The 288,358-nt window shown below is 45.3% G+C and overlaps 6 protein-coding genes across 20 annotated transcripts in view; 2 read left to right on the top strand and 4 right to left on the bottom strand.

Annotated features, from left to right (window-relative positions):
- Positions 1-20,732: 20,732 nt before the first annotated feature.
- Positions 20,733-26,748, bottom strand: LOC311515097 (killer cell lectin-like receptor subfamily F member 1; the record flags this gene model as incomplete). The annotated part of the gene is made up of 6 exons (XM_084617966.1): positions 20,733-20,862; positions 22,781-22,887; positions 22,995-23,146; positions 24,424-24,567; positions 25,286-25,381; positions 26,679-26,748. 6 exons carry the CDS (start codon positions 26,746-26,748, stop codon positions 20,733-20,735), a joined length of 699 nt encoding a protein of 232 aa, XP_084474092.1.
- Positions 26,749-57,968: 31,220 nt separating this feature from the next.
- Positions 57,969-69,753, bottom strand: LOC311515373 (C-type lectin domain family 2 member D-like). Its single transcript, XM_084618361.1, has 5 exons — positions 69,271-69,753; positions 67,488-67,577; positions 63,454-63,617; positions 61,925-62,028; positions 57,969-58,780 (listed from the first exon to the last, which is right to left on the bottom strand). Exons 1-5 carry the CDS (start codon positions 69,617-69,619, stop codon positions 58,645-58,647), a joined length of 843 nt encoding a protein of 280 aa, XP_084474487.1. The 5' UTR covers positions 69,620-69,753; the 3' UTR covers positions 57,969-58,644.
- A 6,833-nt stretch (positions 69,754-76,586) lies between these two features.
- LOC311533016 (C-type lectin domain family 2 member B-like) lies at positions 76,587-246,087 on the top strand. 7 transcript variants are annotated; one of them, XM_084652052.1, is made up of 5 exons: positions 76,587-77,087; positions 79,504-79,581; positions 83,062-83,225; positions 89,107-89,210; positions 90,558-91,833. In XM_084652052.1, exons 1-5 carry the CDS (start codon positions 76,760-76,762, stop codon positions 90,664-90,666), a joined length of 783 nt encoding a protein of 260 aa, XP_084508178.1. In that variant the 5' UTR covers positions 76,587-76,759; the 3' UTR covers positions 90,667-91,833. The 7 variants fall into 7 exon arrangements, with proteins under 7 accessions (XP_084508178.1, XP_084508179.1, XP_084508184.1 ...); XM_084652053.1 differs by lacking the exon at positions 90,558-91,833 and adding an exon at positions 94,731-96,599 and having other exon boundaries at positions 76,588-77,087; XM_084652058.1 differs by lacking the exon at positions 90,558-91,833 and adding an exon at positions 114,483-115,327 and having other exon boundaries at positions 76,591-77,087.
- Positions 170,635-194,299, top strand: LOC311510230 (killer cell lectin-like receptor subfamily B member 1B allele C; the record flags this gene model as incomplete). The annotated part of the gene is made up of 7 exons (XM_084609754.1): positions 170,635-170,716; positions 177,318-177,389; positions 180,805-180,894; positions 183,493-183,636; positions 185,885-186,039; positions 187,036-187,154; positions 189,293-194,299. The coding sequence occupies 7 exons, from the start codon at positions 170,635-170,637 to the stop codon at positions 189,438-189,440; spliced, it is 810 nt and encodes a 269-aa protein (XP_084465880.1). The 3' UTR covers positions 189,441-194,299.
- Positions 185,137-216,053, bottom strand: LOC311510185 (C-type lectin domain family 2 member L-like). 9 transcript variants are annotated; one of them, XM_084609683.1, is made up of 6 exons: positions 215,924-216,053; positions 208,157-208,240; positions 207,180-207,367; positions 205,287-205,387; positions 201,113-201,197; positions 185,137-185,375 (listed from the first exon to the last, which is right to left on the bottom strand). In XM_084609683.1, exons 1-6 carry the CDS (start codon positions 215,991-215,993, stop codon positions 185,373-185,375), a joined length of 531 nt encoding a protein of 176 aa, XP_084465809.1. In that variant the 5' UTR covers positions 215,994-216,053; the 3' UTR covers positions 185,137-185,372. The 9 variants fall into 9 exon arrangements, with proteins under 9 accessions (XP_084465809.1, XP_084465808.1, XP_084465805.1 ...); XM_084609682.1 differs by having other exon boundaries at positions 185,137-185,372; XM_084609679.1 differs by having other exon boundaries at positions 201,118-201,197.
- A 32,070-nt stretch (positions 246,088-278,157) lies between the features above and the next one.
- Positions 278,158-288,358, bottom strand: part of LOC311514750 (killer cell lectin-like receptor subfamily B member 1B allele C) — a gene marked incomplete at its 5' end in the record, with an annotated part of 17,617 nt that continues 7,416 nt past the window's right edge. Inside the window, 5 exons of the mRNA XM_084617443.1 lie at positions 278,158-278,448; positions 280,584-280,702; positions 281,487-281,641; positions 283,783-283,926; positions 285,702-285,791. Of these exons, the coding sequence (XP_084473569.1) occupies positions 278,301-278,448; positions 280,584-280,702; positions 281,487-281,641; positions 283,783-283,926; positions 285,702-285,791 (656 nt within the window). The 3' untranslated portion in view covers positions 278,158-278,300. The remainder of the gene's footprint in view (positions 278,449-280,583; positions 280,703-281,486; positions 281,642-283,782; positions 283,927-285,701; positions 285,792-288,358) is intronic.

The raw sequence follows: 288,358 nt of genomic DNA, 5'->3' as shown, positions 1-288,358 counted from the left end.
AAAATCATGAGTTATGCACCCTCAAGTCAAGAAATTTTAATAAATAAATGATATCTTTTTTTTTAATGTGCCTTTTTGTTCCTGAGCCTGTAGGGTGCAGTAAGGCTAGTTCCAATTCCTTGAGCCTAAACACCTGAATGAATCTTCGTCTAACCTCACACTGTTCCTGTTACCTCTCCCAAACATTTAATATACCTTAGGCCATATCTACACTTTAAGTGTGTGTTAACTCAAATTATGTCAGCATAGAGTCACTACGGTTACTATGTCTACCCCCAAACCTCTAAACCCACCTTGCCTCAGTGGCTACTGCCAGTCATCAGCTAGCCCCCACTTACTGGGGCAGACTGAAGTCTGTCATGGCTACTCATCATTGGCAAGGGGTTAGGACCTGGTGCCTTTGCCTATCCCTGGGCTACTCCTCTGCAGCCCCAGTACCTTTTCATAGGTCTTCATCAAGGCCTGTAGCCTGGAGGTTTACCAGGCTGGAGCTCCCCAGCTCCCCTTGCCCTTCCCCAGCACTGCTCCATTTCAGGTACCTTGCTCCCCTTCCCACTCCAGGGCTACAGTGAGAGTTCTCCAGTTTCTGGCCCACAGCCTTCTTACCAGGGCCAGCTGGGCCCTAACTGAGATGACCACAGCTGTGGCTGCTTCTCCCAATCAGCCTAGCTTGGCTGCATTTAACCCCCTGCTTATCGGAGTGGGGAAGCCACCCCACTACAGGCACAGACAAAACTTTTTTTTGTATAATGATATGCCCCGTGAGGATTAATGTTTATACATTAGGTATGTTAGCAACAAGAAGAAAGTCAAGGAAAGTGTGGGGCCCTTACTGAATGGGGGAGGCAACCTAGTGACAGAGGATGTGGAAAAAGCTAATGTACTCAATGCTTTTTTTGCCTCTCTCTTCAGGAACAAGGTCAGCTCCCAGACTGCTGCACTGGGCAGCACAGCATGGGGAGGAGGTGGCCAGCCCTCTGTGGAGAAAGAAGTGATTCAGGACTATTTAGAAAAGCTGGACAAGCACAAGTCCATGGGGCCGCATGCGCTGCATCTGAGGATGATAAAGAGTTGGTGGATTTGATTGCAGAGCCATTGGCCATTATCTTTGAAAACTCATGGCGATCAGGGGAGGTCCCGGATGACTGGAAAAAGGCTAAAGTAGTGCCCGTCTTCAAAAAAGGGAAGAAGTAGGATCCGGGGAACTACAGGCTGGTCAGCCTCACCTCAGTCCCTGGAAAAATCATGGAGCAGATCCTCAAGTAATCCATTCTGAAGCACTTAGAGGAGAGGAAAGTGATCAGGAACAGTCAGCATGGATTCACCAAGGGCAAATCATGCCTGACTAACCTAATTGCCTTCTATGACGAGATAACTGGCTCTGTGGATGATGGGAAAGCAGTGGATGTGTTATTCCTTGACTTTAGCAAAGCTTTTGATATGGTCTCCCACAGTATTCTTACCAGCAAGTTAAAGAAGTATGGGCTGGATGAATGGACTATAAGGTGGATAGAAAGCTGGCTAGATCGTCAGGCTCAACAGGAAGTGATCAATGGCTCCATGTCTAGTTGGCAGCCGGTATCAAGTGGAGTGCCCCAAGGGTCGGTCCTGGGGCCAGTTTTGTTCAATATCTTCATTAATGATCTGGAGGATGGCGTGGATTGCACCCTCAGCAAGTCTGCAGATGACACTAAACTGGGAGGAGTGGTAGATATGCTGGAGGGTAGGGACAGGATACAGAGGGCCCTAGACAAATTAGAGGATTGGGCCAAAAGAAATCTGATGAGATTCAACAGGGACAAGTGCAGAGTCCTGCATTTAGGACGGAAGAATCCCATGCATAGCTACAGACTAGGGACCGAATGGCTAGGCAGCAGTTCTGCACGGGAGGAGAAGCTGGATATGAGTCAACAGTGTACCCTTGTTGCCAAGAAGGCTAACAGCACTTTGGGCTGTATAAGTAGGGGCATTGCCAGGAGACCAAGGGACGTGATCATTCCACTCTATTCGACATTGGTGAGGCCTCATCTGGAGTACTGTGTGTTAGGATATAGATATTCAAGCCTGTCTGTAAAGGCCTATACTCTAAGAATTTAGGTGTATTCCTATCACTTGGCTAGTTATAGAGGTATAAAAGAAAGAATCAAAATCACTGTCTGCCAGTGTAAGGGCCTTCTCTTACTGTGACAGTCTGAGGCCCTGTTCTTAGGCTAAGGCCTTTGGCTAAGCGACAGAGGCAGCCATAAGCTGGGAAGTGAATGGTCACATCCTCACATTCCAAACTAGTCACATTGAAATAAGGTGCTATTGGGCTGTTAGGAATTTAATCCTGTCCTTATAGTGCCTATCACCTCCAGAGAAAGGGAAGTGCCTAGAAGCTGTAAAAGGAAATTGAGGTTGATAGTTTTCTGTCTGGTAAGAACTCACTTATCAATAGACACAGCTGGGAAACTCTTATGTCTTTACAGATGTAGTTGTGAAATCCTCACTTCTGTATTGTTTTGTCATTATAGTTCCCACTTTGCTATTGTTTATTGGCATGATCTCTGTCTGGTTCTGTGATTGCTTCTGTCTGCTGTATAATTAATTTTGCTGGGTGTAAACTAATTAAGGTGGTGGGATATAATTGGTTAGCTAATCCATGTTAGGATTGGTTAGTTAAATTTTAGTAGAATGATTGGTTAAGGTATAGCTAAGAATATTACTATATAAATTAGGGGCAAACAGGAAGTAAGTTGGGATTCGAAAATAAGGAAAAAAGGAACTTGTATTTAAGCTTGCTGGAAGTTCACCCCAATAAACATCGAATTGTTTGCACCTTCGGACTTCGGGTATTGTTGCTCTCTGTTCATGCGAGAAGGACCAGGGAAGTGAGTGGGTGAAGGAATAAGCCCCCTAACATCTTGGTGCCGGGACTTGGATACATCGCATTGGATAGGTGAGTGGCAGCCTGTAAGTCCCCCTCCCCAACAGTCCGCGCAGCTGCTTGGAGGGGGTATGGTGAACTCTCGTGATGGTAGTTGCGGGTTCTGGCAAGCTGGGGTAACGGATTTTTTGAACAAATGGATAAGGAAGAATCAGGGCCCATACCAGGTGCAGGGGTTCACCTGGGATGAGATTGAGAAGGAGATGGGAGAGGTTTTGGGAGACCCCAAGGGAAAGGAGTGTAGGAAAAAGGGAATGGTATTACAAGGTTTGTGTGCTGGGATGGCATACTGGGTAAAAAGGGAAGCTGATCTCCTCCAACACATTAAGGATTTGGAGGAGATTGTGGATCAGCAACGGATTTTAACAGAAAAATCTGTGTTAGCAGTAGAGGTAGCGGATTTGAAGGCACGGGATGCTGCACGGACAGAGGAGTCTTGTGAGGCAATCCGGAGAGAGAGGGACGAACTGCTGGGGAGAGTAGGAGACTTAGAGGAGGAATTGTATTATTGTAAACATGGGGGCAATGGATTTGGGGACCTCAAACCATCCACCCCACTAATGGAACTGAAGGAGACACCTCCACCACCCTACCCTGAAAAAACACTGTACCCACCACTGCCGGTGGATGTTGTAAGCCGGCGATCCACAGTTACAGCCCCTGCGAGAGAGGCTACCTGGGAGGAACTGCAGGAGGCAGGAATAGTGGCCCCGGTTGCAGGGTGGGGGGACCATGCCCCACAAGTAGTAGAACAGGCAGAAATCCGCCCCTTGTCCCTGAAGGACCGGGAGGCAGTACTGGGCCGTTTGGGAAAAGTACCCCGGGATGATTGGGATCAGTTTGTGCTGTGGCTAGTGGAGGTGGGCAGGGAGATGGAGGGTCTAACTCGTGAGGACCAGGTGATCTTATGGGTAGTCTTTTGGGACGAGGTACCTTGGGAATCGATGTGGCAGGAGTGGCACATCCATTTCTAATCCCCGGACAGGTGGCAAAACACTTGTTTGGGGTGTACTCTCGTACTGCAGGGATGAATAAGATGAAGCGAATCCCTGGGGAAACAGGGCGGGATACACTTAATCGCATACAGGCCTGGGCACGGAGCTGGGTGGATCCCCTGGACGGTCCATGGGTGATGCCCCAGACAGGGGCACCGGGACCTGGTGGGGGTGTGGAGCAGGGCAGGGGTGTGGAATTGCTGGAGAAATGGTTGGAGCTGAGCAATCCGCAGTTCGTGGGGCATTTAAGGTTGCAGCACCCTGAACTTGCTCCCAATCAGCTACCCCAGTTTCTGGAACAGGCAGATGTGTGGAGGCAGATGCATCAGGGGGAAGAGCCAGTCCATGCTATTACTGCGGGGGATCAATACAAGGTGGAAAGGAGTGGGTCAGCCTGGAGAGGAGGAGGTAGAGGGAGAGTTCGTGGCTTTGGGAGGGTAGTCAGGGATGAGCGGGCAGCTATAGAGCAAGAGATCCAGAGACTGCAGGCTAAACTGACTACCCACGATCTTACCAGATCAGGGGGAAAGTGGTCCCGGAGGCCAAGGGACTGGGACTGCCTGAAATGCCAGACATACAATTTTGCATGGAGACAGGAATGTGTTCGGTGCCAGGACCCCCGGTCCCCCCATGAACCAGTGGGAGGGACAGAGGTGGGTACTGCAACTTAGGGGTGCCCTGGGAGGCGTCCTGTCCATGTTCTCAGTTTAGGACGGGATGCATCTGGTCGCCCCACGCTCCAGGGGGAAATCGAAGGGAGTCCCATGAGGGATTTTTTTTGATAGACACTGGAGCAGCCATCAGTTTAACCACATGGGGGCAGGGGAGACCCTCAGAAGGGACTGTGACAATTGTAGGGGCAACAGGAGGGGAGACACAGTTAACCCTGAGGAGGGGACAAATCAAAGGAATCTGGGGGGAAGGGGAGATTATGTGGGGTTGTAATGATATGCTTAATCTGTTGGGGGCAGGAGATTTACACAAACTGGGACTTGTACTGGATTTAGCCAATTGGGTGTGTTTACTGGGGCAAACACAGGACGGTCAGGGCTATACCATTCCCATGGGGATAGCCACTATGACCATTAAGGCGGCACATGCCCTCCCACCACCCCCGGCTGGGTGGGAACACATCCCTGTGTGGGCTAAGGATAACCTGGATTGTGGTAGGGGCAGCATGGAGGTACTGATGGAGGGAGGGGACCCTCCCCCACAGAAACAGTACCCTATTCCTCGGGAGGCATTGGCAGAGGTGGGGGCAACTATTGAGGAATTGGAACAGAGGGGACTGATTCGGGCAGTTGTATCCCCTTGTAATGCTGCTGTGTGGCCCGTGAGGAAGCCAAATGGTACCTGGCGCCTCACTGTGGATTACAGGGCACTAAATGCTCTGGCCAATTCGCCAGCCTCAGTGGTGGCAGCGTATCCTGAAATGTTGGCCCGTATTGGACCCCAATTCCGAATTTTCACTGTTTTGGACATAGCTAATGGATTTTGGTCTCTGCCACTAGCTACCTCGTGTCAGTATAAAACTGCATTCACATGGGAGGGCAGACAATTCTGCTGGACAGTCCTACCCCAGGGATATAGGGACTCCCCTGCAATTTTTCACAGATACATGAGACAGGCTCTGGAGGGGGTGGATTCAGCAAGGTGCATACAATATGTAGACGACCTGTTGCTAATGTCAGGGACAGAGGAAGAAGACAGGGAACTAACTGAGCAGGTCTTGCAAGCTTTGGCAAGAGCAGGATTGAAGGTCAATGGGAAAAAGGCTCAGATGGGACAGACAAGAGTGACCTACTTAGGAGTGGAAGTGTCTCAGATGGGAAGAGAAATCGATAAGGGACGGGTGCAACTGATCCAGTCCCTGCCACTGCCTACGGATGTTAAAAGCTTGCAAAGTTTTCTGGGTCTAACTGGATTTTGCAGGGATTTTGTGGCCAATTATGCAGAAATAGCCCAGCCTCTATTTGACCTAACCCGAGCCTCAACTTGGGAATGGTCAGAAGAGTGTACTGAGGCAGTGAGAGTGCTAAAGGAAAACCTGGCCAGTGCTCCAGTGCTGGCCTCCCCAGATGGGGAGAAATTCTTTTATCTGTACCCTTTGGTATCGGACACTACCATTGGTTGTGCATTAACACAGGAGTATGGAGCAAAGGACCGACCTGTGGCCTTTGCCTCTCGACTTTTGAGTGCTGTGGAATTGAAGTATGGATGGTGTGAAAAGGTGCTGTTGTGCTCCTACTGGGGGGTAGGGAAATTTAAATACCTTACGGGAATGCAGAAAGTAATAATCCGATCTCATCATGACCCCCTGCGGCTGTTAAACATGCACACTATTTTACAGGGACAAGTGAGTGGGCAGCGTATTGCTAAATGGTTGCTGGCTCTACAGGCAGAAAACATTAAAGCAGAGGTGTTAAAGGAACCCATAGTCTGGGTAGCTGGATTACATCTGGCTGGCACCCCACACCAATGTGAAGCCAGCCCAGGTAAAACCCAACATCAGGTGTTTCGGGCAGCTAATCCCAATCAGGTAAAGGAGGGGACACTGGTATGGTTTTTGGATGGAAGTTGTAGCTATCAAGGGGGACGGAAAACTGCAGGCTTAGCTGTTGTGGGAATCAGAGGCAATGAGACAGTCAGCACCATTGGTTTCTCACTAGAAGCAAAGTCAGCTCAGGAGGCAGAACTGGCAGCCTTGCTAACAGCTTTAAATGAAGTGGATCCCAAATTTGAGGCAGAATGTTGGGTGGTGGTAGATTCAGATTATGTATTTCGTGGTGCCACATTAATGCTGAGATGGTGGGCAGATAATCATTTCAGGGCGACAGACGGCTCCACAATCAAGCATGCTACCTGGTGGAAGCGAGTGGAGGAGCTGAGTCACTGTTTTACACGGATCAATGTGGTGAAGGTAAAGGCACACAAGAAAACAGGACCCCTAAGCAAAGGGAATAATCTGGCCGATGTAGAGGCCAAGCGGGCTGCAACAGAGGCACCCCCATGGCCCTGGGAGCCAGAAGAGAGTGTGCCTGTAGCAGTGTTAACAAGAAGCGGGGTGGATACAGATCGGGGAGGGCGAATTCGAGAGTTGCAGGAATCTGACCCAGGACTGGAAGGCATCATGAAACTTGGGGACAGGCATGTGCCAAAGGTGGAACTAATGGAAGGGATTTGGTGTGTCTTAACAACTGAGGGACCGGTCATGTTGTGCCCTCAGGGAAGTCGGACGGCTTTCTTAAGCTGGGTGCATGGAAGCTTGGCAGGGGGACACCCCGGGTTTGAGGAGGCACTGGGAACTTTAAAAAGGTTGTGCTGGTGGCCAGGAATGGCAGCTGATTTAAAATCACATCTGGAACGTTGTTTGGACTGTGCCAGGCACAGCCCACCTCACAAGGTGCTAAGGGGAGAATTAATGAGACAAGCCCCAAGGGGACCATGGGAAAGGATACAGATTGATTACACAGGACCCCTACCACCAGATCACAGGAAAAAACGATTCATGTTGGTGGTAGTGGATGCTTTCAGCCGGTGGGTGGAAGCTTTCCCCACAAAGTATCAAACAGCCCGGGTAACTGCTGCAATACTGGTAAATGAGGTATTCACTCACTGGGGGGTCCCAAAGGTGATTGACTCAGACCAAGGAGCTGCTTTTCGATCAGATCTGTTAGGGGAGCTATCAGCCCTCACTGGAATCACACAGTTGGTCCATATTGCTGATCACCCCCAGGCTGCGGGGCAGGGGGAACGCATGAACCGCACCGTTAAAAGTGAGCTAAGAAAGGGAGTGGAAGTCGGTTGAAAAAACTGGTCACAGTTACTGCCCTTTGTCTTAATGAGAATAAGGGCCCGAGAATCAAAGGGCACAGGATTTTCTCCATATGAAGCTCTCATGGGAAGGCCTATGGAACGGTGGGAAAATCTACTTACCCCAGTACCTGGGGAAGTCACTACACATGGCCTAACACAAGAATGGATTTTAACTTTAATTGACCATGTAAAACAGGTGTACAGCAGGCGGTGGCCTGGCGAGACGAGCAAGGAGCAGCAAGAGTCAGAGCGTGGTATGACCTGCCTGGGGAGCGTAATCTACCCATGGTGGGAGATCTAGTGATGTACAAGATTCCAGGTCAACACCATCCATTCCCAGCTCCTAAATGGAAGGGCCCTTATCTTGTCCTTGACCAATTAGGGCCCAGTCTGCTATTACTGGGTACAGAGAATGGAGGATGGGAGTGGGTTCACTGCACGCAAATGAAAAGGTACAAACAGGGGATTGGGAAAGGGGACGTGTAAATTGTGTTATGTGTGTATTACAGGTTAATTCAAAAAGGAGAAAAGGATGAAAATTCCCTGGCCCTGGATGGAACACTTACTAGTGCTAATCACAACTGTCACATTTACAAATTCTATTCAGATCCCACGATGTGAAGTGTCAAAAGGAGGAAACACATGGACGGCTACACATGCAACCTGTGGTAATAAAGCTAATGAAGACTATGAGAATCTCCCCATAGAAAGATGTACCACTAATACTCCAACAGGAATTTGGCAGTGTCGGTATATGGTTTATGGATTAGATGGGGGAATCCCAACCAGGTGGAGAATATCAAATTTATCAGGAAATATTGCATGGTACTCCCTGGGTGCTGCCATGATTAACGATAGTGAAAAACACAGTTACCCAGCTATGTGGTTTGTTACAGAGGGTCCAAAGAATATAACCCTCTGGTCTCCTGGAGCAAATGAACCCTCTTGGGAAAATAGGGCCCCACATTTAGGGTGTGATGTTACCATATGTAACCACAATAGTACTTCCATGGAAGATAATCCCCAAAGGTGTGATTGTTATGTACATATTACATTAGGCGTAAAATCCCCTTTGGGACGCTGGGTGTACGATGAGTTAACCATTTTACAGAATGTAACCCTACAGGTGATATGGATGCCAAGTTGGAAGAATCCAAATTTAAAGTGGCCACAGCCTGGAGCCAAGAATATTCCCCGACGAGCAAATGTCTGGGAGCCATTGTGGGAGCAGGTGCAGCCAGCACTTTTTAACGTGTCCTTTCACTCTATTACATGGGTGGTACGCCCCAAGGAATGGTGGGTGGACCAAATCCATCCTAATTGTAGTATGTACATAAAAGGATTGAAACAACAATTCAATGCATGGGTGAGGGGACACACCTGGAATCATCGTCGGAAAAGGGGATTGTGGGCAGCTGGGAACACTATGCTGGGTACATGGAATCTGGGGGACGAGTGGGTAACCAAACAATTAGTAAGCCAAAATGTGAAATTTCAACAACAAATTAATGAATTAATGGCACAGCAACTATCAGCAGTTGCCACAGGGTGGAGGACAGCAGTAGAGGTAAACTTGCAGTTAACTCATTGGGCAGGGGACCTGGTGACATGGGTAGAAGATGGCTTCAGAAGACTAACATGGGGAGAAGTGTGCATAGGTATTCAAAATGCTCAGTTAATAATGTTAATGGATATTATGAGAGATGCTTGGTCAGAACAATGGCCTTCAGTATTGAATCGGGAAGCTAGCCCATATTTATCCACAATTGCAAAAACATACCCATCTACCTGGAAAATAACATCCCCGACCTGTGGGGACAGTTCTTGTGTAGTTGTTACTATGATACCATGGGAAGGAAATGCAAACAAGGTGGTTCCCTTGTACCCTATGGGAGTAAGTAGGGAAGGGGGAGCACGTTGGGAGCCACTAGGGAATAGGTGGGGGGCATGGAATGGGGTAAATTGGACTGTCATCACATTAAGCAGTTGTATATCCAGAGGAGGAATATGGATGTGCCCCTCTCCTATGACTATGGAGGAGCAGGATCAATGGCCTATTGCAAAGGGGGGGCATTTAGGGGTAATGTATATGGGGTATGGTGTATTCTGTTGGGAATGTATGCAATCCTGCAATATAACACTAGGAGGCAAAATCCTTCCAGTGTATGACAAAATTATGAACTTCTATACTCTGCCACCTGGACTATGGTGCACCAATGGATCAGTGGACTCAATCGTTGTAAACAATCGAACCAGCACCTACTACCCGATACTGTACCAAGTAGTTGAATTGGTTTGGACAATACCAAATTTCACTTTGGATATTCAATGGACACACAATATGGACAAAAGTACACAAAGATTACAAGAGCAACTTGCTGCAAGCGACAACAGTTGGACACACTTACAATACACACTACAGGATGGCGCTGACAAAATTTTAACCTTATCAAAGGAGGAGAAGCAGTGTTTTTGGTGGTGGCCAGGATGTTGGACCATACTGCAGTGGTCAGGACTCTCGGTGTTGCTGTGGAGTATCATAGCAGCTAGTGTATTGTTAACTATATGTGTGTTACATTGCATATGGAAACGATCAAGGGGGGCACAACCCCCTAGAGAACAGCCACTAATTATAACTTATAAGTAATGTAGTAAGCCCCCCCAAGTGTACTAGACAACCTGGACCCAACCTTCTCGGGCCCACTACACTGGGAAGTCTGGAACACTAATTGGAATAGGTGTGGTATGCCCGTACGAGAGAAGGTGCAGGGCACTATACTACACAAGGGGCAGTGGGACAGATGGAGCATCGACACCTTCCACCTCGATGCCTGGCCCTATCAGGAAATGTGTCGCCATATGTCCTATGCTTTTCCAGGGATACCTGGGCAGGAGGATCCCAAAAGAAAAAGAAAAAAAAGGGGTGGAGTGTTAGGATATAGATATTCAGGCCTGTCTGTAAAGGCCTATACTCTAAGAATTTAGGTGTATTCCTATCACTTGGCTAGTTATAGAGGTATAAAAGAAAGAATCAAAATCACTGTCTGCCAGTGTAAGGGCCTTCTCTTACTGTGACAGTCTGAGGCCCTGTTCTTAGGCTAAGGCCTTTGGCTAAGCGACAGAGGCAGCCATAAGCTGGGAAGTGAATGGTCACATCCTCACATTCCAAACTAGTCACATTGAAATAAGGTGCTATTGGGCTGTTAGGAATTTAATCCTGTCCTTATAGTGCCTATCACCTCCAGAGAAAGGGAAGTGCCTAGAAGCTGTAAAAGGAAATTGAGGTTGATAGTTTTCTGTCTGGTAAGAACTCACTTATCAATAGACACAGCTGGGAAACTCTTATGTCTTTACAGATGTAGTTGTGAAATCCTCACTTCTGTATTGTTTTGTCATTATAGTTCCCACTTTGCTATTGTTTATTGGCATGATCTCTGTCTGGTTCTGTGATTGCTTCTGTCTGCTGTATAATTAATTTTGCTGGGTGTAAACTAATTAAGGTGGTGGGATATAATTGGTTAGCTAATCCATGTTAGGATTGGTTAGTTAAATTTTAGTAGAATGATTGGTTAAGGTATAGCTAAGAATATTACTATATAAATTAGGGGCAAACAGGAAGTAAGTTGGGATTCGAAAATAAGGAAAAAAGGAACTTGTATTTAAGCTTGCTGGAAGTTCACCCCAATAAACATCGAATTGTTTGCACCTTCGGACTTCGGGTATTGTTGCTCTCTGTTCATGCGAGAAGGACCAGGGAAGTGAGTGGGTGAAGGAATAAGCCCCCTAACACTGTGTCCAGTTTTGAGCCCCACGCTACAAGAAGGATGTGGAAAAACTGGAAAGAGTTCAGCAGAGGGCAACAAAAATGATTAGGGGGCTGGAACACATGAGTTATGAGGAGAGGCTGAGGGAACTGGGCTTGTTTAGTCTGCAGAAGAGAAGAATGAGGGGGGATTTGATAGCTGCTTTCAACTACCTGAAAGGGGGTTGCAAAGAGGATGGATCCAGACTGTTCTCAGTGGTAGCAGATCACAGAATGAGGAGTAATGGTCTCAAGTTGCAGTGGGAGAGGTTTAGGTTGGATATTAGGAAAAACTTTTTCACTAGGAGGTGGTGAAGCACTGAAATGGGTTACCTAGGGAGGTGGTGGAATCTCCTTCCTTAGAGGTTTTTAAGGTCAGGCTTGAGAAAGCCCTGGCGGGGATGATTTAGTTGGGGATTGTTCCTGCTTTGAGCAGGGGGTTGGACTAGATGACCTCCTGAGGTCCATTCCAACCCTGATATTCTATGATTATATGATTCTACAATTAGATTCCAGGGCCTGGTACCATCCAGAAACATATGTAGCAGCGACAGGTCCTACTTTGCTAAAAAAGGACATCTGGTGTAGCTAGTTGCTACAGATAGCAGTCTCATGAACCTATGGTGTGAGAAACTGCTAGTTGTAGGAATTAGCTTCATCAGATTGCAGTGTTACAGGTAGCATGTCCCTACAGATTGCAGTTTTTTTTGTGTGTGTGTGAAAATGCTATCTGTAGGACCGGGCTACCTGCAGCAGTGACAGGTCCTACTTTGCTAAAAAAGGACATCTGATCTAGCTATTTCAAGCAGGCTCACATGTAAAACCAAACCGATAGTTTTCTTTAACAGTGACTGACATGGTCTATCTTGCCTTTAGTAAGGCTTTTGATACTGTCTCCCATGACCTTCTCATAAACAAACTATGGAAATGCAACCTAGATGGAGCTAAAATAAAATGGGTACAAAACTAGTCAGAAAACAGTTCCGACAGTAGTTATCAGTGATTCACAGGCTGAAAGGGCTGAGTCAGGCTGAAAGGGCATAACCAGTGGGGTTCTCAAGGGATCAGTTCTGGATAAGTTTCTATTCAAAATCTTAATCAGTGATTGAGATAATGGCATAGAGAGTACAACTGTAAAGTTTGTGAATGATAACAAGCTGCATGCATACAAAATGGGAAATGACTTCCAAGGAAAGAGTTCTGCAGAAAGGGATCTGGGGGTCCTAGTGGATCACAAGCTGAATATGAGTGAACAGTGTAACGCTACTGCAAAAAAACAGATTACTCTGGGATGTTGTTAGGGGGCTTATTCCTTCACCCACTTACTTCCCTGGTCCTTCTCGCATGAACAGACAGCAACAATACCCGAAGTCCAAAGGTGCAAACAATTCGATGTTTATTGGGGTGAACTTCCAGCATGCTTGATTCCAGTTTCCTTCCTTAGTGTCCCCCTTCCCATCTCTGGCACCACAGAGACTTACACCTGTGTCCCTGTTCCCATTCCTGCCCTTAGCAAAACATGATTCCAATTTCCCCACCCCCAATCCCTGTTCCCATTTCCCCACCTACCCACACACACACACTTCCTGATTGACTGCAGACTATATAGTAAAACTTGAGTTCTGCTTAGCTATACCTTAACCAATCATTTTCCTGAAATTTAACTAACCAATCCTAACATATTGTAACATGATTATGTAACCAATTATATCCCACCACCTTAATTAGTTTACACCCAGCAAAATTAATTATACAGCAGACAGAAACAATCACAGAACCAGACAGAGATTATACAGACAAACAATGGCAAAGTGGGAACTATAATGACAAAACAATACAGAAGTGAGGATTTCACATCCCAGCTATTGATAAGTGAGTTCTTGCCAGACAGGATGTTATCAAACTAAGTTTCCTTTTACATCTTCTAGGCACTTCCCTTTCTCTGGAGGCGATAGGCAATATCAGGACAGGACAGTATTCCTAACAGCCCCATAGCACCTTCTTTCAATGTGACTAGTTTGGAATGTGAGGATGTGACTGTTCGCTTCCCAGCTTATGGCTGCCTCTGCTGCTTAGCCAAAGGCCTTAGCCTAAGAACAGGGCCTCAGACTGTCACAGTGAGAGAAGGCCTTTACACCAGCAGACAGTGATTTTGATTCTCTCTTATACCTCTAGAACTAGCCAAGTGATAAGAAGACACCTAAATTCTTAGAGTACAGGCCTTTACAGACAGGCCTGAATATCTATATCCTAACAGATGTCCACTCTACTCTGTGCTGATTAGGCCTCAACTGGTGTATTGTGTCCAGTTCTGGGCACCACATTTCAGGAAAGATGTGGACAAATTGGAGAGAGTCCAGAGAAGAAAGGGAAAAAAAAATAAGGTCTAGAAAATGTGACCTATGAGGGAAGTAGCATCTTTTTACAAAAGTTGTTTCTTACAATCTAATATGTATCAGTAACTGCTACGAGTAGCACATTCCTATGTGGAGCAGTTTACTACACTACACCAGCAGCTTCGGTCCCAGAGAGGCGGCAGCACAGACAAATTTCCCGCTGTCCCACCACCCCAGCTCAGCGGAGACCAGGTACACAGGCAGGGAGGAGCGGGACACCCTGACATCAGCCTCTCTCCGGTCGTCCCCCCACACAGTAGACAGGACACTCCCAGTCCTGACCAGGGTGGCCAGGGGCAGCTCTGGGGGAGGAACTGGGTGCAGGGGAGGGGGAACAGGAGCAGCGGCGGCTGCGCACAGCAGTGGAGTAGGGGGGAGGAGGGGCATCCCCGCTCTGGAGGAGTCACCTGGCTGGTCATCAACTGCCCCCCTGCAGATCGGGTCCCTCCCTCCTCTCCAGACACTGCTGCTCGCCTGCCTGCCTGCTGCCTCCGTCGGCCCAGCTGGCTCTCGACAGGTCAGGTGGAACTCAGGCATGGCAAACCCTGCGCACGGCGCCCTATTTGACAGGCCATCCTGGGCTGCCACCCGGACTGCCCACACCAAAAGCCAGCCCTGAAAAGGCATCCCAGGCTGGAGAGCCACCCTGGGGAATGTCACAGGCATATATATGACAATTTGTTAACTGAATGAGGCAGGGGTCCTATGTACACAACAGGACAGGACACAGTCATGTGATTAAAGACTCTCATAATGCATACACAAAAGGGGGGCAAATTAAGGTTGAAGGGAGAGGAAATGACAGAATTAAGTGTAACTTCTGAATACTTGACTTAGCAACCTTAATGTGTAGGTTTCTGGATGGAATTGATTATTTAGTTTGGTTTGGTCTCTGAAATTCTAATGTGAATCTTGTGTTCAGAAGAGCTATACGCTGTGCTGCCATGGTCTCTGCAGCCACAGCTAGGCCAACCAACCCACTTGGAAAGTTTAGATCTAGAAACCTGGAATTTCCATGGAAGGGCTTCCATGATGTCAGAGAAAGGAGGGGTGACACTGCACTGGCTCAGTTCCCCCCAGCAGAATTTTGGCAGGAAGAGTGAGGTTCCTGCTCCTCTCTATGTATCTGTCTATCTAATATTTATGCTGTGGGGATCGCTGTGATGTCTGAACATCAGTGGCAGCATGTCTGCTTGGATGAGGGGAGGTGCCTAGGCCGAGCTGTGGGTGGTGAGCAGGGCCAGAACAGCAGTAGGTACTATAGCTGTGGTCTCTAGCCTTTATCACTCTGGTCTCTAAATCCTGTTGCGTTTCTGATTTCCTAATTCCTTCCTTCCCTTGAAGAATGGTTAGAAGTGTGAATCCATTGCATCATTGTAATTGATGTTTCTTGTAGCTTCTCACATCTTGGTTTTCCTTGATACACACCTAGACCAAAATGTATTAAACTTGGATGGTTAAAGCTTTGCGCCTATATAAATATCTAGGCACCTAAGCAAGTGGCAGGATTTCAGAGATGTTCTGCAACCACGGAGGGCGGGAGCTCAGTGGGAGCTGAGGGTGCTCAGCAGCTCTGAAAGTCTGTTCATTTTTATTTCAGTTCCTAAACTGGATTTAAATGCCAAACTTTAAGCACCCAAACTTGAACATTTTGACCATCATTCCTATGAGAGATGCGTACCTACAACAAGGTGAAGGTCGAATCTTTCATCATTTCAGAGCACTACGCCTAGATATCTGGTTTGGTCTTCCTTATAGTGAACAGGCCTTTGGTGTTTTGACCAATCAGATAGCAGTATACTGTACTGGTATGAATCAGATGACTGACATTTGAATGTTCAGTTCCTGCTTTGTTCAGTCAATAATGGTGGGTGGGCTAGAAAGTTATGTTATCTAATTGACTGGCTGTCACAGGTTTTGTCAGAGATAACAGCTAGCGACATGGGGCCAGATTCACATCTGATGTCAATGGTGTTTCACCAGTTTACACAAGGCCTGAATGTGGCACATGAACTCTGTGCTCTGTGCCCTGGAACAGAATTAAGCAAGAAGAGATCTGACCCAGAAAACACAGGGCCTGATTAGGGTTACACTGGACTATAACAGGTGTAAATGAGAACAGACTTCAACGCAGGACCATGGTTTTCTGTGAGATATTGTTGGGAATTTCCCTTTAGAACAGAAGATCTTGCCTCCGGAATGGGTACAGAAAATGTACACTGCAAAGATTCTAAAAATTAATACTGGCCACTCCAGGCTTGTATTAAACTCCCAAGGTTACAGCTTTTCTCTGACATTGGATGGGTAGATGCTGCCACCACCCAAGTGCAAAACCTCTTTGAGAACTCAGGAAGGCGCACTTGGGAATTCCTTCCTGTGGGGTACCCTCAAGCCCTTTCACCCCCCCGCCCCGCCCCGCCCCGCCCCTCCAGGGAAGAGCTGAGAAAGAAAAACAAAGGAAATCAGCTGTTGCCACCAGCTAATTAAACAACATGTGCACAAACCTCTTAAGATACAAAAATCCAATCCTGTTCTTAAAAAAGGTAAATTTTATTAAAAACAAAAAGAAAGAAAATACATCTGGAAACTCAGGCTATTGCTAGATTTTAAAATGAAGCAATGACAAGGATTAAGCATCAAGAATAACTTTCTTGAGGTCCAGCTTAAAGGTTACAAGCAAAACAGAAGCATCTGGGGTTAGCACAGAGGAGTCCACAAGCCATAAAGAAATAAAAAGAGATAAACCTAATCGCATCTTGCTAGACATTTCCTGATCTACTGACATATCTGGGATTTCAAATGAGTAGTTTCTAGGTATGATACCAATGATTTTTCATACCTGACCCCAAGCTTTTTACAGCATATTTGCTCGCTGTCTGCCTCTCCTTGAGAACAACAGACAGACAAAGGGGAAGTTTTTTCTCAGTTTTAAAAAGTTCTAGCCCTCCCATTGGCTCTTTTGGTCAGGTGCCCACTACCTTCCTTTTACCTATGCAATACAGGGAGACTTTTTAACCCTTTGCAGGTAAAGCAAGTAGAGAACAGCTACTAAGTGGGATTTTATAGCTAACTGGCGGGCTGGGTGTCCGTGAAAGGAAGCTACCTCCCCTCCCCTTTCATTTTTCATTGTGTGTTTTGTCAAATATTCTGTAAAAATGTTCTTAAAATGAATAACATGTGCTGGGTCATTTGAGACTGCTATAACATGAAATATATGGCCGAATGCAGGTAAAACAGAGCAGGGGACATACAATTCTCCCCCAAGGAGTTCAGCCACAAATTTAATTGACACATTATTTTTTTAATGAGTATCATCAGCATGGAAGCATGTCCTCTGGAATGGTGGCCGAAGCATGAAGGGGCATACAAATGTTTAGCACACCTGACACATAAATACTTTGCAATGTCAGCTACAAAAGTGCCATGCAAATGCCTATTCTCATTTCCCGGTGATATTGTAAATAAGAAGAGGGCAGCATTATCTCCTCTAAATGTAAACACACTTGTTTGTCTTAGCGATTGGCTGAACAAGAAGTAGGACTGAGTGGACTTGTAGGCTCTGAAGTTTTACATTGTTTTGTTTTGGAGTGCAGTTATGTAAAAAAAAATCTACATTTGTAAGTTGCATTTTCACGACAAAGAGATTGCACTACATTACTTGGATGAGGTGAATTGAAAAATACTATTTATTTGTTTATCATTTTTACAGCACAAATATTTATAATATACATTTTGATTTCAATTCCAACACAGAATACAATATATCTGAAAATGTAGAAAGACATCCAAAATATTTAATAAATTTTAATTGGTATTCTATTGTTTAACAGTGCGATTAAAACTGCTATTAATTGCTATTAAGTTTTTTAATTGCAATTCATTTTTTTGAGTTAATCACGTGAGTTAACTGGGATTAATCGACAGCCCTATTAACTGAGCCTCCTGTGATCATTTAAACTGGTAATGTGAATGGTTGGTATTTGTTATGTGACATTTTCCATTTACAGATTAAACCCTCTGCCCTTTGTTGACCTTGTCCCTGCACCGCATAAAGTGGCCATGCTACCACATGTTAAGCAAGAAGTAAAAAGTATAGTTAGATTAACTGTCAGCAAAGCATTTAGAAAAATTTAGCACGTGTACTAGAAAGGTGAAGAGCTGAAGTCAACAGATGTGTCTCACAACTTCACACTATGCCTGACTGGTGCAGAGTCATTAATAACAAGTTCACACTTTAGCCCTTCAGTGTCCTGTTTCTTCTCTCTACCTTTAGAGACAACGAGGGACATTTTCAACTGCAGCGTGTGCAACAGGAAGCTGCTCTCACTTCTGCTGGAGGTCTGTTATAGAAGAGTCTAAGCGCTAACAATGCAAGAGGTGGCCCTATCATACATACGCTCTCTACAGTCTTTTTGGTGCACTGGCATTCTGTGTAAGGCAGTGGTGCCATCTCCTGAAAGAGGATAGCACCACCTCCACAGTCTGATATTAGCCCCAGCCACTCATACTGTCAATGGGAAATGCATTTAACTGGAAAAAGAAGCTGAGGAATTCACTGTAAATCATGGCTAATACAATCACTACAGCAGTCCCCTCTGCTCTTTGTTTGAGATTGTGGGAAAGGCTGATTTGCTGAAGATTTCTGCTGAACTGATCAGCAGTGAAAGAGTTATGTGAAAGTTATGTGAATTGATCAGCAGTGAAAGATGAATTGTAATTAGTCTTCAGAGACAACGCTCAATGAAGGTGTTAATGGCTACCATTGACCACAGACCTGGCTAAAGCTGATGCATGCCCTCTATATAAATAAAGGCACAACCACCTGCCTTTGTGTAGAGATAGATGAAACAAAAAAGCTACTGTCCAAGGCAAGGGCCAGCATGGCAAGACCTGAGCGGAAGATAAATCCATGTGAGCCAAGGGATTTCCCTAGGGCCTGATTGCAAACATAAGCTGCAAATATTGACCGGTTGCAGCTGTGTGTATGTGGTGTGTTTCAGTGAGAGAAAGCTAGCAGACAGAGTATGTCTACACAGCAAAGAAAAACCTGCAAAGCTGGCCCATGCCAGCCAACTCAGACTCGCAGGGCTGGGGTAGTTTCATTGCTGTGTAGACTTCTGGGCTTGGGAGGGAGCCCGAGCTCTGGTACCCTCTCACCACACAGGGTCGAACCCAGGCTCAGTTGTATTTGCATATCCATACCTGCTAAGCTCCCACATTAAGGGCCTTGATGCAATAACCAGTGAGGTCAATGGCAATGTTTGCATTGGAATGGGCCATATGTTTGTAAGAGGGCATTTTGGGAAAATCCAGTCAGTGTCATATGCTGAGGCAGTATATAATAGAGCAGAGGTTCTCAAACTGTGGTCTGCGGACCACCAGTGATCCCCCAGCTGCATTCACGGATCCGCGGATAGTTCCCTCTAAGGTGTGTGCCTGGGCAGCCGCACACGAGAGAGTGAAGGGCCAGCGTGGATGCACTAATTAGGTGTCTGGACCCTGGAGAAAACGCACATGTAAGGTGAGGTGGTGGCCTTGTGGGGAATAGTGGGTAGGTGGGAGGGGAAGAGGGGGTGGGGGGAATTTGGGATGTGCGGGGCTGCGATGGCCAGAGAAAGAGGTGACTTTCCCCAGCTCCACGGCTGTGGCTGATGGGGAGAAATGGTCCTCCTTTCCTAGCCTCAGCTCTGTGGCTGCTGTGGCGGGGGAGAGACCACACTCCTTCCCAGCCCCAGCTCAGGGGCTGCTGCGGCGGGGGAGAGAGGGCACATCCATTGCATTAGAAAGGTAAAACTACTGATATTAAAATATGAGTTGTGTGCTTTTATTTGTAGAACAAGAAAACATTCATTAGTATTAAGGTTTTTTTTATATAGCGCTTTTATCCAAAGAGCTTTACAATAGTTAGCTAACGGTACAAACAACATTTGGAAAGATCATTAAGTGGTCCACTGGGACCCTTAGAAATTTTCAAGTGGTCTGTGAAAAAAAAAGTTTGAGAAGCACTGGAAGAGAGTAGCTGGAGCACAGTGCACTCTGGGATGTTCTGTTGCACAGAGAACTGGGAGGAAGAAGAAGCAGCCAAACTGGGTTAAACAGGAACAATCAGGGTCCCATCTGCACTGAATAAAACTGTGGTGAGTGGATTACAGATATGTGCCAGCCTAGGCCGCTGGCAAGGGTGGCACACAACTGCAATGGTTACTAGCCATGTGGTATGTGGACATAAAGGAACCAGTTCATTAATGACTCAGCATTCAGTGGTCCAGCATACAAAGAGAGAGAGCCAAGACAGTGCAACATTCAGGCTTTATTCCTTCCTCTACATGTACTTTCTTCTCTCATCAAGTTTCAGAGTAGCAGCGGTGTTAGTCTGTATTCGCAAAAAGAAAAGGAGGACTTGTGGCACCTTAGAGACTAACAAATTGCATCCAATGAAGTGAGCTGTAGCTCACGAAAGCTCATGCTCAAATAAATTTGTTAGTCTCTAAGGTGCCACAAGTCCTCCTTTTCTTCTCTCATCAAGCACTTTCTGAAAGAAAAGTTCTCTAAATTCCTAGATGAGAGCACATACAATCCAACAGGATATAACTGTTCAACACATCAAGACTTTTAGAATGATACCTTACAAGGCATACTTTGTACAAAACATATAATTGTATCACCATGGTGAATATGGGGTGCTAGGATGTTGCTTTGGAGTACAGAATGTCACAAGTGCCCTCTATTGGGAAGCAATCCATTTGAACATATAGTGTGACAAGGCTTGCGTATGCAGCCAGTCCTCCTGCAATGTTTCAGAAATCCAGCAGAGTTGCCTTTTTCTTACAGATCCACTTGTATGATGAATGACAGCTATCCGCATGAATCTCCTGCTTCTTGAAAGCAGCACAGCCCCCTCCACCTTTTCTGTCTTTCATGGTAAAACTGGGGGGAAAAATCTCAAAGGTGAGCTAATAACTTCTGAAATGGGTTGAGGATGCCCCATTATGCTTTTGGATTTACAAGACCAAACCCAAAATCGGGAATTTTCAGATCTGGGTTCCATTTTCTCCAAACCGTCAAAGCTCAGGTGTGTTTGGGTACAGAGTTCTGATTTTGGATCATCTCTACCTAACTTTTAAGCTGGTTGAAGGAAGCAGTAAGTTTTTGAGATAGGTTTTGATTTAGTGCTTTGGTACAGTTAGAGCACATCTCCCCATATCTAAATGGATACCAGGAATGCAAATAGTAAGAAACAGGGGTTGCAACTGAGGCTTGATGGGTGCCTACTGACTAAAGCTGGACAGAATCCCACCCTAAACACACACACACAAAATTTTGAGTTTTCAATGAGTTTAAGAAAACCTGTATTTGTGCTGGAAATGGCCCACCTTGATTATCATACACATTGTAGGGAGAGTGGTCGCTTTGGATGAGCTATTACCAGGAGGAGAGTGAGTTTGTGTGTGTGGTTTTTGGAGGGGGGTGGGGGGGGTTAGAAAACCTGGATTTGTGCTGGAAATGGCCCAACTTGATGATCACTTTAGATAAGCTATTACCAGCAGGAGAGTGGGGTGGGAGGAGGTATTGTTTCATGGTCTCTGTGTATATAATGTCTTCTGCAGTTTCCACGGTATGCATCCGATGAAGTGAGCTGTAGCTCACGAAAGCTCATGCTCAAATAAATTGGTTAGTCTCTAAGGTGCCACAAGTACTCCTTTTCTTTTTAAGATACAACAGTGCCCCTTGAAAGTCTCCATTTGCTCTCAGCAAGGACCAGCAAGACCAGGAACATTTCCCACCATGAGTGTTAAGGCTTCTTCTGCTTTCCTGCCACACACACACTGGTGATATCTCTGCCCACAAACCAACCCTTGCTCCTACTAGAGCGCCAGAAGTTTGTCTGCGCTGCTGTAACCCAGTTTCCTATAATCTTGTCATGCCTTCTCACCACTTTGTTATGTTAGCTGCAGCTCAATACATACACAGTTATACCACATCTTTCAAATAAAGCATGAACAGATTTTACAGAAAAGAGGAAAAGTGAGAGAGAGATTTAATGTTTTACTGAGAAACGTTTTACAGAGAAGAAGAGAATAGAGACAGTGGGAGAGTGGGATTGTAGCTGGGTATGTGAACTGTGAAGTTGAGTACCGGAAAGAAGCAGAAAACGGCAGGGGTAATGGTAAAAGAGGGCTCCGGAGAAAGCTTCAAAATGTGACTCCAGAGCACCCTGCAGGCTCAAAAAGCAGAAGGCAAATAAAAATCACACCACATCTATTATTTGTACATAATCTCATGATTTTAAAGCCAATCTCATGATATTTGGTGAGTCTAACTCATGATTTTTGAACATTTGGGGTTGGCGATACTGTGAGTGAGTGAGTGTTGCAGTCATGAGAAAAGAGTTAGAAGGCTGCTGGTCAGTGGCAGATGGTAAATGGGGTAAGTGTAAGTGTGGGGAGGCATTAGTGGGGGGATGGGAAAGTGAGTGTGAGACTGAGGGGAAATCTGAGGGAGGCAGCAATGTGAAGTGGGAAAAATCAGTAGGGTTTAGTTTGAATCAGAGGCTAACACTGACCGAAAAGGATGTATCAAAAGGCTAAGGGAGGGCATGTAGTGCTCTTTCTACCTGAGATACACAACGTGACCAGGGAAAAGTGAGTAGCAGCTCTGTGGGATTTTGGTACTTTTCAAGCAAACGTATATGAAGCTCAGCCTGCCTCAGCACTCAAGAGCCTTCTTAGGCTGAGGTATCAGGGTAAAGGGAATGACACAATGGGAGCAGCAAATTTTGCACGAGGGCTTGGCAAACCAATTGCTTTAGAACTAATTTAACTTCAAGAAGAAAAACAACACTGACCTGTATCCTTGTAATTTGGGGTCATCAAGCCACGTCCATCCTCCTTCTTTGAAATTTAATCCAATCCAGCGAAAACTAGCATCTTCATACTGGGTACTGAAAAATCCCTGTGGGTGAGATGATAACCTGAATATGTAAGTCTCTTGCTGAAATCCAGGAGTGTGGTGTCTGTTTTGCTCCTCTTTGAAGAATAGGGCAATACTTCAGTACTCACCATTTCTGCCTCACTTTCAAAAATCAGGAGGCTGGATTTCCTGGCTGCACAATAATCTTTGCTGGCCTGCCAGATTTTCTTCTCCTCTGAGAAGTAGTAACACCTTCCGCTGTGCAGCAGCCACTCAGGGGGGCAGAGCTCACACTCTGCTCCTGCAAGGGCATTCGTATATTTTTGGTCCTTTTACGATTCTTTACATCAGTACATTTTTTAAAGTTTATACCTGTGAAAATTCTCAATATTATAGGCTTTTCACACAAACAATACAAAGCTTTGCTGTTCTGTGGTTAAGAAAGGAAACTGAGTATCAGGATAACTAGATGCTGATCTGAACTCTGCTCGTAACTTGCTATAACCTTGGGGAAGTCACCTAGGCCCTCATTTTCAACACTTCGGGTGCCCAGCCTGAGGCTTTTAGGGGCTGCTTTTCAGAGGTGCTGAGTATCCACAGCACACATTCACTTCAGATGGAGTTGTGGCTACTTAGAACCTCTGAAATTCAGGTCGACAATGTCTCAAGTTGGGCTCCCAAAATTAGTGGAGAGTCTTGAAATTTGAGCCTATCGATCTATGACTTCGTTTACCCATCTGTAAAATTATTATAACAATACTTATGCTGTCTTGTAGAGGTGTTGTGAGGCTTAGGTAATATTTGTTAAACCCTTTGAGATCCTTGAATGAAACTTGCCTTATACCTTGGTATTAAAGGACAGCTTTCCGGTTTTGTAGTACCCAGAAAAAATGCACCTAAGTTTTTGCACCCACAGCTACGGTGGCAAATCCAACAATTTAGAGGCATAAATAACTGAGCTGCAACTACATTTTTGTTTGGATTTTTGTGCTCAGCTAACTATGGGCACAAAAAAATGCAGGCACAATTTTTGTGGGCCTGATTTTACCTGCAAAAAAACCTCTTAGTATTGTATTGCCTTTCACTGGTCTGTCTCAATAAAGCTACATACTTGAAAGACCAGAGGCGTTCAGCCCCTGGAACACCAAGGCCCACAGTAGGCTGGCAGCTTTTCCAGGTGTTTGAGAACTGCATCAAATGTAGGTACCATTTACCCTTTTAAAATAAAAATAAATGCACACCACTGTAATATATGCACTTAAAGGACTTTTCCTTGCCAGATTCATAGAAATTACTGCTCGTTTGGGTTCACCACCAGTAGAAACCTGCATTTGATCAGTTTTGTGCTCTCCCTTAATTTACAATGTGGATGTGGCCGTAGGCTGAATATTAGGATTACACTGCTCCCGGGGCAGTGTAAGCATACCTTCCGCATAGTGAGCAGCCTTCTACTACGTTGCCTGCCCCTGCTCCCACTGAAATCAAAGGGAGTCTTGCTATTAACTTCAACTGGAGCATGATGGAACCCAGAGATATGACAAACAAACATCTTCTTGCAGAAATATTTTATCTCCTCACCCTGTTTATTTCCACACAGATTCTCTTTCAGTCTGCTCAGTACCAAGGAGTGAGCTCCATGGGTATCTTCCACTGAAGTGTGGTTTGTGTTATGCCTTAGTGACGCCTCTGTCTTCACAGCCTTTTCACAACACTCCCTCAAGGCTTACACACAAAAAAGGACATAAATTGATGGTTAATAGGGACTTTGGTTACATAAAATGAGGGGGAAGATGGTTTTGCAGCTAAGGTACTGGGCTAGGACGTAAGAGATCTAGGTTCCCAGCTCTCCCTCAGCCTTCCATTGTGACTTTAGATGAGGTGTTTATATTCTCTGTCTGTAAAATAGGGGTAATGATACTTCCCTTACCTGACAGGTGGTGGTGAGGATTCATTCATTATTGTTAGTGAGGCACTTGTATACTACTGTAATGGGAGCATGCATTGCCTGTGATAGCAAGGGGACTGGACTCGATGACCCAGGAGGTCCCATCCAGTCCTATGTTCTTATAAGTAGACAGATAAAATGTTGGTAGATGAGGCCTGGAGGGGACAGGCTAGCTCCGCACCATTTTATTATGCAGAGTATGGTCACTGGGAAAAAACTAGATATTGACAATATGATTCTTCTCACTATACCTGTGAAACTCTACTGACTTCACTGGACTTATTCCTGATTTACAGCAAGGTATGGGAGAGGAGAATCAGGTCCATATAACGAATACACCTTTTGGAGTTGACCTTCACCCTTCTCAACCTCAGATCAAAGTGATATCAGATTAATCACTCATCTGAAATTGCCCATCACAAACCCAAAATGCCAATGGCAATACAGTACAGAACTCACACTTATTGACTGTGCCATTTGGGCAGTGTCACTCACCTTGCAGAGCTAAGACGATTGCAACTCCTTGCAGCAGTGCCTTAGTCCCTAGAATTAGAGCAACAATGCAACAGCCTGGCTGCTGAGAGCAGGGACCTGGCAATAAGAAATGAAAGAGTTTGGTTTCAGCAGAGAGAAGCGGCTGTACGTTAGCTCTGTTCCAATAAGTGTCAGTAGCTGGGTAGTTTAGATCTGAATAGAGGTGAGAGGTGCCCATTGGTAAAAAGGAGTCTACAAGCCAGGCTAAAAGGTCCCTTTTGAACCCTGATACAGAACAGAGGTGCTGCTGTTCAGAGAAGACAGAGTAAATTTTTTGTTAAGCAACAAGCAGATTGTGGGTTGGGGTGGCGTCCTTCAAAGAAGATGTTAAATTATGTGCCTTTCTGCTCAGGTCCACTGGAAGTATGGTACTGTCTTGGAAGAAACTATGTTGTTTTGCAGCGTGAGAAGACTAGCACTTTTCTTCCCTACACTGATGAACTGGCAAGGTGGAAGTTCAAGATCACATACCACTTTGAGAAAAAAGTTAGGGGATAACTGACTGGAGCAGAAGGATGATCTTGTAGCTAAGATGTTGGACAGGGGTTTGGGAGATGGGAATTCTATTCATGTTGCTGCCACAGGCTTCATATATGACCTTGGGCAAATCATTTAATATTTTCTGCTTTCCGGGAGTGTTGTGAGGATTAATTCACTATGCCAGATCTTCAGCTGGTGTAAGTTAGTGGAGCTGACATTGAAGCTACTTTGATTGATATCAGCTGAGACTCAGGCTCTTATTAGGCTGTATGGCCCAGATCTCCAAGTGTATTTAAGTGCCTATCTCCCATTGCTTTTAGTTGGAGTTAGGCACCTAAATACCTTTGAGGATCTAGACCTATGTCTTCTCTCTCAACTTTATACAGATCCAAGGTTAGAAGCAAACACCAAGAATAGTTTAGATAATACTGGTGCTGCACAGAAATATTTTCTTTACACTTGAAATTGAACTTGTCCCCTAGGAGTCTATTAAAAAAAAACAAAGCTATTTCCACTAGGATCTATATTTCCCTTTGAATTTCATATTCAGCAGCTTGAGATTTGACACCCAACAGTAATCTCACTTGCAGCAGTGTATCTAAACTGGCTTCAGTGAAATTACTCCTGGATTATGCTGGTGAGATCAGAATCAGACAGCGGAGTGCCTCACCTGTGGCTTCTAATGCATCGGCATCTAGCAACACTAAACCAAACTTTTATTAAGATAGAGCCAAATCTTGCTCTCACTTGTATCTCCTACCCAGAGTGGAAAGTCTGATTCTGTGCAGAGAAAGATAAGAGAGGAGAGAGACAGCACAGGAAATAAACTCCATATCTGTATTTTATATCAAACATACACGTGCCTTAATCCTACCTGTGTAGGAGCTTTGTTTCCTTTCTTTGAATTGTGGGATTGTGTAACCACAACCAGCCTTATCCTCCATCTCTAGGTCTCTAGAGTATGAGCTTTACTGCCAGGCAACTACAGACGGCAAGTACATACAGGAAGGGAGCAGGGGCAGGTCTCTTGAGAACTTCTAGGGGAAACTACACAGCAGATTGGCTATGATCATTTCCTTGTGACTACTGCCTCGCTTCAGGATCATAGGTGCCTCCTACCAGCCACAGTCATGGCTGGTTTAATTCACTATTCACCTCCTCAGGCTGAGTTCATACTAGCAAGAATGTGAATAGTCTCATTGAATCTCCATAGGATTATGTATCTGCTTAAAATGAAGGATGTGCTGAAGAGTTTTGCTGAAAAGGGATGTGATAATTCACATGTGCTTGAGTTCTTTGCTAAATTGGGGCCAAAAAGATGATTTCATAAATATGTTGCCTTGTTCCTACTGTGCATATCTCTGACCTTCCCCTAGAGTCACAGCAGGAAGTGCGTCAGGCACAACAAGAGCCTGAGTTAAACTGTGGGGAAGGCAGCCAGTCAGAATGGATGTTCTCCCCGGGCAGGGATGAAATTTGCATGAGGGTTGAAATTTCCTGAGTCATCCCCAGTCTGACTCCAAGAGAGGCCAAAACTGTGCCACAGGATATGAAATCCCAAACTGCAGTTATGGCCACTGTGGGGTGGGGGAAGGATTGGGCCCTGTGCACTGGGAACATACACTCTCAGGGTTATACCTGCATCTTTGTGGTATGGACACCTATGATACTGATTCCATGTCCTGGGACAGGCCCTCCTGGACTGCTCTATGCATATGGCAGCAGCAGAGGTGGGAGACTGATCCCAGCAATGTCCTTGTTCATATGCCACATGTTCCCTGTCACATCCTGCATATGGATATGGCTGTTGTCCAACAGTATGTCAAGTGTGTGTGTGTGTGTGTGTGTGTGTATACTTGTACATGGCTCCAGGAAAGTCCAAACAGGGATATTCTTGCTGGATTTATCCCAGTGGCCCCATATCCTGTGACTCCTGCTGGGTGTTCAGTTGGACTCTGCTCCATTTCTGGGTCTCAGACTTTAAAGCTAGATGGGACCATCATAACCATCTAGTCTGACCTCCTGCACATCACAGGCCACCACACACCCACTCCTGCAATAGGCCCATAACCTCTGGCTGAGTTACTGACGTCATCAAATCATGATGTAAAGACCTCAAGTTACAGAAAATCTACCATTTACTCTAGTTCAAACCAGCACATGACCCATGCCACATGGTGCAGAGGAAGGTGAAACCCATTCTCCAGGTCTCTGCCAATCTGATCAGGTGGAAAATTCCTTCCTGACCCCAAATATGGTGATCAGTTAGACCCTAAGCATGTGGGTGAGACCCACCAGCCAGACACCTGGGAAAGAATTCTCTGTAGCAACTCAGAGCCTTGTGTGTTTTGTGAGAGTCTTGTGAGTCTTTTCTTCCTGTTTCTGTTCCCTTTCCCCTCCTGCCTGGGGTTGGGTTGGCTCAGGAGTGAGCTCTGAAGATGTTGCTGGTGCTGTGTTCAACAGCAATGACCAGGTTCTGAGTGACTGCTCTTTGTCTCTGGCTGGTTCATGTACCACGGCTGGTGAAATTAATAATTGCACAGCAGCCGGGTAGGGTGGTGTGGGGGAGTCGGGGCGGTCACTTGGTCAGGTAGTTACAGGTACAGTTTGAAGCGCAGTAGAACAATTGAAACCAGGAGGACCCCTTAGAAATGCCAGCGTGGCATCCTCCTTGCCCTTCCCCACAGGCACTATGTTGGGCCAAATCTGATGACTTGCACTCCAATCACACTTTGTAGTCATGATGCTCAGCTTGTACTTTCCCCTTATGCCTGTTTCTTCAGGGCCCAAGACTTGAATTAAAATCTCAGGTCTTTGGAAAATGTAGCTCTGAATCTGTAGGGATCATGAGGCAGCCGCCTCCCCATGAAACAGGTCTCCAGAACACATAACACCCACTCTCTTTAGGGACCAAGGGTTCCGATTTATATGTAACAGGGTCTGAACGAGCTCTCCCCTGACAGCTAATGATGACCTGGGGAGGGGAAAAGACTTCAGGAGCAGACTGTATTTACACTCCATGCATCTGAAGAAGTGAGGTTTTTACCCACGAAAGCTTATGCTCAAATAAATCTGTTAGTCTTTAAGGTGCCACCAGACTCCTTGTTGTTTTTGTGGTTACAGACTAACACGGCTACACCCTGATACTTGTATTTATATGAACACACCTACTCTGCCTAGCTATCCAGCAGACAGAGCTGTGTTGCTAAAGTGATCCATTTTGGCTGGTGTTGGGTTACAAATCAGGCAAAGATGCCCCTCAACAAGGCAGACAAGATCGTCCAGCAGCTGGTGAAGAAGTGGCTATTCCTTCCCCAGAGAGCCAGCAACGAGCTGGTCTATATCGCCCACAGGCATGGTGGTGCCAATGTCCCCCTCATGGGTGACCTATGTGACATCGCCGTGATCACCCACGCCTTCCGCCTGCTGACGTGTTCTGACACCATGGTAAGGAACATCGCAGCAAACGCCCTCCATGACGCAACAAAGAAGCAGGTTGGCAGAGCCCCCTCCAGCCAAGACACTGCCAGCTTCCTGAGCGGTTTCCTGGATGGCGAATTCGGACGGGACGGGCGCGACATCGCTTCACTGTGATCCCGCGCTCGCAAAGCCACGCGTCGCCTGGGGAAGCGCATCGGCTGCCGCTGGGAGTGGTGCGAGGAGCGCCAGGAGCTGGGAGTCCTGATGCCGCAGATCAGGTCTGAGGGCAACACCATCGACACCCCAAGTGCCAGGGGCATGCTGGAGAGGACCCTGAAGGCAGCCACCCACTCGCTGTACATGGAAACCCTGAAGCGTAAACCGGACCAGGGTAAAGCCTTCGAACTGACCAGCAAGTGGGACGCCAGCAACCACTTCCTCGCCGGGGGCGGCTTCACCCGTTTCGCCGACTGGCGGTTCATCCACCGTGCCCGGCTCAACTGCATCCTGCTCAACGGAGCCGTCCACCACGGGAACCGAGACAAGCGTTGCAGGAAGTGTGGCTACTCCAACGAGACCCTGCCCCACGTCCTGTGCAGCTGCAAGCCCCACTCCAGAGCCTGGCAGCTGCGCCACAACGCCATCCAGAACCACCTAGTGAAAGCCATCGCACCGCGCCTGGGGGAGATCGCCGTGAATGGCGCCATCCCCGGTACTGACAGCCAGTTGTGACCCGACGTGGTTGTCACCGACGAGGCCCAGAAAAAGATCATCCTCGTCGACATCACGGTCTCCTTCGAGAACAGGACCCCGGCCTTCCGAGAAGCCTGGGCTCGTAAGCTGGAAAAATACGCCCCTCTGGCCGAAACCCTGAGAGCGAAGGGCTACGAGGTGCAGATGGATGCCCTGATCGTTGGAGCCTCGGGCGCTTGGGACCCCTGCAACGAGTGTGTGCTGCGGACCTGTGGGATCGGTCGACGCTACGCACGGCTCATGCGGCGCCTCATGGTCTCGGACACCATCCGATGGTCCAGGGACATCTACATCGAACACATCACCGGCCACCGACAGTACCAGACGGTGTGAGCTGGTACGACATCGTGCATCCACTATGGGAAAGGGACTGAGAGGCTTTTTCCACTGGACCATATGAACTGGAACCATAAACTCACTGAACATTAAATCCCACCAAATGAGGGTAGATCCATCTCTATCATCGTATCCGCTTATACTCCACACCTGAACAAAGCCATTATATGAACAACATACCCCCATATCTCAATGTCTGTATTTTGACCGGTTAAACTTTTACCCCCAATCGGGGAGATTGCAGATCATGTATTCCTTATGCCACCAGCTCCTAAACTGAATTTCGCACCCCTTGATAATCTGTACCTTATTCCCTGATAACCAGAAACTTCTATGCTTGAACTCTGTACCGTTTTCTTTTTCTCTCAACATAATCTTAATAAAATTTTTAAATTTGAATGCAGGGGAAATGATTATATTGTTGTCCTTATTGTCTGAGCAAAGGGCAGCAGAACTGTGCTTAGCCTGCGCTGACTGAGGAGGTTACCCTCAATTGAACTGCACTTGCTAAGCAGGGGGTAAGGGGCTAAATCCTAGTGAAAAGGAGAGAGAGGGTGTGGGTAGGTATTCCTATCTGGTGGTGTGGACTCTACCTTAGAGTCTTGGATGCTATTCAACAACCCCTCCCCTGCCCCCATTTAAAGACAGAGCTGAAACAAGACTCCTGAAGGGCTGGAGAGACCAGACGCTTCTGAGCAGTAACACACCAATATAGAACACTGACTTCTGACTCTATGGGCCTGATTCCCCATGGCCTGGCACCATACATAGTCATTTCCCCCAAAACAAAGTGAGTGCAAAGTGAATGGAAAATACTGAAATAGTTTATGAGATGAGAGAACTCATTGGATTCTGACATCAGTTGGGAGGGGAACTTGGGCAGGCATGGAAGGACAGTTGAAAATAGATGGGATTTTTATTCAGATTGTTAAAGTCTCTGGGCCTGATTCCCCACTGCAATCACTCCAGTTTTATACCAGTTTCACTCCCCTGACATCGCCCAATGTCACAGCCTGGTCTTTGTACAATTGAAATTGGTTTCTATTAAAAAGCAATACCAGGCACATTTCACAGGCAGTGACAGGAAAGAGTGTGATCAGATACAGAAGTTTTCTCCACTTCCTGCAGTGACATTCACATAGTGGCCAAAGCATTAAAGTTTGCTAAAACCACAGTGCTGTTTGCTGACTGCTCATGCCAAATTATGTCAGCAAAGAGCTACCCAGCAAAGACATTTTTCTCATAATCTCTCATGAATGTGGGCAAGAAGGCTGAAGTGTAAATGTTATAAATGGAAGAAAGACTCTTGCAGGGAGACTGGAGGGAGGGACTAACTGAGAAGAGGATGGTGAGTAAGGGTGAATGTTACTGGGTGCAGAAACTGAAGGGGGGCAGTAATGCAGGCAGGAAAGAAAAAGGCAAGGAAAGCCTGATCCAAAGCCCATTGAAGCCAACAGAACTCTTCCACTGACTTCAGTGCACTTTGAAAGAACACTAACAAGAAGGATTGGTATGTTCACATCGTGAGGGTGTTTATACTGAAGCTGACCACCTGTGATGATCTAGTTGATTGTCCTTGTAGATGAAACAGCCAAGAGTTTCTCTGCCACTGAGGCAAAAATTACCAATGAAACCTTGCAAAAGTGCCATTCCGGTATGCTATATGTTCGGGGCAAATGTAAAATTTGTGCCAGGATCATTCAAACACTGTCTGAAACAGATAAAGCCATCTTCCTTGTCAAGCAGTTGAAAAGTCTGAATGTTGATATCTGCATTTTATCTGAAGTGTGATGGCCAGGGAAAAGAATGTTGAGCACTATACATTTTTGTTGTCAGGCTGCCCCGATAGGTTTCTCCAGCAAGGGGTGGCTATTGTACTTTCCCACAATGACCGATGGGCACTGCAGGTTGGTAGGTGATTAGTGAGTGACTTAGCAGCATCTGACTCCTTACCAGCTCTGGACATTTTACCACCATCACAGTATATGGTACAAGGCCAATGATGTGGCTGGAGATAATTTTTACCAGCAACTGCAGTTATTCCTCAGTGAAACTCCAAGAAGATGTGTCATCATGAGAGATGTTATCATGATCCTGAGTAACTTTAATGTTCAGGAAGGAAAAGATAATGACACCTGGGTGAGTACTCTCAGGAAGTTTGGTATTGGGCAGAAGAACAGGGACAGACAGTGATTGCTGGAATTTGCAGCTGCCAATGACAGGGTGACCATTGACTTGCTCTTCTGTCATCCAAGGTTTCACAAACTGACCTGGTACAGCCCAGATGGTTTCACTGTGACTGTTACTGATCATGTCCTCATTCACAATCATTGGTGGTCAATGGTCACTGATGTACGCCTTCACAGAGGTGCTCCACTTGACACTGACCATCAACTTCTACTGACAAAACTGCTTCTTCACCTTTGAATGCAGACAGTGAATGGGCCAAAATTAGTGCAATTCAACCAAAAGCTCGTGTCATAAATATAAAGGAAAGGGTAAACCCCTTTAAAATCCCTCCTGGCCAGAGGAAAAATCCTCTCACCTGTAAAGGGTTAAGAAGCTAAAGGTAACCTCGCTGGCACCTGACCAAAATGACCAATGAGGAGACAAGATACTTTCAAAAGCTGGGAGGAGGGAGAGAAACAAAGGGTTTGTGTCTGTCTGTATGCTGTTTTTGCTGGGGATAGAACAGGAATGGAGTCTTAGAACTTTAGTAAGTAATCTAGCTAGGTATGTGTTAGATTATGGTTTCTTTAAATGGCTGAGAAAAGAACTATGCTGAATAGAATGACTATTCCTGTCTGTGTGTCTTTTTTGTAACTTAAGGTTTTGTCTAGAGGGATTCTCTATGTTTTGAATCTAATTACCCTGTAAGGTATCTACCATCCTGATTTTACAGAGGTGATTCCTTTACTTCTATTAAAAGTCTTCTTGCAAGAAAACTGAATGCTTTAAATTGTTCTCAGATCCAAGGGTTTGGGTCTGTGGTCACCTATGCAAATTGGTGAGGATTTTTACCAAACCTTCTCCAGGAAGTGGGGTGCAAGGGTTGGGAGGATTTTGGGGGGAAAGATGTGTCCAAACTACATTTTCCCAGTAAACCCAGTTAAAGTTTGGTGGTGGCAGTGGAAATTCCAAGGGCAAAGGGTAAATTAATTTGTACCTTGGGGAAGTTTTAACTTAAGCTGGTAAAAGTAAGCTTAGGAGGTTTTCATGCAGGTCCCCACATCTGTACCCTAGAGTTCAGAGTGGGGAAGGCAGCTCGTATTACATCCAAGCTCGTATTACATCCAAGCTATCAGATAGCTTTCTGTTCTGACCTGTGTAAGGGCACTGAAACATTACAGATTGAAGTCTCACTTCCTCTGCCCGCAGTGCTGACTGCTGCCAGCTTGGTGCTGTGGCCTCAGCCCTTCAAATATCAACCATGGATCAGTGAAGAGATGTTTACAGCAGTTGGAACTAAGAAAAAAAATGAGGTGGCAATTCTGCGAGACGTTTGTCGAAAGCAAAGGGCTGAATGAATTTGACTAAGTTGCTGAAGACAGGTTAGAGTATTATTGTACCATGACTGCATAGGCTTTTCCAGACAATCTGACACACCAGTATCATTCCTGATGATTGGAAGAAGGGAATTATTCTGACTCTGTTCAAAAAAGGCTACAAGGCTGAATGTAGCAACTATAGAGGTATTATGCTGTTGTCAGTCCCAGGGAAGTCTTTGCTTCTGTGTAAAGATGCTCTAAGCCAACAGGAGAGAGCTCTCTCATCGATTTAATAACTCTGCCTCCCTGAGAGGCAATAGCTATGTCAGCAAGAGAGTTACCCCCATAGTGCGGTCTACATGGGGGGTTAAGGTCAGTATAACTATATTTTTCACACCCCCCCGAGCTACGTAGTTATACCACAGTAAGTGTGCAGTGTCCACTTGGCCTACAGCAGTGCAGATATGCTGCTGAACTGCTGCAGCATTTCAAGTGTAGACAAGTCCTTAGAAACACACAGTCGACAGTAGCCATTTGCTTCATGCTAAGGTAAGCACAGTTCAAGTTTTGGCCATCATTTTTCAATGGAATTCTGGAGAGGGTGAAAACATGGGAATAAAGTTGACTCCATTGTGAAGTTGGCATTTAAATTAAGTAACAGGGCCACCGATAGTGTCTGTCCCCCTTTTATATATACATGCATTCACACACACAGCCTACCGCACCCCAAATCAAAACTAACCAGCAAGTACCACTTCCTCAACTCTGCTTTGGGAGATTTGATTTTTTCTCTAGGTTTGATCAGCCAGATGTGTCAACATCCCCCACACCTGCCAGCCACAGCTGAAATAGCTTATATACCACTCCCATCCCTTTGCTCTGTTGGTTAGTCCAAGCCAGTAATACCCATTTGTAAGAGCTGATCATCATCATCTTCAAGACTAAGCTTGATAAGTTTATGGAGGTGATGGTATGATTGGATAGCCTAATTTTGAGAATTAAATGATCTTTGACTATTAGCAGTAAATATGCCCAATGGCCTGTGATGGGATGTTAGATGGGGTGGGATCTGCGTTACTACAGAGAATTCTTTTCTGGTTGTCTGGCTGGTGAGTCTTGCCCATATGCTCAGGTTTAGCTGATGGCCATATCTGGGGTCGGGAAGGAATTTTCCTCTAGGGCAGATTGGCAGAGGCCCTGGAGGTTTTTTGCCTTCCTCTGTAGCATGGGGCACGGGTCACTTGCTGGAGGATCCTCTGCACCTTGCAGTCTTTAAACCATGATTTGAGGACTTCAATAGCTTAGACATAGGTTAGGGGTTTATTACAGGAGTGGGTGGGTGAGATTCTGTGGCCTGTGTTGTGCAGGTCAGACATGATCATGATGGTCCCTTCTGACCTTAAAGTCTATGATTCTATGATTCTATGTTCCTATTACGTTTTTGGCGTTTAGGGCAGTGACGAAGCTCCTCCACTCCTGTCTGTTGCTGGCAGGTCTTTCAATGGTTCCCCAGCTGTATCCCAGGTTTCTCAGCTTGGCTTCCACAGCTCTTCACCCTGTTGTTTTTGGGTGGCCTCATTTTCACTTGTCTTCAGTTGTCCATTTTATTGCTACTCTGGTGATGGAATCAGTTTCTATCCGAAGCACATGACCGATCCATTTCCAACGCCTCCTGGCAATGATGGTGCTCAGATCCTCTTGGCTGCACTGTGTCAGTAGATCTTGGTTTGAAATTGTTCTGGGCCAAAAGATAAGGAGGAATTTTCTGAGGCAGGTTGTATGGAATGAAGACAGTTTGGACATGTCATACTTTCTCATTCCCCAGCATTCTGCACTATAAAGTAGTGTTGAAAGTACGCAGCTCTGATAAATCTTGAGTTTGGGTTTGGTGTTGTATTTTGATGATTTCCAGCCTGTATTTAAGCTCCTGAAGGTGTTCCTGGCTTTATTGATTTTGTTCTGGATGTCCTGGCTTGTTCCACCATCCTGGTTATGGTGCTGCCCAAGTATGTGAATGTTTCTACATTAGTGAGAACATAATCCTCTATCTGTACTGGTGATGGTGAGGCAATATTAAAAGTCATGATATCTGCCTTATTGCTGTTGATTTTCAGTTCAATTTGCTGGCTGAATGTATTGAGTTGAGTTGTTTTTTCTTGTATATGGTGTTGGGTATGTGATAGGAGAGCGATCATCTGCAAAGTCCAGGTTTTCAAGAGATGAGAAGAGTGTCCATTTAATGCCTCTTGGCATGTCTTCTGCAATACGCCGCATTACCTAGTCGATGGCAATGATGAAGAGGATTGTAGACATGACACACCCCTGTCGTACTCCTGTTTTGACTTCAAAACTGAGCACACTGTGATCAACACTGCATGTAAAGTTGAAATAAAGCTTTTAATGGTGTTGGTTATATGGAAAGGGATTCCATATGCCTGCAGAATGCGCCATAGGCTGGTCCTGTGAATGCTATCAAAAGCCTTCTCCAGCATCCACAGGAAGACTAAGCTCTTTCACAGTCCATTGTCTCTGCTAATGGCCCATTAGCCCTGTCTGGCTTTTCCATTGTTGTACCTGAAGCGCTGGTGGGGGGTGACACCCAAAGTAACACATTTGAAATACAGATACATAATTAATATTCCTAACTTCAGATACAGAAATGATACAGGCATACAAATTGGATAATCACATTCAGTAAATCATAACCTTTCCAATAATACCTTACAAGATCCATATTGCATAAAGTACATCTCAGTTATGTCCTATTCATATCATAAGCATATTTTCATAAAGAATATGGAGTGAAATGTCACACTAGCGTTCTGCGTGTACTTTGCACTGGTGTAAGTGACCCACACAAGGTGCAGGGCAACATTATAGTCGGTCCCATGTTTCTAGTCTTCCTGGTTTTGAAGACTTGAGAAAGTGAACCAGGTATAATGAAGGTTCTCTCCTCAACAATGAGGGATGGATGGAAACCATTACTTTTTAAAACAAATGCTTTTATTCTGGAGCATCCCTGGGGTGACAAATATGTTTGCTAAAAATATTTCTCATTGGATCATGGCAAAATTAGAATGATTATAACTAACACTTTTAATCAAAAAGTAAGCTTTAAAAGTACCCTGTTAAGTTTTGGAACACTCTAAAGGGCCCAGTTCTCAGATTTGGCCCAAAGCTACTTGTTTTGTTTTGAGGCAATATATTTTGAGGAGAGTCTCTCCTCTTCAATCTTAAAGCATTTATCTCTCCGACCCAACATGATTTACACCAAGATGATTATAGCCAAGACGACTGTAACCATAGCCACACAGGCTAGACCTTTTCAGATCCAGATGTTTGAACATAGATCTGATTCCAAGAAGTGTTACATAGCTGTGCATACACATTACCTGGAAAATAAAGGTACATTGATATTTCTGCTTCTAAGCTAAAGACCTTTATGGAAAAATACAAACTAATACTGAGAGGGACAGTTTGAAAGCAAGCTGGTTTTGTGGTGTTGAGGGATGTATTTACCCTACATCTCCCTCCCCCACCACCACAGTTGCTGCAATAGCTCTACAGAAGGGTCAGTCTTTCCAAAGGAAGGAAGCTATCATACATCTTTTGTATGTGGCTTCATAGATTCTAGCTAGTCTTGTTTAATTTTTAATTTCACACATTTGCAAGTTATTAAAGGAGTATACAGCCCCCAAACAAAGAACCCCACAAAGCCAAAATGTTAAGATGTAAGGTTTCTGCTGTGTTGCCTTTTATAAAAACAAAGTTAAACCTGTAATTAATTAGCTGTCCTGTATGCATGATATTTGGAGCTCCCTTCTGAATTCCTCAGATCAAAACCTGTCTGCCTGACATTTCTCACTCACAATCTCTGGCCACAAGGAGTTACTGGTTTTTTGCATGTGTACACATTTTCATAGGAATCAAGATGTTTCAGAGCTTTGAGGTGAATCCTAAGTCCCAGTGAAGTGAATTTCCATTGACTTCAGTGGGGCCAGGATTTCACCCATGGAATTTACAATACTAATGTTTCTCACATTCTTAAGGGATATTGTTGTTTGTTTGTTTGGTTTTTTTTTTTTGGTTTGTTTGTTGGTTTTTTAGTTTTTGAAATATTTTTTAAATGGTGTGGGCTAGAATCTCTAGAGTTGCTTAACACAGCTGTCCTCCACAAGACCTAGTGTTCTGGAGTATTTAAGGGGAGATTTGATATTTAATTTTGGAGTTAAGGTTTTTAGTCTGAACTCCTTTGTGGAATTTCTAAGATCTTACCATTTTTTTAACCACCTGCTACTGTTTGCTCCAACTGGAACAGCGGTTTAGGGGGTCAGAGGTGGGAGAGAGAGAATTCAGAACCCTTACCAGAGTCTCATTTATGTCTCTGACTAGTTCCTCTATATCTTTCAGGGCTATCAATATTATCCAGATAACAGGTGGTAAAGTTAGACCCTCAATTCAGCAAAGCACTTACGTACATTCTTAAATTCATCTCTGTCCAGATAGCACAGTGAAGTCAAGGGGAATCTTTCCATTGCTTACAATGAAATTTAAGACTGTGTTTAAAGTTAAGTTTAAACAGTTAAGTGCTTTACTAAATTGGACCCTAAATTACAAAACTCCCATGGCCTTCATTGTTGCAGTATCTTGATTTCAATGGTGGTTGGGTGTCTAACCTGTTTAGGTACTTCGGAAAATTCCATAAGGTGCTATCTGCATCTTTAGGGCTTAAACACATTTGAAAATCTGGCCTTTCACTTTTCTCCTTTCTTCTCTTAGGGCCTGATCCAAAGCCCACTGAAGTAAATGAATTGGAAAGACTCCCATTGACTTCTCTGGGCTTTTATCAGGATCCCTATTCCTTGCTGCTTCACTTTCTCTTGCCTTATGGTTTTAGAGCCCGTCCACATCTTTACTACATATAAAGCAAACAGATACCCTACAAGGAAGAAAGAAAAAGAAGAGAGAGAAGCTAGAAAGTCTCCCTTAAAGAGCACAGTGTGTGCGTTCTAACAAGCTGTATGTAGCAACTCTACCTCTCAAAATGTCTGTTTCAGCAGTTCTTAATAAAACGGTGCAGTACACACAAAGCAAAGGACTCACAGCTACATACTCATATCACTATTGTTACTGTTCTTTGGTTATTTTTAAAACTTATGGGTAGGTTGTTAGTAAAGCTGTAGTAAAACAAACATCCTGTACTGATCTGGCCTGAGAGTTTGTCTGGTTTGTCACTTTGAATTACATAAACTGGTTTGTGCTTCTAAAGAAGCCAGCTGTAGGTGGCAGAAAGGAAGGCCAGACCACCACAAACACCTACAGCCCACATCATCCTAGCACATCAGTTAACGTTAATATTTTATAATTTAAATTATTCTATTTTTAGATATAGAAATTAAATGTGCACTTCAGCTAACATTTCTTCCCTCCCCACCCCCCGCTTTACTATTCCTCTCCTATGTATAAAAACTGCTATTGACTTTTTAAAAAAACATCTTTTCCTGCTGATTTTTTTACATTGGAAATATTAGATCTTCAGATTCTTTCTCTGTTATGCACCATAACATACCCAATTTCATGTACGGCACGATGGGGAATAACATGAAAGGACTCCATGCTTGTAAAACTAACTCTTTATTAAGAGAACTGTTTACTCAGATGCTGCAACTGCAGCTAGCATTCAAGCCATGAGTGTAACCCCAGAACTTGACCAAACTAAACCACAGACATTTGGGTGGTATTTAGCCACCATTAAATAAAAGCAGAACACCACATAGCTAGAAATAATTGTCAGGACTCTTGTCATAAATATTAAGGGAAGGGTAAACACCTTTAAAATCCCTCCTGGCCAGAGGAAAAATCGTTTCACCTGTAAAGGGTTAAGAAGCTAGGATAACCTCACTGGCACCTGACCAAAATGACCAATGAGGAGACAAGATATTTTCAAAAGCTGGAGGGAGGGAGAAACAAAGTCTCTCTCTATCTGTCTGTGTGATGCTTTTGCCGGGAACAGAACAGGAATGGAGTCTTAGAACTTAGTAAGTAATCTAGCTCAATATGCGTTAGATTCTGCTTGTTTAAATGGCTAAGAAAATAAGCTGTGCTGAATGGAATGGGTATTCCTGTTTTTGTGTCTTTTTGTAACTTCAGGTTTTGCCTAGAGGGATTCTCTATGATTTTAATCTAATTGCCCTGTAAGGTATTTACCATCCTGATTTTACAGAGCTGATTCTTTTACTTTTTCTTCTATTAAAATTCTTCTTTTAAGAACCTGATTGCTTTTTTCATTGTTCTTAAGATCCAAGGGTTTGGGTCTGTGTTCACCTATGTAAATTGGTGAGGATTTTTATCAAGCCTTCCCCAGGAAAGGGGGTGTAGGGTTTGGGGAGGATTTTGGGGGGAAAGACATTTCCAAGTAGGCTCTTTCCTGGTTATATATCTGTTAGACGCTTGGTGGTGGCAGCAATAAAGTCCAAGGGGAAAAGGAAAATAGTTTGTACCTTGGGAAAGTTTTAACTTAAGCTGGTAAAAATAAGCTTAGGAGGTTTTCGTGCAGGTCTGCACATCTGTACCCTAGAGTTCAGAGTGGGGAAGGAACCTTGACATGGTGGCAGAGCAGTGGGATTAACTTGAAATCATTTTGAGATCAATTTGAGATTTTTTGAACCAGAAGCACAGATTTTAAAAGGAAATATTTTTTTTTCCTTTGGGCTGCTGGAAAGCAGCTTTTAAGCTAAAAGCAGTTAGAGGTTTTTTTTTCTCTGCTTTGGAGCCAGAGCAGAGACAAAAGGGAATTGTCTTTTGTGAGCTGGAGTTTTCTCGACCTAAAGGTAGGGTAGTTAACCTCCTGCAGCGAAATTCATAAGTCTTCACAGACCTGAAGAAGTTTTTTTTTTTTCCTAAGAGCAACTAGAGGGGTTTTCTGTCTATTTACCTGGAGACAAAGGTGTTAGGGGTTTTTTTAAAGGATTTTTCTGTAGGCTGACAATCACTATCAGAGAACATAGGTATCCGGACAGCACAGCAAAATTTTACAAGCCAAGGTTTTTTTTGTTTTGTTTTCTTTCTAACTCTCAGGTGTAAAGTCAGTTAAAAACAGTGAGGTTAAGATGACAGACTGCACTGTTCAACAGAAGCTGGAATTAGCCAGATTTGAGGCTGAGGAAAGAGAAAAGGGAAGGAGGAGGATCCTGGGAACTACAGGCCAGTCAGCCTCACCTCAGTCCCTGGAAAAATCATGGAGCAGGTCCTCAAGGAATCAATTCTGAAGCACTTAGAGGAGAGGAAAGTGATCAGGAACAATCAGCATGGATTCACCAAGGGCAAGTCATGCCTGACTAATCTAATTGCCTTCTATGATGAGATAACTGGCTCTGTGGATGAGGGGAAAGCAGTGGACGTGTTGTTTCTTGATTTTTGGAAGGCTTTTGACATAGTCTCCCACAGTATTCTTGCCAGCAAGATAAAGAAGTATGGGCTGGATGAATGGACGATAAGGTGGATAGAAAGCTGGCTAGATTATTGGGCTCAACGGGTAGTGATCAATGGCTCCATGTCTAGTTGGCAGCCGGTATCAAGTGGAGTGCCCCAAGAGTTGGTCCTGGGGCCGGTTTTGTTCAATATCTTCATTAATGATCTGGAGGATGGTGTGGATTGCACCCTCAGCAAGTTTGCAGATGACACTAAACTGGGAGGAGAGGTAGATACGCTGGAGGGTAGGGATAGGATACAGAGGGCCCTAGACAAATTGGAGGATTGGGCCAAAAGAAATCTGATGAGGTTCAACAAGGACAAGTGCACTTAGGACGGAGGAATCCCATGCACTGCTACAGACTAGGGAACGAATGGCAAGGCAGCAGTTCTGCAGAAAAGGACCTCGGGGTTACAGTGGACGAGAAGCTGGATATGAGTCAACAGTGTGCTGTTGTTGCCAAGAAGGCCAATGGAATTTTGGGCTGTATAAGTAGGGGCATTGCCAGCAGATCGAGGGACGTGATCGTTCCCCTCTATTCGACATTGGTGAGGCCTCATCTGGAGTACTGTGTCCAGTTTTGGGCCCCAGGTCTAGGTTGGCTATTAGGAAAAACGTTTTCACTAGGAGGGTGGTGAAGGACTGGAATGCGTTACCTAGGTAGGTGGGGAAATCTCCTTCCTTAGAAATTTTTAAGGTCAGGCTTGACAAAGTCCTGGCTGGGATGATTTAATTGGGGATTGGTCCTGCTTTGAGCAGGGGGTTGGACTAGATGACCTCCTGAGGTCCCTTCCAACCCTGATATTCTATGATTCTATGATTCTAACATGAAAGATGGGTAGAACTCAGACAGATGGAGATGGAGAAGGAAAAAGAGAGGAAGCATGCACTGGAGATGGAGAAGGCAAAGGCTCAGCAGAATAGGAGGTTTTCATGCGGGTCCCCACATCTGTACCCTAGAGTTCAGAGTGGGGAAGGAACCTTGACAACTCTCATAGGCCAGGCCAAATTGCTGCAGTTGCAGCTTTGCTAATCAGAATGTGAGGAGGGGAAAAGAGTTAACAGACGACAAGAATGGAATAGAGTAAGTGGACAGCAACCTTGAATTTGGTGCCCCTGACATATAAGTTTATTATGGCTAGAAATACTAGGAATGTATTGTTAATAAGAGATAATGAGTAATTGGTTAAAGCTAGGAGAATTGGTGACCCAGTACAGGTTACTATGGTAATCCCCTAGGGGTTGCTCTGAGTTATGAGTTTGTGTTAGCCATAAAAGATTAAGTAAAAGTAAACACCTTGGAGCAATCTGAGGGAACTTTTCTTTGGGCAAGGAGCTGACACCTTTACTCCCTGTCAGATGGATGGAAGGAGGGCCTCCAGAAGCCTGGCTGTTTATCATTTAAAACCATCTCAGACTTTGGGTAACTATAATGTTTGTGGGGGCTCTGAACATATTGCTACAGCATATATGTGTGCTTGAGATCTAATAAAAAGATCAGGGAGAGCACTTAGGGAGAGATGTTCATATTGTGTGCATTAAACATTGACTTTTCAACCTGAAATACCCACACACATTGGCAGAAGAGTAGGGGGGAGTTAAAAGTCAAAAGACTAAAAACATGATTAGATTTTTTTAAAAATCTCATGACTTGGGGGCCAGATCTCATGACTTTTGCTCTTTTGAGTCTGGCAGCACTGGAATTGCTGTGGACCTGGAACTGCATCTTTCAGTTCAGTTGGTTCACTCAGCACCAGGAGGAGGAGGAGGAGGATGGATTCCTTTGAGGGGCTGGTCTGGTGTTTGGCTGCTTTGAGGATTTCAGAATGTCAGGCTGAGCAGCAGGGATGGGGATAGAAATGGAGGAGAGTTTTTGGGGATATTTTACCAGTAACTGGAATTTTTCTAGGGTGAGCGCTGCACATTCTCAGTCTGGACAGATGCCTTGTGGTGCTGCAGGATCACTGGAGCCTTCTGCATGTAGTTCCCAGTTGGATCTGATATGTTGGACATGACCATCCAGAAGTTGTAGTTTAGGTATGTCATCTCCTGTGCACCAACCTTCCTGGCCTTAGCAGCTGCCTTGGTGAAGAACATTCTCCTTCCCAGTGCCCTGTTCGTAGATCTTTTTCCATGAAAGGCCAAGAAAGAAAGGAAGAACCACTTACAGGGCCTTCTTTTGAAAGATGCTTTAGCAGCGGAATTCTCCAATTCTGAGGAACTCCATGCAGGGCCACAAAATCCCATCCTCTGCTGAAAGGCCCTCTTCAGAAGTCAAGATAAAAATTCCAGAGCCTCAGTGACACCAGCCTCTGGATCTGGAACAAGAAAATGGACTGCGGAAAATTCTTCACCTGTGTCAGTGCCATAAGGATAAAAGGCTCTCTTGGTGTTGAAGAAGGGTTCTTCAGTGCAAGGAATGAGCCTACTTCCCTCTCTGGTTTGGAGCTAGCAAAAGTACCATATGGATCCATGTCTTCATTGCTGAAAGTGCTTCCAGAATGGAGGGAACCACTCATTTTCCTTCATTCTGCAAAACTAGAGATTGCAATGGATATGATGGGACAGCTGTGATCCTAACAGCATCCCAATGCAAGAGGACAAGGGGCTCATTGGTATCTTGTTGTGAGAATCAGCTGGCTTGACCAGTATATTCAACTCACTAATGTCATACCCTGTATCTAAAAGGTGTCATGCAAGATATCAACTGAAAGTTAATATCATACTGATCATTAATATTATTGTGTGGTGTATGTATGGAGGACAAAAATAAAAATTACAAGCATATTGGAAATTATGTTATCAAAGTGTGCCTGTCAGGCAAAACTAAAGTTACCCCACCCTAAACAAAGGAATGTTCTGTCACCTGGAAGGCATCTCCAACGTACATGATAAGACAATGGCAGTGCAAATTACACAGAAGGTAAACAGGACCATCAAGACAGCAGGGGGAGGAGGTTGCAGGAAACAGATCAATTTGCATGTTATCAAACACCACCAATGGAAGAAGCCAGCATGAAATTTCCTTCACAATTTTCCTTCCATGACCCCTTCCTCACAGCTTGGATGAACTTTACTTTGGGGTGTAATCTTCTGAAGAATTGATTTCAAAGGTTCATGGGCAGGACCTCAGAGCGGAGCCAGGGTGGAGCACCCCTAGGGAAAAATAAAAGTCAACACCTATGCTTCCCAGTGTCTTCCCTCTGCCTCCTAGATCTCTGACACCTTCCCTCAATATCCTGGATCTCCCTGGCACCATCCCTCAGTCTCCCCAGCATGGTCCCATGGTGTTCTCAGTCTCCCCAGCATGATTCTATAGCATCGTCCATCTTATTGGCGCAATCCCATGGTGTCCTTGGTTTCCCTGGCACCTTCTCTGGGCATCCTCAGTGACCCCAGCACCTTCCTGGGTGTCCTCAGTGTTACCGGCATCATCCCTCAGCATCCTCAGACTCCCCAGTACCTTTCCTCAATCACCCTGGCATGATCGCTCAGCCTCTAGTGCCAGGGGAACCGAGAAGAAAGGGCAGAGTGGGGAGTTGAGCATCCCCAGGGCCAGGAAGAAGCCAGTGCCTGTGCCTACATTAGCTGCTATAACTAGAAAAATGATCCTTACTGGAGATAAAGATCCTCTGGCCTGTGTAACAGTCTCATAGCCTCCTAGACTTTAAAGCCAGAAGGAACCGTCATGATCATCTAGTCTGACTCTTGCACATTGCAGGCCACAGAACTTCACCCAGCCACTCCAGTTCTTTGTTTCCATGTACAACCCCAAGGCTGCAGCATGTGCAAGAGCTGAGTGCCCAAGGGTCTCAGGAGCTGATGGGTCAGTATCTCACTGCGTTTCTTTTCTAGCCCTGCAATAGACCTCAACCAAAATAGGAAGAGTCACCTGCAGCCAAAGACATCTTGTTATTTATTATATTTTATGTTATTCCATTAGTTGAGTTATTTACTGCTCATTACTGTGGGTATTACCATTAGGATAAAACCTATAAAGTATTATGATAATTAGCCTTATAGAGCAGTTACAATGTATATTGCACTAGCTTTATCTATAAACTGTATTATTAATAGCTTTACATTTCAATTATATTATCATTATTATTAAATAAGTATTTATTATTATTTATCATTGTATTATACTTATAATTATCTTTGTATTATACTTATTCTAATTTATTATTGCTTAGTATTAGTAACTGTGTATTATAATTACTATTTTTATCATTAGGGTTGGAGCTAGGGCAATGGGTTCTATTATTTCTAATTCTCTTTTGGTCTTTCCCAAGCATTGGAGAATGTGGATTCTGCTCAGCCCAAAGGGGAAAAGGAAGAGCCTCCTTGGATGGGCCCTCACCAAAGACATCTATTTATGTGTCTGGGCTGAGAGGAGAATGTATTTGTCTGCATCTGGTTTGAGAGGAGAAAGTGTGCAGGGCTGGGAGGAGAGTGAATGTCCAGCAATGAAACAGTGAACCTTTGGCCTGGCATTGCTGCTCATATCTCACACCACACCTACCACCCTCCCACTCTGCCTACCAACTATACAAGGGGGGTGGGGAAAGTCCTTCACAACACAAAACTGGTCTTGACAGATCAGTAATGATAGTAAAGAAATCATGCACTTTTCTATCTGGATAATTTCTCACATAATCCACAGCAATATTTTCCCCAGCCTGCTCATTATTTTATTTTCATCAATAGAATGGTTAATTAAAATGTATCTTAATAAATTACTTTTAACTGGGATAGCGGTGGGAAGAGAGGCATATCACTACATCTGTACACTTATATTTTGAAGTATTTGTCTTTAGATTTGTTTTCCCTGTCATTTTAATACCAAATGTTAGCCAGCAGGTGTCTCTATTTCACCACTGTGACTGGAATCCCAGGGGAGCCGGCTGAGGTCACTCAATTAGGGTGAACTGCAAAGAATGGGGCAGGCAATCCCCAAAGCTGGTGGATATTCCAATACTTAGATTTACCAAGCCAGCACAATACAGCTTTTAAAATATTGTGCTCAGAATTTTTAATTTTTGGTGCAGAATTTTTAATTTTTTAGAGCAGAATTCCTCCAAGAGTAGACATGGAAGGCTTAGATAGTACCCTGGAAGAGCAGGACTACTGTGACATGGCTAGAAGTCTAAGCCACAAAGATGAGGAGCAAGAGAGGGGATGCAGAATGAAACAACAGGCCAAGGAACTATGAGAAGAGGGTGTCAGGTTAGCAGAGCCAATCCCCAGATGTGGTGAGAAGGAAACAGCCCACTGCTAAGTAGAAGTATCTATGTATAAGAATATGCATGGTTAGAACCTGGGGGTGGGGGGGGCATGTCCTGGACTACTGCCACCCCAACATCACCACAGGGAAGACCCTATGAGGCTGGGCCCAGCAGGATGTACTGCACAGCAGGACCCAAGTGGCAGCTTCTCTCCAGCCACTGATTGGCTTAAGCCAGGAAGCCATAACAGGGAGTTGTCTGCTTCAGACCCTGCATGTGAGAAGTCCCAGACTCTGGCTTCTGACCCAGCCTGCTTCCTGACACCTGACTCTTGGTTTACCCTCCAGCCTACCTTGGACTGGGACCTCCTGGTAACCAGACCCTGCCTGCCTCCTGGTGCCTGTCTCCTGGTTTGCATTCTGACCTGTCTCAGACTTGAATCTCCTGGTAACTTGACTTCTGACACTCGATTTGCCCTTTGACCTGACTTGGACTCTGACCCTTTGGTACCTGACTTGGCCTGACTCCCAACTCCCACTCTGATCACTAGGTCTGACTACCCATGACCAAGTCATGACAGTTTGCTCAGACCACCTTTTGCACTCCCCTGCCCCAAAAATCCATCCAACCCCCTCACAGATGCTGTGAACTTTATAGATGCTATGGCCAAAATCTGCACTGGACCTGGTAGAGACAATTAATGGGTGACCCCTATCATCAGGACCAGTGACTCAGGAGACCATCCTCTTATAGGCCAATGGAAGGGTACTGAGAAACAATCTGCTTCAATGTAATCTGCTCCCCATCTGTCCTGATAATTCTCAACATTCCCTGGTTAGAATAGAACCACCCATGTTATCTCCTGAATATTGTCAGAATGTGTGTCTCTAACGAAGCAACCAACCCCTAACTGACCTGCGCCTAGGACCCTGAGAAGCAGAGCCCCTGATGGCAAGTGCTAACCAGGCGGGAGTGGCTCCAGGCCAGACCCTCAGCCACCAACAAGTATCACAACTACCTGGCTGTGTTCAAGAAGAAGAATGCAGATTTGCTATCCCCACAAGAGACCATGACTGCCTGATAGACCTACAGCCCAGGGCAAAGGTGCCCTATAGATGGATATATTCCATGTCAGAACCAGAACTGGGAGCACTGCATGGGTATATGCAGGAAAACCTTGCCAAGGGCTTGCTTAGATTTGGTGACCTACCTCTCCAGCAGGGGGATCTGTCCTCTTTTTGAAGAAGAAACACAGGTCACTACGACTCTGAGTAGACTATTGTGCATTGAACCAAGTGATCATATGTAACTGATACCCCTTGCTCCTCATTCCAGAATTGCTGGAATGCCTGAGGATGGCGAGGATCTTCACAAAACTAGATCTTTGAGGGCATACAATTTAGTATGCATAAGGCCTAGGGACGAATGGAAGACTGCTTTTTGTACCCAGTATGGACAGTAATATTTGGTGATGCCGTTTGGGCTTCACCAATGCCCCTGCAATATTTAATAAATTACTTGTTATGGGATATCCCGGATCAATACATGATTATCTACCTGGACAATATATTGATATTTTCTGAGAACCTGGAGCAGCACTACTACCATATCTGTTCCATCCTGGGGACATTATGGAAGCACGGGTTGTATGCCAAACTAGAAAAGTGAACTTTCCAGCAGGCTGCCATGGAATTTTTGGGATACATCATCTCCCCAGAGGGAATCCAGATGGATCAACAGAAGGTGGAAGCCATTCGTAACTAGACAGAACCCCAGACCCTCTGGGAACTTAACTGGTTCCCAGGTTTCTCACATTTTTATAGAAGATTCATCACTGACTTCTCTCAAGTAATAACCCCCCACCCCGACTTCCTTTCTCCATAAAGCTATGTGATTCATTTGGTCACCTGAAGCCCAGCTCACTTTTGACCAGCTAAAGGCCACCTTCACTACAGCCTGGTGTACCCTGATCCAACTAATCTGTTTACAGTGGAAGCAGATGCATCCAATGTGACCCTAGGGGTGGTACTCTCACAGCAACTCAGGCCCCAGTTGTGCATTCTATTCTGAGAAGCTTAGCCCCGCTGAGCTAAACTGAAATATGGCACAAGGAGATATTCACTATACAAACTGCATTTGAAGAATGGTGTCACCCTTGAGGGGGCTTGGTATCCAATACAGGTATTCATCAATCATAAGAACCTCATGTACCTCCACAAGGCCCAAGCGTTGAACCAGAGGCAGCTAAGGAGGGCCTTTTTCTTTGCTTGGTTTGAGTTCACTGTTACCTACCGCCCGGGAAGGCGAAATGGAAAAGCTGGTGCTCTGTTGCAGAAGGGGAAATACTACCTGGAAAGCAAATAATGGACTTTTGAGCCCCCGCTACCTCCTCAAACCTGGTAACTTTGCCAATGCCACAATCCAGTGAGACCTGCTCTCCCTTATCTGATCGATCTTGAAGGAAGACTTGCTTGCTCAAATGACTCAGCCCCTTGCCACTGGGGGCTAAGCTGTACCATTCTGTTTGGGATGGGGTAACATACTTCAATGAGCACATATATGTGCCCGCAAGGCGTCTCCAACAGGAGGTGCTGCGGCTGTGCCATGATGCTCCATTGGTGGATCACACTGGCCACTGGAAGACCTCACATCTGGTTCTGATTTTTTCTGGTAGCCCCACATGTGGGCTAAGGTCCAAGCATATGTGGACTCCTGCAAGTGGTGTGCACGTACCAAGACACCCCAAAACAGTTATGCACCCATTTTATAATAGCTCCATCTAGGTTCTATTTCCCTACTTTGTTTATGAGAAGGTCTAATATGGGTAGGTATTCCAAGCATCCATACTCTGTTGATGAAATCACAGATGAGATGGGCAGGTCATGTCACCAGAATGTCAGATAAGCAACTGCCACAGAAGATATTTTATGGTGAGCTAAAGGAGGGCACCACAGTATCCCTGGCACCCCTTGGCACCATAGTACTCCTGGAGACTCCAGCTAGGCCTTGCTCCACCATCAGTCTAGACTTTAATGTGGAGCTCCCACCATCTGATGGCCACGCCATAGTCTTCACAGATGTGGACTGCCTGACAAAAAATGGCCCACTTCATCCCCTGCAACCAGCTGACCACTGCTGAGATTACTGCCCAATTCCTACTGCACAATGTGGGCCAGCTCCATGAACTCCTAGACCACATAGTTTTCAACTGAGGCCCACAAATCACCTCTCACTTCTTGTGTGAAGTGCTCAGGCTACTGGATGTCCAGATATCCAGCTCCATTGCATACCACCCCCAAACAGATGAATGAATAGTGCGTAGCATAGCCCACAGTGAAAATATCAAGGTCAAGGCAGGCTGCAAAAGGAAAGCTGCAAAACTGGAGGTTTAACACTGAAGTTAGATTCACCAACCAGTGAGATACTGTGCTCCTGATCCCCCGCACTGGTTATTAAGAAGCTGAAAAAAGAAATCCCAGAGCCCTCTTTATTGCATTCCAGTTCTCTGGCTCCCAGCCAGCAAATAGGTCCAGTAAAGTGAGGAGTTATTTAAAAACTCTGCTCACTATACAAAATGTTCTTCTGACTCCAAAGGGCTAGTCACATTACCAGATCAATAGCAGTTTGGATCTTACCCAAAATATCACGCTGCCAGACAATCCTTTAGTATCTAAAACTAATGGTTTATTATAAAAGACTAAAAAGAGAGTTGTTAAATGGTCAAAGCAATCCGACACATACATAAGACTTCAGAGTCCATATATCAGGTTCTTAGCAGCATTTTTGAGTTTTCTGGCTTGTGGAGTCCCCCTGTAAAACATCCAAAGCTTGGATGGGTCTGCCAGTCCTTTGTTCAATGTTTCAGTTTGTAGAAAAGTTGGTCCAGAGGTAAAAAGCAGGATTGAAGACAAAATGCAACTTTTTTTTATATTCTCTCCCATGTGGCTTGTACATCCTCTGTCCCAAACATAAGCTCACAGCCTATGAGAGTCCCCTGTCCATCACCATATCCCTACATGTCCTGCTGACTCTTAGGGAAGCCCCGGCTTCTTTCAGTGGGTTCATTATATAGCTGATTGCCCTTGATGGGTCATCGAACTGGCTAGATCAGGGGTTCTCAAACTTTCTCACCCCCCCACCCCGCACACACAAACTGATTATCATGCACATTGTAGGGAGAGTGGTCGCTTTGGATGAGCTATTACCAGCAGGAGAGTGAGTTTGTGTGTGTATGGGGGTGGGGGGGTGAGAAAACCTGTATTTGTGCTGGAAATGGCCCACCTTGATTATCATGCACATTGTAGGGAGAGTGGTCGCTTTGGATGAGCTATTACCAGCAGGAGAGTGAGTTTGTGTGTGTGGTTTTTGGAGGGGGGTGGGGGGTGAGAAAACCTGGAATTGTGCTGGAAATGGCCCACCTTGATTATCATACACATTTTAAAGAGAGTGGTCACTTTGGATGGGCTATTACCAGCAGGAGAGTGAGTTTGTGTGGGGGCGGGCGGAGGGTGAGAACACCTGGATTTGTGCTGGAAATGGCCCAACTTGATGATCACTTTAGATAAGCTATTACCAGCAGGAGAGTGGGATGGGAGGAGGTATTGTTTCATGGTCTCTGTGTATATAATGTCTTCTGCAGTTTCCACAGTATGCATCCAATGAAGTGAGCTGTAGCTCACGAAAGCTCATGCTCAAATAAATTGGTTAGTCTCTAAGGTGCCACAAGTACTCCTTTTCTTTTTGCGAATATAGACTAACATGGCTGTTACTCTGAAACCTCTCAACATTGACTCCATCTTAATGTGTTTTTGGTCTGGATTATAATAACTTGATCAAGGAACATGTGTGCAGTAGCCAGGCCCCTGATCCAGTTATAGTTGTAGTACATATGGGGCCAAAATGTACAATTTAAATTCGTACGGGGGTGTCTGGGCTAAATATCCCATCAGGGTAGTTGCAGTTGGTGACACTGGGAATATGACTGAAGATTAGGGCAAGAGATACTGCACAGAGGTGAGCAGCATTACAGCTGGGGAATCACAGAAGAAGGGAAATCCTAGAGACCTATGGGTTCTGAACCCCATTCCCTGAAAACGAAAGAGTTAATATCTCAACTTCTGGTGGGCCTAACACTACTCTTCTTGATTTTATGAGCTCTTAGGGTCATGGATCTAGATTGCTGGCTGAAGACCACGTCTCTCTCAGAATTGTAGGCTCTAATATCTGTCAACTTCTCAAAAAGGTAATTAAATATATTTTCTGATTGAACCCCCTTTAAATAGCATGTGATGCAAGAAACTGTAATATGTCCCAGTGGGGAGAAAAAGAATCTGTCTTGACCAGGGGAAGGAGTGCACTGAAATATGGGGAGCAAAAAACTGTGCTATCTGCTGCACCTGAAGAGTTTGGGATACAATAACAGGCAGGAATATTATATGGGAAGGAGAAATCTGGAACTTAAAGGGGACCCACAACAGAAAACAAAATTGAACTTTTGCCATTTTGTTATTCCTTTAGGAGGGATAAAGAGGGCTGAGAGGGTTTCTTTTTTTAAATCTGCTTCTTTATTTTTTACCTCAGAAATGAGAAGACTTGTCTTTCCTGCTGTTGCTGGAAGACTCCTTAACAAGACCAGAAAACTGGAGATGGAGATTTCTCAGCCCTCAATTGAAGGGGGAAAGGCAGAGAGAGGTGTTGAATGTTTAATAGAGATATTTCAACCCAACTGATTTTCAAGAATTTGAATTAAATAGTTAACTAACAAAAAACAAAGTGTTTTAAACAACCTGGATCAAGTGACAGGAGACTCAGGCCACCTGTCTGTATTCACAGTCATATCTGCTTACATCAGGAACAAATTTTTTTTCACTCCTTTTCACTCCTAGTGGCACTGCAGAGACTGATAGCAATGGGCGCATGAGATGATCCTATTCCACATTGTTCCGCAGCAGAATTGTTACATTCCAAATGCAGGGATAAACTCTTCTCTTACACCTCTGCAACCACATTAAAAACAAAGGGCCTGATTCTCCACTCCCTGGCAACCCGTGCACGCAATTTACACCTGTGGCCAGCTCTATGGCTTGAACTTTCTCCCACACTTAAGTAAGGGCAGCTGTACAGTTAAAACGCTGCATTGGCACAGCTGCACCAAAGCATCTGTCCTGCTGCAGCCCTGTAATGAAGATGGTCTAGGCTGATGGGAGAGAGCTCTCCCATCGGTGTAGTTAATCCACCTCCCCAAGAGGCAGTAGCTCTGTCGACGGGAGAAGCCCTCCGAGCAACACAGTTATACCAATGTCTCTAGTGTAGACCAGACCTAAATCTGGAGTAGCTCCATTGAAATCAATGAAGTTCCATCAGTGTAAGTGGGAGAAGAATCAGGCCCAGTTGTTCTAATCTGGTAGTTTTACATCCACTTTTCACCGGAATAACACAAGGTGCAAAGCAGGAGAGAATCAGGGCTTGTCTACACTGGCAAATTTCTGCGGAGTAAAGCAGCTTTTTGCGCTCAAGCTGCAGACATGTACGCACTGCCAAGCCACTTGGTGCGCAGAAACTCCTCAGTTGCAGCGCTGTAAAAAACCCCACCTTGACGAGAGTCGGAAGGCTATTTGCTCAGAGGCTCCAACGCCCTATTGCCAGTGTGAACACTTAATTGCTTTCTGCACTGCAACTGGCCTCCGGAGCTGTCCCATAATGCCTCAAGTGACCGCTCTGTCATTGTTTTGAACTCAGCAGCTTTGGAGACATGCGCCCCTCCCTTTTCAAAGCACCATTTCTGACAGCCGTTGCATGCTGTGCTGATCTGCTCCGGGACAAAAAGCAAACCACTAATGTAGAATGCTCATGCTGGTGAACACACAGGCCGGTCTCTGTGTGTGCATGTGTGTGAGAGAGAGATTGCTGTGCAGAGAACCCAGGGAGGGAGGCGGGGGCTGATGTTGGGGTTTCCCCCTCCCACTGCCTAAGGACTGGTTGCTTCCTGCTGCTGTCTGAACTTACAAGACAGCATGCTGACACACTCTCTGTGCCCCAAAACACACTATCTCCCCCCTCCATACACACACACACTCCCTGTCACACACTCCCCCCCAACCCACTTCATTTGAAAAGTGGCTGGCAATGTAGTCGGATGCCCATGGGAAACCTGCCTCATGTGATGCTGTGCCTGCCCCATGAGGCATTGCAAACCCTTCCCAAAGCACCCTGCAGCCAGTGGCACAGTGGGATAGCTACCACAGTGCACTGCTGTCTTTGCCGTTGCAAGGGCTGCTAATGTGGATTCACTCCAGCGTCACAAGGAGCACAGCGTAGACATGCAACAGCGGTTTAATTCCAGCATTTTAATAAAAGTGGTATAATTCGTGGCGCAGAAACTTGCCAGTGTAGACATACCCTGAGTCTCAGTTACACATCTGGGCAGGTCCCACAATAGGGTTGCATAAGTGTAATAGAGGGCAGAAGTTTACTTGCAGAATCTTGATTATGTAGGAGCTATTGGCTTTATTTTCAGTTAAAATACTAACTAGTGCTCAGTGTTTAATGTCCAATATCCATTGTTCTAGATTCTTTTCACCAGTCATACATAACTCAATGAAATCTGTGAATATCAAAATGCATTAATCGTGAAAGAAGTTTAAAATGGTTTCAGTAAATAAAAAACTTTACACTTCTCGGGACAATTTCTGTTTTCAGTTACACTGGGGTGATTCCAAAGTAACTCCAGTTACTGCAGTGGAATGACTCTGGATTTACACTGGTTTCTGTTAGAGGGCTTTCCCTCAACACTCCCATTTCCCTGGTTCTTGTCATGCAGACAGCAAGCAGCAAAAGACCAGAAGTCCAAAGCGTGGATAATGTAATGTTTATTGGGGTTAGTTTCCAAACAAGCATATTCCGAAGCCCTTCACATCAGTCGGGCTTATCTCTATACGCCGATAGAGTCTGTTGCCCATTGTCCCCCTTCCCAGTTCTGATGCCGCAGAACCTGGCCTGTGTCCCTGTTCCCCATTCCCTATTTCCTGTTCCCATTCCCTCCCCCTTAGCAAACATGATTCCAATTTCCCTTCCCCCCACTTCTTGTCTGACTCCAGTTTATATAGTAATATTCTCAGCTATACCTTAACCAATCATTTTACTGAAATTTAACTAACCAATCCTAACATATTGTAACATAATTCTCTAAGCAATGATATCCCACTACCCTAATTAACTTACACCTAGCAAAATTAATTATACTGCAGACAGAAATAATTAAAGAACCAGACAGATTAACAATAGAAAAGTGGGGGCTATAAAGATAAAACATACAGAAATGAGGGTTTGACAACCACAACCATTGATAAGTGATTTCTTGCCAGACAGGATTGTATTCCTAACAGCCCAATACCACCTTATTTCAATGTGACTGGTTTGGAATATGAGGATGTGACCATACGCTTCCCAGCTTATGGCTGCCCCTGCTGCTTAGCCAAGGGCCTTAGCCTAAGAACCAAGCCTCAGACTATTCTAGTGAGAAAAGTCCCATACACAGGCAGACTTGTGATTTTGATTCTTTGTTTTATACCTCAATAACTAGCTAAGTGATACAAATACACCTAAGTTTTTAAAGTATAGGCCTTTACAGGCAGGCCTGCATATCACTAAAAGGAGAATTTGGCTCAAACCCATATTCCAATAAATAAGTTTAACGTGGTTAAGTCAAACACTTTGTTCTGTTTCAGTGCTAAAATCAGACAGAGACAGAGCACAGTTTTGTTTTGTTTTTCTGAACTAGCGATTGTTTGCATTTGAAGAGTGTAACAAGAACAAGCAACTGGTTCAGCCAGGGTCTTCCTGGCAAGGGCAATTCTATAGTAATATCTCAACAGCAGTGCTTAGCTATGTTTGTTCTCAAATGTTTGTTTTCCGGGAATAAAACTGGCCAGCGTGGCAAGCTGCGGGTGAGTGCAGAGCTCATCAGCAGAGCTGACCATGATGGAGACCCATAATCGCAAAAGAGCTCCAGCATGGACCTAACGGGAGGTACGGGGGTCTGATCGCTGTATGGGGAGAGGAATCCATGTTATCAGAACTACGTTCCAGTTTTCAAAATGCCAAAACCTTTGACAAAATCTCCCAGGGCATGAAGGACAGAGGCCATAACAGTGACCCGAAGCAATGCCGCGTGAACCTTAAGGAGCTGAGGCAAGCCTACCAGAAAACCAGAGAGGCAAACGGCCGCTCTGGGTCAGAGCCCCAAACATGCCGCTTCTGTGATGAGCTGCATGCCATTTTAGGGGGTTCAGCCACCACTACTCCAGCCGTGTTGTTTGACTCCTTCAATGGAGATGGAGTGCAACACGGAATCAGGTTTGGGGGACGAGGAAGATGATGACGATGAAGTTGTAGATAGCTCACAGCAAGCAAGTGGAGAAACCATTTTTCCCAACAGCCAGGAACTGTTTCTCACCCTGGACTTGGAGCCAGTCCCCCCCGAACCCACCCAAGGCTGCCTCCTGGACCCGCCAGGCGGAGAAGGGACCTCGGTGAGTGTACCTTTTAAAATAGTATACATGGTTTAAAAGCAAGCATGTTTAATGATTAATTTGCCCTGGCATTTGCGGCTCTCTTGGATGTACTCCCAAAGCCTTTGCAAAAGGTTTCTGGGGAGGGCAGCCTTATTCCGTCCACCATGGTAGGACACTGTACCACTCCAGGCCAGTAGCACATACTTGGGAATCATTGTAGAACAAAGCATTGCAGTGTATGTTTGCTGGCATTCAAACAACATCCGTTCTTTATCTCTCTGTGTTATCCTCAGGAGAGTGATATCATTCATGGTCACCTGGTTGAAATAGAGTGCTTTTCTTCAGGGGACACTCAGAGGAGCCCATTCCTGCTGGGCTGTTTGCCTGTGGCTGAACAGAAATGTTCCCCGCTGTTAGCCACGGGGAGGGGGGAGGGGCTAGCCACATGGTGGGGGGAGGCAAAATGCGACCTTGGAACGAAAGCACATGTGCTGTGTATGTAATGTTAACAGCAAGGTTTACTGTGAAAGAGTGTACCCATTGTTCTCTAAAATGTGTCTTTTTAAATACCACTGTCCCTTTTTTTTCCTCCACCAGCTGCATGTGTTTCAAGGATCACAGGGTCTTCTCCTTCCCAGAGGCTAGTGAAGATGAGAAGGCGAAAAAAACGCACTCGTGATGAAATATTCTCCGAGCTCATGCTGTCCTCCCACACTGACAGAGCACAGATGAATGCATGGAGGCAGACAATGTCAGAGTGCAGGAAAGCACAAAATGACTGGGAGGAGAAGTGGCGGGCTGAGGAGAGTAAGTGGCGGGCTGAAAAGAGGGCTGAAGCTGAAAGGTGGCAGCAGCGTGATGAGAGGAGGCAGGATTCAATGCTGAGTCTGCTGGAGGATCAAACTAATATGCTCCAGCGTATGGTTGAGCTGCAGGAAAGGCAGCTGGAGCACAGACTGCCGCTACAGCCCCTGTGTAACCAACTGCCCTCCTCCCCAAGTTCCATAGCCTCCTCACCCAGACGCCCACCACCTCCACCACCCCTCCCGGCGCTTCTCTCCTCCACCACCCCTCCTGGGCTACCTTGGCAGTTATCCCCCTATTTGTGTGATGAATTAATAAAGCATGCATAAATATGAAGCAACAATGACTTTATTGCCTCTGCAAGAGGTGATCAAACGGAGGAGGGGAGGGTGGTTAGTTTACAGGGAAGTAAGTTTGCGGATGATACTAAACTGGGAGGAGTGGTAGATACGCTGGAGGGGAGGGATAGGATACAGAAGGACCTAGACCAATTGGAAGATTGGGCCAAAAGGAATCTGATGAGGTTCAATAAGGATAAGTGCAGGGTCCTGCACTTAGGACGGAAGAACCCAATGCACAGCTACAGACTAGGGACCGAATGGCTAGGCAGCAGTTCTGCGGAAAAGGACCTAGGGGTAACAGTGGACGAGAAGCTGGATATGAGTCAGCAGTGTGCCCTTGTTGCCAAGAAGGCCAATGGCATTTTGGGATGTATAAGTAGGGGCATAGCGAGCAGATCGAGGGACGTGATTGTTCCCCTCTATTCGACATTGGTGAGGCCTCATCTGGAGTACTGTGTCCAGTTTTGGGCCCCACACTTCAAGAAGGATGTGGATAAATTGGAGAGAGTCCAGCGAAGGGCAACAAAAATGATTAGGGGACTGGAACACATGAGTTATGAGGAGAGGCTGAGGGAGCTGGGATTGTTTAGCCTGAAGAAGAGAAGAATGAGGGGGGATTTGATAGCTGCTTTCAACTACCTGAAAGGGGGTTCCAAAGAGGATGGCTCTAGACTGTTCTCAATGGTAGCAGATGACAGAACGAGGAGTAATGGTCTCAAGTTGCAGTGGGGGAGGTTTAGATTGGATATTAGGAAAAACTTTTTCACTAAGAGGGTGGTGAAACACTGGAATGCGTTACCTAGGGAGGTGGTAGAATCTCCTTCCTTAGAGGTTTTTAAGGTCAGGCTTGACAAAGCCCTGGCTGGGATGATTTAACTGGGAATTGGTCCTGCTTTGAGCAGGGGGTTGGACTAGATGACCTTCTGGGGTCCCTTCCAACCCTGATATTCTATGATTCTATGATTCTAAGTAGAGTGAATCAAGGGGCGGGGGATTTCATCAAGGAGAAACAAACAGAACTTTCACACCATAGCCTGGCCAGTCATGAAACTGGTTTTCAAAGCTTCTCTGATGCGCACCGTGCCCTCCTGTGCTCTTCTAACTGCCCTGGTGTCTGGCTGCGCATAACCAGCGGCCAGGAGATTTGCCTCAATCTCCCACCCCGCCATAAATGTTGCAGTCATTTGTTAGGTCTCATTATGGTCAATGGCCCGTCAAGTCTGCTACAATTGCTATCAGTATATCAGCCCTTCCCTCGGACCCTACCAGCGTTCTGTAGGAATTATCACTCTTCTCCATGTAGGGATGACTGCTCTCTTTATCAGTATCCAGCTGGCACTGAAGATGTGCATTCACGAACCCTACCACAATGGCTCTGTTTTCTCTGCTGCTACCATGATCCTGAATTTCAAAATGTTCAGATATTGTGGACTACAGGCCAGTGATCCACATGTGAAGAAAGTCAATGGATTTACACATCAAGCTCTGTTTTATGGAGAAAGTGTGCTGGACTGAGGCAGACCCACACTGCAGAGCCAGTTCCTGAGTAACCTGCACTCTGATGTGGAAATGGAGATTGAATCTGTGTGGGCACATTCTTCATGACCTGATAGGTGTACAGGAAATCTGAAAAACCACAAGAAAATAGGAATTAAGGCAGAAATTCCAGTCTGAAAATTCTAAAATAAATGATCAATACTTCATTGCTTATGTCATTTAAAACTGGAGCTGACAAAGCCCCAGAGAACACATTTTAGGGAACCATTTGACATTTGTCTGATTCAGGAGGAACAAACGTGTTGCTTTGTCCATCTCTCTGTGGGTCAGAACAGGAGTAGCCTGTGATGGTGCACCCCATAAGGTTTTATGGAAATATGCTTATGAATGTATATATATGACATAACTGGAATACGTTTTATGCTACATATGCCATGTAACATATCTCTGTAAAGATTACGATCTACTGAATCTAGTCATCCTATTTGTATGCATCTACCATTTTTGTATTCAAAGTTATAAATATTGGCTGCGTACTTAGTTGATTTTTAAGTAGCCTTAGTAAAGCATTGGTCAGCTTCTTGAGAAAGGAATGTGCAAATTAAGTGCCCAACCAAGAAACACTTAACAAACCATGGATCTTGGAAGGCTCCAATCCACATAAGAAGTCTTCCTGGAGATAGTAAAGATAGCATGTGGGCAATGGCTGCTGCCTGTAAAAACTGAGTCATGCATGGACATGTGACTTGCCCATGTGACTCCAAAACTCCATCTTGTAGCTGGACTTTGCATAGGAGAGAGGAGGGGGTCTCCACCCACAAGAGAAGGCCTATTTAAGCCCGTGGGAGACCCCTCCATTTTGTTTTCAGCTGGCTCAAGAAATAGCATCTCCACCCCCAAGGATACCTGATAGAAACTGGAACAAAGGACAGTAACTATAGGGGGTGTGAGTGATTGCTAGACCCAGACTAGAAGAAGACTAGTCTGTAAAAGGAAGCTTACTGGAACACCTCTGAGGGTGAGGTTTTATCTGTACTCAGTTTCATTACTGTATTAGGCTTAGACTTGCATGTTTTATTTTATTTTACTTGGTGATTCACTTTGTTCTGCCTGCTATTACTTGGAACCACTTAAATCCTACTTTCTGTATTTAATAAAATCACTTTTTACTTATTAATTAACCCAGAGTATGTATTAATACCTGCGGGGGAGGGCAAACAACTGTGCACATCTCTCTATCAGTGTTATAGAGGGCGAACAATTTTATGAGTTTACCCTGTATAAGCTTTATACAGGGTAAAACGGTTTTATTTGTGGTTTGGACTCCATTGGAAGTTGGGTATCTGAGTGTTAAAGCAGAAACACTTCTTAAGCTGCTTTCAATTAAGCCTACAGCTGTTAGGGGACATGGTTCAGACCTGGGACTGGGTTTGTAGTAGGCTAGCAGGTCTCGCTCAAACCAGGCAGGGCACTGAAGTCCCAAGCTGCCACGGCAGGAAAGCAGGGGCAGAAGTAATCTTGGCAAATCAGTTGGCAGCCCCAAGGGGGTTTCTGTGATCCAACCCGTCACATAGCCTAAGGCTGAGTCATCACTCTATGCACTCTGTAAGCCTCCCTGTCTGGGCTCAAATGGGAGATAACTGATTAAAGACTGGGTGATCAACCAGTTAACAAGGGGATTCAGCTCATCAGCGGGGGCAGTTAAAATGGAGACAGAATGGGACAGGAGAAGGCTGGAAGGAAGAGCAAAGAAGCCCAGGAGCTCAGAAAGGTGAACTCACCCCCCTCTCTCATCCTGTGTCTAGGGAGTAAGTAGAAGCTTGGGGAAAGCATTATGTTTTGGAGACCATGAACGTGTATATGACATTACAATTAAAGCACATGATGTTGGACTTAGAGAGGAGTGTGTGGGGGCTATTTGCAAAGCAAAACACATGGGGAGATGGAGCATACCATGTGACACTCGTATATGGAAAACTCCCACTATTGCTTAGTGTGACACCCTTTCTAAAGAAGGTTACTTTAGTCACAGCTGGATGCTAGGTTACTGGAGCTGCTTGTGTGTTTGGAATGCGCAAGGCAGTTCAAAATCTAAAATGGTATTTCGATATGAAAGAATGGCCCAGACCATCTCCATGGATGGAGAGGACAAAATCCCAGCAAAAACCTAGTGAGGAATCCACGGAAAGGAAAAGTCCCACCTGTAGCATAGGTCTCCCGATTTCCAGACTTCAGAGAAGCCTCCTCTGCTAGGTTTTTGAGGGGTAGAGGTGGAGGTGGCCACCAACTTGGTGGAGAAAATCATCTAAATTAATGCTACCTCAGGCATTTCCCAGTTCACACTGGGAACCAATCTTTAGTAAGGCTTCTGGGGACATCTGCTAGTGCTGGAGCCCTTATCAATATAGCGCTATAATACAGAGAGCTATTAAAAGAGTACAGGACCTCTGGATCCTAGACGATTCACATACCGGGTAACCTCATGGAGTTTAACATATTGCATAGGTAATTCCTGTTTAGAGAACAATCTTACCCACTAAAATTACTACTGTCAATTTCTCCTCACATAAGGTGGAAATTTATAGATATAATGGATTGTAGTCATGACTGTAGCAGCATAATGTGCATATAGTCAAATAAAAGGCAGGCAACAGGATTAAATGAAACAGATTGATTCAGATCTGCTCTCATTTAAGCTGGTGTAAATCTGAAGTAACTCCATTGCAGTCAATGAAGTACTTTCAGATCAGCATTGACGTAACAGAGTAGAAAGTGGGCCAGTGTCTTGATTTTACTGTTACCATACACACAGCAACAATTTCAATATCTAATTCTTCTCTCCTCTTTAACTAGCTAAAAAGAAGCTGAGCTCTCTCCTAATGAACAAAGGAAAATGATACTTCAGGGGGACAATAGCCCCAGCTTCTGTGAAGAACAACAGCATTAGGCCAGGTCTACACACGGACTTTGTACTGGTATAATTAGTTCAGTGAGGGGCCTGATATTTTTACTGAAATAGTTATGCCAATATAGCCTTCCTAGTATGGACACAGTTACATCAGTATAAAGGTGATTTTTACTAGCATAGCTTATTCCTCTTCCCCTAAGTACATTTATACCAGTATAACTGTGTCCACACTTGGGGTGGGGTGGTGGTGGGGGTCCATTTTAGATGGTAAAGGTAAAGCAGAACAACTTTTGTGTGTAGACAAGCCCTTAATTTCTCACTTTCCTTACTCTCCTCTTACATAGCACATTTGAAAGAAAACTTACAGACTCGTATTAAGTGTCTCTCCATTCACCCAGTAGAACTTGGCTCCTTTCTTGCGCAGCCCAATCCAAGAGTCTCTTGTGCGTATTCGATTCATTATGAAATTCTAGACAAAACATATGTCACAATGAATTTCCACACTGAGAAGTGCATCTTTTCTGAATCCATTCAGTATGGAAGAGTTTCCGTTCTGAAAATGGGTTCCTACCTTTATTTTAGAGATACCGGGGATCTGATTCTCCACAGCCCTGCACTTTGTGTTGTCATTTTTGCCTGGCCAAGTGGGTCTAAAATGACACCATTCTGAAAAGGAAGGGTTTTACCCCATCTTTGTACAGATCTAAATAGCCACACAAGATACAAGGAAGTGGACAATCAAGCCCAATGTGTTTTCTTGATTAGATCGCTACTGCTCTATTGCTAAATTTCATTGCAAGAAACAATTCTAAAAGCACAGAGAGGTCACGACCTATAGTCAATGGAGGATGAGCCAGTTGGCCATGTTATTGGACAAACAGAGCCTTGCTCGCTGATCAGAGTAGACCAAAATACAACTTCAGCCAGTCAGAAAGAAACCACCACAATGACACTGGTATATCCTCACCCCACCTCACCTCATGCTCCGCTACCCCTGCAGTTGCAAAAGTACATAGATCATTAATATCATCAGCTGTATATCATGGATAACAGATAATACAATGCTCTGAAGGATAGCAAAATATTTCAGTACAATGACTTCACTCAATTAATAGTGGTGAGGGGTGAGAGTAGGTGAAATCTAAGTAAATACATATCTAGATTAAGAGATTACAGTGTTTAAGTACACGGGGCCTAATTCACCATTTTCCTGATGGAGTTTTATGCCAGGGTAACTCTACTGATTTCAGTAGAGTTACACCAGCATAAAAGTTGAGAAATACAGAACAAATATCCCTTACCTTCCCAGTTGTTCAATTTTTACTCTTGACTTTGGCGATATCATTTCACCATTTCATTCTATTTTCTTTCTGGGAAGATCAGATCTAAATTCTGATCCTGCACTCACTGAAGTCAAATTGCAAACCTCCCATTGACTTTAGGGGTACAGGAGACCCTAAATTTCTAATAAGTAAAAAATTATTATTAAAAAAACAACATTTAGGCCTTTCTGTTAATTAAAAACACAAAAAACACAAACACAAAAAAAGTCCATCTCAAATTTTTTATTTCCTTTGATGATTACTTTTAATACATGCCCACTTTGCAGTTTTAATTTCTGAAAGGTTCTTCCACCCCATCTCAGAACATGAATGGGCTTCTGTGATGGATGCTGATGGAAAACAACCTATATGTCATTGAACATGCTGTTTGCGATTTGACTTCTCTGTTAGTGACAAGCAGCTCTGTCACATGCTATGTTGGATTCCAGCATATTCTGATATTCCAGGGTGTTTGGGGGTGGTGGAGAGGGAGGAAGGGGGAAGAGTGATACAATTACAGGAATCGTTGGGGTGAGAGAAGGGATGCTGTATCAGAAGGATGGAAACCTTACCATTTCTTGTTGGCTTTCAATCACAGCAAGAGAAGCCCTGTGTGCAGAGCAGAAGCTCTGACTGGAGTCCCAGTCTGCTTGATCTTCTGAGAGGTAATAACATTTCTTTCTGTAGTATAACCAGTCATCAGGGCATGGCTCCAGGTGAGGCAATCTGAGAGGATCTTTATTTGAAATGAAGTGAATATTACTATCCTAGTACATAGCAAATGCATAGGACTGTGTTTTATTCACTATTCCCTAAAAACTTCACAGCAAGCTGGTCTTAAATTCTGTGGCAAGGCACTTTGGTGTCTGTGATACTGCCAGAACAACCTGGAAATTCTGCAGCAACCTCTAGTATATTAAAAAATGGAAGCTTGTATTGAATTAAAGATGAAACTGAACGATACAATACAATATGCTCTGTTAATTATTTAAAATATTAAATTCAATTTATTTTACTTTCTCCCTAAATTATCAATTGACAATGGGCTGTAAATTTCTGTATTGAAAATACACAGCTAAAAGTTGGCAGGACATGGAAGGGCAGACAGCTGAGTGAAGAATGTTTGGGGCTTTGAGGCATGGGAAGTGGTTTGAGATTGTGAGAGATGCATCCGATGAAGTGAGCTGTAGCTCACGAAAGCTTATGCTCAAATAAATTTGCTAGTCTCTAAGGTGCCACAAGCACTCCTTTTCTTTTTGTGAATACAGACTAACACGGCTGCTACTCTGAAACCTGACATTGAATAAAATGTTCAAAGTGACTTTGGCACTTACAGTGATCTCTTCAAAATCACCTAAACAGGTTAGGTGCTTAACTCCCATTAAAATCACTTTTAAAAGAACCTGTTTAGGCACTTTTAAAAGAACCCACTTTCAGTGAGGTTTAAACTAGTGTAAATGGTGGATTCTCCATAACTTGAAGTCTTTAAATCATGATTTGATGACGTCAGTAACTTAGCCAGAGGCTAGGGGTCTATTACAGGAGTGGGTGGGTGAGGTTCTGTGACCTGCAGCGTGCAGGAGGTCAGACTTGATGATCCCTTCTGATCTTAAGTCTATGAGACTATGTTAAAAGAACATTATTTAGGTTGCAAAAGGAAAGCACTCAAAACCTAGAAAATGCCAGAATTTAGGTGGCCTGTGTAACCTCAATTTGGCCCTCTTGTGTATATGCATTATGATACAGTTTTTAATTACATGATCACATACTTTTTTTTACAGGTCCCTGTCTCATTCAGTGCAACAGATGGATAATGGTCAGAGAATGAATCAGGGTTGTGGAGTAAATTAGGCTGCATGTAGGATTCCTGCCCCACTTGCTCTAGAAGTTAGAAAATGTGTGGAGAGGATGGTATCGTAGTTAAAGCAGGTGAATGCCAAACAGGCAAACTCATTTCTATCTTTGGCTCTGCCATGGGATTCTTATGTGATGCTGAACAAGGCACTTAAACCAAAAATTTTGCAGGTGGCTATTAATGACATGTTTCTCATTTTCTGGGTACCCAACCATGACACCTGAGGGCTGATTTGCAGAACTGCTGAGCACCTATAACTACACTTAAAGTCAGTGGATGCTTGACAGTAAGGCAGCATGGTCTAAAGGAATGAAAACAAGGCTGGGAGTGAAGCGGACCTAAATTTTAAGTCTGGTTCTGCCACAGATACACTGTTTGGTCTCAGGCAGGTCTGTCTCAATTCCCCCATCTGTAAAATGGAGATAATAATGCCCTCCTACCTCTTTGTAGAGAGAAATTTCTCAATGTTTGTGAGGACCTCAGATAGTACAGTGACAAGTGCTCAACTACAGACTACCAGGAAACGAAAAATGTTTTATTCACTGCAGACTTTGAATAGTGTACACTAATAACTAAATAATGAGAATAAAAATATCGAACAGCTGCCTCACTACCTGCACACCAACCATACTGGCCACTGAATGAGGCTGGGGTCCCAGGGGAAAAATAGTATGGGATCACATAACTAAAGACTGTCTCATAATATATACGCAGAAGGTGGCAGAATTAAGTTGCACAGACAATCATAATACTGGCATTTACTGACTTTTGAGTGCTTGGCTTTGCAACCTCATTAACATTCTCTTAATACAGGTAAGTATGTAGGATTGAGCTGAAATTAACATTAATTCTAAACAGTTCTTATGAACTTTGAAACCTTTCAATGACCTACATGATGAAGCAGCAATTTATTTACTTAGAATATGGCACCACGCGCAGGTTTGGAGGACCTGAGAAGACAAGGAGAACAATTTTGGGGCTGTTTTGTTAAATACCAGGACTGGTATTATTTTGGGGCTGTTTTGTTAAATACCAGGACAGGTATTATTTTTTAAAATGTCTTGGAGAGCACTGGAAAGCACTCTATGTAAATTAAAGACGGTTCTAATTTAAAAATTGACGAGAGGCATTGATGCTGTTTAGCTAAAATTTTAATATCAGATTAGAAATACTATCAAATTTTGCACAGCAATACAGGCACTTTTGCCCAGTTTCACAAAGGTATTTAGGCCCCTAACTTCTACTGTAATTAATGGAAGTTGGAAGCCTAAATCTGGGCCTTTGAGGATCTGGGCCTTTATTACTAGTTAGACACCGTGATGGGAAAAAGTGGAAAATTAGATGCAGTCTAGTAAATTGAAGACAAGACTGGGAGCCAAGAGCTCAAGTTCCAATCTGCCTGAGCCACTGATTTACTGTGTGACCTTGAGCAAGTCACTTGACAACTCTGCCTCAGTTTCTCCACCTATAAACTAGGAATGATAATATTTACCAAGAATAAATAGTAATTAAGCAGTTTGAAGATGAAATGGTCTGAGTGAGCTTGAAAAGTCCATTTGTCCATTCACTAAGAATGCACAGGAAACTTTCCCAGGAAAGTACCATCAACTTCTGCTGAACCTAAGTTTTCATTAAAGGCCTGATTCACTGGTATCCTTGGTGATTTGCACTGATACAACAACTCAAAGCAGACATAAACCTAGCTTGACACAAAATGGTGAATCTGACTCTCTGCTCTTAGATTCTCTGGTTGAAGCCAGGAAACCTTCCAAACTGGAACCAAGTGTAACCAATACATTGCCGTCTTCCTAAGTCTGTTGACAGACAGCCTCCAGTGCCTGCAACATCCAGTAAAGTGAGAAAAACTGTTTGATTCAAAACTTGCTTAGTCTGATAAAGTTCAGGATTTTACCTTTTATTTCTTATGTAACCAACTCTGACCTCTATACCTAACACTTATAATCACTTAAAATCTATCTTTCTGTAGTTAATAAATTTGTTTAATGTTTTATCTCTACCAGTGTATTTTTGATTGAAGTGCTTACGGAATCTCAGCTTAGAATAACAAGGGCTGGTGCATATTAATTTTATTTGATAAAATGACGGACGTATGAGCTTGTACTGTCCAAGGAAGCCTTGAGCAGTATAAGATGGCACATTACTGGGATGCAAGGCTGCGGGGATTTACTGGTGTCTCCCTGTGGATAGTTTATGAGAGGCTGTGAGAGCCTGCATGTAACTTTGGGTGTGCCTTTGTATGCTAATGGCTGTGTGAGAGCAAAGCCTGAAGGGGCTGCTTGTCACTAGCAGAGCAGTGTGAGAGGTATCCTGAGCCAGAGAGTTAAAGCGGGCAGAGCAGTCCCACAGTCCATGTTGTATCCAGGGGGGCATGGGGGGGCGTGTCACAGTGATGCAGTGAGCAGGGTGAAATGCACAGCTTGTTGCTCTGGGCAAGATTTGCACTTCATACGCTGGTGTAGAGATTTTAAGTGTGTTGACAGAATACAGTCAAAAAAGGGTCACACATTTGGGCTACTGTCTGACAGGGACCCAAAAACAGAAGCCTGGGGGAAAGGTAAAGACACCCTTTTCCTCCATCAGAGCAGCCAGTAGGTTTGGGGCAGGGAGAGGGAGATAAATAATAGATTTCTCCCATCCTCATAGCAGCCAGAAGGCTCTGAGGTGGGAAGGAGGAAAGAAAAGAGATATTGCTTTGTCTTTCCAACATCATTTTGTCTTAAAAGCACTTACGTGAGCTAAACCAGCCCAAGAGTAAAATCACAATAATGGCAATCAAAACTCCAGCAACCCGTCTCCAGAACCAGAAGTGTGAGCAGAGGCCTGAAAAGGAGAGAGTTGAGAAGCTTCGGTGAATTAAACATGTATAGAACTAAAGAATTTAGAGACTTGGTCATTAAAAAAAAAATCAAACATGGATTCAAACTACATCCATATTTAGGCACCTAAATACGTGACCTGATTTTCAGAGGTGCTGAGCAGCTACAACTTCCACAGAAGTCAATGGGAACTGCTGATGCTTGGTACCTCTGAAAATAAGGCCTAAATATGGATGTGGGTGTCTAACTTTAGGCACTCAAAATGTGAAGTGTTTACCTCTGTGAATGTGTGGTTTCCTTCAGAAGTGTTAGCTAGAGAATGACTCATTGATAGAGTACCTCTCCTCTTAGAAGGATGGACAACTGAGATGCTAGAGGCCAGGTCTACCCTACCTCAGTCCACTCATTACAACACACATCCCTCTCACATCACAAAGAGTGGAACCCATGTTATACTGAAGGATAACTAGTAGGGCGGTCAAGTGATTAAAAAAATTAATTGCAATGAATCAAGCAATTAAAAAATAATCGTGTGATTAATCGTACTGTTAAACAATGATAGAATACCATTTATTTAAATATGTTTGGATGTTTTCTACATTTTCAAATATATTGATTTCAATTACAACACAGAATACGAAGTGTACACTCCTCACTTTATATTTATGTTTGATTACAAGTATTTGCACTGTAAAAAAAAAGAAATGTATTTTTCAATTCACCTAATACAAGTACTGTAGTGCAATCTCTTTATCATGAAAGTTGAACTTATAAATGTAGAATTATGTACAAAAAACCTGCATTCAAAAATAAAACAATGTAAAATTTTAGACCCTGAAAGTCCACTGAGTCCTAGTTCTTCTTCAGCCAATTGCTCAGACAAACAAGTTTGTTTACATATGCAGGAGATAATGCTGCCTGCTTCTTGCTTACAAAGTCACCTGAAAGTGAGAACAGGCGTTCTCATGGCACTGTTGTAGATATTTACGTGCCAGATGCACTAAAGATTCATATCTCCCTTCATGCTTCAACCACCAGTCCAGGGGACATGTGTCCATGCTGATGATGGGTCAAAACAAAATGTTTTATTCAACCTCAAACACCTCCAGCGTTTCCATTTTGTTGCAGGGGAGGTAAATCAATTTCACTGAAAACAAATTTTCATTTGGGTTTTTCAGGTCGATTCCCCAAACCTAAAACCCAATTATTCCCAGCTCTAGCAGTGACTTCGAAAGCCTTTATTTCCTTGCACAGCCTGTGTATCCAGGAATCCCCTCCCTCACAGATGGCCTGTGAGGTGACCCTGTTCTCACAGGCCCTGCCTCTTTTTCTCCCCACACAATCTTCCCCTGCCCCCACTCCTCTCCTGTCTCTTTCAGCCCTGCTGTGCTGAAGTGTAAGGAGCTGTCTTGCACATTATTAATGAAGTATTGCTTGTTCCAGGGAAAAAACAAGGCGAGCAGGCTAGGGCAGAGGAGGAAATAGAAAGGGCAGAAGAAGGCAGTGAGTGGAGGGGAAAGGGCTGTGGAGGAGAGCCAGGGGCTGTGGGGGAAGCAGAGGGCTTGGAGGCAGATTGGGTGGCGTCGCAGAGGGGGTGAAAGGGCAAACTGGGGAGAAGGGACGATGAGGGGCTCTAGGAGGAGGCATCATATCACACAAACACCAGCCATAGACCTCCCCCCTCCCCCCCCCCTTACCCCACGTGGCCTGTCTCCAGCTGGCCTTTACGGTCCCGGCGCCCCGCCCTGGCCCCAAGAGCTGCTCCGCTTCCCCTCCTGCGCCTTGTCCCGGCTCCGCATCGCGGTCCCTGGTATCCACCTGCACCAGGCAGTGCCGTGCTGAGCCCCGGTTCCCGGAGGGGTCCGCAGAGCAAGCGCCGCCCAGGGCTCGCGGGGCCCCAGCCGGGACGGGGGCTACACCCCTCAGGTCCGGCTCGGACTTGGATCGACGGTGGCGGCCGAGCCTCCTCCTCAGCTGCGGCCTCTCCCCGCGGGGCGGAGGACGCTGGCGCCATTCGCTCCCGCTCCGCCCTGCGAGGCTCCACATCCCCCCGGCGGCGCAGCGCCCCCGGCCCCGAGCGGCCCCCCGGGACCCAGCACGCGCCTCTCGCGCCTACTTTTACTTTCACTGCCCCCGCGAGCTCCCAGCCCCGGCCCCGCCGCCCAGGGCGGGGACAGGGCTCAGCAGGGGCCCCGCCGAGGGACAGTCCCAGGCGGCAGCCAGCAGAGAGAGACAGGCACCCTCCTGCCGAGTTACCAGCGCGCCCAGACTCGGGGAGATCAGAGGGGTTCAGAAACCTGAACCTTCGAGTGAGCTGAGCCCAAACACCAGATGCAGACGCTCTTCCCCGCTGTAGAAAAGGCTGAGGACGCAGGACAGCCAGGTGGCAGAAGCAAGCAAAAGCTTCCAATTTTAGTGTCAAACCATGTCATCCACATCAAGACACAGAATCAATGCATTCTTCCTGTTCCACCCCCCTCTTTGCAACAAGGCACAGGACTGAGGTTTTACAGACAGACAGAGACAGGGGACACGGGATTAATGCCTAGATGGCAGGGCCGGCCCACAACATTTTGGCATCTGAGACGGGGAGCTCAAATGATGTCCCCATGCCCTCTTGCTCGGCCATAGCTTTGAAAGGTCTCAATTCTGCCTTCTTCCTGTTCTACTCCTCTCATGGTACTGCTCGGCTTCCTACCCCAATAAAGGAGAACAAACAACTTTAAATGCCTTGTTCAAAAATTTTAAGTAACACTTAACTTTCAAATGCCTGAACAGCAAATGTAACTTTTCTTGTCTGCATTGGCATTTGTATCTGTTTGAATAATCAAAGTGGTGCTTTCTGTGCCTTCTTGGTTGCGAAGATTTGAACTGCTTCTTGCTGAAGGTCCACAGTCTGCGCCAGCTCATGCTCTGTTGACATGATTGCAAGATCGACCGGCCTCTCCTGTGTCATTGTGGAGCGTAGATGTGTTTTTATTAACTTCAGCTTGGAGAAGCTGTGTTCTCCACTGGCACCTGTTACAGGAAGTGTTAGAAGTATGTACAGAGCAACAAAAGCATTTGGAAAGAGGGTGGTCATCTTATTTGTGAACATATACTCCAGAACAGCCTTTGGAGTTGATCCTGCTGAAATGTATCTCAAAAGGGCTTTCAGTTCATCACCTAAATCACTCGCATCAATATCGCGCATGTCATCAGGTGTCAACACTGTCTCTAGTGCCCTCTATTGCTGGTGTAGGTCTTCTTCAGGTATAGTGAGGAGTTTTGGAATATCATAGAAACATCCCAGATATACTGCTGTGTTCCTTTAGCTGCATGAAACGTTCTTCAACTGACTGTATTGCACAATCGAGCACCTGGTTAAAGAATTCAACTTTGAATTGTTGTTTGGGGTCTCTTATGGGATTATCCCGTGCCTCGTAATCAAAATGTTTTCTTCTTTGGTGACTCTTGTATTCTTGAATGGGTGGGAAAATAGCTTCAGTGTGAAGTTCCTCTGCCAACTTCTGTGCACTCTTCAGAACGTTTTGAAATCCCTCACCTGATCAGTAAGACTGTAGGTATGACTTTCTTTGTCCAGTTGTTCCATTGCTCCAGATATATCAAGGTCAACACCTTGGAGTCTCTTGCTTACAACATTTATTTCAAACGGTATGTCATGCTACAGCACTAAGCGACACAGAAATTTGGAGTGATGTATGTTTCTGGTGATTCCATTTCCCTCTGCCACTGTTCTTCCACGAACAGTTCCTGTCATAGCATTATCCTCCATAATGGCAACTATGGCCTCATCTATCTTCCTAATTTGTTGTTTAATAGGCTTTATCGCCTCCACTCGATTTTCCCATCATGTGGCACTCAGTGGTTTCAGTTTCAGAGAGGATGTTCCCAGATGTTGCTTCAAAATTTGCCATCGATGAGTTGATGCAGAGGAAAATACATAGATGCTTTGAATTACATTAAAAAATTCAGCAGCCTCACTAGAAGCTGATGCTGCATCACTGACCACCAAGTTCAATGAATGAGAACTCCATGTGACAAAAAAAGCTTGAGGGTTTAACTTTTGGATCCGTGTCTGCACTACTCTGTTCTTTCCTCTCATGTTGGTACCATTATCGTAGCCCTGACCTCTCATGTCAGCTGTCACAATTCCCCTATCTTCCAGCTTTTTAAGAATCACATTTGTCATACCAGCTCCTATAGTATCATCAATGTCATTAAATTCTAGAAAATGCTCTCTGATGTTAGGGGCTTATTCCTTCACCCATTTACTTCCCTGGTCCTTCTCGCATGAACAGAGAGCAACAATACCTGAAGTCCAAAGGTGCAAACAATTCGATGTTTATTGGGGTGAACTTCCAGCAAGCATGATTCCAGTTTCCTTCCTTAGTATCCTCCTCCCCAGCTCTGACACTACAGAGCCTTACACCTGTGTCCCTGTTCCCATTCCTGCCCTTAGCCAAACATAATTCCAATTTCCTTACCCCAATTCCCTGTTCCCATTTCCCCTTTTAGCAAAATATGATTCCAATTTCCTTACCCCCATTCCCTGTTCCCATCTCCCCCACACACACCCACCCACACTCCCACCCCCTCACTTCCTGATTGACTGCCGACTATATAGTAAAACTTGAGTTCTGCTTAGCTATACCTTAACCAATCGTTTTCCTGAAATTTAACTAACCAATCCTAACATATTGTAACATGATTATGTAACCAATTATATCCCATCACCTTAATTAGTTTACACCCAGCAAAATTAATTATATAGCAGACACGAACAATCACAGAACCAGACAGAGATTATACAGACAAACAATGGCTAAGTGGGAACTTTAATGACAAAACAATACAGAAGTGAGGATTTCACATCCCAGCTATTGATAAGTGAGTTCTTGCCAGACAGGATGCTATCAAACTAAGTTTCCTTTTACATCTTCTAGGCACTTCCCTTTCTCTGGGGGTGACAGGCAGTATCAGGACAGGATTGTATTCCTAACAGCCCAATAGCACCTTCTTTCAATGTGACTAGTTTGGAATGTGAGGATGTGACCGGTCACTTCCCAGCTTATGGCTGTCTCTGCTGCTTAGCCAAAGGCCTTAGCCTAAGAACAGGGCCTCAGACTGTCACAGTAAGAGAAGGCTCTTACTCCGGCAGACAGTGATTTGATTCTTTCTTTTATACCTCTATAACTAGCTAAGTGATAAGAATACACCTAAATTCTTAGAGTACAGGCCTTTACCGACAGGTCTGAATATCTATATCCTAACATCTGTCAGTCACCATTGCAGGGACATTTTCACTAGGTTCTGTTGTTGTTACAAAACACACTATTAAAGTCATTTGTTCCGTATGGCTGTCGTCAGGTATGCAGTCCAGAATAACAGAGTAATATCATGCTGACTTCAGATCTGCCACAATCTTCTGTTTGACTTTTGTTGCCAGTCACTGTATGATCTCATTTGGAATTGTTTTTCCAAGGTAGTGCTGCGTGTACATTTCTTGGGTGGTGACTCTTCTTAGATGCTCCTGGAGTACAGCATCAGACTCAGCCATCAGCTCCACAATTTTAAGGAAGTTCCCATTGTTTGGCACATACAGCTGATCTGAAGTGCCACCCAGTGCTAGGTTTTGGGTAGCAAGCATTCTCACAATGGCAATGAACCTTTTCAGAACATTTTGCCAGTAAAGAGACTCTGATGCAATCTTCTCTTGATGCTGATCATCTATGGTGGCCTTTAACCTTAGTTTCATCTCAAGCTCTTTCCACCTATGGAATACTCTCTAGTGATTTGCTGCCTTCTCATGACATGCCAGATTTCTAGCCAGATTTTTCCAGTCCTTTGTTCCTGTAGAACCCAATGTGGCTGGAACATTAGACTGGAAGAGTTTGCAACAAAAACAGCATGCAGCATTCTGGGTTTTTGAGTACATAAGCCATGGCCTCTCCACTTTGTCACCATTGGGGATTTCATGCCAGTAATGTGTTGGATGGAAACTTCTGTCTTCATTGTCTTTGGGGGACGTGAAGTTTTTCACTTGCTATGGCCCATACAGTACAAGGAAGTCCCTCAGGCTACTGCTCAAGTGGGTCCACAGTCCTGGATCATCTAGACTTAAGGAACTCCATGTCTAGTTGGCAGCCGGTGTAAAGTGGAGTGCCCCAGGGGTCGGTCCTGGGGCCGGTTTTGTTCAATATCTTCATGAATGATCTGGAGGATGGTGTGGATTGCACTCTCAGCAAATTTGCGGATGATACTAAACTAGGAGGAGTGGTAGATACACTGGAGGGCAGGGATAGGATACAGAGGGACCTAGACAAATTGGAGGATTGGGCCAAAAGAAATCTGATGAGGTTCAATAAGGATAAGTGCAGGGTCCTGCACTTAGGACGGAAGAACCCAATGCACAGCTACAGACTAGGGACCGAATGGCTTAGCAGCAGTTCTGTGGAAAAGGACCTAGGGGTGACAGTGGACGAGAAGCTGGATATGAGTCAGCAGTGTGCCCTTGTTGCCAAGAAGGCCAATGGCATTTTGGGATGTATAAGTAGGGGCATAGTGAGCAGATCGAGGGACGTGATCGTCCCCCTCTGTTCGACATTGGTGAGGCCTCATCTGGAGTACTGTGTCCAGTTTTGGGCCCCACACTACAAGAAGGATGTGGATAAATTGGAGAGAGTCCAGCGAAGGGCAACAAAAATGATTAGGGGTCTGGAACACATGACTTATGAGGAGAGGCTGAGGGAACTGGGCTTGTTTAGTCTGCAGAAGAGAAGAATGAGGGGGGATTTGATAGCTGCTTTCAACTACCTGAGAGGTGGTTCCAGAGAGGATGGTTCTAGACTATTCTCAGTGGTAGAAGAGGACAGGACAAGGAGTAATGGTCTCAAGTTGCAGTGGGGGAGGGTTAGGTTGGATATTAGGAAAAACTTTTTCACTAGGAGGGTGGTGAAACACTGGAATGCGTTACCTAGGGAGGTGGTAGAATCTCCTTCTTTAGAAGATTTTAAGGTCAGGCTTGACAAAGCCCTGGCTGGGATGATTTAATTGGGGATTGGTCCTGCTTTGAGCAGGGGGTTGGACTAGATGACCTCCTGAGGTCCCTTCCAACCCTGATATTCTATGATTCTATGATTCTTCTGACAGTGGCCAATGCCAGGTGCTTCAGAGGGAATGAACAGAACAGGGAATCATCGAGTGATCCATCCCCTGTTGTCCACTCCCAGCTTCTGGTGAACAGAGGCTAGGGACACTCAGAGCATGGTGATGCATCCCTGCCCATCCTGTCACAAATCTGGCATTCTGGAGCAAAGTCACAAAAACATAGTCCAACAAACAAATGCTCTGGCCGCTGCTGTTCGTCGTGCCACCATTCACTCCACCACTCTCTCCCCAATGGCCTGGCACTGTCACCTTCTGCTGTCACCTGCCACCCAGCTCTCAGTGATTTCAACTCTCAGTGGGGGAACCTCACTTCTAGTGAAGGCTGGGTTGTCTGTTCCACAGAAACACTGTCTTACAGCAGATCTAAGCACTCAGACCTGATTATCAGTGATTTCAGCTCAAGTGGTCACTTAACAAACCAAAAGACTCCCTAGCGAGCCTAATCAGCTCTATCTCTAAATAGGAGAGAGGGGCAGGTCAAATATTGCCTGTGACTTTTAGGCAGAGCCCACACCACCAATCAAAACATCTCTCTCTCTTCACTAGACTATGGCATCCAAACCTCCTATGTAGGGAGTGCAGTTCAGCTGAGAGTGACCTGTGCTTACTTTGTAACAACAGAGGTGGTGGGGCTCAAGCAAGTTTTTTACTTTCATAACTGATGTGACAAGCCCAGAGGTCCCAGGGCTATGCACTGCCACGCTCACAGGTGCTGCGGCTCAGCTCTGGCAAGCCCTAACACAAATTAAGCACTGAGGGAGACACCCCCCTTCTGAATTCAGGCAGGCTAAGTACAGTTCTGCCACCCTTTACTCGTACAATAAGGATAACATTTCATGACTCCCACTTTCAATACTAAAGTGATTTGTAACCCAACACCAGCCGAAATTGATCACTTGAGCAGCACAGTTGTGTTTGCTGGATACCTAGGCAGAGTAAGTGTGTTCATGTATATACAGTCTGGTCCTGAAGCCTTTCCACCCACTACTGGCTCATCACTAGATGTCAGGGGAGAGCTCATTCAGACCTGGCTTACAAATCATAATTTGAAATGATTAGGTAGGCCAATATAGCGCAAACAAATTCACCAACATTGTCATAAATAACAGCTGTGTGAGGAAGGTAGTCCTTGTTCATACTTTTCAAACCCATTATGTTTTCTCAGGTAAAAATATTTTCTCATATACTGTATATGCTTTTAAAGTGTATTAATGTTTCAATATCAATTCAAATTTCCAACCCAGTAAACTGGCAACACTGCATATAACTGAGTGGGGGGAGAGGTGTTGAGAAAACTCAGGGGTGTGTGTGTGTGTAGGGAAATCCCTGGATATGGAAATGGGGGGCAGGGGGAAGCGAGAGGCCAGCATGTATTGTCCCCCCAGCAGCAGCCCCAGCAGGGAGCGCGCTGCAGCAGCATAGGGGGGCACCAGAGCAGGCACAATGGGGCAGCAGCTGCTGCCAGAGTGGCCACAGCTCCCTTGCTCAGGCTGCCACAGCAGTAGCTGGGGATGCCCCATTAAGCCATCCCAACCCATTCCCCCGACCCTGGCACCAGCAGCCCAGGGACCACTGCAGGTGGGGGGAGAATGGCTTCAGTGCTTTGCCCCTCCCCCCCAAATATAGCCCTCCAACTATGCCTAGGCTCCTTTCTGTGCCATCTCTTCACCTTCTCCCCTGTGTCCCAGGCCACCCCTTCTTCTCTGTACCACTTCCTGCTGTTTGCCCATGGCATCCCCTCCTTTCTCTGTGCTACCCACCCTGTAACCTCTTCTCTACTCCCAGGTCATTCCCATCTCCCTTCCCCCTGTGCCACTCTGCCCTCGTCGCCCCCTGGAGGCACTGTTCTCCCCGTTCCCCACCCCTTCCCCTTCCCTGCTTGCCTCTACAGGGCAGAGCAGGGGGGTGCTACCGGGGGGAGCCGCTGCCTTTCCTGCGGGCACGAAAGTGAAAGTGAAAGGGGGGAAGCGGATCGTTGCGGAAGCGCGACCACTCCGAGGCCGCGTCCCAGCGGGGATGGAGCCTGTCGGGGCCCAGGGGGAAGGAGAAGGGGGGATTCCTCCTCGGGCTGCGTCAGGAGCCGCTGGGACCCTGCCCGAGGGCCGAGAGGAGAGAGAGCCGCTAACAAGCACAGCACCCCCGGGAACCCCGGAAGATCGCAGCTCGCAGGGCACTCGGTGGGCACCCGGCGCCGGCAGTGAGCCCCAGCCTCGCCGCGGGTCGGGAGAGCCGAGTCCTCGGGGTTCTCCTGCCATCGGGAGCCCTTCGTTACCGACTAATGCAACTTTTTGGACCTGGAAGCTGTGCGGGGAGCCGTTCAGTCGGATGAAGGCAGCTGTGTCCGGTAAGAGCTTTTACTCCAGGAGACTGGAGCTGGTGCGATCTGAATTGTCCCCACTCCTCTCCGCTGCAGTTACGGGCCTAGACCATTTGAGGGGGAAGGGTGCCCACCTTTGGGGGTGGGGGGATTTTGGATGGGGGAAGAGAAGAGAAAAGGTCGTGTTCGGGGACGATGACCCAAGAATGGGGATTGTGTGGGTGGGAGAAAAGGGAGCGGGCTGGCGATGGGACGATATTACAGGGGGAGGTTGTAATGTTTAATTACATTAACCCCGCCACATCCATCTCGGAAAGGGGCCACGCTGAACACCTCCATCGCGGGGGAAGTTGGGCGCCACATCCAGGTTGGGAAAGACTGCCGAAGTCCCAGATTTGAGTTCTGCGCGGTCCTAGCGAGATGCCCCGACCGGGTGCGGGTGGGGGCTGAGTTTGCTGCAAGCGCTAGTTGCACGCGGAGGACACAACACAATGGAATGGACGCTCTCTCTCTCTCACAAAATCCAGTGGTGAGGCCCCTCACCCCAACAGTTGATTCGCTTTCAAGATGTGCAGCCAGGCCTCCTGCCCCAAATTCTGCCATTTGAACTGTGCAATATTATGGGTCTGTTTTTCAGGAACAAAGTATAAATCTTGTCAGCCAAGTGCATCTTAATACACTTGTAAATTCTGTGATTAAGAGAATGTGTTTTTATTTAAGTGGAAAAACAAGACAATAGATTCCTCACTCTTTCACACCCTTTCAAGCATACCTCTTTATGCAGGGATTATCACAGGTGCACTAGGAAAACGTAAAGCCATTGCTTATTTAAAAGGATACTGCCAATTAAAAATCATACTTCTCTTTGAAAATGTTTCATACTAACTACAAATAACATCAAAAATTATTGTAACTAAAAGAGATTAGAGAAAGAATATCCATTTACTTTCTATTTGCTTGCACATTGGCCCAGAACCTGAAAGGTATTTAGGTGCCTGACTCCCACTGAAATACCTTTGCGGGTCTGGGGTCTTGTGCTGAGTCAAACTCTCTACTGTCCCTGTACAGGAAGGCCAAAAAGTCAGAAGCGGTTAGTGGCTTTGAATGCCTCTGTCTGGGGCTGCCCCCTATGAAAGTTGCACTTCTCAAACTGGCCCCAAAATCTATGGGAAATGTGATTGCTGTTTATTTGTTTCCCTGTTGTTTGTGTGGGTCTTTCATACAACAACAGGCATGAAACAAAACTTTTTGAAACTAGAAAAATGTGATTATAAAACCACAGCAATTGGTAGGGGTATTCAGGAGCAGGTATAGAGCTTGAGGCTCCTTCTTAACGAACATATATATTCTAAATTGATTAGATTTCAAGTAGACATGCCCTTTTAAATCCAAGTCACTATTGTCCTTGGTTTGTCCTGGTATCCTTTGTATCCCTTTGCTCCTCTCATATGAGATTCTAACTCTTCTCTGTCTCCCACCCCATGCCCCCCAACCCCACACCCCGCCAACCCCACTCAAGTACCTCATCTTGTATTAGAATCATAGACTTTAAAGTCAGAAGGGACCATTCTGATCGTCTTAGTCTGACCTCCTGCACAATGCAGGCCACCGAATCTCACCCACCAACTCCTGTAACAAACCCCTAACTTATGTCTGAGCTACTGAAGTCCTCAAATCGTGGTTTAAAGAGTTCAAAGTGCAGAGAATCCTTCAGCAAGTGACCCGTGCCCCATGCTGCAGAGGAAGGCAAAAAAAAACCTCTGCCAATTTGCCCTGGGGGAAAATTCCTTCCCAACCCCAAATATGGCAATCAGCTGAACCCTGAGCATGTGGGCAAGACTCACCAGCCAGACACCCAGGAAAGAATTCTCTGTAGTAACTCAGATCCCACCCCATCTAACATCCCATCTTGCTGCATTCATTAATATAACATGATTACAGGTATGTACATGTGGCTGACTGGTTGACTGCGTTGGGTGGATTTGCTAGGTAGACACAACTGGGCAGATTCTGATCTCACACAGGAGTTGTGTATGCTTGAAAATTGACCCTGATTAAGATAGGGTGTGAATTTAAAGCACAGTAGCTGTTCCTGAATTACTCCATGTGTGGCCACTATTATTCCGTAAGAAAAGTGCTTTCTTCATGTTTAGCATACATAATCCATGTGCAAATAGTAAGAGTGTCCACATGTGACATTAATCAGGTATACTGTAATTCTGTGTGTAGAAAAGCCCTGTTACACTGATGTAAAACTGGAGCAACCACTTCTTTGACTGCAGTGGAGTTGCTCAGGATTACATTGGTGTAACTGAGATTAGAAATTGTCCCAGCGTTGTCTGAGGACTCCTTTATCTGGCTCTGTGGTGCACAGCCTAACTCCAGCCAGTAGTCCTAAACCTGAAACACATGTTAAAGCCTTTAATGATCTTCACCTTTTCAGGATTTTTCTCAGGCCAGAAACTCATTGCTGGAACTGTTGCTGTTGGGATTTTGGTATTGGTCCTGGTAATTTTCCTGAGTAAGTATTTGTATTATTTTTTGCCATTTGAAGTACTGTACATTTCATCTAACTATCATGCTCTAGGACTTCAGTTGTCAAATGCAATAATACTTGTATCCAACAATACTGGAAATGCTGGGGCCTAAAGCCAGAACCCCCATTGATGGAGGCAACATTTCATTTTATTATGTCCGGCATCTTTACAGCAATGTGATGCTGCTATTGAGGTGGAATAACTTCAATATAGAATCTTAAAAAATGATGAAGTGTGCTATTCCAAAACTGTTTAATTCCCCCCCACAAATTAATAAAATCCAGAGGATTTAGCAATAAAATTACCTTTTTATTCTTAACTCGACCTTTTGTGCCCCTTTCCCACAAACATTCTGTGGGGTCATTTGCTATTTTTCTATGTTTTATTTTTTCGTATTGTTCGTTAAACATTTGTTAAGGGTGAAATGCAGCCCTGTGTACCCTAACGGAGCTGTCAGAAATTTTCTGATGAAAATAAGTTTAGCTTCAGGACATAACTTTTTTCAAAATGGAAAGAATTTTTCCAGAAAAGGATTCCCCTTTTTCAGCCAACTCTAGCCCCTAACTCATTGGAGACCAGAAAGAATCCCATTTTCCTACTCCACACCAACCTGCCATTGGATCGGGGCGGACAATAATTTTTGCGGGGGGGCCACTCCACGAATTTTGGTACGTTGTACCAGGCCGCACATTCCTACTATAGTAAAGGAGGGTGTGCGGGGTCTGGGAAGGAGTTTGGGTGCAGGAGTGAGCTCTGGGCTGGTGCAGAGTGTTGGGGTGCAGGAGATGGTGAGGGGTGTAGGCTCTGGGAGGGAGTTTGGTGCAGGAGGGGGCTCTGGGCTGGAGCAGGGAATTGGGGTACAGGAGGGAGTGCAGGGTCTGGGAGGGAGTTTGGGGGCAGGACGGGGTTCTGACCTGAGGCAGGGCTTGGGATACAGGAGGGGGTGCGAGGTGCAGGCTTTAGCTGGGAGGCACTTACCACAGGCGGCTCCCGGCCATCAGCGCAGCAGGGCTCAGGCAGGCTGCCTGCATGCCGTGGCCCCACACCGCTCCCGCAAGCAAATGCGGCTGGCTGCTGCTGGCACGTTTCTGCATGCCCCCTGAGGGGAGGGGGGGCAGCAGGTCTCCGTGTGCTGCCCGCTCCTGCAAGTACCGCCTCTGGATTGGAGAGGGCAAGTGTATTGCCTAATAATCAAGGTTTTTTTCTCCTTTATCAAGTTTTGTTACTGAAAACTTTCACAATAGCCCGGGGGGGGGGGGGAGAACTCGTGAAGGAGCAGGCTGCTAGGAGTAGGTATGGAATGGTCACAGGATGACCTGCCAAGGAGTTGCCATGTAGAATGAGGACAGAGGATGGTTGGATGTTTAGAGAGGGTGGTGGATGGAGAGGTTGAATGGTGAGTGAGGATGGGGTTGGGAGTTTGAATATAGGGGCACTCTACCCTGGAAGAGGATTTAAGTGAGTTAAGGGAGTTTTATACATGTTGTCAAACACATTTTGTAACAAGATGTGCATAACTCCAGGTGAACCCTCTGTAGACGAAGTTCTATGAGTATGAAAGTACTTACAGTAGTATAGTTTATGCCTGTTTCCCTGCCCAGCATAAGCTATACTGGCATAAGCACTGTCATACTGATATAACTGCATCTACACTAAGGCTTTTACTGGCATAGCTATATTGGTAAAAATCATACCCCTAGCTGATGTATCTCTGCTGGTAAAATTTTAAGTGTACATGACCTTATTTTCTGCAACCCTCTGTCATGGAGTCACCAGGGCAATGCTCTGGAACTATGCCGTATAAAGCCAGTCAGGACTCTGGGGTAGCATGCCTACTTTCTCTGAGCATACTGTCACCAGGGCAAGATGCTTACACAGCTTCGACCTTCCTGGATCTGACCTTGGAGCTTTCAGCATCCCCTTCCAAACCGTGTGCTTCCCATAGTGAGTTCACCTGGATGGGGCTCTTGGGGAAGCCAGGGGGCCCTGCACCCCAACACGGCAGTCAGCATGTAGAGCAAAAGGGTTTATTAGTCGACAGGAACACAGCATAGAACAGAGCTTGGTAGCACAGAAATCAGTGACTTCCAGCCAAGTCCATCTTGGGAAGTCCTGGGCCAGATGCCCTGGACTCCCCCTCTTCCAGTCCCCCCAAGCAGACTGCCAGCTTCCAGCAACCTGACCTCAGGCACCCCCGTTGCTCCTTCTCCTAGTCTTTGTCCTGCTTCCCAGGCAAAATCACCTAGTCATCACCTGGTTGCATCCCCCTCCTGGGTCTCAGGTTATGAAGAGCACCAACCATCGCCTACATACAGGCAGCTGGAGCAGCCTCACCTGCCCCCTGAGGGTCTCAGCCAAAGTCACGCACCCTTATTCCCACCACCTAGGCATTGGTGCAGCATACGGAAACTGAGGCACACACAGTATTCATGCAAAACAGTAAAACTCACATAGACTCACACATACAATGTAACAAGGGAAAATCCCCACTTCATCACACCCTCCTCTGGCCATCCTCCAATTTTCCCATCTATTGTTGTAGCTCTTTTTTCATGGCTGCCATTGGTTAATAAGCTTTTGGGGTCAGTAATACATCTGTCTACATGTCAGTACAGTGCTGTGAGATATTTTGGGAGTTACTCTGACATAAATAATAATTCACCATGGGGTGCATTTCACCCTGGTGAGGATCCCTTGTGCAAAGCCCCTGACACCATTTATGCCCCCGATGAGGTTGTGCAGATGGAAGCAGATTCTATATTCTCTGTGCATTGCAGAAAGGGATTTCACACCAGTCCTACGTGGGCCAATGCAGAAGGTGGTATTTGGGACAGGCTGGGAGAATGGCTACATGACTGACAATTGTGCAGATCCAATGATCTAACACAACACAAAAATGGTGAGGAGAAGCTGGAGCAGCAGGAGGTTCTGGCCACAGGGACTGGGACATATATTCACTCCCCACAAGCTCCTCCTCCTCTCCACAGTACTTCACATGTATAAAGCCCAATTATTTTGACATGAGGTGAGTGAAGTGGCCCAAAAAGAAGATTAGAGCTTGTTACTACTATCCGCTAAAGTATAGCTCAAGTGGTAGAGAACTTCTGGTGCCTTCGGTAATGAAGGTGCTCGTGACCTAGGATGTGCATTGGTGCTCATGGAGGATGAGACTGTCACTGAGATCCTGGGCATGTCACTGAGGGCACAATCCTGCATGGTGTTGAGCTCCCTCAACTGCTGAGACCGATGGGAGTTCTGCATGCAGAAGGGCTTGCAGGATTAGGTGCATTATTATTCTTTATTTAGTTTGTTTTTTCCTCTGACATTCACTGTGAATCTTGCTTCAGAAGGGCTAAACTTGGCTGGATTAATCTGCCCCAGAGAACCTGAACTGGGAGATTTTATCAGAAAGAACTATGACACATTTTTCCCCTTTTTATTTGTATGTCTTTTCTCCTATAAAGAACCTCCCATCTCCCTGCCCTCTGAGCCATGCCCTGAGGACTGGCTGTACTTCAAAAGGAAATGTTATTACCTCTCAGAGGAGGAGAAGGACTGGGACTCCAGTCAGAGCTTCTGTTCCCTTTATGAAGCTTCACTTGCTGTGATTGAAAACCATCAAGAAATGGTAAGGGAATAAAAACAAAATTCATTTAGTCTCTTCCCTTAGCTCCTGTAACGTCCCCACTTTCTCATTCAACATTTGTCCTTTTAAATCTTTGTAAAATAAAAAATTATGTGAGTCAGATAGTGAAAGATGCCAGATTGTCAGTCCAGGAAACCAAGGGCCTTTATTTAACACCAGCAGAGGCAGCAGCAATGCACACGTTGCCCTGATGGCTGGATTTGAACTTGCAAATTATAGGTGAAATTATTAATCTCCTGACCCTTCCTGTCCCTTCCTCCCTCCAGTGCATGTCCAAGCTCACAGGACACAGAGATGAATGGATCTGTGGTAAAGAAATCAGATCCTGTAAAACACGGTTCAGTGAAATGGAGGTCACCTTCCAGTATCATCTACTTGCAAATCTGATGTCTTCCTTTAAATATGGGGGAGAAAGAAACCCCCAGAAAAGGTTGGGCCCATACAAACAACATCTATCATGAGTCATATTAATTTTATTACTTGAGAATGACAAATTATAGACTAGATAACTGCTTCCCACCTAGAAGACAATCCCGGAGTCCACATATGTGAAAGACTCCTTGGCTTTGAGGCTGCAGAATTCCCACCAAATTTAAGTACAGATGAGGGAAGACAGACTGCCTCTCCATGTAGTAATGACAGGTTTCAGAGTAGCAGCCGTGTTAGGAGACCTACAGGTCGCAATTCTTCAACAAAAAACTTCAAAACCAGACTCCAACAAGAGACTGCTGAATTGGAATTAATTTGCAAACTGGATACAATTAATTTAGGCTTGAATAAAGACTGGGAGTGGATGGGTCAATACACAAAGTAAAACTATTTCCCCATGTTTATCCCCTCCCCTCACTGTTCCTCACACAACAGTTCTTGTTCTTGTCAACTTGACTTGTTCTTGTCAACTGCTAGGAATGGCCCACCTTGATTATCACTATAAAAGGTTGTTTTTTTCTCCTGCTGGTAATAGCACACCTTACCTGATCACTCTCGTTACAGAGTGTATGGTAACACCCATTGTTTCATGTTCTCTGTGTACTGTATTTTCTACTGCATGCATCTGTATTTTCTACTGTATTTTCTACTGCATGCATCTGATGAACTGAGCTGTAGCTCACAAAAGCTTATGCTCAAATAAATGTGTTAGTCTCTAAGTTGCCACAAGTACTCCTTTCCATGTAGTAAGTGGGAGACATGGTTTTCCAACATCATAGAGGTCCCAAGATTAATGAGGAAAACCTGGAGATATGAGACCTTTCTGAGAAGGCCAGGCACCAAGATGGAGGTCACTGCATCCACACAACTTCCTGGCCCCACAACCTTTGGCCTCAGTGGCTTAGCTGTCATGGTTTCTCTAGATACACTAGGTCAATCGTCTTACTGAAGAAGTTTGATACCATGGAGTGGGATTCCATCTTATTGATATAGCCAGTAGGGAAATCAAAATGAGTTTGAAGGGGGACAGTGCTGTGAAGGACAGTTCTTCAATATCCTTTCCACACCTAGTCATATCCCTGAAACCATGTAATAACATAGGAATAATATTTCTGTGGAGGGGCTTTCATGGTCTCAGACAGATGAGTGATGATGCCTCATTAGTTTAACCCACCTCCTTCTAACAGAATTTTGGCAACAGGAGTGGTGTTTTTGCTCCTCTGTCAATATATTTATATCATGGCCATACCTGTGGTATCTGACCACCTTAAAAGAATGTAAGACAGCCATCAGAATCTTAAAACAATGAGCCCAATTCATTCCTTGGGTTGCAGGCACTAGTGGGAGAAAATTTCCTTAGATTAAAGGGGGTGCTTTCGCAGAGCTATGGGTATGGACTACAATATCAGGAGAGTACTCTAGTTGTGGTCTCTGTTCTTTACCACTCCAGTCTCTAAATTCTGTAAATTTTTGTTTCTCCCTTCCTATCTCTCCCTTCTCCCTCTGGAAAGCAGTGAGTGATGTGGAATGATTACACTGCTGTTTCTTGTGGTTCCTTGCCTCCAGGTATCATCTGTTCTCCTTGACACACACTTAGGTCAAAGTGTTAAACATGGGTTCTTAAAATTAGGCAACTAATTCCATATCGCACTGGGAGCAGTGGATCTTCAGGTCACTTTTATTTAATGCCTAAATATGGATGTAGTTGCCTAATTTTAAATAACCCAGATTTGAACATTTTGGTCTTCATCCCTATTAGAGATACACACCAACTATGCCAAGGTGGGACTAGATCCCTTGACTGTAGATCATCCCTTGGTGTAGATCGGGACTGATCTACTTTGGCCTTCCTTGGATTCTAACTCACTGTTTTGTCATTTGCACGGGCATATCTTCATTCCTTCCTGTTGTTGTCCAACCGCACTGGGTTAATCAACACTAGTGACATTGCTGCATTATTACTTATTATTAGATGAGAACTTGAACCTGTGTATTCTGAGTAATATACTGAACAGGTAACATACTGTACTCTTATGGAAAGTTTGGTTTCTGATAGACCAGGGGTGGACAAACTACGGCCTGCGGGCTGGATCCAGCCCCTCAGGGCTTTGGATCCGGCCCATGGGATTGCCACACCCATGGCGCTGTGCCGCTCCGGGAAGCGGCCACACCACATCCGTGCAGCCCGTGGGGTGGGGGAGCAGAGAGCACCGCACGCTGCTCTTGCCTGTGGGTACCTCCCCCAAAACTCCCATTGGCCAGGAATGGATTACCACGGCCAATGGGAGCTTCGGGGGAGATACCCACAGGTGAGGGAAACACGCGGAGCCCTCTGCGCCCCTCTTCCACCCCACTCCCAGGGGCCGTGCAGGGATATGGTGCCTGCCACTTCCCGAAGTGGAGCAGCGCGGGGCCGGGGCAGGCAGGGAGTCTGCCCTGGCCCTGATGCGCGCCGCTGCCACCCCGGAGCTACTCTAGGTAAGCAGCACCGGGCCGGAGTCTGAACCCCTCCTGTACCCTAACTCCTTGCCTTGAGCCCCCTGCTGCATCCTGCACCCCTCCTGCACCCCAACTCCCTGCTCTGAGCCCCCTTCTGCGTCCCGCACCCCTCCTGCACCTCAACCCCCTGACCTGAGCCCCCTCCTGCACTCCACACCCCTCCTGCACCCTAACCCCCTTCCCTGAGCCCCTCATACACCCTGCACCCCTCCTCTGTCCCAACCCCTTGCCCTGAGCCTCTTCCTGCACACCGCATCCCCTCCCACTCCCCGCACTCCGCCCCTGCCCCCCAACCCCCTGCCCCAGCCCTGCAAGCAATTTCCCCACCCAGATGTGGCCCTTGGGCCAAAAAGTTTGCCCACCTCTGTGATAGACTGATATTTGAGCTTTCTGTCCTACTTTAATCACTGAATATGGTCATAAAGCCAGAGTTTTATCTGATTTACTGATTTTATTGGTGATAACATAGTGACAGGGAAATAATTCAGTCCTGAAGTCAATTTACACTAATTTACATCAAGAATGAATTTAGTCTATGCTTTTTAATCTAATTTTATTTATTTGTATTGGAAAGGAATTCAGCAGTAACAATGCTCTATACCAGTGGTTCTCAACCAGAGATACATGTATCCCTGGGGGAATGGAGAGATCTTCCAGGGGGTACATCAACACATCTAAATATTTACCTAGTTTTACAACAGGCTACATAAAAAGCACGAACGAAGTTAGTGCAAACAAAAATTTCATCTAGACAAAATGAGAAAGTAAGCGATTTTTTAGTAATAATGTGCTGTGACACCTTTGTATTTTTATGTCTGATATTGGAAGCAAGTAGTTTTTAAGTGAGGTGAAACTTGGGATATGCAAGACAAATCAGACTCCTGAAAGGAGTACAGTAGTCTGGAAAGGTTGAGAACCACTGCTCTATACCTATAAACTGATCGCAGCTAGTCTATAAAAAAAAAAAAAGGAACATAGTAATTGCTACACTGGGTCAGAACTGTGATCCATCTCATCCATTATACTAGCTGCATCAGAAGAAAGTATAAGAAACCCTGGAGAAGGCAGTTACATAAATGTGCCCACAGTGAAAGTTTCTTCTTCATACCATTAGTTGGCGATTGGCTTTTGGTAGGAAGCACATCTGTTAAAGTTCAGGGTAACTGCACCTGTATTTCCCCTCAGCAATTCAGCAACGGCACCCACTTTTGGCTTCCAGCTGCCCAGCTGTTGCTTTCCTTCGTGGAGACCCTGTGTCTCACTCCCTTCTGACTGGGGTATTTCCAGGCTGCACAGTTCCCTGCCTTCACTGTGTATCTCCCAGCACAGATAGTCTGTCTGACCAGACCTGCTTGCATTCTCTTCAGAGACCGATAACAGAGTGATTACTATAGATACAAGTTACCACACAGCTCTTTCTAAGCAAGCCAACTTTACTCTTAAGGTAAAAAGCATTACAGGGAGAACATTAAAAACAGTGAAAGAACCTCCATGCATGCTAATAAGCTTACCAGGCATCACCCCACTCTAGAAGTTTCTTTGTGGTTACAAGCTTATCAAAGCTTCAGGTCAGAACAAGCACACAATCTTATGAGGTCTTAATAGCCAAGTCCTTCCAGTCCTCCCCTAAGGATTGGGGCCCTCCATAGACTAGGGCTCCTGTCATAGAATCATAGAATATTAGGGTTGGAAGAGACCTCAGGAGGTCATCTAGTCCAACCCTCTGCTCAAAGCAGGACCAACCCCAACTAAATCATCCCAGGCAGGGCTTTGTCAAGCCGGGCCTTAAAAATCTCTAAGGATGGAGATTCCACCACCTCCCTAGGTAACCCATTCCAGTGCTTCACCACCCTCCTAGTGAAATGGTGTTTCCCAATATCCAATCTAGACCTTCCCTACTGCAACTTGAGATCATTGCTTCTTGTTCTGTCATCTGCCACCACTGAGAACAGCCTAGCTCCATCCTCTTTGGAACCCCCTTCAGGTAGTTGAAGGCTGTTATCAAATGTCCATTTGCTGCATCAAAAATGAGGCCTAGAATCAGTTTAAATGCAGGCTTTTATCCAAAATTCTTTTCTTTGTCGTCTCTTCCCTGGAAAATCCAATTGGAACTAACATATGCTTATCTCCCCGTGGGACCTCAAAGGTTGATGAAGGAAGAAGTTGATTAGCATCCCCCTCCTATTAGAGAAGATACATACAATGCCCCAACAACATATACACAGTTACATTTTTAATATATTGTACACCAGAAGTATTAAGCCTTGTTCAATAAGGTCTAACTTAATTCAATAAACTTTATCTTAATTCCATAAGGTTTGTTCAGGATATTACAGGATATTGTCAGTCTGTTATAATATCCCTTCCAAATCTTTTAAATAAACCCCCTTACAGTCATAATCCTGAATATTCCTGCTAGCCATATAAATAGCTAATGATTTACTGAATCCTGCTCAACACTTGACCTCTGTGATAACTTGTGGCAATGAGTTCCACATGCTAACATGCTCATATTTCTGTTACCTTGTCCTCCCTTTCCTGCTCCCTTCCACTGCTCTTTGTTGGTTTCACTCAGGTTAGGTTAGATTACACTGTGACTTAAACTAAGATTGTAAACTCTTCAAGGCAGTGATTCTTTTACTGTATGTCAGAACAGCATACAGTGGAGCGCTGACCTTGTTGGGACTGCTAAGTGTTTCTGCAGTATAAACAATAAACAGCAATAACTTGCACTGGAGTAAACCACGAGTAACTTCACTAAAGTCATTGGAGTTACATGAATGTAAGACAGATGTAAGTGCAGAATCAGGCCCATCACTTTCTGTGCAATAACAATGAGAACTCCTTGATAGAATGACTAATCATCCCTCCTGAGTGGGTACAGAAAAGTGCCCAGTGGGGAAATTCAAATTAATATAAACATTGTCTTGTTTAGCATTTCCTCACTAAGCGTATGCACATGCAAGACTCTTGGATTGGATTGCGCAAGCGAGAAGAAGGCTTCTACTGGGTCAGTGGCACTCCACTTACAACAGACCTGTAAGTTCCCTCTGAGTTTCTAATATATTGATGCTGATCAAGAATAAGGGAAGTAATTAAACAAATGCAGAGTTAGGGCTTGTCTACACATGACTTTTATACAAAACCAGTAAGTTTCAGTGCTTATGATGTAGAGAAAAGCTTGAAAATATGAGCCCTAACATTGCAACCCAGATGACAAATAAAAAGAACACAAAATGCATTACTTTTAAAAATCTCATTATTTTTGAATGTGTGGAGTTGGCAATAGACACTCCTGACAGTGGTATAGTTCCAAACTGCTCTGCTTTTTCCCTAGTACAAAAAGCACTCTTACAGAAAATGAACCAGGGAAATACATAAGATAAACAGGGTCTGTTAAGCCTGCAGAGAACAAAGAAATGCAGCAAAAATATAGAATGTGTTACTACTAGACACAGGAGAATAGGAAGAGCTTTCATAAATATTCCTGAATAAAAAATATATAAAACGTATCAGTACGTTGGAAGTAAAACATCACTGGGGTATTGTAATTATCCCAAAGACAAGCATTACGAACTCAGGAAACTGACTTCAACATAAAACAAATCTAAACATTTTGTCAAGTATCAGGGGGTAGCCATGTTAGTCTGTATCCACAAAACCAACAAGGAGTCCAGTGGCACCTTAAAGACTAACAGATTTATTTGGGCATAAGCTTTCGTGGGTAAAAAACCCACTTCTTTGGATGCATGGAGTGAAAATTACAGATGCAGGCATTATTATACCAACACATGAAGAGAAGGGAGTTACCTCACAAGTGGAGAACCAAACATTTTATGTATGGAAGTGCACAGTTAAGGCACCCAAACAACTTAAACTTTGCCTGTAGCTATGCCATGCAATAACCAAACATGATTAGTGCATAATAATGTTTGTGATTAGATGAAGCAGATTTATAAAGCTATATTAGGTTTTTCATGTTCCTCATGTTATCACTACAGGGCAGAGTTAGATTGTTTGGCTAGCTTACCTGGGTATGCCCCATATTTTAACGTTTGGATGTTTTGGAATTTTTGTTTAGGAATTTCCTTTTTAAAAAACCAAACAATCGTATACCCAAACACTAAATAATAAGCCCCCAAATAATATTACCATCTGATATTTGTATCTTAAATCATTTTATTTTTAACTAGGGCAGTCAGAGGATTAAAAAAATGAATTGTGATTGATTGTGAGATTAAAAGAATAGTCATGATTAATCACAGTTTTAATTGCACGGTAAAACAACAATAGAATACCATTTATTTAAATATTTTTAGATGTTTTCTACATTTTCAAATATATTGATTCTTTTTCGAGTCCTGGCTCATGTCCGTTCCAATGTAGGTGTACGTGCACTGCATGCACCATCGCCAGAAGGTTTTTCCTCTCAGTGGTGTCCATTGGGTTGGCTCCAGCACCCATAGGAGTTGTGCCCTCATGGTGCTGTATATAGGAGCCTGCAGCCCCGCCATCCCCTCAGTTCCAGCTTTCTGCCTGTGACAGTTGCTGGAACTGCTCCTTCTTGCTCTGCAGGTACCCTCCCCAGTGGACTTTCTTGTACATTTTCCTGTAAATAGTTATATAAAAGTTTGTAGTTAGTGTTTGCGGTAGTTAGTAGTTGGTAGCATAGAGTAGGACCCTGCTTCATGGGTTCTTTCCTGCTCCAGCATGGGGGCATGTTGGATCATATTAAAGAAGTTCTGTATTAAAATCACAAATGAGTTTGATTCCCCATAGTTCAAATTCCAGGGTATTACTAATGAAGAGGTCTCTTGGTTTTTGGTACTGTTTCTCTCCCTCTATGTGTGAAACTTGCAAGCTGCTAACTGTGTTAGTACATTCTAAGACAGAGTCTGTTCTCAAAGCAGTTCACAGAGAGAGAGACTCAAAACAATACTCTAACAACAGAAACAGCACCCAGAGACTCCCCACCCTTTTGTTGTATTAACAATTGTCATTAAAATAGAGATAGAGGATGTATGTGGATGGATGCTTGGTGTGGATAATAACTGAATGATCAGGGAGGTGCCAGCCTAAGAATCCAGTGTCCATCGGCTGAAGAAGGTGTCAAGTGGAAATAACCAGAGGACCCCACCCGGAGGGCAGACTGGAATCCACCCAACAGCCTCAAGAATGGGAGAACCAAAGAACAAGATAACATCTTGGAGCCGTCAGGAATGTGCTATCTGCTGATTGATTCAGCAACAGCATGATGAAGCAATTCCCATAGACTGGCATAGGAAGAAATTCCTATAAAAATAGACTCTAAAAAGTGAGAACTTTGGGGTCTGATTCTGCAAACCAACTTCCAGGAGCATCAGATGAGCATCTGACAAGGCCCTGCTCCCTCCTCATGTCCAGGCCACCTGGCCAGTGGCTTGGCATGAGCAACTCTAAGGCTGGTAACTATGATAACAACCTTGCAGAACCTGTGTGTGTGTGTGTGTGTATGTTTGTATGAATGAATGTGAGAATAAATTTGAGACTGAATGGAATGTTATAACTATAACTAACTGCTTACTATGATTCTTTCTGTATTCACAATAAATGTGGTATTTTGCCTTTTTCCCTTTAATAAGATCCTGCTGGTTTTTATTTTATTGGTACAACATTTTGGTGGAGAATTGCGAAAGGGGGAATATTGGTAAAAAACCTCAGTTATTGTAAATATTGGTGTGCACACCGCCAGCTCTAGTGAGCTAGGCATTTCTATTAGGTTAACCAGACCTGCTGGCCTCCGAGAAGGTAGCAGGGGACCTGCTGGCCTCCGAGAAGGTAGCAGGAAAAACAGATTAAACCAGACCTGCTGGCCTCCGAGAAGGTAGCAGGGGACCTGCTGGCCTCCGAGAAGGTAGCAGGAAAAACAGATTAAACCAGACCTGCTGGCCTCCGAGAAGGTAGCAGGGGACCTGCTGGCCTCCGAGAAGGTAGCAGGAAAAACAGATTAAACCAGACCTGCTGGCCTCCGAGAAGGTAGCAGGGGACCTGCTGGCCTCCGAGAAGGTAGCAGGAAAAACAGATTAAACCAGACCTGCTGGCCTCCGAGAAGGTAGCAGGTGACCTGCTGGCCTCCGAGAAGGTAGTAGGGAAAACAGATTAAACCAGACCTGCTGGCCTCCGAGAAGGTAGCAGGGGACCTGCTGGCCTCCGAGAAGGTAGCAGGGAAGAACAGGCTAACCGGACCTGCTGGCCTCCGAGAAGGTAGCAGGGAAGAACAGGTTAACCGGACCTGCTGGCCTCCGAGAAGGTAGCAGGGAGAAATAGGTTAACTGGACCTGCTGGCCTCTGGGAGGGTAGCAGGGGACCTGCTGGCCTCCGGGAAGGCAGCAGGGGAAAAACGCATAGATTAAGCTATGATTTCAGAATCTAGGCTGTGTCACTTGCTAAGTAATACCAGCAGTGACAAAGAGATTGAAATATCCATGTTAAGATGTTTAAAAGAAAACAGGGTAAGCCAGTACTAGAGGGAGGAATGGAGTCAGAAGGAACTCCAACCTCACCTTTTGTTAAAGAAATTACACCTTTTAAACAAATCCTTCAAAAATTTGGACACAGTCCTTGGACTAAACAAGGCCTAGCTGATGTCTGCACTATTTCGGACCTAGAGGATAGATTGGCTCAGTATATCCTCATATACAAACCTTCTAGTGCTGCCAAAAGAGATGCAGCAGCAATTTGGTTGTTGTGGGAGGCATGTAAGGATTCTTCCCTCCGCTTGTCTTCATGTAAAGAGGAAAAGGCACAAATGGAAAAGGGAGCAGACAATTGGAAGGTGCTGGCTACAAATATCCAAAGCCAGCTGAAAATAGTGAAAGAGGCACTCCAGGAATACAAAAAGAGTGAAAAAGTTAACTCTGCAGAGGCTGGAGGGAATTAAGCAGTTAAACTTTGTATTTCACCCAAACAACTTTTAACCGAAAATGTTAAAAAGGAAAAGTGTTAGAGCATTCTTGGTTTCTTTGCAGCCATTCTGAAAGAAAAATGGGCCCTTTTCCAAAGGAATGTCTGTAAATTAGCCAGGCAAAAATAAACTATCTGATTAAAATCATTTGACTGGACAATTTAGTCAAATTTGCTAAAAGAACATAAGAGGGTTCTATTGGAACTTAACTGCGTCAAATGTATAAAGGGAATGTAAGATGTAAAAAACAGAGCAGTGTGGAAGGGATGTTGAAGGAAAAGAAAATGTGTATGTATCTGTGTGTGTGTAAATATGTAAAGTTCTAAGGACCAGTTAGTTTTGTTTTTGTTTTAAATAATGCCACTAAAAATCCATTTGACTCTTTAATTCAAAGTTGCAAAACTGACAGACCTTTTTGCTAGACACAGGTAATTAGTGTTGTTTGGCTTTGGGATTTGGCATTTAACCCTTAAAAGGTAACTCAATGCTTTACAAAATTTAAAATGTTTTTAAGTTGTGGCTGCAGCAGGGCAGTCAAAATCAGGAGAATATAAAAAAAAATTTTGGATTCTTTTTGTTTGTTTTTTGTTTGTTTGTTTTTGTAACAAAATAGCAGATGAGAGTTGTAGTAAAAAAAAAAAATTAAAAAAAGACAGTGCCTCTCTGAAGCAACAGCAGGGGTGAGGTGCACAAAACAAAAAGAAGCAATGTTAGAAACACTGAGTCTTAAAATGGCTCTGAGTAATCAGACTGTCACTTTGATAAAGGTACATGAAAACTCTGTAAGCAAAAAAAGAAATAGTGACACCTTATGTAAAAATGGATCTGGATAATGTTATAGAAGTTAAACTATGGAAGGAATGTGCATTTGCCCCAGAACATGTGCAGGATATATTGTAGAAGGGGCAAAAGAAATGCAAACATACCATGCTACTTAATTAAAATGCTATTAGGGCTCCAAAGGGAGCCACAATAGGTTGGGTTTTCTTTTTCAGATTGCTGTGTGTTTTGGAAGCAGAAGTTAAAAGTAATCAAAACTCTGGTGAAAGTTGATTGTGTCCCTTTTAAGATAGAGTCTCTGAGCTGCTGATGGCTTTAAATCCAAAAGCAGGAAGTTTCTGTGAAAATGCAAATTACCTAAATGATAAAGGAAGGAAAGAATTAGCAGCACAAAGGAGCTGCAGATAAAGGACATACCTGGTCAGCAAACAAATTGTCTAAATAAAAGGCATGGGATAACAAGATAATTTTAATAAATGTAATGATAATAAGTATCCCTGTAACAACGTATAGTGTGTATGATTTTTGGAAAAATCCTTTAAGGTCGTATGGTAATGATGCTTCTCAGTTATTACCTGTAAATAAAACTTAAAGCTTAACACAGCAGGAAAAACATTATAAACTTGGTCTGCTGTATAAGAAGGAAAACTCAGGGATTTAATGACTAAACAGTGGGAGAATTTCCCCATAACCCTTAAAAGATAAAAGCCTTTGAAACCTGGCCTGCCTATAGAACAAAAACAGGAAAATATGGGGGCAATTTCTCTGTTTTGCCTGCAATCAGCAAGGGTATTTGTAAAAGAAATATTTTAAGCAATAATCTGCCACCCCAAAAGGGGTAGAAACATGTTTTTTTGTCTTTCAGAAAATCAGGAAAAGCTGCCAGCTGAAAAGCAACCCAATACCATGAATCTACTGTCACAATAGAAATTGTGTTCTGTGTTCTATGTTTTGTCTTGTGTTTTGTGTTGTTGCTAGCACTGTTGTGTGTTTTAAAAAAAAAAAATACTGAAGACCTGCAGGAACTTAAAAATAAATTAAGCTTTCTGTCCCAGCTACAGGACAGCCTGATACAAAAACAAGTACATGCCAATGTAGACTTGGTCCAAATTGGTCTGGGTAACCTAAAAGGCCAATGGAATCTTTAGTAATGGCTTAATACTACCACATGGCTTATCCATAAGAAAAAAAAATATATTAGAAATAGGAAACTACACAGCCATAGCTATGGGAAGCACTGAAATGCAGATACTTGCACTAGCTACTTTGGAACACAAAATGTTCTGGGTCATATTGGGAAATATTAAGGGTTTGATGCATTTGTTAAAAAAGAAAGAGATCATTGGTTGACACTTATCAATATGAATGGATGCAATATGTTTCCAGCATTGTAAACCAGACTTGTTAATGGGAGAAATTGTTGTCAAAATTGCACACCAACAGTCCCTGGAGGCAAAGGTATTGAAGGTTAACCCACTCCCCATATTACACATGGGATCCTTTTGGCTACCCTGGACCTTGAGCCAGTGGGCTGGGGAGGGAGGGAAGCTATTGGACACTAGAGGGAAGCTATTGGACACTAGAGGGTGTACCGAATGGACTCCTCAAAAGTGGGTGTGCCTCACCTTGCCTGTTGCCCCAGAACCTTGTAGTAAAGATACATCACTAGGATCATGTATGTGGCAAGAATTGGAATCACAAACTCAAATTGCCTCACAGTACTTTCTCTTGAATAGGCTACATAGAAAGTGACACTGACGATTATAAATCTTAGTGTCAAAAGGGGGATTATGTTGGATCATATTAAAGAAGTTCTGTATTAAAATCACAAATGAGTTTGATTCCCCATAGTTCAAATTCCAGGGTATTACTAATGAAGAGGTCTCTTGGTTTTTGGTACTGTTTCTCTCCCTCTATGTGTGAAACTTGCAAGCTGCTAACTGTGTTAGTACATTCTAAGACAGAGTCTGTTCTCAAAGCAGTTCACAGAGAGAGAGACTCAAAACAATACTCTAACAACAGAAACAGCACCCAGAGACTCCCCACCCTTTTGTTGTATTAACAATTGTCATTAAAATAGAGATAGAGGATGTATGTGGATGGATGCTTGGTGTGGATAATAACTGAATGATCAGGGAGGTGCCAGCCTAAGAATCCAGTGTCCATCGGCTGAAGAAGGTGTCAAGTGGAAATAACCAGAGGACCCCACCCGGAGGGCAGACTGGAATCCACCCAACAGCCTCAAGAATGGGAGAACCAAAGAACAAGATAACATCTTGGAGCCGTCAGGAATGTGCTATCTGCTGATTGATTCAGCAACAGCATGATGAAGCAATTCCCATAGACTGGCATAGGAAGAAATTCCTATAAAAATAGACTCTAAAAAGTGAGAACTTTGGGGTCTGATTCTGCAAACCAACTTCCAGGAGCATCAGATGAGCATCTGACAAGGCCCTGCTCCCTCCTCATGTCCAGGCCACCTGGCCAGTGGCTTGGCATGAGCAACTCTAAGGCTGGTAACTATGATAACAACCTTGCAGAACCTGTGTGTGTGTGTGTGTGTATGTTTGTATGAATGAATGTGAGAATAAATTTGAGACTGAATGGAATGTTATAACTATAACTAACTGCTTACTATGATTCTTTCTGTATTCACAATAAATGTGGTATTTTGCCTTTTTCCCTTTAATAAGATCCTGCTGGTTTTTATTTTATTGGTACAACAGGCATGCCTCCGTCTCTGGGGTTTAAGCCATGCGAGGTTTGCCACAAGCCTATGCCTAACAGTGATTCCCACTCCACTTTCCTCAAGTGTTTGGGTGAATCCCAGCTGCGTGATCACAGAGGAATTTATATCAGCTTTAAGCCCTGGACTCAAAAGGAAGGGAACAGAGACTTAAGTTCCTCCTGATGGAGGCGGCTCTTCATCCCTCAGAGCCGGGTCACCCCGACTGGACACTGAGCACCCCTGCCTCTGTGAGGAGTGTGAGGCTTCTGTGAGGGACAGACACCGCAGCCCAATCTCCCTGGCACTGAGGAAGGACTCCTCATCAGCATCACATGACTCCCGGCATTGCCACAGTTTGCCAGTACAGAGGAGGTTGGTGCAGGAGAGTAGGCGGCACTACTCCTGTTCCCCAGTACTGCACAAAAAGCAGTGCAAAACTGATGGGGGCACTCCCCTACCCCAAAGCCCACCAGTCATAAGGACTCTGGCAGAGTGAGACTTGCACAGGGCCACTCAGACTCAACAACTGCTACTGTGGCACTGTTGACCCCAACCCCAGGGAGGGAGCTGTCGCGTCCAGTGCCACTGGAGAGCCACAGGAGTGTAGGGCTGGCACTCCCGTGCATTGCTGAGGAGTTCCAGGCAACATGGGACCTGACGTCCCTCCCAGTACTTCCATCACCAACTAGACGCGAGCGGCACCAGAAGCAAGGACAGTTTCGGTACCAAGACCGCAGGCGTTGTCAAAAGGAAAGCCGGCAATGATGCAACAGCCCATCCCGGCACTGCTTGCTGGTACCATCTAGCACCCCCTTGGTCTCTGGGCAGTGAATCCTTGGCATCAGACTCACAAAGGAGCTGTCACTGGTCGGGCCAACTGTGCTGAATAAAGGACACGACTCAGGGATTCCTACCAATGGGCTGGCTAGCACAATGGCAGATGCTGGTGCAATGGCCATTTTGGACTCCTTGGGCTTTTCACCAGGCCCAAGGTCCTCAGTCAAGGAAGTCATATTCAGTGGCATCAGAAAGTAGAGCCCCAGCACTGCCTCGTCCTCTAGTGGTACAGGGACATGACCAAGGCACCAAGCCCGGTACTGTGCCTCAGGGACTGGCACCACGGGACCCATCAGGAGTTCACAGGCAAGACCAAGTGCCGATATTGGTTCTAATATCCTCTACCTCCTCACCGGAGGAGGCGGTTGCAGGAACCTTAATGGTGCCCACACAAGATGACCACAAGTCGCAACAAGAGCTGCTGAACAGGGTCACTCAAAACCTGGGGATCGAGGTGGAGGAAGTTTCAGAGACCTCCCATGCTCTGGTGGATATCTTGGCACCATTGGGTCCATCAAGGGTAGCTCTGCCTCTCAGTAGTGCCATTTTAGAACCGGTCAAGGCACTGTAGCAGACTCCAGCTTCATTGCAATCTATGGCAAAGAGGGTGGAGAGAAAATACTTAGTTTCACCAAAAGGATTTGAATATCTTTATAACCCACCCCCTCCTGGGTCCCTAGGAGTCTCAGCAGCAAACGAGTGAGACAAAGGCAACAGGGTCATACCCTGAAGGCTAAGGATGCCATAAAGCTGGACCATTTCGGCAGAAAGATCTGTGCCACAGGGGGGCTCCAGCTTTGTGTTGCGAATCAGCAATGCTCTGTAGCCAATATTATTTTAATATTTGGGGAGCAATGACAAAATTTAAATTGCCCCAGGAGTCCAGAGCAGAGTTCTCAACTTTGGTTGAGGAGGGCAGGGTGGTAGCAAAGGCATCCCTGCAGGTGTCTCTGGCTGTAGCTGACTTAGCTGAGCAGACCATGGTGTTGGCGGTGGTTATGAGAAGGTCTTCTCGGTTGCAGACCTCAGGCCTCCCTCACGAGGGGCAGCAGACAATCCAAGCCCTGACTTTTGAAGGCACTGCACAGGTTTCTGAGCAAATGGATGCCAAACTGCACAGCTTGAAGGACTGCAGGGCCATGCTGATGTCTTTGGGACCACACACCATGACCCTACTGAGAAAACATTTCAAGTTACAGCCATTGCCTCAGTTCTACAGGTCACAACTGAGACAAGACTATAGTCAAAGGCAGGGCAGGAATTACAAGAGGCGACCTCCTTCTAATTCTCTTCGATCCAGGGATCTGGGCCCACCAGGCAGTCATCTGGCACCAAGCAGGCATTTTGAGGGTGTACCCGTGGATGGCATCCTCCCCTATTTTTGTGGACTGGCTATCCCACTTCTATCGGGCGTGGGCCCATATCACCTCAGATAGCTGGGTGCTATGCACAATAGGACCAGGATACACTCCTGAATTAGTTCTTCCTCTCCCTCCCGCCCTATCTCCTCGTCTCTTTTCAGGGACCCTTTGTGACACGACACCCCATATTCTTCACAGAAATATTGTTATAATATGAATATGGCATAACTAAGATGTATTTTATGCAAGATGGGTCATGTGAGATATCATTGGAAAGGTTATGATTTACTGAATATGATTATCCTATTTGTATGCATGTACCATGTTTGTATCTAAAGTTAAGACTATGAATTATGTAACAATTACAACTGTGTTTGTACCTGGGGAAACACCCACCAGACAGAATGCAGTCAACCTGGATGGGCCATTAGGGAGAACAGTAGGTCTTTGAAGATGCTAATCTCCCTCCTTCCTAAGAAGTTTCCTGGGATGCTGCTTTGGACACTGCAGGGTCAGGTGATAAAGTCACCTGGTACTGGACACCATCTTGAACTGCTAGTATTTTTCCCATTAGGAGGGGGTGCAGATCAAACTGGGAAACAAAGGATTCCTGCCATATATAAATCCTATTTCAGGCTGGGGAGTGAGTTAATCATGGTCAGTTCTTCACAGAATCCCCACCCAAAATGTCTGCTGGAAACACCTAAGACTGAACTGGGGAAAGAACTGGACCCAGGGTGGAAGGTGTCTGGCCTGTGAAAGGAATACTTGGAGATTTAAGGTGCAACCAGTACAGTTTACCCTCAAGAAACTCTGCAATCTGTTTAAAACAATATTTAGGGTGAGAAATTATTATTTGTAGCCAGCATTCTTTAGTGTATTAAGCTTAGTTTGCGTGTTTTGTCTTAGTTACTCAGTAATCTGCTCTGATCTGTTTGCTATACCTCATAATCACTTAAAATTTCCCTTTTGTAGTTAATACATTTGTTTTTGTTTATTCTAAAACCCAGTTTCTGCAATTCATAACTGGGCCGGGGGGAAGCCCTGCATATCTTCCTCCACAGTGAGAGAGGCAGGGCCGGCTCCAGACACCAGCTTTCCAAGCAGGTGTTTGGGGCGGCATTCAGAATGAGGCGGCAGTCCGTGTCCTGCGGCGGCAATTTGGTAGAGCCGCCACTGGAGAGAGGGGGCAATTTTCATGAGCTTACACTGTATAGATTTCTGAACAGCGCAAGACAATACAATTTTGGGTTTACACTCCAGAGGGGATGTGCACTTGAATGCTGGGCAATCCCCGAGCTGAGTCTTCCCACACCAAACTGATTGCAGACTCTGTGTGATTCTACAGCTGGGTGTGTCCCTACCTGTGTGTGTGCTAGGGGAGGCTTGAGGGCCTGGCACAGCAGGACAGGGTGAGGGAGCCCTTGGCTGGTGGAACGGGCGGGCTCAGTGGAACCCCAGTACATCAGGTGGCACTCCGAATCTGTGGGTCGGGGGTAACCCATCACACCGTTCTCACAAGCAACTTCTAATTCAAGAGCTGCGGATGCTCCTACAAGTGGAAGAAGCGGAGGAGGTCTCCAGAGTTATGGGACAGGGGTTTTTACTCCTGATATTTTCTAATCCCCATGGCCAACAGTGGCCCCATCCCATTCTGGGCCCGCAAAACCTCAACGGATTCATGAAAAAGCTAAAGTTTTGCATGGTCTCCTTGGCCTCCATTATCCCCTCTCTCGATCCAGGAGACTGGTTTGCCACTCTCAACCTGAAGGACACATATTTTCACATCTCCATACTCCCGGACCACAGACAATTCCTGTGCTTTGTTGTGGGGCATGTGCACTATCAGTTCGCAGTATTATCATTTGACCTGTCAGTGGCCCTGCAGGTCTTCACAAAGTGGATGGCAGTGGTTGCGACCTTCCTGAGAAACAGTACAGGTATATCCCTACCTCGATTACTGGCTGGTCAGAGGCCAGTCCAGAGCTCAGATGGAAGAGTAGATTCAATTAGTACTGTCAACCTTCCAGAGGCTAGCCCTCTTGTTCAACACGCAAAAGTTAAACCTCGCCCTCATCCGAAAGATAGAGTTCATAGGGGCTGTCCTCGGTTCAGTCCAGGCCAAAGCTTTCTTACCAGAAGCCAGGTTCCAGATGCGGAGCTCAATCACAGAGACCTCAGAAAATATCCCACCACCATTGTGAGGACCTGCCTGAAGCTCCGGGGGCACACTGTGTCGTGCATGTACACGGTAAAGCACATGAGGCTGCAACTCAGACCGCTTCAGGCCTGGCTAATGACCACGTACCAACTAGGCTGGGACTGCCTGGACAGAGTGGTCACACTTCCCCCTTCGGTGATCGACTCCCTCTTATAGTGGTTGGACCCAGGGGTGTTGTGCACAGGTGTTCTATTCAAGAGACCACAGCCATCAATGTCTCTAGTCACTGACGCTTCTGAGCTGGAATGGGGAGCTCACCTGGGGCCCTCAGGACTCAAGGCCTGTGGTCCCAGGAGGAGCTCTTGCTACACATCAATGTGAGAAAACTCAGAGTGGTGTGCTTGCCAAATGTTCCAGCCCTACCTTGAAGGCAAGTGTGTGTCAGTGCTTACAGACAACACAACATCGATACTCTATATAAAGAAAGGATAAAGCGCACTCCTCTCACCTATGCCAGGAAGTCGAGGCTTCCTACCTTCTGGGGCCCCAGAATGGGTTAGCAGATCATCTCAACAGGTCCTTTTCCAATCACAACTGGTCCATTTACCCAGATGTTGTGAGGGACATTTTCCAGAGATAGGGAGCTCCCTAGATAGACCTGTGTCATAAATATAAAGGGAAGGGTAAACACCTTTAAATCCCTCCTGGCCAGAAGAAAAACCCTTTCACCTGTAAAGGGTTAAGAAGCTAAGATAACCTCGCTGGCACCTGACCAAAATGACCAATGAGGAGACAAGATACTTTCAAAGCTGGAGGGGGGGCGGGGAAACAAAGGATCCTCTCTGTCTGTGTGATGCTTTTGCTGGGACCAGAGCAGGAATGCAGGTCAGAACTCCTGTAAAGATTTAGTAAGCAATCTAGTTAGATATGCATTTAGATTCTGTTTTGTTTAAATGGCTGATAAAATAAGCTGTGCTGGAGGGAATGTATATTCCTTTTTTTGTGTCTTTTTGTAACTTAAGGTTTTGCCTAGAGGGATTCTCTATGTTCTGAATCTGATTACCCTGTAAGGTATTTACCATCCTGATTTTACAGAGGTGATTCTTTTACTTTTTCTTTAATTAAAATTCTTCTTTTAAGAACCTGATTGCTTTTCATTGTTCTTAAGATCCAAGGGTTTGGGTCTGTGTTCACCTATGCAAATTGATGAGGATTTTTATCAAGCCTTCCCCAGGAAAGGGGATGTAGGGTTTGGGGGGAGATTTTGGGGGGGAGACGTTTTCAAGTGGGCATTTCCCCTGTTCTTTGTGTAACACTTTGGTGGTGGCAGCGTTTAACCTAAGCTGGTAAGAATAAGCTTAGGGGGTCTTTCATGCAGGTCCCCACATCTGTACTCTGGAGTTCAGAGTGGGGAAGGAACCTTGACAACCTGCTTGTGATAAAGTACAACAGGAAGTGTCTACAGTCCTTCTCCTTTCATAATTACAGTCTGGGTTCGCTTGCAGACATGTTCCTTCTCCCACACCATCTTTTCTATGCATTCCCACGGATTCTGCTCATACACAAGGTCCTACTGAAGGTCAAAGGGGATAGAGCAAGCCTGATCCTGGTAGCACTGGCCTGGCCACATCAACATTGGTTCACCACCCTCCTGGAGCTCTCAGTTGGAAAACCAATCACCTTACCGCTGTTTCCAGACCTGATCTCCCAGGATCACAGACATCATCTGATCCTCAAGTCCCTCCATCTGACAGCCTGGAAGCTCCATGACTGAACCCTTTGGAATTAGCGTGCTTGGACCTGGTTCAGGAGGTTCTGTTAGGGAGCTGAAAGCCATCCACCAGGGCCACCTACCTGACAAAATGGAAAAGGTTCTCAATCTGGGCCAGGCAGAAGAGGATCTTGCCTACTTGAACAACAATACCGTTTATCCTGGACTATTTGTTACATCCAAAACATCAGTGGCTGTCGGTGTCTTCGATTAGGGTGCACCTGGCAGCCATCTTGGCCTTACACCTGGGCATGAGAGGCAGGTACATCTTAGCTAACCCGCTCTGTAGCCATTTCCTTAAAGGACTGGACAAGCTCTACCTGCAGGTGAGACGGCCAATCCTGCCTTGGGACCTCAACTTGGTTCTCTCGAGACTCATGGGGAAACCATTTGAGCCCTTGGCAACATGCTCTTTCCTTTATTTTTCGTGGAAGGTGGTCTTCCTCATGGTCATCACCTTGGCCAGGAGGGTCTCAGAAGTCAGGGTCCTTACTTCAGAACCGCCCTACACGGTCTTCTTCAAGGACAAGCTGAACCCCCAGCCGGCCTTCCTCCCAAAGGTAGTGTCGCAGTTCCACATACCAATAGCCAGGAGCAGAGGTTGACCTTGCTAGATGTCAGGCGGGTGATGGCCTTCTACACAGATAGGACCAGATCCTTTACAAAGACTACTCAGCTCTCTGTGGCAGTGGCAGATAGGATGAAGGGCCTCCGAGTCTCAACGCAAAGAATTTTTTCATGGATTACTTCTTGTATTCGCACATGCTATGACCTGGTGAAAGTCTCTGCTCCGGCAGTGATGGCATATTCCATGAGGGCTAAGGTGTCTTCAGTGGCATTCATGGCACAGGTTCCTATCCAGGATATCTGTAAAGCAGCAACGTGGTCTTCAGTCCGCACCTTCGCAACCCACTATGCCATCATGCAGCAGGCTTGAGACGATGCTGAACTTGGCAGAGCAGTGCTACAGTCTGCTTGTCATTGAACTCTGAACCCACCTCCTGCATCTACTTGGGAATCACCTACATGGGAATGGACATGAGCAAGCACTCGAAGAAGAACAACAGTTACTAACCTTTCCATCACTGTTGTTCTTCGAGATGTGTTGCTCATGTCCATTCTCAAACCTGCCCTCCTACCCCTCTGTCGGAGTTGCCAGCAAGAAGGAACTGAGGGGATGACTGGGCAGCAGGCTACTATATACAGCACCATGAGGGCATGACTCCGGGGGGTGGGGGGAGACGGTGCTGGAGCCAACCCTACAGATACCGTGGAGGGGAAAAACCTTCTGGAAACGATGCACACAGCACACATACACCTACATGGGGATGGACATGAGCAACACATCTCGAAGAACAATAGTTACGGAAAGGTTAGTAACCATTTTTTTTTAATTACAAGACAGAATACAAAGTGTACAGTGCTCAGTTTATATTATTATTTTTTATTACAAATATTTGCATTATAAACAAAAGAAATAGTATTTTTAAATTCATCTCATACAAGCACTGTACTTCCATCTCTTTATCGTGAAAATGCAACTTACAAATGTACATTTTTTTTCACATAATTGTACTCAAAAATAAAACAGTGTCAAACTTTATAGCCTACAAGTCCACTCAGTCCTACTTCTTGTTCAGCCAATCAGAAGTAAGGGTGGTATGGTATATGATGTATTGCCACCCTTACTTCTGCACTGCTGCTGCAGCTCATGGTACCTGACACTCAGCCTGCAGCTCAAGGCGGACTGTGTGCTGTCGCTTGGGGGCTCCATCTTGCCAGAGCCCCCGGCCATCCCCCAGCCCTCTGGCCATTCCTGGCTCACCGGGGTGCCATTTCAAATTTTGATTTGGTGTGAGAAAGGGTGTGTGTGTTGGGGAGGAAGAGTGTGTGTTTGGGGGAGTACTGTCTCCTTAAGCAGAGCAATCAGGAGCCTGAACGCTTTTTCAGCCAGCTGCAGCTGCTGTTGGCAGCACTCACTCCTGAGCTAGCAGCAGCAGTAGACAGGCTCCCCGTGTTCCCTGACTCCAGCTCAGTGGTGCCTGGGTACAGAGGCTGCGGGACAGGGACACCCTGATATCATACTTCCCACCGCCACCGCTTTGCGCAGCAGACAGAAGGCAGGCTCCTGGTCTGGAGCAGCTTGGCCAGGGTCAGCTCCATGGTGGTGGTGGGGGAAGTGGGAGCAGCAGTGGAGCAGGGTGGTGGAGGAGAGGCACCCCAGCCCTGAGGCATGCAGTGGTGCTCCACTGAGCATGACACCCTGGGCAGTGGCCACCCTTGCCCACCCCTAAGGCCGCCCCTGTCTAGCGGGGCTGGGATGATGCTGGTGGCAGGGGGCCTGGCTCCTCTCTCCCCCTGAAAGGTGTTTAACCTGCTCTCCTAAATCGCCCGCAGACTACGGGACTGGGTCACGACTGACTAGTGCAACAGGAAGAGATAACTGGAGTCACCCGGCAGGTGGGGTCCTGCAGTGGCAGCTGCGAATCACCCTTTCCCTGCTTTATAGCCTCACGGCTGCTAGCAATTGCCCTTAGCCCTCCCCTCATGTAAAATAAATCAATGGATTATCATGGGAAGAAGGGGCACGAGACCGGCTCCCAGGAGTCATAGAATCATAGAATAACAGAGTTGGAAGGGACCTCTGGAGGCCATCTAGTCCAAACCCCTGCCCAGAGCAGGACCAATCCCAACTAAATCATCCCAGCCAGGGCTTTCTCAAGCCTGACCTTAAAAACTTCCAAGGAAGGGGATTCTACCACCTCCCTAGGTAACGCATTCCAGTGTTTCACCACCCTCCTAGTGAAAAAGTTTTTCCTAATATCCAACCTAAATCTCCCCCACTGCAACTTGAGACCATTACTCCTTGTCCTGTCATCTGCTGTCACTGAGAATAGTCTAGATCCATCCTCTTTGGATCCACCTTTCAGGTAGTTAAAAGCAGCTATCAAATCCCCCCTCATTCTTCTCTTCCATAGACTAAACAATCCCAGTTCCCTCAGCCTCTCCTCATAAGTCACGTGTTCCAGACCCCTAATCATTTTTGTTGCCCTTCGCTGGACTCTCTCCAATTTATCCACATACTTCTTGTAGTGTGGGGCCCAAAACTGGACACAGTACTCCAGATGAGGCCTCACCAATGTCCAATAGAGGGGAACAATCACGTCCCTCAATCTGCTGGCAATGCCCCTACTTATACACCCCAAAATGCCATTGGTCTTCTTGGCAACAGGGGCACACTGTTGACTCATATCCAGCTTCTTGTCCACTGTCATCCCTAGATCCTTCTCTGCAGAACTGCTGCCTAGCCATTCGGTCCCTAGTCTGTAGCTGTGCATTGGATTCTTCCGTCCTAAGTGCAGGACTCTGCACTTGTCCTTGTTGAACCTCATCAGATTTCTTTTGGCCCAATCCTCCAATTTGTCTAGGTCCCTCTGTATCCTATCCCTACCCTCCAGCGTATCTACCACTCCTCCCAGTTTAGTGTCATCTGCAAACTTGCTGAGGGTGCAATCCACACCATCCTCTAGATCATTAATGAAGATATTGAACAAAACCCGCCCCAGGACCGACCCTTGGGGTACTCCGCTAGATACCGGCTGCCAACTAGACATGGAGCCATTGATCACTACCCGTTGAGCCCTACAATCTAGCCAACTTTCTACCCACCTTGTAGTACATCCATCCAATCCCATACTTCTTTAACTTGCTGACAAGAATACTGTGGGAGACCATGTCAAAAGCTTTGCTAAAGTCGAGGAATAACACGTCCACTGCTTTCCCTTCATTCACAGAACCAGTTATCTCATCATAGAAGGCAATTAGATTCACCAAGGACAAGTCATGCCTGACTAATCCATGCTGACTGTTCCTGATCACTTTCCTCTCCTTTAAGTGCTTCAGAATTGATTCCTTGAGGACATGCTCCATGATTTTTCCGGGGACTGAGGTGAGGCTGATCGGTCTGTAGTTCCCAGGGTCCTCCTTCTTCCCTTTTTTAAAGATTGGCACTACATTAGCCTTTTTCCAGTCTTCTGGAACTTCCCGCTATCGCCATGAGTTTTCAAAGATAATGGCCAATGGTTCTGCAATCACATCCACCAATTCCTTTAGCACTCTCGGATGTAACGCATCCAGCCCCATGGACTTGTGCACGTCCAGTTTTTCTAAATAGTCCCGAACCACTTCTTCCTTCACAGAGGGCTGGCCATCTTCTCCCCATGCTGTGCTGCCCAGTGCAGTAGTCTGGGAGCTGACCTTGTCTGTGAAGACAGAGGCAAAAAAAGCATTGAGTACATTAGCTTTTTCCACAACCCCCTTCACTAGGTTGCCTCCCTCATTCAGTAAGGGGCCCACACTTTCCTTGGCTTTCTTCTTATTGCGAACATATCTGAAGAAACCCTTCTTGTTACTCTTAACATCCCTCACTAGCTGCAACTCCAGGTGTGATTTAGCCTTCCTGATTTCATTCCTACATGCCCGAGCAATATTTATATACTCATCCCTGGTCATTTGTCCAGTCTTCCACTTCTTGTAAGCTTCTTTTTTGTGTTCAAGATCAGCAAGGATTTCACTGTTAAGCCAAGCTGGTCGCCTGCCATATTTACTATTCTTTCTACGCATCGGGATGGTTTGTCCTTGTAACCTCAATAAAGATTCTTTAGAATACAGCCAGCTCTCCTGGACTCCTTTCCCCCTCATGTTATTCTCCCAGGGGATCTTGCCCATCAGTTCCCTGAGGGAGTTAAAGTCTGCTTTTCTGAAGTGCAGGGTCCGTATTCTGCTGCTTTCCTTTCTTCCTTGTGTCAGGATCCTGACCTTGACCATCTCATGGTCACTGCCTCCCAGGTTCCCATCCACTTTAGCTTCTCCTACTAATTCTTCCCGGTTTGTGAGCAGCAGATCAAGAAGAGCTCTGCCCCAGTTGGTTCCTCCAGCACTAGCACCAGGAAATTGTCCCCTACGCTTTCCAAAAACTTCCTGGATTGTCTGTGCACCACTGCATTGCTCTCCCAGCAAATATCAGGATGATTGAAGTCGCCCATGAGAACCAGGGTGTGCGATCTAGTAGCTTCTGCGACTTGCCGGAAGAAAGCCTCATGCACCTCATCCCCCTGATCCGGTGGTCTATAGCAGACTCCCACTACGACATCACCCTTGTTGCTCACGCTTCTAAACTTAATCCAGAGACTCTCAGGTTTTTCTGCAGTTTCATACTTGAGCTCTGAGCAGTCATACTGCTCCCTTACATACAGTGCAACTCCCCCACCTTTTCTGGCCTCCCTGTCCTTCCTGAACAGTTTATACCCATCCATGACAGTACTCCAGTCATGCAAGTTATCCCACTAAGTCTCTGTTATTCCAATCACATCATAATTCCCTGACTTTGCCAGGACCTACAGTTCTTCCTGCTTGTTTCTCAGGCTTTGTGTATTTGTATATAGGCACTTGAAATAATCTGCTGATCGCCCCTCGTTGTCAGTATGAGGCAGGAGCGCTCCCCTCTCACACACTCCTGCTCGTGCTTCCTCCTGGTATCCCGCTTCCCCACTTACCTCAGGGCTTTGGTCTCCTTCCCCCGGTGAACCTAGTTTAAAGCCCTCCTCACTAGGTTAGCCAGCCTGCTCGCGAAGATGCTCTTCCCTCTCTTCGTTAAGTGGAGCCCGTCTCTTCCTGGCACTCCTCCTTCTTGGAACACCATCCCATGGTCGAAGAATCCAAAGCCTTCTCTCCGACACCACCTGTGTAGCCATTCATTGACTTCCACGATTCGACGATCCCTACCCCGGCCTTTTCCTTCCACGGGGAGGATGGACGAGAACACCACTTGCGCCTCAAACTCCTTTATCCTTCTTCCCAGAGCCACATAGTCTGCAATGATCCGCTCAAGGTCATTCTTGGCCGTATCATTGGTGCCCATGTGGAAAAGCAGGAAGGGGTAGTGGTCCGAGGGCTTGATGAGTCTCGGCAGACTCTCTGTCACATCACGAATCTTAGCCCCTGACAAGCAGCAGACTTCTCTGTTTTCCCGGTCAGGGCGGCAGATAGATGACTCAGTCCCCCTGAGGAGAGAGTCCCCGATGACCACCACCCGCCTCCTTCTCTTGGGAGTGGTGGTCGTGGAACCCCCAACCTTAGGACAGTGCATCTCATGCCTTTCAACTGGTGGAGTCTCCTTCTGCTCCCTTCTCCCAGACGTATCATCTGGACCACTCCCCGCAATGGTACCTGTGGAGAGAAAATGAAAACGGTTACTTACCTGTATCTGTGTTGCTGGTACATGGACGTTCCCTCTTCTTTTTCTGGAGGTCACATGTTGCCAAATTTCTTCACCGTCCGCCTGTCCCCGCTGCACAGCCTGCTCTGAATCTTCAGAATCTTGTGCCTGTAGAAGCATATCCTGACGTCTTTCCAGAAAATCTTCAGTTTCTCTTATGCAACACAGGGTCGATACCTGTTGCTCCAGACCTTGAACCTTCTCTTCCAATATGGAGACCAGCTTGCACTTTGTGCACACAAAGTCGCTTCTGTCCTGTGGAAGAAAGACAAACATGGCACATCCAGTGCAGGTCACAACAGCTGAACACTCCCCATCCATATTACCTTCCTACTATGAGCTTCCTCAAGAGATGCAGTAATTACTCAGAGGAGTCGTTAGGGTGTAAGCCTCAGTCGGGACACATTTCTGTAATCTGCACGTCTAGTCTGGATATTATGGAGTATCTTGTCCCTGGCTGTCTCCTACTTGCTGCCGCAGCCAGTGCCTCCCTCCTCGCCCAGCTGCTGCTGAATCCCATCTACAGAGGTGTGTGATTAACGCTCATTAAAAAATATAACGTTAAGTTGTTTTGAGTTAATCACATGCATTAACTGAGAGTAATTGAAAGCCATAATAATAATTCTACATTTGTAAATTGCACTTTCATGATGAAGAGATTACACTACAGTGCTTGTATGAAGTGAATTGAAAAATACTATTTCTTTTGTTTTTCTTTTTTTACAGTGCAAATATTTGTAATCAAAAATAATATAAAATGAGCACAGCACAATTTGCATTCCGTGTTGTAACTGAAAACAATATATTTGAAAATAGAAAAACATCCAAAAATATTTGTAATAAATTTAAGTTCGTCTTCTATTATTGGTTAACTGTGCTATTAAAACTGTGATTAATTGTGACTATTTTTTAAAATCTAGATAATTTGTTTTGCATTAATCGCTTGAGTTAACTGCAATTAATTTCAGAGTGGTAGTCGTGTTAGTCTGTATCAGCAAAAACAACAAGGAGTTCTTGTGGAACCTTAGAGACTAACCAATTTATTTGGGCATAAGCTTTTGTGGGCTAAAACCCACTTCATCAGGTGCATGGAGTGGAACATACAGTAGGGAGGTATAAATACACAGCATATGAAAAGATGGGAGTTGCCTTACCAAGTAGGGGTTCGGTGCTAACAAGACAATTCAGTTAAGGTGGAAGTGGCCTATTCTCAACAGTTGACAAGAAGGGGTGGAAATCACTTTTGTAGTGCTAATGAGGACAATGTAAATAAGGTGGCACATTTCAAACAGTTGACAAGAAGGTGTGAGTATCAGCAAGGGGAAATTAGTTTTTGTAGTCCACTCCCAGTGTTTATTCAGGGCTAATTTGATGGTGTTCAGTTTGCAAATTAATTCCAGTTCTGCAGTTTCTTGTTGGAGTTTGTTTTTGAAGTTTTGTTGTTGAAGAATTGCCACGTTTAAGTCTGTTATTGAGTGTCCAGGGAGATTGAAGTGTTCTCCTACTGGTTTTTGAATGTTACAATCCCTGATGTCAGATTTGAGACCATTTATTCTTTTCCATACAGACTGTCTGGTTTGGCCAATGTACATGGCAAAGGGGCATTGCTGGCACATGATGGCATATATCACATTGGTAGATGTGCAGGTGAATGAGCCCCTGATGGTGTGGCTGATGTGATTAGGTGCTATGATGGTGTCCCTTGAATAGATATGCGGACAGAGTTGGCACTGGGTTTGTTGCAGGATTTGGTTCCTGGGTTAGTGTTTTTGTTGTGTGGTGTGTAGTTGCTGGTGAGTATTTGTTTCAGGTTGGGGGGCTGTCTGTAAGCGAGGACTGACCTGTCTCCCAAGGTCTGTGAGAGTGAGGCATCGTCCTTCAGGATAGGTTGTAGATCCTTGATGATGCGCTGGAGCGGTTTTAGTTGGGGGCTGTAGGTGACGGCTAGTGGCATTCTGTTACTTTCTTTGTTGTGCCTGTCCTATAGTAGGTGACTTCTGGGTACCCTTCTGGCTCTGTCAATCTGTTTCTTCACTTCACCAGGAGGGTATTGTAGTTTTAAGAACATTTGATAGAGATCCTGTAGGTGTTTGTCTCTGTCTGAGGGATTGGAGCAAATGTGGTTGTGTCTTAGAGCTTGGCTTTAGACAATGGATCATGTGATGTGGTCTGGATGAAAGCTGGAGGCATGTAGGTAAGCAAAGCAGTCAGTAGATTTCCAGTATAGGGTGGTGTTTATGTGACCATCACTTATTAGCACTGTAGTGTCCAGGAAGTGGATCTCTTGTGTGGACTGGTCCAGGCTGAGGTTGATGGAGGGGTGGAAATTGTTGAAATCCTGGTGGAATTCCTTAAGGGCCTCCTTCCCATGGGTCCAGATGAAGAAGATGTCATCAATGGAGCGCAAGTAGAGTAGGGGCTTTAGGGGACGAGAGCTGAGGAAGCGTTGTTCTAAGTCAGCCATAAAAATATTGGCATACTGTGGGGCCATGCGGGTACCCATAGCAGTCCCGCCCAAATAAATGTGTTAGTCTCTAAGGTGCCACAAGGACTCCTTGTTGTTTTTGCGATTAATTGACAGCCCTATTTTTAACTTTTATTATCAGAGTCACCAATTCTAGCCTCTTTTTACTGCTGTGGTGCTATGTAAACAAGCCAGAATATAGTGGCCAGTTTCCTCCAGTTCCACATGTCTCCCCCCGTTCACCCATGCACACACCAATTCCTCTCCCCAGGGGCGTGCACAAGGAGGGGTAAGCAGGTACATGGCACTCCCCCCAGTAATTGGCAGGGACACAGAACTCCTCCAGCCCCGGGGTCATGGTGGGAACTTACAGCTCCTCTGGTCCCAGGGCCATGGCGGGGTGAGTGAGCTCCTTTGGCTGGTGGCCAACAGGAGAGGGCACAGAACGTGCCCCTCCAAAAGTGGTGGAACTTAAATTCCTACACATGCCCCTTACTCCCCATTACTGTCTCCAACATTTTCCTTCAATTTTCCTCTCCCTGCTGTTCCTCACATTTCCCTGCACACTCACATACATGCATGCACCCGCGTATGCGCACACCGATTTCCTCCTCTGTTCTGTTCACAAATGTCCTTACACTACACTGCCAAATGTCCCGCTCCTGCCCTCTCTGTTGAGTAGATCTGGTGCAACAGTAATTTTTAAAAATAAGTGCTTAGTATTAGAACTGCCCTCTTTCAAAATAGCCACATAGAGCCACCGTCTTCCTGAGAACAGTTTGGCTTCACACCACTTGGGAACAATGGAAGATGGTAGCTGTCAAGGCTGAATCCCCACTCTGGCACTTTGAGTGCAGAAGGTGGGGGCCTGCAAGGATTCTAAAAATTAATACTGGCCACTCCAAGCTTGTATTAAACTTCCAAGGTTACAGCTTCTCTCTGACCTTGGCCTAGTAAACGCTGCCACCACCCAAATGCAAAAAACCCCTTGGACCTAGGAAGGAGCATTTGGGAATTCCTCCCTGTGGGGTACCCTCAAGCCCTGTCCCCACCCATCCCCCTCCGGGGAAGAGCTGAGAAAGAAAACAAAGGAAATTAGCTGTTGCTACCAGCTAATCAAACAACATGCACAAACCTCTTAGGACACGAAAAATCCAATCCTGTTCTTAAAAAAGTTAAATTCTATTAAAAACAAAATGGAAGAAAATACATCTGGAATTTAGGCTTTTGCTAGATTTTAAAAGAGCAATTCCAAAAATTAAGCACCCAAATAGCTTTCTTGGGATTTCAGCTTAAAGGTTACAAGCAAACAAAAGCATCTGGGGTTATCACAGAGAAGTCCACAAGCCTTAAAAAATAAACAGAAACAAACCTAATCTCATCTTTCTAAACATTCCTAATTTACTTACATATTTGGGGGGGTTTCAAATAAGTAATTCTAGGTATAATCCGATGATGTCTCCAACCTGGCTTAAAGCTGTTTATAGCGTAGTCATAGCCCTGACTTTGCTCTGTTCCCTCCTCTCCGGAGAACAACCACAGACACAAAGGGAAAGCTTCCCTCCCGATTTAAAAAGTTTTAGCCTTCCCATTGGCTCTTTTGGTCAGGTGCCCTTTTCTTTACCTGGGGATGTTTTTAACCCTTTACAGGTAAAGCAAGTAGAGAACAGCTACCAAAAGGGATTTTACAGCTAACTGGCTGGCTGGGTGTCCATAAAGGAGAACTACCCCCCCTCCCCCTTCATTTATCACAGTAGCCATTTTGAGAGAGGGCATTTTTGTGAATGGCATCCCTTTAGCTTCATTCTCATTGAGAACATAGGAGATAGCAGCCATTTTGAAAGAGTTCCATGATGGAGAACAGTATTTGACAGCTTCTGCTGAAGGACAAACATCTGAAACAGGTATGAAGAATAACAGGAAAAATGGCTGTTGATACTAAAGATAATTCTCAAAATATAGCCAATGCACAATCCATGAGTTTTAACTATATGGGACAATTTAAGGGTTTGTGTTATTCCATTATGAAGATCATTTGGGACATAAAAATGGTCTGACACGGGGGGCTAAACTTTAATTTTAAAAATTATTTTTAACTCAAACCAAGTAACAAATTTAGTTGTGAATTCTCAGGAAATTCCTTCTGTACTCAGAGTAAGTGCTGTAATTTTAGGGTAGATGTCCTGTATTCTTCTTGTCTTACAAAGTGGTTATACCATTGCTTTATAGTGGAAAACTCAACTCAGCCTTAATTATGGAATTGTGAGCAGCACTTCCATAATAATATACAAAGGGAAAACTCAGTAAAAAAAAACAACAACAGCCTTTAAATTAGGAGACAGGCTGAATCTATCATGATTTTAACATAGTTGTAATGGACTGTCTTTTTTTTTAAACAAGAAAAATAAAAAAAAAGGTAATGGAAAATTGAAGATCTTTTAACTAAAACTGGTAGAAGGCAGGAATGAAATACTAAGAAAAAGTGAATATCTGTACATTGAGCTGTAAGTGAATCCCTGAACCACGGAGATTCAAGCAGGTAGCTGATAAAATTTTTTAAAAAGCCAGTCTGGTAAGCATATTTAAAAAGGAAAGTACAGTGATCCTGGCAGTTACTGTCTGTTAAATCTACCTTCACTCCATAATGGAGAAAACTTAAGAGAAAATATGTTTTCACTTAGAGGCTAATGGAATTAGTTGATGAGCAATAAAGTGTCAGGTTTATAAAGAATAAATCATGTTAAATACACTTGATTGTTTTTTGTGAAGAAATGCAGCAGTTATGTATATACCGTATCTGGAATTTAGTAAAACTTTTTATGCCATTGCAAAATCTTAATTGGAACGTTTAATTCAATCTGAAGTGATGCAAGTAGTCACATGAATTGAAATTAGTTTCAGTAGAAGTTTTGCCTCATAGAAGACTGCAGGATGTGAATGTCATGCTGGAAATTATTTCCCGAAGACTGTTTTATCACATATTTTTCAGGTTTCGCATAGAGGATCATGAAGAATGTGCCTACACAGATTCATCTAGTATCTCTACATCAGCATGTTCTTTACCCAGGCGCTGGATCTGCAGCCGCCATCCCTCCAAGTGAACAGTGCAAGGGGATCTTTAACAACCAAAAGTGGGCCAGAGTTTTACCATCACTTCAAAAAGGTGGCATCTCTAGCCCCACAGCACCAGAGGTGAAAGTAACATAAAACTCTTACCGGTACGGGGGCCCGGCTCCAGGCCCTCGGAAGGGGCAGGGCCTCAGGCGGAAGGGGTGGGGCTGGGGCTCAGCCTCCCCCAGCCAACCCTTCCATGCTGCCCGGCCCGGCCCGCACCGCCCAGGGCTCTGGCAGCGGTTTAAATCACCCAGGACTCTGGGCACTGCTGGCCCCGAGGCAGCTGCCCCTTTTGCCCCCTCTCAGTGGCCCAGGGGGCCAAAAGGGCCAGTGACGTTAAAGCGAGAAGTTTTGTATCATCTGCCAATTTTGCCACCTCAAACTTGTTTTTTGGGCAGTTAAGTGAATAAGGGCAGTCAAAGTTCTGCTAGCCCTATGGAGCTGAGAGGACACTTATACACTGAGAGGACAGCCTCCTGACAAGATACCAGTTCACAGCAGTGTTAAAAAAAAGCTTTGCCCTAGTGCAGTCTCCACCTGGCTAACTTTGGCACACATCTTTTGAGGACTTGGGCAGGCTATAGGGTACTGGAAATAGAATTGTTACAGGACTTGCATCCACGCAGCTCAGAAGAACTGGAAAGGTTCCATAGGTAGCAGGTATAAGAGGCCACCTTTGGAGCTGCCACTGAAAGAGAGGGGGCAGCGCGAAGGGTGGGGGGGAGAAGAGGCATGAGCAGCAGGTAGGGGGGCCTCGGAGTGGGGACCAACCAGGGCTGGGGATAGAGCATGGGCGGGGCTTCCAGGGGTGGAGGTTGAATTGGGGCATGCCTTGGGATGGGGCCACGGTCCAGGCACACACAGCCTCACTAAATGGAGGATTGATGTGCTGCCCGTGATAGGTTCATTGCTTTGGGAATCATAGAACAAATGGAAGAACCAGCAGAGTTGTGTACATTTGTTGGTCACTGCAGGAAAAAAAGATGGACCCCTTCACTTATTTATAGACCCCAGAGAATTAAATAAATATGTTAGTAGGAACATTTTCCACTGCCTACAAGAGGAGGAATTTTGGGGAGATGGCTGGTGCCCTTATTAAAACAGAGCGTAGGTTTGTGTACATTCAATACCCCTTGGGGAGACACTATTTCCACAGACAGCCATTTGGGTTGTTTACACCCAACATGTTTCACTGAAAAATACACCAAATTTTGATGGGTTTAGAGGGCACTGAGGTTTATGTAGAAGACATTTTGATCGGGGGAAAAACAGGACAAGGGCATGACCAGCAGCTCCAGGCTGCTTTGGAAAGAGCCGAGCAGCAGGGCTAAAGCTAAGCAACCAAAAATGTAAATTTCATGTAATGGATATAAGAATACCTGTGAGAGAAGTTAACACAGCAAGGTGTAGAGGTAGATCACAGTAAGGTTGAGGCCATCACCAACATTGTTGGATCATATTAAAGAAGTTCTAAAATCATAAATGAGTTTGATTCCCCATAGTTTAAATTCCATGGTATTACTAATTAAGAGGTCTCTTGGTTTTTGGTACTGTTTCTCTCCCTCTATGTGTGAAACTTGCAAGCTGCTAATTGTGTTAGTACATTCTGAGACAGAGTCTGTTCTCAAAGCAATTTTTTGTAACAACAACTACTCACAGAGAGGGAGACTCAAAGCAATACTCTGTAACAACAGAAACAGCACCCAGAGACTCCCCGCCCTTTTGTTGTATTCATCTTGCTTTGTTAACAATTGTGATTAAAATAAAGGATGTATGTGGATGGATGCTTGGTGTGGATAATAACTGACTGATCAGGGAGGTGCCAGCCTAAGAATCCAGTGTCCATTGGCTGAAGAAGGCGTCAAGTGGAAATAACCGGAGGACCCCCGGAGGGCAGACTGGAATCCACCCAACAGCCTCAAGGATGGGAGAACCAAAGAACATGATAACATCTGGCAGCACGGAGCTGTCAGGAATGTGACATCTGCTGATTGATTCAGCAACAGCATGATGAAGCAATTCCCATAGACTGGCATAGGAAGAAATTCCTATAAAAATGGACTCTAGAAAGTGAGAACGTTGGGGTCTGATTCTGCAAATCAACTTCCAGGAGCATCAGATGAGCATCTGACAAGGCCCTGCTCCCTCCTCATGTCTAGGCCACCTGGCCAGTGGCGTGGCATGAGCAACTCTAAGGCTGGTTACTATGATAACAACCTTGCAGAACCTGTGTGTGTGTATGAATGAATGTGTGAATAAATATGAAATTGAATGGAATGTTATAGCTATAACTAACTGCTTACTATGATTCTTTCTGTATTCACAATAAATGTGGCATTTTGCCTTTTCCCCTTTAATAAGATCCTGCTGGTTTTTATTTTATTGGTATAACAACATGCCTGCCTCTAGACAAAGAAAGGGTACAAAGATTCTTTGGAATGGGGAACTATATAAGGGAATCTATCCCTAATCTAGCTGCTCAAACCAGTAACCTGAAACTGCTGTTCTACAAAGATATCCACTGGACATGGGATGCAAATTCTAATAAACAGTCTGAGAAACGGAAGGAGTTAATTAAAGAGGCCCCAGGGCTAAGGTTCTATGACAGGAAGCACAAAACAGTGTTGTCCATGGGTTGCCCCTGAAGAGGGTACTGGTACAGTCCTCTTACGGAAGTATAGTCAAAACTAGAGACCAATGATGTATGTGTCGAAGGTGCTAACAAAAACAGAGTGTCAATAGGAAGTTTCAGAGTAGCAGCCGTGTTAGTCTGTATCAGCAAAAAGAGCAGGAGTACTTGTGGCACCTTAGAGACTAACAAATTTATTTGAGCATAAGCTTTTGTGAGCTACAGCTCACTTCATTGGTATGGACCAGCCTGAACTAATGGACTTACTGCTGCCTGATAACAGTGGTGCTGATGTCTCAGGGGAGCCTGAAAGGTCCACACAACAGCAGAAGGCACCTCAGAGACTAATTGAACATTGTTAGTTTAGTTACTAGGTTGGCTAAAAGTAGTTCAAATTCTGTATTATATTGATTTGATTGTTAATTATTATTATGTTTGACTGGGGAAGGAAGATGTGAGGAACTGTACTTTTAAGAGGCTCTGGCCTGTTGGAACTAGTTGTTATGTTATGAAAAGACTCAAGTTATGCAATACTGATCTATTACAATATTGCCAATCTCAAGAGATCAAAAACATGTCAGACATAAAAATCATGAGATTAAAAAAAATCAAATCATATTTTTTAGTCTGTCTTTTGACTTTTAAAATCATATCTACTTTTGTCACTGTGTGTGATAAATCAGATTGAAAAGTCAACCATACACAAAAATGCACACCTTCCCTGACTGTTCAGATGGAGACTCCACTTACTTCCTCCCCCCCATTGATAAGAGAACTCCCATCCATTGCTACCTGTGTCTTGACTCTTCTCTCCTTGTTTCCCACCTTCCCCCCATATTCCCCTCCTCAACGTTCCTCCCTAATTCTCCTCCTTCCCATTTTCCTGACTGGTCACCTGCACCTTCATAAATCAGACACAAAGGATTGTGATGTTATTTTTGAATATACTGTACAAAGGCTATAAAATAGAGCTGGAAAGTGAACTGTGAATATCCAAGAAACACAAAGCATCCGCCCCATGGATCAAGTTTTTAAATGAATTTTTTAGTAAAGATTAGGTGAGCTGCAAAAATCTTTACATGAAGAAGGTCTTGCTGGAGGATTCTCTGCACCCTGAAGTCTTTAAACCATGATATGAGGACTTCAATAGTGCAGACATAGGTGAGAGGTTTATTACAGGAGTGGGTGGGTGAGATTCTGTGGCCTGCGTTGTGCAGGAGGTCAGACTAGATGATCATAATGGTCCCTTCTGACCTTAATATCTATGAGTCTATCTACACATCTTTATAATGTCAGCAACCCTGCTAACTGCTGGAAAACCCTCACCCAAGTAGAGCTTTCTATGTCTCGGTGCAGTAATTATATTTAGCATTCTTAATATGTTTTTTTTTTCAAATAAGCAATTCAATCACATTCAAAGTGTTTCAAAAATATCTTGAAATCAGCCTTTCTTTGTATAATTTTGATAACTACATAAACTGCACCGACTTTCCAGTGTGCTGGGGAGTGCTCAACCCTCAGCTCTGCCCCAGGCCCTGCCCCCACTCCACCCCTTCCCCCAAGGCCCCATTCCACCCAACCTTTTCCCACCCCACACCCACCTCTTCCCGCCCACACTCCACCCCACTCTGCCTGTTCCCGCACAGTTCCACCCCCTCCCCCGAGTGAGGCCATTCCCACTCCTCCCTCTCCCCCCCAGCCTTCTGCACACTGCAAAACAGCTGATTGCGGTGGGTGAGAGGCGCGGGGAGGTGCTGATGTGTGGGGCCTGCTGGTGGGCAGGAGGCACTGGGAGGAACGGGAGGTGCTGATGGGGGGGCTGCCAGTGTGTGCTCAGCACCCACCATTTTTTCCCCATGGCTGCTCCAGCCCTGGAGCACCCACAGAGTCAGCGCCTATGACATAAATATATAAATTATCCAGTAATTACAATAAATCGTTTAGGTTTTTAAAAAAGATCTCATTTTAATTGCACTAATTAAATAGTTTAAAATAATTATTTTTTATTTTAAATTATACTTCTCTCCCACTGTACTGGGGCTTCTCCTCTGCCCAGGTCTCTGCAGCACCACTTCCCCAACTCCCCCAAGTCCAGGGCAACAAGAGACAGCAACTGAGCATGGGCCTAGCAGCGACTCTTCTCCAACTCCCTCTTCCCCTGTTCCAGACCTCTCTCTGCTAAGGCTGATACATACATGAAGGCAGTGATGAGCTGCCAAAATCTTAACAAGTTCTGATGTAAGGGATGTCCCCAGTATGTATTTTTTGTACCAACAGAGTTACCATACGTCCGTATTTTCCCAGGAGGAATTTTTAAATTTTAAAATTTAAATTTAAAATTTAAATTTTAAAAATTCCTCCGGACGGCGATTTAAGAACCAAAAAGCCGGACTTGTCTGGGAAAATACAGGTGTATGTTAACCCCGCCTAAAGTTCTTTTTTTAAAAGATGGGCCTGAACTAGAAATGAGCTCCGTTTCACATGTGTGGGTCCCCGCCACTCCCTGGGGGTGTGCTAGGGTGACCAGATGTCCCGATTTTATAAAAACAGTCCCGGTTTTGAGGTCTTTTTCTTATATAGGCTCCTATTACCCCCAACCCCATGTCCTGATTTTTCACACTTGCTGTCTGGTCACCCTAGGGTGTGCACATGTGTGGGTCTCAGCTGCTCCCTGCCCCCCTCATTGAAGCAGGTGTGCAGGGTTACTACCCTGGGAACTGCAGGACACCAGTGGACATGGGACCAGCTGCAGACAGGGGCATGGGGCAGGACTAGCTAGGGGTAGGAGGTGCAGGGCTGGCTGTGGGCAGGGCAGGGGGTGCAGAGCTGGCTGGAGACAGGAGGGTCCAGGGTTGGCTGGAGGCAAGGGGGTGTGGGGCTGGCTGGAGACAGGGCAGGGGCTGACTGGAGGTAGGGGCTGGCTGCAGACAGGGCAGGGGGGTGAAGGGCTGGCTGGAGACAGGAGATGGCTGCGGGCAGGGCAGGGGGTGCGGCAGAGGCTGGCTGCAGGCAGGGCAGGGGGTGGCTGGAGACAGGGGCTGGCTGCGGGCAGGGCAGGGGGTGTGGCTGGGGCTGGCTGCAGGCAGGGCAGGGGGTGCGGCAAGGGCTGCTGCGGGCAGGGCAGAGGGTATGGGGGTGGCTGGAGACAGGCTGGCTGCGGGCAGGGCAGGGGGTGCGGCAGGGGTTGGTGAGGGCAGGGCAGAGGGTGTGGGGGTGGCTGGAGATAGGGGCTGGCTGCGGGCAGGGGGTGCGTGCAGCAGGGGTTGGCTGGATACAGGGCAGGGGCTGTGGCAGGGGCTGGCTGCAGGCAGGGGGTGCAGGGCTGGCTGGAGACAAGGCAGCGGGTGCATGCGACAGGGGCTGGCTGCAGGCAGGGCAGAAGACAACCATTTCCCGCCTTTTTTCAGCTATCATGAACCGAACAGCACCTCTTCCAGTGCCACTCTGCTCTCCTACGTTTTGAGCCCTTTTTCCAGGATTACCCGTGCAGGCGCCATAGCCATGGAGCCCACTCAGATCTCCGCTGCAGTTTTGACCATTGTAAATACCTTGCGCATTATCCAGCAGTATGTGCAGTACCTGCAAAACCGGGCGAGGGAGTGACAATAGCCAATTATGATAGTGATGAGGACATGGACACAGACGTTCCTAGAAGCATGGCATGTGGCGATTGGGAGATCATGGTGGTGATGGGCCAGGTTCATGCCGTGGAACGCTGATTCTGGGCCCGGGAAACAAGCACAGACTGGTGGGACCGCATAGTGTTACCGGTCTGGGATGATTCCCAGTGGCTGAGAAACTTTCGTATGCGTAGGGCCACTTTCATGGAACGTTGTGACTTGCTGTCCCCTGCCCTGAAGCACAAAGACATCAAAATGAGAGCAGCCCTCACAGTTGAGAAGCGAGTGGCGATAGCCCTGTGGAAACTTGCAACGCCAGACAGCTACCGGTCAGTCGGGAATCAGTTTGGACTGGGCAGATCTACTGTGGGGGCTGCTGTGCTGCAAGTAGCCAACACAATCATTGACCAGCTGCTATCAAGGGTAGTGTCTTTGGGAAATGTGCAGACCATTGTGCATGGCTTTAATGCGCTGGGGTTCCCTAACTGCGGCGGGGCGATAGACGGAACCCATATCCCTATCTTGGCCCCGGCACACCAGGGCAGCCAGTACATATACCCCAAGGGGTACTTTTCAATGGTGCTGCAAGCACTGGTGGATCACAAGAGACGTTTCACTGACGTTTCACCAACATCAATGTGGGATGGCTGGGAAAGGGTCATCTTCAGGAACTCTGGTCTGTTTGAACAGCTGCAGGAAGGGACTTAACTTCCCAGACCAGAAAATTACTGTTGGGGATGTTGAAATGTCAATAGTTACCCTTAGGGACCCAGCCTACCCCTTAATGCCATGGCTCATGAAGCCGTACACAGGCAGCCTGGACAGTAGTCAGGAGCTGTTCAACTACAGGCTGAGCAAGTGCAGAATGGTGGTAGAATGTGCATTTGGACGTTTAAAGGCGCGCTGGCGCAGTTGACTGACTCAGCTAGAGCTCAGCGAAACCAATATTCCCATTGTTGTTACTGCTTGCTGTGTGCCCCACAATATGTGTGAGAGTAAGGGGGATGGGGGGGGGGGAAGGGGTATTGGGTTAGAGTGGTGGTAGCGGAGGGAAGGACAAGTCCAGAAAGCAAATCAAAATTTAGGATATGCCAGCTTTCTGCTGCTTGTGCAATCCTCTGGGATTGACTGTGTGGGTCCTCATAGCTCCCCAGCCCGCCATGTTCTTGGGTGTCTGGGTGAGGAGGCTATGAAACTTGGGGAGGAGGGAGGGCAGTTATTCAGGAGCTGCAGCGGCAGTCTGTGGTCTTGCTGCCTTTCCCGCATTAGATCCACCATACAGCGGAGCATGTCAGTTTGCTCCCCCATGAGCTTGACCATAGCATCCTGCCTGCTCTCATCGCACGCGTCCTTCCTCTCTTCGTATTCATGTAATGCTTTACACAACTCCGCAATTGTTTGCCTCCACGCATTCAGCTGGGCCCTATCAGTGCGGGAGGACTGCATGAGCTTGGCAAACATGTCGTCCCGAGTTCATTTTTTCCACCTTCTAATCTGAACCAGCCTCTGGGATGGAGTAGATAGGGGCCGCATTGAAACATTTGCACGTGCTGGGGGAGGAGAAAAAGGGAGGGTAGTATTTTAAAAGATACATTTTAGAGAACAAAGGGGACACTCTTTCTCCATGAAACAGGCAATTCATAGTACACAGCACATGTTCTTTCTGTACAAGGTTTGCCTCTTATACTGAAGTGCCTGCCACTTTGGTGTGAGTAAGTTATCACATGCGGCCGGGCAACAGAATTCAGCTTGCAGGCAGCCATGGTAAGCCCTAGGGGCACGCTGGATTCTGCTTCTTCTACATTAATTTCAATGCTTTCAAACTGCCGGGCCCCCTTTCCCATAGCAAGCAATGCCTGATGGGTTTGCCATATAAAAGGAGGGCCTGCGGGCTCTCTGGGATGATCGCTTCACACTATCCCCTCCCCCCCACACACCGCGTGGCTCTGATGAGGCTCTGAGCAGGAACTAGCTCTTTAAACTAAACGGAAACAGCCCAGCACGGCTGGGTTTCCCCCCACCCCCCACCGTGTGGCTCTGATCTAGCTCTCACTCACCAGAAGTGCCTTCTCCAGGGTCATGGTCCGGGAGCGTGCCTTGGGCGTGGGGGGAGGCTATTGGCTCCAGCGTTAAGAATAGTTCCTGGCTAGGGGGGAAAACGGATTCCCCACTTGCTGCCTATGCACTGTCCTCCTCCTCTTCGTCCTCCAAAAACTCATCCTCCTCGCCCCGTGCTACTCCCCCCTTGCAGGTGTCCATGGACAGTGGTGGGGTAGTGGTGTCATCACCCCTCCATAATTGCATGCAGCTCACGGTAGAAGCGGCATGTATGGGGCTGTGACCAGAGTGCCCGTTCACCTCCCTGGCTTTTTGGTACACTTGCCTGAGCTCCTTGATTTTTGTACGACATTGTTCTGTGTCCCTGGAGTAGCCTCTTTCCATCATGGCCCTGGAGACTTTAGCGTACGTATTTGCGTTTCTTTTTTTGGAAGGTAGTTCTGCCATAACAGATCTGTCTCCCCAACATGCAATGAGATCCAGTACCTCCCATTCGGACCATGCTGGAGCTCGTCTGCGAATCCGGGACTGCGTGGTCTCTTGTGATGGTGGACTCTGCATGGTCGCCTGTGATGATGGACTGTGCTGATGCTGACCTGTGTTGATGGTGAGCAAACAGGAAATTTAAAAGTTCTCGGGGCTTTTACTGCCTACCTGGCTAGTGCATCGGAGTTGAGAGTGTTGTCCAGAGCGGTCACAATGAGCATTCTGGGATAGCTCCCAGAGGCCAATAACATCGAATTGCGTCCACAGTACCTGTAACCTGGAACTGCAATCTCAATTTTAGCGCTACTCCACTTGCCGAGGTGGAGTACAGAAATCGGATTAAAGAGCCCTTTAAATAAAAAAAAAACTGGTTTGGTCATGTGGACAAAATAAGTTTTATTTCGAAGTAACTCGACTAATTCCGAAATAACTGTGTACTGTTGACAAGGCCTAATATAATTTATTTAAATTAATACTGACAGAGAACACTTTCTCCTTTCTCCTATGCAGGCACCAGATAATTTCTTTTCTCTTTAAACCTTCCCAGCATGAAGCTTATAGCACCATCAAAAGGCGCAAGCTATCTGTTCTCTTTCAATATGTCATGTGCAATCACCTTATGTATGTGGGGTTGCCCTTTGTACAGCCAACTCATTTCCACATTGTGTGTTTCCCTTTGCACATCTGATCAAATTTAGCTAGAATGGAGGGACACTTCTCTTGGGGCTAGCAGATGTATGAAGTATAAAGGTGGGAGTTCTGATGCTGCCTGCATATCAGTCGTGTATCAAGTTCTCTCTGTGTAATTTCAGTGTTGGCACGTGGATTCTCCTGGTGCAGCTGCTGCACTGGCAAATAGTATTGTGGGACTTCCCCCACCCCAAAATGTAGGTGCAATAGAGACAAATAGAGTGTGGCGTGGCAGAAAGCTTGACTAGATCCCTCATCCCATTGGAGCTGCTGTGCCGGCATATGGCGTGCATTTAGGTGGAGGGAGGTCCTTGGTGATTCCCACACATCGGCTGAGTATGTGCTTGGGGTTCCTTCAGTGCAGCTGCCACATTGATGGGAAAAGGAGAGCGGTGTGTAGGAGAGCGGGGAGTACAGAGGACATGAAACTGCCCCATCAGCACATAGGATTGGGAAAGGGTTTCTTCAGTGCTCCTACTACATTAGCAGAGTGAGAGTTTGGGGTGTTTCCTAAGTGGAGCTGCGCATTACCACTGTAAGTGGGGAGGGGCTGTGGGTTCCTACTCCGTACAGTCACCACTTCAGCACAGTAGGATGCCTGAGTTCCTCTCAGTGCAGCTAGTAATTGGGAAAGTAGGATAACGGTAATGTGGGGCTGGAGTTCATGCAGTGCAGATGCTGTATCAGGGTCATGTTGACACTGAGGGACAGGGAACACCCCCGCTACAACTGCCATGTCTCCGGACTCCGTGTGTGTGTGACATGAATTTTCAGAAACCAGGGTATAAGATAGTAGGGGTCCTTTCCTGCAGCAGATGTAGTGTAGGGCTCTCCTTTCAGTAGTGTTACCATATCAGCCCAATAGCATGGGTGGCCTTCCCTTTGTGCAGCCACAACATCATCCTGTGTGTTTGAAAGCAACTTCAGTGAAGATATTGCAGATATATGTGCTGTCAAAAGCACTTAGTGCCAGGGAAGTATTAGTATATGCCAGTGGTCAAGCCAGAGGAAAACTAGAATTTCCATCCTGTGGTAAATTCTGCTATTTCAACAGTTTTCAGCCTGAATCAGGAGGAAAAGTCAAAATACTGAAATTTGTTGCAGAAGGAAAAGTTAAGAAAAAAATTGATTCAAAATGTTTGTTCCAACCTTTTCAGCCAAAATGAAATATTCTGACATTCCCAAATCAAAATGTTTTACTTCTCAGTTTAACTTGGAAGTGCATCTGCCCTAGTACCTCATGAGTGTTGTAATGCGGGTGCTTCGTGTGCCCATCTTTCTTTCTGCGGGGCTACACATCCCATGTTGCACCATAGTCTTTGCTCTGGTTGAACCACTCTGGTATATCATGGGAATCTCATACAAACATTTCAATGGAATATTCTTGACCAGTTCTAGCAAAGAGTTGCATGTTTTATGTAATTTTTGACACTGGAATAGATGGGACAAACGCAAAACAGGGGTGGGAAGGGTGACAGTTGGTGGGCAGAGTTAAAGCATAGGAAAGAACTCTACAATTTAACAATATAAGAGACAAATTAATATCACTTTTTGGATGATTATGCCCACCCTTTATTTGGAACAGAAGGTCGGATTAATAGCCATATTGGACCTGCCTTTGGGAGTTGTGTCAAATTCTGTTTTCATTAAAAATCTCCACAGAATAGGGTAGATTTTTTCAGTTTTTCATCTTAATCTGAGATTTTTTGAGTTCTGACACAAGGTGTGATGTGTAGGCACCACCTCTGCTGCCATCGTGCTGTCTTTCGTCAGACGGGAATGACTTGTAGGCTGGGCCAAGCTACCCCAGTGAATATGCGCTGAGAGCATGTTATAAGAGAACAATAATAACGTTTGCTCTCCAATTATTTAGCTTCTAGGGACCCAACGTGAAAAGATCCATGTCTTGATAACTGGCTGCTCTACAAAGGAAAATGTTACTACCTTTCTGATGAAGTAAAGTATTGGGAGACTAGTGAGGAATTCTGTTCTCAACAAGATGCTTTACTTGCTGTAATTGAAAGCAAAGAGGAATTGGTAAGTAGATCCATAGGTTCCGAGGCCAGAAGTCCTCAGAAAAAGTAGGCCACAGAACTTCTCCAAAAATAATTCCTAGAGTAGATTCTTTAGAAAAAGATCCACTCTTGATTTAAAAATTGTCAGTGATGGAGAAGCCACCACAACCCTCTGTAAATTGTTCCAAGGGTTAGTTACTCTCACTGTAAAAAATGTACACCTTATTTCCAGTCTGAATTGGTCTAGCTTTGACTTCTCACCATTGGATGGTGTTATACCGTTTTCTGCTAGACTGAAGAGCCCATTAGCAAATATTTGTTCCCTGTGTAGATACTACACAATAAAGACTGTGATCAAAGTAAAGTGTAAGGATGTTCTCTGAAACATAATTTTTCTGTCAATATTTATTAAACCTCAAAACTCCTTTGTGAACAAAATCCACTGTAGTGATGGGAAAGTATTTGGGGCTATTTGTTGTCAGGGGATTATCCAGTTTGGGTTATCAAGATATTATTTTATTCCAGAGCAAATTGACACTTTAGCACAGGGAATATGAAATTTGTTCTGTAGAGAGGTCCAAATTCCATTTTTAAATATGTTAAGAGCACTGTGGCATAAATTTAGGACCCCATACTCTCCTCAGTCCATAGTATATCTCCAACTGATGTCAATGGGAGGTTTGCACAAAGATCAAGGGTAGAATATGGACTTTACATAATTGACATTTTTCTTATTATCTAATACTCAGTACTTTATCGTCACATTCAGTATCACTCAGTGGGAAAATAAAATTGCTTTTAGGGTCCCCATTATTTCTGCTCTTAATTGCTTTTCCTTCCTATAGTGCAGGGGTGGGCAAACTTTATGGCCCGAGGGCCACATCTGGGTATGGAAATTGTATTGTGGGCCATGTTATGCTCACGAAATTGGGGTTGTGGTGTGGGAGGTGAGGACTCTGGCTGCGGGTGTGGGCTCCGGGGTGGAGGTAGAAATGAGGAGTTCAGGATGCAGGAGGGGGCTCCAGGCTGGGGCAGGGTGGGTGGGGTGCGGGGGGGGGGTGAGGGCTCCAGCTGAGGGTGCAGGCTCTGGGGTGGGGCTGGGGATGAGGGGTTTGGGGTGTAGGAGGGGCTCTGGGCTGGGACTGAGGAGTTTGGAGAGCAGGAGGGAAATGAGGGCTGGGGCATGGGTGTGTGTGTGAGGGCACTGGCTGGGGGAGCAGGCTGTGGGGTGGGACTGGGGATGAGGGGTTTAGGGTGCAGGAGGGTGCTCCAGGCTGGGACCGAGGGGTTCAGAGGGCGGGATTGGATTAAAGGACAGTCTGTGCATAGATACAAAGGGTAAGAAAATAAAATATTATTCTGCAATATTAGCTGTTTAAGTCCTCAGTAATGTAAAGAGAAAGTAGAGCATGTCCACAACTATAGACTAAAATATTCAAATGTGGGTGCCTAAAGTTAGGTTTATTTAGGAACCTAAATAAAACTGTCCTGATTTTTCAGAGGTGCTGAGCATCCACAAATCCCACTGACATCAGTGGGAGCTCCAGGTGCTCCACACCTCCAGAAATCCCAGCAGTCATGTTCTCCTTGCTAAATATGGATGTAGGTGCTTAACTTTAGGCACCCACATTGGAACATTTTGGCCCACACATTTATAAAAATAAAAGGAAAGGAAAAAAGTAACAGTGTGGCTAGTACCGTTTAAGTACTTCATTGCTCCTGCATGGATGAAATCCTGACCCTACCAAAGTCAATAGCAAATAGCAAAACTCCCACAGATTTCAATAGTGCCAGGATTTCAGCCAATGTTTTTGGAACCAAGCGCTGCTTAAGTGAGTTGACACTATGGGCCAGATTTTTAAAGGAATTTAGGCACCTTACAATACAGACAGGAGTTTTTGAAAATCCTACTAGGTGCCTAAGTGACAAAAATCAATGTGAGTTAGGTGTCTAGGTACTTTTGAGAATCCTATTAAGTGCCCCTGCATCATTAGATACCTAAATACCTTTAAGAATGTGGATCCATGTTCTTAACCTAGGCATTCCCCAACAGGTGCATCTTATATTCCAGGGGTGGGCAAACTTTTTGGCCCAAGGGCCACATCTGGATATGGAAATTGTATGGAGGGCCATGAATGCTCATGAAATTAGTGGTTGGGGGATAGCTCAGTGGTTTGAGCATTAGCCTGCTAACCCAGGGTTGTGAGTTCAATCATTGAGGGGGCAATTTAGGGATCTGGGGCAAAAATTGGGGATTGGTCCTGCTTTCAGCTGGGGGTTGGACTAGATGATCTCCTGAGGTCCCCTCCAACCCTGATATTCTATAATTCTGTGTTGGGGTGAGGGTGCAGGAGGATGCTCCGGGCTGGGATGGAGAGGGTTGGAGTGTAGGAGGGGGAACAGGGCTGGGGCAAGGGGTTGGGGTGCAGGAGGGAGGGGGTGCAGGCGGTGCATACCTCAAGCAGCTCCTAGAAGCAGGAGCACGTCCCCACTCTGGCTCCTACATGTAGGCACAGCCAGGCAGCTCTGCGCGCTGTCCCATCTGCAGGCACCTCCCCTGCAGCTCCCATTGGCTGCAGTTCCCAGACAATGGGAGCTGCAGGGGAGGTGCTTGGGGCAGGGGCAGCATGCGGAGCCCCCTGGCTGCCCCTACACATAGGAGCCAGAGGGGGGACATGCCGCTGCTTCCAAGAGCTGTGTGGAGTGGGGCAAGCCCCTGACCCCACTCCCTGGCGGGAGCTAGAGGACTGGATTAAAATGTCTGGAGGGCCAGATGTGGCCCCCGGGCTGTAGTTTGCCCAGCCCTGTTATATTCAGAAGACTTCATGGAAGGAGGCTGTAGTGTGGTGGGCCTGCCCACTGGCTCAGGGGACAAAACAATCAGATACTCCCACTCTATGTCAGCCTTCTGCACAGACTCTTTTACTTTCTGTCACTTTTCTATGTTCCTTATGGTTTTGTAACAAATGATAGTCCTGACCTGGACTGATGCTGCAGGATCCCCACCCCACAGCTCATGGAATCGGATCACAGCCCTCTCTTAATCTCAGGACACCAACCTTGCCAGAAAAGTGTTTATACCTTCTCACCTCCACCCCACAACAGCACTGAGGCCTCACTTAGATCTTCCAGCTGGGAATCAGAGCCAATTATTAGCTGCTGTTTAATTTGATCAGCTAGTTCCCAATACCTGTGGCTTCTCCTTATAGAAAAGCCACAAGAAAAGCAGCACAAGTAGAAAGGGTACAAGGTACATGAGGCATGAAAAATGCCTCATTTTAACGCTGAGACTTTTAAAAGCAGGCACCTATTTAGGTGCCTAAATACAGACTTATGGGCATGACTTTAGGCACCCATTTAAAAAAAAAATCTTGGCTTCTGTTTTCAAAATCCACAACAAAAGTTTGAATTGGGCAATACATAAAACAATTATAAATAACTAATATTAATACCTTTTCACTCCTTAACTCTTCAGATTCAGAATGTGAGCTCTGCCCCAATGCATGGGTGTTGCACAGTGGGAGATGTTACTGTTACTCAGAAGATCATGAGACTTGGAACTACAATAAAGAATATTGTTCAGAAAAATATCTGAGCTCCTTGTTATTGAAGATGAAACTGAAATGGTAAAGCTGCATTGCTTACTGTGTTTCAACTTCTGATCTCATTTACATGGATATAAATCTGAAAAAGAGCAGAATATTTCCCCGTATTAACAGAGGTCAGTTCTATAAATATGCTCATATAATGCAATATTAATGGCTAGTAAGCAAGTGCGCTGAGGGAAAATAGACCCCTGTATATGAAGAAAACTCTTGGCTGTCTGTATGAATGATGTGATGTGCATCAGCCTAAATTTCACATAAACAATATTTGCAGTAATTTGTCTTAGTGATAAACCCCAACAACAATAGATATTTAGTAACTGATTCAGGGATTTCTGTCCTTCAATTTTTGTCCTAAACTTCTGTGCACAACTAAACCACCCCGAAGGCTGCTGCTTTTCACCGGTGGGTGGAGTGATTCCTCTGCATACCTTAGGCCTCCTTTGCAGAATTTTAAATGTCTGTACAAGGCAGTGGAGAATCACGTCCCATGGGCCAAATCCTAAACAACAACTTTGTCACTCCTGCAACAAAAAGGGACTAGAAAGCAGCTGGACCTCCCCAAATGGGGACTTCCCCAACATTTTTTGGATCTTCAGTTGACAGAATTAGTGAAGTGCTCTTCAGCATCCCTAACCCCTGCAGTTCCTCGGCAATAAGACACATTAAAAGCCGGTGTGCTTTAGAACCTGCAGCTGGTCTGAAGTAAGCTAGCATGGGCTGGGGAGAGCACAGAATAGACCCCAAGATCTGCCTCCCATGCCACTCCCCCATAGCAGCTGTAACCAGTGAATCTGGGCACAGCTGCAAATCTGGCCCCATGTGCATAGTTTGATGGTTTGTAAAACACTTTTGAATCCTTAGGCATGAAAAGTGCACAAGCAAATATTGTGTTACTATTGAACTTTATTACCACTGGAGTTTTGCAACATGCCATTATTATTAGGGTGTAATGATGTAATTCTATCTGTAGGAATTTATAAACAAATTAAAGGACAAAGATGCTGTTTTTCTTTGGACTGGATTAAATTATGAAGAGAAGAAAGGAAGACGGATATGGCTTGATGAGTCCAAACAACAGGGACAGAGGTAGATTAATTTTCAAATAAGAACATTGAACATTTCCAGACACTATATTGAAAGCTTTTAGGTTTTTGCCTCTGGAGACGTGAGGTCAGATTCTCAGCCCCCAATACTTACACTGCTGTATGAAGGAGCTGTAAACAGGGCAGCTAGCATATTTACTTATGTCTTCAAGGATGCTTGAAATTCTACATCATCTGCCAATTTTTCCTCTGTGCTAGTTGTTTGTTTACAGCATTAATCCTCTCTCAAAAGTAACACTGAATACTACTCCCCTACCCTGGATCGCCAACTCGAGAAAGGGGCCAACCACCTGAAAATCAGTGGAGTTGAGGCTGCTCAGCACCTTTGCAAGAGGCATTCAGCAGCTCTCAGGATCAGGTCCTAAGTCATGCCTTTTGTGCTGCTAATTAGGCCCAGTACAAACCGACGGATATGGCTTGATGAGTCCAAACAACAGGGACAGAGGTAGATTAATTTTCAAATAAGAACATTGAACATTTCCAGACACTATATTGAAAGCTTTTAGGTTTTTGCCTCTGGAGACCTGAGGTCAGATTCTCAGCCCCCAGTATTTACACTGCTGTATGAAGGAGCTGTAAGGAGCCTGGTGTAAAGCTGGAGGGGAAAAGGGATCTCCTGAGTAACTTACCCACCTCAAGAACCTTAGAAGCCTTGCAGAGATGTGAATTGCCCCATTCATTTCTATGGTGTGTTCTCTTTCTCGGTCCCCACTGGCTCCCAGCTTCCAAACAAAGAGCCAATCAGGCCAGCAACTTTCCCGACTCTCCACCCAACAGTGGGTAGGGTCAAAATATTTCTCCCCAATAGAGAGGCAGTAAACAGACCCTGCATGTCTGACATGGGCAGATGACCTAATAAGTGGGCAGTGGTGCTTCTGCACAGAGGGTGTGGAGCAGATCCTGAGGAGCTGCATGAGTCTACAGTTTTGATGTGCAACCCTTCTCAAGTTTTCAAAAATGTTTTCCATGCCTGTGATCCCCCTTTACTTTACGCCCTGCTCACCTGCAGCCCTGGCCATCACTTTAACTTGCCTCAGTTGCTTGGACAAGTATATTCCTCTCCCCCACCCCCAGATGATTTATCCATACAAGGGCACATTGAAAACAAAGTAAAGCACACCAGAACCTCGAGCCCACTCTTGACAGGTGTAAATGACTATACAAGGTGCAAGCAGTGTTACACAAGTCCCTGAATTTTCTTTCTTGCATTCCATGTTGAATTGCAGTGAATTCTGCTGCCCTGAGACTCATTATCAGATGTAATCCGTGCTTGAAGAGGAATATCCTACTTCACAGCATTAATAATGCTGCTGCAAAAAAGGGAGTGAGAGAAGGTTACTAGATGATGGAGAAGAAAGGAGATGCATGTCATCCCTCTGCTGAGCAGAAGCAGATGTCCAGGGACTTGCAAGTCAGCTTCTTATTGGAGGAGCAATTAGTGATGGAATCTGGGTACATACATTTACTGCAAGTTGATTATTTTACACTGTAGACAGCAGTCCCTGAATAGAGGTGGCCATAACCAGCATCCAGGCAAATCCCTCTGTTATCAGTGCCGAGTTCCAAGAGAGCAACTCTGCCTCAAGAATTGACTCTAGTTACAGAGATTAAGGCAGAGAACAAACTCCCTTGCTGCTCATAACAGCTCCCCCGAAAAGAACAAACACAACAACATTTTCAAATACTGAACAGTGAACTTACTAAGGCTCCTCACTATTCAAATGTGCTTACAAACCTCTGTTATCAGGAGCACTAAATTTCTCCAAACGACCTTATGACGATTTGTTGTGGGGGGTGGGAGTGGAGAGAGGAGAGAAAGGTATTCAGCCATTCTTGTTTTTTTTTAACCATTCATTATCAATGGTGCTAACTGCATTTATCGGCTTTTATACAGCACCAATCCCTGCTACAGTTGGGGGGGGAGGTGCTGTTTATGTACAGGGTAGTGGCAGATGCTGCCATTGCCTGAATTGTAACTGGAATTGTGTTTTGATTGTTTGCATGCACACAAAGCCGTAGAGACTTTCATCTAATCCTTTTCTGTGTTGTAGAGTTCTGCCGCATTGAAAACTAGTGTGCTTTCTGCATTACTTTAACTGCATTTTCCCCTCCCTCCTGTGTATTCCTGGGATTTGGATATTTCTGAAGCTGGGGGGTTGGGGTTGGGTGTCCACCAGCAGCCCATGAGGAAGGAGCAGAGGCTATTAATGGTAAGGAAAATTTACTGATATTTTAAAAAGAATTAAAATGTTGATAGGGTGCTTCAGAGGGTCCTGGGGCTTCATTACTGGTTGGCAATGTCTTCTTTAAAGGCTGGCCAACATTTGGAAAACATAGTGGTTTTCAACGCATCAGAACGGAATAGAGGAGGAGATCTGGCGATCTATGCCAGAGAGATGTTTCTGCTGAAGGTCAAACCCACCCATTGCTGAATGGAGGGGATTGGTCAGCTCTGAAAGTGGACCAGGCAGATTTATGCTATTGTTGAACTTCAAGACCTGACTGGAGTTTCTGCTACACCAGACATTTGCTGAAATACATTTACAGCACTGGAAGGTAACTTGACTGGAAATTGACTATATTCTCAACTAGCAGATGGAGTTTCCACACCAAGGAAGATGTGAACCATGAATACCGTCTGCACCCCACCCACCGCAGCATCACAGAAAATCCTACTCCTATGCTCACAACAGGGAAATGGACAGGACAAGAAGGAGACACACTCCACAACTTTATTTGGTTCTCTTAAGTTTCAGATCAGCACCACAAGTACCTTGGTTCTCCAAGGCAAAGGGACACTGCATTGTGTTTATCCAACTGCCAGACCAGCTCCTTCGCCCAACCCTGTTTCCCATGGCATGTGCAGCATGGCCTGGTGTAAGAAGCCAGACACCAGAATCAGGGGTGCTGCAATCTTCCAACAGAGACAGGACTGCTGTGACTAACTTTCTGTCAGAGAGCCAAAGTGTTCCACAACCAGGTTATGTTCCTTTCCCAGGATTAACCCTCTGCCCACCTCAGCCACACCCTGGGAGGGATTGCAGGCCTAAATTATTTATCTCCTGTCTTAGAGCACATGGACAGCTCCCTTGGTCACAGAAGGAATGGTTCTAAAGGACAGCAGATAACTTCCACTCCTCCTGGGATGCCCATGCCAGAGCCAGACCTTTGTCAGCCTGGTTAGTCTGAGGACGAGATATCATGTAACAGGGAGGTGCTAAGGTCCCAGCATTCTAGTTAGGAGGCAAATATCAGAGGGGTAGCTGTGTTAGTCTGTATCCACAAAAACAATGAGGAGTCCGGTGGCACCTTAAAGGACCTTTAAGGCACCACTGGACTCCTCCTTGTTTTTTCTAGTTAGGAGGGGCATTACCCTGTCAGATTAAAGCTCTGGTTTTGACCACGCTTACATCATTTTTACATCAGTGCAACTCCACAGATTTCAATAGTTACGTCTGCTTTACACCAACATGAGAGAACAATCAGGCTTTGAAACTTTAAAAAATGAAACAAAAACACAAGCACAATAATTCTTGTATTGGTTTGCTGCCTGTAGGGGAAGATTATATTACACACTTGTAATTTTTGTGAACTGACACTAGAGAGAGCTGGTGATAAGGGGAAAGGAGGTTTTCTTTGTAGTCTCACTTGTTCTGTTTACCAGGGTTCCTGCTGGCAGGAGGCTGCTGTTTTCAGTGGGGCCTGGAGAGCCTAGGATGGAGAACAGCTGGACCTAGACTAGTTCAGTGGTACAGACAGATCTGGAAGCTTGGAGTTACAGAAAGGGAAGGTGTGGGAGAACTCTGAAAATGTTTTAAATTAATGGAAGACTCTTCATTTCACAGTCTGTATTTAGCTACAGTTCAATGGTATTTTTTGTTCTTGTCTCACTGTTGCCTCCCCATTCCACAGATACATATATTCCAAATATCTCCAAAATATATTAATTGCAGTTTATTTTTGTCTAATTGTTTATTTGGATTAACACATCAGACTAATTTCAGGTCTTTGGACCCCAAAACCTTGCAATCAGCATACTTTTAGTGACATAGTCTTCTATTTTTAGCAGTCCATAAACTATTAGCAAGTATTTTATTTATTGTCACTACTCCTTACATGTAGTTTTTTTCTCTCTCCCCACTCTGAACACTCTCATTGGGTATGTACCCCACACAGGCCCTGAAAGGGTTAATGTGGGCCTGAGAGGCTAATTAACATATCTGGCAGCACCTGAGAGAGAGAGAGAGAGAGCTTGCCTCCCTGATTTCATTGATAATCGAGCCCAGTGTGGGAGGGGCTGGGTGGTGATTATAAAGCCAAAAAGGTTGTAGTAGAAAGAGGCTGAAAGAAAACAGAGAACATGAGAATTATAATTAAAGCTGCTGAAAAGTGTTGTGAACGAATGACTTCATACTTTCCGAAGCGAAGGAAACATTGAAGGTTAAAAGAACGGTAGTGACTGTTTTCAGCTGGAATGCCTACAGTCTAATAGCAGATGGGCAGGAATTAAATAAAAATATTACTGATATGAAAACCAAGTCTGATGTAATGTGCACACGAGACGCTGGGCCAATAGAAAAGCTAGACTATAAAATCCAGGGATATGGTACATATAAACCTCAGAGAGAAATAGGAAAGAGTGTAGTGTCTGCACCTTCATTAAGTAGAACCTGAACTACTTGGAAGCCGAAGCTAAGTATGGAGTATACTGCTACTGAGATACTGATGCCAAGCAATTCTGCCCCTCTAAGACTTTATCATGTCTATAACCCATGCAGGAAACTAGAGGCTATGGGACTGAAAGAATTAATTGTGGATGTCACATGCCTGCTCATTATCTGTGGTGATCTGAATAGTCACAACAGATTATGAGGAAGTAAGAAAAATGATAAAAATGGAAAATGTTTAGAGCTATTCTTTGAAGAGAATAATTTAGTACTATTAAATGATGGAGCACCTACCAGATTCAATGCAGTTGACCTAAGCTTCTTTAGCTTCTATACCATAAAATTCAGCTGGGAAATTTACTGAGAGAAGGGAATTAATTACATATTAAGGAAATAGGAAATACCAAACAGGAGGATAATATCCATAGGCATAGTTTGACTTCTGTATTTGGGAGGGAGACAGCTCCTGTCAGGCCATGGGGCTGCATGTGAGGGCCACTATGTTTCAAAAAGTCAGCAATGACAAGGATCACAGGATAGAAATTAGGAAGAGGAAAAGAACGTTCATTAAGGATAATTATGAGAGGATGAAGAGGTGGGAGGAGGATGTGGATATTATTTTAATGAAAAGTTTAGTATGAGAGAACTCCAGAAAGTGATAAGGAATAAAAGCACTACACCAGGTAAGGATGGAATAAGCTTGAAATGCTTTAACTCCTAAGTGAAGGAAGCATGAGGGTGATACTAAAATTCCATAATATCATATGGCTAAAAGGCGAAATATCTAATGACTGGAAACATGCAATTATTGTCCCAGTGAGGCAATCGGGTAAGATGTGCTCAGGTCCTGAGGCATACAGACCAATTGCCCTCACAGCATGTTTAGGTAAAACTATGGAAAGAACGGTAATGGAGACATTAGTAGCTCACCTAGAAAGAAATAGGTCCATAGAAGGAATACAAAGTGGGTTCAGAAGAGGTAGGAATGTGATTGATCACACTGTAAAAATACAGACAGATGCATAAAAAAGTATGAATACCGAAGTATTCATGATACATAGACATGGAAGAAGCCTACGATGTGTCATGGAGAGAAGGACTTCTTCAGAAAGTGGCCTCCATGTGTGTTACAGGAAAATGTACAGATAGAAAAGGGACTTCTTGAGCAAAAGAACTATACATCTCTGAATAGGGAAACCTTTTTCCAACATATATTCAATTGCAAATAGAACTCCACAGGAGAGTGTAATTAGGCCAACCCTTCTTAACACCATGATAAATGACCTCCTTAAGGAGATGAGTACAGGAATAGGGATCATGTTATTTGCTGATGACTGTGCCATACGGACCAAAAGCAGAAACCATGAAAGCACCTCCAAAATATTCAACGATGCACGTGAGAGAAGTGCAGAAAAGAGAAACAGGTGGGGGCTTCACTTTCTCCATAGACAAAACTAAGAATGATTGGAATGATTTTCACAAAAAAGGAAAATCCAGAAAGATGTAAAGTTATATCTGTATGACCAACAGATAAATATAACGAAAAACTACAAATTCTTAGGTGTGATATTTGATAACAAGCTCACTTGGAGGGACCACAATGAAAATATTAAAGATAAGTCCAAAGGCAGAATTAACTTACCTAAAAGTGTCTGTGGAACATCCTGTGGCGTGGATAAGAAAATGGTGGTAAGGCTAGAAAGTTAGTCCAATTACTGAGTATGGATGCCAGGCCTTTGGGTTAGCAGTGAACGCAAATCTAAGAAAATTAGACTATATCCAAGCACAGGCAATATATATTGATATGGTGCATTTATTACTCTGCCACTGTATGTACTACAGATAGCAGCCCGTGAAATGCCCATCACGCTTACAAGGAAGCTTTTGGGCTTAACCTTTGACTAAGTAATAGTGAAGATGACATCACAAAGCTAATATATAATGATTGTTGGGAATTAAGTGGAGGTTGGGTAAGACAAAAAAAATCAGAATTCCCAAGGTAAGTAGAGTACAGATGTGATAACGAATATTGATGGAAATAGAAGATTGAAAAATCTATAGCTATGGGGAAATACTCTTTATCCCCCCGAGAGAAACATGGAATTATATAATGAAAGAAATGAGAAAAGAATAATGATAAATATACAAGATATAGCAAACCAATAAACTGGTGATAAGTGTGAACACTACTGCCAAGTATATACAGACAGCTTCAAAGAGGAAGGAACAGGAAGAGTGGGAACAGCTTTCTCCATGCCTTCACTCAGACTCAAGAAAACCATAATGCTAACTAATTTCATAGCTATCTTTACAGCTGAGCTAAGAGAGATTATTCTAGCACTACATTGGGCTTCCAATGTGTGGCTAGCTGCCATAGCCATCTTGACTGATTCCTTATCCAGACAGCAGGCAATATACAGTGGTAAATCTGACAGCAGAAATTATATTCTTAATGAAATATTACTGCTAACAACCAAACTGTTACAACAGTGTTACAGAGTAACAGCAGTGTTAGTCTGTATTCGCAAAAAGAAAAGGAGTACTTGTGGCACCTTAGAGACTAACCAATTTATTTGAGCATAAGCTTTCGTGAGCTACAGCTCACTTCATCGGATGCATACTGTGGAAACTGCAGAAGACATTATATACACAGAGACCATGAAACAATACCTCCTTCCACCCCACTCTCCTGCTGGTAATAGCTTATCTAAAGTGATCACTCTCCTTACAATGTGTATGATAATCAAGTTGGGCCATTTCCAGCACAAATCCAGGTTTTTTCACCCTCTGCCCCCCCCCCCCCGCCACACTAACTCACTCTCCTGCTGGTAATAGCTCATCCAAAGTGACCACTCTCCCTACAATGTGCATGATAATCAAGGTGGGCCATTTCCAGCACAAATCCAGGTTTTCTCACCACCACCCCCACACAAACTCACTCTCCTGCTAGCAATAGCTCATCCAAACTGACCACTCTCCTTACAATGTGCATGATAATCAAGGTGGGCCATTTCCAGCATAAATCCAGGATAAATCCAGGTTTTCTCACCCCCCGCCCCACCTTTTTTTCCAAAGACCACACACACAAACTCACTCTCCTGCTGGTAATAGCTGTTACAATTGGATATAACCATAGTAATAGCATGGCTCCTGGTACATGTAGGGATAGCAGGCAATGAACTGGTGGACAAACAGACAAAAAGTGCTATTAATCTTGAACAAGTTGACCTAGGAATCCCCTTAAGCAAACTGGAATTTAAACACCTATTCAAAAATGAGCTAAGGAAGGAATGGCAAGAACTGTGGGGAAATGAAAGAAAGGGAAAAAATTGTTTGACGTATGCTCACCAGTTGAAAATGTTGATATGACCCAAGGCCTGAGAGGAAGACTGAAGTGGCTCCATTTAGAATTCTAACAGGGCATTGCAGGTTAAATAGTAATTTATTTCTAATTAACAAGTATAAAGATGGATTATGCATAACATGTAAGGTTCAGGAAATGATAGATCATATTCTTTGGGATTGTAAAGACTGTACCAGTGAAAGGAAGTATTTATATAGAAAAGTCAGAGGTCTTAAAGTAACAAAATTAACAAAAGTAACAAAAGTTTGCTTGCAACATCTATCAAGAATACAAGGAAAATGGGGCCGAATAAAAAAAAGCTCTTCTGCAATTCTTGAAGGATACCAGGAAAGGTGCAAGACTCTTAAGTCATGAAGAAGATACAAAGTACAGTGCATGGTGGTAAAACACGCAGGAAGTGAGTCTTGTATGCCACAAAAGCCAAGAAGAAGAAGAAAGAAGCTACAAGTAGAGTCTGCAGTCATGCTCTGGGGGATGGAAACGGTTCAGGGAGGCACCAAGGAGTCTGAGGGAGAAGACCTTAGCTGCCAGCCGCAGGGTCCCTGGACTGGAATCTGAGTAGAGGCAGAGCCTGGGTTCCCCTATCAGCCACCAAGAAAAGTGAGGCGAAACCCCTTGAGATAAGGGAAGTAAGGATCATAGAGCTGAGAGAGAGACATAAGACCTGCTGTAAGGTCACTGGACTGTATTACTCTGGAAGGTACCCTAACGGGGTGGACTTTCGCGTGGCCTCGACCAGAAGAGACGTGGCCTCAACCGGAAGAGGCGGGGCCTTTAAATACCCGGGTCCTTTAAAGATTTAAAGGCCCCAGGGTTATGGCTGGGAGCCCCCGAGCCTTTAAATCACCCCCAGAGCTACCAGCTGCAGAGGCAGCTGGGAGCCCTGAGGCTCAGAGGCGATTAAAAGGGCCCCGGGCTCCGGCCGCTGCTTTAAATCACCACTGGAGCCCTACCCCGGGGCTCCGGCAGCAGGGCTCAGGGGGCGCTTTACAGGGCCCGGAGCTCTGGCCGCTGTGGGGAGTCTGGTGCCCTTTAAAGCGCCAGCCTGGTCTGGCCCGGCTTGGTGTACTGGCTCTTGCTGGTATGCCATACCGGACCAGACCGGCTTACTTTCACCTCTGCTTCTAGCCAGCTGGCTGCTCCCCTGGAGTCAGAAAGGGAGAAACAGGAACAGAGAAGGCTTCTGCTCCAATGGCTCAGCTGTGGTTTCACCAAAGGGAGCTCTGCTACACCTGATTTTCCTTCTCCAGCCCTCTCCACACAGCCGTTATTCTCCTTCTTCCACATATTGTTCCCCATATTCTCAGTCTTTAGCATGCTCCCCTCACATCTCCAGTCCACACCGTAAAGGCTAATGGTGAAATTGAAAAGTAGGAGTTTTGCGATTTAATTCAACAGAGCCAGGATTTCACTCTGAAGGTAGTAGGGGGACACCTTGAATACTGTGTGCAATTCTGGTCACCCCACTTCAAAAAAGATACATTAGAATTGTAAAAACAACAGAGAAGGGCAACAAAAATGGTTAGGGATATGGAACAGATTCTGTATGAGGAGAGGTTTAAAGGACTGGGACTGCTCAGATTAGAAAAGAGATGACTAAGGGGAATATGATAGAGGACTATAAAACCATGACTGGTGTGGAGAAAGTGAATAGGGAAGAATTATTTACCTCTTCACATAACACAAGAACCACGGGTCACCCAATGAAATTAATAGGTAACAGGTTTAAAACAAATACACAAGGAAGTACTTCACACAATGCACAGTCAACCTGTGGAACTCTGTGCAAAGGGAAGTTGTGAAGCACAAAAATATAACTGGGTTCAAGAAAAAATTAGGTAAGTTCATGGAGGTCCATCAATGGTTGTTAGTCAAGATGGTCAGGGACACAATTCCATGCTCTGGGTGTCTCTAATCTTCTGACAGCCAGAAGCTGGGACCGGACAACAGGGAATGGATCACTCAATAAATTGCCCTGTTCTGTTAATTCCCTCTGAAGCCTCTAGAGCTGGCCACTGTCAGAGGACGGGATACTAAGCTAGATGGACCATTGGTCTGACACAGTATGGGCCATTATTATGTTCATAAATAATCGCCAGATAAATTCTCTCCCACACATACATATACATCCTGCGCACAACTCATTTATCATATTCACCTATACTCATCCCCCACCATCAACACACCTACATTCCCCATCACATTCACCAGTCAATGTGCAACTGAATATGGTCCATGCTGATTATAGAGATAAGAGATAAGCAGGTGGTGGTATGGTAATAACAGTTGTACCCAGGGTTTGTGTTTTGTCTTATGCTGTCTTCATCTGGCTATGTGAAAATTGTATTATTATGATGGAAAAGTGGGAACAGAAGAAAAAATGATGGTGAGAATAATTCTAAAAATTCAGCTCAGCATGGAGTATTTCAACCCAAAAGGGTTCTGAAAAATTATGAGCAATTGAGGTGGTAAAAGTTATAATGGAAACCATATTGCTACCTTGGTTATAGAAGGTACATCTAAAACTTCTATAATATCCAAATGATGTAGCATTCGTTAAATCAGAAAGTTATATTCCAATACTACCCTCAAACAGTTTGTTTTGCAGGCAGCCTGGCCTAGTGGATAGCACACTGGATTGGGCCTAAGGTGACCTAAATTCTATTATTTCCAGGTCTGCCACTGGCCAGCTGGGTGACCTTGGATAAGTCACTTCACATTTCTGTGCCTCAATTTCCCCATCTGTAAAATGGGGATAACAACACTGACCTTCTTTGTAAAGCACTTTGAAATGAACTCTGAGCTATATCAAAGCCATGTATTGTTATTGTGTAGGATGAGACCTACTTATCAAACAAAATTGGAAGAAAATCAGTTTAGAAATTTTAAAGGTCTGAAAGATTGAATTCAGCATGCCTCCACCAAACATGCCTCAAGACACAATGGGCACAAATTCACTACTAACCAGGTATGATCATTTATTTTCAAATGTTCAGAACTTAACTTACAACCACAAGTTTTGAAAATAAACATGCACACCCCCGAAGCGGGGAGTGGAGGGTGGAGTAGGGAATAACTGTGTGCTGGAGGGGGCTGTCATCAGCTGCTGGTTAAAGCTATGTCATCAGTTTGAAAAGAAGTGTGGGCTGGTTCCTCTCTCTCTCTCTGACTCACCCCATCACTGTATACTGTTAAAACAATCATCTCAGAGAACCTGGGAATCATCATAACCATAGAAATCTAGGGCTGGAAGGGACTCCAGAGCTCATCTAGTCCATTCCTCACTGCCAAGCCAGGACTAAGTGTACCTAGAACATCTGTTCTTAAAAATCTTCACTGACTGTGTTTCCACAACTTTCCTTGCTAACCTGTTCCAGTGCCTAACTACCCTTATAGTTAGAAAGCTTTTTCTAATATCCAACCTAAATCTCCTTTGCTGCAAACTAAACTGATTACCTCTTGTCTTTCCCTCAGTGTATATGGAATACAATTGATCTCTGTCCTCTTCATAACAGCTAATAACATATGTGAAGACTTTTGAGATCCCTCTTCAGCCATCTCTTCTCTAGACTCAACATGCCCTAGTGTTTCACACTTTTCTCATAAGTCATGCTTTCTAAATTTTTTATTATTTTAGTTGCTCCTCTTTGGATTCTCCTCAATTTGTGTATGTCTCTCTTAAAGCAAGGTGCCCAAAACTGGACACAATACTCCAGCTGAGGCCTCACCAGTAGTAGTAGAGAAGCAAAATTACTTCCTGTTTCTTACATATGATGCTCCTGTTGGCACACCCTGGAATGATATTTGCCTTTTTGGCAACAGCATCACTTCGTTTACTCATTCAATTTGTGATCCACTATAATGCCCAGATCCTTTTCAGCAGCACTTCTGCCTAGCCAGTTATTCTCCATTTTGTATTTCTGCACTTAATTTTCCTTCCTAAGAGTAGTACTTTTCATGTGTCTTGATTGAATTTCATCTTGTTGATTTCAGACCAATTCTCCAGTTTATCAGGATCATTTTGAATTCTAATGGTGTTCTCCAAAGCAAACCCCTCCCAGCTTGGTGTCATCATCAGATTTAGAAACTGTTAGGATATAGATATTCAGGCCTGTCTGCAAAGGCCTGTACTCTAAGAATTTAGGTGTATTCTTATCACTTAGCTAGTTATAGAGGTATAAAAGAAAGAATCAAAATCACTGTCTGCCGGTGTAAGGTCCTTCTCTTACTGCGACAGTCTGAGGCCCTGTTCTTAGGCTAAGGCCTTTGGCTAAGCAACAGAGGCAGCCATAAGCTGGGAAGCGACGGGTCACATCCTCACATTCCTAAGTAGTCACATTGAAAGAAGGTGCTATTGGGCTGTTAGGAATACAATCCTGTCCTGATAATGCCTGTCACCTCCAGAGAAAGGGAAGTGCCTAGAAGATGTAAAAGGAAATTGAGGTTGATAGTTTTCTGTCTGGTAAGAACTCACTTATCAATCGACACAGCTGGGAAACCCTTATGTCTTTATAGATGTAGTTGTGAAATCCTCACTTCTGTATTGTTTTGTCATTATAGTTCCCACTTTACTATTGTTTATTGGCATGGTCTCTGTCTGGTTCTGTGATTGTTTCTGTCTGCTGTATAATTAATTTTGCTGGGTGTAAACTAATTAAGGTGGTGGGATATAATTGGTTAGCTAATCATGTTACAATATGTTAGGATTGGTTAGTTAAATTTCAGAAGAATGATTGGTTAAGGTATAGCTAAGAATATTACTATATAAATTAGGGGCAAACAGGAAGTAAATTGGGATTCAAAAATAAGGAAAAAGGAACTTGGATTTAAGCTTGCTGGAGGTTCACCCCAATAAACATTGAATTGTTTGCACCTTCGGACTTCGGGTATTGTTGCTCTCTGTTCATGCGAGAAGGATCAGGGAAGTGGGAGAGTGAAGGAATAAGCTCTCTAACAGAAACATATTCTCCACTGCATTATCCAAGTCATTAATGAAAATAGAGATGAATACTTGAACAGGATGCTGGCTAGTCTCTGCAAGACCCCTACTAGATATTTCTTCCCAGTGTGACAGTGAACTACTGATAACTACTTTAAGTACAGCCTTTCATCCAGTTATGCACTCACTATATAGAAATTTCATCTCTAGACTATATTTCCCTAGTATGCTTATGAGAATGTCATGTGGGATTGTGTCAAGAGCCTTACCAAAGTCCAGATATCACATCTACTACTTTCCCCCCTATCCATTAGGTTGGTTACCCTGTCAAAAAGGGAAATTAGAGTAGTTTAGCATGAATTGTTCTCGATAAATCTATGCTGGCTGTTACTTATCATCTAATTATCCTCTATGTTTTAATAAACTGATTGTTTAACAATTTGTACCAGTATCTCAGTATCAAAGTTAGGCCAACTGGTGTATAATTCCTTGGGTCCTCCTTTTTCCTTATTTTGAAGATAGGTACTATGTTTGCTGTTCGCCAGTCCTATGAAGAGCAAATTTATGGGCTTTAGGGAATGTACCTGATAGCTCCAAGCATCAGATACTTAAAAAAAATACATGGAAGGGGAACAGTCTTACCAGCTCTTACATCCCATCTCAAGCACCTTCACACATGCACTTCAATTCACACAAGCTGAACACTACTACACTTGTCAATATACTCAGTATATAAAGTATAAGCATTTTCAGCAAACCAGTAGTTCATTATATGTTTCTTTGCCTCGTGCTGCTGCTTCTTTCTCTGGTTAGGTGACAGAGAAATTTTGTTTCAATGGGAAAAAATATCCATAAACAGGGCCTAGACTCCATTGATTTTTCTCTGACCTGTGTTGCTCTTCCCCCTGCACCACACACAAGGCTGTTCTACTACAGATGGGCCTGAATTGCAGCTCCAGGAAGGGAGAAGTAGCATTTGGATCCAGCCTTTAAAGCCTGGGTCTTTCTCACTCTCTTTCTCTCAGCTCATTAACCAGGAAGCAGAAAATTCAGTTATGTTGTCAGAAAAGCAGAAGAAACCTGGAGTGATGGGCTCACCAGACACTAACCACAGTTTCCGTGACAGCACGTGTTCAACTTCACATCTCTGCTCACACTCTGCTCTTCTCACACAGTGAAAGACTCGCTTTCACACCCACAGGGGATGGTGTCACTTGCAGGCACTAGCCTCACTTCCTGTGAGTCTTTTGCACACCAGTTGGAGCTGTTCAATGTGCTAAAGCCAGAGATCTGCTGACAACTCATATAACCATTGATGCTTATCAACAAAGTCACAGACAAAAAATCTGCTAGATATTAACCCCTATAGCCCATCCCTGAAGCAGTAAAGATTGAAGTGTTTTGACACTTGGGCATAGGCCTGAGAAAATGCGCTATCAGCTCTGGAAATGTCAACCTGTATTTAATTGTTTCATAGTCATAGCATGTTTTTCTATAGCTTTACACTCTTCTGAAGCCACATGAGCCCTTTGTCCCACAGCTGCAGAGGATTTTAACTCCAGACTAAGAAACTGTTTTTAAATGGAAAGTCACATCTTTCGCTTTTAATAATGACATTGTTTTGTCCAATAATGGTTTATTTTTAAAAAATGGATGTGAGGTGTATTGAAATCTGTATTAAAATTATAAGCTATCACTTAACATCTGTAAAGAGCTTTCAGGTCATGCTTGCAGGCTTGGGGGTTCGGTAGGGAAGCATGCAATCTGGGCCTTGAGTAGTTAGTCTGCAGAGAGCCAGCCAACAGTCAGGTGGAGTGAGTTGTGCCTCACTGATTTAGGGAGCAGCCTGCTTTGTCTTTCTCTGTTTTGGGTTCTTGTGTATTATCATTCAGAATTCTAAGAAATAAAGTAATGTTACATTCCAACCTTCCAGAAAGAGTTAAATTTGTTTTTAATCTAACTTTCTTGTATGTACGCTACAAACATAACAGGGTGCATAAAGCTGAGCTCCTAAATCCATGTTCAGGCACCGAAGTAAGTGGCCTGCTTTTCAAAAGTGCTGTACTTTCAATAGCTCCTGAGGAAATCATGCTGACAGAGAGCAACAAGGAGCCCAGCTGTGAGTTTTTGACTGGGTTTCTTGCTGCTGGAGGAAACGTGAGATTTACCGTTGGATTGTTCCCTTCTGGGGAAGAAGGGAATAGAAAGACACTATTTTGTTTGTTTTGCCCTCCTCAAACAAGAAAAGGATTTACAGACCTGGGTTCCTCTCCATTCTGGAGCGCCTTTGTTTTTGTGTGTTCAGTCTGCTTGAGGACACTAGGCTCTTCTTAAATGAAAGGAGCTAAAGATTGAGGGCTAGATCCGCAAAGGGACTTAGGCACCTCACTGCCACTTTAGGTGCCTAAGTCCAGCATTTATTTGCCACTGAGATCCTCAAACTCAGCTGCCACCTAAACCTGGAGGCCTCTAAATTGCTTCTAGATGCCTAAATTTCTGCAGGTGGACATGTGCACAATCACCTGAGTCCTGATTTTGCTGAGCTGCTCAGCACCCTAGCTCACACCAAAGCCCTGGAAGGATTCACAAACTAGGCATTCCTCCACCTATCTCACCTGCAGGGCTTCATCCAGTAGCTGTTTTCAGAGCACATCTAAACCACACAAAAGACAGAGGAAAAGGAGTTGGTGTTGGTTGTGCCAATTGCCCCATAGTTAGAGCACTCACCTGTAACGTAAGAAACCTGAGTTCAAGTCCCTGCTCCGTGTCAGGCAGAATGGATGCTTTGAACTCAGGTTCCCTACATGCTGGGTGAGTGCTCTGGAGATAAGATAAGGCACCACTGCTGCCTCCTCTTCCTTTTGTGTGTGTGAGAAAGGACTGACGTGGCTGAGGTGACTAACTCCAGAAGAAAGTTCATGGCTGCGAATCCCAAGCAGAAATAGTCTCCTTTGTGGGGCGAGGGCGTCTTAGGCCTGGTCTCTCCCCATAGCATTTCCCCCTGGCTAGTTCAGGCAGCTCCCTGCTCAGTGTACTGGTTTTGGAGGATCCCATTCTTAGGCACCAACTCTCCCCATGCTTTGTAAAGGGAGTCTGGACACCTAACCAAGGGATGTGGCTTCCACTGGGTGGTAGGTGCTTAAACGTTCTGAGGCCCCTGAGGCTTTTAGACTCAGATCCTCAAAGGTATTTAGGCACCTCACTCCCACTGAATTCATTGGATCTGGCCTTAAAAGTACTGGATTCAGGAACTGGGTGGTCCAAATAATGGAAAGTTTGGCTGTGCTCTAGGGCTTTCCACAGGGAACATTGTGGTTATGGGGAAGAAGTAGGAATCTTGAAAACCCATAAAGTTTAGGAGGCCAACCCAGACTCTTGCTGTGTTCCAGGGACTGCAGCTGGAACTCATGGAGCAGAGAAGGCTGAAGTAGTGCTTTTTTCCTATGAGCAATGAACCAAAAATTGACCCCGTGACACACGCAGTAATAATAAACACGAACAAATAGTTTGAGACAAATGGCAGGAACATCTTGTCTGACTTAACTTTTGTGTATATATACACAACGGTAAAGCTTTAAAGTCATGCACTGACCTGAGCCGAAGTGTTTGAACTCTGAGCACATTAACACTATGGAAGAAGGCTGCTTAAGCTGTAGATAGGAGTGAGATTTCCAGGGACTGAATATTCATAGAATATCACGGTTGGAAGGGACCTCAGGAGGTCATCTAGTCCAACCCCCTGCTCAAAGCCCCCTGCTCAAAGCAGGACCAATACCCAATTTTTTTTTCCCCAGATCCCTAAATGGCCCCCTCAAGGATTGAATTCACAACCCTGGGTTTAGCAGGCCAATGCTCAAACCACTGAGCTATCCCTCCCTTCCTCCCTTCCATGGCCAAGGCACTATCTGCTATTGTGGCTGGTAAATCAGGGAGTCAGACCTGGTGACCAGAAACTGATTGAGGACAAGGCCAGGATTGGCCATGAAGGGATTGAAAAGTATGAGGAGAATCACGAAGGCAGAAGTAATTAAATCTCAAGGGAAATATTTATTGCATGGAAAAATCTGCAGCAGTACAAACCTGTCCTAAACGTAACGGGAATCCACTTTTTCGTTGTGCAGTGCATCAAGCACAATACAAAAGCGTTGCAAAAATCATATTCACCTCTTACCCTGAGGTGAGTAACGTTGTCTTAGTTTTCCATTATCTGTCATAACTGTAAGTGCAAAGTGAGTAGATTTTACACCTGGGCTGCTAAATATTCCTTGAAAGTCTTGCAAGTCTGCTTTATGAAATAAGTGTAACAGATAGTGTGAAACAGCCACTTTCTCAAGATATGTGAGAATCTGCTTGGTTGCAAGGCATGTGACAGTTTGACTATGTTGTAACTCAATAAAAAATGTGCAAAAAATTACATATTTTATTCCATTTCCCATAAGGCAGCTTATTTATCCTATCTCATGTATATGGCCTTGAGACTACAATACACCTTCTAGTCTCCCAAAGAGCCTTTCCTCTCACACATCATGAAAAATCAGTCACCTGACTTTCTCCATTTGCCCTCCCCTTTTCTGCAGACAAGGGGCTAGATTCTCACTGGGTAATGACTCTTTTGCACCACACAGGAGACACAAAATATCCTTAATTCAACCATAAATGCCCAGCAGACAATTCCGCTGGCATAGAAAAACTGCCATCTGGTGTATGTGTAGCCAGGCCTTGGGTCTCTGCCCCCACATCCTCTGCTCCACCATAGCAATCCTCTGGTGGTGCAGGGTCTGTTAAGGACCTATGAGATCAGTGGAACTGAAAGCCATCTACAAGCAGCATTGAGTTCTGTGTGGGCTGGAACCACCACCGACTGCCTCCCCCACTTTGTCCTGCATCCAGGAATTTTTATCTGAGGGAGACATTCAGTTCCCCCTGTGATAGGGTCAGCTAGAGCCAGAGCCAGGGAGTGGGGGCTGCAGGGAAGCCTACTCTTGCTATCAGCCTGTATTGCACAGTATTATCATAAATACACACCATGGTGAAAGATAAACAGGCCAGTGTGTGTGAATGTGAAACCATCTGACCTGGTCATGCAGTGTGGTTGATGAAGTAGCAAGGGAGCTGCCCTGTGACATGTGTGGGCTTGTCCAAAGTGAGTAAGTCCCTCAGCTGATGAGCATACATATGGGGACACCTGCGTGATGGCAGGAGATGTGGGCACTATGGACAAGATGCTGTCCTGGCTACTGGAACAACAAAAGGAGATGCAGCAGACCCAGCAGGTGGAGAGGCAAGCACTCTGGAATTGGCAGGCAGTTGCAAGAATTCATCAAGTGGCAATGAATGTTGCAAGAATTCATCAAAGAGCAGGCCCAGTTACAGCAACAGCTCCTGCAAAGGCTGGTGAGTGCTAGTGAGGGGACTGGGAATCAAATAGTGGACCTGGGACTATATAAAATGGCCCCAAGGGATGACTCTGATGCCTTTTTATTAATGTTTGAGCAGTGCCGGATGGGACAAGGTTGCATGGGCACTTCAGCTGGTCCCTTATCTGGCCAGCAAGGCTCACGCAGGCTATATGGCCCTGAGCGAACACCTGTCGAAAGACTTACCAATTTATTTGAGCATAAGCTTTCGTGAGCTACAGCTCACTTCATCAGCTGCATACTGTGGAAAGTGTAGAAGATCTTTTTATACACACAAAGCATGAAAAAATACCTCTCCCCACCCCACTCTCCTGCCACAAGTACTCCTTTTCTTTTTGTGAATACAGACTAACACGGCTGTTACTCTGAAACCTGTCGAAAGACTATGATACACTGAAGGCCACTACTTTGGACAGAGTTGGCCTGTCAGCTGAGAAATACCACCAAAAGTTCAGGGCAGCCATGTAAGATGGCAGGCTATGCCCCAGGAGCTTTGAGCAGAAATTGTCAGACTGGGCCACACGATGGTTGCAGCCGGATAGATGGGACACTGAAGTCCTAATGAACTCCATTACTCTGGAGCAGATTATACAGAGCCTTCCTGAGACTACAAGGGTCTGGGTTCAGAAGCACCAGCCACAATCACTAGAGGCAGCAGTGAAATTAACAGAGGAGTATGTGGAGATGGACTTTCCATTAAAAGAGCTCCGTACCCCGATGACCGAGAGCAGGAGAAAGAAGGTTGAAGGACCCCGTGCAGCGAAGCCAAGAAAGGAGATGCAGGGGCAAAAGAGGTACCAGTAGTCTGCTACCAGTTCTGGGCAAAGGACACATAAAGAGAGACTGCCCTTACATGGACTCCAGGTTCCTGGAGTTCTGTGGACAGGCGTAAAAGGGGGCCTAGGGAGAAGGATGATTCCAGTCAATGTAGGCCAAAGAACAACGAGGGCCGTTGTGGCTTCAGAAGCAGCGTTTTCCCTCGTATGGAATGCCCAGGTGGCAACAGGAGGGGGCAACGCTAACAGTCTATTGTATACATGGGGAAAAGAGCACTTATCCTGTGGCTGTCATCCCCTTAGAAGTAGAAGGGAAGTTTTGATGGCAGTGAGTAGGGGTGGTAAAGTCATTACCTTACTCAGTAATGCTAGGGACTGACAGGACCCTATTTCCCTTAGGTAAAAAGGGTAGTCAGTGAGGGAATGGACCCCAACTGGTGGGTCCACATGAGAAGCCCACAAGTGTAGATCCTCCAGGGAGTCCTCTAAGTTCAGTGTGTGATGACCCTATGCATAAGGACACAAGCTCAGAAAGAGGTGGCACACTGGAGGACTTGTGGGGAGGAGAAAAAATCCAAGTTGGGGGCAATGAAGCAGGGAATGACAGAACAGGGATACCTAGAAGACAAGGAGGGTGGAGGCTCCGCAGACGTCCAGAAGAAATAAGCCCTGGACCAGACACAGGGTAATAAACAAGCTGAAGAGAGAGACGGGGTTCTGACATGGAAGCTTTGCTGGGCGAACCTAACCCAACAGTACCACACCAAGGGCAAGATAAGTCAGGGGAAGAGAGAGGTCTTGAAATTGTGGCCCTAGAGGGACAGTGCACCTGGGTAGATATAAGCCCAGAGCCAAGTAAACTGGGAGGAAGACCAGTGGGATGTGATGGGTGTGATGACCTATGGGCCAAGGCCGAGCTGTGGGGGCAACCTCCACCCTCAAAGTGTACTTCTATGGGTGGAAGGCAGGAGACCCTCACCCGTGGTCCAATGAGAGCCATCCCCAAAGAGCACAGGAACCCCCGGTGGAATCCCAACTTCATAATGAGGCATGAAGGTAAGATATGGGCAGCAAAGTAGGCCTCATTTGGAGGCTAGAAAGGGCCTCAATTGAAATAAGGGGGGAGGTGTGTGACAGGGAGCTATCAGCAGCATCCTGATCACTGATATTGCTGTAGTCTGAGGAAGGCTGCAGGCCGAGCTGAGGGCACTTATACACCTTTTCAGTTGAGGAGTGAGCACTTGGGTGACAATCACTGAGCTAACAAGGTAATTGGGGAGAATATAAGGGGAGGAAACAGGAGGCATGGGGCAACTCAGAAGGAGGCTTGGAAGGGGGTTGCCGGAGCTGGGGAGTGGGGACTGCAGGGAAGCCAATCCTTGCTATAAGACTGTATTACATGGTATTACTATGTAAGAGCCGAATAAATACAGGCCTTGGTGAAAGATAAACAGCCTGATGTGTTTGTGACTGTGAAACCATCTCAACTGGCCAGGCAGTGAGGCTGAGCTGCCCAGTGACACCCCTATAGCCATATGTGCTGAAATATAGTCACACTAAGTCCCAGCCACCCTCTCTGCTCCCTTTTAATGCTGTATCAAATAATGTTTTGTTTGATCAAATATACTGTGGTTTAAACATCTAACAGCAAAGGAGTTCAGGTCTGACAATGCCCAGCTGCCCCTAATACAGTCAGTGATACACATCACTGCTGAGTATTTTAGCTTCTGTGGAATCTTCTTATAAGGCTTAATCCAAAGTCTATTTTAGGGAGGGTGGTCTTTTCATCTACTTCACTGGACTTTGGATAAAACCCATTATTATTTATAGCCAAATATCTCAAAGTGCAAGAAGATGTATCATTCTATAAAACACATTGTCTAGTATCCTGTAGGGTCTCAGCCAGCCAGCAGGGTTGCATTGTTTCTTGAAGATCCATCCGTTTAAAATGGCAGCTATCATGGAGGATCTTCTCCTTCCTTTGGAAAGCAGCACAGTTCTTGCCATCTGCATTTCCTTTTAATGCCAGCCTGAGGAGAAAAATTAGTTTAGAACTTGGTATTAAATAAAAACATAGGGTACAGAGTTGGGGGTGAGTGAATCAGTTGTTTTTTGTTTTTTATTCAGGAGGCTTGGCAGGTGCAGGCACTTTCTGTTCCATTTAAGTGGATGGTCGGTATGTGCACAAGGGATCTGGGAGCCAAGGGTACTTGGAGGAGGAATGCAGCAATTTCTATGCCCCTATGGATCATCATTAGAAAGAGGAGAAATAACTTCTATGAAGCAGAAATGTTGAGCCTCCGTAGTGAAAAGGTGGGGAGGGGCTGTTCAGCCACATCAATTCCAATGCCTGGTTTGCACAATAGGCATAAGGTTCAGCCCAGATGCTTCCTTCTTTCAAAAAATGCCAAGTACACAATGGTGATATTGGAGATGAGCAGATGAGGTTGGTCCATGACTACAAATTCAAGTGCTCTCCTCTACTAATAGCAGGTGGCATCAGGACCATTCTAAAGTAATATCAACTTTGGCCTGATAGCCACAAAGTAGGGCTGGTATGCATGTGGTGGCTCTCCTTTGGCCATATGTTAACAGAGGCTAAGCCTCAACCACTAGCATTGTATAGATCCACCAATGGAGTGGGCTGAAGAATTTAACAAAATTAATATTATTATTCAGCCATCTCTATCCTCCAATACACTTCTGCATTTCTCTCTCTGTTGCTTATTCTTTTCAAAAATTCATAGATCTAACACAGGCCATAGAACTTCCCCTAAATAATTCCTAGAGCAGATCTGTTAGAAAAACATCCAATCTTGATTTTATAATTGTCAGTGATGAAGAATTCACCATACCCCTTCATAAGTTGTTCCAGTTGTTAATTACTCTAGCTGTTAAAAATTTATAGCTTATTTCCAGTCTGAATTTGTTTAATTTCAACTTCCAGCCATTGGATTATATTATATCTTTCTCTGCTAGATTGAAAAGCCCATTATTAAATATTTGCTCCCCATGCATGTATTTACAGACTGTGGTCAAGTCACCCCTTAATATTCTCTTTGTTAAGCTAAATAGACTCAAGAAACTCACTCTATCAGTATATAGCATGTTTTCTAAGTCTTGAACCATTCTCATGGCTCTTCTCTGAACCCTCTCCAATTTATCAACATCCTTCTAGAATTGGAAACAGTATTCCAGCAGTGCCAAATACAGAGGTAAAATAACCTCTCTACTCCGACTTGAGATTCCCTTATTTATACATCCAAGTTGCCCCTGTTTATGCATTCCATTAGCCCTTTGGACCACACCATCACACTGGGAGATCATGTTCATCTGATTATTCATCATTACCCCCAAATCTCTTTCAGAGTCACTGCATCCCAGGATAAAGTCCCCCATCATGGCCTACATGGAATGCCCACCTTGCCCAAAGCCATCTGATTTCTAAGGACTTATAAAAGATCATTAACTCCACTTTAATACCAATTAAAGAGCCATGGAATGCAATGATCAGAGACTGGGGAACAGGTTTTAGTTGTCATTGTTGCTTTTCAAAGATCCTAGCTTTACTTAGTACAACCAGTCTTTGGGAGATTGGCCATGCTGTGGATTTTGGAATCTAAGCTGGATCTAAATGCAATACTATTATTGCAATACTAGATTTGGGATTTGGGATATAGCCAGCACAGGACTATGGATCCCGAGGTGTATCTGTATTTAAAATAAAAAGTAACTTCACACTTAAAAAATATCCTCCAGAAATCTCCACCTGTAAACTTTTCATTGGTAGTCATCAAGCCAAATCCGTCTTTTCTCCTTCTCCGTTTAACCCAATCCAGAAATATTTAGCCTTTTCTTATCTGGTGTCTGTACATTCCTGTTGACTAACCAGAAATACATTACTCACTGATGGAGCATTTCAGCTCTGCTTCATTCTTTATCATATCATTTGCTCAGTTTTAACTCAGACCATTAATATGCATGAAGTCAAGAACACTGTCTCAGTCCTAGCAATAACGAATTTGGTTAAAACAACATTAGAAACACACGGCAATCCTTATAACATCTTTCATACTGTCCCCAGGAAACCTGACTCATACAAACGGGCATTTCCAAAAGTCCACGGTTTAGATAAAAAAACTGTTCTCCAGGGCTTTGGGTTCTCAGGTCTTCACAGAATTCTGAGGCAGCTTTTAGACTGCTATATCAGACCACTTACACCTTCTGAAAGGAATCTGCCTTCTATAGTCTCAAGGGGACAAATGATTGATGCTCTGTTGCAACAAACTCCCTTCCAGCAGCAGAAGCAAGTCTCTTCATCCAGAATGACTGAGGTGGATAAAAGACTCCTGACTCCTCCACCAATCTTCTGCACCTATCAGAGCTGAGTGTGCTTTCCAGAGATTCCATTTGCACCAGATCACAGCCAGAGGGACGAAAGGCCAGGCTGAGTTGGCATCCTCCCAAGTGGGGCTCCTGTTTGCCAGGAGCTAAGGGCCCATTTACATCCTGTTTCTCAGAGTGAACCTGCTTGCTCAGAGGTTCATATCAAATCTGGAACATATGTGTGTTTTTGTTTGTGGTTAAGGAGGTGAGCCCTCTCCAAAACCCTTCATAGGATTATGAGAGGATTTGTGGCAGCCCCAGTGGATCTCAGCCCACTTTCCCTCTTCTCTTCTGCCTTTAAAAAGAAAAGCCCAAACCCAAGAAAGTTAAATGCGAAATGTCTTATCTTAATGTAAAATTGAGGCTGAGAATTTAAACTCAGTCAGGAAATTCAGAGTTAAATTATCTAAAAATAAATCCCTCAGAGCACACACACATACACTGCAGTTCTGATTACCAATTAGGTTATCTTCATATGTGCTTATAGGATATGGGAATGAGTTAATGCTCCCAGGAGAACATTACTATTTGAATTTCCTCATTTATGAGTTTAAATTCTCAACCTTAATGTTGCATTGATGCCATTTTTTTGCATTTAGTTGCCTGTTTACAAGGTTCAAACAGCTACATAATTGAAAGAATGAAGCTTAATGCTGCCCTCTAGATAGTGGCATTCATGTTGCTGAGGTAAGGTGTTTACAGTACCCAGCAGAATCAGTGCAGTCACCACCAGAGCAACTTAGAACCAGCATGAATGCTGAAAGCCAGGGCCTGCAAATGAGAAAAAAGAATTGCTTTGGGGGGAAATGCAAAGATGGATATACAGGGCTAGGTTCACCTGTACACTTTGCTCTGCTCCCATTTCACCTTCCGGTTTTGTATGATACATGATAAGTTTATTTTGATTTTAGTAATACAGGAGAAAGATTGTGAACGTTTATGGTAAGGTCCATGTCATAGGGGATTCAGGGAGCTGGGCGATCTAGAGATTAATGCACCTAACTTCCAGCCTCTTGTCCCTCTGTCAGGGTGGTAGCAATAACTGTTCCTGATCCTAAGCTCAGAGATTTGGCTTTCCACCTGCATCTGGGCCTCAGCCCTTAAGGGGTTGTGATAAGGGGAGCTGGGCTCTCACTCTTCACCAGGTGCCAGCCCAGGGCCCTGTGGGAAACAACACCAGCAGGGTCCTCACTGCTGTAAGTCCACGATTGCTTCCCTGAGTACTTCCTACCAAGAGGTCCCTTAAGCTTCGGGCGTGGGCCCCATAGTCCAAATAGTCAATCTCTCAACAACAATGTAGCGAGGTGGTGTGGCCTCCCTCTGAGATTGACAAGGAGGACCCCCTGCCCACCCCCTGGTGGGTGGAGCCAGAACACCAGCTCCCACCCTGCCAGAAGCAGAGGGGCAGGACAGGAAGTATAAAAGGTGGGCCCTGCAGCTCAGTTGGGCTGGAGCTGCCAAAGGAGACAAATGTCTCCTGTCCACTGCTGGGGCTTGAGCCTGAAGAGGATCCCTGCTTCGCTGAGGACTTACCAGAGCTACCTGGGCTGCTGGCCAACCAGGGCACCGAGGAGCTGCTGGGACTGCCGTGAGCAGTGTACCCTAGGGAGACAGAGGATGACCCCAAGCCACAGATACACTGTGAGGGGACTGTAGGATGTAGCCCAGGGACACCAGACAGTAGTTTGGTTGTGTTGTTGCTTGAACCCCAGTTAGTGTGTTTTGCGTGGATCCCCGCTGATTCAGTGGTGGAACACTGTGCCGCTGTTAGGGCCTTGGGCTGGGACCCAGTGGAGTAGGGTAGGCCTGGTTCCCCCCTATCCCCTGCTGCCAACCCCACCCCTGAGGTGGCAGCCTCCCCACCTTAGGCCAAGAGGCCTGCATTTGTCTGCCATCTGCCAGAGCTAAGATGTCAAGCTGTCTATTTGCTGCTCTGCCCTGCCTGAGAGTCTGAGCTTCTAGGCTGCTGGGGCTCTGCCCTGCCTGAGGGTCTGTGTCCATAGACTCTTTATTTCTCTGCCCTACCTGCAGCCTGGGCCCTGGACTAGCTGGTGCCTTGCTTTGCCTAGAGCATCAGGACCATAGAGACTGCTAATCTCTAAATAATCCTAGCCTTATTAAGGACTTGAGAGCGAGGGGGCATGGCCTCCCTCTGAGATTGACAGGGAGGGACAGCCAGGCACTTCTACCAACAACAACAAAAAAGTCCAAAGGATCAGGGCCCTGCAGGACCTGCTGGTTCTCAAAGCGGGTGCAGGTTGGAGAAGGCATTGCCTATGGGTCTGAACCATTCTGTGTCCCCTCTCAGGTTCAACCTTTCATCTAGGTTCCTGGAGAAGAATTCCTGTCTCCTGCAGCCTGTCCACCACCCTTTGCCTGGCTTCTGAGCAACTTTTAACCCGTTCCTGCAGCCACAGCATGCTTGGCAGGTCTGAAGGGTGAGGCTACCTGGGCTCAATATAGTCTTTTAACTCCTTTGGGCCCAGTGTGGGGTTTGTATACCCCATCACACACCCTCCCACTCAGCCCCTGAGTTGTGGTGTCACTGGACTGATCCTGAGCTCCCCTCTCATGAAAAGAAATCAGCATTTTTATTTTCCCGGCCTGCATGGTGGGATACCTGAAAGGTGTATGACTCCAATGAGAGGTATGTGTGGGTTGTGGTCTTTCATAGAGTTCAGCCATCAGAGTAGTTCATGGTCTGTTACGAGGTGGAAAGGTTACCCTCATAAGTAATATTGCAGGGCATTAACATCCCATTATACTGACAAGGCCTCTTTTTTGATGACTGAGTATGCTACCTGCTGGGGGGAACAACCTTCTCCTGAGAAAGAGGACGGGACACCCTTCTCTGAATTCTTGAGACAGCACTGTCCCGAGCCCAACATCTGATGTGTTGGTTTGTACAATAAATGATTTCATGATGTCCAGGTGGAACAGTACCAGCTCCTGGCTCAAACAGTTTTTAATGCTTTTAATGCCTCATCACAGCTTTTTGTCCAACAGATTTTTGGGGCACCAAATCCTTTACCAGGTCCATCAAAGGAATGGCAATGGTGGTGAAGATGCGGATGAATTGTTAATCATGCGACCGACACCAGTCCCAAGAATCAGCAAACTTGCTTCTTGGTGGAGGGGATGGGGCAATCTGCTAGGGCTTGGACTTTGTCCACCAGGGATCATAAATGTCCCCCTCCTACTGTATACCCCAGGTAAGTGACTTCCTGGGTGGCCAGGCAGCACTTGGTTGGCTTGACCATCAAACCTGCCTCCTTAAGAGCTTGTAGTATTGCAGTAATGTGGTTTATACGGTCAGCCCACCCTTCACAGTATAGAACAATATCATCAATGTAGTTGCAAGCACCTTATCCATCAATCACTGAAAAGTGGCAGTGGCCCCGTGGAGCCTGAAGGGCAGGGTCTTAAATGGATGTAACCTGGATGGGGCAGAGAAGATGGTCTTCTCTTTAGACTCTGATGTCAAGGGCATCTGCCAATAGCCTTTCATTAAGTCAAAAGTAGACATATACCTGGCCGCAACTCAATCTTTCTAGTAGTTTGTTATCCCTTGGCATGGGGTTTGCACTAAATTTTGAAATTGTATTCAATCTTGGGGAAATTGATGCAGAACTGTATTGACACATCCTTTTTGGGCTTGAGCATAATGGGGCTTCTCCACTCTCTGTGAGGCTTTTCTATCACCCCTATGTCTAACATGGCACAGAGCTCCTGGCATACTGTCTCCCACAGCTTTGGAAGGGGTTGCAAACTCTCATGCACCTTTCATCTGGGTTCAGTGTCGATATGGTGGGACACCAGATGTGTTTGCCTGGGCAATGTTGAGAATACCTCTGGGAATGAGGCAACCAGCTGACAAACTTGTTGTTCTTGGTCAGGCTGTAGCTGTCTCCCAAATGGCACAGGGATTGGATTTGAGGGCATAGGAACCCGCAGGTTTGGGGTCAGGGAATGGGGTGATGAGCAGACCCTTCTGTCCCTTCCATACCTTCAAGAGGTTGACATGATACAGCTGGTTCTGCTTCTTCCTCCCAGGTTGTTGGATCTCATAGTCAATCTTTCCCACTCATTTCACCACCTAGAAGGGGCCCTGTCATTGGGGCAATACCTTTGATTCCAACATTGGCACCAGGAGCAACACTAGGTCTCCCAGCTGGAACTCACATACATGGGTCCTCTTGTTATAGGTCTACTCTTAGTGGTGCTGCACCCTTTGTAGCTTTTTCCTTGCAAACCCACCCAGAGTCTTCAACTTCTGGCAGAACTCAATAACATACCGCATCACAGTCTGATTGTCCTGAAGTCCTGCTTTTCCCATGTATCATGGAGGAGGCCCAGAAATCCCTATGGCTGCCTCCCATACAATAATTCTAATGGGGAGAAGCCTGTAGATGCTTGAGGCACCTCATGGATGGCGAATGGGAGAGGTGGGAGCAGGGGGCCCTAGTATCAGGGATGAGTGGTGACAAATGTAATGTTCTTCAACGTCTTGTTGAATTGTTCCACCAATCTGTCGGTTTGAGGGTGGCATACCAATGTTTTAAATGACTTGACCCTTAGCAAGTCCCATAGCTCCTTCATTAATTTGGTGGTGAAATTGGTTTCCCTGATCCAGCAGCATCTCCTTAGGGATCCCCACCTGCGAAAATAGCTTCAGGAGCTCATAGGTGACAACCACCATTGTAGCTAAGTGGAGAGGGATGGCTTTGGGGCGTTGGGTGGCACAATCCAGGATCACCAGGATGTATTTGTACCCAACTACAGACTTTTCTAACCACTGGATCCACAACTATCCTTTCAAAGAGCACCCCTATGATGGACAGCGGTACCAGGACAGCTTTTGAGAACTTTATCTGACCTGTCCACTGGCACTCGGGGCATGATGCACAAAAGTCCCACACCTGTGAGTGGACGCACAGCCAGTAGAAGCACATAGTCACTCTGTCAAGTGTCTTCTCTCCCCAAGTGGCCCCTGCACAATATTGCATGGGGCAGTTGGAGCAACCCCCTTCAGAACTTCATGGGGACGAGCAGCTGCATCCTCACTTCCCCCATCTTGGAGACTTCATGACCTGATTTTCCCTTTCTTCAAACAGCTCAGAATGGGACCACTGTTTCAAGAGCCCAGGGTCTAGAACTGTGTCACCCGCATGATTTGTTCACAAACCTGACCCAAGGTTGGGTCACAGACTTAAGAGAACAAAGCAATCTCACCAGACATCAAGTGGTGGCGGTGGTGGGCCCTTACTACTCCAGTTTGGCTCCGGTGCATGATCATTTACCTGCAATGATTGTCCTGCCTCTGGGTCCTCAACTTCCTCTGTGGGACTCCCCTCATGGTGCCCTTCCTTGGGCATCATGGTCATCTCCCATTTTCTTGGGTCTTTAGGTCTTGATCCTATGTCTGCTGGGGGTGTGCCGCCCCACTGCTGGACAGCCTCTTCAAAAAACCTCCAGTCAAGCCCCAGGATGACTGTGTAGGCCAGGTCTTTGGCCATCTGGCATGCACTCCCATCTTGTTGTGATTTTGCTCAATGGTCAATCTCACTTCTCTTGTTGGGCAGGGCTGTATGCCTCCTGAGCCTACCAGATCTTCACTGACCAGGGTCTGGCTGCAGCCAGAATCTGAGTCCTTGGATGGTTAGTCATCCACATGTACAGAGCCTAACATTTTCCTTGGGCCGCTCTTCTGAGCCTGGCTGTCTGCATCCGGGCTGCCCATAATTATAATGCATGAACAGGCAGTCTTCCTGGAAATGGCATTGTTGCCCACAGGCAAAGCAAGCCCCCATGGGCTACCTGGACCCAGTATGGTCTTTTATCCCCTTTGGGCTCAGTTTGGGGTTTGTATAACCCATCACAATCCCTCAATAGGTAGTTCAGTGCTTGAGTCCCTGGGTTAACTTCTGAGAAAATGGGCCATACAGTTGGATAAAACAGTCAGCTGGAGGTTTCCCCCATTGTTGAGGGAATCCCCATGTAGCATATCATGGGCAAGCAGGATGTGGCAGGGGGTCTGGCTGGAGGGTAGTACACTCTGACAATCCCCAGCTGCTAGACACCCATTTGGAGGCCATTACAGCAGGGATGTAGTTTAGAGCAGCCCTTAAACTGTTCCAAACTACACTGGGGTCTGAACTGGTCCCTTGTTAACCTCTGATGCCTGCAGCTGGCTCCCTTGCAGCTCTCTTGTCTCTTCTGCACATGGAAGATACTGAGTACAGTAAAGTTCTGAGCCCTTTGTGTGATTGACTGAATTGCCCAGAATTTAACAGCTAAATACATTTGCCTACTCAGTCACTGAATTACCAGTATGCACAGCAATGAACTATAACGTAATTTATAACACAAATGGTGTAAGAGATGCTCTAAAAAAATAAATTCCAGTCTAATGAATTATATTCATTTACTTCTTGTTGTTCTCATTACAATTTGTTTCTTATTTAAAAGCATCCCCCGCTTTTGTAGATACAAGTTAATTTCAGAACACAACATATTTTAGAAAAAACTGAGAATGCAAATTTAAGACTACTTCAGAAATTGCTGTCTGAAGAGCAGAGCCTTGTCTACACAAACACACAGTGGGTGTCAAGCTGGAGTATAAATTGACCTCACACTAGCCTGCCACACAGTAAATGTCCATTCAGATCCTGCTGCCATGCACTAAAAATTCCCTAGTGTGCTTTGATTAACCCTGCTTGAAATGGGAGTAGATTAACATGCACTAGGTGCTGTTAAGTGCTGAAGGCTGGAATGTTGTTGCTGTGGTAACACTGTCCAGGGACTGCTTTGAGCTGTTATAGCTGCTTAGTGTTTCTATTCCTGGAATGCCAAGGTTATTAACACAAGCATAGAAGGCTGCTTGCTAATTCAATAGGCCTCAACATTATTAATAAAAAAGGAACACCAGCATAGGCTGGTGAAAAAGGCACTCGGACAGGTTTATTGGCCTTAAGGCACAGTCCTAGCGTCCCATAGGATCTCCAGATACGCTAACACATGAGTGCCAAGTGGCAAAAAATGGCTCAGTCAGCAGCAGGAAATTCTGCTGTCCCCTAGGCCATGCAGAGGGTTAAGGCAAGGTACCCTGACATTTATAGACTGAGACAAACAATTTACATACCACCTCATGTGATTTATGATCTCTTCTTGTTACCTCCCTTTGTATCATGCTCCAGGTGTCTTAGGCAAAACATCCTCTTATCTGGTGTTGTCATAAATAAAAAGGGAAAGGTAAACACCTATAAAATCCCTCCTGGCCAGAGGAAAAATCTTTTCACCTGTAAGGGGTTAAGAAGCTGGGATAGCCTCGCTGGCACCTGACCAAAATGACCAATGAGGAGACAAAAGCTGGAGGGAGGGAGAGACAAAGAGTCTGTCTGTGTGATGCTTTTGCCAGGGACAGAACAGGAATGGAGTCTTAGAACTTAGTAAGTAACAAGGTTCCTTCCCCACTCTGAACTCTAGGGTACAGATGTGGGGACCTGCATGAAAACCCCCCAAGCTTACTTTTACCAGCTTAGGTTAAAACTTCCCCAAGGTACAAACTATTTTACCCTTTGCCCTTGGACTTCCACTGCCACCACCAAACGTTTATCTGGGTTACTGGGAAAGCGTTGTTTGGAAACGTCTTTCCCCCAAAAATCCTCACCAAAACCTTGTACCCCACTTCCTGGGGAAGGTTTGGTAAAAAACCTTACCAATTTGCATAGGTGACCACAGACCCAAACCCTTGGATCTTAAGAACAATGAAAAAGCATTCAGTTTTCTTACAAGAAGACTTTTAATAGAAGTAAAAAGTAAAAAGAATCACCTCTGTAAAATCAGGATGGTAAATACCTTACAGGGTAATTAGATTAAAAACATAGAGAATCCCTCTAGGCAAAACCTTAAGTTACCAAAAAAGACACACAGACAGGAATATTCATTCTATTCAGCACAACTTATTTTCTCAGCCATTTAAAGAAATCATAATCTAACACATACCTAGCTAGATTACTTACTAAATTTTAAGACTCCATTCCTGTCCTGTCCCCAGCAAAAGCATCACACAGATAGACTCTTTGTCTCTCCCTCCCTCCAGCTTTTGAAAGTATCTTGTCTCCTCATTGGTCATTTTGGTCAGGTGTCAGCGAGGCTATCCCAGCTTCTTAACCCCTTACAGGTGAAAGGATTGTTCCTCTGGCCAGGAGGGATTTTAAAGGTGTTTACCCTTCCCTTTATATTTCTGACAGGTGTTAAGTCAGGATGTCCCTGGGCTAAGCTTTTGGCATGAGTTCTCACACATACCCACTGTCTGTTGCTTCTTAGGAGTGCCTGTGTTTTAGCAATGCTAGCAATACTTTTGTCAAGGTCATGTATTGGACAGTGAATTTGTAAACATCTGTTTTAATACATGGCCTAACTTTGCTTCACAGCCTCTGGTTCAGGCCTCAGGTCTTGCACCAGGCCCAATGCTCCAGGCTCTCTCTGTCTCATGCTCTCTCTCTCTCTCTTACATTAGGGAACTCTTAGTGTTTGGCGGGGGGTCCACAGGGATAGTTAGTGCATGGCACACTGATGTGAGGTAGATTTACACTCCTGCTTGCTGCTTAGTAAGTGTTCGTCTAGACAAGCCCAAGTTGTCATAAAGCTCAGCAATTCATAGAAATGTCACCATTTAGAATGCTCAAATCACTTGTCTTCAGTGAAAAGATGCATAGTGTACAGACACAAAAAGATTATATTTACTATTTGCTAAAAGGAGGAAATAAATTAATAACGAAATCACAATGAAGCACCACAATACCAGAAGAGAAAGTCTTTGATCTGTTGCTCTTGTTAGATTTCTGACGTGCTTGGACATTGACATATATGGCCTCTCTGCGATTCGGAGAAAGGAAATGATGACAATTGCAGACATATGGATTATTAAATAGAAAAATTAACGAACTAGTACAAGAAATGCTTTCTCTGAAAAGAACACAGATTCTTCATGCACTGGAGCTGTTCTTTGATAGACAGAAACAATGCCACCTGGAGAAATCGGGGATTGAATTCTACATTGCTCCAGCATCTGAGACTTCCTATGAAACCCCAGACCAGGAAAGTCCATTTTCAGAAACACAGGGCTAGTCCATGAGACAATGAACAATAGATCTGAGGCCTGATATCTCACCCACCCAGCTCTTAAATGGCATGTTTAAAGCTTTTGTTTCTAACTCAGATAGGCAGGGAGATACCAGATCTTATAATCAGGGCCCTATGTTTTGTGCAATTTCATCACTGAGGAATTAATTATGGAATTCATTCCTCACAACACAATTGAGTCACAACAGACAATCAACTCACCCTTCCTTTCTCCCTGCCTGCCAGAGCCTAGCCATGGCAGCAGAGAGTGGCAGAGAAATCTTTCCTCCTTCCCTGAACTAAACTCCCCAATTCAGGCACGATCTCCACATGCTTTGTGAATAGTGGGGAAGGATCCCAGAGGTTTTCTTTGCCCTGCTGCTCCAATCATCAAACATCCTTGCCCCATAGAGATGGGGGTTGTATGATTCCAGTTCCACTGATCATGAAAGAGGCCATGTTCTCTGGAGGAGCTGTGATTGAGGGGACAGCTGGGGAACAGGAAACAGGTTGAGTTGGGCTGGAAGCAACTCAGTCACATTTACAGAGCAGTGCATAGGGCTTAATTAAGGTTCACTTGTTCAAATTAACCTGCATTCAGCTTCACTCATTGGTAATGAAACAGGGGGAACATTCACCAGAAGTCACACTCACACCATGCGCCTTTTCAGAGACGTTGCGTTTGTTCTTGTTTTTAAACTTGAAAAAAATCAATCCAGACTAAAAGTGCATGTTTGCTCTCTGTCCATGGGAAAACATGACACATTTCTTCATATAAGGATGGGATTGTAAAAATTCAAAAAGCTCAGAGGAAGAAGAGAAAAATATAAATCTCATTTTACACAGACATATGGTTAATATAAGGTGTAAACACAAAGGTGCATGTGGTTGAAATCCCAGTCCTGCATTTCTAAAGTTGTGTCAAGTTACTAATGTTTTAAGGCAGTTGTTCTCAAACAGGGGTCCACAGAGGTCTTCCAAGGGATACAGCAACTCATTTAGATATTTGCCTAGTTTTACAACAGGCTACATAAAAAGCACTAGTGAACTCAGTACAAACTAAAATTTCAAACACATAACTTGTTATATACCGTACCCTGAAATATAAGTACAATATTTATATTCCAACTGATTTTATAATTATATGGTAAAATGAGAAAGTAAGCAATTTTTCAGTTATAGCATGCTATGACACTTTTTGTATTGCATACTTTGGTGAGGCCTCATCTGGAGTACTGTGTCCAGTTTTGGGCCCCACACTACAAGAAGGATGTGGATAAATTGGAGAGAGTCCAGTGAAGGGCAACAAAAATGATTAGGGGTCTGGAACACATGACTTATGAGGAGAGGCTGAGGGAGCTGGGATTGTTTAGCCTGCAGAAGAGAAGAATGAGGGGGGATTTGATAGCTGCTTTCAACTACCTGAAAGGGGGTTCCAAAGAGGATGGCTCTAGACTGTTCTCAATGGTAGCAGATGACAGAACGAGGAGTAATGGTCTCAAGTTGCAGTGGGGGAGGTTTAGATTGGATATTAGGAAAAACTTTTTCACTAAGAGAGTGGTGAAACACTGAAATGCGTTACCTAGGGAGGTGGTAGAATCTCCTTCCTTAGAGGTTTTTAAGGTCAGGCTTGACAAAGCCCTGGCTGGGATGATTTAACTGGGAATTGGTCCTGCTTCGAGCAGGGGGTTGGACTAGATGACCTTCTGGGGTCCCTTCCAACCCTGATATTCTATGATTCTATGATTCTATCTGAATTTGTAACCAAGTAGGTTTTAAGTGAGGTGTAACTTGTGGGTACCCAAGAGAAATCATGCTCCCGAAAGGGCTACAGTTGTCTGGAAAGGTTGAAAGCCACTGTTTTATGAGAATCTGTGCAAAGGTAATCAGCAGAAGTGCAAGAGCAGGCATATTAAAATTCTGCACAGAGTTCAGCGAATGGGCTGTGGTGATTGTGTGTCTTCCAAAAACTAGTGGAAGTTTAATAATTTGTGAAGGTGATAAAGTCACCATAAACCTTTGAATGGAGGTGGATCAGTGTCCTATTCCAATAGTTATTTGATAAATTGATAGGATGGGTGATATATGAAAAAGCTGACCAACCTGTCCTAGCACCAGCAAGTGGCATCAGAGCCAGAGTCTTAAAAAACCTTGCTGCAAACACACACAATGGCCTGTTGAGGTATGAAAGGTCACCCTGTGGTGGTGGGCACTAGTGTGTCTGAAACGATCCTCACAATGCAGAGAACCCCAATGGAGAGTGTGGTCACTATTACAAATTACTTTGAGATAATGCTAGGGTCCAAACAGAAATAGGCTTTCCCAACTCTGTACACTGTTGAATCAGCCCACTTGCCTACCTCTGCCTGCCATATAATGCCACTGAGTGCTACAAGTGCAAATCTTGTTATCCTTTGGTCTTGATGGCAATAGTGGATCACTGATACTGTATTTTATGTTACTACAGACTGGCCAAGCAGAGTCCAGAGTGCAAGAATTTTCAGTAACTCCATGGTGTGCTTGAGGGGACATACTAATAAATAATAATAATGAATAAAGCTTACAATCAAATTAAAGACAAGCTGCAGCAAGTGAGTGTGATGAAAATTAGAAGGGAACAGTGGATGGAATATGAGAGCAACGGTATCGGCAAGGCTCCGGGAAAAACTTGATCGTTCTGAATCATTTAGAAAGGGGATGTTCAGACCCTACTTCTGTGTGTAACTAAATGAACATATCACAGTTCCCGGTCCAAGCAATCGCTTTTGGCCCATTTTGGTGCAGACTGGAAAAAAACCCACAAGGGGATTGTTCAGTGCCAGTGGCCTGAAATTCCTGCTCTGAAGAGTGTTCAGAGCTTCAATGGCAGGCAGTTGCAGATAAGTCAATCAGATAAGGGATGTTGTATGTCATTATTATGCCAACTACATGGCTGATGCCATGGAATGAACTCTATTTCTGCATACAAGATTGCTTATCCCATAGTTGCTGCAGCAGCAAATGATTTAGAAAATTACATATAAATCTTAACTGACAGGCACACTAGTTCTGAGTAATGTGTTTAATGAACACTGAGAGAAGGAGGAGGGGGGAACAACACAAACATGACTGCAAGGAGCCAGATTTTCATTTGACATGAACCCTTACGGAAACCTGCTATGGACTGTAAAAGAAAATGAGACTCTTCCCTTAGGATTTTTAGCCACTCTTTAGCAATTAGTGGAGAATTCTGTCCTTATTACAGAATTGCATAGGACTGATTTAAAAATAGAAAAAGGAGATCATTCTGCATTTGTTGGGTTTTTAGAGTAATTTCTATAGAATCTTACTTAATTTCAATAGATTTGTATTGGTTTCATCCCTATTAAATTCTATAAGAGTTTTCTATATGAAAATAAACTAAATTAAAGTATAGAACCTGTAAAAGAACACCTTCTTAGAAATGTCAAAATTGTGTCTACAAGGGTACTTGTTTTCTGGGGCATCAGGTTAAAATATGGTGGGTGCTTTGGACAAAACATATAGACAAAAACATTGTACCCAAAGTCCCCTGCAACAAGGGGGAGTGAGTAGAAAGAAGTCTCAGTTAGCCAGGTGCTTTGTTTATTCTTTATTATGGGTCTGTGCTGTAGGGGATGGAGGTGATAGACTGTATATCCATTTCTGCTGGTTGTTCTTTGACTAATTTCTGTGGGTGGGTGGGATGGGTTTCCCAGGGTGCAACCTGGACTGTGGGACCACAGAGCTCTCAGTCCCACAACCTGGTGTATTCCTCTCACTCTCTGATGCTGTTGGCAAGCTACAGTCCTCTGGCAGGTGCTGCACTTACATAGACATTCACAGACAGGGACACATCCAACTGAGTTACATGAATGATTTCCCCAGACAGTCATGTACCAACAATAGAGAGGCCAATGCTTCCCCAGCCTTGCACCGCAGAACTGTACTATCTTAGACTGGTCAGAAATCTGACCAGTATAAGTTCATTACCCAGTCCTCCAACCCTTGATGTGGAGAGTGACACACACTAGCCTTTTTAAACTGAGCTGAGATTTCCCAAGCATTTCAACCAAAACACACTGTTTTAGGTAAAATATAAAACAGATTTATTAACTACAGAAAGATAGATTTTAAGTGATTATAAGTAGTAAGTGTAGAGATCAAAGTGGGTTACCTAAGAAAAGTAAATTCGCAATCTGAGTTCTATAAACTAAACAGGATTTGAATCAAACAGTGTCTCACCCTGATTGATGGTACAAACAGGTCACAGATCTTCAATACACAGGCTGGAACAGCCTTCCAGCCCAAGACCGCTCCCCTCCAGTTCAAAGTCTTTGTCCTTCAGATGTTCCTCTAGGTATTGCTGTGGGGGAGGGAGGGTGAGAGGATAAGTGATGATGTCACTTCCCCTCTTTTATAGTTTCTTCCAGCTTGCTGGAAAGATCTTTTGCTTGTGACATGCATGTCCACCTCCATTAGTCAAGCAGTCTCCATGCTCTCTCTGAGAAGTCTTCTGGGTAAGTAGATTCCCTGTAATGGGCCATCAGCTCATCTGGCTACTCCATTGTTGTACCTGAAAGGCTGGTTGTGTATGTTCCCAAACTCGGAACATATTTCAGGAATACACACATAGCAACATTTCATAACTCCACAAACAATGATAGCACATACAATCCAACATGATATTAATGTTCAACAGATCAAGACTTTTAATATGATACCTCACAAGGCATACTTCGTACAAAACATATCATAATTATATGGGGGTTCCAGGGTGCTACTTTAAAGTACAGAGAGCTACAGCGGATTTGGTATGCAAAAGGTATCTGCTTTATGAATGTAGGGACAGTGTCACAGGGTACTTTGCTCACCACTGGAGCACCTCCTTGTGGCCATGGCTGGGGATTAGCCCTGCCAGTCTGATGCCTCTTCCTTCAGTTGCTCTCTCTCTCTCAGGACTTGACTGTTCCCTCTTCATGGCTTGGTGCTCTGGCCAGATCACTGTAGTTTTCTCATTCAGGGGTGGGGGAAGGTGGGGGGTGTACCAAAGACTCTGTAACAACTGTCCCAGACAGTCTTCCAATTCACTGCCCCTCAATGGTGCCACTTCCCCAGTTGCTGGTAGAGGAACCCAGACCCGTCCTATTCTCTGGCTTCCAAACCCAGGAACCCTACAATGCTAAGCTCTGCACTGTCCCACACCTTGCTGCTGTTTCCCTGTACTGCTTTCTACCTTTCCTCAATCAGACTCTTTCTCCACCCTCCTCGGGGTATGCCCTTCCCTCCGAGCCAAGCTCCTTTTTCTCCCTAGCCTCAGAGTGACTGCAGACCTCCTCCCTGCAGCCTCCTTTTGCTCTCAGCTACCTGTATACAAGCCCCGCCTGTTCCTGTCCAGATGAACTTCATCCTTTAACTAGCCCTCATTGCTCCCTGACTCCTCCAGGTGCAGCCTAGGTGGTCAATTGTCCCACCTAGCCACTTTAACCCCTTCAAGGGCTGGGTTTGGGGTGTACACCCCATCAGAGACAGCATATTGTTGGACGTAACATTTGGTGGGCAGATCTGAGAGGAGAATTTTATTCTTAAACTCCATCCACATTACTCTTCATTTCATAATATAGTTCCAGATTATTTCCCAGTATTTCATCATACAATACTGTGGTTTCTGTAACACAAAAGGTTGAAATTCTACAGAATCTTAGGGCTTGTTGATGTGCAGACCTGCGCTGGTTTAAATAAAGATTTGACTTTAAACTAATTTAATTAAACTAGTGCAAAATACTGTGTGGACACTCTTAGTTCAGTTAATTGCTTATTTGGGATCATTTAAATTGAGTTGGAACAGATACAAGCAGAGGCGGATTAAGCTTTTGTGGGGGCCTGGGCCAGAGCGAGTCAGGGTTCCTCTCCATGCCTTCTGCTTGCAGTCCCCCTCCCCCCCCCCGACCCCCAACCCTGTGCTCCTGCTGAGGAAATGGGGTCAGGGTACAGGGGCTTGCCCCACCCTCCCGCCTGGCCCTCCTGCAGGGAGCAGTGTCGGGGTGCAAGGCTTCCCCCTGCCTGCCCCACGCTCTTGCCGGGGAGCAGATTTGGGTCATGGAAGCTTCCCCCACTTGCCAGCAGGAGTGCCAGGCGGGTGAAGTAGGGCAAGCCTCCATACCCCATCCCCACTCCCTGGCAGGAGTGCCAGGCAGGTGAAGTGGGTCAAGCCCCCAAACCCCATCCCCAATTCCCAGCAGGAGCACCAGGTGCGTGGAGCGGGGCAAGGCCCTGCACCCCAACCCTGCTCCACGGTGGGCAGAGCAGGTCAGGGTGTGGGGATGCCCATTTTTCCAGGGCCCCCCAATTGGCCAGGGCCCCTGGGCATGGGCCCCAGTGGCCCAGTGGATAATCCGCCACTGGATACAAGCTAAATCTAAAAATCCACTCTCTTAAAATGAAATGAGAGTGTTAACTTCGTCTTTTTGTACTGTTTAACTACATTTAAATTACACCTTCAGTTAAACCAGTGAAACTAACAACCTGTTTTACACACAGTTTTTCTACCAGTATAACTATGTCAGTGAGGGGTGTGAATTTTTACCGAAATAGTTATTCTGGTCGAAGCCCTGGGGTAGATGCAGTGATACAAGTTTAGAAGTGCCTTATACTAATATAGTTTATTTACTTTCCTGAATGGGAATATCTATACTAATATAGAACACCTTTATACCTATATAACTGCATCCATCCTTGGGACATTGTACAGTTTTAACTCTATCAATATAATTAAAGTGGTACTACTTTTGTGTGTAGACAAGCCCTTAGACAATTTATTACATTGTGACCAAAAAAATAAAATGTTTCCCCAAGACCAACCCCCCCTCCCACATAGCCTTTTCTACTTTTAGTCATTTATATTTTATCCTAAAGGCAAGATCTCACGTTGCAAGAGGCAGACTGATGGCTGAAAAATGCCCAATGAGAGGAAGCTGTGAAGCCACATTTAACAGAAATAACTTTTTTTTTAACCTCCCCTAGACCCATCATGCTGTGTGTGTATGTGTGTGTGTGTGTGTCTGTGGAGGCAGGTGAGATTAATGCAGGATACAACCTACTCTGTTAAGCAACTGTTTCCAACACTCAGACAGAATTTTATCACCAATGGCAAACCAGGTCACACACACCGATGTAAAGATTTTACCCAGGGAAAGATCATGTATTGCTCCTCCGACTTCGAATCCAGGTAAAATATTCTTAATAGTTATCAGATTCATATTTGCATGTTGTCTTTTCTTTAAAAAATGTCATTTCAAAAAGCTTTAAATAATTGTCATGACATTTTGCAAGTGAAGGCAATGTATTTGAGGACAAAATTGCACACACATTGTGCCTGATCCTAAGAAGATATCAATCCGCAAAGCTTTATTGAAATCAGTGTTGTCATGCTCATTTACCCTCTCTGAGGATCTGGCCCAGTGTTGCTAATAACAGAATAAAATATACTTTTAGCTAAATTATAAATTAGCAGAACAATAGTTTATTTTTTTAAATGTCTTTGTCTGATCAGAGGGTTACTATGGCTTAAGTAAGCCATAATCTGATCTGAATTAGCTAGCCTGAGAGGCCAATTATTGCATTTGACCAATGTGCTAATTCTGGCAAAATGGTGGCATATAATCCCCCCGAAATCACAAAAGACAGTTGAAAGTTCAGCCACTGCTGCTGCAAGGAAGGCACCAGACGGACACATTTGTCCACAGTTGTTTTATATTTGGTTTTTAAATAATGACTTTCCTGTAACCAAACTATCAAATCTGTAAACACATCATACGCTTATCATAAAAGACAAAAGTTTAAGTGGATATTAGGGGAAAAGAGCTGACTTTGACAATATTTCTTTGTGAATAATATTCCCAGGACTTGAAAACAATTGATGAATTCATTCTTCAGTACATTTTGCAAAAATGATGGACCGCCACTAACCTATGTTACAATGATTAAAAGTAAATATGAAATACATAGTGTTCAGAGTAAGTTGGCCAGTTCATAATGTTTTCAGGGTACAATAGCTATTAATTAATTATATTAGCAACCAACAATGTAATCATTTTACAGTCTGTATTATTAAAATAAATAATATATTTACTATCTACTTTGATTCTTGATTGTTGAGCTGTGATTTAATGTAACGGAATGGTAGAAACAATATTTTGATATATATTTACAAAAACTATTTCTCATCATTTAAATTTCATTTCATTTATTTATCTTCATTGCATTTACAATTAGAATAGTGATAATATATGGTACAGGGCTAGGTTATTATTATTAGTCTGACTGCCTATATATCGTAAGCCATAGAATTTCAACCAGTTACTCCTCTACGGGGCTGAATAACTCCTTGTCTACCAAAAGGCGTCCAGTTTTGATATGAAGAAAGAGATGAAGAGTCTACCACTTCCATTAGTAGTTTGTTCTAGCGATTAATTGCCCTCACTGTTACAAAAAATTGGGCCTTATTTCTAATTTAACTTTTTCTGGCTTCAGCTTCCAGCCATTGGTTCTTGTTATGCCTTTCTTTTCTAAATTAAAGAGCCCTTTAATATTTTCTTCCTATAAAGGTTCTTATACATTGTAATCAAGTCACCTCTCAGTCTTCTTTGTGAGAAGAAGAATAGATAGAGCTCTTTAAGTTTCTAATTACCTAGGGAGGTGGTAGAATCTCCTTCCTTAGAGGTTTTTAAGGTCAGGCTTGACAAAGCCCTGGCTGGGATGATTTAACTGGGAATTGGTCCTGCTTCGAGCAGGGGGTTGGACTAGATGACCTTCTGGGGTCCCTTCCAACCCTGATATTCTATGATTCTATGATTCTATAATTGTAAGGCATTTTCTCCAGCCCTTGAATCATTTTTGTGGCTCTTCTCTGCATCCTCTACAATTTTTCAATAGCCTTTTAGTAATGGGGACACCAGATCTAGTTGCAGTATTCCAATGGTGATTTTCCCAATCCCGTTCTCAGAGGTAAAGACACCTCCTTATTCCTACTCAATACTCCCCAGTTTATACATGCAAGGATAGTATTTGTCCTTTTCCCCACTGCATTGCACTGGGATCGCATATTGAGTTGCTTGTGTACTGACCCCTCAATCTTTTTTAGAATTGCTGTGTGGGTATGGCCTATATTCTTTGTTCCTAGATTTATGAACTTGCATTTGAGTGTACTAAAACACATTTTGTTTGCATGGGCCTATTTTACCAAGCAATCCAGATCACTCTGTACCACTGCTTCATCATTATTTACCATTCCCTCAATTTTACTTCTAACTCATTGATAAAAATATTGAATAGAGTCAGGCCTAGTACCAATCTTGCAGAACACCTCCATTTGATGGTCATTCTCCATTTACAACTACTTTTAGAGATCTTTCTGTTAGCCAGTTCTGAATCCATTTAATATATGCTAATATTTGAATCAGAATGTGTGCTACTAAGTTCAATTATTCCTACCCTAAAGTTTTAATATTTTGGCTGACAATTGGTACACAAAAAGAAAAGGAGTACTTGTGGCGACTAACCAATTTATTTGAGCATAAGCTTTCGTGAGCTACAGCTCACTGGCTGTAGCTCACAAAAGCTTACGCTCAAATAAATTGGGTAGTCTCTAAGGTGCCACAAGTACTCCTTTTCTTTTTGCAAATACAGACTAACACGGCTGCTACTCTGAAACCTGTCATTTGGTACACAAGCTCTCAGTCAAGGTGGAAATTGTTCTGAAAGTTTCAAAAAAAAAAAAAAGAGGTGAGATTTTTAAGTGCAAAAAAGGTGGAAGAAAATGGAGATTTTCTGCAAACAAATTTTTAAACACCTCTTGTGACTCAGTAGAAGATGGATGAAACCTGAAATTTGGAAGGGATATAGTTGTTTGATGAAAATTGGTTTTGGTTTGCCCAAGTTATGTGGGGTTTAAAAAATGTATTCTGCATGCATGGTGTTTTTTGCTATATGATAATCCACAGTGCGTGAGGGTTCTAGTGAGGTGCCCCGATGTTCTGTTCTTGGCACAATGCTATTCAATATATTTGTCAATGATCTGGGAGAAAACATAAAATCATTCCTGGTAAAGGTTGCAAATGACACATATTTGTGGAGTGGTGAATAATAACTGTCCTCATCATTAAAAACTGATCTGGATCACTTGATAAGATGGATGCATTTGAACAATGTGGCCAATAGCCTAAAAGATATTTAGGAGTTTTTAATTCCCATTGAAATCTGTGGGAATTAGGCACCTAAATACCTTTATCTGGGCTCATTTTTTTAGTACAGTCAAATACAAAGTCATACATCTAGGAACAAATAATGTAGTTCACCCTTCAGAATGAGGAACTGTATCCTGGAAAGCAGTGACTCTGAGAAAGACTTATACCGGTAATGGTAGATAACCAGCTGAACATGAGCACCCAGTGAGATGCTCTGGCTAAGAGGACCAATACTATTCAGGGGAATGTTGAGTAGAAGTTGGGAAGTAATATTATCTCTTTTTACAGCATTGGTAAGACCATTACTGGAATACAGTGTCCAGTTCTGGTGTCCACATTTTAAGAAGAATGTTGAAAAATTAGAAAGTATTAAGAAAAAAACTACAAGAATAATCTGAGGTCTAGAAATCCTGTCTTACGGTGAAACACTTAGAAAGTTCAATCTACTTAGTTTATGCAAGAAAAGGCTAAGACATGACTTGATCATGGTATACAAGTACATGGGGAGAAGATTTCTGACAATAGACGGTGCTTTATTGGAGCAGACAAAGGCATAACAAGATTCAATGGCTTAAAGTTTAAGCTGGTTAAATTGAAACCAGAAATAATGTGAAGATTTTAAACAGTGAGGGTGTTAACCATTGAAAAAATTTACCAAGAGCTGTGGTGGATTTTCCATCACTTGAAGTCTCTAGATCTCTGGATGTCTTTCTAAAAATATGCTAGCTCAACCACAAGATATGGGTTTTGATACAGGAATTAATATGCGAAATTATATGGCCAGTGTTATATAGGAGATGAGCCTAGATGATCATAATGCTACCTTCTGGTCTAAAAATCTATGAATCTACAAAACTAAGGATCTGCCAAAGTTGCATTGACACTCCTCATGTTTGTGTATATACGCTGAGTGGAAATTTCCATTTAATAGAAAAAATATCTCTGTACTCTATTGGATTTGCATATACATGTATAACAAAGTTGAGTAAAATTTCACTTTTAATATGTGGCACATGATCTGTGAAGATCTGAATCTAGTGAGATAGGGCTCTTTTATATGTCACATACGGGTATGTTTGCAGCAGGTAGAATTCAGGTTGCAGGAGTAACCTGGACTTTGCCGTCTGATGATTTCTGAGGACTTTGCATTCTAACTTCAATGTTCATTTATGTAGATACCTTGAAATACAGGCAATGAACTTATTTGGGAAAAATTCTGTTTCCATGATACAGAGTCACTTTTTTTCATACAGCCAGATAAGTTGTGTTTAATATTTAAAAAAAGTAATGTGTATTTATTTGGGGATGGAGGGAATTTTTTTTATATTTACAGGTTTTCTAAGTCAATAGGGTTAAATGAGTTTTCCTATTTATACAGCAACTAAATTTTAAAATTTACAAGCCTCCATTATTTCTTTACCATAAAACAATATTCAGATTTTAAATAAAATATATATTTGAACAATGTCTTCCTGCAAACACTATCAGAGTTATCTCTCTGTACAATAATTATATCTGTATAATTCTTCTGGGACCAACAGCATTTTAAAACTTTTTTTAAGAAAAAATATTTAATTACAGTTATATATAATAAATATAAATGTGCATATTTTCTACATTTTATTGGACGAATCAATTAAGAAAGAACAAACAAACAGCAAAATGTCTGTACACCCACTGAGTCACAACACAGGGGACCGAAAAGCATAGATGTGCCTCATTTATTAACCATTTCCCCAATATTTTTCTTTTGATATTTACCTTTGTAAAAATTTTGAATAGTTCAGACTGAACACTCTACAGATCAAGTGTGCTCGGATGTTTTTTCTAACAGCTAGACTGCTTATCTGCCGGTCATGAATCATTACCTTTCCTTCTCATGCAGCATTACCAGTTCTGCTGACCAAATTCTGCCCTCAGCAACACTTGTGCACTCACATTATAGTCAATGGTATTCACATGTGTAATTAATTGGAATTAGTTAACTATTCTCTTGATGTTACACAGAAAGGAATAAACAGCAGGAACCTCCCTCTGAGTTGTGTTGGCTCTTCAAAAAAACAAGAGGAATTTATCTTGTCATCAACCAGCATTTTTTATTCAGAAGTTGAATCACACTTTAAATTCACAGTATTCTTATAAAAAACATGAACTACCCATGACAGCAGCAACACAAGCCTCATCTTATATCTCACCCTTTCCTGAGTGGGGCAAAGATGCAAATATTATCCTCTGTAAAACTAGGGATATGTTTAACCAAGGTAACATCTTGTGTCCCAGCAAAAATGGTGAAATAATGATTAATAACTGAGGTACACGCATGCTTTAAAGTTGAGTTATTTTGGCTCCATTTTAATCTCCTGCTTAAGTTCCAGCAGCTAATATCTCAGGCGACTCTACAGTTAGGGTCTGATGCTACATAACATGTTATAGTTACAGTTTCAAGTTGTAAGTGTACATATTTATTGGTTCTTTTCAAGTAGTTGCCACCAAATCCAGGTCTGAATTGGAATGTAGAGAGAGGGCGGGGAGCTGGGACAAGGCACAAAGCAAAAAGGTACCGAGATCACCCCATGATAAAATTTGATATCTCTTGGTCTACATGGATTGGAAGCAAATGCTTTACATATACTATCTGAAAACTGGATTAAAGAAGTAACAAATTTAAACTCATTATTTATGATATCATGGGCTAATCTCATGTTTGTTGGTATTGAATTTTCCTGGACAGGACCTAATATTAGAGCTAGTTGAAAACGTGTATTTTGTTTTCACAAAAGACTTAAAAGAAAAAACCCCTTTTTTGTCAAAATGTTTTGCAATTTTGGCGGGGGGGGGGGCACGGTTTGCTGGCAAAAAAAGAAAAATATTTAGTTTTGTGTGGTTCTTTTTTTTTTTTTTTTGACAAAAACTGAAATGTCAGAAACTCATTTCTCACTGAAAAATGTTTTGACAATCAATGTTTGACCACCTCTACCTAATCTATCCGGTCCCCGACATTGGATCAGTGTAATATTCAGTGTCTAATATCCACTAGTGACATAGCCCTGCACACAGGTTGGTGCATAACAACCAGGAGTAGCCCGGGGAGCTATGATTTCTCACAGACACTTCTCTGAGGCACAATTCCCTCTCTGCTTCTCCCTTGCTCCAAGGGGGTGGTAATTTTATGCTGGCATATATCAGCACAATTTGTGACTCCCCCTGAGTTGACTCAGCTATGTCAGCCAGTTTGTTGTGGGCCGAGTCAAGGATCCACTCATTCTCCCCCTCTCCCCTCCCACACACACACTCCACCCATTCTCCCCGTCTCCCCCCCCCCCCCCACACACTCTACTTATCCACCTGTTCCAAGATTCAGGTAGTTCATGCAGCAGTGTAAGGCAGATTCTTACTCTCCCCATTGCTCCTCTGCATAGACATGTAGTCTCAGGTATAATCTAGCCCATTGTTTCTAGCAGTAATGAAGCTGAGCCAGCACCGTGGGGAATATATGCACTTTGCAGATAGACTGATTCTTGTAATGATGTCTCTGTGTAATGGTTCTCACATTCAACATTGTCAGAATTTCCTTGCTCCTTACAGAGATCACATATGCTGAACTGCGTGTGCATCGTAAATCTGAAAGGACCAGCAGATCAGAGACTTCCCCTTCTGGTATTGTGGGTATTTGTTGGGGTGGCATGGTTAGTTATTAGAGATGTATTCTTTATTATGTTAGAAAACTGTGAAAACAATACTGCTGAGAATCTCTAAATTATAAATCATGTATAGAAATTATTTCAACATTTTAAATGGTGACATTTCTATTCACTGGCTTATTGAGCCCTACAACAGCTCTGTGGTGAACGCAGTTTCAAAAGTAGTTTAAACTGGCATTTTCTGATTTTCTGAAATTCTTTTGTGCTCTGTTTCTGAAATTTGGGAGGTGGGAAGTGCCTTAAAATAAAACTGATTTTTAATGAGAACATTCACAAATTAATCAACATAATGTATTGGACTGGGGTTTGGTTTACTACCATTCAGACTCTAGGCATCTAAGCACCTTGTTTATTATGAAACCTTATCTAAGTCACAACTCATTTGCTCCATTGCAGCAACACTCCCAGTGTGGGATTGACCACAGTTACCCTGGTGAGACCATCTTATATGCAGAGTTTCACCTACTGTTTGTATTGTAAGCCATCTTTACCCCACCTCCTTGTCCTGAACCGCACTGAGTGCCGGTCAGATGGCCCACAGAATACTTTAAACTGAACTCAGAGTGAACATTATGAGAATACTACATTGTGACACTGTATGGAGGCAGGGTTAGAGACCTGGTGGTTATCTGAGTGTGACTCTGTGGCTTATTGTGGGAATGCAACCTCAACCCTGAATTTCCTGGGTTTCTAACCTTTGGGTTTGTGTTATAACTAGAACACTCTTGTAAGGTGGACAAACTGTGACAGGGTGTATTCAGTCATTGTGGCTCCCTGCTGAGTCTGGCACAGTCCTACTACCCCTGCACTCCAAGAAGTAGCAAGCTGGGAGAAGAACAGCAATGAAGGTGACTCCTACAAGCTTTCCTAGAGGGGACTTTCTGGAGCAGCCATTTTGGAAACCACAGAGACGTGGTCCTCCAAGGGCAAAAGGGGCTAGCAATAGCCAATCAGGAGCCACGCTGGCCCAAATAAAAAAGGGCTGCCTGGCTTTAGCAGTTTAGCTCCTGGCTGGGAGTGGAGGAGGGAAGAAGGGGATTTGTACCTGGCTGGAGTAGCCAGCAATCAGACAGTATTCATACTGGGCTGAATTTCCATAGCTGGGATCACAGAGGGAGAAGGACCTGGGGATGCTGGACCTGAGACAGGGCTGGAGATAAAGGGATCAGGTGGAAAGAAGCCCAAGGAAACAGCAGTGAAGGACTGAGGGAAGTGATATATGGCTGCTGGATGTAGGATCCCTGGGCTGGAAACCAGAGCAGTGGGCGGCCTGGGTTCCTCCACCAGCCACAGGTAAAGTAGTGAAAGACCTAAGAAGGGGGCAGGGCTTAGTTGCAAACCAGAACAATTTAAAGGGCCCAGAACCAGGTTGAAGATCCTAGGGAGGGCAAATAGCCTGTTTGTTTACTGGAATCTTTAATACCCCACAAGGGGTTCATTTCAATTTTGTGACTTGGCCAGAGGGCCAAACCACTGAAAACCCACCACAGTTGTCCTGCAGCCTGCAGGGAGCACCAGGGGTGAGAAAAGGTGTGTGGTACCACACCAAGCTGCTCAGAGGTGCTCAAGAGGTGAGTGCCCCTTTAGAATCATAGAATATTAGGGTTGGAAGGGATCTCAGGAGGTCATCTAGTCCAGCCCCCTGTTCAAAGCAGGACCAACCCCAACTAAATCATCCCAGTCAGGGCTTTGTCAAGCCTGACCTTAAAAACCTCTACGGGTGGAGATTCCACCACCTCTCTAAGTAACCTATTCCAGTGCTTCACCACCCTCCTAGTGGAAAAATTTTTTCCTAATATCCAGCCTAAACCTCCCCCACTGCAACTTGAGACCATTACTCCTCGTTCTGTCATCTGCTCCCACTGAAAACAGTTTAGATCCATCCTCTTTGGAACCCCCTTTCAGGTAGTTTAAAGCAGCTATCAAATCCCCTCTCATTCTTCTCTTCTGCAGACTAAATAATCCCAGTTCCCTCAGCCTCTCCACATAAGTCATGTCCTCCAGACCCCTAATCATTTTTGTTGCCCTCTGCTGGACTCTTTCCAATTTTTCCATCCTTCTTGTAGTGTGGGGCCCAAAACTGGACACACTACTCCAAATGAGGCCTCACCAATGCTGAATAGAGGGGAATGATCACATCCCTCAATCTGCTGGCAATGCTCCTACTTATACAGCCCCAAATGCCGTTAGCCTTCTTGGCAACAAGGGCACACTGTTGACTCATATCCAGCTTCTTGTCCTTTTCTGCAGAACTGCTGCCTAGCCACTCGGTTCCTAGTCTTTAGCAGTGCATGGGATTCTTCCATCCTACGTGCAGGACTCTCAATGCTCTGATATGAACCTTCAACCTCAACTTCATTTTAACAAAGACTTTGATGTGGGACCATTATCCTTTCTATACAGTCATATGAACCAGTTTTCAGTCCAAATGACAGTGACCCCACAGCACATCCTTCTGAAGAAACGAGGGTCAGACATTAGGGGAGGAAACCTCCACAGTAACTCTTCATGGAGATTTTCCTGAGGTGTCCCATTGGTGGGATGGCAAGTTTACCCTCCCTTGGGGAAAAAGAAGAGAATTCATTCCCCCCAGAGCCCACTACTCGATGCATATCTCAGGATCTCTCTCTGAGGCATAGGTTCAGGGTGTTCTGGTCCTTGTCCCCTCCTGTACACCATTCCCTAGCTCTCTGGATGAGTGGTTCTATTGGAGCGTCATTACTAGGACTTGCCTCAAAGAGCAGCGATTCACTCCAGAGGGGGCAACAGGAAGTGTGGTTCAACCTGGGGCTGTGTTACATTTTTTCAGGTAATCTGTGTGGCACTGGTGTGTGAACAATGTATCGCCCAGCCCTGCATCCAACTTGCCAAAGATCACAGTGGAACCCCAGTGCCACAGAAACAACTGATCCCTTCCCCTTCCCGCTACATGGAAGAAAGCTATGTGTGGATGGCCCTCATCATATAGGCTGAACGAATTTTCATGTAATATTTTATAATCTGTGACATTTACAGCATTCCCTTCCTCTGCCAATACTATGATCCTGTCATAGGAAGCAATTGGGTTCCTTGGGGTCCCAGTCATCCTGGGAAACATTCACGCCAAGGTCCTTCTCCCAGAGTGTGATTCTCTCCTATCCTGCCCTTTGTGTCTCCATTTACATCTGTGCAAAGTGGGTGTAAAATGCTAACAAATAAAGATGTTTCCTTTCACTTAGAAGTATTTTTAGACTGTCAATTTCTATCTCAGCACTTGGTTAGAAACTGTCCGATATCTGAAGCCAATGTGGCAATGCTTGCGCATGCTAGCAATGTGAGGGCTTAAATTGCAATTTCCTCCAAAGCAACTCTTTTGTTTTTCTTTTTTGCAGGTCCTGGCTCCCAGTGTTCAAGCTGGTTCTATGTTGCTCTAGTCCTGGGGTTTATCGCACTGGTTTTCATGGCTGTTCTAATCACTATTTGTGAGTGCCACTTTCCAGATGACAACTTTTGCTTTATTCATGCAGCTATGTGCATGTTTAAACCTCACCAAAAGGATATTACATGTAAAAAATAACTGACATTAATGCAACATTATGGGTGACAAGTTAAACACATAAATCAAAAAATTAAAATATTAATGTTTCCACAGGGACATTTACTATTATTTCACATGCAGGATATTTATGAAGGTGAATAGTTAACAAAGCATCAGGTACTCAGAGATACTGTATATGTGCTTTGTGGGGGATTTCAGTGACCTATGAGACAGTTAACCTTTGAATTTCTCTATTCATAAGATTAAATTGCCAGCCTTGACTTTGTGACACTGGACCATAAAGTAGTTTTTTTTGTTTAATTTCCTTGGGCAGATCATTAGCTGGTGTAGATTCATAGACTTTAAGCCCAGAAGGGACCATCATGATCATCTAATCTGACGTCCTACACATTGCAAGCCACAGAACCTCACCCACCCACTCCTGTAATAGACCCCTAACCTCTGTCTGAGTTACTGTAGTCGTCAAATCGTGACTTAAAGATTTCAGGTTACAGAGAATCCACCATTTACACTAGTTTAAACCTGCAAGTGACCCCATGCTGCAGAAGAAGGCGAAAAAACCCCGGCGTGACTGCCAATCTGAGCCGGGGGGAAATACCTTCCAGACCCCAAATATGGTGGCCAGTTAGACCCCGAGCGTGTGAGCAACACTCACCAGCCAGACACCTGGGAAGGAATTCGTTGTAGTAACTCAGAGCCCTCCCCATCTAGTGTCCCATCACCCACCATTGGAGATGTTTGCTGCTAGCAGTCACAGGTCAGCTACATGCCATTGTATGCAGTCCCATCATACCATCCCCTCCATAAATTTATCAAGTCCAGTCTTGAAGACAGTTAGGTTCTTTGCCCCCACTGCTCCCCTTGGAAGGCTGTTCCAGAACTTCACTCCTCTGATGGTTGGAAACCTTCATCTAATTTCATGTCTAAACTTGTTGATGGCCAGTTTATATCCATTTGTTCTTGTTTCCACATTGGCGCTGAACTCTCCTCTCCCTCCCTGGTATTTATCCCTCCAATGTATTTATAGAGAGCAGTCATATCTCCCCTCAGCTTTTACGTGGTTAGGCTAAACAAGCCAAGCTCTTTGAGTCTCTTCTCATAAGGTAGGTTTTCCATTCCTCGGATCATCCTCGTAGCCATTCTCTGCACCTGAATAGCTCCAGCAAAGTATCCTTGTTCAACAAAGCACTTAAGCACATGCTTAACTTTAGACACATGCTTAAATCCCATTGACCTCCATGAAACATTAGTGTGTGATTGAAGTTAAGCACATGCTTAAGTGCTTTGGTGAATCAGCAGTTCTATGAATGTGAAGCTTAAAAGGTATGTCTCTTTCTGCTTTGGGGTATAGTGAGGAATGAGGTTAAAAACAAAATCCCTTCACACTAGTCTTGACAATATTGTGAATTCTCTGATAGCATTACTATTATATTCTTTGGTCTAAGAGCTCCTTTTAGCTTAACTGTACATCCCCACTAACTAGGCCTTTAAAGGTGACAGACAAAAGGGGGGGGAAAGAGTTGTCCTGCTTTTTACGTCTTTTTGAGGTTTAAATAAGCATGATGGGTTGACCCTCTGGTCTAAGTGGTCCCACTCTCCAATTACACCTGGTTCAAACATGTTGGAAGTTTGCAGGTGGGTTTGAGCCATAACCTGGAGTCCAAGTGTGATCTTCTTCTAACAGCAAGTAGCATCAGGGTCACTTTCAAGTAATTACAGGCCTCACTGCATGGACACTAATTGGGGCTGGTGGGACTGTGGAGACCCTGTGTACATAATTCATTGGTCGGATATGAATACAGAAAATCCCTAAGCACTCATCATATTCTTAGGTGGTGCCATTGGCAGATATGGTTGAATAATTTTTCAAGTTACATATTATTTTTTGTATGTTTGTAAACTATTTAAATAACTATAAGCCCTGAAAGGTTTTGTAGTGGTTTTTTTTACTGCTTGTTTGTTACCTTAGAAATATCAGGATTGTCAATTTTGACTTCCTTGTTTTTGCTGGAGGATTTCTGTGCTGACTCCGCTACATAGGAAGGTAGCGTCTCATCCTTTAAATTAAATATTGGGATGTTGAATCTTTTTGTTAACGAGATTTACTCTCATATGCTTAGGTTAAATGGGGGCTAATAAAAGAAAAAACTGAATTCTAGACAGTCTGAATCAAATTGATATCTCTTTTCAATTAATCAGATATATAACTGTAGTACGTGTAATGTCATAACCGTACCTATTCTCCACCAAAGTAGGCAAGACCTGAATTTCTTACGGAGAAAACAAGCAGGGAAAACAAATCAAATTTAAACAAAAAACAACAAAGAGAAAAAAATACCAGGCCTTCTTGATATCTCATAACCCAACAAAAAAGGCACAAACCTATTTTTAATCCCTTTGCAAGCTGCCTTCCTCACTGACTGTGCTCTCTGTAATACAACTGTGTTTTCTGACCCTCAGATACCAAGGCTGCATATTACTGATGCGCCTATTAACCATGTTGTCTTCCTTTGCATTCAAGTCTGGAGGGGAAATGGTCAGAGTCCGTCCCTGCCCAGGACAACCTGCACTGAAAACACTACATCTTCAGGGGAATCTCCATGCACAGGGAGATGCTCGATGACAATCAGTGGATTAATGGACTACCTGTGTGACGATAGAGAGGGTGAGGAGTTACAGGCCCTCTCTAACTGTGCAGTGTGTTCCCTTCTGCTGTTTGTTAGCATCCCTTTTCTATAACAACCTGAAAATGTTATGGGTCAAAATGTGGCTTCTTTACTGTCCCTGTTGAAATCAATGGAACAATTCACAGAAGAAGGTACTACTCAGCATGAATAAGAGTATCAGAATCTGGCCCTGAAGATGTATTTGAACCAATATTTACAATTCCTAGTTAGTAATTATAATTATTGATACATACCCTGTGCTTGGAATAGAACTGGAATGTCCAGGGCTGCCTTTAAAAATGACATTAGGTACCTTAGAGCAGTGATTGTCAACCTGTGGTCCATGGACTCCTGGGGGTCCGCAGACTATGTCTAAGGAGTCTGTGAAAGACTTAGACTGAAAACTGACTGAACAGAATTCAGCTATATCTACAAAGGGGTTTCCAAAGGGGTCCCCACCTCCATTTGAAATTTCCAAAGGGGTCTCAAATGAAAACCACTGCCTTACATCTTCCAGGTGTTTTCAAGAACCGCCCGAGGCCAAGGATGTTTTGCAAAGAGAGAGAAGGTCTTTGGCAGCCTGGGACCTTTACCAAATGACACATGTAGCCTTATTGCCCTGAATCTCTAATTTGGTGATAAATATTACTTGTTAAATATTTTTTATAGTGCAAATATTTTGCTTAAAACCTGTAGCAGGAAGCTAAGCAGGAGTGAGCTGTAGCTCACAAAAGCTTATGGTCACATAAATTTGTTAGTCTCTAAGGTGCCACAAGTACTCCTTTTCTTTTTGCGAATACAGACTAACACGGCTGCTACTCTGAAACCTAGGGAAGGTTGTAAACAGAAGCTCCTATGGTGAGGGAGAAAGAGAATGAGTGTAGTTTTAGGGATAATACTGTTTCCCTTATTCTAATAAAATTACTTGTTCACTGTGGCCCTCTGTAGACTTGGATCTAAAGTACGCTGGTACCATGTTCAGGCTAACACTTGTAACCGACGCACACTGGAGGTCGAGGCTAGATAAGGCCGGGTGCTCTTAACGCGTGTTGAACCGGTCAAGTTAAAGTCTGTGCCTAGACAAGGGCTGTGTTAGAAGGAAGTACATTTTCTGTGTCTCTCTAACCCAGGGAGGGTGTGACATTTGGAGTGCAATTATTCAGACCAGTGAGAGGTTGTCACTTCTTGCCATGTAACCCTGGGTGTTTTTAATGCTCTGCTGCTGTGGCTCACAGCCCAGACACCAACAGCCAGCAAACACACATGCAGCTCCCTGAGCGTGTGTGCACTGTGCAACCCTGGTTCAGCGCTCTGACCCCAGCAGCCTGACACAACACAACAGCCACACCCGGGTCTTCACCAGATTCGTTACAACTCACCCAGATCCTGTGGAAAACATGTTTGTAATGTCATTTCCCCACCAGAGTCAGGAAAACTATTTTTTTTCTTGTAACACTCTTCAGTAGTAGTGGCATAAGAAGCCTGATTTACTCTCAGAATAGATTATCCACATTCTCTCTCTCCTTTATTTAACTGTAAACTGATCACATTTGCATAAGTGGCAATTTTACTTTTCTAGTCTTCTTTTATCAATGAGGAGACTTCTTCTCTGCTATGTCACTTCCTCTCAGCTCGTTGTTGTTCCCCATCCTCTCCTCATCACATTAGATTGTAGGATTTTCAGGGCAGGGACCATGTTTCACCTCAGAGGGGCCCTTTCTCAAGCCATTAGGAGCTACTAAGATACAAAGAAAAAGAAGAATCCTCGTCTTTTACTTACACACAAACACACACACACACAAACAATATTCAGGTCACTGATTTACCGCCATTTCAGGTTAAGGGAAAACAACCGAACAAGCAAGAACAGTCACAGGCTGCATCTCAACAACCGAGAACAAAATGGCAGCTGCTGCCTTCAGGCTCCTAGAGAGGCAAACGTGCAGCACACAGGAAACAAAAGCACCAGTTTCACAGTTCAAGGCCAGAGCATGCACGGTGTCATGTTGCTCGAAGCAGCGGTTCCCTAAATGAGCATTTAACCCATTCAACGATAATTAGAAGAATGTAAGACCGGTCGGTAAAATGCAGGGCAACTGACAGCTGTGACATTTCACCAAGAATATTTAATTTTCCAAAATGTACTGTTAGCAGCTGGGAGGCTATTTGCTTCCCCACAATATGTGACGGGAGTAATTAAACCATTTGTGATGCTGGGTAATGATCTTCTTTCCTCCACCTCCCCAGGAAGAACCGAGTGTCTGCTCTGCCCCCCAGGGTGGATGCTGCACAGGGGGAGCTGTTACTATTTCTCAGAGCAGTCGGGGACCTGGGATGCCAGTATGCGAAATTGTTCAGGCAGGAAATCCCAGCTGCTTGTTGTTGAAGATGAGGCTGAGATGGTAAGTCTGGGAACATTCCACATAGTACCCAGCAATCAGCAAACCCTCCATGTCATTCAGACACTTGACTGAAAAGCACAAATATACCCTAGGTTTTATCAGAACCTCTGACCAGGCAGGCTCTCCCTGAGAAACTGTCTGTGAATGCTTGTGGCACCTTAGAGACTAACCAATTTATTTGAGCATAAGCTTTCGTGAGCTACAGCTCACTTCATCGGATGCATCCGATGAAGTGAGCTGTAGCTCACGAAAGCTTATGCTCAAGTAAATTGGTTAGTCTCCAAGGTGCCACAAGTACTCCTTTTCTTTTTGCGAATACAGACTAACACAGCTGTTACTCTGAAACCTGTCTGTGAATTGGCTTTTATTTCCCCACAAACAAGAGCCCCACTTGGGAAGACACCAAGAGGGAGCAGGGCCTGGCCTTTCTTCCCTCTGGCTGCGATCAGTCCTCTGATCCATTACTGAAAAGCTGCTCTACCAATTCAGTGGGCTTCCCTGGGTCTCCGTGAGGCTGATGGGCAGATGCTTCAGCTGCAGATGTAGAAAGCAGAATAAGTTCTGATCTGGGAGGAGATTGGGGGTGTGATCAAGGGCTTTCCGCAGTCTGCTAAGGCAGGAAAGGCTTTGCTTTGCGGTTGAGTGCGACTTTCACGCTGTCGAGGGCCTGCCCAGTTTCCCTTTGGAAATGTAGAGGGTAGATTCCCTCTACAAGGTAAAAAAGGGCCTGATTTTCATGTCTGGCAGTTCAGTCAGGGTCTGGCTGTTTTCAGCGACTCTTATGTTCTCCCAAGTGCAAGACTTTTGGGAAAAGCAGCTATAAGGATTCCCATGTGCCCTCAGGCTGTTCCAACCAAACTAGTTACCGGTGTGGCTGAGTCCTTGTCTTTCACATGTATCCCGGTCTCGGTTCAAAATGAGCATGTGATGGCATGAGGAATGAGGCAGAGCTGAAATGGCCCATCAGTGTGTAATGTATTTCTGTTTAATCCACAGGAATTTATAGCAACCAGAACAGAAACGAAATATTTCTGGATTGGATTAAACTTTCAGGAGAAAGAGGGAAGATGGATGTGGCTGGGTGACTCCCAGTTAGAAGGGCACAGGCTGAGCTTGTGGGTGGATTTTTCTTTGTATAAATGTTAAGTTACATTAATATAAATGCAGATACAGCTCTGATCGCATAGCTCCCCGCTAAGTAATTCCCAAAGCACAGAGCTAGTACTGTGATTGAAGGCACATATTTAGCTCCATCTTAGATTGCAAAGTCTCCAGCATGACCTGTTCCACAGAGACTAAGTTTTCCTTACTTATAGTCACAGTCTTTAGAAAGAAAAGGAGTACTTGTGCACCTTAGAGACTAACCAATTTATTTGAGCATAAGCTTTCGTGAGCTACAGCTCACTTCATCGGATGCATACTGTGGAAAATACAGAAGATGTTTTTATACACACAAACCATGAAAAATGGGTGTTTATCACTACAAAAGGTTTTCTCTCCCCCCACCCTACTCTCCTGCTTGTAATAGCTTATCTAAAGTGATTACTCTCCTTACAATGTGTATGATAATCAAGGTGGGCCATTTCCAGCACAAATCCAGGGTTTAACAAGAACGTCTGAGGAACAGTGGGCGGGGCGGGGGGGGGAAGGAATAAACCAGGGGAAATAGGTTACTTTTAATAATGCTCAAATGAATTGGTTAGTCTGTAAGGTGCCACAAGTACTCCTTTTCTTTTTGCGAATACAGACTAACATGGCTGTTACTCTGAAATTAGTCTTTAGAAAGCAGTGGTGCGGGTGATGCTGCATGAAGGTCTCATCCTCAAGTTCAAATCACTGCAGACCATTGCTGCTTAGGCCCTATCTACACAATCGTTTGGAGGCTATTTTGTAGACATTTTGCTAGGGCTGTATAGCAGCCCCATGAAAAACCTCTAGGGCTTGTCTGTACTAAGGTTATGGCCACATTGTAACTTAAGTTAATTGATTGCCAGTTAACTCAATTCAAGTTACACAACTATACATGTTAATGTAGACACTGTACAAACATTTGTTCCCTCTGGTCTTGGGTCACCCTACACTGAACTCGAGGAACAAGTATTTATGGAGTGTCTACATCAGCATGTACCATCAAGCTAATTAATTGTTGATTAGAAATTATAGGAACAAAAGGACAGGACCAAACACGTCAGTCTAGACACAGCTCTAGTGTAACCATGTGGCACCAGAGTAAAAAGAAAAGTGATTTGTATCTGTGGAGTTTGCCTTTTGGCTTCCAGATGGGGAGAAATCTTCACCCCTGTGACATCAACAGGAATGCAAAACTCCCATTCACTTCAGTGGAACCAGGATTTCACCCCTAGGGTTTGTACTAGTGCAGCTAAATTGGTGGAGATACAACTGCTCAAAGCAGCATCCTCCCTAGACAGGACTTTCTTGGCATCAAAGTTAAGTTGATGATCTCTTTATTCTCTTCTTTGGCAATCAGGTGGCTTTGGGCAGGGTGAGGATAGCCGAGCTGGAGGAATAAGGTGCACTGACACATATCATAGTAAGGTGGCACTGCAGGGGCACAGTTATTCAAATGGTTTAAAAATGTACAAAAATAATATGTAACTTGAAAGAATTTTCAACCACATCTGCCAATGGCACTAACCTAAGAAGGTGCTGAGTGCCTAGGGATTTTCTGTGTTCATATCTGACCAATGTATTATGTGGCCAGGGTCACCACAGTCCCACCAGCCTCAATTACTGTCCATCAAGTGAGGCCTGTAAGTACTTGAAAGTGACCCTGATGCTGCCTGCTGTTCATAGAAGATCGCACTTGAACTCCAGGTGATGGCTCAAACCCACCTGCAAACTCCCAGCATGTATGAATCAGATGTTATTGGAGAGTGGGACCACTTGGGTTGACCGTCTGGTCTGTCATGCAGACTCGACATTTGGATTCATGTAGCTGAAAACTCCTCCTCGCTATTAAGACTCACCATTTCTCCTTTGTGGAAGGGTTTTCCTCCTCTTGCTGATAATGCTCATGGACCCCTGAATTCCTCCTACCAGTGTCTGCTCTCCATGAATCCCTGTGCAAATCCCATCTATCCAATCAAATGGATTACAATGAGCCAGCATATGCCAGTCTAGCCACATAAGAAAAAAACCCTGATTCCCTCCTCCCGAACTCTGTTCCTGTCTTTTTATTCAGTACCAAGTTCTGAGCTAACCTCTCAGTGAGCAGCTTTTGTTTTCTCTTTAGGGTAGTGGAAAAGGGAACTGGAGATGGCAAGAACTGTTCTGCTTTCAACAGGGAGAAGTTATACTTTGAGAGCTGCCCGAATTTACACAGATGGATCTGCAAGAAAAATGCATTCACGCTGGTTCCCTGGAACACCCCAGAACATTAGACACTGTCCCTTGTAGAATGATGCATTTTGTTGTACTTTGTGATATTTTAATGTAAATAATCATAAGAGCATTGCACAGAAACCATAGCATTCAGCAATCCTGTGTTGATTGATCACTGGGTACATTAGGGATAGGTTTGTATTGTAACCCCCTGTAGCTCCTGGAGGCCAAGGCTAGAGGATCTTTAGCTAAACAGATTATAATAATTGATGCATGATAAATAAGCCAATAGCACATTCGATCCAGGGCTGGGCCTTTACCCTTCAGCTCGAGCAACCTCATCCCATTTTATTCACCTGTTCAGATTCCAAATGCGTTTCGTTTTAGGCCAATCCGTTTCTCTTAAGATTTAGTGCCAAATGACATCTACATAAACATGGAAATGCCTGTGACTATCTGCTCTGTATTAAGAAATGACTCATAAATACCTCTTTTCTTGCTTACTTTCAACTTTTGTATTATTAAGATTTTCAAGTAGAAACTCTTATGCAATGGAAGGTTCTTTCCTGCTCCTTGGTGCAGCTGCATTAGCAGGAACCATTTTGGTTCCTCTGACCAGCCGTGCCCAAAGATGACTTATGTACATTGTGAGTAAATGTCAATATTAATTAACTGGACAGGAAAAATACTCTTCTAACACCTGGGGAACTAAGGCACTTTGGCCCAGATCATAGAATCATAGAAATGAACGCACATCCCTATACTCCTGTCCCCTGTACTCAAGGCAGGACTAAGGAATGACTAGACCGGGGGTTGGCAAATGAATCTGAAATGCTCAGGGATCGATGGTTGGCTCCACTGATTGCTCCTCATGGGTCACTTTCAACAATATCAGTTAGACATTGATAGTGTTTGCCATGAGTTTGTGTCACCTCTGCTAACTGCTCTTTGTGTTCATCCTTCACCATGCTTCTTATTGACCAACGCCATGGGAACAATCCAGTCTAAGATGCTGCACACAGACTACATTTTAAAATAAATAGAGAGAGAGGTTGTTCAAGCTCATTGCAGGCTCAGTTAGAAATAGAACCCTAAGGTGAAATCCTGACCTCCTTAATGTTAGTGGGCATTTTGCCATTGACATCACTGAGGCCAGGATTTCACCCCGGTCTCTAATGTGGCAGATCAGGTCAAATCTTTCAGATTGATTGTTCTAGCTGTGGTTATCCTGTCTCTAAGCTTTTAACTACACTCCTCTCCCAGAGGCAGGCTGTAACCTTGTTGCATTAAGGTCAGACACAAAGCAAGTATCTAATGCAACAGAGAATCTTACACAGTAATCATTTAATTAAATGAGGCCTTTTTCAAAAATAACGAAGACATCTATAGTATCTTGGGAAATAAATTAAATTTTTGCCCAAAATCCCTAAATGGCCCCCTCAAGGAACTCACAATGCTGGGTTTAGCAGGCCAACACTCAAACTACTGAGCTATCCCTCCCGCAAGGGATATAGAGTATCCCTTTAATAAATCCTTCCCTGTCTGAACCAAGTGCTCCTCCACACCTAACGGCTTTCCCCGAGCCCTTAGTTTAAAAACTTCTGTATGACCTTTCTAATTTTACATGTCAGCAGTCTGGTTCCATTTTGGTTTAAGTGGAGCCCATCCTTCCTACAGAGCCTTCTCCTTTCCTAAAAGGGTCCCCAGTTCCTAATAAACCTAAATCCCTCCTCCGAAAACCATTGTCTTAGTCACTCATTGAGACTTTGCAGTTCTGCCTAATTGGCCCTACGCATGGATGTGAAAGCATTTTAGAGAATGGTACTATGGAGTCCTGGACTTTAAGCTCTTACCTAACTGCATAAATTTGGCCTCCAGGACCTCTCTCCTATCTTTTCCTGTCCTGTGTCACTGATACCAAGTGAGCAGAATCTTTAGCTCTGGCACCCTCTGGTGATGAGTCACAGGAACTGCTATCCCCAGAAGAACAGGTCAGTTTTCTCCTGTTTTGGAAGTAATTTCTTGAGTCCCTTTCCCCTTTTATTATTTTACTCTGTAAGAGATGTGGGGACTGGTAGCCTGAGTCAGATGAGGAGTCCTGCAAAGCTCTTTTGCTAATGGAAATCTCTTTATTTTTGCTCTTTTGAGAGTGGATAGAAGGACTGTGCAGGGGTGTCCTATTAATTTCATATGGCAGGCTTCACCTGATAGCCTGTCCCGTGGCATAGAATCATAGAATATCATGGGCCACACTCAGCAAAAGTTATTAAAATAGAAATAGATAAAGATAAACCATGCTGGTAGTCACAATTATTTTAGATTTTAGTGACTGCTACTGCTACTTTCCGATACCTGGCATCTCTTAGTACTCTTAAGGGCTCTTTGGTGATATTTCCGCTCACCTGAACACATAACAGCTTTTGCCAGACTAATGCTTCTAATGCCTGTGTTAAATGCCATCAAGATGGTCTACACCTGTACATGAGGTTTTGCTGGATTGCTGTGCTGGAGTCTGGACTAGGGGGTTGTGATTTGTAGAGTACACCACTGTGTTGTGCTCTAACTCCTCTGTGTGGACCCTGCTGTCATGCACTAAATCAAAGGTGGGGAACCTATGGCCCACAGGCCGGATCCCACCCATTGCTCATTTTCATCTGGCTCATGGGCCACATACATTCAATTCACCCGCCCGGGGCGGGGAGGCTTGGGTCTTCCACCCACTGCAGGTGAGCCGTCACACCCCTGACACAAAAAAGTTCCCCACCCCTGCACTAAATGTTTAAACCAGGTCTACACCAAGGCACACTAGCAGGGCCTACATGGGGGAGTCAAATCACAACACACTGGTGCACTCTACCTATCACACCCTGGTAGAGCAGACTCCAGGGTTGCATAGACAAGCCCAAAGATTCACAGGAAGCGAATAAACTGTTTCATGGGCCAGAGGTATATTTGATACCTATGCTGTAAGGGGGCACTGCAGCTGCTGCCAAGGGTTTGGAAGATGGTGGTCTCTGAACTAAAGGTGCTTTTCACACCAAATCTAAGAGCTCCCTAGTCCAAGAAGGAATTTCTTCTTGATGGGGAGAGTCTCTTCTGCTCCCCCCCGTACAGGATTCCTGACTTCCCCTCGGGCTAAGGGATGGAAACAGAATTCCCAGTGAAGGAAGGGATGGGAGTCATAAGACCTACGCTGTGAGAGGGCATACACCTGAAATGGTCTCACTGGCAGCTCCTTGCTGTGCCTGTGGCGGATTCAGCCAGGACTCCTGATGGTTTCCCTATGCCAGGCCGTTGCCCTTTGATATAACCACCTCCAGCAGCTGAAAGGCTCTCTTCAATTTTCCATCATCCTTTGAGATGTTTGGGCCAGGCTATCAGGCTCCCTGGCCCCACTGGTGGGAAACTCCTGGAGAACTGGTTCTTGGATCAGGATCAGGCAGTCTAAGTGAAACTTTTCTGACCCAGCAGATGAGGCAGCTGGAGCACACAAGGCAAAAACCTCTCCTTCTGCACCTTATAGCAGGGACACCGAGCAGGAAGGATGCAGCCTTCGGCTCCTATATGAACCTTCCTCCACTTCCTCCTAGCCGGTTATCTCAGCATGCAGGGTTGGGGGCTGTGGTAATTCCAGGCAAGAGAAAAACCCAACTCTTCATTTTTTAAAAATTTATTTTAATTATTCTCTCTCTTGCAGTAGGTGCTGAATCCCCCAGCCCTGCCAGTATCTAGAGGAGACAGAACAAAAGTGCGGGGGGAGCTGTGGAACTGCAGGGGGAGCTGTGGGGGTTAGTCCTTCATCAGCCATCCAATTAGTTTTGAGTCTGCCTCCTATACCTAGTCATGTGATGACCTACACTGATGATCTTTGAATCATAGAATCAGAATATCAGGGTTGGAAGAGACCTCAGGAGTTCATCTAGTCCAACCCCCTGCTCAAAGCAGGAGCAACACCAACTAAATCATCCCAGCCAGGGCTTTGTCAAGCCTGACCTTAAAAATATCTAAGGAAGGAGATTCCACCACCTCCCTAGGCAACGCATTCCAGTGTTTCACCACCCTCCTAGTGAAAAAGTTTTTCCTAATATCCAACCTAAACCTCCCCCACTGCACAACTTGAGACCATTACTCCTCGTTCTGTCATCAGCTACCACTGAGAACAGTCTAGATCCATCCTCTTTGGAACCCCCTTTCAGGTAGTTGAAAGCAGCTATCAAATCCCCCCTCATTCTTCTCTTCCGCAGACTAAACAATCCCAGCTCCCTCAGCCTCCCCTCGTAAGTCATGTGTTCCAGTCCCCTAATCATCTTTGTTACCCTCCGCTGGACGTTTTCCAATTTTTCCACATCCTTCTTGTAGTGTGGGGCCCAAAACTGGACACAGTACTCCAGATGAGGCCTCACCAATGTCAAATAGAGGGGAATGATCACATCCCTCGATCAGCTGGCAATGCCCCCACATATACATCCCAAAATGCCATTGGCCTTCTTGGCAACAAGGGCACACTCTTGACTCATATCCAGCTTCTCGTCCACTGTAACCACTAGGTCCTTTTCTGCAGAACTGCTGCCAAGCCATTCGGTCCCTAGTCTGTAGCGATGCATGGGATTCTTCCGTCCTAAGTGCAGGACTCTGCACTTGTCCTTGTTGAACCTCATCATATTTCTTTTGGCCCAATCCTCTAATTTCTCTAGGGTCCTCTGTATCCTATCCCTACCCTCCAGCGTATCTACCTGTGGAGTTTCTGTGGAGAAAGAGGTGGTTAGGGACTATTTAGAAAAGCTGGACGTGCACAAGTCCATGGGGTCGGACGAGTTGCATCCGAGAGTGCTAAAGGAACTGGCGGCTGTGATTGCAGAGCCATTGGCCTTTATCTTTGAAAACTCGTGGTGAACGGGGGAAGTCCCGGATGACTGGAAAAAGGCTAATGTAGTGCCAATCTTTAAAAAAGGGAAGAAGGAGGATCCTGGGAACTACAGGCCAGTCAGCCTCACTTCAGTCCCCGGAAAAATCATGGAGCAGGTCCTCAAGGAATCAATCCTGAAGCACTTACATGAGAGGAAAGTGATCAGGAACAGTCAGCATGGATTCACCAAGAGAAGGTCATGCCTGACTAATCTAATCGCCTTCTATGATGAGATTACTGGTTCTGTGGATGAAGGGAAAGCAGTGGATGTATTGTATCTTGACTTTAACAAAGCTTTTGACACGGTCTCCCGCAGTATTCTTGTCAGCAAGTTAAAGAAGTATGGGCTGGATGAATGCACTATAAGGTGGGTAGAAAGCTGGCTAGATTGTCGGGCTCAACGGGTAGTGATCAATGGCTCCATGTCTAGTTGGCAGCTGGTGTCAAGTGGAGTGCCCCAGGGGTCGGTCCTGGGCCGGTTTTGTTCAATATCTTCATAAATGATCTGGAGGATGGTGTGGATTGCACTCTCAGCAAATTTGCGGATGATACTAAACTGGGAGGAGTGGTAGACACGCTGGAGGGCACGGATAGGATACAGAGGGACCTAGACAAATTGGAGGATTGGGCCAAAAGAAATCTGATGACGTTCAATAAGGATAAGTGCAGGGTCCTGCACTTAGGACAGAAGAACCCAATGCACAGCTACAGACTAGGGACCGAATGGCTAGGCAGCAGTTCTGCGGAAAAGGACCGAGGGGTGACAGTGGACAAGAAGCTGGATATGAGTCAGCAGTGTGCCCTTGTTGCCAAGAAGGCCAATGGCATTTTGGGATGTATAAGTAGGGGCACAGCGAGCAGATCGAGGGACGTGATCGTCCCCCTCTATTCGACATTGGTGAGGCCTCATCTGGAGTACTGTGTCCAGTTTTGGGCCCCACACTACAAGAAGGATGTGGATAAATTGGAAAGAGTCCAGCGAAGGGCAACAAAAATGATTAGGGGTCTGGAACACATGACTTATGAGGAGAGGCTGAGGGAACTGGGATTGTTTAGTCTGCGGAAGAGAAGAATGAGGGGGGATTTGATAGCTGCTTTCAACTACCTGAGAGGTGGTTCCAGAGAGGATGGTTCTAGACTATTCTCAGTGGTGGAAGAGGACAGGAAAAGGAGTAATGGTCTCAAGTTGCAGTGGGGGAGGTTTAGGTTGGATATTAGGAAAAACTTTTTCACTAGGAGGGTGGTGAAACACTGGAATGTGTTGCCTAGGGAGGTGGTGGAATCTCCTTCCTTAGAAGTTTTTAAGGTCAGGCTTGACAAAGTCCTGGCTGGGATGATTTAATTGGGGATGGGTCCTGCTTTTGAGCAGGGGGTTGACTAGATGACCTCCTGAGGTCCCTTCCAACCCTGATATTCTATGATTCTATGATACCTCTCCTCCCGGTTTAGTGTCATCTGCAAAGTTGCTGAGGGTGCAATCCACACCATCCTCCAGATCATTTATGAAGATATTGAACAAAACCGGCCCCAGGACCGACCCTTGGGGCACTCCACTTGATACCGGCTGCCAACTAGACATGGAGCCATTGATCACTACCCGTTGAGCCCGACAATCTAGCCAGCTTTCTATCCACCTTATAGTCCATTCAGCCAGCCCATACTTCTTTAACTTGCTGGCAAGAATACTGTGGGAGACCGTGTCAAAAGCTTTGCTAAAGTCAAGGAACAACACGTCCACCACTTTTCCCTCATCCACAGAGCCAGTTATCTCATCATAGAAGGCAATTAGATTAGTCAGGCATGACTTGCCCTTGGTGATTCCATGCTGACTGATCCTGATCAGTTTCCTCTCCTCAAAGTGCTTCAGAATTGATTCCCTGAGGACCTGCTCCATGATTTTTCCAGGGACTGAGGAGCTAGCCGAGAGAGAGAGAGTCTCTCTCTCTCTCTCAGGCATAGAGGTCTCCTTCCATAGGAAATTTTTAGTAAATCACCTGATGGTTGTTGCAATCTGCTCCATTCCATAAGGACAATACATTGGATCTTCAGAAGTATTTTTGAGCCCCCAGGATAAGTCTTCTCTGAAGTGACTTTTGAACATTATCCAAAGAGGTGGTGAGAAATCAGCCCTACTTTCCCTTTCATGGTATAACTTTACCAGGGAACTGAGAGCCCCCTCCAGCACACTATTTTTTTTAATTGTGTTTTAAAAACAAAAAAATCATAATGATGTTGTGGAGGGAGGGGGACTCAAACAGCTAGTCTGGTCGACTTAGCAAAGGATTATCCTGTAATGTCTCCATTATTAAGTAGGAAAAAATAATAGCTTTGAAATAAACTGAATATCTGAAAATGTGCCCTTGCATATGTGGGGTAGAAAATTTGGGCTAGATCCACAAAGGGGACTCAAGTTTAGCATTGCAACACCTAACATTTTGGTGCCATGCCACCTAGCAGAATCCACAGCCCCAAGTTAGGTGCCAAAACTCCCTAAGCAAAGTCCCTTCAGAAGTCAGCAAGGTGAGCAGGGAGCCACCTAAGTTAACCAATAGGCGATGAGGAGAAGAGTGTGGCTTAAGCGCTGCCCCTCTGCAAGTCAGGTGCCTACATCTTGTCAGCCATTCCTCACAAAAAACTGAAGTGCCACTGCCCTTACCCCAAAGTCTAGTGATTAAAGCAGTCACTTGGGTGTGGGAGACCCAGGTTCAAATGCCACCCCTGCCTAATGTGGATCAGGGACTTGAACGCAGTACTCTCATGTCACAAGCAAGTGCTCTAGACACTGGGCTATTATAGCATATTCTGGGGTGTGACTTGTTCAGTCTCTCCTGTTGAAGCTGTTCCACTTTGTATCAAATAATTAAATATTTACAGGGCCAGAGAGAGTGAGATTAACTCTATAGGCTGATGGTTAGGGCATTCACCTGGGAGGGGTTGACTTGAATTCCAGTCCATGCTCCAGTTAATATTAAATTACTTCATTCATCCCAAGATATGGGAGACTGCGATGGAACTACTTGTGTAACTGCTCATCAGTGTAATGGGCTCATTATCTGGCCCTAAGTTACCTAATGCTACAGCATTTAGATATGAGAGCAAATAGTGGCTGTGCCTGCCAGAGTCAAGGTCATAAAATAATTTCCATTATAACTTACCTGTTCTTAGAACTTTTCTAAAAATTCCCCTTTACCAGCTGAAATTTTCCATGCTTGGTATCTGCCCAGAGCTGAATTTTTTGGGAGGCTTAATTAATTATGAGAAAGAATAAAAATGTACATTGTCCTACTGTTAAAAACTATTCAGTTCAATCTGCTTATCACAAGACTTTAAGACATGAAACATGGCGGATGAATAACCTTTATGACTAGTACATACTTTACTAAGTTTCTAAAAGTATGGTGGTAAATGCCAATATTTTGAAAACTCTGCCACGTGAATAAGCAGAAGTAAATTCTACTATACCCCGTTATGCCCAAATAAATTTGTTAGTCTCTAAGGTGCCACAAGGACTCCTTGTTGTTTTTACTTGCTGTAGAGGTATTCCTCAGAAAAACTTTCAGCACAGCTGCACTACTTTCCCCTTCAGAGGGGTATTTGTGTCCAAAGGATAAAAAAAAAAGTGCTTGTATTTATTATTAAAGCTACAAATTATTAGACTTTTTAAACTCCAGGACATTTATATATTGTCCTGTCATTGTAAAGACCCTACCATACTGCCGATGTTATACAGTAACTCCTCGCTTAACACTGTAGTTATGTTCCTGAAAAATGCTACTTTAAGTGAAACAATGTTAAGCGAATCCAATTTCCCCATAAGAATTAATGTTAATGGGGAGGAGGGTTTGGTTACAGGGAAATTTTTTTTGCCAGACAAAAGACTATCTTTTAAACACACAATATAATACTACACACAGCAATGATGATTGTGAAGCTTGGTTGAGGTGGTGGAGTCAGTGGGTGGAAGAGGGTCACTCAAGGGTTAACACATTGTTAATGTAGCCTCACACTCTACAAGGGAGCAGGAATGGAGGGAGGAGACACAGCATGACAGAGAGAGACACACTGTGTGTGTGTGTGTGTGTGTGTGTGTGTGTGAGAGAGAGAGAGAGAGACCATGTGTGTGTGAGAGAGAGATGCGCATTGCCCCTTCTGGTACGCTGACCACACTGTAAGTACATTGCCTCTTTAAGTAGATCAGCAAGTTGAGACAGCAGCTGCTGCCAGCAAGCTCCCTCCGTCCTGAGCCCTGTTGTGTCCCTCTCCTGCTCTGTGGGGTGGGGTACAGGAGTGGGGGGGAGGGGGACACCCTGACATTAGTACCCCTCTTCTTACCCCCACCCCCCACAGCAAGCAGGAGGCTCCTGAGAGCAGCTCCAAGGCAGAGGGCAGGAGCAGCACACGGCAGTGCGGGGAGGGACAGTTGAACTGCCCGGCAATTGACAGCCTGCTGGGCGGCTGCCGCACAGGGAACTTAGGGGAGCTGATGGGGGGCTGCCGGTCCACCCCGGTTCCAAGCCCCCACCAACTAGCTCCACTGGGCTGCTCTTTCTGCAAGCAGTGGACAAAGCAGGCGGCTGCCAAACAACATTATAAGGGAGCACTGACCAACTTTAAAGGAGCATGTTCTCTAATTGATCAGCAACGAAACAACGTTAACTGGGTCGACGATAAGTGTGGAGTTACTGTACATATGATGGACAAAACCAAATAGCAAATAAACTATAAACTAATCAAATCAAATCAAATAAAGAAAAATACTTTGAAAAAAAATAGACAAGGCAATGAGAATAGTAAAAACAGACCATTATGGGGGGAAATTGGCAGTGTAAGTACTGTAAATAAACAGTTTGTAAAACAAGGCATAATTTTACACGCACGGAAAAACAGAGACATTTTTAACAAATGAGAATATCAAGAGATCTGCTTTTCGCTAACCAGCTGGCACTCACTGATGGCTTCATACAAACTTTATAAAATGGTCCGGGGGCTCCCTCACTACTGGATGAGAAAGAACAGGTGGATCCACCAAAGAGATTGGTGGGAGGGGGAGAGCACAAGGAATCAATGAGATGAGATGAGACTGACAAGCAGCATTCACAGCACACCAGCTTGTTTAACTCTGGCTGAGTTCTCAGTTCATGGCTAATAGATCTTTCTCCTTCCTTTCTGAATCCAGGTGGGGTGGTTGTGGGTTAGTGTTTTGGGGAAGAGATTTTGCTAATCTACAGTTGTTAATGCTTTGAAATGTATGTAAATGTACTGAGGCTACATTGCATTTATAGCTTTCAAGATGTTGTTGAGATAACAGACTGACAAGTTCCTACAATATCCTGAAGGAACTTTATTGAACTAAGTTAGACCTTACTGAAAGAGGTGAATACCTTTGGGGGTCCACTGTATTAAAATGACAGGTTTCAGAGTAACAGCCGTGTTAGTCTGTATTCGCAAAAAGAAAAGGAGTACTTGTGGCACCTTAGAGACTAACCAATTTATTTGAGCATGAGCTTTCGTGAGCTACAGCTCACTTCATCGGATGCATACTGTGGAAACTGCAGCAGACATTATATACACACAGAGATCATGAAACAATACCTCCTTCCACCCCACTGTCCTGCTGGTAATAGCTGGATTTGTGCAGGAAATGGCCCATCTTGATTATCATGCACATTGTGAAGAGAGTTGTCACTTTGGATGGGCTATTACCAGTAGGAGAGTGAGTTTGTGTGTGTGTGTGTGGGGGGGGTGGAGGGTGAGAAAACCTGGATTTGTGCTGGAAATGGCCCAACTTGATGATCACTTTAGATAAGCTATTACCAGCAGGACAGTGGGGTGGGAGGAGGTATTGTTTCATGATCTCTGTGTGTATATAATGTCTGCTGCAGTTTCCACGGTATGCATCCGATGAAGTGAGCTGTAGCTCACGAAAGCTTATGCTCAAATAAATTGGTTAGTCTCTAAGGTGCCACAAGTACTCCTTTTCTTTTTCTGTATTAAAATGTAACTTTGTCCGTATTACTGTGGAAATGTATGTGTTTCCAAGGGACGGATAAATAAGAGAACAGCAGGGGGTAATTAGGTACATTCGCTCAGGTTGTAATATCTCCAGAGAGACAACACCACCCGGAGAAGTGCACCTCTACTAGTTCAAACCGGACTCTCCAGGGACCAACAGACAAAAAAAGATTTTTGGATAAAAAATTTGATTTTCAACCAGCTCAGGGCCTTCTTCCTGATCCAGCAAACAGACAGGACCTCTGGTCCACAGAAGGCCCCAATCCTTCTGGTAGGGTTGGAAGGACTGGCCCTATTGAGCTTGTTCTGAGCTGAAGCTGTGATGAACTTGTAACCACAAGGAATCTCTGGGTTGGGGGGAGGGAAGAACTGCTCCTGCCAGAATCCATGTTAGGGTGAATTCTGGGAAGCTTAGTAGCATGTGTGTAGTGTCTTTTATTGTTTTTAATGTTTTCTCCGTAATGATTTTTACCATAAGAATAAAGTGGGCTGTCATAGGAAGTGCTGTGTGGTATCTTATAACTGTAGCCATTACACCTGGTAACTGTCTCAGAGGAGAAAGCAAGCAGGTGTCCTTGGGCAACCTGTCTGTGCTGGGAACAACACAATAAAGGCAGGGAACTGTGCAGCCTTGGAAATACACCAGTCAGAAGGGAGAGCGATGCAGCAAGCCTGAGACTAGGTGCCCTTGCTGGATCACTGAGGGGACATACAGGTGCAGTTGCCCTCAACTGTGACAGCTGAACCCTGGGTTTTACATTAATTGGCTGAGTGAAGCATGAGTACACAGAGCTAAGAGCCTATTTTACAGACCCAACCTCTGGGTAATGAGCATCCAGAACTGGAGACCACATCTGATTCAATATAGGCACATTCTCCAGAACCCTTTACTGTCAACCTGCAAGAGAGAATGAAAGAAACTGTTACCTTGAAATTTGCCATCAAATAATTCCACTGAACGAGGGAATCCTCTGTTGGTAAAATAACCTCTTGAGAGACCCCCAGTGTTTCACCCTAATTCACTACATGAAATTTATTGCAAAGGGGAAGATGGGAATTTTCTTAATATAAAAGAGATTATGTATTTAATTCCCAGACAGAAAGCTTAGTTAACATGGAGTTACTAGTAATTTCAGCAAATGTCATTTTACAAGAATTTTGTAACAAACTAAATATCTGGAAATTCACGGCTAGTGTTACACTTCTTAAAAAGCTGTGGGGCTGAATCTCCTCCTCACTCATGCCAGTTTTACACTGGTGCAATTCCAGAGACTTCAAGTGAAGTTACACCAGTGCAAGTGACCAGGGCCGGCTCTAGGTTTTTTGCCACCCCAAGCAAGAAAAAAAAAAAACACCCAGAATGCCGCCCCTGCAATTGTGCCACCCCAAGCACGTGCTTGGTTTGCTAGTGCCGAGAGCTGGTCCTGCAAGTGACAGCAGAAGCAGATCCTCAGAACACAAAAACTCTCCAGTTCAGGTCTCCCACACCTTCTCCTTAACCTTTACAAAGTCTTCTTTCATTTTTGATCTATGACATGAATAGCCTGGGTTTGCAGTCAGCACATTGGACTATTTATATATGGGTATTCCTCCATTCCTGTCTGACAGCCCCAAAAAGGTGTTTCTGGGTGCTTGCTCATCTGCCTGGATGGGTCATTTAAGGGGAATTCCTTTTCCTGTTCAGCACAGGTGTATGGGTGGTTTGGGCTATGATGTCATCAATATGCAGATGACACACAAAGTCTTTCCTCATGTGGCCCACATGGTGCACGTTCCTTTGGTTTTTCCAATGTCTGGCTGAGTTTGGGACTAGAGTGAGCAAAATGGCTAAGAGTCAGGTAAAATGGAAACAATACTAGAAGGATGCATTGGGAAAGGAGCTTCAGGGTATGGGGGGATGGTTCCATACCATTACTGAGGGAATTTGTCACTATTTGTCAAAGAGGATTACAGCCTGTGGGTTATTATAGATCCCCATCTGCTACTGGGAATCTGACACACTTCAAGAACTCCAAAGTGCTGTTTCCATCTGCAGCTGGCTAGGCTCTGCTCCATTTTTCTCAGATGTGGCCCTTGTCACAATTCTCCAGGCACCTGTGACCTCCAGACAAGATACATGCATTGAGCTGTATGTGGGGCTACCCATGAAAGCTTCATGAAAGCTGGGACAGCTACAGAAATGGAAATCAGGACACCATAGTACACCAATCCTTTGTGAACTTCACTAGCTCACTATCTGCTTCTGGGTAATATTTTAGCTGTTGAGTCTATGATTAAAGCCCTTCATGGCTTGAGTCCTAGCCCGTGTTCCCTCTCATTTTTCTCACACATGTGTGGAATGAATTTTGTTATGTGCATGAATATGGAGGTGATGTGTGACATCATCCATATTGGTGCACATAACAAATTTCATGTGGTGGGGGTGGGGCTTGGGAGTATGGTGTGTGGAAGCGGGGGATCAGGGCTGGGGCAGAAGATTGCGGGTGAGGGCTCTGGCTCGGGATGCTGGCTCTGTGGTGGGGCTGGGGATGCGGGGTTTGGGGTGCAGCCTCCCCCGGGCCTATGGCAGGGAGAGAGGACTCCCCCCAGCTCTCTCCCCCAAAGCAGCACCTGGGCTGGAAGGGGAGAGGCACCTCTCCCCACCAAGGGAGGTTTGATCCGGGGCAGGGTTGGAGCCGGGAGAGGGGCACCCATCCCCCGGCCGCAGCAGGTCCGGGCCGGGGCTGGGTTGGTTTGGGGCCAGATGGCTCTCCCCCGGCCATGACAGGTCAGGGGCTGGGAGAGAGGCACCTGCCCCCCGGCCATGGAAGATCCGGTGCTCGGTTGGGGCTGCGGCACGTCTGAGGCTGGCTTGGGGCTGGCGCGCTTCTCCCCATCACAGCACGTCCAGGGTTGGGGGAGAGGCATCTCTCCCTGCTGCAGCCCTGAGCACCTGCGTGGCCGCGCAGCTCAAAGGGAACAAAGATCCTGGCTACCTAACAGCTCGCCCTTCTCCTCACCTGCAGTGACCCAGAAATGGAAATCAGGTCACACAGTCACACTAACAGTCTCTAGAATTAAACATCAGGTGGTTGGTTAGGGTTGCAAACTTTCTAATTGCACAAAACCGAACACCCTTGCCCAGCCCCTCCCCCAAGGTCCCGCCCTTTCTCTGAGGCCCCAGCTCCCACTCACTCCCTCCCCCATCCCTACGACACTCACTCTCCCCCACCCTCACTCACCTTCACTGGGATGGGGCGGGGGGTTGGGATGTGGGAGAGAATGAGGGCTCCGGCTCAGGGAGCGGGCTCTGGGGTGGGGCTGGGGATGCGGGGTTTGGGGTTCAGGAGGGGGCTGCAGGCTGGGGCCAAGGGGTTTGGAGCATGGGAGTGGCTCAGGGCTGGGGCAGGGGGTTCCTAGTGAATGGGAGCTGCATGGGTGGAGGCAGCACGCGGAGCCTTCCTGATCACAGCGGCGCTAGGGGCCACAGGGACATGCCGGCCGCTTCCGGAGCCGTGCGGAGCCAGGGCATGCAGGGAGCCTGCCTTAGCCCTGCTCTGCCACTAACCAGGAGCCGCCTGAGGTAAGTGCCGCCCAACATGATATTTTTCTGTCTTATTATCTGTCCCTTTCTTAATGATTCCCAACATTTTGTTTGCTTTTTTGACTGCTGCTGCACACTGCATGGATGTTTTCAGAGAACTATCCACAATGACTCCAAGATCTCTTTCTTGAGTGGTAACAGCTCATTTAGACCCCATCATTTTACATGTATAGTTGGGACTCTATTTTGTCATGTGCATTACTTTGCATTTAGCAACATTGAATTTCATCTACCATTTTGTTGCCTACTCACCCAGTTTTGTGAGATCCCTTTGTAACTATCTACAGTCTGCTTTGGACTTAACTATCTTGAGTAGTCTCGTATCATCTGCAAATTTTGCCATCTCACTTTTTACCCCTTGTCCCAAATGGTGAAGCATTGCTTAGGCAAGTAAATACACCTGCACTCGTACGCTATAGGGATCTCTACATGCCCAAGCAGTGCCTTCCCTGTCTACACTGCTGTCTTTAGCAGTGTCCCACTACCAGCGACTTTCCCTGCCACAGGCAGAGTCTCCAGCCGTAGAGAAATTCAATGGTGGGGGAAGGCACTGAGGAAAGGCTCCAGTAAAGGGGATTCCCTACCACAGTGAAAGACCCTGGCATAGTGAAGGGCTCAAATAGAGGAGGAGCAGTGGGAAAGCCTTTGGCAGTAGGGACTTGCAGGAGCCTTTCTCCATTGCCACCCCCTGACCAGAGCTTTTCACGGCTGTGTGTGACTGCACACCACCACAGTGTGAACACAGTCTGCTTTTCCACTGCAGCATGAAGCAATACATACCCTACACACTGTCACCAGTGGTGTGCCATGTAGATGTACCTTAAGATATGCTGTCTGCTCCTGCTGCCTTGGCCTCCTCTTCTTGGTGCTCTCCAGTCTATCCTCAGCCCTATCCATTCCAGTGAAAATGCCTGACCAAGGTCACAACCTTTGATTTGCTAATTCAAAGGGGCACTCCTCTGTCAGCCTTTCTGGTGTGCCTGCTGCCTTTATACCACTGATCTCTCTCTCCTCTCAGACTCTGTAGCTTTGGGCTTTCTTTGATTCACTCCTGCTTTCCTGACCACTCCTTCAGCACCAATTTTACTAAGTCCTCTTCCTCCTCTCTCTCTCTTTGCTCCTTAGGATTCTTTCCTTTGTGTTCTCAGCTTTTCTCTCCACCTTAACACCTCCTATGATTTTGCCAATGCTACATGACAGATTCAAAAATCTAGCTGCCTACCCCAGTCTATCATCCTCTCTGCGGTCTCGTAATCTCAGATGCATCAGAGACAATGCTACTTGTATCGCCAGCATTTTAACTCTACCTTCAAATCACTCCATACATTCTGCTTATTCTGGAAACCCTTCATTAACCCTTCTGTTATCATGTATCCAGGGCAATACAAGTCAATATCAACTTACAGATTTGTATCTAATGGAGTCCCATTTACCCAATGGAATTCTTCTCCTGTCTTGCGAAGTCCAATCCACGGATCTTGCTTTGTTATTTTCATTATAAATTTCTGTAGGAAAAAAACCACAAGGAGCAATCTTTGTTCCAGACTAGAAAACGAAAGGATGATCTTTCCCTTCTCCCAGAGGACTATGGGTTAATGTACCAGCCTTTCACCTCTTGAGAGCTGACATCAAAATCATAAGTGTGGATCTTGTGATATCCACATAAAGAAAAGCACCCCAAAATTCAGCCAGATTGGAAGTCTCTGTTCAAAAGACTGCCATGGACTAATATTAAGCATTTATATTTAGCCATGGAGGTGCTCTGACACTGTAGCAATGTATCGAGTCTACTATAAGAACCTGGATGAACACAGACAATTATTAAGTATTTACATAGACTCATGAGCACAGGACTGTACAAAATAGAGAATAAGTTATGTCCCTGCCCTGAACAGCCTACAGTGTGACATCAACAGAACAGTGGACAACAGTTTAGGCAAAGCAGATTGGAGAAATCATTGGTGTAGAGACCAGAAGAAGGATTCCTGGAAGAAGTAGGTTTTACAGAGGGATGTGAATGAGGAGAGAGGAATTGTTCCAAGTGTTGGAAGCAAGAAAACAGATGGTGCCAAAACAAGCATGGAAAAAGATGAAGGGAGCAGTGAGGCAACAAGACTGGAAGGAGCATACAGAGCAAGGTGGGAAGTAGGAGAAAATGAGAGCAGAGTTACAGTCAGCAGCCAGATTATAGAGGGTCTTGAAAATGAAGATAAGGAGCTTCAGTACAGTGCAAAGTTTCCTGTAGTGAAGGTGTAGGGTGGGAGTGTGTACTGCCCGTCTAGGAGCCCCCACACAAACAGGTGCAGTCTGGGCAGAGTGGAGACAAAGGGAAGCAAACTTCTGTGATGGCTAGGGCCAGTGTGGCCCCTAACACAACTAAGCGCAGCCCAAAAGCCTCCTCTAATTCAAAAAAGACCTTCCTGGGTTGGCTGTGTGCAGCTTTGCAACATGGAGCTGCCCCGAACCCACAGTGCAGCTTGCTCTGCAGACTCCCCTTCTGCCCCCAGTATGACCACTATGCTGAGGTTAGGGATGGGGGCTGTGCAGCGCTCCCTTCAGCTGAGGCAGTTCTCTTCTGGCTGGCTATGGGGCTTTTTGGGGCCCTGTTCACTGCTGCAGCTCCATTTAAGGGACAGATCAGGGAAAGGAGAGAATCTCTTCCTATATTTCAGAGCTGGGCTGGAGTGGGACCATTTCTAACATCCTAGCACTGAAATTTAAAATTCAAGAGAAATGGCAAATCTCAGTGGAAGAGAACTGTTACCTCACTCCCAAACTGGGGCTAACACAAGTATCCAGGCTCGTTGGCCTCAGTGGGTCCTGGTAACTCTGAGAGAATTTATGTCTGGTTACAGATAAGAAAGACGGGACATTGTTTTCACAGACAGTCGCTTCAGACACCAGCGTTTGTCAATGTGATCAGTCCAAAGGTTAAATGGGGCATTCCATGGGCAACTTCTAAAACATTAACTACCGGGGTTGAAGACAGCAACTCCAGAAGAGAAGCTGGGAATGGGTGATAGGGGATGGATCACTTGGTGATTGCCTGTTCTGTTCATTCCCTCTGGGGCACCTGGCATTGGCCATTGTTGGAAGAAAGGATACTGGGCTAGATGGACCTTTGGTCTGACCCAGTATGGCCGTTCTTATCTTCATGTTTTTCTGTGCACTGTACCTTGTCACACTCCTTGACTGGATTTACAGCCATTCAGATGAGAGAGCAGAATGAGAGAGTGGGGAATCACACAGATCCCAGGAGATGGGAGGAGGTGAAACTATCATATTTCATTCCCTTACCAGTTCCTGCTGGCTTTCAATTACAATTAGGGAGCTGTTGTGTGAGGCACAAAAGCTCTGACTGGAGTTCCAGTCCTTTACTTTCTCAGAGAAGCAGTAACATTTCCTTTGGTGGTACAGCCAGTCGGCAGGGCATGATTCTGGAGGAGGAGAGCCAGAAGAACTTTTCCTTGATGAGCAGTTTACCGCTAAAAAACAACAACAAACCATCACATTTCTGCCAGTCAGATCTCCCAGAGCAGACTTCCTGGAGCTACCTAGCCCAGCCCTCAGTTTGTGCCCTCTGCAGACAAGAGCTCAAAACAATTGAAAATATTACAGGAAATCAAATATAACACTGGGCTGAGATTTAAATTTAATGAACCTGTATAATTTTTATGTTTCCTAGAGAGTGCTAGATGCTGAACAACCTCATAAGAGAGATCTAAGAGGCCTAAAGAGATTACAGTCTAATTATAACCAGAAGGCAGCTTGTGAAAACAACAGACCAAATTCCCAAATTAAAAAAAATCTCCCCAACTTCTGATAATGTCAGTGTTCGACTGAGCCAGCCTTGGCTGTTATGCCAGAGCAGCATTTTTTTGGCAGTCTCATCAGTTTCTGCATTAATTTAGCTTTCATTTTTTTAAAGAGTCAGGGCCAGAAATTAAAGAATCAGGGCCAGGGAAATCTTCTGCCTGTGAACTGAAGGAGTGTTTTTTTGAATCTGGAAATAGACAAGGTCACACATTCACAAGTCACGTGTAAACCAGGACTACATATGGCCCTTACCATTTCTACTGCTATGGGTTTCACCTCTCCAGTCTTGAAACTGAGTCTTAAAATGAAATGTCTCTCTCAAGGGACACCTATTTAACTCTCAAATAATGGGAGTTATGAACAAACTAAATTTGGTTTTGGTTTCTATATGAAAATCTGGAGTTCTCTTGACTGTAGAGGTAAATAATACTTTATTTTAAAATTACTTAAATACTTACCAAGGTGAATACACAAGATCAAAACCGAAACAACAGCAAGAATCCCTGTAGTGCACCTCCAGAACCAGATATTTGAGCAGAGCCCTGAAAACCATGACAAAATTATAAGTTTAAGAACTCTAAAAGAAATCTATGTACTAGAATGGGTTTAGGATGTAATGACTGGTTGTAATCTTTATAGGAGCAGAGCTGGACATCTGGGAAAGCTGACAGTTAACCTAGGAAAGCCCAGATGTAGAAATTTCTGCATTCAACAACCACAATGAAAAAAACAACAAAAGGCTACTGAAGCTAGGAAAAGAAAAGACTAAACATCCACTACAAACAACTGTGTGCAATGCCAGTACTCAGCACTCATAATAATAGTGAAGTAGAGAGAGATGGGACATGGGGAGAGGGGACTGAGCTGGGAATAAAGATAGAGGAATAGAAAGACTAAGGAACAGAGCTAATGGGTAAGGCAGTGAAGGGTTCATGGTGTGTGTAAGGGAACTAAGGATTGTCATTGTCTACTGCCCTCTGAGCCCAGAACTTCTGCTGCTGCAACCTCCAGTCTCCTCCTACAAAGACTCCCTCTCTTTCCCCCACTCCCTGCCGCCAACTTCAAGAGAGTGAGCTCTACTTACTACCAGGAGGGACCCAACTATCTGTCTGTTGTAGTTTGCTGTTCCAAATCCCAAGGAGCTAGTGGACTGGGGACCAAGTACTTGCAGGAAACTGCTCCCGTAGGGAGAGTGCCAAACAAACAAGGCTGAGAATGAGTGTTTGATGCGGGTATTTCTTGCTCTTTTCTCTGCTGCTTCATGCAGTTTCTGTGCTATTTTACACTTTGCTGCTCTGGCTGGAAAAAGAAAAGGAGTACTTGTGGCACCTTAGAGACTAACCAATTTATTTGAGCATAAGCTTTCGTGAGCTACAGCTCACTTCATCGGATGCATACTGTGGAAAGTGTAGAAGATCTTTTTATACACACAAAGCATGAAAAAATACCTCCCCCCACCCCACTCTCCTGCTGGTAACAGCTTATCTAAAGTGACCACTCTCCTTACAATGTGTATGATCATCAAGGTGGGCCATTTCCAGCACAAATCCAGGGTTTAATAAGAACGTCTTGGGGGGGGGGTAGGAAAAAACAAGGGGAAATAGGTTACCTTGCATAATGACTTAGCCACTCCCAGTCTCTATTCAAGCCTAAGTTAATTGTATCCAATTTGCAAATGAATTCCAATTCAGCAGTCTCTCGCTGGAGTCTGGATTTGAAGTTTTTTTGTTGTAATATCACAACTTTCATGTCTGTAAGCGCATGACCAGAGAGATTGAAGTGTTCTCCGACTGGTTTATGAATGTTATAATGCTTGACATCTGATTTGTGTCCATTTATTCTTTTACGTAGAGACTGTCCAGTTTGACCAATGTACATGGCAGAGGGGCATTGCTGCCACATATCACATTGGTGGATGTGCAGGTGAACGAGCCTCTGATAGTGTGGCCGATGTTATTAGGCCCTGTGATGGTGTCCCCTGAATAGATATGTGGGCACAGTTGGCAACGGGCTTTGTTGCAAGGATAGGTTCCTGGGTTAGTGGTTCTATTGTGTGGTATGTGGTTGCTGGTGAGTATTTGCTTCAGGTTGGGGGGCTGTCTCTACGCAAGGACTGGCCTGTCTCCCAAGATTTGTGAGAGTGTTGGGTCATCCTTCAGGATAGGTTGTAGATCCTTAATAATGTGTTGGAGGGGTTTTAGTTGGGGGCTGAAGGTGATGGCTAGTGACGTTCTGTTATTTTCTTTGTTAGGCCTGTCCTGTAGTAGTTGACTTCTGGGAACTCTTCTGGCTCTATCAATCTGTTTCTTCACTTCCGCAGGTGGGTATTGTAGTTGTAAGAATGCTTGATAGAGATCTTGGAGGTGTTTGTCTCTGTCTGAGGGGTTGGAGCAAATGCGGTTGTATCACAGAGCTTGGCTGTAGACAATGGATCGTGTGGTGTGGTCAGGGTGAAAGCTGGAGGCATGTAGGTAGTAATAGCGGTCAGTAGGTTTCCGGTATAGGGTGGTGTTTATGTGACCATCGCTTATTAGCACTGTAGTGTCCAGGAAGTGGATCTCTTGTGTGGGCTGGTCCAGGCTGAGGTTGATGGTGGGATGGAAATTGTTGAAATCCTGCTGGAATTCCTCAAGGGCTTCCTTTCCATGGGTCCAGATGATGAAGATGTCATCAATATAGCACAAGTAGAGTAGGGGCGTTAGGGGACGAGAGCTGAGGAAGCGTTGTTCTAAGTCAGCCATAAAAATGTTGGCATACTGTGGGGCCATGTGGGTACCCATAGCAGTGCCACTGATTTGAAGGTATACATTGTCCCCAAATGTAAAATATTTATGGGTAAGGACAAAGTCACAAAGTTCAGCCACCTGGTTAGCCGTGACATTATCGGGGATAGTGTTCTTGACGGCTTGTAGTCCATCTTTGTGTGGAATGTTGGTGTAGAGGGCTTCTACATCCATAGTGACCAGGATGGTGTTATCAGGAAGATCACGGATGGATTGAAGTTTCCTCAGGAAGTCAGTGGTGTCTCGAAGGTAGCTGGGAGTGCTGGTAGCATAGGGCCTGAGGAGGGAGCCAGACAATCCTGCTGTCAGGGTGCCAATGCCTGAGATGATAGGGTGCCCAGGATTTCCAGGTTTATGGATTGTGGGTAGTAGATAGAATATCCCAGGTCGGGGTTCCAGGGGTGTGTTTGTGCAGATTTGATCTTGTGCTTTTTCAGGGAGTTTCTTGAGCAAATGCTGTAGTTTCTTTTGGTAACTCTCAGTGGGATCAGAGGGTAATGGCTTATAGAAAGTGGTGTTGGAGAGCTGCCGAGCAGCCTCGTGTTCATATTCCGACCTATTCATGATGACAACAGCACCTCCTTTGTCAGCCTTTTTGATTATGACGTCAGAGTTTTTTCTGAGGCTGTGGATGGCATTGTGTTCCGCATGGCTGAGATTATGGGCAAGTGATGCTGCTTTTCCACAATTTCAGCCCGTGCACGTCGGCGGAAGCACTCTATGTAGAAGTCCAGTCTGCTGTCTCGACCTTCAGAAGGAGTCCACCTAGAATCCTTCTTTTTGTAGTGTTGGTAGGGAGGTCTCTGTGGATTAGTATGTTGTTCAGAGGTATGTTGGAAATATTCCTTGAGTCGGAGACGTCAAAAATAGGATTCTAGGTCACCACAGAACTGTATCATGTTCGTGGGGGTGGAGAGGCAGAAGGAGAAGCCCCGAGATAGGACAGCTGCTTCTGCTGGGCTAAGAGTATAATTGGATAGGTTAACAATATTGCTGGGTGGGTTGAGGGAACCATTGCTGTGGCCTCTTGTGGCATTTAGTAGTTTAGAAAGTTTAGTGTCCTTTTTCTTTTGTAGAGAAGCAAAGTGTGTGTTGTAAATGGCTTGTCTAGTTTTGGTAAAGTCCAGCCACGAGGAAGTTTGTGTGGAAAGTTGTTTTTTTATGAGAGTATCCATTTTTGAGAGCTCTTTCTTTATCTTTCCCCGTTTGCTGTAGAGGATGTTGATCAGGTGGTTCCGCAGTTTCTTTGAGAGTGTGTGGCACAAGCTGTCAGCATAGTCTGTGTGGTATGTAGATTGCAATGGATTTTTTACCTTCAGTCCTTTTGGTATGATGTCCATCTGTTTGCATTTGGAAAGGAAGATGATGTCTGTCTGTATCTGTCCAAGTGTTTTCATGCAGTTGATAGATTTCCACTCCATACGGCTAAATGCAGTGCCTTGCATAATGACAGGTTTCAGAGTAACAGCCGTGTTGTAAGGAGAGTGGTCACTTTAGATAAGCTATTACCAACAGGAGAGTGGGTTTGTGTGTGTTTGGGGGGGTGGGGTAGGGGGGAGAGAAAACCTGGATTTATGCTGGAAATGGCCCAACTTGATCATCATACACATTGTTAGGAGAGTGATCACTTTAGATAAGCTATTACCAGCAGGAGAGTGGGGTGAGGGGAGGTATTTTTTCATGCTTTGTGTGTATAAAAAGATCTTCTACACTTTCCACAGCATGCATCCGATGAAGTGAGCTGTAGCTCACGAAAGCTTATGCTCAAATAAATTGGTTAGTCTCTAAGGTGCCACAAGTACTCCTTTTCTTTTTGCGAATACAGACTAACACGGCTGTTACTCTGAAATCTGGCTGGAAAGTTTCCTGCTATTCCTCTGTGCCCAGAGCACAAAGAGGCAAAATTATTTGGCATTTACACAACAAGGACTCCTGGGGGAATGTACTGTGCCCCTGCACAATGCAGAATTTTGCAGAAATTAATGTTGTGCACACAGAATTTCCATTTTTTCCCCACAGAAATGGGCGGCAGAGATGTTGCCCACCACTAGGGGCCACAGGATCTGGCAGAGCTCATCTCACAAATAGAAGACAAGGCTGGGGGAGGGAACTGGAAGGTTCCCAGCACGCCCCAAAGGCAGGCAGCGTGGGCGTGCAGGAAACTCCATGCAAGCCCAGGACTCAGCATCAGGCTGTTTCTCCCTCTGTATCCCTGGGCTCGGGGGGAAGGTAGTGTGTGAGTGTCTGGGCTGAGGGGGCCACAGCTGGGCTCTGGGGGTTAGGGGATGTGAATGTCTGGGCTGGGGGGATCACACCTGGGTTCTGAGGGGTAGGGGGAGTTTGTGTCTGTGCTGGGGACAGCGGGCCTTGCAGCTGGCCTCTGGGGTGTAGAGGGTGTGAGTGTCTTGGCTGGGAGGGGCCACAGCTGGGCTCTGGGGGGGGGTAGGAGGTATGAGTTTCTGGACTGGGGGGGCATGGCTGGGATCTGGGTGGGGGTGTGAGTGTCTGGCCACCTAGCTGGGCTCTCAGGGGGAGGAGGCAGAGAAACAGGAACTTGGTTGTCACAGGGGTTTCTTTAACTCTCTACTCCTGGGCGAAATTTTGTGTGTGTCTATATTGTTACAAACATCCTTGCTGATAGGTATTTTTTAAATAAATTACCAAAATAGTTGAAAGTGGCATGATTAAATAGTATTATTTTGACAAATAAGATTTACAGAATTTTAAAATATTGTGCGTAGAATTTTTAATTTTTTGGCACAGAATTCCCCCAGGAGTAAACAATGCAAGTGTACTTAATGCCTTAAGCTTAGAACTGGAAAAGATACAGGGCCAGATCCACTAGTGTAAATCAGTGTAGCTCCATTCTAGTCACTGGAGCTACCCAAACTTAAAGCAGCTGGGCATTTGTCCCACAGCATCTTTCCAAAGCTGAGCTAAACAGAGCTGAGCTGAGATTCTGTGGGAACCAGATACAGACTGTGAGGTGTATATTATTGCCCATTGCGGGAGGGAGGCAGAGCAACTCCAGCAGGGGTCAGGTGAGGAACTGCATGGGGCTCTCTCCACTGGGCTCTCCTGATTACCTTAGGTAAGGCACCACTCATTAGATCAGAGCACAGTGGGAAAGGGGCCATTTCATGTGTAACTGGCTCCTGCTGTCACAACAGTGTGGAAGTTCCATTCCTGCATTCTGAGCCCGGCAGCACTTCCCATCCATCCCTCACACTGCCCCTGAAATAGCCCATTGGACTGTCTGATGGGAAGCCTCATACGGTGGGGAGACGTGGAGCATCCCACCAGACCCAACCCAGCACACGCAGTATCTTTGGACAATAGTTACACAGACTCTGGCACGCCGATGTGCCGGTGAGGCCTCATCTGGAGTACTGTGTCCAGTTTTGGGCCCCACACTTCAAGAAGGATGTGGATAAATTGGAGAGAGTCCAGCGAAGGGCAACAAAAATGATTAGGGGACTGGAACACATGAGTTATGAGGAGAGGCTGAGGGAGCTGGGATTGTTTAGCCTGCAGAAGAGAAGAATGAGGGGGGATTTGATAGCTGCTTTCAACTACCTGAAAGGGGGTTCCAAAGAGGATGGCTCTAGACTGTTCTCAATGGTAGCAGATGACAGAACGAGGAGTAATGGTCTCAAGTTGCAGTGGGGGAGGTTTAGATTGGATATTAGGAAAAACTTTTTCACTAAGAGGGTGGTGAAACACTGGAATGCGTTACCTAGGGAGGTGGTAGAATCTCCTTCCTTAGAGGTTTTTAAGGTCAGGCTTGACAAAGCCCTGGCTGGGATGATTTAACTGGGAATTGGTCCTGCTTTGAGCAGGGGGTTGGACTAGATGACCTTCTGGGGTCCCTTCCAACCCTGATATTCTATGATTCTATGATTCTATGATGTAATTGGCAACATGGCCCAACGTGTGCAGCGGGACGCAGTGGTCTGGTCTACACTACAGAGTTAAGTCAACGACCTAACCCTGTAAGCATCTACACTAAAATGTAGCTCCCACCAATGTAATTTGTCCACTACGTCACTTTAATAACTCCACCTCCATGAGAGACATAGTGCTTAGGTTGACGGATAGATATTAGGAAAAGCTTTTTCACTGGGAGGCTGGTGAAGCACTGGAATGGGTTACCTAGGGAGATGGTGGAATCTCCTTCCTCAGAGGTTTTTAAGGTCAGGCTTGACAAAGCCCTGGCTGGGATGATTTAGTTGGGGATTGGTCCTGCTTTGAGCAGGGGGTTGGACTAGATGACCTCCTGAGGTCCCTTCCAACCCTGATATTCTATGATTCTATGTAGTTATAGCAATGCAGTGTCTGTGCAGACACTGTTACTTACATAGTCTGTGCTGGGCTCACAGCTGGAGCCCCCTGTCCCCAGGGGCTGACAGCCTGAGCCAGAGAGGAAATGTGAAATAATAGCAGTTGTGAAACTGACAACAATGTCAATTTCACTGCTGGTTGGCTCCCTGCCTGGAGCTCCCAGGGCTGCTGCTGTGGGGTGGAGAACCTGTCAGCTCCCAGAACCGTGGCTTCAGCTGGGCACTCGCAGGCTGGCTGCTGTGTTGCTAGCCGCACACTCCAGCTGTGCGAGCCCCAGCCAGCTCAGGCTGTCAGTCCCAGGGTGGGGGGGCTCCAGCTGAGAGTGCCTCACAATGCCCCACTTCAGTGAGTGGAGGCCTCCTGGTGAGGACGCACCACAGACAGAAGGAGCACAGTGTGGATGTGACGCACCACTTCAGATACTGCGGTGACTGTATGTCCCCTTAACTTAACGTCACCTTAATTCTGTAGTGCAGGCAAGGCCGGTTTTATCTGCTGCCCCCTGCGGCCCACTACTTCCCTTGCACGGCAGTCACGGGATTTCCCAGAAACAGGGCAGGTCCGGGCAGGCTCAAGGGCGGGCCTGGCTCCCTCTGGGTCCGGTGTCCTTATGTACATGAGTCCAGACCCAGGGCCCCAGCCTTTGCACTGGGATCCCCTTGCCTCAGCAGTTGAGCGCTCCCTGGCCCGCTACGATCCTCTCGGGGCAGCCCTGGCTGCTGCTCCCACCCGGCTCAGGACTGTTGTCCCTGGCCAGGCCGGGCTGGGGCCGGGGCAGCCCGTTCACTGGCCCCTGCAGGGCTCCAGGGCGTGGGCTGGGCTCGCCACCAGCCGCTACGGCGGGTTGTGCGGGATCCGCCTCAGCCCTTCCCCAAAGCAGCCGCCTCTCCACTCGCACAAGTCCGCTCGCCCCGGCTTGATCCAGCGGGTGCGGGACTCGCCGGAGCTGCCCCCAGCCGGGTCCCTCCCCGCACCATTTGACAGGGCTCTGTCTGCAGCGGGGTCCCCCCCCCAGCGCCGCCCCGCTGCGGCCGGAGAAGCGGCCAGAGCCCCGAGCGGCTGCTGCGGCCCCCGGCGGTTGGATCCCGCAGGCATATTTACCTGGGAGGCACCCAGGGGAAGCGGGAGGCGACCCCCCTCCTATTACTGCGTCTCCCCTGCTCCGCCTCATTTAGCCTGGTTTCCGCTTCCCTGTCTCCCGCTGCATGGCGCCCTCAGGGCGGAGGCCAGGGGGCGGATACGAGTGGAAAAGGGAAGCGTGAAATAGGGAAGCACGGAGCAGGGCTGGGTCCCGCGTCTCGGCTGCAAGCGCTTTGGGGGGGAAGGGGCTTCCCAGCGACTCTCACAACTCTGCACCCAAAGGAGGGATCGTAGCGGCCAAACCCTGGGTCCAGTAAATTTTGACACGGGCCCTTCACGTCCGGCACCGGTAGTTTCTCATCAGGTGCATGGGGGAACGGCGATCTGCCTCCCGAACGGGTTGGGAAGGGTGGTCAGTGAGTGCATATGAAGCACTCTGAAGTTATGTAAATGTTCAGTGTTGTGGTCTCACCTGAAAACGGAGTGGCAGTTGGATATAAACACCGTCACGGGTTGATGGTCCATCTCCCTTTGGCAATGGAGGCATGGCGAGGAGGTGCCCCAATGAGACGGTCAGTTCTTAGGTGTGAAAGAGAGAGGGAAAGCATGGTCATTAAAGTCGTGATGATAGTGTATTGTGGAGAGTCGCAAATGTAATCGGGGGTAGAGAAACAAAGAGCTCCAGAGAAGTTAGAATATGCTGTCAAGTATCAGAGGGGTAGCCCTGTTAGTCTGGATCTGTAAAAGCTGCAAAGAGTCCTGTGGCATCTTATAGACCAACCGCGGTATTGGAGCATAAGCTTTCGTGGGTGGGCCATCTGCTCTTGCTGTGTAAATTGACCTCAGTCTGAAACAGAACAAGACCAAGGACCCTCTCCCCCCCAAGCAAATGACACTGCCCCCCAAACTACTTAAATCACCTCTAGTGATTTGAAACATGCCCCCTCCCCCGCCGTTTTTTTCTGTTTGTCTGATTTGGATTGTAAGCTCTGTGGGGCAGGGACCAACACCACTTTCATTTTTCTGAAGCAATAAGCACACTGTAGTAATAAGAATTTGAAATCTGCTGCATGATAGCTCTTAAAGGCAAGGGCCACACCCTGCTCAGAACCTAAAGAGCAACTTAAGTTGGAACCAAGTACTGTGCGGCGTACTCGGGGTTCTAGCCAAGGGAGACAGTGGAACAGAAGCAGGGAAAAGAATTAGGCTGCGAGGAGAATTCTTGCTGCCCTTCCCATTGCTTTGCAGTGAATTTTTGGGTTGTTTTACGCTGTACAACTCCAAAGAGGGACCCTTCTGTTTTCATTAGTGCCCATAATGCCAAATTACTGTAATAATGTAACATTTATGCAGCACTGTAAATATACATGGGGGAAATTTTCATAAGAGTACAGTACCCAGCAGGTTCCACTGTGAACAGTATCAGATACTGTACACAACAGGAGAGGAGTTTATGAGGATTTGTCCAATAGGCTTTTGTGGAAGAGAAGCATTTATATTAGAAAAAAGAAAAGGAGTACTTGTGGCACCTTAGAGACTAACCAATTTATTTGACCATAAGCTTTCGTGAGCTATAGCAGTGACTGGATCTGCTACAGTCCAGAAAGTTCCCCTGTTACGTAGAACAGAGAAATAATTGGTTATTTTCCCACTAAATGGGACTGTGCAAAACCAGTGGACAGTGGAGTTACTGACTCATAACCATACAGCATGCACAGAAATCCTCCCAACTGTCACCAGCCACTAGTACACAGGGCAGCCTTAGCTTGATCACTTTCTCTTCTGTTTAAAAAGAAAAACACTGAAACCCCATAATGTCTCCACTACTGAATTATTAGACTCTTCAGCCTGATACCAGTAATGATAACCCCAAGGGGCTTCCTATAATGGTGCTCTGAGCTAACCAGGAGCTTGGACTTTCAGCTTCACAGTTTATTTAATCCCAGGCACCTCTCAAGGCAACCTCTCCTTGTTATCAGAGTAAGCAGTGAGGCCCTGCAGGCCAGGTGTTCAAATGCCCCCTCTTGATAAGGGAGGGAGAACAAAGGGTGAAACTGTAATTATTGGATTGAGATAAGGTTGGACCAGTCAGATTGAATATTCGTGGGATAGTAATGCTTAATGGGCTTTAGGGAGGAGAGAGGAGAGCCGGGGCAGATTAACCTCTGAATGTCTGGGCCTGTATGGTTTAGGAGTTCCTTCCCAAGAAACAAGTCAAGACAGCCATAAATGGAAACTGCCTGAGTGTCCTGTATATTAAGTGGAAGCTACACTACCGGGTCTGTCAGTGGCCACCCTGCCGGGGCTGACCCTGGGGAGAATTCACCCCTCCACCTGTGCAGAGCCCAGTACCTGTGCAGAGCCCAGCGGGGACCTTTTTCACCCCCACACCACCCCTATCTGCTGACACCAGGATGAGCCCCCAACACTGCTTAGCCCTGAGGGCGGCCCTACCTTGTGCCTAGCTGCCCAAGGTCCTTAAGGGCCCTACGTTACTTGTGGAATAGCAAGGGCTAAGGATGACCCCGGCCATACCCTCTTCTACCCCAGTAATGCCCCCTACACTGAGGGCACTTGGAGGGAAAGTGTCAGCTCTGTGCCTGCCAGAGAGACCCTTTACTGTGTTTTGTCCACAGTAGGGAGGGGGTTGTGAGGTGTGGCCATTTGGTTTTACAACCTCTTTGCACCTGCTGGCACAGAAGGTCGCAGAGTAACCAAATCAGGCCCCTCTGAGCCAGGCAGTGCAGGGAAATATCAGACATTCCGTGCTGTCACTCGCGCTAACAGACATCTCCAGGCTCCTGGGGGGATGAAGCACCAGTGTCCTTGGCACCTACAAGAGAACATGGGTGGAGATTTTTTAAAGACTCTGGAGCACACTGAGAGGAACAAGGAACAAGCTGGCATCTCTCAAGTAAATGAAGGGGGAGGATTCAGAGCCTGGAATTTACCTGATAAAAGATTCTTGAACACATGGGAATTGGGGGCTCAGCTTCAGAGGCAGAAGAGATCTGTGTGTATGAAGGAAAAGGGGTTTGTTAGGGACTGAAAGTATCTTGTGCCTTGCAGTCATAGAATCATAGAATATCAGGGTTGGAAGGGACCGCAGGAGGTCATCTAGTCCAACCCCCTGCTCAAAGCAGGACCAATCCCCAACTAAATCATCCCAGCCAGGGCTTTGTCAAGCCTGACCTTAAAAACTTCTAAGGAAGGAGATTCCACCACCTCCCTAGGTAACGCATTCCAGTGTTTCACCACCCTCCTAGTGAAAAAGTTTTTCCTAATATCCAACCTAAACCTCCCCCACTGCAATTTGAAACCATTACTCCTTGTTCTGTCATCAGCTACCACTGAGAACAGTCTAGATCCATCCTCTTTGGAACCCCCTTTCAGGTAGTTGAAAGCAGCTATCAAATCCCCCCTCATTCTTCTCTTCCGCAGACTAAACAATCCCAGTTCCCTCAGCCTCTCCTGATAAGTCATATGTTCCAGTCCCCTAATAATTTTTGTTGCCCTCTGCTGGACTCTTTCCAATTTTTCCGCATCCTTCTTGTAGTGTGGGGCCCAAAACTGGATACAGTACTCCAGATGAGGCCTCACCAATGTCAAATAGAGGGGAACGATCACGTCCCTCCATCTGCTGGCAATGCCCCTACATATACATCCCAAAATGCCATTGGCCTTCTTGGCAACAAGGGCACACTGTTGACTCATATCCAGCTTCTCGTCCACTGTAACCCCTAGGTCCTTTCCTGCAGAACTGCTCCCAAGCCATTCGGTCCCTAGTCTGTAGCGATGAATGGGATTCTTCCGTCCTAAGTGCAGGACTCTGCACTTGTCCTTGTTGAACCTCATCAGATTTCTTTTGGCCCAATCCTCTAATTTGTCTAGGGCCTTTGTATCCTATCCCTACCCTCCAGCGTATCTACCTCTTCTCCCAGTTTAGTGTCATCTACAAACTTGCTGAGGGTGCAATCCACACCATTCTCCAGATCATTTATGAATATATTGAACAAAACTGGCCCCAGGACCGACCCTTGGGGCACTTCACTTGATACCGGCTGCCAACTAGACATGGAGCCATTGATCACTACCTGTTGAGCCCGACAATCTAGCCAATTTTCTATCCACCTTATAGTCCATTCATCCAACCCATACTTCTTTAACTTGCTGGCAAGAATACTGTGGGAGACCGTGTCAAAAGCTTTGCTAAAGTCAAGGAACAATACGTCCACTGCTTTCCCCTCATCCACAGAGCCAGTTATCTCATCATACAAGGCAATTAGATTAGTCAGGCATGACTTGCCCTTGGTGAATCCATGCTGACTGTTCCTGATCACTTTCCTCTCCTCGAAGTGCTTCAGAATTGATTCCTTGAGGACCTGCTCCATGATTTTTCCAGGGACTAAAGTGAGGCTGACTGGCCTGTAGTTCCCCGGATCCTCCTTCTTCCCTTTTTTAAAGATGGGCACTACATTAGCCTTTTTCCAGTCGAACCCCATCTTGCAGTCCACGAACCCCATCTTGTATTCTCTTGTGTGTGCTCCTTGTTCAGTTGATTAAGTTGTCTACTGTAAGATGAGGCATGAAAGACTCTTTGGTCACCTAGGAAATAGCCTGTTTTCCTGTCGCTGAAGTTTCACACAATGAGTCACTCTTCCGGAGTTGCCCTCATGTATGGCCCAGTCCAACGTGGTACTGAGTACTCTCTGCAAGTTGCTGTGTGTCCTCAACTCCCCCTGAAGTCATTGTGGTTGAAGGTGCTGAGGAGGGTTGGTCAGAAAAAGGGAAAGAATTAATCTCACAAAAATTTCATTTCCCCCCCCAAGGGTTTGATTTTTTCATGAAACTTTCTATTGAAACTTTTCCCATTTTATCAATGAAAATTAAATATGATAGGAAAAGAAAACAGTGTTTCTGCCGTTTTTAAAAGGAAAATGGCCAAAGAAAGAGGAAAATAGTTCACCAACAGCAACAAGAAACAGAAAACACTCAAAAAGCCCTTAAGAATTAAGAATTCTTAATTAAGAATTAAGAATTCTTAATTAAGAATTAAGAATTCTTAATTCTTAATGGCTTAATTCTTAATTAAGCCATTAAGAATTGAGGATGCATCTCAGAGTGTCATAAATATAAAGGGAAGGGTAAACACCTTTAAAATCCCTCCTGGTCAGAGGAAAAAGCCTTTCACCTGTAATGGGTTAAGAAGCTAGGATAACCTCGCTGGCACCTGACCAAAATGACCAATGAGGAGAGAAGATACTTTCAAAGCTGGAGGGGGGGTGAGAAACAAAGGCTCTCTCTGTCTGTGTGATGCTTTTGCCGGGAACAGAAAGGAATGGAGTCTTAGAATTTAGTAAGTAATCTAGCTAGATATGCGTTAGATTCTGTTTTGTTTAAATGGCTGAGAAAATAAGCTGTGCTGAATGGAATGTATACTCCTGTTTTTGTGTCTTTTTGTAACTTAAGGTTTTGCTGAGAGGGATTCTCTATGTTTTGAATCTGATTACCCTGTAAGGTATTTACCATCCTTATTTTACAGAGGTGATTCTTTTACTTTTTCTTCTATTAAAATTCTTCTTTTAAGAACCTGATTGCTTTTTTCATTGTTCTTGAGATCCAAGGGTTTGGGTCTGTGTTCACCTATGCAAATTGGTGAGGATTTTTATCAAGCCTTCCCCAGGAAAGGGGGTGTAGGGTTAGGGAGGATTTTGGGGGGAAAGACGTTTCCAAGTGGGCTCTTTCCCTGTGATATACATTTGTTAGACGCTTGGTGGTGGCGGAAAAAAAGTCCAAGGGCAAAAGGTAAAATAGTTTGCCCTTGGGGAAGTTTTAACTTAAGCTGGTAAAAAATAAGCTTAGGGGGTTTTCATGCAGGTCCCTACATCTGTACCCTAGAGTTCAGAGTGAAGAAGGAACCTTGACATGGTGGCAGAGCAGTGGGATTAACTTAAAATCATTTTGAAATCAATTTGCAATTTTTTGAACCAGAAGCACAGATTTGAAAAGGAATTTTTTTTTTCCTTTGGGCTGCTGGAAAGCAGGTTTTAAGCTGAAAGCAGTTAGAGGTTTTTTTTTTTTTTTTTTTTTTTTCCTCTGTTTTGGGGCCAGAGCAGAGACAAAAGGGAATAGTCTTTTTTGAGCTGGAGTTTTCTCTACCTAAAGGCAGGGTAGTTAACCTTCTGCAGGGAAATGCACAAGTCTTCACAGACCTGTAGTTCTTTTTTACCTAAGAGCAACTACAGGGGTTTTCTGTCTATTTGCCTGGAGACAAAGGTGTTAGGGTTTTGTTTTTTGTTTTTTTTTAAGGATTTTTCTGTAGGCTGACAATCACTATCAGAGAATATAGGTATCATATTATAGCACAGCAAAATTTTACAAGCCAAGGTTTTTTTTTGTTTGTTTGTTTGTTTGATTTCTAATTCTCGGGTGTAAAGTTAGTTAAAAACAGAGAGGCAAAGATGACAGAAACCAAGACACAACATCAATGGGAGTTAATCAGACTGGAGGCAGTGAAAGAGGCAGAAAAAAACCAAGAGGCTGCCCACAGGAGAGCTATGGAGACAAGGGACAAAGAACTGGAGGAGAAGGAAAAAGAGAGGAAGTATGCACTGGAGATGGAGAATGCAAAGGCTCAGCAGAATATACCAACAAACCCTACCAATCCTTCTCCAGGTACCACTTTCCATCCCAGAAAGTTCCCCACCTACAAGGGAGGCGATGATACTGAGGCCTTCTTAGAAAACTTCGAAAGGGCCTGCCTTGGGTACAGGCATCTCTACAGACCAATTCATGGTAGAGCTGAGGCCACAGCTCAGTGGACCCTTAGCTGAGGTGGCAGCTGAAATGCCTAAGGAACAAATGAAACAGTATGAACTGTTTAAAACCAAGGCAAGAGTCAGAATGGGGCTAACACCCGAGCATTCCCGTCGGTGGTTGAGAGCCCTAAGGTGGAAACCAGACGTATCATTTACCCGACATGCCTACCACATTGTGAAACATTGGGATGCCTGGATATCGGGAGCACGTGTTAAATCTCCAGAAGATTTGCCCTTCCTAATGCAAATGGAGCAGTTCTTAGAGGATGTTCCTGAGGAAATAGAAAGATACATCCTAGATGGGAAATTGTACTCGAGGTGGGGAAGATTGGAGCCAAATGGGTGGAGGTGGCAGAAAAGAAAAAAACTGGTCGCAGTTGGAGCGGAGACCCGAAGGGACAACCTCAGACCACACCCTACTACCGGGGGCAGCCCAAGGCCCCAACTACCCACCAAGGAACCTTCCATCCACCTTATCGTCCCACCACACCTTTCTCCAGCAACCCAACTTGCCCCAGTGACCCGTCAGTTGGATGACTTTTTAAATGTAATGAGCTGGGGCATGTAAAGGCCAACTGCCCAAGAATCCCAACAGATTACAGTTCATTGCACTGGAATCACACCAGGGGTCCTCAGGCCCAGATACCTCCCAGATACCCTCAGAGCGAAGGGAAACTGTGAGTGTGGGCGGGAAGAAGGTCACCGCGTGGAGGGACGCTGGAGCACAAGTGTACCCCAATTTTCTTAGTGTACCCCAATTTAATTGACCCAGAGATCCAAGTGATGATTCAACCCTTCAAGTCAAACTCTTTCAATTTGCCGACAGCCAAGTTGCTTGTCCAGTACAACGGCTGGTCAGGAATATGGACTTTTGCAGTCTATGATGATTATCCCATCCCCATGCTGTTGGGGGAAGACTTGGCCAATCGTGTGAAGCTAGCCAAGAGGGTGGGAATGGTCACCTGCAGCCAGCCAGGCTAAACAAGTTGTCATGCTTAGCTCTGTTCTGGAAACTTCTACCAGGACCCGGTCAGAGGTGATGGACCTGGACCCCAGGCCAATGTCTGCAACAGCAGTAGTGGATCTAGTTCCAGAGACCCAGACAGAGCCAGTCCCAGAACCAGAACCGGCGGAACAACTAGCACCAGACCCATTGCCAGCACTGAATCCAGTACTTGCAACCTCAACACCAGAGGGCCCCACCGAACCTGAACCGGCAGCAGCCCATAACCTGACACAAGAGGCTCAGCCGGAGCCTGAACCACAACATAGTGCACCAGCAGAGAGCGGTTCACAGTCAACGGAAACAGCCCCATCCCCTATGTCGCTTCCAGAGGGACCAAGCCTAGGTCCACAATCCAATGAGGAACTGATGTCTCCAGCATCAAGGGAACAGTTCCAGACCAAACAGGAAGCAGATGAAAGCCTCCAGAAAGCTTGGATGGCAGCATGGAGCAACCCACCGCCTCTCAGCTCTTCTAATCGATCCAGGTTTGTTGTAGAAAGAGAACTTTTATACAAGGAAACTCTTTCTGGTGGCCACCAGGAAGACTGGCATCCTCAGAGACAGTTGGTAGTTCCAACTAAGTACCTGGTCAAGCTCTTGAGCTTAGTCCACGATCATCCTAGTGGCCACGCTGGGGTGAACACGACCAAAGACCATTTGGGGAGGTCACTCCACTGGGAGGGAATGGACAAGGATGTTTCTACCTATGTCCGGTCTTGTGAGGTATGCCAAAGAGTGGGAAAACCACAAGACCAGGTCAAAGCCCCTCTCCAGCCACTCCCCATCACTGAAGTTCCATTTCAGCGAGTAGCTGTGGATATTCTGGGTCCTTTTCCGAAAAAGACACCCAGAGGAAAGCAGTACATACTGACTTTCATGGATTTTGCCACCCGATGGCCGGAAGCAGTAGCTCTAAGCAGCACCAGGGCTAAAAGTGTGTGCCAGGCACTAGCAGACATTTTTGCCAGGGTAGGTTGGCCCTCCGACATCCTCACAGATGCAGGAACTATGGAAAGCCTTTGGGAAGCTCATGGGGTAAATCACTTGGTTGCCACTCCTTACCACCATCAAACAAATGGCATGGTGGAGAAGTTTAATGGAACTTTGGGGGCCATGATACGTAAATTTGTAAATGAGCACTCCAATGATTGGGACCTAGTGTTGCAGCAGTTGCTCTTTGCCTACAGAGCTGTACCACCTCCCAGTTTAGGGTTTTCACCATTTGAACTTGTATATGGCCGCGAGGTTAAGGGGCCATTGCAGTTGGTGAAGCAGCAATGGGAGGGATTTACACCTTCTCCAGGAACTAACATTCTGGACTTTGTAACCAACCTACAAAACACCCTCCGAACCTCTTTAGCCCTTTCCAAAGAAAACCTACAGGATGCTCAAAAAGAGCAAAAAGCCTGGTGTGATAAACATGCCAGAGAGTGTTCCTTCAAAGTAGGGGACCAGGTCATGGTCTTAAAGGCACTCCAAGCCCATAAAATGGAAGCATCATGGGAAGGGCCATTCATGGTCCAGGAGCGCCTGGGAGCTGTTAATTATCTCATAGCATTCCCTACCTCAAACTGAAAGCCTAAGGTGTACCATATCAATTCTCTAAAGCCCTTTTATTCCAGAGAATTAAAAGTTTGTCAGTTTATAGCCCAGGGAGGAGATGACGCTGAGTGGCCTGAAGGTGTCTACTAAGAAGGGAAAAGTGCTGGTGTTGTGGAAGAGGTGAACCTCTCCATGACCCTTGGGCGTATGCAGTGACAGCAGATCCAGGAGCTGTGCACTAGCTATGCGCTGACGTTCTCAGCTACCCCAGGACTGACTGAATGGGCATACCACTCCATTGACACAGGTAATGCTCACCCAATTAAAGTCCAACTTTACCGGGTGGCTCCTCAAGCTAAAACTGCTATAGAACGGGAGATCCAGGATATGTTACAGATGGGTATAATCTGCCCCTCTGGCAGTACGTGGGCATCTCCAGTAGTTCGAGTTCCCAAACCAGATGGGGAGATACGTTTTTGCATGCACTACCGTAAGCTAAATGCTGTAACTCACCCAGACAACTATCCAATGCCACGCACAGATGAACTATTAGAGAAACTGGGACGGGCCCAGTTCATCTCTACCTTGGACTTAACCAAGGGGTACTGGCAGGTACCGTTAGATGAATCCGCCAAGGAGAGGTCAGCCTTCACCACACATGTCAGGCTGTATGAATTTAATGTACTCCCTTTTGGGCTGCGGAATGCACCCGCCACCTTCCAAAGACTTGTAGATGGTCTCCTAGCGGGATTAGGAGAATATGCAGTCGCCTATCTTGACGATGTGGCCATATTTTCAGATTCCTGGGCAGAACACCTGGAACATTTACAAAAAGTCTTCGAGCGCATAAGGGAGGCAGGACTATCTGTTAAGGCTAAGAAGTGTCAAATAGGCCTAAACAAAGTGACTTACCTTGGACACCAGGTGGGTCAAGGAACTATCAACCCCCTACAGGTTAAAGTGGATGCTATCCAAAAGTGGCCTGTCCCAAAGTTAAAGAAACAGGTTCAATCCTTCTTAGGCTTGGCCCGTAATTACAGACTATTTGTACCGCAATACAGCCAAATTGCCGCCCACTGACAGACCTAACCAAAAAGAAACAGCCAAATGCCGTTCAGTGGACCGAAGAGTGTCAGAAGGCCTTTAGCAGCTTAAAATGACACTCATGTCTGACCCTCTACTAAGGGCCCCAGACTTTGACAAACCTTTCCTAGTAACCACAGATGCGTCCGAGTGTGGTGTGGGAGCAGTTTTAATGCAGGAAGGACCGGATCAAGAATTCCACCCTGTACTGTTTCTCAGCAAGAAGCTGTCTGAGAGGGAACGCAACTGGTCAGTCAGTGAAAAAGAATGTTACGCCATTGTCTACGCTCTGGAAAAGCTACACCCATATGTTTGGGGACGGTGTTTCCACCTGCAAACCGACCATGCTGCGCTACAGTGGCTTCATACCACCACGGGAAATGACAAAAAACTTATTCGGTGGAGTTTAGCTCTCCAAGATTTTGAGTTCGACGTCCAACACATCTCAGGAGCTTCTAACAAAGTGGCTGATGCACTATCCCGTGAAAGTTTCCCAGAATCAACTGGTTAAAATAGTCCTTGAGAGGTGGAAAATATTGTTAGTCTTTATACACTTGGTATAAAGTATATTTAGAGGTGCATGTGTCTTATTAACTCTGTTTTCTCTTAGAGCTCCAGGAAGAAATCACAGCTAGCGTTTCACCCTATCTGTGATTTGGAGGGCGTGTCATAAACATAAAGGGAAGGGTAAACACCTTTAAAATCCCTCCTGGCCAGAGGAAAAAGCCTTTCACCTGTAAAGGGTTAAGAAACAAGGATAACCTCGCTGGCACCTGACCAAAATGACCAATGAGGAGAGAAGATACTTTCAAAGCTGGAGGGGGGGTGAGAAACAAAAGCTCTCTCTGTCTGTGTGATGCTTTTGCCAGGAACAGAAAGGAATGGAGTCTTAGAATTTAGTACGTAATCTAGCTAGATATGCGTTAGATTATGATTTCTTCTTTAAATGGCTGAGAAATTAAGCTGTGCTGAATAGAATGAATATTCCTGTCTGTGTGTCTTTTTGTAACTTAAGGTTTTGCCTAGAGGGATTCTCTATGTTTTGAATCTAATTACCCCGTAAGGTATTTACCATCCTGATTTTACAGAGGTGATTCTTTTTTACTTTTTACTTCTATTAAAATCCTTCTTTTCAGAAACTGAATGCTTTTTCATTGTTCTTAAGATCCAAGGGTTTGTGTGTGTGGTTACCTATGCAAATTGGTGAGGATTTTTGCCAAACCTTCCCCAGGAAGTGGGGTGCAAGGGTTGGGAGGATCTTGGGGGGAAAGACATTTCCAAACAACCCTTTCCTAATAAAAATAAACCCAGATAAACGTTTGGTGGTGGCAATGGAAGTCCAAGGGCAAAGGGTAAAATAGTTTGTACCTTGGGGAAGGTTTAACCTTAGCTGGTAAAAGTAAGCTTAAGAGGTTTTCATGCAGGTCCCCACATCTGTACCCTAGAGTTCAGAGTGGGGAAGGAACCTTGACAGGGATTCTCTATGTTTTGAATCTGATTACACTGTAAGGTATTTACCATCCTTATTTTACAGAGTTGATTCTTTTAATTTTTCTTCTATTAAAATTCTTTTTTTAAGAACCTGATTGCTTTTTTCATAGTTCTTGAGATCCAAGGGTTTGGGTCTGTGTTCACCTATGCAAATTGGTGAGGATTTTTATCAAGCCTTCCCCAGGAAAGGGGGTGTAGGGATACGGAGGATTTTGTGGGGAAAGACGTTTCCAAGCGGGCTCTTTCCCTGTGATATACGTTTGTTAGACGCTTGGTGGTGGCAGCAAAAAAGTCCAAGGGCAAAAGGTAAAATAGTTTGTACCTTGGGGAAGTTTTAACCTAAGCTGGTAAAAATAAGCTTAGGGGGTTTTCATGCAGGTCCCCACATCTGTACCCTAGAGTTCAGAGTGGAGAAGGAACGAATCAGATTCTGAGTGTCAAAACAGATAAGCCTTAGAGCTGCAGAAAAAGTGTATAAAGCCCTAGCATCTGGAAAGCAGTTCCCTTATAGTATTGTGTGGAAGACAGCAGGGCAAGTGTTCTAGGTCGACTGTGACCTGTGGTTTAAATGCTGTTAATGATTCCAACATTCATTATTATTATTGATTTCTCTTTAGCACTCAGAAGTAAGCAAGGTGCTTAACAGAAGACATGCCCCCCTCTCGGATTGAAGACAATCTCACTGATAGATGTTAAATATGTGTTTCATACATTTCCAGGCCAGAAGGTACCATTCTGATCTCCTGCATAACACAGACCAAAGAACTTCCTAGAATCATCCCTAGAAGAGATCCTTTCGAAAAACATCCACCTTGATCTAAAAATGGTCAGTGATGGAGAATCTACTATGGCCGTTGGTGAGAGTGAGGGTAAAAAGAAATAGGGAGAGGATGGGGTGAGGAAGAACAAGGGATATAGCAGTACAATGACATGGAGAAGATGAAGATAAATAAGATTAAAATAACATAATAAAAATCAGTAAGAGAGAGAGAAGAGATCAGGGGCAGGATCCTCAGCTCGTATAAGTGGACACAGCTCATCTGACTTCCTTTACACCAGCTGAGGATCTGACTCTAGATACAGATTAGATGTATTTGGCAGGGGTGACCAAATTTACTGGCCCTCCAAGCAACATACAACAATCTTCAGAAGTTCGAGATCCAGGGTACACCTGCCGGGGGTCAGGGCTTCTCTCCTGCAGAAGGCACCTGATGGGGCTATGGGCGGAAGCCCCGCTCCTGCTGAAGCCCCGAGCCCCGGAAGGAGCACCATACAGAGCTGAAGCCCCAAGACTCCCTTCCCCAATGGGGAAGCCCTATTGCATCACCCTGCTGCAGGGCAGAGGTCCTGAGCTCCATTCCCACCCAGTCTGGTAGATGGAGAATGGGGGGGACTCCACAAGCCACACTTTAACAATAAAAGAGCCACAGTTTGGCCACCCCTGCTATATGGGTCTCCAACATTTCCACCTTCCCAGAGGAGTACAGTATTTTCCTTAAGGCTGAGGAACCTTTCATTGAGTCTAGTTTTAACCCCCTGAAGAGCTACTCACAGTTTGAAGGTTTTGCAGCCAAGAGCACAGTGAGGTTTCTCATTCTGTGAGTCAGAGTCATAGCCAGGTGAACCTGGCCTCCATCCTGGTCTCCATCCTGGTGACTGTGGTCGGTAAATTTTCAAAGGAGATATCTGTAACCGGTGCATCTGCACCAGAAAACAGCTTAATGGTTGGGGTGGAATGAGGCTGCACAGTTGCCTCATCAGCCAATGCCATCATCTGCTACTTTTCCCAGGAAGCCAGACCTCAGTCATAGAGAAGATCAGAACCAGTTTCCTAGGTTGCATGGTGGATTTGTATCACTCTGGGGTTAGGAAGCTATAAAATTACTCTGACATCACTCTGAGCTCTTCAAACCACAGTTTCCTGTTTAGCACTGGGTTTAGTCTTACACCAACTGCAAAAGAATGCTGAGCTGAACAGCTGCCACCAACGGGGCTTTACAAAAAATTGTCCTCTCTTGTCTGCTGAGTGAGAGAGGTTTCTTTTTCAGATACAGCCAATTTAAACTGCTTTCCTGACTACCTTGCCAATGATGGAACTGAGAGATACGGCACTGAGAGATACAGCCTAGATCTTTGTGCAGCGTTTAGGACCAAATGGGGGAGGGAGGCAGAAGGTCATTTGTGAAGTGCATTTACAGAGTGGTGTGGGATAGAGGAGAATAACGGGCTCAGAGTGTTTTGTCGTAGTGGAGCAGCTTGTGTTTACGTGGAGGGGAGGGTGAATACAAAGGGATTCCCAATCAGGCAGTTATACTCTCAGTAAACAAAGATAACTTGAATTCGATAAAAGAAAATAAACAAGAAAAATGGCATCAAACACTGGCTCAGGTAAGCAGAGTCTGAGGGCCGGTCTTCCAGGCTGCCCTCCAGTCCAGTCACCTCAGAGGACTGACTGACCGGGTGTTTTGAACTCTGCATCAGAGTGTTGCAGATCTTAAAAGTGCAGTCACCCGATACCTTTTAGTCAATATTTTAAAATCTCTGTGCACTACAGGAAATGACTGTGTCTATTTAAGGTACTGGTGGTTAAGGCCTTCTGTGACTTCAAATTTTGATCTGAAGGGGAAAGTATTTTCTTTTAGCAAAATTCCCTTCCCTAAAATAAAGTTACATAAAATGGCTGGGAAGAATATCAGTCACTGTCTAATCCAATTTACCTTTTTTTATTTCACCATCATGGTGTGAAGCAGATCTATTGTTTGTAAGGAATATATGAGGTGGCAGCAGATATCAATTCTGAAGCACTTAGAGGAGAGGAAAGTGATCAGGAACAGTCAGCATGGATTCACCAAGGGCAAGTCATGCCTGACTAATCTAATTGCCTTCTATGACGAGATAACTGGTTCTGTGGATGAAGGGAAAGCAGTGGACGTATTGTTCCTTGACTTTAGCAAAGCTTTTGACATGGTCTCCCACAGTATTCTTGCCAGCAAGTTAAAGAAGTATGGGCTGGATGAATGGACTATAAGGTGGATAGAAAGCTGGCTAGATTGTCGGGCTCAATGGGTAGTGATCAATGGCTCCATGTCTAGTTGGCAGCCGGTATCAAGTGGAGTGCCCCAAGGGTCGGTCCTGGGGCCGGTTTTGTTCAATATCTTCATAAATGATCTGGAGGATGGTGTGGATTGCACCCTCAGCAAGTTTGCAGATGACACGAAACTGGGAGGAGAGGTAGATACGCTGGAGGGCAGGGATAGGATACAGAGGGACCTAGACAAATTGGAGGATTGGGCTGAAAGAAATCTGATGAGGTTGAATAAGGACAAGTGCAGAGTCCTGCACTTAAGACGGAAGAAGCCAATGCACCGCTACAGACTAGGGACCGAATGGCTAGGCAGCAGTTCTACAGAAAAGGACCTAGGGGTTACAGTGGACGAGAAGCTGGATATGAGTCAACAGTGTGCCCTTGTTGCCAAGAAGTCCAATGGCATTTTGGGATGTATATGTAGGGGCATTGCCAGCAGATCGAGGGATGTGATCGTTCCCCTCTATTCGACACTGGTGAGGCCTCATCTGGAGTATTGTGTCCAGTTTTGGGCCCCACACTACAAGAAGGATGTGGAAAAATTGGAAAGAGTCCAGCGGAGGGCAACAAAAATGATTAGGGGACTGGAACACATGAGTTATGAGGAGAGGCTGAGGGAACTGGGGATGTTCAGTCTACGGAAGAGAAGAATGAGGGGGGATTTGATAGCTGCTTTCAACTACCTGAAAGGGGGTTCCAAAGAGGATGGCTCTAGACTGTTCTCAGTGGTAGCAGATGACAGAACAAGGAGTTATGGTCTCAAGTTGCAGTGGGGGAGATTTAGGTTGGATATTAGGAAAATCTTTTTCACTAGGAGGGTGGTGAAACACCGGAATGCATTACCTAGGGAGGTGGTGGAATATCCTTCCTTAGAAGTTTTTAAGGTCAGGCTTGACAAAGCCCTGGCTGGGATGATTTAATTGGGGATTGGTCCTGCTTTGAGCCGGGGTTTGGACTAGATGACCTCCTGCGGACCCTTCCAACCCTGATATTCTATGATTCTATGTCAAAAGGTCATTCGAAGGCTAGTAGCTGTTCAGCTGAACAGAGAACTTCAGGTTGCAGCTAGGGATGGGCTCTGTATACTGCCCTGTTAGAAGTATATAAAGTAAACTAAAACAATGCAATCATTGAATACAAGCTCTCCTTGCTTTAGTAAGATAGAGAAGACAGAATGTCTATGTCACGGAGTTAGGGGAGTCAGGGCCGTGCACCCCCCTTCCTGTGATGCACTGTGACTCTCAGCCAGCCAGTAAAACAGAAGGTTTATTAGATGACAGGAACACAGTCCAAAACTGAGCTTTTAGGTACAGAAAACAGGACCCCTCAGTCAGGTCCATCTTGTGGGATAGGGAGCCCCGACTCCGGTGCTGGGCCTCCATCCGTTTCCCCAGCCAGCTCCAAACTGAAAACCCATCCAGCCCCTGCTCTGGCCTTTGTCTCTTTCCCGGGCAAGGAGACCACCTGATCTCTTTTTTCTCCAACACCTTTTGTTGGCACCTTGCAGAGGAGGTGCTCAGGCCTTAGTTGCCAGGAGACAGGGTGTCAGCCATTCTCTGTGCAGACCCCTGCACACCCCTACCCCTCTAGGGCTCTGCAATAATCACACGTCCTTATCCCACCACCTAGATACTTAAGAAATGCATAGGGGAAACTGAGGCACCCACACAGTATTCAGAGAAACTATTAGGAACATTCCCACTTTGTCACAGTCTATGGGGAACAAGTAGCCCCCCCAAATGCTTTTACACCCTTTCTCATTTTCACTTCTCTCTTTAGTTCTAGTCTCCCCAGGCTGTCTCCCCACAAACACAGGATGAGAAAGCAGCTCTAAGTACTTCTCCTCCCAGTGTTGGAGACATAGGGCCTGATTCACCACTGTGTTACTCCAGTTGCATGCCAATATAATCCCCTTGATTTCAATGGAGTTACATCAGTGTAATGTGGTGGTGAATTAGGCCTCTAAACTAATCAGACCAACAGAGAATGTAAGGGGACAGAATTCATTTTTCCTGCTCCTTCTCTAGAAGCCACAAGAGTGCAAGCTGATGGCATTACTCTCTTGCTACAATCTTTAGAACTGGAAATTTTGGAACAGAGTGAGCAGGATGAACAAACCGCAGGATAAAGCTGACGTCCAATTCACATATATTAGAGTGGAGAAGGTTCCCATTAACACAACAACATTCAAAATGAGAGTGAGCCAACAAGCATGTGGGTGTGCACATGCATGAATGCAGACACACTGATCTACACCTGCTCAAAACTCTTGCACCCCACTGCGATCTAAATTCCTGTGTTTCCTAAACATTTGATCAGTACATGTTGGATCTCCCACAATCCACATCTCCTGAACAGCTCTCCAAAGGTACAAATACTAAAAGGTAAGTTCCTCACCCAAATTCTTCTTGCCCTAGAGTGACCCCTTTCCTCCAAAATAAAATGCCCTTTCAGGAGCTGAGCTTCATCCCCAAGTGCAGCTGCAAACACAAACGAAGAGTGAAAGCTGCTGACCAAGAGGGGGCGGAGAGTGGGGGTGTGAGAGAACTTGTATTAAACAGGAAGGCAGCAAGTGCCAGAAAACCAGAACTGTCCCACTCCCCAGCCTGTACTGCATTAGATTAGAGGGATGTAGTTCCATTTGCCTGGTCCCTGACTGCTGAGCAGAGGCTGGGGCTTATAATGAAGGAGCAATGGAGGAGAGCAGCTGCTGGAAAATGTGAAAGTAGAAGGCATGTAACTGGCAGGACCACAGCCTGTGTGTAGGTGGGGGAGGGAAATGCAGGGCAGAGCATGTGTGTATGAGGCTGAGCCTGGAGGGGCAGAACACAGGGTATGTGCATGGGCCAGGAAGGCATCTAGAGCAGGTTGGATGTGGGAAGTTGGCTTGTGTGGGGGGCAAGAGCAGATGGTGTGTGTTGGGGGGTGGGATGAGCACATTATTTCGTGTTTGTTTCACAGCGGGGTTTAGAGTGCACCAGAGGTGACAGGTATAACAGGCCAGAGAAGGCTAAGCCTTCCCTGGCACAGCTGCTGCAGTGGGACGCTGTTTACAGGATTTTAATTATTATTATGCTCTATGCAGGTTCTGGAGCAGCTGAGGGGGAGCCTCTCTATTGTTGGTTCATGAGTGGCTGGGAGAAGCATTCATGTAACTCAGTTGGGTGTGTCCCTGCCTGTGGATGTCTATGTAAGTGTAGCACCTGACAGAGGTTTGTGGCTTATCACAGAGATTTGTGGAATAGAGGGCTGAAAGGTCCCACCGTTCAGGTTGCACCTTGGCAAAACCTGTCACAATGTGTTTCTGAATTCTCATGGCAACAGATGGGGGGGGAAACTGTTCAGATATAAAGAATGATAGAACTGCTCCATCCAATAATCTGAAAGTTATGTGAATTTTAATTAAGGCAACTTGACATGTTCATACATACATGGAATGTACCAATATCTACTCGCTGTAGGGGTATTCTTTCAGGACAGCTCTACTACTTTACCCTTCATAGGGGTCTGTGTGTCCAAAGTGTTAAAATATTCTTCTTGTTTTTATTACTAAATCTACAAAATATTAAAATGATAAAAAACCGAAAACAAATGATCATCTAGAAAGTCTGAGTCACTAAAGGTATTGGAATCATAAACTCCAGGACATTTATATCGTCCTGTTAGTGTAAAGGCCCTACCATACTGCCGACATACATAAGATGGACAAAACCGAACAGCAAATAAACTTTAAGAAAAATACATTGAAGTAAAATATATAAGGCAAAGTGAACAGTAAAACCAGACCATTATGGGGAAAACATTGCAGTCTAATAATGTAAGTAAACAATTTATGAAACCAAGCACAATTTTAGAGCCATTGAAAAACAGATACACTTTGGACAAATGAGAATATCACGAGATCCTCTTTTTCCTAAACAGCAGGCGCTCTGTAGCGGCTGCATACGAACTTCTCCCTCCAAAAACTCTCAAGTCCCTGGTGTCACGGATCACAAAGACCAACCCCATGCCTAGGGAGACGAGTGGAGAGAACCCTGAAGGACACATGAAGCCAGAGCCTCTGCTGGTGTGATTTGGCACATCCTCACATGAGTCAATGGAGTTACACTGATTTACATTAGCTGAAGAGCTGGCTCTGTGATCTTCAGGTAAAAAAGTCACTGTGATAAACTTTGTGCCAGTGGGGATCTGTGTTCGTTCTATTGCCACTGCTTGTTGAAGGAAAATTTATATTTAAATGAAAGCTGATATCTTTCTTCAGAGCTCACTCACATTAGAGGGCTTCCAGTCCTCCCAGACTTATGGTAACTCTTGATCCTTCCCAAGTACAGACAGCTGATTTGGAATGGTTTCTTACCCTAAGAGTCAAACGTCACCAACAGCTAGAATCAATTGGCTGGGCCGCATAAACTCACTCACAGTGGTAGTTGTTCCACAGCCACCTTGCTCTTGTTTGTCCCTCACTATTCTTAGAACGATCTCAACAGAGAAATGAGTAGCTTCATATACTGAGCCATGATCTACACTTAACATTTAGATCAGCCTAGCTATAGCCAGGGTGGATAAAAATCCATGATTTTTAAAAAGAAATTTAAAAAATGGGATTTTTTTTAATTTAAATCAGATTTTTGAGGAAAAAAACTATCTAAAGATAGATACATTATAGCTCAAAGATAGCTCAGCGTGGAATTAGGATTATAAATTCTAATTCTATAGTATGAGACAATATATTCGTGTAATGTTTAAGAAAAGTTTTGTAAATGAGTTCTAATAGTTCATGGATTAGGGACCCAATTTTATGGGGTTCCACAGGCTTCTGTGTAGATTATTTAGGTTAATCTTTCTATCCACCCAATGGGACTCAGTGGTCAATCAAGAAAATACCATCAGAGATGCTTAGTTCTGCAGTTCTAAAACTGTGGATTTGTGTCTCCAGAGGTAACATGCTTGTTAACAGCAAAAGTGTTTTAAAATAAATAAATAAATATATAGAGGTGAGAAATAACAGACCTCAACTCTATTGTCCCTCTGCAAATTTGTGTACACAGCGTCAATCCCTTACCTCTTTCTAAAAGTGCAAAGTTTCAAAAAGTTCAATGAATAGAAGATTGTTGGGGGCCCAATAGATCTGGACAAGGAGAAGAAGTCTGGAGATAAATGTGAGACGCGAGGGACATATACTTATTTTGTTAAAATATTATATGTTTGCTGTTGAGGAAAAAAATCCAGAATGCTTAACATTGTTGTTTTAGTTAAATCAAACAATTTAAATGTCTGTCTGGTGATGTTCTCCTCCTAATACAACACGGCAAAAAAATCCTCCAAATATTAATGATAGTTCACCTCCCAATGACTTCATAAATATCTGCTTCAATACCTTTGGTAAATGAAATAACCAAACAATCAATCATTCATTTTCTGATATAGCTGTAAAACTCATCTGAAAAGTTTTCAAAATAAATCACTGTTTAAAAATGTATAGTGTGTACCTTCTAAAAATGAAACCTACATCTATCTCTGAGATGTGAAGAATATGTATTAAGGTTATAACAACCAACAACAATGCACTTTTATGGAGAAAACCATGATTATATTGAGTCTTCCTGACTAGTGATTTAAATCATGATTTAAACCAGGGGTCAGCAACCTTTCAGAAGTGGTGTGCCGAGTCTTCATTTATTCACTTTAATTTAAGGTTTCGCGTGCCAGTAATACATTTTAACATTTTCTAGAAGGTCTCTCTCTATAAGTCTATATATTATATAACTAAACTATTGTCATATGTAAAGTTAACAACGTTTTCAAAATGTTTAAGAAGCTTCATTTAAAATTAAATTAAAATGCTGATCTTACGCTGCTGGCCCGCTCGGCCCGCTGCCAGCCTGAGGTTCCGTTCAGCTAGGCTGGCAACAGACTGAGCGGGGCCTGCGGCCGGGACCCTGGCTGGCAAGGGTCCGGCAGCCAGGACCCCAGACCAGCAGCAGGCTGAGCGGGGCCAGCAGCCAGGACCCCAGACCAGCAGTGGGCTGAGCAGCTCAGCCTGCTGCCACTCAGCCTGCTGCCAGTCTGGGGTTCCGTCCGCCGGCTCCTGCCAGCCAGAGTCCTGGCTGCTGGCCCTGCTCAGCCCGCTGCCAGTCTGGGATGCCGGCCCTGCCCACATAGAGTGGGTACCTACCTTCTCCCTGGTTCTAGCCCATTCTCTTCCTCTCTCTCTGCACTGAGCAGAGGGCCGGGGGTGAAGGAGCAGGCTGGGAGTTGAGGTGGAGGGTCTGGCCAGAATGAGGGAGGGGGCTCAGGGTTGGGGCAGGAGGTTTGGGTGTGGAGTGCTTACCTGGGCAGCTCCCATTTGGTGCGAGGGGTGCAGGCAGGAATGTGGGAGGGTCATGCAGGATCTCCCGTTTGGTGCTCAGGGTGGGGGTGAGAATGTGGGGGGTGCAAGAGTAAGGGCATGGGGTGTGGGGGGCTGGGTATGTGTGGGGATGCTGGAGTAAAGGCTGGGATCGTGGGAGGGTGCAGGGGTCAGGGCAGAGGGCTGGCGGGGGTGAGGGTGCCGGGATCAGGGCAGAGAGCTGGGGGGGGGGTGAGGAGGGTGCAGGAGTCAGGGCAGAGGGCTGGGGGCATGTGAGGGGGTTGCAGGAGTCAGGGCATGCGGTGTGGGGGTGCTGGAGTCAAGGCTGGGGTTGTGGGGGGGGGTGCAAGGGTCAGGGCAGAGGGCTGGGTATGTGTGGGGGGTGTAGGGGTCAGGGCAGAGGGCTGGGGGGGTGGGGGTGGGCTAGGGTCATGGGGGTGCTCCCAGTCCCCTGCCCAGAGCAGGCAGGAATGTGGGAGGGTGGTGCAGGAGCTCCTGTTTGGTGCTCAGGGTGGGGGTGAGAATGTGGGGGGTGCAAGAGTCAGGGCATGGGGTGTGGGGGGTGTGAAGAGGGTGTGGGGGGTGTGAGGAGGGTGCAAGAGTCAGGGCATAGGGTGTGGGGGGGATGGGTATGTGTGGGGGTGCTGGAGTAAAGGCAGGGGTCGTGGGAGGGTGCAGGGGTCAGGGCAGAGGGCTGGGAGGGGGGTGAGGGGTGCCGGGATCAGGGCAGAGAGCTGGGGGGGTGTGAGGAGGGGCAGGAGTCAGGGCAGAGGGCTGGGGGCATGTGAGGGGGTGCAAGAGTCAGGGCATGCGGTGTGGGGGGTGCTGGAGTCAAGGCTGGGGTTGTGGGGGGTGCAGGGGTCAGGGCAGAGGGCTGGGTATGTGTGGGGGGTGCAGGGCTCAGGGCAGAGGGCTGGGGGGGTGGGTGTGGGCTACGGTCATGGGGGTGCTCCCAGTCCCCTGCCCAGAGCGGCTCACGGTCATGGGGGTGCTCCCAGTCCCCTGCCCTGATTCCCTCCCCCCCTTCCCCAAGGCTCCATCCCCACCTCTTCTCTGCCTCCTCCCCGGAGTAGCGAGTGTGCTGTGGCTTTGCTTCTCTCCCTCCCTCACAAGAGCCATCAGCTGATCAGCGGCAGGGAGGGAGAGGAGGAGGGCAGGAACCCAGCACAGCGTGGGAAGGAGGACCTTGTCTGCCCTGCAGCAGCAGTCAGCAGGACCAAGCTTCTTCACCCTGCCCCCATGGGGGGCGGGAGGTGGAGAAGAGCAGGCTGGGGCGGTCAGGATTTTTAATGGCATGCTGCTGCCTGCGGGGGTCCCGGCCTGGGTTTGGCAGTGGGCTGAGCGGGGCCGGCGGCTGGGACCCAGCAGGCAGCAGCGTGCCATTAAAAAATGGCTCCCGTGCCATCTTTGGCACACGTGCCATAGGTTGCCGACCCCTGATTTAAACCATGATTTAAATCAATTTGATTTAAATCAAATCCACACTGGCTATAGCGCTGAGGGGTGTGACAAATTCATGCTTCTGAGAACCATAGTTAAGCCAACCTAATCCCTGGTGCTTGGAAAGAATTCTTCCATCAACGTAGCCACTGCCGCTCGGGGAGGCAGATTACCTACGTCAATGGAAAACCGGTTTCCGTCAATGTTGGAAGCCTCTACTCTGTGGTGATCCAGCAGCAAAGCTGGAGTGCTGCCACTGTAGCACCCGTAGCATAGACAAGCCCTCACTCAGAAACCTAAGATTCCATTCGTAGGTAGCTCAGGGTTGGTTGGGAACTTGCCCCGACTACCTTAAACTTTACTGCTGCACTGGAATAGCCCTTCGGACTGTTCCCCCAGCACATGTGTGGTCCCAGCCTGGGTTTGGCAGCAGGCTGAACCTAGTGACAGAGGATGTGGAAAAAGCTAATGTACTCAATGCTTTTTTTGCCTCTGTTTTCACTAACAAGGTCAGCTCCCAGACTGCTGCGCTGGGCATCACAAAATGGGGAAGAGATGGCCAGCCCTCTGTGGAGATAGAGGTGGTTCGGGACTATTTAGAAAAGCTGGACGTGCACAAGTCCATGGGGCCGGACGAGTTGCATCCGAGAGTGCTGAAGGAATTGGCAGCTGTGATTGCAGAGCCATTGGCCATTATCTTTCAAAACTCGTGGCGAATCGAGGAAGTCCCGGATGACTGGAAAAAGGCTAATGTAGTGCCAATCTTTAAAAAAGGGAAGAAGGAGGATCCTGGGAACTACAGGCCAGTCAGCCTCACCTCCGTCCCTGGAAAAATCATGGAGCAGGTCCTCAAAGAATCAATCCTGAAGCACTTGCATGAGAGGAAAGTGATCAGGAACAGCCAGCATGGATTCACCAAGGGAAGGTCATGCCTGACTAATCTAATCGCCTTTTATGATGAGATTACTGGTTCTGTGGATGAAGGGAAAGCAGTGGATGTATTGTTTCTTGACTTTAGCAAAGCTTTTGACACGGTCTCCCACAGTATTCTTGTCAGCAAGTTAAGGAAGTATGGGCTGGATGAATGCACTACAAGGTGGGTAGAAAGCTGGCTAGATTGTCGGGCTCAACGGGTAGTGATCAATGGCTCCATATCTAGTTGGCAGCCGGTATCAAGTGGAGTACCCCAAGGGTCGGTCCTGGGGCCGGTTTTGTTCAATATCTTCATAAATGATCTGGAGGATGGTGTGGATTGCACTCTCAGCAAATTTGCGGATGATACTAAACTGGGAGGAGTGGTAGATACGCTGGAGGGGAGGGATAGGATACAGAAAGACCTAGACAAATTGGAGGATTGGGCCAAAAGAAATCTGATGAGTTTCAATAAGGATAAGTGCAGGGTCCTGCACTTAGGACGGAAGAACCCAATGCACAGCTACAGACTAGGGACCGAATGGCTAGGCAGCAGTTCTGCGGAAAAGAACCTAGGGGTAACAGTGGACGAGAAGCTGGATATGAGTCAGCAGTGTGCCCTTGTTGCCAAGAAGGCCAATGGCATTTTGGGATGTATAAGTAGGGGCACAGCGAGCAGATCGAGGGACGTGATCATTCCCCTCTATTCGACATTGGTGAGGCCTCATCTGGAGTACTGTGTCCAGTTTTGGGCCCCACACTTCAAGAAGGATGTGGATAAATTGGAGAGAGTCCAGCGAAGGGCAACAAAAATGATTAGGGGACTGGAACACATGAGTTATGAGGAGAGGCTGAGGGAGCTGGGATTGTTTAGCCTGCAGAAGAGAAGAATGAGGGGGGATTTGATAGCTGCTTTCAACTACCTGAAAGGGGGTTCCAAAGAGGATGGCTCTAGACTGTTCTCAATGGTAGCAGATGACAGAACGAGGAGTAATGGTCTCAAGTTGCAGTGTGGGAGGTTTAGATTGGATATTAGGAAAAACTTTTTCACTAAGAGGGTGGTGAAACACTGGAATGCGTTACCTAGGGAGGTGGTAGAATCTCCTTCCTTAGAGGTTTTTAAGGTCAGGCTTGACAAAGCCCTGGCTGGGATGATTTAACTGGGAATTGGTCCTGCTTTGAGCAGGGGGTTGGACTAGATGACCTTCTGGGGTCCTTTCCAACCCTGATATTCTATGATTCTATGTACTTTGAGTGTGAAAGGAAAGTGACCCTAGTAGATGCCCCTGAACTGAATCTTGTGCTACAAACTTATTTGGCCCCAACACCCCCAAGAATTATTTGAATCTAATCCTCTGATCGGCTTAGTGACTACCACTATTAATTATTTGCATTGTGATAGCACCTAGTGGTTAGGTCCCCATTGTGGTAGGCACTGCACAAACATATGGCACAGACATAGTTTGATCTAGCTAGCCAAGGAGCTTGCAGTCTAAGGGTACACTGCAGTCAGAGATGTGACTGCAGCAAGCTTGGCTTGCTTGAGCTACCTCTGAACTAGCTAAGTTGAGTAACAATAGACCTGAAGCTGACACTGCACGGACTTGCTGCTTAAGTACATTTTGAGGTCCCCAGCAGGATTGTACAACTTGTGCTGCTGCAGTTTCATTGCTATTGTAATTTGAGCTAGTAAGATCAAAGCTAGCTTGGGTATGCATCGACATATCCTCACTACGAGATGAGAAACAATAGGTGGATACAACAAAGAAACCGGCGGGGGTGGTGGTATGGGGACGAAGCACAAGGAATCTATTAGATGGGACCTATCAGCCGGACAATTAGCACTCACAGCACACCAGCTTGCTTGAGTTTTCATTTCATTGCTGCTCGATCTTTCTCCTTCCTTAGTGAACCCACACGGAGGGGTTGTGAGTTAGTGTTTTGGGGAAGAGATTTTGCTAATCTACAGTTGTTAATGCTTTGAAGTTTATATACATTTATTGAGACTACATTGCATTATAGCTTTCAAAATTATGTTAAAACCTGGGTCTTATATTAATTGGTGAATGAAGTGACATCTAAAAGTCAAATGGGGAACACACAGAATGCCTGATATCTGGTGAGCAGAGCTAGCAGCAAAAACTGTTTTTTTAAAAGAGGCTGGTTTTGTGATGGGGTGGAACAGAACTGCAAGCCAAGCTTATAGGTATACTTTGGGGGTGGTGTGCAGTATGGGTTGCTCTGTGTATTGTAGGGAACGACCTTAAATTGGACAGTGATAGAACTGGATTAGGCAACCTTCCATGTCTTTTCCATCTCTTATATAATTCTACTAACTATAGCACTGCTATCAGTGATCATTATAATAAACAAAATCAAGCCATTTGTAGCTAATGGTGAGTGAGCATCTAACAGTGGAGAAAACGGCCACGTCAAGCTGTGTCCTTGTGTGTATGAGCACAAACAGCTAAGGGCTTTTTTTATAGCCCCAGCCCCTGGTAAATGAGCATCCAGAACTGGAGACCACATCTGATTCAATATAAGCACATTCTCTAAAACCCTTTGCTGCCAACCTGCAAGAGAGAATGAAAGAAATTGTTACCTTGAGATTTACCATCCAAGAATTTCACTGAACGAGGGAACCCTCTGGTGGTAACCGAACCTCTTGGGAGACCTCTGTGTTTTCACCCTAATTCACTAGATCACAAAAGGAAGAAAGGAGAGCAGCAGAATACGGACCCTGGACTTCAGAAAAGCAGATTTTGACTCCCTCAGGGAACTGATGGGCAGGATCCCCTGGGAGGCTAATATGAGGGGGAAAGGAGTCCAGGAGAGCTGGCTGTATTGTAAAGAAGCCTTATTGAGGGTGCAGAAGCAAACCATCCCGATGTGCAGAAAGAATAGCAAATATGGCTGGCAACCAGCTTGGCTTAACAGAGAAATCTTCGGTGAGCTTAAAGAGAAAAAGAAAGCTTACAAGAAGTGGAAACTTGGACAGATGCCTAGGGAGGAGTATAAAAATATTGCTCGAGCATGCAGGGGTGTAATCAGGAAGGCCAAAGCACAATTGGAGTTGTAGCTAGTTTGTGAAGGGTAACAAGAAGGGTTTCTACAGGTATGTTAGCAACAAGAAGATCAGGGAAAGTGTGGGACCCTTACTGAATGGGGGAGACAACCTAGTGAGAGTTGATGTGGAAAACGCTGAGGTACTCAATGCTTTTTTTGCCTCAGTCTTCACAGACTGGGTCAGCTCCCAGACTGCAGCACTGGGCAACACAGTGAGGGGAGGAGGTGAGTAGCCCTCAGTGGTGGAAGAACAGATTAAGGACTATTTAGAAAAGCTGGACATGCATAAGTCCATGGGGCCCGATGCAATGCACCCAAGGGTGCTGAGGGAGTTGGATGATAGCAGAGGCACTGGCCATTATCTTTGAAAACTTGTGGCGATGGGGGAGGTCCTGGATGACTGGAAAAAGGCAAATATAGTGCCCATCTTTTAAAAAGGGAAGAAAGAGAATCCTTGAAACTACAGACTAGTCAGCCTCACCTCAGTCCCTGGAAAAATCATGGAGCAGGTCCTTAAGGAATTCATTTTGAAGCACTTGGAGGAGAGGAAGATGATCAGGAACAGTCAACATGGATCCACCAAGGGCAAGTCATGCCTGACCAACCTGATTGCCTTCTATGATGAGATAACTGGCTCTGTGGATATGGGGAAAGTGGTGGATGTGATATGCCTTGACTTTAGCAAAGCTTTTGACATGGTCTCCCACAGTATTGTTGCCAGCAAGTTAAAAAAGTATGGATTGGATGAATTGACTATAAGGTGGATAGAAAGCTGGTTAGATTGTCAGGCTCAACAGGTAGTGATCAATGGCTCTATGTCTAGTTGGCAGCCGGTATCAAGCGGAGTGCCCCAGGGGTCAGTCCTGGGGCCGGTTTTGTTCAACATCTTCATTAATGATCTGGATGATGGGACGGATTGCACCATCAGCAAAGTCACAGATGGCACTAAACTGGAGAGAGCGGTAGATACGCTGGAGGGTAGGGATAGGGTCCAGAGTGACCTAGACAAATTGGAGGATTGGGCTAAAAGAAATCTGATGAGGTTCAACAAGGACAAGTGCAGAGTCCTGCACTGAGGATGGAAGAATCCCATGCACTGCTACAGGCTGGGGACCGACTGGCTAAGCGGCAGTTCTGCAGAAAAGGACCTGGGAATTACAGTGGATGAGAAGCTGAATATGAGTGAACAGTGTTCCATTGTTGCCAAGAAGGCCAATGGCATTTTGGGATGTATAAGTAGGGGCATTGCCAGCAGATGGAGGGACGTGATCATTCCCCTCTATTTGGCACTGGTGAGGCACATATGGAGTACTGTGACCAGTTTTGGGCCTCCCACTACAGAAAGGATGTGGACAAATTGGAGAGAGTCCAGAAGAAGGCAATGAAAATGATTAAGGGCTGGGTCACATGACTTATGAGGAGCAGATGAATGAACTGGGGTTAGTTAGTCTGCAGAAGAGAAGAGTGAGGGGGGATTTGATAGCAACCTTCAACTACCTGAAGGGGGGTTCCAAAGAGGATGGAGCTCGGCTGTTCTCAGTGGTGGCAGATGACAGAACAAGAAGCAATGGTCTCAAGTTGCAGTGGGGGAGGTCTAGATTGGATATTAGGAAACACTATTTCACTAGGAGGGTGGTGAAGCAGTGGAATGGGTTACCTAGGGAGATGGTGGAATCTCCATCCTCAGAGCTTTTTAAGGCCTGGTTTGACAAAGCCCTGGCTGGGATGATTTAGTTGGGGTTGGCCCTGCTTTGGGCAGGGGGTGGGACTAGATGACCTCCTGAGCTCTCTTCCAACCCTAATCTTCTATGATTCTATGATCTTCTAGTCTGGAACAAAGATTTGACATTTTGAAAATTGGACAAAACACTAGAAATGGCTGATGAAGAGATTCCTTCTTGTGTGTGTTTTTTCCTACAAAAATTTATTAGGAAAATAACAAAGCAAGGTCTATGGATTGGACTTCACAAGCGCGGAGAATTCCACGGGATAAATAGGACTGCATTAGATACCAAGCTGCTTCACTGGCTGGAGGTGTTTCAAGAGGAGAAGAGCTGTTTACAGTGCATTGCTTCTGTCAGAGCTTCGGTTCCCTTCCCACCTATCTGCCCCCTCCATGCTCCCCATTAGGTCTACTGGAAGCAGGGCAGGGAGCGAGGAGTGCAGCTAACAGCTCAGCTAAAGCACCTGCACTCTGTGCCAGCCATCAAACACTCTGCTGTCCACAGAATTCCAATTCAAGGGCTAATTTTTCTATTTTGAATTGCAGACCTTGCTTTTGGTACCATGCAATGGATCTGAGCAGGAGGAGTCTAGTGATATGTTTCATGTGTCTCCTGTCTTATTTTTTCCTGGAGGTCTTTGTAAAAAAGCATTTGAATTTTTCAATTATGAAAATGGCACACTTTTTAGGGCATTCAGTTTCTGGAAAACCTTGTTCAAATTACTTAACGTTTTTCCTCACAAACTTTACTCAAGACCTTGACCTGACCTACCAATTTTCAGGTTGATATGACTTGTCTGTAGACTGTAGAAAGGATGCAAAATTCTGCATTAAGCAGAAACTAATCCACAGCTGAGAGCTGGGGCCAGGAGCAGGGCTGAGTCACACCCGGGAGCAGAGGCCGGGGCTGAGAGAAGGGGCAGAGACTGCAGCTGGGGATGGAGTGGAGCTGGGCCTGGGCCATGCCCCCCAGACATTCCTCCGTGCCCCCCTGTAGCCAGACAGCCAGCCCCCCCCCTCAGACCAGCATTGCTGGAAACACAGGAGGAAGCAGGAACAGGGCACTTAACATATATTCCAGCACAGCCTTTGAAGCTGTGAAAGCACAGGTGTGCTGCTACAATGTGCCTCTGGGAACAGATACAACGATTAAGCTCACAGCAGGCAGAGGCCCTGTGACAGACATGGCTCTTAGCCCCAACTAAATAGTGTGATGCACACACACCAACATCCTAGGTGGGAAAATATTTACCCTGATAAAAGAAATGTCCAGTAGTCGAAACTTATTGTTTCTCTCCTTTGCAAGTGTAAACTACTCTTGCGAAAGCTGGTGTCACCCCGACAGACCAGCCTCAATTTGGCATAAGAAAGGAGAAAGAGAATAAAGGAGTACAGAGGTATAAGTAGGGGACCTACAGCACCATGATTTTTGAGTGCTTTTCACTATCTATCTGCTGGTCAGATAAGTGACAGCCTCCCAAGGCTTCTGCAGCTAAGAGGGTCCCTAAGCCTTGTCCCTTATTCGTCTTTCCGCGGAATTGAGTGACCGATCCTGGCTTGGCACCGCTGGAATCGAGAGATGCAAGGAGGGTAAGAAGCACCCACACCTGATCTCCTATCTTTAGTGTACACATATTTTGAAATAGAGCTCTATACTTTGTTTTCTTTCTTTGGGATTGTGGCTTCAGTTTTGTAACTTGTTTGTGTGTGTAACATCTCTACATTTAAATAAGTAGGCACTAGCAATTTTGTAACCACATGATTAGAATCTAGCTTAATAAATTTTGGTAACCATTTATGCATAAGCCTGACTTGTTTTCTCTGGTTTACTGTAAAGCAGCCAACACAATTAAAGAACCTCAGCCGTTTTGGCTCTAAAGCCTGGCCATTAGGTGAGAGTACTAAGAGCCTAGCGTTGAGTTGTGCCGCCTCCACGGGGCAAACTCTTGGGGCACCTGTCAGTCAATCCTGGCTGCCCGCTGCGAAGGAGCTCTGAGCTCTAGCAGTTAAAGTCACGGGTGGTTAGGACCTTGGGGCATCCGTCAGCCTAGCCCGGGCTGCCCGCCGTGAAGGGACAGTGCGTCCTAGCGGTTAAAGTCACGCATGGTATAAACGGGCATAGCTGGCACCTCACCAAACATCCTTGGCCGTCGGCTAACACCCCCTAAGGGGGGCACGCACCAGAGGTTGGGGACCACTGATCTAGCCATTAATTTCTATGGCTTCCATCACCATAGTACCACACATATTCACTTTACAACATCCATGGATGCTAAGATTCCCCTTTTTACCGGCAAGGAACTGAGGTACAGATTAATGAAGTCATTTGCCCATTCTCACATAGGAAATCTATGGCATAGCTACTAATTGAACACAGGACTCCCAAAGCCAGTCCACTACTAAATTCATAATGCCCCAGGAAGAAGGGACACAAAATGTGGATGGAGGGGAAGCAAACTCTATGAGGTAGCATTATGAATGATATTAAATCCCTATTTGTCATGTATTGTCATTCCAGCCTCGACTCAATAAGAACCTGACCTGAATCAGGAAGGAAGTCTCGGCCAGCCAGCTTTCTGGTGGTAGAGGGGCTGAAGAAACACTTTACCTTTAGAACCACAGGATCCTCAGAAGTAATGTAAGGAGGAGAGAAACTCACTGACAGGGACCAGGTGTACTTGACTTCTCCTCATTAAATGACCCCTTCTTCTGCTGAGGACTGTTGGTCAGTGGCCTTCCAGGAAAATAGAAAAGGTAGGAAGAGAAATGAGAGAGAGACTATGTGCATGACCTAAATCCAAGGTAAAATTCACAATGAACTACTCTTGCCAAACAGCATCAAGTTGCTGAGTTCCAAGTTCATAGGATTCCTGCCTTTTGGGTAGAAAACGAAGGACACTTAATTGTACCTGTGAAAATATATGCAAATTATTAAATGAGCAAATTTTGAAGAGTTGTAAATAACTTCATGTAATCATAAATTTCAGGGCTTTTTTTTTTTTAAAGGGTTTAGATTGTATGCCATTTCCTCTCCAGTGATTATTAAAAAAATTCTCATCCTAAAGAAAGTTGCAATTAATACACCCAAAATCTCAATGAATTAGCACATACATATGTGAGCAACAATGCCATGCTAATGGCTCACTGTCATTGCTGGACATTCACTCTCTATTCAGCCCATCACACTCATAGAATCATAGAATATCAGGGTTGGAAGGGACCTCAGGAGGTCATCTAGTCCAACCCCCTGCTCAAAGCAGGACCAATCCCCAACTAAATCATCCCAACCAGGGCTTTGTCAAGCCTGACCTTAAAAACTTCTAAGGAAGGAGATTCCACTACCTCCCTAGGTAACACATTCCAGTGTTTCACCACCCTCCTAGTGAAAATGTTTTTCCTAATATCCACTCACTCTCTTCCCAACCCAAACACAGACACACACAGTCTCCTTTCAGCCCAGACACACAGGTAGACACACTCTCCCTCAAACAAGCCACACAGAGAGTTGTTACTATGGGCTCCTTTCCAGTGGGGTCTTCTTTGGTGCCAGTACAGACAGCAACTGTGTGGTTGAACAGAATGCACTTTGTAAGCGCTTTGAATGCTCAGGGAAGAGAGAAAGAGCAGCATTAGAAAAAATAAAGCACTAGACACAGTTCTAACCCTAATGATAATAATAACGGTCATTATAATAAATAGTTACTAAAGCTAAGTTTCATAAAACTGTAATAAAAATATGAACAATAATTCATATTATAGTAATAATATTATTAAAGCTATTAATAATAAATTGTTGATAAAACATTATAGAATACAATCAGTTATATATAATAGGGTTAACTATTGTAATAAATCAGAGCTCTACTTCTAGTGTTAATAACTAGAGGAATAAACAGTAACTAACTCTTAACTAAAGGAATAAATAATAAGGCATGAGGTCACTCTGGCTGTGAGTGGCTCCTCCTATCCTCACTTAAGTCTCTACAGGGCTAGCAAAGAAACAAAGCAAGACACTGACCCAGCAGTTGCTGGGATTCACTTGCCCCATGCACTGTGGCCTTGGAGGGTCATGCTCTGATACACTGGAGAGTTACAGGGGCCAGAGAATTGTTTCCCCCAATAATGGTTATATTTGTGGCTTCCCTTATGGGGTAATGGTCTCTATGGGTATGTCTACACTACAAAATTAGGTTGAATTTATAGAAGTCGGTTTTTTAGAAATCGTTTTTATATAGTCGATTGTGTGTCCCCCCACACAAAATGCTCTAAGTGCATTAACTCGGCAGAGTGCTTCCACAGTACCGAACCTAGCGTTGACTTCCAGAGTGTTGCACTGTGGGTAGCTATCCCACAGTTCCACACTCTCCGCCGCCCATTGGAATTCTGGGTTGAGATCCCAATGCATGATGGGGCAAAAAAACATTGTCACGGGTGGTTCTGGGTACATATCTTCAGGCCCTCCCTCCCTCCATGAAAGCAACGGCAGACAATCGTTTCGGGCTTTTTTCCTAAGTTACCTGTGCAGACGCCATACCACGGCGAGCATGGAACCCGCTCAGCTCACTGTCACCGTATGTCTCCTGGGTGCTGGTAGATGTGGTACTGCATTGCTACACAGCAGCAGCAATCCCTTGCCTTGTGGCAGCAGACAGTGCAATAGGCCTGAAAACCATCCTTATCCTGTCCGAGGTGCCCCTGGTGGAGTAGGCGACGTCAGTGCGGTAACGTGAGTGATGAGGACATGGACACAGACTTCTCTCAAAGCAGGGGCCCTGGCAATGTGGGCATCATGGTGCTAATGGGGCAGGTTCATGCGGTGGAATGCCGATTCTGGGCTCGGGAAACAAGCACAGACTGGTGGGACCGCATAGTGTTGCAGGTCTGGGACGATTCCCAGTGGTTGTGAAACTTTCGCATGCATAAGGGCACTTTCATGGAACTTTGTGACTTGCTTTCCCCTGCCCTGAAGCGCATGAATACCAAGATGAGAGCAGCCCTCACAGTTGAGAAGCGAGTGGCAATAGCCCTGTGGAAGCTTGCAACGCCAGACAGCTACAGGTCAGTCGGGAATCAATTTGGAGTGGGCAAATCTACTGTGGGGGCTGCTGTGTCGCAAGTAGCCAATGCAATCAAAGATCTGCTGATATCAAGGGTAGTGGCCCTGGGAAATGTGCAGGTCATAGAGGATGGCTTTCTGCAATGGGATTCCCTAACTGTGGTGGGGCCATAGACGGAACCCATATCCCTATCTTGGCACCGGAGCACCAAGCCACCGAGTACATAAACCGCAAGGGGTACTTTTCAATAGTGTTGCAAGCTCTGGTGGATCACAAGAGACATTTCACTAACATCAACGTGGGATGGCCGGGAAAGGTACATGACGCTCGCATCTTCAGGAACTCTGGTCTGTTTCAAAAGTTGCAGGAAGGGACATTATTCCCAGACCAAAAAATAACCATTGGGGATGTTGAAATGCCTATAGTTATCCTTGGGGACAATGCCATGGCTCATGAAGCCGTACACAGGCAGCCAGGAGCTGTTCAACTACAGGCTGAGCAAGTGCAGAATGGTGGTAGAATGTGCATTTGGACGTTTAAAAGCGCGCTGGGGCAGTTTACTGACTCGGTTAGACCTCAGCGAAACCAATATTCCCACTGTTATTACTGCTTGCTGTGCGCGCCACAATATCTGTGAGAGTAAGGGGGAGACGTTTATGGTGGGGTGGGAGGTTGAGGCAAATCACCTGGACACTGGTTACGTGCAGCCAGACACCAGGGTGGTTAGAAGAGCACAGGAGGCCGCGGTGCGCATCAGAGAAGCTTTGAAAACCAGTTTCATGACTGGCCAGGCTACGGTGTGAAAATTCTGTTTGTTTCTCCTTGATGAAACCCCCCGCCCCTTGGTTCACTCTACTTCCCTGTAAGCTAACCACCCCCACCCCCTTCGATCACCACTTGCAGAGGCAATAAAGTCATTGTTGCTTCACATTCATGCATTCTTTATTAATTCATCACACAAATAGGGGGATAACTGCCAAGGTAGCCCAGGAGGGGTGGTGCAGGAAAGAAGCACCAGGAGGCATGGTGGAGGAGGGAAGGAGAAGGCCACACAGCACTTTAAAAGTTTAAAACTTATTGAATGCCAGCCTTCTGTTTCTTGGGCAATCCTCTGGAGTGGAGTGGCTGGGTGGCTGGAGGCCTCCCCACCGCGTTCTTGGGCGTCTGGGTGAGGAGGCTATGGAACTTGGGGAGGAGGGCAGTTGGTTACACAGGGGCTGTAGCGGCAGTCTGTGCTCCAGCTGCCTTTCCTGCAGCTCAACCATACGCTGGAGCATATTAGTTTGATCCTCCAGCAGACTCAGCATTGAATCCTGCCTCCTCTCATCACGCTGCCGCCACCTTTCAACTTCAGCCCTCTCTTCAGCCCACTACTTACTCTCTTCAGCCTGCCACCTCTCTTCCCAGTCATTTTGTGCTTTCCTGCACTCTGACATTGTCTGCCTCCATGCATTCATCTGTGCTCTGTCAGTGTGGGAGGACAGCATGAGCTCAGAGAACATTTCATCATGAGTGCATTTTTTTCGCCTTTTAATCTTCACTAGCCTTTGGGAAGGAGAAGATCCTGTGATCCTTGAAACACATGCAGCTGGTGGAGAAAAAAAAGGGACAGTGGTATTTTAAAAGACACATTTTAAAGAACAATGGGTGCACTCTTTCACGGTAAACCTTGCTGTTAATATTACATACATAGCACATGTGCTTTCGTTCCAAGGTCGCATTTTGCCTCCCCCCAGCGCATGGCTAGGCCCTCCCCACTCCCCGTGGCTAACAGCGTGGAACATTTCTGTTCAGCCACAGGCAAACAGCCCAGCAGGAATGGGCACCTCTGAATGTCCCCTTAAGAAAAGCACCCTATTTCAACCAGGTGACCATGAATGATATCACTCTACGGAGGATAACACCGAGAGATAAAGAACGGATGTTGTTTGAACGCCAGCAGACGTACACTGCAATGCTTTGTTCTACAATGATTCACGAGTACGTGCTACTGGCCTGGAGTGGTAAAGTGTCCTACCATGGTGGATGGAATAAGGCTGTCCCCTCCAGAAACCTTTTGCAAAGGCTTTGGGAGTACATCCAGGGGAGCCGCGAATGCCAGGGCAAATTAATCATTAAACATGCTTGCTTTTAAACCATGTATACTATTTTAAAAGGTACACTCACCAGAGGTCCCTTCTCCGCTTGGCGGGTCTGTGAGGCAGCCTTGAGTGGGTTCGGGGGGTACTGGCTCCAGGCCCAGGGTGAGAAACAGTTCCTGGCTGTTGGGAAAAGCGGTTTCTCCGCTTGCTTGCTGTGAGATATCTACAACCTCATCATCATCATCTTCCTCATACCCAAAACCTGCTTCCGTGTTGCCTCCATCTCCATTGAAGGAGTCAAACAACACGGCTGGGGTAGTGGTGGCTGAACCCCCTAAAATGGCATGCAGCTCATAATAGAAGTGGCATGTTTGGGGCTCTGACCCGGAGTGGCCGTTCGCCTCTCTTGTTTTCTGGTAGGTTTGCCTCAGCTCCTTAAATTTCATGCAGCACTGCTTCGGGTCCCTGTTACTGCCTCAGTCCTTCATGCCCTGGGAGATTTTGACAAATGTTTTGGCATTTCAAAAACTGGAACAGCGTTCTGATAGAACAGATTCCTCTCCCCAAACAGCGGTCAGGTCCCGTACCTCCCGTTTGGTCCATGCTGGAGCTCTTTTGCGAATCTGGGACTCCATCATGGTTACCTCTGGTGATAAGCTCTGCATGATCAGCTCTGCTGATGAGCTCTGCATGGTCACCTGCAGCTTGCCATGCTGGCCAAACAGGAAATTGAAATTCAAAAGTTTGCGGGCCTTTTTCTGTCTACCTGGCCAGTGCATCTGAGTTGAGAGTGCTGTCCAGAGCAGTCACAATGGAGCACTCTGGGATAGCTCACGGAGGCCAATACCGTCTAATTGTGTCCACAGTACCCCAAATTCAACCTGGCAAGGCCGATTTCAGCCCTAATCCCCTTGTCAGGGATGGAGTAAGGAAATCGATTTTAGGAGCCCTTAAAGTAAAAAAAAAAAGGGCTTCGTCATGTGGACGGGTGCAGGGTTAAATCGATTTAACGCTGCTAAATTTGACCTCAACTCTGAGTGTAGTCCAGGGATAAGACAATGGTTTTGAGAGGAGGGATTTCAGTTTATTAGGAACTCGGGACCCTTTTAGGAAAGGAGAAGGCTATGTAGGAAGGATGGGCTCCACCTAAACCAAAAATGGAACCAGACTGCTGACATGTAAAATTAAAAAGGTCATACAGAAGTTTTTAAACTAAGGGCTCGGGGAAAGCCGTTAGGTGTGGAGGAGCACATGGTTCAGACAGGGAAGGATTTATTAAAGGGATACTCTATATCCCTTGCGGGAGGGATAGCTCAGTGGTTTGAGCGTTGGCCTGCTAAACCCAGCATTGTGAGTTCCTTGAGGCGGCCATTTAGGGATTTTGGGAAAAAATTGGGGATTGATCCTGCTTTGAGCAGGGGGTTGGACTAGATGGCCTCCTGAGGTCCCTTCCAACCCTGATATTCTATAATTCTATATCCAACTACATAGAAGTTGATAAAGTACAGGTAGGAACTGAAGAGGAACAGTCAAATGAAAAAGAGTCCCATTCAATTACATCACATGAACGCAGACAGCTAAATTTTGGCAAATTTTGTGAGTGCTTGGTATACAGATACTAGAAATCTACATACTAAGGTCTGGTCTACACTACAAACTTAGGTCAACAGAAGCCGCCTTTATGTTGACCTAATAATGTATGCATCTACACTACCAGGTTTCTTCCTTTTACCTAATTTGTCTGTTACATGGACTTAATTACTCCACCTCCATGACAGATGTAGTGCTTAATTTGATGTTGATGGGTCGACAGAGAGGCCGTGTAGACACAGCATTGTGTAGGTCGACTGAATTGGCCAATAGGCAGTGTCCCACAATGCTCTGCTGTAACCACTCTGGTGATCATTTTTAACTCCGTTGCACAGAGTACACAGGAAATAGCCCTTCCCCTCTTAAAGCCCCAAGATCTTTTGAATGCTCATTTCATATTTGTTCAGAGTGGAGCGCTCGCCAGCTCAGCTGATCATGGCGACTCAACACCCCAAACGCCCTCCTGCCTGGAGTACACAGGACATGGTGGATCTTATTGGTCAGTAGGGAGAAGAGCCTGTGCATGCAAAGCTCCAATCCAGCCATAGAAATGTCAACATCTATGAAAAGATTGAACAGGGCAGGGGGGACAAGGGCTACACCAGGGACACACAGCAGTGCCACATGAAAATCAAAGAACTTTGGCAGGTGAACCAGAAAACAAGTGAGGCAAACAGTCATTCTCGTTCTGCACCACACACATGCTGTGTCTACAAAACTACATGTGATTCTTGGCGGCGAACCCACCACTACCCCCAAACACAGTGGGATACCTCACAGGAGTCTAAGTCCTGGGCCATTTCAGGCAACAACAGGGAGGACATCATGGAAAATGATGATGAGGAGAATGGGAGACAGGCGAGCAGGGGATCAATTCTCCCTGAAATCCAGGAACTATTTAGTCAACAACAAAAAAAAATTAATTGCGATTAAAAAGATTAATCACAATTAATTGCATGATTCCATTTAGTTACATATTTTTGGATGTTTTCTACATTTTTGAATATATTGATTTCAATTACAACACAGAATGCAAAGTGTACTGTGCTCACTTTATATTTATTTTTGATTACAAGTATTTGCACTGTAAAAAACAAAAGAAATACTATTTTTAAATTCACCTAATACAAGTACTGTAGTGCAATCTCTTCATCATGAAAGTTGAACTTAAAAATGTAGAATTATACACAAAAAACAACTGCATTCAAAAATAAAACAATGTAAATCTTTAGCGCCTACAAGTCCACTCAGTCCTATTTCAGCCAATCGCTCAGACAGACACATTTGTTTACATTTGCAGGAGCTAATGCTGCTGGTTCCTTGTTTACAATGTCACCTGAAAGTGAGAACAGGTGTTTTCATGGCATATGTATGTACTCCGCATGGCCCCGCTGTGCCTCTGCTGCCACTACCTGTGTGACCGTGGCTACACTGCTATGTACACTCTTGCTCGCTCAACGAGAGCTAGTGTGAATATGTGTCCATGAATAAGCATGGGCACCAATTTTTTCATGTGCCAGTGGGTGCTTGCCCCCGGCCCCACCCCTGCCCCGCTCCCATCCCAGCCCCCAAAGTCCCTGCCCCAACTCTGCCCCCTCCCTGCCCCTGTTGGAGCCCTTCCCCAAATCCCCGCCCTGGCTCCGCCTCTTCCCGGAGCAGGCCGCATTCCCCCTCCTCCCCACTCCCTCCCAGCGCTTGCGCCACGAAACAGCTGTTTCGCGTAGCAAGCGCTGGCAGGTAGGGGGAGAAGCGGAGTGGCAGCGCACTCAGGGGAGGAGGTGGAGGCGGAGCGGAGGTGAACTGGGGGGACGTGGGGAGCTGCCGGTGGGTGGAGAGCATCCACCAATTTTTCCCCGTGGGTGTTCCAGCCCCAGAGCACCCATGGAGTCGGCGCCTATGTGAGTAAGGGAATCACACCCCTAGCTTGTAGTGCAGAGCTTTCATCTGAACTGGCTTCATCTGAAACATGGTGCAGGACCAGCGTGGACTAGGCCCAACTTTCTAGTTAGTGGTGTAAGCAGAAGATTGATCTCCTCTGAGCCATGTACCGTATACACAGGATGTCTCATTAGAAAGACATCCAATGACCTCAAACTTTGGATTAAAATGGATTAGGATTCAATCATCTTGGCTTGAGCATCTCTCTGACTATCACTATGCATTAGTCAGGAAGAAGCAAGAGGTAAGTTTAAATTAGCGGTCAGGAATGCATTTAGAGCCATTGAAAAGGTGCAGGAGGAAGAACCTGGAGCCCTGCGCTCACCAGACCCTATCTGTAGAGTTTTGTGACAAGAGGTGTTAATCTTTACACTGCTGCTCACACTCTACTGTCTTCTGTCTTCTCTTTGCCTTCGCACACAGTGAAGAACACATTTTGCACTCACAGAGGAAGGTGTCATCTGCAGGCACTAGTCCTGTGTCCTGTGTGACCAGTTGGAGCTGGTCAATATGCTAAAGCCAGAGAACTGTTAGGAGACAGCTCACATGTAACTGTATTTGTTAGACACTCACCAGCAAAGTCACAAACACACGCTCTGCTAGCTCTCAACCCCCTACAGCTCATCCCTGAAGCAGTAAAGGCCCAGACACTTACCACTTGGGCGTAACCAGAGACAATGCATCATCTGCTCCAGAAAGGTCCAGCTCCTTTTAATTGTTTCAGTTTCATAATAAATACTGTCTAAAGACTGTATCCCTCAGAGGCCACATTTGCACTGTCCCTCTGTTTCACAGCTACAAAGAATATTAATGCTGGCCTAAGAAATTGTTTTTACATGTAGAGTGGCACCTTTTACTTTTAATTATGTCATTTCTTTTTCAGCAGACAGTGCAGAAACATATAAAATTGGGATGAAATCCTGGCCCATTTGGAATTCCCATTGACTTCAGTTGGGACTAAGATTTTACCCTTCGTGCTTTGTGGGTCAAGAGGTTTCTTGTGAAGTCTCCAGTCTCTGTTCTCTCAGGCTGTTTGGTTAATAATTTCTGTGATTGAGGGATGGAGTTTCCTGTAAAGCCAGTGAACACTGCTCCTGGGTGGCCAGAGGGAATGATTCTACGAAGCACTTCCTCCTAACCTGGGGTGTTTGTGAGAATATTCTCATTCCCCTTCAAGGAATCACAGTGTTGGCCACTGGCATTATTTTTATGTGGTGTTCTTCAGAGATGTGGGGGGGAATAGATGGGGGTAGAGAAGAATGTGCTTTTCAGCAAGGTGGCAACTAAAGAGCAAAGACTTCCAGACCAGGGGTGGTCAAAATCATCTGACCAAAACATTTTTTCTATTGGATAATCTGGTTTTATGAAAACCAATTTTTTTCCACAGGCAAATGTTGAAATCAACAACATTTTCCCATTTTCCAACCAGAAAATTCAAAAGAAAAATTCATTTTGAATTGACATTTCAATAGAAAATGAACATTTTCATTTTAACTTAAAGGTTGTGCTTTTGGGGTATTTTAGTTCTGGAAAACAAAAAATGTGTTTCATTCCTCTCCCCCCCCCTTTTTTTTTCTTTTTTTAATCTCTCTCCCTACACTGGAAAATGTTGGAAAATGGTAAGGACGTGTGTGAAAGTTGTTTTGGTTTCCAAACATTAAACCATTTAAAGTGGAAAGGAAATGAAAAAAAATCATTGGTTTTTTAAATGTAATTTTGTTTTAAAAATCCCCGCAGAGAATCCAACATTTTTCAGTTGAAAAACTTCAAAAGGGAATATGGGTTTTCTGGTCTGCTGTATTCCTGAGTTAGGTTGCAATGTCTTGTTTACAGATAGAGGATGGAAAGTAATACTGGGAGATTAAAAAATGTAAAAGATTATTGTAGACTAGACAAACAAACAGAAAGATCCATAATTAGAGGCAGGCTGGACTAAAAAATCTGGGGCCCTTGGTTTCCTATGACATGGGCTCTTATGGCTCCACCCCAATGACCCTGATCCTGCACTGTGGGCCCACCCATTTGGAATGGCAGGAGTGTGGGGAGGGGTGGCTCAATGCCTTGTAGAGATAGAGGCAGCAGCATGCGGTCCCTTCACCTCCCAGGTGCAGCTGCAGAGGCCCTATCCTGGATGACCAGTGGGGATCCCGTCTTCTGCCTAGGGATGCATGGGCAGCAGCAGGAGACCCGCAGTGTGAGTCTATTGCACAGTTCTACTCCTGAACAAGTTCTCTGCAGCGATGGTGTTGACAGAGTTTCCTGGAACAGTGAGTCTTGTAATTAACACCCCACAGATCAGCATGATGTGGTTCACAAGAGGCTGGCTGTAGATTCAAGCAGATGTCCCTGCATAAGCTACACTCAGGTCACATTTTCAACATTTTCTTCACAACAAAGAGGGCTAGAAACTTTTTTTAAAAAAAATGAAAGCTGAGATTTTGATGTTATCACATCACTCCAGGATCCAAGGCCCTGGGTACTGGCCTCTTGTGCCTGTATACTGATCTGTCCCTGACTAAGCAGTGGGGAAACATCCAGTTGGGATGTGAGTTACAATGGGAGATGAGGAGAATAGTCATTCTGAACAATGTTCAGTGCTGCCATAGTTATATCCTCTTTCTAATTGTGAATTTTTTTTTCAAAGAGAATACAACCTTCTAAGTGACATTACAGAAATAAGGCCAGATACCAAGCCTGTACCTAATTTAGTAAAACATCTCATTAAGTATTAAATTAAACAAGAACTTGTTAGAGATAGGAAAGATCACAACAATATTTTTTGGTCACACAACTATTAAGTGTGTCAGTAATAAACTGAGCATGCAGCTAAAACAACTACATACTTATCCTCTTCAATATAAGGATCAGATTGAGTTTTGGTGGAGGGTTGTTTATTTTTCGCAGTACTCTGTGTGGGCCTTTTAGGTACTTAGATGGATTTAAAAGTAGCTTAGTAACTCCAGCTGTAAAAAGGAACTTTAATATTTATATAGGTTCATTTGACAGGAAAAGACAGCAACTTCTCTCGCGTTTGTCATCAAAGTTACACAAGTGAGTTGGGTGAGTCATGCTTAGTGCCTAACTCAGAACACTCTGGATGCATCTACTTCAACACTACCAGACTTTGAAACTATAATTAAACATTGGTGCAGTTCCCACTAGGTAGCAACAGTGGAAGCTGTTGTGTACCTGGGGCTCAGGTGTTTTCACCACCACGTCACCTTGCCTGTGTAAAAATCCTGTCTACTACAGCCTCCATGTGCACTCCCACTGGCGGATTTGTACTGGTAGCGCAGCTATGAAGTGTATTAGATGGGTATAGCCCTGGTTAAACATCAGGGAGGCTGCAAAATCCTTCAAACAAAGTCCTGATAAAAGGGCATTCTGACAAGCTATAATGAGGTGTAATAGCCGCCTTGAAAACAGTAGGAATTAATTCTGTTATTAAAAGCAACAATGTCTGTTTCCTTTTTAGTTAGCCTGGAAAATACATCTGGAAAAGCATGTATTGGAGACACTGATTTTCACAGTTTAACACCGTTCATCTCAGGAGCACAGAGGTTATTCTACCTCTGTATTTGGTACTGGTGCAACCACTGCTAGAATAATATGTCTAGTTCTGGTGCTCACAGTTCAAGACAAATGTTGGTAAATTGGAGAGGGTTCAGAGAAGAGCCATGAGAATTAATAAAGGATTAGAAAACATGCCTGATATTGATAGACTCAAGGAGCTCAATGAAGTTAGCTTAACAAAGAGAGGGTTAAGGGGTGACTTGATTACAGTCTAAAAGTACCTACATGGGGAACAAATATTTAATAATGGGCTCTTCAATCTATCAGAGCCAGGTATTACACAATCCAATGGCTGGAAGTTGAAGCTAGACAAATTCGGCCTAGAAATAAGGTGTAAATTTTTCACAGTGAGAGTAATTAACCATTGGAACAATTTACCAAGGATTGTGGTGGATTCTCTATTGCTGATAATTTTTAAATCTAGAATAGATGTGTTTCTAAAATCTTTGCTCTAGGAATTGTTTTGGGGAAGTTCTATGTCCTGAGTTATACAGGAGGTCAGACTAGATGATCACAATGGTCCCTTCTGGCCTTGGAATCTATTAATCTTTTTCAACAAAAGACAGAACACAATAGTTCTGTGAAAAACAGACCTTGCAGAAACCATAATCCTTAATTGGGATTTGGCTTCTGTCATAAATATAAAGGGAAGGGTAACCACCTTTCTGTATACAGGGCTATAAAATCCCTCCTGGCCAGAGGCAAAACCCTTTCACCTGTAAAGGGTTAAGAAGCTAAGGTAACCTAGCTGGCACCTGACCCAAATGACCAATGGGAGGACAAGATACTTTCAAATCTGGAGTGCGGGGGGGGGGGGGGGGGGGAACAAAGGGTTTGTCTGTCTGTGTGATGCTTTTGCCGAGAACAGATCAGGAATGCAGCCTCAGAACTTCTGTTAAGTTAGTAAGTAATCTAGCTAGAAATGTGTTAGATTTCCTTTTGTTTAATGGCTGGTAAAATAAGCTGTGCTGGATGGAATGTATATTCCTCTCTTTGTGTCTTTTTGTAACTTAAGGTTTTGCCTAGAGGGATTCTCTCTGTTTTGAATCTGATTACCCTGTAAGGCATTTCCCATCCTGATTTTACAGAGGTGATCCTTTTACCTTTTCTTGAATTAAAATTATTCTTTTAAGAACCTGATAGATTTTTCATTGTTCTTAAGATCCAAGGGTTTGGGTCTGTGTTCACCTGTACAAATTGGTGAGGATTCTTATCAAGCCTTCCCCAGGAAAGGAGTTGTAGGGCTTGGGGGAATATTTTGGGGGAAGACGTCTCCAAGTGGTCTCTTTCCCTGGTCTTTGTTTAAAACGCTTGGTGGTGGCAGCATATGGTTCAAGGACAAGGCAAAGTTTGTACCTTGGGAAAGTTTTAACCTAAGCTGGTACGAATAAACTTAGCGGGTCTTTCATGCAGGTCCCCACATCTGTACCCTAGAGTTCAGAGTGGGGAAGGAACCTTGACAGCTTCAACAGTGGCAGCAGCTTTATTGGGGTTTTGGCATGGAAGTGCAGGTAAAGGGGTTTCTACTTTGAGGCTTGGATTTTCAAAGGGTCTAATGAAGTTAGGTGCCTAAGTACTATTGGCTGTCAGTGGGGATTGGGAGAACTATAAATGGGCAAAATGCTGAGCCCCAATAGTGAAAAGGTGGGAAGGAACCTTCAGCCACATGAATCTCAGTGCCTGGTGTGTATGATAGATGTGAGGTTCAGCCCAGTAGGTACTAATCTAATAACACCTGGTACACACAGGTTGGAAGCTTGCAGATGGGGCTGAGCCAGGACATGGAATCCAAGTGACTTTCAATGAGCCTTATTCTCCTAAGTGCCCAAAGTCACTTTTAAAAATGGGATTTAGTCTCCCAAATTGTCATCTCCACTTCCATATACTGCCACTCTGAGGAGCAAATGAAAGCTCCTCACAGAGATTGCCTCAGAATTTGGTATTAAATATAAAGACAGATACAAAGCTTGGGATGAGTAAACTTTTTAAAAAATATTTCTGGGTGCTTTGCCACGTGTTGGCTCATTGCAGTCTATTTCACTGGGCAGATGGGATGTGCACAAGGAATCTGGGAGCCCAGGCACCAGAAGAGGGAATTCAGAGGTCCCCATACCCAAGAGCATTATCAGTAGAGGAGAAAAATCTTTCACAAAGCAGAACTGCTAAGCTGCAATGCTGAGAAGGGAGCCTTTGGCCAGTGAATCCTAGTACATGGTTTGCACATGGAACTGCTCACCAATAACACTGTTGGAAGCATGCAGATGTGCTTCAGCCAGACATGGAGTCCAAGAGTGATCTTCTAACAGCAGGCAGCATCAGGATCATAGAATCATAGAATATCAGGGTTGGAAGGGACCTCAAGAGGTCATCTAGTCCAACCCCCTGCTCAAAGCAGGATCAATCCCCAATTAAATCATCCCAGCCAGGGCTTTGTCAAGCCTGACCTTAAAAACTTCTAAGGAAGGAGATTCCACCACCTCCCTAGGTAACCCATTCCAGTGCTTCACCACCCTCCTAGTGAAAAAGGTTTTCCTAATATCCATCCTAAACCTCCCTCACTGCAACTTGAGACCATTTCTCAGTGGTAGCAGATGACAGGACAAGGAGAACTATCTAGAGCCATCCTCTTTGGAACCCCCTTTCAGGTAGTTGAAAGCAGCTATCAAATCCCCCCTCATTCTTCTCTTCTGCAGACTAAATAATCCCAGTTCCCTCAGTCTCTCCTCATAAGTCATGTGCTCCAGCCCCCTAATCATCTAAAATAATTATAGCCCTGGCTACAGAAACAAATAATGGCTGGTATGAATGTGGTGCCCTGACTATATCATTAATTGGCCAGATATTACCAGACACCGCCCCCCCCCCGCCCCACATACCTTGGCTGTGACCATGTTGTTAGTTATTGTCATAACCACATGTGGTTTTATAACTTTATACACTGCATATTTTGGGGTACATTTTCAAACTATAAATCCATGGTGTACTCACATCTTGAATACTGCATGCAGATGTGGTCGCCCCATCTCAAAAAAGATATATTGGAATTGGAAAAAGTTCAGAAAAGGGCAGTGTAGCCACACGCAGACTCACCAGCGGCACCTCCTGCTGGTCGTCACAGGGAATTAGCATTCCAGCCTCCAGAGCGCCCTCTTCAGGCCTGTGTCCCGCCTTGCTACTCACTCCCGTGTCCCTCCCAGGATCCCGGTGCCCCTTACACTGGGTGCTGCCCACTGTAGTACCCCATAGTCCTGGGTCTTCCCCTCCCAGGGGAACCCCCCACCCACTATCTCTACCTCACCTCTGTCGTAGGCTCCTGCCAGTCACCAGCTGGCCCCCACTCCCTGGGGTAGACTGCAGTATGAGCCACTCATCACCAGCAAGGTTGGGTTTGGACCTGCTGCCTCCGCCTACCCGTGGCTGCCCCTGGAACCCCCTTACCTAATAGGCCTTCCCAGGCCTGCAGCCTGGAGCTTTCCTAGGCCAGAGCTCCCCGGTTCCCTTGGCCTTTCCCCAGCCCTGCTCCAAACTAGGTCCTCTATTCAGGTCTCTGCAGCCAGGTCCCTCCCTCTCAGAGCTAGAGAGAGAGTGCTCTTTTGCTCCTGGGGGGATATGATGGAGGTTTATAAAATCATGACTGGTATGGAGAAAGTAAATAAGGAAGTGTTATTTACTCCTTCTCATAACACAAGAACTCGAGGTCACCAAATGAAATTAATAGGCAGCAGGTTTAAAACTAACAAAAGGAAGTATTTTTTCACACAACACACAATCAGTCTGTGGAACTCTTTGCCAGAAGACATTGTAAAGGCCAAGACTAATAGGGTTCAAAAAAGAACTAGGTAAGTTAATGGAGGACAGGTCCATCAGTGGCTATTAGCCTTGATGGGCAGGGATGGTGTCCCTAGCCTCTCTTTGCCAGAAGCTGGGAATGAGTGACAAGGGATGGATCACTTGATGATTACCTGATCTCATCATTCCCTCTGGGACATCTGGCATTGGCCATTGTCAGAAGACAGGATACTGGGCTAGATGGACCTTTGGTCGGAACCAGTATGGCCACTCTTATGTTCTTATGTTCTAAACCATTTAAATAAATATTTGCCTAGCTCTAGGCCCTACTGGGAGCAGAGGTCCCTATCACAGAAACCATGGTACGCCCACATATTGAATACTGTGTGCAGATGTGGTCGCCCCATCTCAAAAAAGATATATTGGATTTGGAAAAGGCACAGAGAAGGGCAACAGAAATGGTCAGGGGTATGGAATAGCTTCTGCATGAGGAGAGAGTAAAAAGACTGGGACTTTTCAGCTTGGAAAAGAGATGACTAAGGGAAGATATGATAGAGGTCTATAAAATCATGAATGGTGCAGAAAAACTGAAGAAGAAAATGTTATTTACTCCTTCACATAACATAAGAACTAGGGGTCATTCAATGAAATTAATAGGCAACAGATTTAAAACAAACAAAAGAAAGTATTTCTTCACAGTTAGCCGGTGGAGCTCTTTGCCAGGGGATGTTGGGGAAAGCCAAAACTATAACAGGATTCTAATAAGAATTAAATACGTTCACGGAGGATAGATCCATCATAGCCAGGGTGGGCAGGGTTCCAACAGCATGTTCTATGTGTTCCTAGCCTTTGTTTGCCAGAGGCTGGGAGTGAGAGACAGGGGATGACTCACTGGATGATTGCCTGTTCTGTTCATTCCCTCTGAAGCACCTGGCATTGGTCACTGTTGGAAGACAGGATACTGAGCTAGATATACCATTGGTCTTACCCAGTATGGTCATTCTGTTCTTATTTAGAACTCAGATGTATCTGCTTCCCCCCTGCCCATGCTGTAACCCACTAGACCCCACTCCCCTCCCAGAGCTGAGATAGATCCCAGGAGTCCTGATGGAGTTTCTCTTTCTACAGAGTTAGTAACAAAGTGAGAATATACATTAAAATTTGAACTAACTAGTGTCTCTTAAGTGACTTGCCACAAGATGTCAGAATGTCTTGTGGGGGCCCCGGATGATTGAGATACAAAAGGAGCACTTAAAGATGATAAAGTCATTGCGGAGAAACTAAATGAATTCTTTGCATTTGTCTTCACGGCTGAGGATGTTAGGGAGATTCCCAAACCTAAGCCGTCCTTTGTAGGTGACAAATCTGAGGAATTGTCACAGATTGAAGTGTCATTAGAGGAGGTTCTAGAATTAATTGATAAACTTAACAGTAACAAGTCACCGGGACCAGATGGCATTCACCCAAGAGTTCTGAAAGAACTCAAATGTGAAATTGCGGAACTATTAACTATGGTTTTTAACCTGTTCTTTAAATCAGCTTCTGTTCCCAATGACTGGAAGGTAGCTAAAGTAACGCCAATATTTAAAAGAGGCTCTAGAGGTGATCCTGGCAATTACAGACAGGTAAGTCTAACGTCAGTACCAGGCAAATTAGTTAAAACAATAGTAAAGAATAAAATTGTCAGACACATAGAAGAACATAAATTGTTGGGCAAAAGTCAACATGGTTTCTGTAAAGGGAAATCATGTCTTACTAATCTTTTAGAGTTCTTTGAAGGAGTCAACAAACATATGGACAAGAGGGATCTACTGTACTTAGATTTCCAGAAAGCCTTTGACAAGGTCCCTCACCAAAGGCTCTTGCGTAAATTAAGTTGTCATGAGATAAGAGGGAAGATCCTGTCATGGATTGAGAACTGGTTAAAAGACAGAGAACAAAGGGTAGGAATAAATAGTAAATTTTCAGAATGGAGAGGGGTAACTAGTAGTGTTCCCCAAGGGTCAGTCAACCAATCCTATTCAACTTATTCATAAATGATCTGGAGAAAGGGGTAAACAGTGAGGTGGCAAAGTTTGCAGACGATACTAAACTGCTCAAGATAGTTAAGACCAAAGCAGACTGTAAAGAACTTCAAAAAGATCTCACAAAACTAAGTGATTGAGCAACAAAATGGCAAATGAAATTTAATGTGGATAAACGTAAAGTAATGCACATTGGAAAAAATAACCCCAACTATACATACAATATGATGGGGGCTAATTTAGCTACAACTAATCAGGAAAGAGATCTTGGAGTCGTCATGGATAGTTCTCTAAAAAGATCCACTCAATATGCAGCGGCAGTCAAAAAAGTGAACAGAACGTTGGGAATCATGAAGAAAGGGATAGATAATAAGACAGAAAATATCACGTTGCCCTTATATAAATCCATAATACGCCCACATCTTGAATAATGCCTAGAGATGTTGTCTCCTCATCTCAAAAAAGATATACTGGCATTAGAAAAACCAGAGAAGGGCAACTAAAATGATGAGAGGTTTGGAACGGGTCCCATATGAGGAGAGATTAAAGAGGCTAGGACTTTTCAGCTTGGAAAAGAGGAGACTAAGGGGGGATATGATAGAGGTATATAAAATCATGAGTGGTGTGGAGAAAGTGAATAAGGAAAAGTTATTTACTTGTTCCCATCATATAAGAACTAGGGGCGACCAAATGAAATTAATGGGCATTTGTCTTCACGGCTGAGGATGTTAGGGAGATTCCCAAACCTAACCCGTCCTTTGTAGGTGACAAATCTGACAAATCTGCAGGTTTAAAGCAAATAAAAGGAAGTTCTTCACACAGCGCACAGTCAACCTGTGGAACTCCTTGCCTGAGGAGGTTGTGAAGGCTAGGACTATAACGGGGTTTATAAAAGAACTAGATAAATTGATGGAGGTTATGTCCATTAATGGCTATTAGCCAGGGTGGATAAGGAATGGTATCCTGATCCTCTGTTTGTCGGAGGGTGGAGATGGATGGCAGGAGAGAGATGACTTGATCATTACCTGTTAGGTTCACTCCCTCTGGGGCACCTGGCATTGGCCACTGTCGGCAGACAGCATACTGGGCTGAATGGATCTTTGGGCTGACCCAGTATGGCCACTCTTATGTTCTTGTGTTCTTATGTTAGTATTAGAGCTGAGTGGGTCTAATATTTATTTAATTTTCTTTCTTTCATATAGGAATTAGATACAGTGCTCCTGTCAGCTAATTGCTAAGTTATCTGACAAAAAAATAGAGTTTTCAAGTTCCTAAGTAGCACCTGGAATCACAGTTAAAGTTGTTTCCCACCACAAATCTGAAATGGTGCTGTTGTCCCTCCCCCGTGTGAACCCACTCCCAGCGCTCCCTGACTCCACTGCCACCTGCCTGCGTATGGCTGGTCCAAGGCCCCCCTTTCTGTCCCGTGCCAGGCCGGCCTGAGCCCCCTGCTGCCCACCCGAGACCCCCCCCCACATATGGGACTAGCCTGAGCCCCCCCTGCCACCTGCCTCAGCAGGGCTGGCCTGAGGCTCCCCTCTACTCCCTGCACGTGGGCCAGCCCAAGAACTCTGGCTGGCTGCCCATGTGGGGCTGGCCTGGCCTGATCCGCTCTCCCGAACCCTCGCTCCCTTGCAGGGCTGGCATTGCCCCTTGCCTCTCCCTGCAAGTTCTTCTGTGTCCCACTAGGGGTTGCACCCCACTTTTTGGGCAAAACTGTGCAGTTGTCCAGTTTGCTCTTGCCAATTGATGATCAGTTGGCAAGAGAAAATGGGACAAATGCCCAGTTTTGCCAAAAAAAGTCAGAATGGCTGGGACAGGGCTTAAAGACGAGATTGTCCCAGCCAAAATGGGACATGTGGTCACCCTAACTGAGTGGCCATTCTGTGGCAGGAAAGGGGGCAGGGCAAAAAAATCTACATTTTAGCAAAGTCACAGTATGGAGTTCTCTTCCACACAGATGGCCTGTTGCACGCTCCCCGCTGGAAATGCTTCTCAAAGGGTGGACAGGACTATAAAAAGAAGTGGCAGACCCCCCTCCCCCCCGCCCAAGATACCCTCCTCCCCGCCCACCTATCACATTCATGGCACCCGTAGAAACAAAGGAATCATTCACTGTACTTTCGGAGAAGGGGTCCTGAGCTAAGAAGTTTGATCGGTAAGACTGCTGAAAGCATGTGGTAAGAAAACTTTGCTTTGAATTTGACATAGTTTGTTAAGTTAGGCACCAGTTGCATTTTATCTTTATTTTCCTTGTAACCATTTGTTTATACTGCATTACTGGTACCCACTTAAAATCTCTCTGTTTGTAGTTAATAAACCTGTTGTATTGTTTTGTCTAGTCCAGTGTGTTTAAATTGAATTGTCTGGGCAACTCCATTTGGAGTGACAAGTTGTGTACATACTATTTCTATTAAAGAAACATTGGACCTAATGTAATTTGTATAGTCCAGGAGAGGGCTGGGCAGTACAGGACACATCTTTTTTGGGGGAAATCTAAGACTGAAGGTCACCCTACAGTATAACCAAGGCTGGTGAGAGTCAAAGTGTAACTCAGATGTGGCTGGCAGGCAGGTGTTTCACACAGACACTCAGGATGTGGCTTGAATGCTGGAAGGCTGTTTTGGAGTATGGGCTGATGCTGTCATGTGTTGAGTTCAATATGTGGTTAGAGGGAATCCAGTCATTTCAGATTGGGGGAGGCAGCTTTGTGATTCTAGGAGCTACTTAAGCACCTAAATCTCTAGTTTTTTAGTAGATAATAACGTAGAAATAAGCTGACAGGAGCACTGTATCTAATTCCTATATCAAGAAAGAAAAAATATATACAGACACCAGCTGAAGCCATAGTTTAATTTTATATGCAAATGTAGAACAATGAGGAGCTAATACAGCAAAATATCCCCAATCCCAAGCCTTGAGGTTTTGCAGCCATAGCATAGATAACGGAAACACAAGTTTGATACTTTGTATACTGTCTTTAGTAGAGATAATAAAAACGAATAAAATCTGCTTACCCTTGCAATTGTTTTTTTTTTTAAGAACGTAAGAACGGCCATACTGGGTCAGAATGGTCCAACTAGCCCAGTGTCCTGTCTGCCGACAGTGGCCAGTGCCAGGTGCCCCAGAGGGGATGAACAGAACAGGTAACCATCAAGGGATCCACCTCCTGTTGCCCATTCCCAGCTTCTGGCAAGCAGAGGCTAGGGACACTTCAGCGCATGTTTTTACATCCCTGCCCATCCTGGCTAAAATGTTTTATGTTCCAAACTGTGAAGAGGAGAATCCAACAGTAAATTTGTTCCAGAAATGTTTAACAGGAAATAAATTATTGAAAACAAACAAACAAACAAACAAACAACCACTCCAGGTATGAGTAAAACAATAGATAATGCCAGGGTCTCATCTTGGCAAAATTGTCAATAGCCTTGTTGATATCCAGGTGTTTTGAAGATAAAATGACCAAGTCACTTCAGTGCCTATCTCTCATTGTGGATCTTAAGTAGTCCTTCATTCTCTTGAGCACAGAGAAGGACCTCTTATTTGATGCTGTAGAACCTGGAAGGCTCAACACAATATCTACAATGGATATCAAAGACTAATAACCCTTGGTAAATCATTGAGAACATTCCAGAATTCAGAAATTGAAGTCAAGTTTTTGGTGCAATGTGCTTCTTGGCAACTTTGACTTCTGCATCCTGGTCAACAAAATTGGAGCCTGTTGATCTATAGTGATCTGCAATTATTTTCAGTTTATCATAATCAAGAAAATGTTCACTCTTTGGGTCACAAGCAATTAGTGAGGAAAACAAACTGGAGTTAGAGGTGAATCATTTATCAAGCTCAGCAAGAACTGTGGCCAGAACAGGATAGTAGAAATCAGATTTTATAGATTCTTGCATGCTGTTGAGAACATCACGTGTCAGTGACTGACCCAGTGTACTAGAAACAAAAAACAAGGCCAGCTTGGAGGACATTTTGTTAGGTCTTCTTGCCATTTTGTTTTGCTGTGCTCAGGAGTTGTGACTGCCTGACCCGGAATAGCAATTTCAAGTTCCTTGGCAATGATTTCATCTGTATCACAAAGCTCCTTCCATTTGCTTTCAGATGTTCTCATTTCTTGAAGAGCAGCAATATTGCTTGCTACTAATTCCATGGCACTTGATAAATTCAGGTTTTCATTTTGTAGTTCTTCTGAAGCTCTATTCAAAATCTTGAATATTCTTTCCAAAGCCAAGAGCCTCAACAGATGCTCTTTGGCCTTGCCATCTAGCTGATGGTCTGAACTGATCTAGCTGATGGTTCTGAACTGAAACGTCTTCCAGTGTTTCCACTACAGTGCCATATCTTGCATGCAGTTTTTGGAGGGAGTCATACCAGCACGACCAGTGAGTTTCACATAATCTACCGCAGTGCTCGACCTCCAGCTCTATCCCAGGCCCTGCCTCCACTCCACCCCTTCCCCCAGGGCCCCAACTGCCCAGCATCTTCCCGCCCCCGCCCTACCCTGCCCCCAGCCCGCCCTACCCCACCTCTTCCTGTCCCCGTTCCATCCCTGCCCCGCCCCTTCTACGAGCCCCCACCCCTTCTGCAAGGTCCCACCCCCTGCTCGCTTCATTCCCCTTCCCTCCATCGCTCGCTTTCCTCCAACCTCACTCACTTTCACTGGGCTGGGACAGAGGATTAGGGTGTGGGGGTGGGGGTTCTGGCTGGGAGTGTGTGCTCTGGGGTGGGCCTGAGGATGAGAGGTTTGGGGTGCTGGAGGGGGCTCAGGACTGGGGCAGGGGTCAGAGTGTGTGTGTGTGGGGGTTTGTGTGTGGGGTCCCGGCATCACTTACTGCAGCTCCCAGGAAGCGGCTGCCAGGTCCCTGCAGCTCCTAGTCGCATAGGCGGCCAGGAAGGCTCTGCGCACTGCCCTCGCGGCCATAGGCACCGCCCCCACAGCTCCCATTGTTCGCAGTTTCTGGTCAATGGGAGCTGCGGAGCTGGGGCTGAGGCAGTGCATGGAGCCTCCCTGGCCACCCGTGCACCTAGGAACCACAGGGACCTGGTGGTTGCTTCCGGGAGCCATGCAGAGCCAGGGCAGGAAAGGAGCCTGCCTTAGCCCCAGCCTCCGATGCACCACCAACTGGACTTTTAATGGCCTAGACGGCAGTGGAGACTGGAGCAGCCAAGGTCCCTTTTCAACTGGAAAAAACCAGACACCTGGCAACCCTAGTATACCATTCCAATAGCTAGAGCCTGATTGGTAGGATCCAGAATGTTGTCAGATGTCTGGTGTTAGTTCTCAAAGATCTCATTTAGGAAAAGGAAGTAAGATATCAGGCTATGGTGCCACTGAGGTTTTGGAACTGTATCCTCTTCATTGCCTGTTTAGTGGGTCTCCCTTCCTTCCTATGGGAAATTGGCAGCATTTTCCTTTGTGGACTAAGGCCCAGATCCATAAAGGCAGTTAAGCATTGTGTAACCCTTCTGCCCGTCAGAGTTGGCAGCAACAAGGGCCGGGTTCAGTATCTAGGGGTTCCATTCCGATAACACAATGCAAAACCGGCTCGAGTCCCCACCCAGTGACCTGGGACAAATATATACCACCCCCACTGGGCGCCTCCAAGAGGCAATACTTCCCCTCTCGCAAGCACAGAGTCTGAATGTAGCAAAAGCCTTTGAGTAACAGAGAGAAACAAGGTGGCATTATGTTGGGGAAACACCACCAACAGGATTCATAACAGAACCCATGAGCAAAAACCCACCCCAAGCAAATTGGGCCATGTCCTTTCCTTTTGGTTCTTGAGTCCAGCAATCCAAAGTCCCAAAAGTCCAACGACCCAAAAGTCTCTGTCCCTGGTCAGTGCAGCCCCAGAGTTCAAAACTTTATCTGCAGAGTTTACCTCCTAAACTGGGAGGAAATGTGGGGATTAATGGACACCAAAGCAGACTGTCCCACCTCTCCGTGGGGCTCCACTCCACCAGCCATCCTGTGACCCACTCCAGCCGTCCCGCAAACTGCTCCACCAGACAGTCCACTCCACCAGCCATCCCAAGAACTGCTCCACAATATACCTTCAGGCTCCCCCCCCCACTGCTTAACACAATGCTCAGTGATTTCAGCTTGCAGTAGGGGAGCCTCAGCACTGGTGCACCATTAGCCCAAAGTGAACTCAGCTCAGCAGAATCTAACTAGACTCCAAGTGGAATCAAAACTAGCTCTAGTATTCCACAGTGAGGAGAAGAGAACTGGCATGTAAGACCCTCACCAGAGAAGCATACCACAAGGCATTAATACCTACCCCCAACCTCTCCCAAATCACTGAGTTTTGGAACCCATGACCCTTGCCTAGCAAGCGCTGCTTAGTTGATAGTGAGTGCCTCCATCATAACAAAAGGCCAAGTACAGTTCCACTGTCCTTGATTCACATAATCAGGATAATAACAGTTTATTCTTCCTGCCCCAATAACAAAGAAACTGGGGCTCCTACAGCAACCGAAGTGACCATCTAGGCGGGATGGGTGTGCCTATGCAAATGAGATCAGCCCCTGAAGTTATTTTCCACAACCCACCACAACTCACCACCAGATGTCAGGGTAGAGCACATCCTGACTCTGCTTACAATTGCAGTACTGAGCATTACAACACCCAACTTTTAAGCACCTAGAAAATCAAAGGAACAACACTGGGATTCACAGCCTGAGTTACACACCCAGGCTCCCTGTACAATGAATGGGGAATGATAGGTGCCTTATGGTATGTCTATACTACCCGCTGGATCGGAGGGCAGCGATTGATCCAGTGGGGGTCGATTTATCACATAAATGCGATGTGATAAATCGACCCCCGAGCACTCTCCTGTCGACTCCTGTACTCCACCGGACCTAGAGGCGCAGGCGGAGTCGATGGGGGAGTGTCAGCAGTTGACTTACTGCAGTGAAGACACCGAGGTGAGTAGTTCTAAGTACGTCGACTTCAGCTACGTTATTCATGTAGCTGAAGTTGCATAATTTAGATCGATCCCTGCCCCTAGTGTAGATCAGACCTTAGAATGAGATCCACAAAAGCCAGCAGGCTAGATGGGAGCCAACTAGGCTAGCTAATGGGAGATGGCAACAAGAGGGGTGTGTCTTAAGTGCTGAACTCTGTGAGAGGGACAGGACTTGAGTCCAGGCTGCAGTGAGGTGCCAGTCTCTGCCAGTGATCCACAAACCAGGAGGAAAATGGCACTCTCAGGTAACTCGGCAGTGGGCCCAATCTACACCAAACGGGGGTGGGAGAAGGAGAAAGAGGAGCTCACTTATAACTTCTAGCCCAGTGGTTAGGATACTCAACCAGGATGGGAGAGCGCCCCTCCCCATTCTAGTCCCCATTCTGCCTGATGAGGATAAGGGAGTTGAAGAGGGAGGAACGCGCTGTAACCACTGGACTATAGAGTCATCCTCACTCTTTCTTTGGCCCAATTAATCTTTAATTATTCTATTAAAGTGGTATAACTTAATTAGGAGAGATTAAGGAAGGCCCACATTAGAATATCCCAAACACTAGGGTGAGGGCAGCCACCAGAGAGGTGGCAGATCCCTCTTCAAATCTCCTCTCCAACTCGGAAGGAGGGGAGACTTGAAGTAGGGGCTACCCACATCTCAGGTAAGTTCCCTCTCCACTGCATGAAGCTTATAATGGAGTTCTTCCTCCTCTTTCCCCATCAGCCGCTTTGTGTGAAGTTAGGCAGCCTATGAGCATGGCTACTGGAGCAGTGCCTGCATATTGATTTAGGAGGAGAAGGAGTGTCTATCTTCCCCTGGTTTGCAGGTTGCTCTGGGCTTAGGCAGGAGATCAGTGTCCAGGTGCCTAGATGGAGGCAGCAGTGCATATGCCCAGAAACAGAAACATTGGTGCTTAGTGACCTTTTACAGCTAAAGCTTAGGCACTGAATGAGTTTAAGCACCTTCAGGGTTAAGCAGTAGCCGAGTGGCAGTTTTGGGGATTGCAGTGGAGCCTAAAAATGGAATTTAGGAACCTCAGTTTGGAGCTGAGGTGCCTATGTAGCTTTATGGATCTGGGCCTAAGGCCCTGTCTACACAAGGAAAAAAATGGACCCACAATTTTCCACCAGTGAAGCTCCAATGGTAATAGTAGTGGTAGGATCTGTAACACAAAGAGGGTCCAGCTGTTTCCCTGGATATTATCTAACCCTACCACCTGGTGGTAAAATGCCTGCAACATTTTTAAATGGCAGCTTCCACCATGGCTTTCATTGTTGGAGCTGCTCTGGTGAAGAATTATTTGTTTGAATTGTAGCCTAGAGGAAAACTGCACTAAAGTTGTTGTGAAACTGAACAGAAGCTGTTCTCTTGCTGGAGGCAAAGGTCCTACACCCATAAAAAGGACCTCAAGTACTGACGGAGGATGGAGCTTGTGCCACAGCCCTTGGCTTCAAAGGGATCTTTGTAAAAGATGTGCTCTTGCTCAGATAGAACTTATGGGCTTCATGCCGAAATGAATATGTGAAATCCTATGGCCTGTGTTGTGCAGGGCTCAGGCTAGATGGGCTCCAGTTGCCTTAAAATCGAGGAATCTATGGAGAGGCAGGAAGAGGCATTTATAGACACAGCAAAATATGCTTTTACTTCAGCAGAACACTGTGTAATGTAGAGCTAAACAAGCTAAATTTTAGTTCCAGTGACCACCAAACATATTGAAAATGCCAGTGGAAATGGGTTAGTGGCTTCCCTCCCCTCTCTCTGCCTCACTTCCCCATCTCCAAACAGGGGAGAAAAGTGTTTCCTTTCTCTCACCTTTTGTCTGTTCTATTTGAACTGTACATTCTTCTGGGCAGGGTCTGTCTCGTGTTTGGCTCTGTGGACCCCTAGGAGCTCCATCATGAAACTAGCAATGTGGTTGGCCCCGGCCCCCAAAATACCTTGTATTTGCCAGACTGTGTCAAAAGCAGACAAGGTGGGAGAAGTAATATCTTTCACTGGACCAACTTCTGTGAAAGAAAGTAGCCTTTTGAGTTACACAGACCAACATGGGTACATATGTTGGAAGTGTCAGACTGTGTGTAAACCTACATGGAGGCATACATTCTCCCACCCCTCCTCCAGGTTATATAATCTGAGCAGCAGGCCTGTCCTGCTGCTTTGCAGTGAAACTATACACCAGAAAGCACTGAAGGAGAAACACACTTAGACTGTTCTCTGGTCTGACACCACTGTTTCTTAAAGGTGCAGGAGAATGAAGGCTGCTCTGCACCTTTGGCCCCAGCCCCCGAAATACCTTGTATTTGCCAGACTGTGTCAAAAGTAGACAAGGTGGGAGAAGTAATATCTTTCACTGGACCACCTTCTGCTGGTGAAAGAAAGTAGCCTTTTGAGTTAGACATGTAAGCAGAGTCAGGATGAGCTCCACCCTTACATCTGGTGGTGAGGTGTGGCAAGTTGTGGAAAAGAACTTCTGGCGCCGATCTCATTTGCATAGGAACACCCACCACGCCTAGAATGAGGCCATAGCTGCCCAAATGGTCACTTTGGCTGCTGTGGGATCCCCAGTGTCTCTGTTATTGGGGCAGGAAGAATAAATTGTTATTACCCTGATTATGGGAATCAAGGACAGTGGAACTGTACTTGGCCTTTTGTTATGATGGAGGGACTTGCCATCAACTAAGTAGCACTCGCTAGGCAAGGGACATGGGTTCCAAAACTCTGTGAATTGAAAGAGGAAGGGGATAGGAAATAATACTTGGTGGCCTGGCCTGGTGAGGGCCTTACATGCTAATTGCACTGCCTCCTTTCTCCACAGTGGAATATCAGAGCTAATTTTGATTCTATTAGGAGTCTAGTTACAGGTTGCTGAGCTGAATTCACTTTGGGCGAATGGTGTACCAGAATTGAGGCTCCCATAGTACAAGCTGAAATCACAAAACAGCTAAACTTACTAAGAGCTGAAATCACTGAGTGTTGTGTTAAGTAGTGGGGGAGCCTGAAGATATATGGTGGAGCAATTTGCAGGACGGTGAGCAGAGCGGCTGGTGGAGCAGAGCAGTTTGTTGGATGCCTGGAGCAGCTCATCAGGTGGCTGGCAGAGCGGAGCCCCATGGAGAGGTGGGGCCATCAGCTTTGGACCACGTAAGGTGACCCTTACTCCCCCCCCCCCCAATCTCCACCCAGGTTGGGAAGTAAAACTCTGCAAATAAACTTTTGAACTCTGGGGCTGCCCTGACCAGGGACAGAGACTTTTGGTCGTTGGACTTTGGGTGATTTGGGTTGCTGGACTCAAGAACCAAAGGGAAAGGACATTCCCCAATTTGCTTGGGGTGGGTTTTTTTGCTCATGAGTTGTGTTATGAATCCTGTTGGTGGTGTGTCCCCAACATAATGCCACATTGTTTCTCTCTGTTATTAAAAGGCGTTTTGCTACACTCAGACTATGTGCTTGCAAGGGGGGAAGTATTGCCTCTTGGAGGCGCCCAGCAGGGGTGGTATATATTTGTCCCAGGTCACTGGGTGGGGGCTCAAGCCGGTTTTGCATTGTGTTATTGGAATGGAAGCCCTAGATACTGAACCCTGCCCTTGTTGCTGCCAACTCTGACAGGCAGAAGGGTTACACACAGACCAACATGGGTACATGTGTTGGAAGTGTCAGACTGTGTGTGAACCTACATGGAGGCATACATTCTCCCACCCCTCCTCCAGGTTGTATAATCTGAGCAGCAGGCCTGCCCTGGTGCTTTGCAGTGAAATTGTACACCAGAAAGCACTGAAGAAGAAACACGCTTAGAATGTTCTCTGGGCTGACACCACTGTTTCTTAAAGGGGCAGGAGAATGAAGGCTGCTCTGCACCTTTGGAAGAACGCACCCACTGGTCCTGATGCTCCTCTCATTAACTCCACTGAGGCAGTGGAGTGACTCTTGATTTACATGGGTAAGTGTTAAATGTTCATTTGCACTTCAATGTTTACGGTTGCTGAAAGGAGCATCAACTCCATCAACTCTTGCTCCTGTGGCTCCTATGGCAGTTATAGGAGCAATTAGCTGGGTTCACTTCCTTGTGTGCCCAGTTGGTAGGATGGTTCTGAAGAGATCAGGAGCCTCATACACCACTGTGTTATTCCAGTTTTACATTGGTGTAACTCCATTAAAACCTATGGCCTCACGGTGGTGTAAATCTGGAGTCACGAGGTGGGGAATGAGGCCCCAGGTCTCCAGCACTGGGAGGAAATTTGCTTAGAACTGACTCCTTCCTGCCTCTTCACCTGTGCAGAAGAGAAAGCACATTGAGTTCCAGCTGTGAAAGAGAGGATAAGATATTTGGGGGGGACGCCGGTGGAGATCTGAGGATTGTTCCTCAAGGTGTTGAGATACTTCAATGAGAAGAACACAGTGTTGTGCCATGCTGGAGCTGGTCTGAACAGCACAGTTAAAGCTGTTGCAGAGGTTTCTGTTTAACTGGAATTTTAAATCTTTATTTCATACAAATCTTAAGAATGGCAAATTTTAAGCACCTTTTGAACATTTCATGCTGGCTTGAAGAACAGCAGATTGATACAGGAAGAATAAGGAGAGTTGAAAATCATCCTGTTTGTTTTTCATTGGGTTGTCTCACCTTTTGTAAAACCCCTTTGCAAGGAATCTGAAATGCTCAGGGATCGATGGTTGGCTCCACTGATTGCTCCTCATGGGTCACTTTCAACAATGTCAGTTAGACATTGATAGTGTTTGCCATGAGTTTGTGTCACCTCTGCTAACTGCTCTTTGTGTTCATCCTTCACCATGCTTCTTATTGACCAACGCCATGGGAACAATCCAGTCTAAGATGCTGCACACAGACTACATTTTAAAATAAATAGAGAGAGAGGTTATTCAAGCTCATTGCAGGCTCAGTTAGAAATAGAACCCTAAGGTGAAATCCTGACCTCCTTAATGTTAGTGGGCATTTTGCCATTGACATCACTGGGGCCAGGATTTCACCCCAGGCTCTAATGTGGCAGATCAGGTCAAATCTTTCAGATTGATTGTTCTAGCTGTGGTTATCCTGTCTCTAAGCTTTTAACTACACTCCTCTCCCAGAGGCAGGCTGTAACCTTGTTGCATTAAGGTCAGACACAAAGCAAGTATCTAATGCAACAGAGAATCTTACACAGTAATCATTTAATTAAATGAGGCCTTTTTCAAAAATAACGAAGACATCTATAGTATCATGGGAATTAAATAGAACAATAACTGGGCATCTGGTGAAAACAACCTCCTCTGTCTAAAAACAAGGTGCGTGTTGGGTAAGCTTTTACAGAATTCAAGGAAGAAAATTAGAACACAAGATTGTCTCTCAGGAGTTTTAAATCCAATTCCCACCTCTGCCATAGATTTCTTGTGTGACCTTGGGAGAGTCATGTAATCACTCAGCTCCACAAATCTACTTAGACTCCTAACTTCCACTGAAATCAAGGGAAGTTAAGAGCCTAATTTGCTGTGTGGATCCGCTTTACTCTATACTGATTAGGTGTAAGCTGGAGCACTGTGTCCAGTTCTGGGTGCCACACTTCAGGAAAGATATGGACATAATTGGAGAAAGTCCAGAAAAGAGCAACAAAAATGATTAAAGGTTTGGAGGACATGACCTATGAGGGAAGACTGACAAAAAAATGGGTTTGTTTAATCTGGAGAAGAGAAGACTGAGCAGGGAAATGATAATAGTTTTCAAGTATGTAAAAGGATGTTATAAGGAGGAGAGTGAAAAATTGTTCTCCTTAACCTCTGAGGATAGGACAAGAAGCAATGGGCTTAAATTACAGCAAGGGTGATTTAGGATGGACATGAGGAAAAACTAACTTCTTGTCAGGGTAGCTAAGCACGGGAATAGTTTACCTAAGGAGGTTATGGAATCTCTGTTACTGGAGGTTTTCGAGAACAGGTTAAACAAACACCTGTCAGGAGTGGTCTAGTTCACGGGTCGGCAACCTTCGGCACGTGGCCCATCAGGGTAACTCGCTGGCAGGCCGCGAGACATTTTGTTTACGTTGACCGTCCACAGGCACAGCCTCTCACAGCTCTCAGTGGCTGCGGTTCGCTTCCCGGAGCTCCCATTTGCCAACCCCCGGTCTAGTCATTCCTTAGTCCTGCCTTGAGTACAGGGGACAGGAGTATAGGGATGTGCGTTCATTTCTATGATTCTATGATCTGGGCCAAAGTGCCTTAGTTCCCCAGGTGTTAGAAGAGTATTTTTCCTGTCCAGTTAATTAATATTGACATTTACTCACAATGTACACATAAGTCATCTTTGGGCACGGCTGGTCAGAGGAACCAAAATGGTTCCTGCTAATGCAGCTGCACCAAGGAGCAGGAAAGAACTTTCCATTGCATAAGAGTTTCTATTTGAAAATCTTAATAATACAAAAGTTGAAAGTAAGCAAGAAAAGAGGTATTTATGAGTCATTTCTTAATACAGAGCAGATAGTCACAGGCATTTCCATGTTTATGTAGATGTCATTTGGCACTAAATCTTAAGAGAAACGGATTGGCCTAAAACGAAACGCATTTGGAATCTGAACAGGTGAATAAAATGGGATGAGGTTGCTCGAGCTGAAGGGTAAAGGCCCAGCCCTGGATCGAATGTGCTATTGGCTTATTTATCATGCATCAATTATTATAATCTGTTTAGCTAAACATCCTCTAGCCTTGGACTCCAGGAGCTACAGGGGGTTACAATACAAACCTATTCCTAATACAGCCAGTGGTCAATCGACACAGGATTGCCGAATGCTATGGTTTCTGTGCAATGCTCTTATGATTATTTACATTAAAATATCACAAAGTACAACAAAATGCATCATTCTACAAGGGACAGTGTCTAATGTTCTGGGGTGTTCCAGGGAACCAGCGTGAATGCATTTTTCTTGCAGATCCATCTGTATAAATTCGGGCAGCTCTCAAAGTATAACTTCTCCCTGTTGAAAGCAGAACAGTTCTTGCCATCTCCAGTTCCCTTTTCCACTACCCTAAAGAGAAAACAAAAGCTGCTCACTGAGAGGTTAGCTCAGAACTTGGTACTGAATAAAAAGACAGGAACAGAGATTGGGAGGAGGGAATCAGGGTTTTTTTCTTATGTGGCTAGACTGGCATATGCAGGCTTATTGCAATCCATTTGATTGGACAGATGGGATTTGCACAGGGATTCACGGAGAGCAGACACTGGTAGGAGGAATTCAGGGGTCCATGAGCATTATCAGCAAGAGGAGGAAAACCCTTCCACAAAGGAGAAATGGTGAGTCTTAATAGTGAGGAGGCGAGGAGGAGTTTTCAGCTATATGAATCCAAATGTTGAGTCTGCATGACAGACCAGACGGTCAACCCAAGTGGTCCCACTCTCCAATAACATGTTGGGAGCTTGCAGGTGGGTTTGAGCCATCACCTGGAGCTCAAGTGCGATCTTCTACGAACAGCAGGCGGCATCAGGGTCACTTTCAAGTACTTACAGGCCTCACTTGATGGACAGTAATTGAGGCTGGTGGGACTGTGGTGACCCTGGCCACATAATACATTGGTCAGATATGAACACAGAAAATCCCTAGGCACTCAGCGCCTTTTTACGTTGGTGTCACTGGCAGATGTGGTTGAAAATTCTTTCAAGTTACATATTATTTTTGTACATTTTTAAACCATTTGAATAACTGTGCCCTTGCAGTGCCACCTTACTCTGATATGTGTCAGTGCACCTTATTCCTCCAGCTCGGCTGTCCTCACCCTGCCCAAAGCCACCTGATTGCCAAAGAAGAGAATAAAGAGATCATCAACTTAACTTTGATGCCGAGAAGGTCCTGTCTAGGGAGGACGCTGCTTTGTGCAGTTGTATCTCCACCAATTTAGCTGCACTAGTACAAACCCTAGGGGTGAAATCCTGGTTCCACTGAAGTGAATGGGAGTTTTGCATTCCTGTTGATGTCACAGGGGTGAAGATTTCTCCCCATCTGGAAGCCCCAAGGCAAATTCCACAGATACAAATCACTTTTCTTTTTACTCTGGTGCCACATGGTTACACTAGAGCTGTGTCTAGACTGACGTGTTTGGTCCTGTACTTTTGTTCCTATAATTTCTAATCAGCAATTAATTAGCTTGATGGTACATGCTGATGTAGACACTCCATAAATACTTGTTCCTCGAGTTCAGTGTAGGGTGACCCAAGACCAGAAGGAACAAATGTTTGTACAGTGTCTACACTAACATGTATAGTTGTGTAACTTGAATTGAGTTAATTGGCAATCAATTAACTTAAGTTACAATGTGGCCATAACCTTAGTACAGACAAGCCCTAGAGGTTTTTCATGGGGCTGCTATACAGCCCTAGGAAAACGTCTACAAAATAGCCTCCAAACGATTGTGTAGATAGGGCCTAAGCAGCAATGGTCTGCAGTGATTTGAACTTGAGGATGAGACCTTCATGCAGCATCACCCGCACCACTGCTTTCTAAAGACTAATTTCAGAGTAACAGCCGTGTTAGTCTGTATTCGCAAAAAGAAAATGAGTACTTGTGGCACCTTATAGACTAACCAATTCATTTGAGCATTATTAAAAGTAACCTATTTCCCCTGGTTTATTCCTTCCCCCTTCCCCCCCGCCCACTGTTCCTCAGACATTCTTGTTAAACCCTGGATTTGTGCTGGAAATGGCCCACCTTGATTATCATACACATTGTAAGGAGAGTAATCACTTTAGATAAGCTATTACAAGCAGGAGAGTAGGGTGGGGGGAGAGAAAACCTTTTGTAGTGATAAACACCCATTTTTTCATGGTTTGTGTGTATAAAAACATCTTCTGTATTTTCCACAGTATGCATCCGATGAAGTGAGCTGTAGCTCATGAAAGCTTATGCTCAAATAAATTGGTTAGTCTCTAAGGTGCCACAAGTACTCCTTTTCTTTCTAAAGACTGTGACTATAAGTAAGGAAAACTTAGTCTCTGTGGAACAGGTCATGCTGGAGACTTTGCAATCTAAGATGGAGCTAACTATGTGCCTTCAATCACAGTACTAGCTCTGTGCTTTGGGAATTACTTAGCGGGGAGCTATGCGGTCAGAGCTGTATCTGCATTTATATTAATGTAACTTAACATTTATACAAAGAAAAATCCACCCACAAGCTCAGCCTGTGCCCTTCTAACTGGGAGTCACCCAGCCACATCCATCTTCCCTCTTTCTCTTGAAAGTTTAATCCAATCCAGAAATATTTCGTTTCTGTTCTGGTTGCTATAAATTCCTGTGGATTAAACAGAAATACATTACACACTGATGGGCCATTTCAGCTCTGCCTCATTCCTCATGCAATCACATGCTCATTTTGAACCGAGACCGGGATACATGTGAAAGACAAGGACTCAGCCACACCGGTAACTAGTTTGGTTGGAACAGCCTGAGGGCACATGGGAATCCTTATGGCTGATTTTCCCAAAAGTCTTGCACTTGGGAGAACATAAGAGTCGCTGAAAACAGCCAGACCCTGAGTGAACTGCCAGACATGAAAATCAGGCCCTTTTTTCCCTTGTAGAGGGAATCTACCCTCTACATTTCCAAAGGGAGACTGGGCAGGCCCTCGACAGCGTGAAAGTCGCACTCAACCGCAAAGCAAAGCCTTTCCTGCCTTAGCAGACTGCGGAAAGCCCTTGATCACACCCCCAATCTCCTCCCAGATCAGAACTTATTCTGCTTTCTACATTTGCATCTGAAGCATCTGCCCATCAGCCTCACGGAGACCCAGGGAAGCCCACTGACTTGGTAGAGCAGCTTTTCAGTAATGGATCAGAGGACTGATCGCAGCCAGAGGGAAGAAAGGCCAGGCCCTGCTTCCTCTGGGTGTCTTCCCAAGTGGGGCTCTTGTTTGTGGGGAAATAAAAGCCCATTCACAGACAGTTTCTCAGGGAGAGCCTGCCTGGTCAGAGGTTCTGATAAAACCTAGGGTATATTTGTGCTTTTCAGTCAAGTGTCTGAATGACATGGAGGGTTTGCTGATTGCTGGGTACTATGTGGAATGTTCCCAGACTTACCATCTCAGCCTCATCTTCAACAACAAGGAGCTGGGATTTTCTGCCTGAACAATTTCGCATACTGGCATCCCAGGTCCCCGACTGCTCTGAGAAATAGTAACAGCTCCCCCTGTGCAGCATCCACCCTGGGGGGCAGAGCAGACACTCGGTTCTTCCTGGGGAGGTGGAGGAAAGAAGATCATTACCCAGCATCACAAATGGTTTGATGACTCCCATCACATATTGTGGGGAAGCAAATAGCCTCCCAGCTGCTAACAGTACATTTTGGAAAATTAAATATTCTTGGTGAAATGTCACAGCTGTCAGTTGCCCTGCATTTTACCGACCTGTCTTACATTCTTCTAATTATCGTTGAATGGGTTAAATGCCTATTTAGGGAACCACTGCTTCGAGCAACATGACACCGTGCATGCTCCGGCCTTGAACTGTGAAACTGGTGCTTTTGTTTCCTGTGTGCTGCACGTTTGCCTCTCTAGGAGCCTGCAGGCAGCAGCTGCCATTTTGTTCTCAGTTGTTGAGATGCAGCCTGTGACTGTTCTTGCTTGTTCGGTTGTTTTCCCTTAACCTGAAATGGCGGTAAATCAGTGACCGGAATATTGTTTGCGTGTGTGTGTGTGTGTGTAAGTAAAAGACGAGGATTCTTCTTTTTCTTTGTATCTTAGTAGCTCCTAACGGCTTGAGAAAGGGCCCCTCTGAGGTGAAACATGGTCCCTGCCCTGAAAATCCTACAATCTAATGTGATGAGGAGAGGATGGGGAACAATAACGAGCTGAGAGCAAGTGACATAGCAGAGAAGAAGTCTCCTCATTGATAAAAGAAGACTAGAAAAGGTAAAATTGCCACTTATGCAAATGCGATCAGTTTCCAGTTAAATAAAGGAGAGGGAGAATGTGGATAATCTATTCTGAGAGTAGAACAGGCTTCTTATGCCACTACTACTGAAGAGTGTTACAAGAAAAAAAAATAGTTTTCCTAACTCTGGTGGGGAAATGACATTACAAACATGTTTCCCACAGGATCTGGGTGAGTTGTAACGAATCTGGTGAAGACCCGGGTGTGGCTGTTGTGTTGTGTCAGGCTGCTGGGGTCAGAGCGCTGAACCAGGGCTGCACAGTGCACACACGCTCAGGGAGCTGCATGTGTGTTTGCTGGCTGTTGGTGTCTGGGCTGTGAGCCACAGCAGCAGAGCATTAAAGACACCCAGGGTTACATGGCAAGAAGTGACAACCTCTCACTGGTCTGAATAATTGCACTCCAAATGTCACACCCTCCCTGGGTTAGAGACACACAGAAAATGTACTTCCTTCTAACACAGCCCTTGTCTAGGCAAAGACTTTAACTTGACCGGTTCAATACGTGTTAAGAGCACCCAGCCTTATCTATCCTAGACCTCCAGAGTGTGTCGGTTACAAGTGTTAGCCTGAACGTGGTACCAGCGTACTTTAGATCTGAGTCTACAGGGGGCCACAGTGAACAAGTAACTTTATTAGGATAAGGGAAACAGTATTATCCCTAAAACTACACTCATTCTCTTTCTCCCTCACCATAGGAGCTTCTGTTTAGAACCTTCCCTAGCTCACTCCTGCTTGGCTTCCTGCTATAAGTTTTAAGCAAAATATTGGCATTATAAAAAATATTTAACAACAAGTAATATTTATCACCAAATTAGAGATTCAGGGCAATAAGGCTACATGTGTCATTTGGTAAAGGTCCCAGGCTGCCAAAGACCTTCCCTCTCTTTGCAAAACATCCTTGGCCTTGGGCGGTTCTTGAAAACACCCGGAAGCTGTAAGGCAATGGTTTTCATTTGAGACCCCTTTGGAAATTTCGAATGGAGGTGGGAACCCCTTTGGAAACGCCTTTGTAGATATAGCTGAATTCTGTTCAGTCAGTTTGCAGTCTAAGTCTTTCACTGACTCCTTAAACATAGTCTGCGGACCCCCAGGAGTTCATGGACCACAGGTTGAGAATCACTGCTCTAAGGTATGTAATGTCATTTTTAAAAGCAGCCCTGGACATTCCAGTTCTATTCCAAGCACAGGGTATGTATCAATAATTATAATTACTACTCGGAATTGTAAATATTGGTTCAAATACATCTTCAGGGCCAGAATCTGATACTCTTATTCATCCTGAGTAGTACCTTCTTCTGTGAATCGTTCCATTGATTTCAACGGGGACAGTAAAGAAGCCATATTTTGACCCATAACATTTTCAGGTTGTTATAGAAGAGGGCTGTTAACAAGCAGCAGAAGGGAACACACTGCACAGTTAGAGAGGGGCTGTAACTCCTCACCCTCTCTATCGTCACACAGGTAGTCCATTAATCCACTGATTGTCATCGAGCATCTCCCTGTGCATGGAGATTCCCCTGAAGATGTAGTGTTTTCAGTGCAGGTTGTCCTGGGCAGGGACGGACTCTGACCATTTCCCCTCCAGACTTGAATGCAAAGGAAGACAACATGGTTAATAGGAGCACCAGTAATATGCAGTCTTGGTATCTGAGGGTCAGAAAACACAGTTGTATTACAGAGAGCACAGTCAGTGAGGAAGGCAGCTTGCAAAGGGATTAAAAATAGATTTGTGCCTTTTTTGTTGGGTTATGAGATATCAAGAAGGCCTGGTATTTTTTTCTCTTTGTTGTTTTTTGTTTAAATTTGATTTGTTTTCCCTGCTTGTTTTCTCCATAAGAAATTCAGGTCTTGCCTACTTTGGTGGAGAATAGGTATGGTTTTGGCATTACACGTACTACAGTTATATATCTGATTAATTGAAAAGAGATACCAATTTGATTCAGACTGTCTAGAATTCAGTTTTTTCTTTTATTAGCCCCCATTTAACCTAAGCATATGAGAGTAAATCTCGTTAATAAAAAGATCCAACATCCCAATATTTAATTTAAAGGATGAGACGTTACCTTCCTACATAGCGGAGTCAGCACAGAAATCCTCCAGCAATAACAAGGAAGTCAAAATTGATAATCCTGATATTTCTAAGGTAACAAACAAGCAGTAAAAAAAAAAAAAAAAAAAACACTACAAACCCTTTCAGGGCTTATAGTTATTTAAATAGTTTACAAACATACAAAAAATAATATCAGGTTACAGAGTAACAGCCGTGTTAGTCTGTATTCGCAAAAAGAAAAGAAGTACTTGTGGCACCTTAGAGACTAACCAATTTATTTGAGCATGAGCTTTCGTGAGCTACAGCTCACTTCATCGGATGCATACCGTGGAAACTGCAGCAGACTTTATATACACACAGAGAATATGAAACAATACCTCCTCCCACCCCACTGTCCTGCTGGTAATAGCTTATCTAAAGTGATCATCAAGTTGGGCCATTTCCAGCACAAATCCAGGTTTTCTCACCCTCCACCCCCCCACCCCCACAAATTCACTCTCCTGCTGGTGATAGCCCATCCAAAGTGACAATCACCTACAAGAATTACTACAACAAATTCTTTCCCAGGTGTCCTGCTGGAGAGTGTTGCTCACATGCTCAGGGTCTAACTGGCCACCATATTTGGGGTCTGGAAGGTATTTCCCCCCGGGTCAGATTGACAGTGACACCGGGGTTTTTTTGCCTTCTTCTGCAGCATGGGGTCACTTGCAGGTTTAAACTAGTGTAAATGGTGGATTCTCTGTAACCTGAAATCTTTAAGTCATGATTTGACAACTACAGTAACTCAGACAGAAGTTAGCGGGTCTATTACAGGAGTGGGTAGGTGAGGTTCTGTGGCTTGCAATGTGCAGGACGTAAGATTAGATGATCATGATGGTCCCTTCTGGGCTTAAAGTCTATGAGTCTACACCAGCTAATGATCTGCCCAAGGAAAATAAACAAAGAAAACTACCTTATGGTCCAGTGTCACAAAGTCAAGGCTGGCAATTTAATCTTATGAATATAGAAATTCAAAGGTTAACTGTCTCATAGGTCACTGAAGTCCCCCACAGAGCGCATATACAGTATCTCTGAGTACTTGATGCTTTGTTAACTATTCACCTTCATAAATATCCTGCATGTGAAATAATAGTAAATGTCCCTGTGGAAACATTAATATTTTAATTTTCTGATTTATGTGTTTAACTTGTCACCCATAATATTGCATTAATGTCAGTTATTTTTTACATGTAATATCCTCTTGGAGAGGTTTAAACATGCACATAGCTGCATGAATAAAGCAAAAGTTGTCATCTGGAAAGTGGCACTCACAAATAGTGATTAGAACAGCCATGAAAACCAGTGCGATAAACCCCAGGACTAGAGCAACATAGAACCAGCTTGAACACTGGGAGCCAGGACCTGCAAAAAAGAAAAACAAAAGAGTTGCTTTGGAGGAAATTGCAATTTAAGCCCTCACATTGCTAGCATGCGCAAGCATTGCCACATTGGCTTCAGATATCGGACAGTTTCTAACCAAGTGCTGAGATAGAAATTGACAGTCTAAAAATACTTCTAAGTGAAAGGAAACATCTTTATTTGTTAGCATTTTACACCCACTTTGCACAGATGTAAATGGAGACACAAAGGGCAGGATAGGAGAGAATCACACTCTGGGAGAAGGACCTTGGCGTGAATGTTTCCCAGGATGACTGGGACCCCGAGGAACTCAATTGCTTCCTATAACAGGATCATAGAAAGGGAATGCTGTAAATGTCACAGATTATAAAATACTACATGAAAATTCATTCAGCCTATATGATGAGGGCCATCCACACATAGCTTTCTTCCATGTAGCGGGAAGGGGAAGGGATCAGTTGTTTCTGTGGCACTGGGGTTCCACTGTGATCTTTGGCAAGTTGGATGCAGGGCTGGGCGATACATTGTTCACACACCAGTGCCACACAGATTACCTGAAAAAGGTAACACAGCCCCAGGTTGAACCACACTTCCTGTTGCCCCCTCTGGAGTGAATCGCTGCTCTTTTAGGCAAGTCCTAGTAATGACGCTCCGATAGAACCACTCATCCAGAGAACTAGGGAATGGTGTACAGGAGGGGAAAAGGACCAGAACACCCTGAACTTATGCCTCAGAGAGAGATCCTGAGATATGCATCGAGTACTGGGCTCTGGGGGAATGAATTCTCTTCTTTTTCCCCAAGGGGGGTAAACGTGCCATCCCACCAATGGGACACCTCAGGAAAATCTCCATGAAGAGTTGCTGTGGAGGTATCCTCCCCTAATGTCTGACCCTCGTTTCTTCAGAAGGATGTGCTGTGGGGTCACTGTCATTTGGACTGAAAACTGGTTCATATGACTGTATAGAAAGGATAATGGTCCCACACCAAAGTCTTTGTGAAAGTGAAGTTGAGGTTGAAGGTTCATATCAGAGCATTGAGAGTCCTGCACTTAGGATTGAAGAATCCCATGCACTGCAACAGACTAGGGACTGAGTGGCTAGGCAGCAATTCTGCAGAAAAGGACGAGAAGCTGGATATGAGTCAACAGTGTGCCCTTGTTGCCAAGAAGGCTAACGGCATTTGGGGCTGTATAAATAGGAGCATTGCCAGCAGACTGAGGGATGTGATCATTCCCCTCTATTCAGCATTGGTGAGGCCTCATCTGGAGTACTGTGTCTAGTTTTGGGCCCCACGCTACAAGAAGGATGTGGAAAAATTGGAAAGAGTCCATCAGAGGACAACAAAAATGATTAGGGGGCTGGAGCACATGATTTATGAGGAGAGGCTGAGGGAACTGGGATTATTTAGTCTGCAGAAGAGAAGAATGAGAGGGGATTTGATAGCTGCTTTCAACTACCTGAAAGGGGGTTCCAAAGAGGATGGATCTAGACTGTTCTCAGTGGGAACAGATAACAGAACAAGGAGAAATGGTCTCAAGTTGCAGTGGGGGAGGTTTAGATTGGATATTAGGAAAAACTTTTTCACTAGGAAGGAGGTGAAGCACTTTTTCACTAGGAAGGTCGTGGAATCTCCTTCCTTAGAGGTTTTTAAGGTCAGGCTTGACAAAGCCCTGGCTGGGATGGTTTAGTGGGAGATTGGTCCTGCTTTGAGCAGGGGGTTGGACTAGATGACCTCCTGAGGTCCCTTCCAACCCTGATATTCTATGATTCCAAAGGGGCACTCACCTCTTGAGCACCTCTGAGCAGCTTGGTGTGGTACCACACACCTTTTCTCACCCCTGGTGCTCCCTGCAGGCTGCAGGACAACTGTGGTGGGTTTTCAGTGGTGTGGCCCTCTGGCCAAGTCACAAAATTGAAATGAACCCCTTGTGGGGTATTAAAGATTCCAGTAAACAAACAGGCTATTTGCCCTCACTAGGATCTTCAACCTGGTTCTGAGCCCTTTAAATTGTTCAGGTTTGCAACTAAGCCCTGCCCCCTTCTTGGGTCTTTCACTACTTTACCTGTGGCTGGTGGAGGAACCCAGGCCGCCCACTGCTCTGGTTTCCAGCCCAGGGATCCTACAACCAGCAGCCATATATCACTTCCCTCAGTCCTTCACTGCTGTTTCCCTGGGCCTCTTTCCACCTGGCCCCTTTATCTCCAGCCCTGTCTCAGGTCCAGCATCCCCAGGTCCTTCTCCCTCTGTGATCCCAGCTATGGAAATTCAGCTCAGTATGAATACTGTCTGATTGCTGGCTACTCCAGCCAGGTACAACCCCCCTTCTTCCCTCCTCCACTCCCAGCCAGGAGCTAAACTGCTAAAGCCAGGCAGCCCTTTTTTATTTGGGCCAGCATGGCCCCTGATTGGCTATTGCTAGCCCCTTTTGCCCTTGGAGGACCACGTCTCTGTGGTTTCCAAAATGGCTGCTCCAGAGAGTCCTCTCTAGGAAAGCTTGTAGGAGTCACCTTCATTGCTGTTCTTCTCCCAGCTTGCTGCTTCTTGGGGGTCAGGGGTAGTAGGACTGTGG

This window comes from Lepidochelys olivacea (genome assembly GCF_965140295.1).
Source record: "Lepidochelys olivacea isolate rLepOli2 genome assembly, chromosome: 1".
Taxonomy (NCBI): Eukaryota; Metazoa; Chordata; order Testudines; family Cheloniidae; genus Lepidochelys; species Lepidochelys olivacea.
The sequence above is the reverse complement of the archived record's forward strand: the minus strand, read 5'-3'. Positions and strand labels throughout refer to the sequence as shown.

Bases quoted from the DNA above. Each gene is read 5' to 3' on its own strand.
- LOC311515373 (XM_084618361.1), bottom strand. From the start codon at position 69,619: ATGTGGAGCCTCGCAGGGCGGAGCGGGAGCGAATGGCGCCAGCGTCCT. The intron at 67,578-69,270 runs GTAAGGGGGGGG...TCTCCTTTTCAG, and splicing joins CTGGAGACAGGCCACGTGGG to GCCTCTGCTCACACTTCTGG. The intron at 58,781-61,924 runs GTAAGTTTTCTT...GTGGTTTTTCAG, and splicing joins GAGACACTTAATACGAGTCT to ATTTCCTGTACACCTATCAG.
- LOC311533016 (XM_084652058.1), top strand. From the start codon at position 76,760: ATGGAGCCTGTCGGGGCCCAGGGGGAAGGAGAAGGGGGGATTCCTCCT. The intron at 79,582-83,061 runs GTAAGTATTTGT...TCTCCTATAAAG, and splicing joins GGTCCTGGTAATTTTCCTGA to AACCTCCCATCTCCCTGCCC. The intron at 83,226-89,106 runs GTAAGGGAATAA...TGTCTTGTTTAG, and splicing joins TTGAAAACCATCAAGAAATG to CATTTCCTCACTAAGCGTAT.
- LOC311510185 (XM_084609679.1), bottom strand. From the start codon at position 215,993: ATGAGGCGGAGCAGGGGAGACGCAGTAATAGGAGGGGGGTCGCCTCCC. The intron at 208,241-215,923 runs GTAAATATGCCT...CATGGTTTTCAG, and splicing joins TTCCCCTGGGTGCCTCCCAG to GGCTCTGCTCAAATATCTGG. The intron at 201,198-205,286 runs GTAAGTTGATAT...TCTCTCTTGCAG, and splicing joins ACTCCATTAGATACAAATCT to GTTGACAGTAAAGGGTTCTG.